At 44.0% G+C, this 288358-nt stretch overlaps 8 protein-coding genes across 12 annotated transcripts; 5 read left to right on the plus strand and 3 right to left on the minus strand.

Moving 5' to 3' along the window:
* The first annotated feature begins 26890 nt into the window (after positions 1-26890).
* Cldn5 (claudin 5) lies at positions 26891-27868 on the plus strand. The gene has a single exon (XM_051150687.1). It carries the CDS (start codon positions 27180-27182, stop codon positions 27834-27836), a length of 657 nt encoding a protein of 218 aa, XP_051006644.1. The 5' UTR covers positions 26891-27179; the 3' UTR covers positions 27837-27868.
* Positions 27869-30612: 2744 nt separating this feature from the next.
* Positions 30613-61628, minus strand: Cdc45 (cell division cycle 45). The gene is made up of 19 exons (XM_051150684.1): positions 61358-61628; positions 61151-61210; positions 60440-60532; positions 58740-58877; positions 57523-57666; positions 55065-55120; positions 52132-52180; positions 49004-49065; positions 47897-47947; positions 46969-47088; positions 46244-46375; positions 45950-46048; positions 44341-44502; positions 37050-37188; positions 36891-36974; positions 35031-35149; positions 34799-34875; positions 32093-32159; positions 30613-30738 (listed from the first exon to the last, which is right to left on the minus strand). Exons 1-18 carry the CDS (start codon positions 61406-61408, stop codon positions 32095-32097), a joined length of 1701 nt encoding a protein of 566 aa, XP_051006641.1. The 5' UTR covers positions 61409-61628; the 3' UTR covers positions 30613-30738; positions 32093-32094.
* Positions 61629-62109: 481 nt separating this feature from the next.
* Positions 62110-84840, plus strand: Ufd1 (ubiquitin recognition factor in ER associated degradation 1). Of its 2 annotated transcripts, none has more exons than XM_051150685.1 (12): positions 62110-62270; positions 65244-65376; positions 65742-65774; positions 68779-68900; positions 71145-71275; positions 73413-73485; positions 77114-77182; positions 77853-77918; positions 78309-78356; positions 79010-79098; positions 79588-79669; positions 84722-84840. In XM_051150685.1, the coding sequence occupies exons 1-12, from the start codon at positions 62268-62270 to the stop codon at positions 84794-84796; spliced, it is 924 nt and encodes a 307-aa protein (XP_051006642.1). In that variant the 5' UTR covers positions 62110-62267; the 3' UTR covers positions 84797-84840. The 2 variants fall into 2 exon arrangements, with proteins under 2 accessions (XP_051006642.1, XP_051006643.1); XM_051150686.1 differs by having other exon boundaries at positions 62217-62270; positions 65244-65350.
* Positions 84841-86850: 2010 nt separating this feature from the next.
* Positions 86851-90940, plus strand: C8H22orf39 (chromosome 8 C22orf39 homolog). 4 transcript variants are annotated; one of them, XM_051150410.1, is made up of 3 exons: positions 86851-86896; positions 86977-87144; positions 90621-90940. In XM_051150410.1, the coding sequence occupies exons 1-3, from the start codon at positions 86873-86875 to the stop codon at positions 90744-90746; spliced, it is 318 nt and encodes a 105-aa protein (XP_051006367.1). In that variant the 5' UTR covers positions 86851-86872; the 3' UTR covers positions 90747-90940. The 4 variants fall into 4 exon arrangements, with proteins under 4 accessions (XP_051006367.1, XP_051006366.1, XP_051006365.1 ...); XM_051150409.1 differs by having other exon boundaries at positions 86869-86896; positions 86953-87144; XM_051150408.1 differs by lacking the exon at positions 86851-86896 and having other exon boundaries at positions 86903-87144.
* Positions 90941-101189: 10249 nt separating this feature from the next.
* Mrpl40 (mitochondrial ribosomal protein L40) lies at positions 101190-105700 on the minus strand. Its single transcript, XM_051150689.1, has 4 exons — positions 105536-105700; positions 104883-104966; positions 102513-102671; positions 101190-101651 (listed from the first exon to the last, which is right to left on the minus strand). The coding sequence occupies exons 1-4, from the start codon at positions 105589-105591 to the stop codon at positions 101327-101329; spliced, it is 624 nt and encodes a 207-aa protein (XP_051006646.1). The 5' UTR covers positions 105592-105700; the 3' UTR covers positions 101190-101326.
* A 764-nt stretch (positions 105701-106464) lies between these two features.
* LOC127193370 (protein HIRA) lies at positions 106465-185909 on the plus strand. Its single transcript, XM_051150696.1, has 25 exons — positions 106465-106597; positions 123392-123454; positions 125295-125405; positions 126567-126657; positions 128213-128307; positions 134997-135092; positions 136207-136367; positions 138989-139156; positions 141487-141600; positions 144923-144993; positions 145467-145572; positions 148717-148932; positions 150260-150345; positions 156584-156778; positions 158640-158801; positions 163387-163591; positions 164960-165064; positions 167036-167184; positions 168994-169155; positions 169466-169524; positions 169892-169997; positions 171614-171736; positions 172225-172388; positions 173855-173943; positions 185086-185909. Exons 1-25 carry the CDS (start codon positions 106561-106563, stop codon positions 185200-185202), a joined length of 3051 nt encoding a protein of 1016 aa, XP_051006653.1. The 5' UTR covers positions 106465-106560; the 3' UTR covers positions 185203-185909.
* LOC127193366 (peptidyl-prolyl cis-trans isomerase NIMA-interacting 4-like) lies at positions 182862-183318 on the minus strand. Its single transcript, XM_051150694.1, has one exon. The coding sequence runs from the start codon at positions 183315-183317 to the stop codon at positions 182907-182909; it is 411 nt and encodes a 136-aa protein (XP_051006651.1). The 5' UTR covers position 183318; the 3' UTR covers positions 182862-182906.
* A 24339-nt stretch (positions 185910-210248) lies between the features above and the next one.
* On the plus strand, positions 210249-211208 carry LOC127193219 (putative vomeronasal receptor-like protein 4). Its single transcript, XM_051150524.1, has one exon. The coding sequence runs from the start codon at positions 210249-210251 to the stop codon at positions 211206-211208; it is 960 nt and encodes a 319-aa protein (XP_051006481.1).
* The last annotated feature ends 77150 nt before the right edge of the window (positions 211209-288358 follow it).

Genomic DNA, 288358 nt, shown 5'->3' on the forward strand with positions numbered 1-288358 from the left:
GACAGATCCGTGGGGAAGAATAAGGTTCTAAAATGCACCCATACATATGTGGCCCACTGATGAACGATGATGGTACCAAGGGAAGGTTAGTCTTTAAGATGAATGGTTTCCAGGTGGTGATGGCTCACACCTTTAGTCCTAGCACTCAGGAGGCAGAGACAGGCTGACCTCTGAGTTCGAGGCCTAGCCTGGTCTACAGAGTGAGTTTCAGGACAGCCAGGGCTACACAGAGAAGCCCTGTCTTAGAAAACCAGGAAATAAACAAACAAACGGGGCTGAAACAATCACAGAAATTCACATGCAATTATCCTATTGCTGTGAAGAGACACAGAAGGCTACAGAAACTCTTATAAAGGAAAGCATTTAATTAGGGCTGGCTTACAGTTTCAGAGGTTTAGTCCATTATCATCATGGCAGCAAGCATGGTGGCACATAAGCAGACATGGTAGCTGAGAGCAGAAGGAGAGAGGCACTGGGCCCGGCTTGGCCCCTTGAAACCTCAACACCCACCCATAATAACACAACTGCTCCAACAAGGCCACATCTCCTAATCCATCTCAAGTAGCTCCATTCCTTAGTCACCAACCATTCAAACATATGATCCTGGAGCAGGGGGCATTCCTACGCAAACAACCTCAGCAACAAAGTAAGGAAGGCTCAAGTTTTACTGTAGACTACAATGGAAAACTAAGGTGGAAAGATCATGGACATAAATGTAAGAAGAAAATAGCTCAGGGGATAAAAGGTGTTTGCCACACATCCTGAAGGTCTACGTTTGATACCCAGAACCCACGTAAAGATAGAAGGGGAGCATGGACTCCACAGCATTGTCCTCTGACCTACCTGTGTGTGCCTAGACCTGTGAGCCTGCCCTGGTTTGCTTTCTATTGCCATGATAAGCACCATGTCCAAACTTGGGCTTTACTTGGCTTACCTGTTACAGTCATCATTGAGGGAAGCCAAGGGAGGAACATGGAGGCTGGAGCTGAAGCAGAGACCGCAGAGGAATGATGCTCACTGGCTTGCTTTCTTTGTTGTCTCTGTCTGTGTCTCTCTGTGTCTGTCTGTGTCTGTATCTGTGTCTCTGTGTCTGTCTGTCTGTCTGTCTGTGTCTCTCTGTGTCTGTCTGTCTGTCTGTCTGCCTCTCTCTCTAACTCTCTCTCTCTCTCTCTCTCTGGCTTTTCCAGGCAGGGTTTCTCTGTGTAGCCTTGGCTGTCCTGAAACCGGCTCTGTAGACCAGGCTGGCTTCAAACTCATAGAGATCCACCTGCCTTTGCCTCCCAAGTGCTGGGATTACAGGCATGTGCCACAACTGGCCAGCTATCAACCTACTTTTTTTTTATACAGCACAAAACCATCTGCTCAGAAGTGGCATAACCAAAGTGAGATGATTTCACCCACATCAATTATTAATGAAGAAAATATCCCAATAGGCTTGCCTACAGGCCAATCTGATAGTGGCGTTTTCTCAGTTGTGGTTCCCTCTTCTTAGATGATCTTAGTTTGTGTCAAGGTGACAAAAATCAAAACAACACAAAACAAAAACATAACAGGAAAACCTGATAACAATAAAAAACAACTAACCAGAGCAGACCACATATCACAGAGACAGACCACACATCATGAACACGTGCGCGCACGCGCGCGCACGCGCACACACACACACACACTATAAATATATCCATGTAATTTAATCTGAGGAACTATCATGACTGCTTGCCTTCACTTCTTGGTAGTGAATGTGTCTATCTCTGCTGCCGCCAATACCACCAAACGATACTGACATCAACTGCCCTCATCTTTAGCTACCCAGTGCAAACTGAAGACCAGAGACTTTTGGAATCCTTCAGGCCTTCAGCACCAGATCAGGACTGCTGAGGCTGCAGTTTCTGTGCACTGAGCAGCTGCTGGGTGCTCAGCCTCTCCGGTGTCCAGCAGCCATCACCGAACTGCTCAACTCCTGTTTTCCAGTGCATCCCTACACACAGGCAAGCACACACACGCATGCGTACATTCATGCGCGCCCGTGAGCTCAGTTCTATCCCTCATTAAAGTCATGCAATGAACATGCCACTGAGCTCATGTGGCCTTCTCTTGGCAACCATAGCAGAGGCCAGCAGTGTCATTCAGGAGCCATTCAGGCACGCTGGCCAAGTGCTACCACTGAACTGTTGACACGCCAGCTCTTCATATATTCCTAGGTTATTTGTGCAGAAATCTAACTGTAGTGTGTCACTCTCAAGTAACATCACAGTTTTCAAGGGTAGTTGGATGCCATCACAGTTAATAAAACATAGGACTATTTCGAACATTCCAGAATTATAATATACTTCTGTTTTACAGTGTCTTGATTTTGTGTAACTGTGGAAGCCCACCAATTTTTAATTTCTTATTACATGCACGTGTGTGTGTGTGTGTATGCTCGAGAGCAAACCTGTGTACATGTGTACCAGGTGCACATGCGGAAGTCAGTGGACACCTTCACATACTTAGGTCCGTGGGCTTGGTGGTAAGTACCTTAGCCCACTGAGCCATCTTGCCAGCCCCACACTCTGCTAGGTTTTTTTGTTTTGCTTTGCTTTTTTGTTTTTCAAGACACGGTTTCTCTGTGTAGCCTTGGCTGTCCTGGACTCACTTTATAGACCAGGCTGGTCTTGAACTCACAGAGACTCATCTAGCTCTGCCTCCCTGAGTTCTGGGATTATAGCTGTACTACTTTGCCTAGCCTCTGCCAAGTTTTTGACCTATTAAAAGGAGTCATTGGGCCGGGCATGGTGGCACACACCTTTAATCCCAGCACTTGGGAGGTAGAAGCAGATGGATCACTGTGAGTTCGAGGCCAGTCTGCTCTACAAAGCAAGTTCAGGACAGCCAGGACTACAAAGAGAAACCCTAGTTCAAAAAACCAAAAAAACAAAAACAAACAACAACAACAAGAAAAAAAAAAAACCCCAACAACAACAACAAAATCGAGTCATTGGAATTTGAGAATGTGATCTTTCTAATGGCATAACAGAAAATAATTCAGTGTCTTGGAAATCTGAATGGGCATGGAAGACAGACTTGGTGGTGTGTGCTTGTAATCTCAGCACTTGGCAGATGGAGGCAGGAGGATTGTGAATTTGAGGCCCACATGTCCCAAAACAAAGCAAACCAAATGACCAATGAAAGAAGCAGGAGTCCAGGAGATTGGGAGTCATCAAGCGGGATGGAAGAACCAGGATAGGGCCTGGTTTTCAGAAATAATACACTGGGGCATCTCACTCCTATCCCAAGCACAACCCAACCTGATCTCCTACTAGGATGCTGCAATGGGTTGAACAGCCTGTCACTGGGCAGACACTGGCACCAGAACCAAAATGCCTCAGCTCTGAGAGTGTACATTGTGAGCTGTTGAACATGCTGGACCACTCCTAAGGCTGAAGACTTCTGGGTAACAATACAGCATTCCCTTCGAACGCCCTTGAATAACTTAAAACCACAGGTATAGAGACTCAAGTAGTCAGTCACCTGACTCCTTGTCATAAAGTATGAGATGAAAGATGTTGGGGCTTCTGGGTCTGGGGATGTCATGGTTTGAATGAAAATGGCCCCCATAGGAAGTGGCACTATTAGTAGGTGTGGCTTTGTTGGAGGAAGTGTGTCGCTGGAGAGGACTTTGAGGTTTCAGATGCTCAAGCCAGGCCCAGCGTCACTCTCTCTTCCTGCTGCCTTTGGATTTGGACGTAGACTCTCATCTACTTCTCCAGTGCCATGTTTACCTACATGCACAACGCTATGTTTCCCGCCATGTTGACAAACTAAACTTTTGAACTATAAGCCAACCCCTACCTAAATGTTTTCCTTTATAAGAGTTACCATGGAGATATGATAGATATTGATCTCCGTTCAGAATTTTAGACTCACCAAGATAGAAAAGATGTTTTCTTCAAGTTTGCCAAATCACTATAAATGTAACATTTATATAGTTCCTGATTGTCTTGTGATTCTTCCTGCTGTGTGTAGCTTATTTTATTTATGTGTAAAAATATAAATGTATATGTAAAAAAAAAAGAAATATAAGTCTGGGCGTGGTGCCACACCCCTTTAATTTCAGAACTGGGGAGGCAGAGGCAGGAGGATTGCTGTGAGTTCGAAGCCAGCCTCACCTACAAAGTGAGTCCAGGACAGCCAAGGCTACACAGACAAACCCTGTCTCAAAAAAAAAAAAAAAAAAAAAAAAAAAAAAGAAAAAAGAAAAAAAAAAAAAAAAAGAAAGAAAGAAATATAATAAAAAAATGTAAAAAAAAAAAAAAAAAAAAAAAAAAAAGAGCTGCCGTGGTCCTAGTGTCTCTTCACAGAAATAGAAACCCCAACTAAGACAAGAGGTCACAGCCTATAAAATGTGGGCATGGCCACTATAATCCCAGCACTCGGGAGGCAGACGCTGGTGTGTCTCTGAGTTCAAGGCAGCCTGGTCTACAAAGTGAATCCAGGACAGCCAGGGCTACACAGAGAAATGCTGTCTTGAAAAACAAAAAAAAAAAAAAAAAGAGAGAATGTGGGTATGGTGGTGCATACCTGTATTCTCAGCAACTGAGAGGTGGAGGCGGGGGGAGCATGGGTTTGAGGCAGTGTGGACTGCCTCTGGCTCAGTCGAAGCAGGGAATGTGGCAGACCCCCAGCTCAGGATCACAGGACGGTGCAGGCTGTGGAGTGGTGCAACAGATGCCTCCTACCTGCAGCACAAAGGAAGAGCGAGAGTCAGGAGAGGCTCTGCTTCCTAGCCTTCTGCATCCTGAAGGTCTCTCGGGGCACAGCCTGGTGCGTGTGGTGAGGATCGCTCCCGCTTTAGGCCCAGACCTGCAGCATCATGTCCAAGGTGCAGGCATTTCACTAGCCCCGAGTATGGGACCCCACTCTCTGCCCAGCTGTGAGTCTTGCCCAATTTTTACATCACAAAGGAAGCAGAGTGTAGGAAGAGAGCAGGGGAGGCCAGAGTGGTTATTCTCTGCTTTTGCTGTCATTCCCCAGAGTCCTACCCCTCCCTGGGGATGTGACCTTTTAGAGGCATCCTGAACCTTCCTCAGAAATGCAGAGCCCTGGGATTGCCCCACACCTCAACCCTTCACTCACGGGTATTTTCCCTGGGATTTAATTGCTAGAGATGTGGCTGAGTGGTGACAGAATGAAGCCAATGCCACTGTAAGAAAAGTCTACTTGACAGGAAGAAAGAGATGGAGACATGTCCGGCTACACGGGGCCATGGAGGGTGGGATACAGGAAGCTCAGGAGGAGGAGGAGGAGCAACAGAGGAAGGGGCCAAGCAAAGCAAGACAGGGCAAATACAACTGAACAGATTGGCTGGACACGTGCATGGGGCTCTGAGCTACAGGCTGGCCTCTAGCTGGCAAGGAGCATCGCTAAGGAGGCGGCTGTGGGATTGGCATATATCTGTTGGTTTTCATCCCAAGGTGAGAGTAGGAAGGTTTTCTCTTTGGACTTGATTCAGAAGGGTGCTCTCCTTGCTCTTTCCAAGGCCTATCAGAGTATCAGCAGGCAGACAATACAGGCCTCACTGATGTCACTGTGTTAGCAGACGCCAAGTCTACGCCATGAAACTGCCCCATCCTTTCTCTCCCAGTCACCACAGAACAATCCTAATCTTTTTCTGCAGCAAAGCCTTCTCTGTGCAGGATGTAGTGCACATACGTAATCCCAGCAGGAAGGAAGCTGTGGCCGGAGGGCAGAGGGAAAGAAAGGGAGCAGCAGCAGGAGGATAGAGGGAGGGGCGAGAGAATAAGACATAGAAGGAAGAGGAGGAGGCCAACACTCATCTGACAAAAGAAAATGCTTTCCTCTCTCCAGCATTTCTTAGGGACCTCAAATCCTGTGGTCCTGATGGGTGATGCACTCACGCAATACCAGCACTCGGGAAAGAAAGTGGCCCTGAAACACTTTAACTGCAGCTGACAGAAACAAAATCACTTTGCCAAAGCCTAACAAAAGGCAAATGAGACCAGGATGGCATCTTGTGTGCAGGCGCTTTCACAGGCAAAGCTGTTCAAGAGACTGAGCCAGAACAGTCCACAGACTCAGAGGGGAACCCCAGAACTACCTGTCCACCTGCACCTGCTGCTGCCCCCTTTGATTGATCCTTATAGCCATGGGCTTTGAACTATCTTATGTAACTTTCATTTTCATTTTACTTTTTTTTTCTTTTTTTCTTTTTTCTTTCTTTCTTTCTTTCTTTTTTTTTTTTTTTTTTTTTTTTTTTTTTTTTTTTTTGAGACAGGGTTTCTCTGTGTAGCCTTGGCTGTCCTGGACTAACTTTGTAGACTAGGCTAGCCTCAAACTCACAGCAATCCACCTGCCTCTGTCTCCTGAGTGCTGGGATTAAAGGCGTGCGCCACCAACCCAGTTTTATTTTACTTTTTTCTCAGAGACAGAGTTTCACTTGGTAAGCCTGGCTATTGAGGAGCTCATTAGGTGCTTAGTCTGGCCTTGAACTCATGACAATCCTCCTGCCTCAGTTGCTGGAATTACAGATGTAAGCCACCATGTGCCATTCCATTTTTTTCTTAATGGTGTCCCTGTACCCTGTCTCCTTCAGGCAGGCCCTTGGTTCCTGTGACAAGCATCTTTCACATTGTGACACTCTCTGGTGATTGCAGTATCAGAAGCATAAACGTCATTGCCCGTTTTTTTCCTCTTTCCCTTTGTGTTACTCAAAGGTTGAAGCCTGCAGCTCCCTCAGTGCTCAGATCCTAGTGTGCTTTCATCTGTTATGACATTGGTAGGAACCCACACACCCTAGACTCCCCAGCCTTATCACTCAGCTCCCTATACAGCTGTGCCTTCTGCCAGTGGCTGCTGCTTCTCCCCCTGGCAGCACAAACTGGTACCACGGAGAAAGAGATTTTCGGTCCCTTTTGTTTTGAGGTACTTTCCAGGCCAGCACAGGATGTTCTCAAAGGATGGAAAGGGCCCGGAGTCTCTACACTGGCCTGGAACAGGAGCGTTTTCAGCCACATGGTCTGGACAAACTAAAAGGGGGGGATGGAGGATGGTGGGAGGAGGGGGATGCCTGCAGATCAGGGCACCAGGGGATGTGTGCTCTTCCCAGCTCTGAGAGCACAGCTGCAAACTCCCCTCCACAACCCTCAGAGCAACCAAATCCCTATGCTTCCCCATGCCCTCTTGGGAAACTCCTCTGCCTAGACCCCAAGACAACTGGCCAGTAAATCTACGGTATGAAACTCAACCAACCTTTCACCTTCCAAGTGAAGTTGGGCTTTGAGCTTATATCCATATCGGGGAAGGGGCGATTGTTTGTTTGTTGTTTGTGTGTTTGTTTGTTTATTTGAAACAGAGTATCTCTGTGTAGCCTTGGCTGTCTTGGGACTTTCTATATAGACCAGGCTAGCCTCAAACTCACAGAGATCAGCCTGCAGTTACCTCACAAGTGCTGGGCTGAGACACGAGAGGAGCAGAGGTGTCTGGTATATGCCCTATCTGATGGACGTATCCATCACTTACATTTATATTTGTTTTGTTGTAAAGATAATAGTTGCATCTGGACTTGGCAGTGCGCACCTTTAATCCCAGCACTGAAGAGGCAGAGGCAGGCAAGTCTCTGTGAATTTGAGGCCAGTCTGGTCTATAGAGTGAGTTCCAGGACAGCCAAGGCTACACATCGAAACCCTGTCTCAAAAAACCAAAAGCCAAAACAAAAGAGTTGCATTTAAGGAAGAAAGTAGAAACAGTAAACTCAGCACTCAAGAAGGAGACAGAGGCAGGAGAACAACATGGTCTGTACTGTGAGATTTTGTTATAAATAAATAAATTAAATTAAGGAATAAAAGATTTCTTGTACCCCTGCAGCCCTGCTCCCTGAACGTGGCCTTTATAAATCCTTTTTGCTTCTGATTGACAGTGTGGTTCACTCTGTGACTGTAAAGAGTATGTCGTACATCTTGACTTTACCAACAGTACTGAATTAGGGAAATGCAAAATGAGCACCTTAGTGCCATCTCGCCTCCTCTCAGCTTCCCAAATAATTTACTGTAGCCTGTGGGGAGCCATGCTAAATTGAGCCATGTTAGAAATCCCATGCTTAGGCTGCAAGCTGTGACCTTCACGTTGTTCACCTGTGCTGAAGGAGGTCTTGTGTTTAGGCTATCTTTGTATTGTTTACCTTTGAAAGAAATAGTGAAGTTCTTACAGGGAACTGTACCCTGAGGATTAAGGACGTTCTTAGAGGGAACTACTCAGAGGGGCTGGGAGAAGTGAGATTGTAATAGAATTTGTGGTGTCCTTGCTATATAAACCATACTCACTTTTTAAATAAAGTGGGCCTTGATCGGAATCTGTCTTAGTCCCACGTGTCTCTGTCTCTTCCAATTTGCACCTTCTCTTTCAGGTGAACCCTGGTTTGATATGTCCCCGGGCTGGGACAGTACCCCAGCGTTTTCTAAGGAAGGCTACTAGGCTGAGCTTGGTGGTGCACACCTTTAATCTCAGCACTCAGGAGGCAGAGGCAGAGGCAGGTGGATTGCTGTGAGTTCGAGCCCAGCCTGATCTACAAAGTGAGTCTAGGACAACCATGACTACACAGAGAAATCTTGTCTTTAGAAACCAAAGGGGGAAAAAAGGAGGGCTTACTAATCCTTTGCCTGAGGTAAAGATTGCCTGTCCTACAAGCAGTTTGTTTGTTTGGTTGGTTGGTGTGTAACTACATTCACTCTTGTCCTCTCTATGAGATAAGCTACTTAAGAAAGGAGGAGGGGCTGGAGAGATGGCTCAGAGGTTAAGGGCACTGACTGCTCCTCCAGAGGTCCTGTAGTTCAATTCCCAGCAACCACATGGTGGCTTACAACCATCTATATAATGTGATCTGATGCCCTCTTCTGGCCTGCAGGTGCAGCCAGTACATTGTATACATAAAATAAATAAATAAATCTTTAAAAAAAAAAAAAGAATGATTTATTTTCTGTCACAGTCTAAGGTGCCACATCATGGTGGGGATGCACGGTAGCAGAAATGTTCAACTGATGGTCACACTGGAGACACATTTGGGAAACAGGAACCATTTATCCAGCCACTATTTTCTTTTCCATTCTGTCTGGGACCCCCGGCTGTGGGTTGGTACCATCCCACATATCCATCATTCATATCCATGGTAAATTTTTCCTCCTTAGTTAAAAACTTCTGTGGAAACATCCTCAAAGATGACCTTGAGGTGTGTCTCCTAAGTGATTCTACACCCTCCTTCTCCTCCTCTTCATCCTTTTTCTCCTTTTCTTCCCCACCCCCACCCCCTTTTTTGAGACAGGGTTTCTCTGTGTAGCCTTGGCTGTCCTGGACTCACTTCGTAGACCAGGCTGGCCTTGACCTCACAGTGATCCACCTGCCTCTGCCTCCCGAGTGCTGGGATTAAAGGCGTGCGCCACCACGCACGGCCCTCCTCTTTCTTCTCTTCCCCCTCTTCTTCTTCCTCCTCCTTCTCCACCTTCTTTTGTTTGTTTGTTTGTTTGTTTGTTTGTTTGTTTGTAACAGGGTTTCTCTATGTAGCCCTGGCTGTCTTGGAACTTGCCCTGTAGACCAGGCTGGCCTCGAACTCAGAGATCTGCCTGCTTCTGCCTCCTGAGTGCTGAGCCTAAAGGTGTGTGCCTCCATGCCCAGCTTAGAAGCCTCTTTTCATTTTTCTTTGCATACCGTGTTCTACATTAGTCTATTTTCTGTTGCTGTAACAACCTGCTTAAGGCGGGGCAGTTAAAACACAAAGGTTCATTTACTTCACAATTAATAAAGCTGAGAATTTGCCCCAGCCTCTGGTAGAGGCCTTTTTGGAATCACATGATTGTAGATAGCATAGGGTGAGAACATATAGATAAATCTATAGGTGAAATGAGACGCTACAGAGCATCTGAGGAGTAAAACTCTCCTTTCTATTGCTCTCATGTTCCCATGGTAACCACCTTTCCTTTCAAAAGCAAGAGGCCCCAGCGTTCTGACCAACTCCCACCAGGCCCAGAGTTTTAATGGTCCCACTACATCTTAACTCTGCCACTGCCACTGGGGACTGAGTCAGACCATCTCATAGCACACAAATCTCCCATGACTTACTTTGTTTTCCCTGTGCTTGCAACTCAGTGTGGTCACATCACTGTGGTAGTGTCTAGGGCTTTGACCCTGTGAACTCCCTTCCAGGCCTCCACATAGCTTTTTTTTCCTACTGCATTTGCCCCCATGCTGTGTTTGATGCTGCATATGCCCAGAGGCTCCTCTGGTCTTGGATGCCTGTCTCTACCTTCTTGGTAAACTCACACTCATTCTTCTTGGTGACTCCCCAGCTGCAGGTCATGAGCTAGAGAGGCTCCATCTTGGGTATCATTGGTGAAATATGAAGGGCAGAGGCATGGAGGAACATGCAGGTTTGCACATATAGGCCTTGCCCACATCCCCACAGCTGAAGACAAAAGGGAGGTGTACCACATCCTTCCATGCTCCTTAGCTTCTGGGGAGTGTTCTGGAGAGACAGAACGCCTTTATGTTCCTGACACAGCGTGGCCTGGCTCTGGATGCCCAGCTCTGGCTTCTGCTTTGTTTGGGCGATGCTGACCCAGGCCAAGCCTGGGTGCCAAGTCCTGAGGGCTGGACAAAGGCAGGGAGAGCAGATAGGATCTGAGGCCCAGCTCCTGTGAACTGTGCGGGTGCCCGCCCTGTGCTTATACTGGCTTCCTGCTCCTGGAATCTCTGTCTGGCAAACTGGGTGCGGCCACAATCTGAGGGTGAGGGAGGTTGGGGAGCGCCATCCTCTCTCAGTCCTTTTCATGGAGTCTTCACCTGAGGCCCAGAGCAGTGGGAAGAGGGGTTCAAAACAAACAAAAACCACCTAAGTTTCTGTTATTGGCTGGGAAGGGGGCAAAGCTCATATATTATATACTTAGAGTGACAACTGAGACAGATAGAGGATGCGGGGCATACAAGAAGATAGGCAGGAGCATGGGGAATGAAAACCACAACACTACACACAAACATACCAATTAACAACAACAAAAGACCTCCCTTTAACCCCAGCAGTCATGAACGAGAGGGAGACAAACGAGGGTTTGAGGCTAGCCAGGTCTACATAGGGAGTTGTAGGCCAGCCAGGGCTTCATAATGAGATTCTATCTCAAAAAAGGAGATGGAAAGGGGTTTGTAGGGCTGGAGTATGGAATATTATAAATAAATTCAAATGCACCTGTAATTTAAAAAAGGTATGAAACATCAAGTGCTCTGGGTAAAGAAAAAAATTGCACGCTGTAGTGGATTTATACAGTGCCTTATTCTACACAGAATTTTTTCTTTTTTTCTTTTTTCTTTATTATTTATTTGTTTATTTATTTTTTGCTCAAGACTTGAGAAGAACAAGAATGTGGCCCTGGAATTAGGTTGGAGGACCAGTGAGTCCATAAATCTTTCTGCCTTCACCCTCCCAACACCGAGAGCACCCTGTACTTTTCACGTAGGTTGAGGGAGTTGAACTCAAGGCTTCATGTGTGTGCAAATCAAGCTCTTTATACAAGCTTTGTGTCAACGTTTGCCAGACAATTTGAAAACAGATGGACTGTATTTCTTTGGAAAACACAGTGTTTTGGAACAGAATGAAACTAAAAGAACAATTTCAAATTGTGATCATTTTACCAAACTACACAAATGTAGCCAGTGATTTAAAATCCTTATGTTTCAGTCCTTCAATCTGTTTAAATAGCTTCACAAGAAAATTCAGACTTTTAAAAAACCAAAAATTCTAGTCACGCACAAATTTATTTCAGAGACTAGACAAGTAAGAAGCATTGTTTCATTTTCAAAAAACTAATGCAAGGTTAGGATGCAAACTGCAGAAGAATAGGACAAAAGACAAAAAGATGCTAATTCAGTTCAAAAACAGAGATGCGAGATGGTTCCAATCTATGCAAAGGCAAACCTTCACAGTCAGTGGCAGCTTATTAAAAATGTGAGACTGAGCCAGGTGGGGTGCGTACATCTTTAATCCCGGCCCTTGGGAGGCAGAGGCAGGCAGATCTCTGTGAGTTCGAGGCCAGCCTGCTCTACATAGTGAGTTCCAGGGATACATAGCCCTGGGAAAGACAATCACCAAGACACACTCCTGAAAAACCCACCCCAGGAAGCAGTGTAAAGAAGGCCGGTTTTATTGTAGTTTATGCATTTAGAGGTTTCAATCGCTTACAGAAATGGAACTGCAGCCGGGCATGGTGATGTACGCCTTTAATCTCAGCACTTGGGAGGCAGAGGCAGGCAGATCACTGTTCGAGGCCAGCCTGGTCTACAAAGTGAGTCCAGGAGAGCCAAGGCTACACAGAGAAACTCTGTCTCAAAAAACAAAACAAAACAAAACAACAAAAAAAAAAAAAAAAGAAAGAAAGAAAGAAAGAAAGAAATGGAACTGCAAAGCAGCAAGCAGAGGAGACCCTTGCTGCAATGTCCCTGGAGTTTAGCCAAGTTGTGTAAATGAATTGGTCAGTTTTGTTTCTGTTTTTGGTTTGTTTTTTGGTTTTTTTTTTTTTGTGTGTGTGTGTGTGTATGTTGGGTTTTTTGTTGTTGTTGTTGTTTGTGGTTTTTTTTTGAGACACGGTCTCTCTGTGTAGTCCTGGCTGTCCTGGACTCGCATTGTAGACCAGGCTGGCCTCGAACAGCGATCTGCCTGCTTCTGCCTCTCGAGTGCTGGGATTAAAGGAGTGTTTTTGAGGCAGTCTCAGGGCTCAGCGGTTAAGATCACCGACTGCTATTCCAAAGGAACTGAGTTAAATTCCCACATGGTAGCTCATAAGTGTAACTCCAATATCTGACACAGACAAAACACCAATGAACACAAAATTAAAAAAATGTAAAAAAAAAATTTTAAGATGTAGCGACACAAAGTCTCACTACCGATCTCTGCCTGGCTTGAAACTTGCCTTCCGAGGGCAGCCTCTGCCGGTGCCTTCCGAGGGCTGGTCAGCTTTAGTGCTGAGTTGTATTTTGCGTGGTGACTGGAACATGGCACTAAATCACCGATCCCCTCAGGGACAATTATGGTATTTCCATTTTGGGTCTGGTACAAATATCACTACTACGTGGGCTGGGGAGAAGACTCCGTGTTGGTAAAGAGCCTTCTGCATAAGCATGATGCCCAATTCAGAATCCAAGAACCCACATAAAGGCTGGACATGGCAAGATGTGCCCATGACGCCAGCCCTAGGGGCATGGGGTGTCCCAGTGGCTCACTGCCAAGGCAGTCTAGATAAATGATGAGATTCCATGAGAGACCTTATCTAAAAGAATATGATGGAGAACAAGAGAGAAAGAAAACCAGTGGTAATCACTGCTCTCCATATGCACATGCATGCATGGGTGCATGCATGTGTGCACATGCAGACATGCATCTGAAGGGAGGACTTTTAAAAATTACAAACCAAAGCTCTCATGAACAGTCATGCACATGCTTGTATGCAGACATGGTTTTGACTTCCTGAGACACATTCCCAAATGTACATTTGCTGGATTGTGTGGTAGTATACATTTAGTTAAAATTTTTTTTAGTTTTATTATTTTATTTTATTATGTATTATGAGTGTTTTGCCTTCATGCATGTTTGTGTGCTGCATGTGTGCCTGATGCCCACAGTGATCAGAAGAGGGCATTGGAGCCCATAGTACTGAAGTTATGGATGGCTGTGAGCTGCTATGTGGGTGTTGGAAAAACTAAACCCTGGTCCTGTGCCAGAGGAGCCAATGCTCTTAACCACTGAGCCATTTCCCCTGTATCCCACAGTCAGCTTTTGAGGAAACTGATGAATTTCTTCCACGGGTGCTATGGTGGTTTGCACAGGTGCGGCCCCCATGGACTCCTATGTTTGGATGCTTGGCCCATAAGAAGTGGCACTATTAGGAGTTACGGCCTTGTTGGAGTAGGTGTGGCCTTGTTGGAGGAAGTGTGTCACTGTGGGCGTGGGCTTTGAGGTAACCATAATGATCAAGCTACATCCAGTGTGACACACGGTCTTCCTTCTGCTGTCTTCAGATCAAGGTGTAGAACTCTCAGCTCCTTCTCCAGCACCATGTCTGCCTGTGTGTTTCCGTGCTTCTTGCCATGACAGTAACGGACTAAAATCCTGAACTATAAGCCAGCCCCAATTAAGTATTGTCCTTTGTAAGAGTTACCCTGGTCATAGTGTCTCTTCATAGCAACCCTAAGTGCCTCTGTCGTTTCATGTTCCTGTTGCAGTGTAGCCTTCTATTTTCTCTGTATCATCACTAGAACCTGGTGGTCATGTACCTTGCTGCACTGTTTCTGTCCCATAGTGACCTTATTGTTCATGTGCCTGATGGGCAGTGACGTGAAACCTCCTTTCACCTGCTTATGATGGTCTATTCTCTCTGGAGAGATGCCTAGTTGTGCCCTTTGTTGACTCCCTACTTGGGTTGCTTTGGTTTAATGTTGAATTGGGGGCATCACTGTGCACTCTGAAAGGAGCCCCAGGTTGAATCTGGTCGTCCAGCTGCATCTATTTCTATGTCTTTTTTGACAGGTTTGTCAGGTCTTTCACAAACCAAAAGCTAATTTTTATGAACATCAGTTTTGCCATTTTTACCTTTTATTGGGCATGCTTTTGAGGTCTCTTATGACCACCCCCATTTTCTCCTGTTCTCATCTAAAGGGCACTTGGGTTACTCCCCATCTCAGCTGTGAACAGGGGTAAACACATGTCTAGGAGTCACTGATTTCAGCTCTTGTATCGCTGAGTTGCTTCTGCATGCTTGTAAAAATGTCAGTTGGCTAAACTCACGGGGGTGGGGGGGGCTAGTTCTGGGGCCTGCTGTCTCACTGAACACATGCATCCATTACTCCACAATACCACACAGTCTCTGTGTAAGCATTACACTATGCTATTGTGGGCTGCAGAGATAGCTCAGTGGTAAAGGTGCTTTCTGTGCAAGTGTGAGGACATGAGTTTGAATCCCTGGCACCTGTGATTTTAAAAAAGCCAGACATGTCAGGCATGGTGGTGCACAATCTTAATTCCAACACTCAGGAGACAGTGGCAGGCAGCCTGGTCTATATAGTAATTTCAAGGACAGGCAGGGCTACACAGAGAAATCCTGTCTTGAAAAACCAAAAATAAATAAATCAATAAACGAGGCACACAGTGTGAAAACCTGTGATCCCAGTGCTACTACAAGAAAATGAGAGAGAGGTGGAGAAGAGAGCTCCTGGAATCTCATGGGCCTGATAGCCTGGCATAAACAGTAGAAAACAGCAAAGGCCCAGTTTCAAAACAGGATAAAGCTGCTGCTTCCACTACCCTACTCGGTACACAGAAATTCCATGTCCTCCTCCATAGTCTAGCCTAGTCTGACCGTCCCTATCTTCAATGCAGAGGAGCTCCAGGTCTGAGGCAGGGTCCTCCCTCCCTATTTGCCAAACCACAGGACTCCAGCCTTTCTGCTCAGTCTGTCTATCCTCACACTCCCAGGTTGGACCAGGATTCACATCCTGTAGAGCAGCGCAGTCGCCTCTGCCCACTCGCCTGCGTGCTTCCTAAGCCGCATCCAACTTCTAGCTCTAACCCACATTTACATCCTCTTTTCTCCCCACCCTGCTCCATCCATAACAAACTTAAAACTAACAAAGGAAGTGCACAGGCCCGTATCTCATCACAGGGATGACGACAATAGGAAAGACCAAGCCAGTATCCCCTCCTTCAAAACCTGTAGAAAGGACCGCCAAAGAGGATTCCCTAGGTGAACTCTGGGATACAGAAGTTAAAAGGACCCTCTCAAAGAGTTCAAAGAGTTTTAAGAAAACACAAAGAAACAGCTCAAAGAAACCAAGGAGAAGAAATGCCTGAGAGACACCCAAGAAAACAAACTGATAGAAATAGTGACAATTCAGGACTTGAGAATGGAATTTAATGAGAAGATAGAAATGTCAAAAAGGACTCAAACTGAGCTGGGCGTGGTGGTGCACGCCTTTAATCCCAGCACTCAGTGAGGCAGAGGCAGAGGCATGCAGACTTCTGTGAATTCAAGGCCAGCCTGATCTACAGAGTGAGTCCAGGGCAGTCATGGCTACAGAGAAACCCTGTCTCAAAAAGAAAACAAACAAACAAAAACAAAAAACAAAACAAAAAAAAACCTCAAGGTGAAATGAAGAAAGAACTGAAAAACCCAATGTCTCAACTAGAAAATTCAGAGGAAGTCCTTAAAGTAGAATTAATCAAGCAGAATATAGAATATTGAGTCTTGAAGATAAAATAGAAGATATAGACCCAAATAAACAAAATAAGTAGATAAACATGGGGGAAAACTACAGGAAAGATATGCACAGGAAAAGTGGAACATCATGAAAAACAAAACCTTCTAATTATAGGCTTAGATGAGGGAGAAAAGTTCAGGTCAGTAACATAGACCAGATCTTCAACAAGACCGTAGAAGAAAACTTCCCCAAACTAAGGAAAGACACCCATACAGATACAGGAACACAAAGTAGACAAGACCAGAAAAGAACATCCCCATGGCAAATCATACTTAAAACCCTAGATGTACACAACAAAGAGTGTACTGACAGCTGCAAGAGAAACAATTCCAAGACACATATAAAAGAAAACCTACCAGAATAACAACGGAAACTTTGAAACCCAGAAGAGCCTAGAGCAATGCATTCTGTGTCCTAGAAGATGATGACAGCCAACCTAAAATAATATACCCAGCAAAACTATCTGCCATGATTGAAGGGGAGAGAAAAACTTTCCATGATATTGTTAGGGTTCAAGAATATTCACACAGTGACCACTCGAACACCAGACTCAGATAGACAGAAGTTTATTTGAGCTCTGAACAAGAAAGAACTGACTGGTCTAAATTCAGGAATTGGGCCATGACATTGGTCTGCTTCTAAGGCAAGCTTTTTATAAGAAAAACCGTAACCAGGTAACAGCCAGGCAACCAGGTGGGTAGCAACGGGGAGGGCAGCATCACATCATTTTGATCAGCTAAACATAAGAATCGATTTTGTTCTGAGCACAATGTACCCAGGCGGCTAGACAAAGCATTTTAAGCTGATTGGCTAGGATACAGGCTTGGAACATTTCAGTTCCCCACCATTCCGGGAGAAAGGAACATAACTGGGTATTAAATAGAACATAAATCATTAATGTAAACAGAATGTCCAACAAGTATTGAATTGTTGGTAAAAAGCTATTCAAGCAGGGAAAGCCTGAGAAACTGAACCTACTTTCACCTTATTATCAAAATGGAGATTTGGAGGCAAAATGACTTCTGATATGCCAAGACCTACAGCTGGTGTTAGCAGAGGAGCCATGGTTATGCCGGGAATTAAGGTCTCAATGACAAAAATATTCATTGGAAAAAAGAGCATCTTCAACACGTGGTTCTGGGGAAACTGGAATTCCCCAGGCAGAAGAACACAATTAGACCCATATCTATCACGCTGCACAAAAACTAACTCCCAACAGATCAGAAATCTATACCTGAAACACTGAGGCTGCTAGAAGAAAACACAGGCAGTTCCCTAAAGGATACAGGTGTAGGAAAGGACTTTCTGGATAGGATTCGTTTTGCCCAAGAATTTAGGCCAACAGTTGATAAGTGGAACTTTATTAAACTAAAAAGCTTCTGCACAGCTAAAGAAACAGTTAGCCAGGTGAAGAGGAAGCCCACAGAATGGGAGAGAATCTTGGGCAGCTACATATCTGACAGAGGACTAATATCCAGAATATACAAAGAATTCAAAAAAATAAAGGGACAAATATAAATACAATAAAAAGCCTGGGACCTGAAAAGAAAGTCCTCAAAAAAAGAATGGCCAAGAAATATTAGGGAAATGCACCGGACGTGGTAGCGTGTGCCTTTAATCCCAGCACTCGGGAGGCAGAGGCAGGTGGATTGCTGTGAGTTTGAGGCCAGCCTGGTCTACAAAGCGAGTCTAGGACAGCCAAGGCTACACAGAGAAAGGGAAACTCTGTTTTGAACAACAGCAACAACAAAAAGGAAATGCAAATCAAAACAACTTTATTTCATCTTACTCCAGTCAGAATAGCAAAGATCAACAGAACAGGCAGGAGCAAATGCTGGAGGGGAGATGGGGGATGCGGGAGAAGAGAACCATTGTCCACTGCTGATGGGACTGCACTGGTGCAGCCACTGTGGAAACCCATGTGTGAGAATTCACGAGAAGCTAAAAATGGATCTGCCACATGACCTAGCTATACAGTGGTCACATGCCCAAAGGACTCGATACCCTACTACACAGATACTTGCTCAGCCATGCCCATTGCTGGTCTAGCCACAAAAGTCAGGAAAAGAAAACAACCTAAGTGTCCTACAACCAATGCATGGGGAACAAAAATGCACATATGAACTACAGAATACTATCTAGCTGTATTTGAAAAAAAAAAATGAAACCGTGAACTTTGTAGCAAGTGGATGGAACTAGAAAAGGTTATATTTATTGAGTGAGCCAACCCAGACCCAGAAAGACAAATGTCACATGTTCTCTCTTATGGGGAGCTCCTAGCTCCAAGTCGTTAGATGTGGGTAATGGGGACCTGGAAAGTAAAACTGTGCCACTGTTAGGGTTGGGGTTAGGGAGCAATAGCGAGGGAACTGACGGAGGATAAGTAAGCTGGCCAGGAAAATGGGAGGTAAATACATAAGAAGTGGGAAGAGGACAAGAGGAAATGGAAGGATACAGGAAACGTGATGAGGGAGATGGGAAGAGGGGGCACCTTATGCAAGGGGGAGAGACGTAAATATAGGAGGAAGGAGGGAATAGAGCAATATGGATGATAGAAAAAGTCACAAGGAGGGCTGGAGAGATGGCTCAGAGGTTAAGAGCACTGACTGCTCTTCCAGAGGTCCTGAGTTCAATTCCCAGCAGCCACATGGTAGCTCACAACCATCTCTAATGTGATCTGATGTGCACTGTGTACATAATAAAACAAATCTTTTTTAAAAGTCACAAGGAATTCATACTATTCATTATCTACCTTAAAAATTCATGTAATTTAGTGGATAACTATACATATATAGTTTTGTTTTGTTGGTTGGTTAGGGTTTTGCTGTTGTTATTGTTGCTGTTTTGTTTTCCTAGACAGCATTTCTCTGTGTAGCCTTGGCTGTCCTGGATCTCACTTTGTAGACCAAGTTGGCTTGGAACTCACAAAAATCTGCCTGCCTCTGTCTTCCAGAGTGCTGGGATTACAGGTGTGTGCGACTGTGCCCAGCTTACATATATAGTTTTAATGACCCTTCCTCATCTGGGCTGACAGAGCTTCCACCAAGAAACAAAGTCCACATAACAAAACCTAAATACCAGAACCGAGATGGTTTGGATGGCAATGCCCACTATAGGCTCATATACTTGAATGTCTAGCCCTCGGTTGGTGGAATATGGAGTAAGATAGGAGGTGTGGCCTTGCTGGAGGAAGTGTGTCACTAGAAGTGGGCTTTGAGGTTTCAAAGGACTATACCAGGCCCAGAGTTAATCTCTCTTTGCCTATGGATCAACACCAACTACTGCTCCAGCACCTGCCTGTGTGCTGCCATGCTCCCCGCCATGAAGATCACACACTAAGCCTCTGAAACTGCAAGCAAGCCCCCAATGAAATGCTTTGTTGTCTTGGTCATGGCGTCTCGTCACAGAAGCAGAACAGTGACTAAGCCACCTTCTCTTGAGTTGTGGTCCAGGGCTGTCCAAGAGACTTCCAAAACATACAGCCTATTGTGTTGCCCTTGGATACCGCCTACTGCAGAAGACACCATGAACTTCAGAAACAGAGGCACAGAGGTCCCTGAGATGGAACTGATCTAAATAGTCTCTGCCCGAGGACTTATTTTCATGGTACCAGAAGACGACATGCAGGCTTCCAACGAAAGAAGGCAGCCAACAATCCTGTCCAGCGATGATGCCTATGAACCACACCAACGACCAGCATGGCGCCAAACCCTAAGGATGCAGTAGTGGCACACATACCTTGACCGTAGCTAACAACTCTCTAATTGGACTTAAGACCCACTCAACAAGAAGAAGAAGACGGTGCCTGATACTGGAAACCTAGCTAACTACTCACTGGTAGTGAAGTCGTGGTAACTGAAAGAGAATCTACAACCACTATTTTTCTTTTTTTGTTTTATTTATTTATTTGTTTGTTTTTGTTATTTTTGTTTTTTTTTTTTAACCACTGTTTTTCTAAACCAGCATAACAACAATGTATAAATGCTTAACCTCATACCCTCAGCTAAGTGTAGTCTTCACTCCTCATCAAGGAAACTTCTTCTTGCAACCAATAAAGAGCACTACAGAAAATGACTGTGTTGCTGTGTCTTTAACTCAGCAAAGTCTCTTGGTGGAAACATTTTGGAGGTGGGCTGAGGAAGATTTCATTTCCCTTTTTTCATGATGTCACAGTGTTCACATGTCTGCTATCTCCCCACTTTCTGACGTCACTGTCGTCTCGTCTTTATAGATGAGAACCAAGACACCAAGACATGTCCTGCCAACACCTTTGCTTCAATTATAAAACAGAGTTCAGAAAATGAAAGAGGAGGAAAGTCTATTGTACTCACTGATGATTTGCTTATCACATTCTTTCTTCCTAATATCCTGGAGTTATTTTTATATGAAAATATGTGAACAAATTATTGTATAAGCATCACAAAATAGCACATAGTTAACACATTTAAGATGTGATGGTTGTGAGGCTAGACAGATGGCTCAGTGGTTAAGAGTGTTTAATGTTCTTGCATAATTGTCTCACAACCTTCTGTAACTCCAGTTCCAAGGAATCTAACACCTTCTCCTGTCCTTCTGGACCACCGAGCATTTGCATGGTGCACAGACATACAAGCAGGCAAACACCTCTGCACATAAAATAAAAATCCAAAAATATATATTTTTTAACCATAGTTTTTTATTTTCTGTATTCAGGGTGGATTTGCGGAAGATGTGCTTTTAGGCTCCACTTTCTGCTTACCTCTTTAGCACTTAGTTTGAGGAGACTGTAATAACATCCTTTGGTGTTGTTTCCACGTTTCTTGTACTTGCTACTTCTCAAAGTCCTTGGATGTGTAGCTGTTGGGATATTAAATGATCCCAATATGCTAATGTGTCTGAACACGGTCCTCAGCTGGTGGCGCTGTTTGGGGAGGCTTAGGAACCCTTAGAAAGTGGAGGAAGTGGGTTACTGGGAACAGGATTTAACGGCCACAGCCTACCTCTGTGTCCTGGTCTGCTGAAGTGTAAGGAGCAGCTTCCACAACCTGCAGTGTGGAGACAGCTGCCACCCGACTTTGCCTTCAGGCTGGCCTGAATCCCCTCAAGGCTTGCACACATCTGTCCTCCCTTAAGTTGTTTCTTGTCGGGTCACACTGGTGAGGATAGCCACAAACACACTGGGTGTTTAGTGGTCAACAAATTTGCAAATCTTCAACTAGTGTCTCTCTCTCTCTTTTTGGTTTTTCGAGACAGGTTCTCTCTGTGTTAGCCTTGGCTGTCCTGTACTCACTTTGTAGACCAGGCTGGCCTCGAACTCACAGCGGTCCGCCTGCCTCTGCCTCCCAAGTGCTGGGATCAAAGGTGTGCACCACCATGTCCGGCCAATTAGTGTCTCTTCAAGGATGTATATTTCTTCTACCTTTGAGTTTTTATTTTTAGAGACTCTAACTAATGTCCATTGATCTGTCTGGGGTGCCCTGGGGCTCTGCATCGTGGCAGTTGTCCCATGTGCGTCTTACTTGGGACGGTTCCTATTTTTATGTCTGTAGATTCACTAATCCTATCTTTTGCAGACTGTGTCAGATTTTTGTTTTTTGTTTTTGTTTGACACAAGGTCTTACTATGTAGTTTAGGCTGGCCTCTAACATGCAATTATCCTGTCTCAGAACCCGACTGCTGCGATTACAAGTGTGACTACCACACCCAGTGAATTAATAAGCATTTGAAACTGGGATTACACAATGATGATTATAGGCAGTGAAAAGGCGGCATCAGATAGCAATATCAGTGATATAATCTTAATCTCCTAAATGCCAAGAATTAAGAGTAAGGACACTGATAAATTAGTATTGTTTACAATGTAAACGTTATCAGTTGTGGGGGCTGGGTATGTGACTCAGTGTAAAGGGCTTGTCGAAGGCAAAAAGATAGCCACTTATCAAATAATGCCTGGATACGTAGCTGGCTGGATGTAGTCAGCCTTCTGGATCTAGAGCCACAGAATCAACCAACTGTGGAAGGCCATAGTTGAAGGCAGGTGTGGTAGCATATACCTTTAATCCCAGCATTTTGGAGGCAGGGGCAAGAGGATCTCAAAGTCTACATAGCAAGTAATTGGGCAACCAGGGCTATACAGTGAGACTCTGTCTCCTTCGAAGGGGGGAGAAAAGAATTAAAATTAGTATGTCAAATAGATGTGCTCATATTACATATCTATAAAATAAAATATGTTTGTTCACATATTTACATGAAGAAAATTGTATCTATGGTTATGATTCTCTGAACAAAGTAGGGTACCAGTTATTCATATAGCATTTGCAATGTTTTAGGTATCACAAGTGACCTAGGGACGACTTACAGGATGCAGGAGAACATCCACAGATTGAGATCACACCATTTATACAACCTGTGGGTTTGGGAGACACGTCCATAGGGGTGACGTCCTAACACCATTAATTCAGTTATGAGCCAGGACGAGCACTCTTTGAGGTCAAGGCCATTTTCCTCTGTGACTCATAGAGCTAAAGCACAGCTGGTCACACTCAAGTGCTGGGGACAGACATCATGCTGGGTACTGCAAACAACTCTAACCACGTGGGCATTTTTAACAAAGTGAGATCCCAGCACTTGGGAGGCAGAGGCAGGTGGCTCACTGTGAGTTCGAGGCCAGTCTGGTCTACAAAGCGAGTCCAGGACAGCCAAGGCTACACAGAGAAACCCTGTCTTGAAAAACAAAACAAACCAAAACCAAAACCAAACCAAACCAAACCAAAAGACAAAGTGGGAAGCGTTTCCAATCAAGATGCCTAGTGACGTAGGAGACTCCAGAAGGACTCGGTGACTTCAAATAGACAAGGGTATAAGGTTGTGTGATGGAGTGTGTGACAGAGGATAGAGGTCATGGAGAGGCTGGAGGCTGGAGGGTTGAAGTGGGTGAAGTGGGTGGAGAGAATAGAGGTTGGCTCTGGGTCCTGGAGCATCACCGCTGCCTCCCTGGGGCATACGAAGAGGTCAGGTTGGACTGCATGGAGACTACAATCCGGCATTGGCCTACAAGGGATGATGGGTCTACAGCACCCCAGGGCTCTGTCACATGGAGCTGCCTACCCACCCTCACAAAACTCTCCTGCTCACTGGAGATGCTAAAACCACAGTGGCCTCTGATGTTGGTGGCTAGCTGCCTTCTACCTGGGCCCGAGGTCCAGTGAACTGTGAAGGTCAACTGAGCCAGTGAGTGACTTCACGTCCCTCTCAGACTCCCAGAGATATCACCAGAGGCCTCTGGGTTATAATTACCCTCTCTTTGTAAGGTTGTAATGCCGAGGCAGGGGATGCACTATGAAGGGAAGAAATTGAAGCGTAAAGAAACCAAGTCATTAGTTCAAAAAGTAGAGGTGAATCTGAGGCTCTAGTTCTGCTCTGGGCCACAGAAGGCCTTGCCAACAACTGAGGGTAGACTGCAGGGGCCCATGCTTTCCTACGTAGGCCACCTGGGTGCCCAGTCCAACGGCCAGTGACATGGTAGGTCTCAAGATGCTGCCTGTGGGCCAGTGACAGCCTGAGCTTTTGGCTTCCACCAAAACATGGCTCTGGGCAAGAAGAATATGTCACAGTTCTGTAAACATCTGCTGAACCAGGGAGGAAACATCCTGGACCAGAAGCTGAAAGATAGAGAAAAAAAAAAAAAAAGCTGGTTTTTTTTTTTTTCACTCCCTTTGAAATGAAGCCTGTTTGCTAAAAAGCTTTCTCCAAATCCAGGCCCCAGGAACCTGAAGCCTAAATTTAGTTTGTCCATGGAAGATCAACGGATCCCCTCGGGGCAAGGTCAGCCAGCAGCTGCTGAAGATAAACTTTGCTTTTCTGCAGACTCAGGCCTTTCTCTCACACAATTAATGGGATCCTGTGCCACTTCCCCTGGGAAAGCAGAACAATAGGCATGCAGGAGCAGGTGGCCTGCCTGGCAAGCCTCCTACGAGAGGCATCATGTCCCCGTACAGCCCCAGAGTCCCTCGTCCTGGCCCCCTGTCGCACTCCCGCCATCCTAATCTCCTTCTGCTCCAGGGTCAGATCCATCCAGAGCCTCATCACACCTTTAGCATGATTTTACTCAGTTTTAGTTTGTGGTGCTAGTGACAGAATTTGCCAAACAAGCGCTCTGCCCCCCTGAACTACACTGCTTAAGCCCTGAATGCACTTGCACACCAGGCTCTTGCACCCAGATTTCCATCTGCTCCCTGGGAATTTCTTCCTGGAACCCTGTTGCAATGCCACCTCCTCAGAGAGCTCTTTGTGGCTACCTGATGTTTCGTCGTTTGGTGGCTTACTAAGCATCGTGTGCTGTGTGGGGACAGTGTCCAGTGCACAACAAACCCCTAAGGAAGGAAAGCACTTTTCTTGGGTCTGGGCTGGGTCACTTGGACCCCCTTCAGTCTGAGAGCGGGGGTAGGGGTGGGTGGGTGCGTCATTGAAGAAGCAATGCAAGCACTGGCTGTCTTTTTCTGGAATGGTTCTGGTCCCTCTGGGTGCTGGAGAATACGAAGTCTGAGGTTCCACTGCCAACTCCTTGTACTGTGAACTTGCTTGTATCACCGTGGGTGTCAGCCTGGGGATGATACCAAAACGGTGAAGAGGAGGGGCAGGCAGGCAAGAGGAAGGGGAGCTCCTGCTGCTTGCCACCCCAACTAGCTGAGAGCAGCAAGCTGCTTCCTGCCTGGGACAGTGTTAACGATCACTGTATTCTCGAGACACTTGTAGATCAGCCCACAGGCAAAAGCTATCCTGGCTTGGACCTTCTGGGGCCTGGGTGTAGAGAGGTGTTATCAGACACCTCCATCAGTGTGTCCTTGCAGAATAGCAAGGCGGCAGCGGCGGCGGCGGCGGCAGCAGCAGCAGCAGCAGCAGCAGCAGCAGCAGGTTCAAGGCCCCGAGGAAGGTGGGCCTGGTCAGAGTATGGAGTGTATGCTCCTGGACACATAGTTATTCTCAACCGCTTACAGCCATCTAAGGCTAGGCTGCTCCCAGGATCCAGTCAGTGGGCAATGAGAGCCAAAGAGGATTATAGGCAAGGGCTAATAATGATGATGATGATGATGATAATAATAATAATAATAGGAATCATAATAATATAATAATAATGAGTAGTCTTGTTGGATGGTCTGAAGAGGCTTCAGTATGCTCCGGGAAGATGGCATAGAGCTTGACGGGAGGGGGCTGGCAAAACACATTTCTCCGGACTGGAGTGGGGGGAGGGGTGGGAGAGGCATGGGGGGGGGGAGTAGGACTGAGAGGGTGAGCCTTGGAGTTTATACCCACTGGGCAGTGGAGAAGGGTCTGCAGAGAAGCAGGGGTCTCCAGAGGGTAGGAAGCGACAGACAATATATCGTGGCTGAAAGAAGGTAACCTACCTATTGGGGAGAGTTGGCTGGGCATAAGCAAGGGTGTGTATGTGAGGCTCTCCCTACCCCAAGGCCTGGCATCTTGCTCTAAGCACTTTTCTATAAAGGGTGAAGCAGGTACTGGCCTGGCCCCATTGACCTCTTGCTCAGAGCCATCTTGGGAAGGAAGCTGGGGCCCCAAAATGGAGAGATTTATCAAATCTCCACGTAATTGGCTGGCCTCAACAAAATCATCCTTTCCCTGTAAAGATCATGAGTTTTTTTGAGCAGAGAAAAACAACAGAAAACTTCAAACACCAGCCCTACCCCAGCACCACCAGCACCACCACCACCACCACGACGCTTGTCTGGTCCTGGTCCAGGGTTACCTAGAAACAAAGGGAGCGAGAAGAGTGCTGAAAAGAGGCTGGTGTCCTAGATGGGTTGTGGGCTGTGGGGCCTGGTGCCCCAACCTGCGTCTCAGGGACCCAGAGCGTCTAACCCAGTGGGCCTTTCAAGAAATGGCTGAGCCATTGTGCAGAAGAATGCCCGGAAATCCCACGGCTCCCTCCTCCAGCGAGGATGGGGGCTCTTCCTCCTGGCCAGGAAACTCCAAGTTGGCTTCCGGAGGGTGGCCTGGGGGCTGGGATGGCAAAGCACCACAACTATTTGTAGGACGGCAAGGCACAGCCTCTTTATGTCCCTTTGTGTCTCCTCTGTCCAGGGATTCCAGTGGAATTTCTGACTGGTCCTGCCTGACATGCTGGACCTCAGAGGAAGGGGGGCGGCAGCATCACAGAGAAGACAGCACAGGCCCTTGCATTGCCCACTTTGTATCAGGCCAGAGATTCCACGGATGGAGACCTGTAGGCAGTGGCTGGGCAGGATCATGGATGAGGTTATAATCAAGGGCATGGCCAGCATAGGCTTGCCTTGCATTTCTGCTTGGTGTGCCAAGGGAATAAACGGTGTAAAGGTGTGTTTCACCTGTGCTCAGGGGCTCCGCGAACCTCCAAACCAAGTCTGTTTGGAAGTGATCTCAGATGTAGCTGGTGGAACTGCTCTGTCATGCAGTTTACGTGGTGAGATGGGGGCACACAGATGGCCTGTGAACCGGCCAAGATCACCCCGGACTAGGACAGAAACAGATAGGGTCTCTCAGACCCAGACCGCTGCCCTGCAAAAAGCTGCAGGGGTGAGTGAGACTAGTCCTGCGCTCAGTAGTTTCTGTAATTGTAGCCATCGGGGTCCACGATTGGCTATGGGCCGAAAGTCTGCTCATGGATTGGCTGGTCTAGCTCAGGGGGTGGAGGGGCTGCGACCTGAGAGCAGAGTCCGCCCCAGAGACTTCATATAAGACACCCCCCCCCACACACAAGCTACTGCAGAATCGCTTTGGTGTTCCTGATCCTCTCTTCTGGTCCTAGTCTGGAGACTCTGGAGCAGAGGCACCAGAGACAGCTCTGAGCGCACAACCCAAGCAGCTCCTTGGGCATCCGGAGGCCCCAAGGGCCGTCGGGTGAGCACTTGGTTCTTTTAGCTATGGGGTCCGCAGCGTTGGAGATTCTGGGTCTGGTGCTGTGCCTAGTAGGCTGGGTGGGCTTGATCCTGGCGTGTGGGCTGCCCATGTGGCAGGTGACTGCCTTCCTGGACCACAACATCGTGACGGCTCAGACGACTTGGAAGGGGCTGTGGATGTCGTGCGTGGTGCAGAGCACCGGGCACATGCAGTGCAAAGTGTATGAGTCTGTGCTGGCGCTGAGTGCTGAGGTACAGGCAGCTAGGGCACTCACCGTGGGCGCAGTGCTGCTGGCGCTGGTGGCACTCTTTGTTACCTTGACCGGCGCTCAGTGCACCACCTGCGTGTCCCCGGGCCCAGTTAAGGCACGCGTGGCACTCACGGGAGGAGCTCTTTACGCTCTGTGCGGGCTGCTGGCGCTCGTGCCGCTCTGCTGGTTCGCCAACATCGTGGTCCGCGAGTTCTATGATCCGGCGGTGCCGGTGTCTCAGAAGTACGAGCTGGGCGCGGCGCTGTACATCGGTTGGGCGGCCTCGGCACTGCTCATGTGCGGCGGTGGCCTCGTGTGTTGCGGCGCCTGGGTCTGCTCCGGCCGCCCGGAGTTCAGCTTCCCCGTCAAGTACTCGGCGCCGCGGCGGCCCACGGCCAACGGGGAGTACGACAAGAAAAACTACGTCTAAAGGCGGGAGGCACGGCAGGGCCCTTCCCGCAGCCAGGCCCGCTACCTGAAGGACCGATGCAGGAAGCAGCGTGTGGGTGATGACCACCTCTAGGCTGCGCAGAGCAGACTCCATCCGAGGCAAGTAAGGCCGGGTTCGGGCCAGACTCGCCCGCACCGTCGGCGGGTCCTCTGCCTATCACCAGCCCGCCCTGCTCAGAACAGACTACAGGCACTTGTGAGGACTTGACCGACCTCCTTTTCTATGCGCAGTTGGCCGCGGCGACGTTGGGTGGAACTCTTAGATTTCATCGGTGAAGCAGGCACCAAACTGCTGCGAACAGTTCCTACTGAGACCCTGGGGGAATACTGGATGCTGCCCTAATGTCCAGTGGCTCCTGCTGACTTGAAAGGGCAACTGGAGAAATCCGGGGCTGCAGCCTGGGGCTGCCAGTGGGACGGGTTAAAAAGGGCATTTTCCTTGTTAGTGGAGAGGAGCCCACTGAACCAAAGGACTGGTCTCACTCCAGCACTCCCCCCCCAAGGGGGACCTGCAGGTACCAGACCCTTAGAGGGGCTGCCCTCCTCCTCGAAGCTTGGGGGTGAGGGGTGGGTGGGCAAGACTTTGCTTAGTAAATGGTTTGAACGCTCTCAACCTCAACCGTGTCTTGTCCTGTGTTCAGCCACCCCCTGTGCCCAGCACCCACCCAATCATCCACTACCCCCTCCTCGAAGGCTCCCTTCAGGGATTTCCCCAGACGCCAAGAATGTGAACAGACAATCCCAGGGCAAGTGCTGGAGTCAGGCTGGGATAATGGAGGGGAAACGGACTCCAGGAGAGGATCCAGCTGGGACCTCATCTCATGGGAATGGGGCCTTGGGTGGAAGCAAGCACTGAGGGTAGGTAGCTAGGTTGCTGGCTTCTCCCAGCAAGACCCTAAAGTATTTCCTCTCGGTGGTGCTCCCTCAGCTGCAAGTACCATCAGGTGGCCACTGGCAAGTATACAATGCCAGACCAGGCACTTCCCTCCTGTGTGGGAGCCAGGGTGAGTGATGTGTTCGGAGCAGTTGCTATGGGAGAAGAGGCACTTGGCCAGAGCACCTGGGCCTGACTGCAGCCCTTTGCCTTCCCTCCTCTCTAGTGTGGCTCTATGTTTGTGTCCATCCTGCTGGTAGTGCATCTGTCAACCTGTGTGGACAACTCCAGAGAATCCTGGGTGTGACTATCTCAAGGGAAAGAGAGGGGCCAGGGCTTGGGAAAAGATCCCAGAAGGGCAAGGCAAGTAAAAGCCGAGAGAGAGAGAGGGGGGGGGGGGCCGGAGCGCTTTATTGTTTTCCCCTACCTTTTACTAAAAGGTCAGAAACAGAAGTGAGTGGTCACGGATGGGGAAGAGGCTGCAATGAGGCATACTGAGCCCAGGCAGCAGAAAGGCTTGCCATCTGCCCCCAGAGGTCTGTCCAGAAATGGCCAGGCCACAGCCAGTACCAAGTCTTTCATGCTGGACTGGGTTCCTCACAGAGGGGAAGAGGGTGAGACTTAAGGATGAGGGCTTAGACTCAGGGAAGACTCTGGGATTGGGGACAGAGAAGGCAAGGGTGGGCTTCCCGGGAAAGCCTGTGTCCCCAGGGAGACAGCCTCAGTGCAAGACCTCAACTGCACCAAGTTAAACTTTGCCCAGTAGGCACATGTGTAGCCCCAAGCTTGGGAACATGTGATCCTAGAGCTGACCCTGTGCCCTAGCAGGCCAGTGTACGGTCCACAATGTCGGCACAGTTGGCTGGAGGTCTTTGCCCAGTATGGCGTAGGTGGACTAGCTGCTCCATCTGAGTTTTTCTGAATGGCCATGGTGACTATGTGAAGGCAGTTAGCTGGTGGCACTACCAGTTGGGGCAAGAGGAGCCAGTCCCTACCCAGCTCTCACCTATTGTGCTCCCTGCTTTCCCTAAGGGTAGCTGAGCTATTTAGGCCCTTCTAGGCCACTGTGGGCTTCTCACCACTGACTTACAACTATCCATCAGTACTTGGAATAAGAGGCTTTGGCTACCTAGTGAGATCCTGTCTCAAATGACAAAACATTCCAAAACCAAAACCAAACAAACCTACCTAAAAACTCCTCCTAGGACTGTCCCATGCTGCCTTCCTTAGGAGCTCAGATGCCTGGAAGCGGGTATCTACCACGCCTGCTTCTCCTGCACCTATGTCCCTGCGCAGGAACCAGCCCCTCTTCACCTTCCAACCTCTACGCTCACCTGCTCCAGGGACAATGACAGTTGGCTCCACCATTCTAAGACACCCTTGCTGTACTGAAGGTGTCAGAGGCCAGAGTGCACTCAAGTCAAAATATTCTGAGTTGGGTGTGAGCAATGTCGGCAGACCCTGGGGACGGCGCTTCTGTTCAGGCACTACTCAGTAGTTAGCCGTTCTAGGTCTGAGGCCTTCCCCTGATAATTTCTTAGTTGCAGAGCAGTGTGACCCCTGTGCGTGCCGGGACAAGGCACCTGAAGAAGTGCTGCATGGTAAGCTGAAGGCCGATACTGGCACAGTCAGGCAGGCAGAGGCAGGCCCTTTGCAGCATTGTGGGGTGGTGGCCATCTCAGGTGCTGGCTGTGAAGACACCAGCTTCTGCGCATTGGCGTCAGGAGGCCGGGAGAGCAGGTGGGAGCCCTTGTCCTAGGTGTTGAGCAGAAGTCTCATTTAGCTGGCACAGAGGACCCCAGGACACAGGGACAAGGTTTCCCTGGATCCTAGGAAGGCTCAGAGTACTTCCAATTACCAACATAAAACCACAGGCACAAAGGGGAGGACCCTCAATTTTATTTTATTAAAAACCACATAGTCTCACACTTCAAATGTATCTTGCAATTCAACAGAGGCCAGGTGATATAAATAAGGAAAAGGAGGTCACTTCTGGAGAAATTCAAATCTGGAAGATAAAAATAAAAAGAGGTTTCCCACAATTCATCCTTTCCAGTGTATCAAACAGGCTGAAGCAGACCTTCCTATGGTGCACTGGGCTGCTGCTGCTGAGCAGCTTCAATAGGAGGGGGACAGTGAGTGTGGAGTGGAAAGCCAGCCAGATCGTTGAGGTACCCATTGTTCTCCCACACTCCCTACAGTCTGAATGTCTGTCCTCATGTTTTTTTTTTTTTTTTTTTTTTTTTTGGTTTTTCGAGACAGGGTTTCTCTGTGTAGCCTTGGCCATCCTGGACTCACTTTGTAGACCAGGCTGGCCTCGAACTCACAGCGATCCGCCTGCCTCTGCCTCCCGAGTGCTGGGATTTAAGGCGTGCGCCACCACGCCCGGCACATGTCTGTCCTCATGAAAACAGCCAGGCCCCCTTCACCTGGTAGACCTTGCCTGGCCACTTAACCTGCCAGGGCAACTTCATAGCACGTGTGCAAGGGCCCCTTCCCCTGCCTGTCCCCACTGCTTCCCCCGTCATGTGACAGCATCTTCTCCTTCCCCTTCCAGCTCCAGCCCTGCCTGGGTGGCCACCCACACAGCAGCGTTACTGACAGTACAGGAGAAAGGTCTGCCTCTAGTCAGCCCTGGCACGGGCTGCCCACCTGTGGGCAAAGGGTGTTGTTGGCTCTTTTTTGAGACCCGTTGGGCATTCTGGTCCTCCATAGCTCAGAGTTTAACATGGATAGGGCAGCCCCAGACTGAGGAGTCCCTTATATCAGAGGCTTGGAAAGGTTACCTGGCCAAACAGAGGCAGAGATGGTCACACAGGCATAGGAGAAAACCCCTACTTCCATTTTCCCATGTGGCCCCTCAAAAAGAAGGGTCATAGGGGAGAATAGAGGGGTGTTGTGAGCCACACTGGCCTGTCAGTAGCATGCAGGCCTCCCAGGATAGCTGTGCACTACTGAAAGCCCATGCAGAGACAACATTTTGTGATCCATAGCTGGGTTGTTGCCAACAGCTTGCTTTCTTATTGAAGACTGAGGGCAGAAAAGCGGAGAGGGCCACTTCTGTGGGCTCCAGCCTGGGGTTGTGGCTGTAAGAGCCTCAGGGGCTAGCACTGGGGACTCTGCATGTCACTCATGATCCTCACCCCATGGTGTAGGCATTAGAGAGAAAATGTGAGGTCATTCTGAGGGGGTCAAAGGTGCTTAATGAAATTAAGCTTTCTCACAAGTGCTCCACTGTGGCCTTGCTGGCATTCTTAGGATGGGCATTCCTGGGAAAAATCAAGACAAGCAAAAGCCTCTGTTGAGGAAGACAAAGCAGGAGCTGGGCTTCAGGCCCAGGGACCCCGCCCACCCTTGCTTACCATCAGGACAGCAGTGACACAAGAGCATCCAGGAACTTGCTCCGGTCCTCAGCTTTCAGCTCAATTACTGAAGTAATGAAAGGAAAACATCTTGTGAGCAGGGAGGAGTGAGAAACAGGGCAAGGAACATGACCTCTCCCTCCTCCTCCCTTGGCTGACAACTATCGCATTCCACACTGCAGGCTCCTGCCAGGCCTGGAATATTCTGTTGTGCTTGATTCCATCTCTTTCCCATGTACTCCTGCTTCAGACCTGTTGGCCTCACTGTGGAGAGGCCTGAGCCTTGTCCTGCAAGGACTCTCATGACATGCAGGAGTCAATGATGCTAGCCAGTAGAGGACACAAGGCATGCGACCACTCTGATTCAGACCTAGACAGGGACTGGCATAAACACCTGTCCCCATAGTGGTGCACCCCACATCAGCCCTGCTCTGCCTTGAGCCTCAGCTTAAGTGTCCTGTTCTAGAGAGGACACTGTGTTTTGAAGGGCAGACAGGCTCAGGCAGGCATAATGAAGCTAAGGTCGACCCTGAAGAGGGCTGGCTTGCTGGGAGCAGGGTGCCCTATGCTGCTGGCCAACTTCCCAGGAGTGTAAAGCCTTGCCCACCAGGCAGGTACTGACCAGAGGCAGCTACTGTCTCTGGCTCTCCAACCCTCAAAGGAAGCCAGGGAGCTTCCAGCCGAAACCCTCGCTGTGTAACAAAGGCGGGCTGTGGTTAACCTGCCCACATTACAGGCTGCTATTCAGGGTGGACCAGCCGCAGGGCCACAGCTACAGCTGCCTGGCACAAAGAAGCGCATAGCGCAGGCAACCTGCACACAGACAGGTTAGTGTTCAGGAATCACAACATGGTAAGAAAATGTCCTTCCTGAAAGACGCAGATAAAATACTGATGGAGCTGGGCATAGTGGTGTACATCTTTAATCCCAGCACTTGGGAGACCGAGGCAGGGAGATCTCTGTGAGTTTGAGGACAGCCTGGCCTACATAGTGAGTTCAAGGATAGCTAGGGCTACATTAGAGAGACCTTGTCTCAAAACAAAACAAACCAAAATCAACCAACTAACCAACCAAAACCAAACCGAGAGGTGTAATGGAGTGATCTGTGTTTCCCAAGTTCCTTTGTTGAAACCCCAACCTTCAGTATCTCGGAATGAGCCCTGGAGACAGAACCTTCAAATAGGTAAAATAAGATGCTCTGGGTGGTTCTGGCCCACTGTGAATCTCATCCTTTTTAGGAAGAGACCAGGAAGAGACACACACAGAAGGAGTTTCAGAAAGAAAGAAGACAGCTATGTAGTAAGGACAGAGGCTTCGAGGCACACTCACACCTTGACTTCAAGCACTAGGCACGGCACTGAGGGAAGTGAGCCTGTGCACACCACCATGCTATAGTATTCTGCAGTGTAGTGCACCAATCGTAGGAGTGTATTGGTAAGCCATGTCTGTTTTACTTTAAAATGTGTCAACAAGGTGCTGGAGAGACAGCTCAGAAGTTAAAGCACTTGTTCTCGGCGAGGATCAGACTTGATTCCCAGCACCTAAATGGTGACTCACAGCCATCTGTAGTGCAAGTTCCAAGGTATCCAACAGGCATGCACATATATGCACGCAGGCAAAACATTCATACACATAAAGTAAAATAAATAAAGCTAAAGAAATGTCAACAAAAATAAGATGAGGCCAGGTGTGGTGGCACAGCCCTTTAATCCAGCACTTAGCAGGCTGAGGCAGGTAGATCTCTGTGAGTTTTAGCCAGCTCTCTGTCTACACAGTGAGATCCCGTCTCAAAAATAAAACAAGCTGGGCTGGAGAGATGGCTCAGGTTAAGAGCACCGGCAGCTCTTCCAGAGTTCAATTCACATTAACCACATGGTGGCTCATAAGCATCTATAGAGAGATCTGGTGCCCTCTTCTGGCATGCAGGCACACATGCAGGGAGAGCACTGCATACAGAATAAATAAGAAAATCTTAAAAAAAAAAAGGCAAACAAAAACAAGCTAGGCTAGTCTATGTGGTGAGTTCCAGGACAGTCAGAGCTGTCTCTATGAGACAGAGAGACCCTGCCTCACAAAACAAAACAAACAGATACAAAAACAAAGACAACAAAAGCAGTCAACTAAACCAACCAGAAAGACAGATCAATTTGCTGGTCCATGCTTGTAATCTCAGCACTTGGGACGGCTGAGGCAGGAAAAGTATGAGCACAAGTGCAGCATGGGCTATGTAGCAAGACTCTGTCTCAAATTAAAAAAAAGGTAAACGAGGCCAAATATGAGCCACCTTTTGTGTCGCTCTGTCTGGGCTAGGCCTGTCCAGTCTCCAGTTCTCCAACACTCTAAGTGTAATGAGAATCAAGCTGTCTCCCAGGGAGAGTACTGTAGCCTCAGAGAGGGTTGTCCTAGTGCTAGCCTTGGGTAACCAGAGGCTGTGTTGTTTCCTTGTGCACTTGAGGGAGACTGGCCTCAATCTCCTGCCCTTCAGGGGTGGAGATGGTTTCAATGCAGGGCAGTAAGACTGCATCCAGGCTTGTAGCTTACAAGCAGGAGTTCTGTGGATGCTGAGAGCAGCCCCCCTAGGGCTGTTTTGGAAGGAAAGAGGGCTGCTGGCTGGGTACCTTCATCAACAGCTTGCTCTGTTCCAGGGCCAATGTTGGCCTGGAGAGTGTGAGGGGAGAAGTGTGCCCATGGGGTCGAGACACTCACCCGAAAGGTCAAAGTGGTTGTGTAGAGTCCGAGAGCTGGTGCTTTCCGCTGCCTTCTCAAATGCCCGACCAAAAAAGCTATAGGCACAGAACAGACATGTTGGGGTACAGAACAGACAATAAACCCTCCCCAACCCTGCCCTGTAATAGACACCCAACGCCAAATCCACCCAGGCTCTGGAGAGCTGCTGGGCCAACGCTGACACATCCCAGGGAAAGTAGAAGCTGCTCACTTCTTTCTATCTGAGCTGTCAGTCTCTGGGGGGATGCCCACCACAGTCACTGTGCCCTGCTCCACGCTCAGGGGGGCAGCCATCACCAGGGGCAGTAGCTTGCAGCGCCGATTCTTTGTCTATGGAGACAGGGGTGCGTCGGTCACAGCACAGTCATTCTTAGCACTGCAGGGTGCAGCACAGAGCTCAGCACAGCACCGGGCCACCCCCTAAAGCCTCCAGGGGTGCAATCATCAGAGGACACAGCAAGGATTCCAACTTGACATTTTGGCTCTCAGCCTCCCAGTTATCTACTGGCCTTGCTTTCCTCTGATTACCTCCTCCAGGTCTCCAGGAGCCTCTCAACACCCTTGACTTGGTCTATTCTTCTTCCTCTTGGGCTTGCCTGCTTGAAACTCATCCATGCACTCACGCCTCATGGGGCCCTCCTGCACACAGTTAGGATGGAGGCACTGAGGTTTCCCTCAGTGACACAGCCATGGCTCTCACGCCACCATCAAGGTGACCCACTAACTGTCTTGGTTTATGTTGGGCTGAGGTGTGACTCAGGATGTGAAGTGGGCCAGTTTAGTTAACGTCTGACAACTGACTGGACCCCGTGATGTGGCTGTCTTCTACAGATAAGGAAACAGAGGCGCAGAGGTCAGAAATTCTTTCTCATGACTGATACTTGAGCCTGAGAGCTAAATGAAGCCAACAGGATTGCAAAGCTCTTGTTTGTCTAGTTCATCTTTTGACATTTTAGTTATTCCTAGCAGGTGGCAGGGGATTGATTCTAGGATGCCAAAAGACACCCAAATCCAAGTATGCCGTATTTCTCATGAAAACAGTGCACCATTTGTTTAATCTATGCATCCCCTGGCATACACTGTAACCATTTCACACTACCTGAAGCAAGGTATCACTGCATCATTGCATGTGCATGAAGCCAGCACACAATAAACACAAGTTTTAGCCTGACACAGTGGCACGTGCCTATAGCCCAGCACTCAGGGAGGCAGAGGCAGGTGGATCTCTGTGAGTTTGAGGCTGGCCTGGTATACAAAGTGAGTCTAGGGCAGCCAAGAGTACACAGAGAAACCCTGCCTCAAAAAGCGAAACCAAACCAAAAAAAAACCCCACAAGTTTTGTTTCTTGCAAGTTTCTCAAATGAATTCTTTTCAGTGCTGGGGATTAGACATACTGACAGGGCCCCATATGTACTAGGCAGGGTTCTACTATTGAGCTGTGTCCCCAGGCTCCCCGAGATAGTTGTGATCAAAGACTGTTTGAGTCCGAAGAGGCAGAGCCCATGGAGACAGCACTTAGTTACCTTCAGAACACCCACGTCACTGTTTTACTGGTTGACTCACAGCCCGAGTCAATTTCCGTTTCCTGATTCTCCTCATAAACCTCATCCTGAGGCAGAGGAAGACTGATGGAACCATCCTTTCTGCATCTCTACCTAGGAAATGTTCTCTCTTAGCTGGGTTAGGGCCTATCTAAATACCAACTGAATTAGACTGTGTTCTAAGAAAGGTATTAGGGCACAAATATCCACAGAGACATTATCCAAACTTTTGTTGGGAAGCAAGACTGTATGACTAACTCCATCTTTTCCTGATTTGTCACAGATGAGTATGAGCCCCAACCCCATGGCTTTCTGGGTGTCCCTCCCTACTTATCTGAGAGACATAAATAGTGATTGAAAACATCAGGGCTAGGTGAGTTAAAATATGGCCCACAATAAGGAGTATATGCAATTCCACAACTGGAGAGCAGCACGGGTGACCGTAGGCCACCGTCTAACACCTTGCTCAGCATGTGCCCTCGCCCGTCCACACCCATGTCACCTCATCCCAACTCCATCCAACTCCTCACCGAGTACACAAAGGACTTGAGCAGATGTCTGCTGAGCAGACTCAGGGATGCTGGTTTGGAGAACAGTGCGACATCTGGAGTGCCCTGGAAGGGGACGAGAGACAGTCAGAGGAGGTCACTAGGAGGTGCTGCCTGGCACTGCGTGTGTGGGAAGCTAACCTCCATAAGTGAGCAGTAGAGAAAAGGGCCCTGGGAGGTGACGAGGTTGGTGCAGAGGCAGCTGGCGATGGTCTGCTGGGTGGCTTGGAGGTGCTTCTTGGCGAGCTCCAGACCAAGGTACAGCTTGTCCAGGTTACTCCTGAAACAGGGCAGACACCGGCTTGTAAGACACTTGCTGAGGACTATTGCTAAAATGCCAGTCATAAACGGATTGCTCGATTCCTGCTTCATGAAGGGGTTTAGGGATATGAATTTATCTTCTTTCAATTCCTCTTCACACGAGAGGAACAACAACAAATGTATGGCACAGTGGTGGAGTAAGAGAGCCGAGAGACTCTAGGATCAGGGACAGAAGACTAATGTATAGCACAGTGGTGGAGTAAGAGAGCCAAGAGACTCTAGGATCACGGACAGAAGACGACTAACGGGTGTGGTGGTGCCCACTGGTAATCCCAGCATCCAGGTAAATGACTGAGGCCAGCCTGGGCTACAAAACACTATAGGAATCTATAGATCCCATAAGGAGGACCCAAGATGGTCCTGGAGGGCTCACCAGGGCAGGCTTAGGCAAAGAGCTGTGGAAGTATAAGGAATCCCTACAGCCACCCAGCTGATGGCCTTTTATTCTTCTCTCCCCAAAGAGAACATGCCTCTCTAAATATTTTAACTGAGCCCTCTAAAAGGAGAGCTGGCCTTCAAGCAAAGCCTCTGTGCCCAGCAAGCTATACCCTGACACCCAGGGCTCAGGCAAGATTCCACAGCTTCCTCCCTAAATACAAAACATACTAGATTATTTGAGAAACACCAGTGGCCCTGGGGGTGGGGCTGGGGGTAATCCTGAAGCAAGCAGATGGTTAGGGAACAAATGAAACTTAAAATGCCTCCATTATGTCCTGAGAGATTTGGGTGATCGTAACATTCTTACAACAATAGGACACTATGAAAAAAGGTCAGAAACTAGAATGTTGACAGAAATTAAAACTTTGGAAAGAAAGAAAACATTTACTCAAATTCTAGAGGACAAAGTCAAGAAAAGCTACCTCAATATCCATAATGAAACAAATGCATGGAAAATTCAGAGCAAAAATAGAAAACAGGACATCCTTCTAGGAAGACAGAAACGCAAGATTAAGAAGCAGTGATGTTGGGAGGGGCTGATGACACTGTCCAGAAAGCGCCCATGGAGCTGAAGAGTCTGGGTCCGTAAGTTGAAGCGGCTTGTCTACCTACTCAGGACAGTGGGGGAAACCAGCTAGAAAGTTCTGAAGTCCCCATTAGTGGGACAGGATTGGGCACTTATAAAGAAACAACATTCAAAACAGGTGTGATGGCACACACAGCAGCCACGACATTTGGGAGGCTGAGGCAGGAGGATTATAAATTTGAGAGCATGCTGAGACACATACAGCAAAATAAGTAAAAACTGAAAAACAAGAAGAACCAAGTATCAAAAGGACCCCCCACTCTTTACTAGCAGTGTTGACTACTGGAGGAGAGGTCGCAGTGGGATCTATGTCAACAGGAAACTGCCTTCAACCTGAACTCTAGGAGTGAAAGCAAAGACTATCGGAACATGTCCACTCCACCCTTCTCTGAGGCTTTGAGATTTGTGCTCTAGGTGACACCACTCTGCTGACAGCAGGCACAGGTCTCAGCAGCCGCAGGTCTAGGCCAAGGTAGGAAGACAAAGGTGCAGTTTCTCCTGGAAAGAGGGATTATGAGTCAGATGTGCTTGCCACACAAGTGTCAAGACCTGAATTCCACGCGCAGCACCCAGGTAAAAAGGCAGGTGCCCACTAACCCCAGCACTAGGGAGGCAGACAATAGGTCCCAGGGTTTGTGTGACCAGCCAGCTGGCTGCATTGGTGAGCTCAAGGTCCAGCAAGAGACTCTGTATCAAAAAAAACTAAGGTGGATGCTGGGTGCGGTGGTGCACACCTGTAATCTCAGTACTCAGGAGGCAGAGGCAGGCAGATCTCTGTGAGTTCAAGGGCAGCCTCATCTACAGCCAAGGCTACACAGAGAAACCCAGTCTTGAAAAAACAAAACAAAACCTAAGGTGGAGAAGTTAATGAAAAAGAAACCCAATACTAACCTCTGGCTCTGCGCGCGCGCGCGCGCGCACACACACACACACACACACACACACACACACACACACGACCTCTGGTTCCCCTTGCACATACATACTGTACACACAAAGAGACTACTTGAGAGAAGTGGGGAGAGGTGGGGCAGGAAGCAGACCTGAAAAAGGGAAGCAATTCCTGTATTTCTGGCATATAAGATGACTGGGCATGTAAGACAACCCCCAACTTTTCCAGTTAAAATACAGTAGTTGAAATATACTTGCCATATAAGACTACCCCTCTTCCATGTACACCCTACGCAGCAGGCTCAGCAAGTGTCAATTTGCAGGCAGGGCACAGACAGCCAGGCACTTTATTTAAAGCCGGCAGATAGCCAGTGCCAGCCTACACTGCCCCTTTAAGGCGTGCTCCACACTCAACCTGAGGATGTACAGCCCTCTAAGTCAAATGGGCGGGTTCTGGTGGAAAGCCAATCCACACTCAAGTTCTCCTCTTCAAGGTACAGGAAGATGTGTGCAGCTTGCTCCTCCCTGCTTCATGCTCCCCACACAGAGCAGTGAATCGGCCACGGCATCCCCCACTATACGCACTGGACATATGAAACACGGGAAAGCCAGCTGCAGGTAAGTACCTGGTGTATAAGACGACCCCCAACATTGGCACAGATTTTTCGGGGTTAAAAAGTAATCTTATATGCCAGAAAGTACGGTAAATTGCATCTTCAAACAGATGCTGGATAGCTGGCTCGTTGGTTAGGAGTGCTGTCTGCTCTGGCAATGAACTTGAGTTTGACTCCCAGCATCCACATGGTAGCTCACAGCTATCCATAACTCAGTTCTAGGGGATCTGACACTCTCTTCTGACCTTCACAGGCACCAGACATGCATGTGGCGCACATACAGACATGCAGGCAAAACACTCATACATATAAAATAACATTTTTAAAAATCTAGAAAAAAATGTACTAAACCATACCACAACAAAACAGAGCAACTAGATTATAAAAGCAAACACTTATGTTCTACATTTGCAAGAAAACAAAAAAACTAGGGGGCTACCACAAACTCCAGGATTAATGGGACTAAGTGTACTCAGGAAACACCTATTTAGCATGTGCAAGACCCTAGGTCTAACCCCAGCATGAAAACCAAGAGGAAGCTGGGCACAGTGACGCATGCCTGTAATCCCAGCACTTGGGGAGGCAGAGACAGGCATGAGGCCAGCCTGGTCTACAAAGCCAAGGACAGCCAGGGATACACAGAGAAACCCAGTCTTGAGAAATGCAAAAAAAAAAAAAAGCTGGGCAGGGTGGCCCACGCCTTTAATCCCAGTACTCAGAGGCAGAGGCAAGCAGATCTCTGTGAGTTCAAGGCCAGCCTGGTCTACACAGCGAGTCCAGGACAGCCAAGGCTACACAGAGAAACCTGGTCTTGAAAAAGAAAAACAAAACAAAAAAGCAAGAGGAAAGGCACAGACAGGTGCATGCCCTGGGATCACGCTGTTGTCTTGCAGGACTGACCTGCACAGCCAAGCAAGGGAATTCACTGCAAGAATTCCAGACTACTCACAGACTACACGATCTTTTACATCCAAAAGCTTAGAGGATCTATAGGAAACTGTTAGACTAGTGAGTTCAGCAAGGCTGCAGGTACAGGATACATGATAAACACACAAAGACTGCTTGTATTTCCATGTAGTAGCTATGAAAAAAACAAAAATGAAATTGCTAAAACATCCAAGTAGTTATATAAAAATTAACAAAAGAAGGTGCTTCCTGCATCAAACCTGGCACCTGAGTTCAATCTCAGAATCCACATTACAGTGGAAGAGAACAGACTCCAGAATTTTCCTCTGACCCCCACACACATCTCTACCCCATCATGTATGGGTGTGCACACATACATACAGTAGTAATCTTTACAATTTAACAATTACAAAGCGTATACTCTGCTAATAAGGCAATGTTCAGCCAAGCATGTAACACAGTATTATAAGCATGCCCGGAACCCCAGTGCTTGGAGGCAGAGGCCGAAGGACCAGAAATTCAAGGTTATCCTTGGCTACATATCCAGTTCAAGGCTAGCCTGGGCTCCATATGCTCTCCAAACTGAGTCATCTACAGATTGAAAACAGAGTCAAAGATCCATCTTTATGCTTATGGCCAACTGATTTCTAATACAAGTGTTAAGATGACTAATTGGCAGAAGAAAACAAAATTAAACAAATGTCTCTGGGAAAAGGCCGGAAGTCAGTGAGCTGGCTTAGCGAGTAAAGCCTGATGTTTTGTCCTGGGACCCATCTGGTTGTCCTCTGACTTTTGCACACACAATAAATTATATGCAAAAACACAATTTTAAAAAGAATAGAGTTGTACAGCTTGTACTAATCACAAAAATTAACATCTAAAGAGCCACACACCCAGTGTAGGAGCTAAAACTATAATGCGCTTAGCAGAAAAAAGCAATGTGAAATCTTTGTGATTTGATTTAGCACTGGTTTCTTTCTTTCCTTCCTTCTTTCTTCCTTTTTTAAAAAAATATTTATTATTTAGACAGTGTTCTGCCTGCATGTGCACCTGTAGGCCAGAAGAGGGCACCAGATCTCATTACAGATGGTTGTGAACCACCATGTGGTTGCTGGGAATTGAACTCAGGATATTTGGAAGAGCAGGCGGCGCTCTTAACCTCTGAGCCATATCTCTAGCCCTAGCAGTGGTTTCTTAAAGACAACACCGAAAGCACAATAAGCAAAAGGAAAATCAGATGATTTGGACACCATCAAAATTACTACCTGTCTTAGTTAGGGTTTCATTGCTGTGAAGAAACAGCATGACCACAGCAACTCTTAACAAGGAAAGCATTTATGTAATTGCGGCTGGCTTACAGTCTCAGAAGTTTAGTCCATTATCATCATGTCGGGAAGCATGGCAGCATGGCGACAGCAGGCAGACATGGTGCTGGAGGAGCTCAGAGTTCTACATCTTGATCTGCAGGCAGCAGCAGGAGACTGTGTGCCACACTGGATGTAGCTTGAGCATAGAAGACCTCAAAGCTGGCCCACACAATGACACAGCTCTTCCAGGGCCACACCGTTTCCAACAAAGCTACATGGCCTAGTAGTGCCACGCCCTCTTGGGCCAAGCATTCAAACACACGACAATACCTAACTTACAAGTGGGAGACCTGAATAGACTTCAAACACGCTGCACAAATGGCCAGTCAGCACATGGAAAAATGCTCCACGTTCTTAGCCTCAGTGAGATACAAACCAAAAGCTAAGCTGTCACTTCATACTTCAAAACACAGACCACAAATGTTGGTAAAGACATGGGAACACTGCAACCCTCAAAGACTGCTGGTGGGACCTAGAGCAGCCACCATAGAAACCATTTCCTCAGAAGGTTAAGCCAAGAACACACATACAACCCCACAATTCTACTCTGGCAGAAAGAAGTGAAAAAACAACTACACAAAAACATGCACATGAGTATAGAAGATAGTCAGGAGGTAGAAGAATCCATGTCTCTCAGTTTATGAAATGGTACGTAAATGTGGTCTGTTCACCCAATGGAATAGGTTAATAATAAAGAGAAGCCCTTCTGTAAGATATACCACAGACATTACAACCACTACACTAAGCGAAAGAAGCCAGATGCAAGAAGCCACACATTGCACATTGTTCGTAAAAACGTTAAGGAGAGCAATCAACAGAAGCAGAGTTTCAGGACTAAGGGCTGGGAGGTGATGGCTAAGGGCACAGAGCTTCTTCTGGGGCAGTGAAGAAACTAGAAAACTAGACAATGCAGACCATTTTAGTTGCTTTTAATTGAGGATGTATTATATACAGGTTTTGTTTTCTTAGGGCAGGATTTCACTATACTACCCTAAACTTGCTATTTTTCAAGTTTTGAGCTCCTGCCTCTACCTCCTGAGTACTGGGATTGTAGGCAGGCATCACTACTTACGGCTGCATCATACACTTTAAATGGGAGAATGTCTGACAGCACAAGAACTTTAAAAAAAAAAAGGTTTATTTATTTATTATTATGTATACAGTGCTCTGCCTGCAGGCCAGAAGAGGGTATCAGATCACATTATAGATGGTTGTGAGTTTGAGGTCAGCCTGGTCTACAAAGTGAATCCAGGATAGCCAGGGTGACACAGACCCTGTGTCAAAAAACAAAAAACAAAAAAAAACCCCCAAAATTCTAACAGTTACACAAGTATTGTGGTCCAGTCCCATGAAGTCATTATTAAAAACAGGCAAATTGCTGGGCATGGTGGCGCACGTCTTTGATCCCAGCACCGGCAGGCAGATCTCTGTGAGTTTGAGGGCAGCCTGGTCTACAAAGAGAATTCGAGGACAGCTAAGGCCACACAGAGAAACCCTGTCTCAAAAAAACAAAACCACTACCAACAAGACAAAAACCAAACATGAAGTTGGACGTGGTAGTACTTGCTTTTAATCCAAAAACCTGGGAGGCTGAAACAAGGGAATGTCTGTGACTTTGAGGCTAACCTGATCTACATAGCTAGTTCTGGGCCAACCTGGACTATACAGTGAGATGTCAAAATATGCAAGCAAGCAAGCAAGCAAGCAAGCAAGCAAACAAATTAAACAACAACAACAACTCAACAAATCACAAAATGAGGAATAGAGTAAGATCACCTGTGACATGTAAGTGTACCAGAAAGTCATAATTCCTAAACAATAAAATTTGCCATGCCCTACTTCATGATACATTAACAACAAGAAGAGAATTAGAAATGAAAGAATTGAAAAAAATGAAGAATTGGAAGAAAAACAAGAGCAAATAACAATGTCTCAAGATATTGAGAAGGTAGAGAAAAAAGAAGACAATCACAAAGGGCATGAAAAGGCCTCACGGATGCTGGGTACCCATCACCAACCCTAGCACTTGGGAGGCTAGGACAAAAGGAACATAAACTTGACGCCAGCCTGGGCTGTGTATTAAATGTGAGGCCAGCCTGGGCTATAGGGGTTTTATCTAAAAAAGAATACCAAAAATTGACTCAAGAAGGGATGAACACCGGAGCCAGGCCAGCAGCTTAGGAACAGCTTGCTCAGTGGTAGGGATTTAACCCTGTAGTTCATGCGGGACAGTCACACTCATGCCCAGGGCATCCCCATGTGGCATAAGGCTGAGGCCACAAAATGGCTGCCCAGATCATACCCATTACCTCGAGAGGCTATCAAGAGCCTGGATAAAGTGGTCTGTCGCCGAGCCATCCTTTTCGGGACTCTCCATCAGAGACATGGTAGCAAAGACCACATCGCTGGCCAGGAACTTATGCTTGAACCCAAAATGAATGCTGAAAGTCTGCACACGCATGTCCTTCATCCTGTCAGGGGAGGAAGCAATCGATCTGTCACTCTGCACTTGTGAGCAAGCTTTTATGCCCAGACCAGACCAAAGATGCCCTAGAGTCACTCACAGGTCCCCAAGGATGTTCATTGTGACCAATGCTTAGAGGATGAGTTATACCAAAATACCCAGACACGCAGGTCCTGCAGCCGACTGCCCTGACCCTGAGCTGCTTGACTCGCCTAGTGGTGAGCAGTACATAGCCATGAGGCCTAGGGTACTGGCAAGGTGCTCGTCTATGTCCTCCTAAGCCTGCCAGGCACAGGGCCTGGAGACCTGGTAGGGCACAGCATGCCTGCATCTGACCCTGGTACCTTATTTCTGATTTCAGTGTGTCCGTCCACAAACATCCGGGATATGTGGACAGACAACCCTAAACATGCCAGATGTGGTGGTGCACACCTTCAATTCCAGCACTCAGAAGGCACAGGCAGGGGGAACTCTGTGAGTTTGAGGCCTGCCTGGTCTGTATAGTGAGTTCTAGTGTATCCAGGACCCTTTCTCAAGACAAATAAAAGAAAACAAAAAACTCTAAACATTATGGGCAATTTAAGAAAGTGCATTTGCCAGCCAGTGGTGGTGCACACCTTTAACCCCAGCACTCAGGAGACAGAGGCAGGTGGATCGCTATGAGTTTGAGGCCAGCCTGGTCTACAAAGCGAGTCCAGGACAGCCAGGCTATGCAGAGAAACCCTGTCTCAAAAAGAAGGAGGAGGAGGAGAAGGAGAAAGAGAAGGAGAAGAAAAAAAAGTGCATTTTAGCTTATTTTTTATAAACTTATGTCAATGTGTCTATGTGTACATGTGCCCAAAGAGGCCAGAAGGGGTACAGGAGTCTCTTGAGCTAGAGCTACAAGTGATTATGGGCCATCAGACACAGTGCTGGGAACTGAACTCAGGTCCTCTGGAAGGGCAATATATGCTCTTTTTAAATTAATTTATTTTTATTTTATGTGCGTTGATTCTGCCAGCATGTATGTCTGTGTGAAGGTGTAAGACCCCCTGGAACTGGAGTTACAGATGCTGCGAGCCACTGGAAATTGAACCTGGGTCCTCTGGAAGAGCAGTCAGTGCTCTTAACTGCTGAGCCATCTTTCAGACAGTTCGTCATAGCAGCCTGGGCATCCTTAGGGCTGGCTCTTGTTTTCCCATCAGTGTAGGTAGATGGTTAAAGTAGAAGGCCTGTCTCTAAGAAGCGGAATCTACTCTGGGTGTTGGCAGACACCTTGAATCCCCAGCTGGGGCCAGCCTAGTCTACAGAGCCATATCCCAGGACAGGCAGGCCTATACAGGAAAACCGTGTCTTGAAAAACCAAAGGGGGAGGGGAGTTGGGGAGAGAGAGAGAAAAAAAAAAAAAAAAAAAAAAAAAAAAAAAGAAAGAAAGAAAGAAAATAAAAGAAAGTATAATCCAGAAAAGCATTTACCCAAATTTATTTGCAGATTCTTCAATCATTTCCCGCAAATTCTCCTTCAAGGAGACATCCATGGATTGGAACTTCTGTTTCACTTGCTTCAGGGGAAGCCTGGAGGGAGCAAGCTGCGTGAATGAAACGCCAAGACACTGACGGCAGGAGGACACGTGCCATGGGGTCCCTGTGCGTGCCCACTAGGGATGTCTTGAGGCGTGCAGTCTACACCTAAGTGAGTCACAAGAGTCGGGTGCTTCGCACCAGCCGGGGAGGACAGGGTAGAAGGACAAAGGTAAGGCAGCCACTCACCCCATGTCTGCAAGGAACTCCTGGAGTCGCTTCTGCCCATGCACGGACCACAGCTTGAACCTGGCTGCAGTGTAGCTGGTGTTGTACAGGCTTTCGTGGAGGGACCAGTGCTGGTACAACACCAGGCGGAGGCTGGAGCCAAGGTCAAGGAGCACATGTGGCACCCTCTGCCCACAGAACCTTGAGTTGGTATGGACCCACCCAGACTTCTTAATGGACAGCCCTGCTTGGGGACAGTAGACCTCAGAGTTCTCTGAGCATCTGAAGTTACACCATTTTCTCCCTTTGACAGACTGAGAGGTGGGGTTGGACAGCCAGTTACTGTCTGTGGTCACAGCCCCATATAACATGAGAAGCAGCTCAGGTGGCTGTCTTGGTCTGCTGCCCTGGTCTGCCTAGCCCAGCCTAACCCTCCCCATCCTTAGAGCCTCCAACCCTTCTTGATCTTGCCTTTCAGCACCTGCAGCCCGTGTACATGGTCCACACCACAGGCCACACCTCTGCAGTCTTACTGGCGCCTTGCCATTGTTCTACTGGATACTTGGTGTCTCCTGTCCCCATCAGTGCCCCTCCCTCACAACTCCTGGGGCCCAGGGATTGCTGTCCACTTTGCTTCAGCTCTCAGCATCCTCCCAAATGACTCAGACATGGCCTGTGACCAGCAAACACGCACACTGTTCACAGGAGGGTGTGGTGCCTCTATCACCCGGGCACTGCAGAGATACTCATACTCAAAGGAGATGCGGGTGCAGTCTACAGACAGCGTGTTCTCCTCCGCCTCGTTTCGGTGGTTATGCCGGGACACATGACGCTGCAGGATGCCAACATCAGTCACGTACTTCATTCTGGAAGAAAAAGCATGGCAGGATGAAGCAGCTCGCCCTCTACTCAGGGGCCCCTCCACCAAGCGGGCTGTGCCTGAAGGAGGACCGAGGAAGCTTGTTTAGCTGTAAGCCATCTAGCCAGGGAATGACAGAAAGAGCTGTCCCATCAGGCTATGTCCCATTGCTAGGTGTGGAGACACTTCTGCAAGCAGCATGGAGGAGGCTGGCCAGGTGTCTAGCCCCAACGATCAATCAGACCGTGGAACAATAACCCACACAGAGAGTACAGACTGTACATATAGTGCCAGCAAGTGCAGACGGGGTGGCAGGTCCTACCCCAGGTCTCAGTGGGCCACCAACTGGGAAAGTAACAAGAGGGTCTCACCTGAGGCCACGAGCAGGGTAAGTTCCTAACTGCACTTACTGCCATATCTAGATTCTACATCACCCACATGCTTGCCCTATACCACCTTTTTAAAAACAACAACAAAAAATTATTTTTAAGTATGTGTCTGGAGCTGGAGTTATGGGAGGTTGTAAGCCTCTCAGCATGGGGGCTGTGCTGACAGCTGAACTCAAGTCCTCCATAAAGGCAGCAGGTGCTCTTACTCTGGAACCATCTTTCGAACACCCCCACGCCATCCTTAACAGAGACAGGGCTGAGGTCTAGCCAGGTACTGAGCCAAGTGCCCAGGCAAGAAGAGCCACCCTTCTCCTTCCCCATAAGACTTTCCAGTGACACTGACTCCCATCTCCTTGCTGCAAGCTCAGGGGAACCACATGCTCGTAGCACAGAGCTGCCCCCACAAATTGAGAACATCATCCTTACTGAGTGATCTTGTCGTGCACCCACTGGTCTGTCAGTCCAACAATGGCCCACCTGGAAGGGAAGCAGAGGATGATGAAGTCAGCTGCAAGCTGCTTGGGCTTCCTAGGCTATGTGCCATGGAGTCAGGAGACATGATGGACAGCCCAGACTCAACATTCCCGTAACAGAGTGTCCTGCTAGTGTGACTTCCAACTCACTGCGCCCCACCACCAGGATTTGTAAATCTTGGGCTTCTTTTCTACTGATTTTGAAATATTGACATTTTGAAACTGTGCCTTCCATCTTGAAAAATGGGGAACATCTTAGGCAAGGTTTTCCCTGAGATACTGGAAGAAACACAAGGTCAGGCTTCTAGTTCTAGGGCAAAGCTCGGGCAGACATAAACTATACCTGGGTCAGACAGAAGGCATAAGGCAACCAACCCATCCAGTAAAAAAAGGTATATATGAAAGGCACACTGCACATCACCAGGAACAGCCCTCCCCAGTTCCTGTCTAGACTGGCTGCTGCTGGCTCTAGTAGGAAACCAATTTAGATTGAATACCAAAGCAACTCAGCACTCGGCACTAAACAACCTGGCTGGGGGCAGCTGGCGGGCAAGCAGCCAAGTAACAGCACATAGTGTAGGAGTGAGAGCTGAGCACTGGCAGAGGCCAACACATCAGCATACGTATGCATGGAGAATGGCAGAGCACCCTTGGGCTCTGGGGTGGCCCTGCAGAGTCCTAGCCTATCCTGATTCTCTGCAGACCCATGTAACTATCACTGCGGTGATCAGGGCTGAGGGCCTTGGTAGAAGGTTAGCTTAGTTTGCAGAGAAAGCACGGACCACAGATAAGGGGCCAAGGAGCGAGGCAGGAGACAGGAGCTGCACTGGAGCCCTACTGTCCCGAATAAGGTTGCATGCGCCCCTAACCTCACAGTAAGCACTAGGGAGACTAGGCTTATAGATGACCCCAGAGAGGGCCTGCTCCTACGTCCCTGGGGAGCAAGGCACTGGCCATGTGACACTGACTTTGGCTGGTGGCAGAACTCCCAACATGGATGCTGCAAGGTATACAGGTGTGTGTGTGTGTGTGTGTGTGTGTGTGTGTGTGTGTTACATACCACAGCATGTCATTCAGGTCCTTGGACATGACCCATGCCAGGTCAAACATCACCATGGCTGACTGCAAGGAAACAGAAAAGCTTGAAGCCAGGAGCAGCTGAGTTCACAGAAGGAGCCATACAGCGGGGCTGGCTCTAAGTCAAGGAGTCCAGCTAAGGCCTGCAGATAGGGCACTCAGGCTGCTTTCCAGCATGTGAGGAAAAAGTGAGGGAAAGATGACAGAGTAATTCCACTGACCTGAACACTCATCTCTGCCCTCTAAAGTCACTGGTATCTGTGTTTATCAGATAGCAAATGAATGGAAACAAGGTGCCACCAAGTGGAAAGCCCTGGAATAGCACTGTGCAGGGAGCTGTACATCCTGATGCTCAAGGCTCTAATGAGACCACAGGCCAGGAGGCACTTTGCATTTGTGTGTGTGTGTGTGTGTGTGTGTGTGTGTGTGTGTGTGTGTGTGTGTGTGTGTGTGTGTAGGGCTCTGGTTCTGGATATTCAAATAGAAAGGGCTTCAGGACTCTCCATGAAGGGCTTTCCAAGGACAGAAGACGTAAGCAACCTGAGTGGAAGGTCTGAGTTTGGTGAGAGACTGTGAGGGGAATAGATGTCTGACCAGCAGGCTCAGCATAAGATGCTGGTTTATTTCAGGGAGAAAAATTTCAAGGGTTCTGGAAAATAAGGCATCATTTCTGAGAGAGCACCAGGTTCCTTCCTTACACATTGCAAGGGCTCAGCAAAGAGCCAAAGATGGCAAACTTTGAATTATAAATGAGACATGGGAAATCCAATAAAGAGTTCAAGGCCAAATCTGAAGACTGAATACAGTGCTCTTATTGAAAACAAATTTGATTTGTACTGAGCATATATCACTGTTGCACTATCATAAAGTATACAACAACAAAAAATCCTATGTCAAATTAACATACGTCAAGAATATACATTAAGGTCCTAAATTCTGGTCAACACTAACAGAGCCTAACAACAGGCTTTCTACACTAAAATCTGTTTCAAAAATCATATGTGCCACTGTAATTCCACAGTTTAATCTTTCACAGAGATTACCACTCATTTATTCATTTATTTGGAGACAGAGTGTCACTATGCAGCCATGGAATTTGCTAGGTAGCCCAGTCAGGCCTTGAACCCTCAGAGATCCACTCTACCTCCCAAGTGCTGGGATTCAAGGTATGTACCACTGTGCTAGCTAGTTTTATGCCTGCTTGACACAAGCTGAAGTCGCCTGAAAGGAGGGAACCTCAAGTGAAAAAGCACTTCCATAAGATCAGGCTGTAAGCAGCCTGTAGTGCATTTTCTTAACTAGTGACAGATGGGGGAGGGCCCAGTCTACTGTAGGCAGAGCCATCCCTGGGCTGGTGGTCCTGGGTTCTATAAGAAAGCAGGCTGAGCAAACCATGAAGAGCAAGCCAGTGAGCAGCACCCTTCCACGCCTCTGCATCAGCTCTAACCGATAAGCTCCTGTTTAAGCTCTTGCCCTGACTTCCCTCATGATGGACTGTCACTAGAAGTGAAAGCTGAAATAGATTCTTTCCTCCCCAAGTTGCTTTGGTTCATCACAGCATTAGTAATCCTAACTAAAAGCCACCATACCCAGCTTAATCCGTATTTTTAAAGATTTGCTTGATTTTATATGAGTGTTTTGCCTGCATGTATCTGTGCACCATGTTTGTGCCTGGTACAGAGGCCAGAGGAAGGGGGCAGATACTCTGGACCTGAATCCATGGATGGCTGTGAGCTGCCATGTAAGTGCTGGGAATCAAACCTGGGTCCTCTGTAAGAGCACCTGCTGAGCCATCCTCCTATCTCTGCTACTCTGTGGTTTTGATGATGATGTAGCTAGCAGCTACATGGCACAAGGGACCACCCTAACAACTGCCTCTGACCTACTATGCCGGGCATACCCAACACCACAAAAACAAGACAAAATAAGCAGCATGCACTACATCTAACCTGCCAACATTCTAGTTTAGCTGCATGGTACCTTGTGGAGCATGTCTGGCTCCTCTGAACCTCCTGGCTGAATAGATCCATTAGACCACTATGATACAATCACAGAGTAGCCCAGACAAGATCAAAATTCAAAACACAAGCAGAGAGCATCTCCCTCTCTTCTCCCCCTCTTCCCCCCTCCCTCCCTCTCTCCCTCCCCCCTTCTCTCTCTCTCTCTCCCCCCCTCCCTCCCCCTTCCCCCCCCTCTCTCTCCTCTCTCCCTCTCTCTGTCTGTCTCTCTCTCTCAGACACGGCTTTTCTGTGTAGCGCTGACTATCCTTGTAGAGCAGGCTGGCCTGGAACTCACTGCAATCCTCCTGCCTCTGCTTGTCTGATTGCTGGGATTAAAGGAGTACCCACCACATCTCACTTGTTTTTTGTTTACAAAGATGGAAAGATTTGTTTGGAACTGCAGTTTGAGTCACCACAGTCAGAGGCCAAGGCAAAGCAGAACAGCTCATATCACGGTGCCAGGAAACATAAGTTCCATCACAATCTTAAATTAACCTTTGTAGGTGCACTGGTGTACAACTATAGTCCCAGCTCTCAGGAGGAGGCAGGGGGAAATCACTGCAAGGCAGGAGCTCAGGGCTAGCCAGAACTACATAAGAAGTCCTTGTCTCAAAAATTTTTGATTTCTGGGCTGGAGAGATGGCCCAGTACTGGCTGCTCTTCCAGAGGTCTTGAGCTCAATTCTCAGCAACCACACTGTGGCTCACAACCATCTATACCCTCTAATGCCCTCCTCTGGCCTGCAGTTATACATACAGAGCACTCAAATACATAAAATAAATAAATAAAATCCATAACAAACAAACACAATTTTGATTTCTACTAAGCACGTATCACTTTTTATAACACCATAAAGCAACAAAACAAAACACAGAACAAAACACCCATAAGGCAAACCAGACTACACCAGGGAGCATCCATTCTACACAGTATCAGGGGGAGCAGGAGTGGAGAGTGCAGAGAGGCCACAGCACCCGCTCAAAGGCACAAGTTGGAGAGATAAAACTCTCATGCAAGCCACGCTCTCGCTGTAAAGCCTCTGCTCTCTGTTCTAGAGCAGTGACCCCTGGAGTCAGACCGCTACAGAATGCGTCAGTCTATTCACACTCACCGATGTCCCATAATATTCATATTGTTCATAGTCAAAGAGGAGGTCTCTCCTGTAACGAGACAAAATGGTGCCTGTAACTGGAAGGAGCAAGACAGAAAGGCAAACTTTTCAGAAAAGGCTAACATTTTAGTTAAAAACAAACAGAAACTAAAAGCAAATGAAGTCGCAGAACCATTTGTTTTCACTTAGCAGAATATGTACCTACGCCTCAGGTGAGCCGGGTCTTAGAACCTTGTTTCTGAGACATTGTCTTAAAGCTATTCAGAAGAACAGGGAAGACACACTGCTGTGTGTACAAAGTCACTAACTATAGACCTACTTGTGATGGTAAAACACTCCAAGCAATCTACAGTTTAAAAACTGAAAAAGGCCAGACATTGAGGTGCACACCTGTAATCCCAGTACCTGGGAGGCTGGGACAGGATGACTGAACAGGTGGAGGCCAGCCTGGGCTACATAGTAAGGCAAGGTCACTAAATAAATGAATAAAAAGGCTGTGGGATGGCTTAGTTGATAAAAAAAAAATAGTATGCAAGCACGAGGAACCGAGTTTGGTCCCTAATGCCCCCATACAAAGCTAAGTGTTGTGTGTACTGGAGTTAGGTGGGGGAGGCAGAGGCAGGTGATTCCAGTCCAGTCAAATTGATGAGCTTCAAACTCAGTGAGAAACCACGCCTATAGCACACACACAAATTTAAAAATTCTTTAAAAAAGAAAGAGTGAAAATCCTTTTCTTTTTCTCAGTGTTATGGATTGAACACTGAGGGTTGTATTCACATATGGAAGTACCACACTAGACGCCACAAATAATGTGTTAATGAAAAACCAACAACTGAGGCTGGAGAGATGGCTCAGCAGCTAAGAGCATTGGCTGTTCTTCCAGAGGTCCTGAGTTCAATTCTCAGCAACCACATGGTGGCTCACAACCATCTATAAGGTGATTTGATGGCCTCTTCTGGCCTGCAAGGGTACATGAAGATAAAGCACTTATGCAAATAAATAAAAAATGATTTAAAAATAAATCATTAAAACAAACAAACAAACAAACAAAAAACCGCAGAGGCAGGTACATCTCTGTGAGTTCAAGGCCAGCCTGATCTACACAATGAGTCTAGGATAGCCAAAGTTACACAGAGAAACTCTGTCTCGAAAAACCAAAGGGGGAAAAAAAAGCAAAAAACAAAACAAAACAAAACAAACAAAACAAAAAACAAAACAAACAAACAAACAAAAAAAACCCACAAAACCCCCCAAAAAACCAATGACTGAAACAAACAATTAAATTCTAAGCTGTTTCTGGTTTTTTTTTTTAAACATTTATTTTAGAGTATGAATGTGTAGCTGTGATGCTTGTGAGTCACCACGTGCATGCTAGGAATCAACCCAGGTCCTCTGCAAGAGCAACAAGTACTCTTAATCATTGAACCATCTCTCCAGCCCCATGTTTTGTTTTTTGAGTTAGGGCATGACTAGGTGGCCCTGGCTGGCCTGGAACTTGGCAGAGAACCACCTACCTCTGCCCTCCAAGGGCTTAGATTAAATGGTTATGTCACCACATCCAGCCTTAAACACTAAGAAGCTTTAAAAAGACCGTTCTGAAGTATAAAAAACCTGTGGCCTGGGGATAGGCTCAGACAATAGCTTGCTAACCCAGGACCACATAAATTGGCGTGGTAGCACACATCTATAATCTCTGCAGTCCTACCAAAGGAGAGACAGGAACAGAAGGATGTAAAGCTAAAGACCACCCTGGCTACACAGCACATGTGAAGGCAGACTGCCCTACATGAGACCCTTGTCTCAAAAGCAAATAAACAAAACCCAAAAATGAATTCAAAAGTATAAAGCCAGAAAAAAGTGACACAGCCCTTCACTCTTGGTGTTTGGGAAGCTGCATGCGCATCATAAGTTAAGGCCAGCCTAGGATGTGTAGCAAGGCCTTGTACGGACTGATTTTAAGTAGAAAAACGAACAATTCGATGTATAGTTTGATCATGTAAGATATGTACAAATATGGATACTTCAGAGAATAATTCAGAAAAGAAACCCAAACTCAGAACCCACTGAAGTGGTGGTGAGTTTACAGATGTTCCACGGATCCGTCCCTACACCTGTCCTTCTCATGGTTGCTGGGCAGATCCTTCAGCTGCGCCAAAGAGGATGACAGGCCGTTAGCAAGCAATTCCTGCTGGGCCCAGTTCAAACACAGAGGTACATGTTTACTTCAATCTAGAACATTCATGCCTTTTCATTCCAAAGCAATTCAGTTATTTTTTTGAGACATTCAGTAACAGAAATTATTAGCTTAGCTCCTGTTTATATTTCTTTCTATGAAACATTTTATACAATTGGCAGTTATCTGCTATTTAAAAAACAATCAATAAATGAAAGTAACCACATCTGAGTCAAGCGTGGTGTCACACGCCTTTAATCCCAGCACTTGGGAGGCAGAGGCAGGCGGATCGCTGTGAGTTCGAGGCCAGCCTGGTCTACAAAGGGAGTCCAGGACAGCCAAGGCTATATAGAGAAACCCTGTCTCAGAAAACAAAACAAACAAGCTGGCAAAAGCATCATTCCTAAAGAAGGGCCTGGACTTGGGAGCCTGACCTATAATTGTAGGAAACCAAGGACAATACACAGGATAATTCAAGGCAGTTTTCAAGGCAATGGCCACATACTCACTCCAAAGTGGTTGGCCCCAAGAATCTTTTTTTTTGTATTGTTTTGTTTTGTTTTTCGAGACAGGGTCTCTCTGTGTAGCCTTGGCTGCCCTGAACTCACAGCAATCCACCTGCCTCTGCCTCTCGAGTGCTGGGATTAAAGGCATGTGCCACCATGGACGGTGGCCCCAAGAATCTTAACAAAAGGTATGGAGGCCCATGGACAGAGTTTGGGCTCCCGCACTGCAGAGCTGCTTCCCAGGAGGGACTTACCTCCGGGCCTCCCATTCTCTGCGCTGCCTCCTCTTTGTGCTTCGCTCCACTATCTCCTGAAATAGTGATAAACAAAAGAAAAATATGGTGGTTTGAATGAAAATGGCCCCTATAGGCTCATATGTTTGAACACTTTACAGTTAAGATAAATAGGCTAAGCCTGATGAGGCACTGCTTTGGAAGAAGCCTCCAGGGGGACCTGAGGGAGATGTGGGGTTTGTCTGTCCATGCTCTAAGTACAGGCTGAACCTGGGAGCCTAAAGAGCTGACACGGGGAAGAATGGGTCATTTGGCCTCCAGAACTTGGCAGATACCATCCAAATACAGAAGGGCACAGGCTCTCCTGGCATGCACTCCACACTACACTCAGCATCTGGCCCCCCTGCCTACCCAGCAACTAAATCACCATGAAGTCCATCTCTGCCATCAGGATGACAGGAGTCGTCTACTTTCCTCTCCAACAATGAAAGGCATGGGGAACTGTGCTGATTTTAGCAATCTATGATCACAAGACTTCTTTCAGGAAGATGGTGCTGAGATATCCCCAGTGTCTGCTAGACAGATCTAAAACTCTTAGACATTGTAGAAACTAAGACCCCAAAAGGTGGGAGCAGAGGCACACCAGTTAGAGACTTGTGTATAGCCTGGTTTTCTTTTTGTAAGGCTCGCCAAGCTGCCAACCTGTGTACACCAACAAGACAACAAAAACCCAACAAAAGCTGCCCAGTGAGGCTGGCTAGAGTTATACAGTTGAACCTTGTCTCAAAAAGAACAAACAAACCAATCAAAAACAACCCCCACCATAAAAACCTAAAAGAAGCTCACACAGAATAAAATCAAACTTCTGAGCATTAAAGCAAATAAAAAACAGCAATAATAAATACTGGGGGTTGGTCTGGTGCTTTATATTCTGATGCTAATTATTGGCTCCCAAGATCTGGTTGCTGCTCAAATGAGCAGACTCACGTACTCCAAAATGATGCTTAGAACCTTGCCTAAAAACTTATTTTGGTGTGATCGATAATAAACCGACACATAGCTGGATGATGGTGGAGCATGCCTTTAATCCCCAGTGCTTGTGAGACAGAGCTCTATGAGCTCGAGGCCACTCTGGTCTACAGAGTTCTAGTACAGTTATAGTTATACAAAGAACCCTTGTCTTTAAAAAAAAAAAAAGTGACACACCTGCAGGCAAATGGGATAGGTGTAGATTTGGGATAGGTGTGGCTTTGAAGACAGAGAGCATCTTGGGAAAGGGAGACCATGAGGGGAGAAGAGGAGGAGGAGGAAGACAAGAGGATTGGAGAAAATGGGTTAGCATGGGGAAGAAGAACATGGCTGGGTCAGCGTGGATGGAGATGGAGAACATTAACAAGTGTTTGGGGACCATGGATGGGAGGTAGCCTGATATGGGGCTGGGAGGTAAAGACAGTTCGGAAGGTTAGTATCTGCCACGCCCCAGGTAAAGGCTTGTTCTAATTAAATATAACAGGTATCTGTGTTTTCATTGATTGATAGTGGATTAGAAAATACAGCCATAATAATAATTAGCCTTGGGGCTGGAGAGATGGCTCAGAGGTTAAGAGCACTGGGTGCTCCTCCAAAGGTCCTGAGTTTGATTCCCAGCAACCACATGGTGGCTCACAACCATCTATAATGAGATCTGGTGCCCTCTTCTGGTGTACATGCAGGGAAACACTGTGTATATATGATAAATAAATAAGTCTTAAGAATAATTAGCCTAATAATAAACATTTATTAGGCCATATTTTTAAATTAACCACAACAAATAAGTAAGAACAAAGTGTAGCTGTCCACTCTAGGGGAGCAGCCACCATCAACCTGTTATCCATCAGCTGGTGGAAGCCCATGCTGGCAGATCCCTTCAATCTCAGAGCACAATAAATACCTTCCCTAGCATGTTTACATGGAACTGGCCAAGGGGCCAGATACACATGGTATCTTTCTGGTAGGTACCTTACAGAAAGTGGCTGTTTAATGCTTCTCCATGGTGGCCCCCTACTCCGCCCTCAGGGTTTCTCTATGTAGCCCTGACTGTCCTGTCCTGGCACTCAATCTGTAGACCAAGCTGGCCTCAAACTCAGAGATCCACCTGCCTCTGCCTTCCCAGTGCTGGGATTAAAGGTGTGCAGCCCCCCACCCTCGGCTTTTTCTTTTTTGAATGTTTGCTAATTATTCCTACAGAGAGCTGAGCTGACCTAAATTTCATTTCCTCTGCCAGGATTCTCCTGTAGAGATAAGATAAAGTTCAAATAACTCCAGAAATCTGTCCAAGGCCGCAAAGATAGGGGATAGAAGCCAGTCTGCAGGCACACCTACTAACTCCTCCACTTCTGTCTGGTACGTCAGGCTGTGCTCAGGCCCATATGCCACACCTGGCTCACGTGCACCTCTCCTAACTGTGCTTCCTCCAGGATACCCACCCACCCAAACATACCTCTTCTAACCGTGTGCGCTTCTCGGAGGGCTCTGACCCGTCATCGTCACTTCCCGAAAGATCCTCGTCCTCCGCTTCATCCCTAAAGATGTCGTCATAGGCAGGGACTTCAAGGTCATCCTCTTGTTTAATAAGCAACTTGATCTGATGTAAAACAAGCAAACGAGATTTTCTTCTGTCCTTGCCAGAAAACCATTCATCACAATGCTTCTGTAGAATCTCATTTTTTCTTACTCAGCTCCTAAGTTTTCTATACATACAAACTGAACCTGTCTCAGGTGAGCTCCAGGCTGACCCACAAGGCATGCAGAAGCTATGATGCTAAGTTTTGAAAAGCAATTATAGTCTACTTTTGGGCAATGTTCCTTTCTTATGCTATACATTAAAAAAAAAAAAAAAAAAAAAAAAAAAGGCCCAAAGTTGGCTTTTGATAGAGGATCTGAAAACGTAGCTAAGGTTATATACGTGGATATGGTTTCTCCTCCAAGGGTCCACCAAGCCTGAAGCCAGCTGCCTCTGCAGGGTGTTAGGTCAGCTGGGGCTCTCCCCATCAGGCCTCTTAGAGGTTTAGTTTCCATGTGCAGCGTGGTTATAACACCCCCTCAGCTTGCTCTGCTGTTTCTTGTCTCACGGTGGAGTTTTCTCACTAGCCTATACACTCCCTCTCCTGGGGAAGCAGTCACCACAGGACTGTCAACAGAGCAGAGCACATGTTTGCACCGTACTCTTGAAGACACAGGGCAGTAAGCTAAATCTAACTTTTATCTATAAGGTACCCAGTCTCAGATATTTTCTTGTTTTGTTTTTTGAGACAGGGTCTTTCTGTGTTAACCTTGGCTGTCCTGGACTCACTTTGTAGACCAGGCTGGCCTCGAACTCACAGAGATCTGCCTGCCTCTGCCTTGATATTTTCTTATAGAGATACAAAATGGATCAAGACAGATGCGAACCCCTAAGCTAATACAGTTTTTGTCTCTTGTAGCAATTGCAGACAGCTGGTCTGTGCTAGATTGTGTATTTAATGCGTAGAGGTTCAGAGTAAGTATATTTGGTAGAGTTAAAATTTTAGGCTAAAATTTTCTGACCTTCCACCTACGAGTAGATGCCCCTAACTGGAGGTGTGGGACATGTACTTTGCAAAGAGGCTCTGTGCAGTGCTGTCACAGCATAACAAGGTACAGACTGATTAAAAGGAGAACACACAAAGGGCCAGGTACCTGAGTGTCGTTGTACACGTTCACAACGTTGACCGGCCTGTGGGTATCGCACACAAAAAATACACTGTCCTCATCAGGCTGAAGGATATCCAACAGGTCCACATTGGCTCCACAGTTTATGAGGACAAAATAACAGAACTGAAAATAGAAAGAGAGCCTGTAAAGGCAGTGCGCCAGGGAGGCCCCTCCTCCCTCAGCGCTCAAGTCTTTGGACACATTACGGCAAGGCCCAGGAGGAAAATGGTGAGTGGCTTAGTTACTGCCTCTCTGTGAAACTGTAAGACAGGCTCTGGGGCTCCGAGGTTCAGCAGATCCAAGGCTTGTGCACAGACTCAAACAGCTAAAGAGCAATAAGACTTCACATGCACACCAAAGTCTCTCTGAACACTGCTGACCTACACCGAGCTCTGCAGCCTTACCATGTGAACAGTGCTGTGTAGGTTAGGTTTGCAGTAAATCTTGGGCAGTCACTTTATGACCTCCTAAATATTAAGTCCTGTACCAAACTATCGCTACAGCAAAACCTTTCCTTAGTAACACTGAATGGCTGCAGGCGCACTTTCAAGGCCAAGGAAGGTGGAGTGCCCTTGAGTTCAAGGTTGGCCTGGGCTATCAAATAAGATCTTGCCTCAACAGACAAAGTACTTCAAGTTATGAATAAATGTCTTCCGAGTCATCCTGGAAGTGGCTGAGCGCGGTGGCGCACGCCTTTAATCCCAGCGCTCTGGAGGCAGAGGTAGGCAGATCGCTGTGAGTCCAGGATAGCCAAGGCCACACAGAGAAACCCTGTCTTGAAAAATCAAAAACAAAGCAAAACAAAACAAAACAAACAAACAAAAAAAAGTGGCCGGGGACTCCAGAGACCCCTTGACATGCCCTACCCGCTCCCTATGGAGTGGCCTATTTCTCACCTGGCCACAGGGAAAGGGAAGGAGTTTTGGTTTTACCATTCAATTCCAAAGTGGAAAGTAGAGCACATCTTTTTGAGGAGATAGCATTAAAGAAGTGGTGTATCCTAGCAACACACGTGAGGTCGGAGTAGGTGCTGTCCACATCCGCCTTTTTTAAACCTTTTTTGAGACAAGATCTTGTTATGTAGCCCCGGCCGGTCTCAGACGTGCCTCAAATTGGCAACTCTTTGGCAAATGTTGATTCTGCCAGCCTAACCTGAGGCGTAATAAAACTGACACTTCAAAGACACGCTGATCCTACTTCAGAACTAGGAAGAATGCTAAGTATTAAGAAACCACAACTGAGCAACTGAACTGGGCGGTGGTGGCGCACACCTTTAATCCCAGGGCTTTGGAAACAGGCAGGTGGATCTTGGAGTTCGAGGCCAGCCTGGTCTACAGAGTGAGTTCCAGGACAGCCAAAGCTACACAGAGAAACCTTGTCTTGAACAACAAAAGAAAGGGGCTGGAGAGCTGGCTCAGGGGATTAAGAACATTGTCTGCTTTTCCAAGGATCCTGAATTCAATTCCCAGCAACCACATGGTGACTCCCAACCATCTACACTGGAATCTGATGCCCTCTTGTGGTATGCAGATATACGTGCAAATAGAGCGCTCATACATAAAATAAAAATAAATAAATAAATAAATAAACAAAAACAAAAGAAACTGCAACTTAATGAGGCAGATTAATTATTCTAAAATTCCTTAGCTCATACCTGCTCTTTATTTATTTATTGTTTTTTATACCTGCTCTTTATGTTCAAGAAACGCAGTTTCAAGTTCTTGCCACCCAGAAACTGGAACCAGCGTGTACTGTACGTGGTCACACTGAAACAGGGCCTGGAGAGAGAGCGAGAGCAAGCACATGGTCAGAAGCCCCTCATGTAAGCTAACTCCCCTAGAATCACCAGAAGCAAACAAACAAATCAGCTAAGTCAGGGGCAAAGATCTACGCAGTGTGCTGTTTGGTAAAACATCACTAAGTATGAGAAGCCAGGCGGCAAGGATGTGAGCGTTTGGTGTTCAGTTCTGCCGAATCTGCCCAATTTTGCCAAAGGAAAACACTAAGGAAATTTCTTTCTTAATTTCAAATTACAGGGATTCTGAAAAAGATTCCTGACCACTGCTCATTGTAAAAACCACACTACAGTCAAGCCTGTGTCTCCAGCACTCACTATGGTGACACTCCCAGGTATCATACCCCTCTCTCAAATTCCTTCGAGAGGTCATTTACAGGTTCAAAGACTTCAGAAGTGAAACCATTTTTCACTTGGGTCATGGTAAAAAAAAAAAAAAAAAATACTGCTTATTTGTCTGATTGTTTACACCCGGGCCCCCTCACCTCCCGCCTGACCCCGCTGGTCCCTCCCCCTCTGAGCCCCACCTCTTGCTAAAACCAGCTAACTCTGTTGTCACCTCTCGCCTCTGCCCTATCTTCCTAAGGTAGTCAAAGCTCACCTGAAGGATCTTGCAAGCGCACAAGGCATCAACATCCGAGGCCACAAAGAGAAGGACCCTCTGAAGAGGAAAATGCACACAGATGGGTTGAGCACAGAGACCCACACCTCTGTGCAAACACCCTGTCCTCCTAACCCGTTCCCGGACACTCGCCCTCCGCCCTCCCTTCAGATAAGGTTTGGACCGGGATGGTGGAACGGGAGTCACCTGGTTGTGGACCAGCTCGTAGAACTCCTTGCGGAAGTCGGTCACGAACATAGCCACAGCGGCCGCACACCCAGAGCTGGCGCGGAGACACCGAGAGCCCCCGGGTGGTCAAGACTCCCGCCAAATCCTGGCTCTTCCGATTGGTCCACGCCAACAACCAATGGTTCTTAGCTTTTCCTTCTTTCTGATTGGGTCCTACTGGGGACAGCCAATGATGCTCTGCTATTCGCAGCTGGAACAGATCCGACCGCCCCCTCCAACCCCCAAAGAAGCGTCATCCTGAGATAGGCTGTGAACTTGTTGTTCGTGTTGACACTAACTTCCAGTTACCCAAAATCCCTTACCCTAGGCGGACATCTTTACTTTGGGAAGAAATGTCTACTCTCTTACTCTGGAATACTCAGGAAAAATATACTCTTAGACATAAAGTAAATTCTGTTACATATCGTTTTAAGGTGGCAATTACGTTTTCAACGCACCGTTGGTCCAGTCAGAAGTTTGAGCTATAGCTTACTTCCGCCCGAATCCATGATGACGGAAGCCAAGGCCGGAAGCTCTAGCTGCATTCTGGGTATTGTAGTCAGCAACGAGAATGGGTTCTACCAAGTTTGTTCAGAAGAGAATATTAGCTACACATTGTAAACAATAGCTATCTTGTGAAATAAGTTATCAAATGTTTTAATGTCTGCTGTGTATAATTTTCAAACCTCAGTCCTCTCCATGACTTTTTGTTTTTCTGCTGCCGACGCCAGGCCCCGGTACCCTCCCTGTGGTCTTCCTTCCGTCACTTCCGGCGAGCTTCTCGCGGTTTCTGGGTTTCAGACCGGTGGCCTCAGCTGTGAAGAGGGAGCTCTGCGTTTCTATTGTAAGATTCAGGAAGAGAAGCGGCGTCAACCAAGCGCTGTCAGTCATGGTGAGCTGGCCGGGGATCTGGAACCGGGTGGGGCCAGAGCTGCCCCTGGCGCTCGGCGGGGAGGGCCTGGACCTGGCGGCGGAGGTGCCGAGTCACCGGGCCTGTGTCGGGGCCGCTCCACAGTCCCGAGCGCTTCTGTCCCGAGCGGGATCCATAGTTACGAGCTGCCACTCTTCCTCTTAGCTTGTCCGAGTCATGACTCGGATGCTTTCTCGGCGGGACTGCAGCCCCTGAGAGTAGAAAGGAACCTACTGCTTCGTGTCCGTAGTTTTCCTAACTACTCGACAGGTTTCCATGAACTATCTCAAGAGTTAACTGGATAGTTCTTTGGAAGTGGCGCGGGAGAGGAAAATCCGAAGGACATTAAGCTCTGCCTAAGTTCCCTGACCACCTATGCGGTAGATATCATGTCTTAGGGCATATGTCAAGTTGTATTCACGTTGCCATAACGCCCCTAGGTAATATTTAGGAATTCCCCCCCGCCCCCCGCCCCCCGCCCCATCAGCGCACCTTATTTATTTCCTAACCGAGGGAACTAAAACTTAGAAAGGCAGTACTCAAGAAAGTGAGGTACTGAGCTTTGAAGTCAAGCCCGTCAGTGATGTTTCATTACTACTGTATAGAGTGTCGACTACATTCCACTTATTTGTTAAAAACAAGACGTGGTGATTGGATTTTTATCCCGAGTGGCACTGCCAAGCCACATTTCTAAGTTCGTTTGTGTAACCAGCACTGACTACCTGATGGGTTAGTCATCAAAGCTTTAAAAGAAAGTAAAACATGGACGCCAGGAGGAGCTGATGGTCGGTGAATGAGTCGGAGGGTTATTGTTAGGGGCGTTGCATACTTTTGGTATGTTATTTATATTTCAGAGAGAAACAGTACTTAGATAGATGACATAGGGGAAGGAGCTTTGATGAGCATGCACCCTGCACACCCCATCACTTAAAAGGGGGGTGTGGGTTATGCACCCAAAGCTGAGTCAGAACAGTTCTGGTGCTTAAAGGAAAAAAAAAAAAAAAAAAAATAGAAGATTGAAGACTTCTGTGTTAGTAACTGAAGAACCATCTTTTAAGATTTATTAGTGTGTGTGTGTGTTGTGCATGCATGAGCTTGGGAATAGAGGTGCAGAGGGTATGCGAGCCTGTGTGCTTGGGTGTACATCTGTGCAGATTACCTTGAGTGTGTCCCTTGTGCCTTCACTTGGCTGGCTGGTGTGAGAAAATACTCACCCACAGTGTGCATGTCTGTTCTGTGCGGTGAGCATCTGAGAAGTCCTAAGGCTGACCCCTGGCCAAGCCAGGGAAGCTGCTGGAGAAGGAAAAGGGCTGTAACTGAGGCCAGGTGAAGCAGCTCATACACGGCATCTGCTTCTCCACCACCTGGAATGCCTTTTTGTATTTGTCGCCCAGTTGACTCTCATGACATGTAGATCTTTAAGGAGAATCTCCTCCTGAACACGTGTTTAACATCCATCCTCAGGTATTCTCTGTCCCCAGACCTGCCTCTTGTCTTTAAACTCCCACACATATGTGTTTTATTGTCATCTTCCTTGTCTTTAAAAAAAAAATTTTTTTTTAAATGTATATTGGTGTTTAGCCTGCATGTTTGTTTGTGTGAGGGTGTAAGATCTTAGAGTTACAGGTAGTTGTGAGCTATCATGTGGGTGCTGGGAATTGAACCCAGGACATCTAGAAGAGCAGTCAGTGCTCTGAACCACTGAGCCATCTCTCCAGGCCCTATCTTCCTTGTCTTTCTAGGGCAGATGTGCTAGCTGCCTCCCCCAACCCCCAAAACAGGGTTTCTCTGTGTAAGTTTGGCTGACCTGGACTCGCTTTGTAGACCAGGCTGACCTTATACTCACAGAGAAACAGATCTGCCTGCCTCTGCCTCCCCGTGTGCTGGGATTACAGGTGTGCTCCACCACACCGTGCTAGGTAGCTGCCTTCTTAGTACCCAAACATTACTAAAGTGATGTTTCCGAAAGCCCAGATCAGAACCACACAAATAGTAGGCACTTATTAAAAGAGGTGATATTCTAAGTTATGATGGCGGAGGAAGGGCCCCAGGTGGAGTTATAAGTCCAGACAGGAACAGGTTAGGTCAGGAGATGGTGGGTGGTCATGAATGAGTCTTTATGAGGTATGTGTAAGGTCCAGCCTTCACCTTGAGAGTAGGGAATAGTAGCAGAAAGATGGGAAGGGAGGCCTGGCAAGACTAGATTTTATGTTTTTGTTAAGCTGCACTGTCTACAGATGGTGGAAACTGGGCCTGAGGGATGATTCTGGGGGAGACAAAAAGGATTAGAGCTTCACTGTGCTGCCTAGGAAGTCAGAACATTCTAGTTAATTAAGATTCGTTTGCTTGTTTGTTGTTGTTTACTCGAGACATGGTTTCTCTGTGTTAGCCTTGGCTGTCCTGGACTCACTTTGTAGACCAGGCTGGCCTCAAACTCACAGTGATCCTCCTGCCTCTGCCTCCCAAGTGCTGTGATTAAAGACTGTGTCACCACGCCTGGCATAAACTAAAATCTTAAATAACCATGCTGGGTGTGGTGGTGCACTCCTTTAATCCCAGCACTTGGGAGGCAGAGACAGGCGGATCATTGTGAGTTCGAGGTCAGCCTGGTCTACAAAGTGAGTCCAGGACAGCCAGGACTACAAGGGAAGCCCTGTCTTAAAAAACAAAAAACAAAACCCAAAACAAACAAGAGGATTTTAGTTTACTATATTCTTTGACCACAATTATAAGTACTGATGACTTGACATGTTTGATGTGTGGCCTAAAGAAATAAAACTTAGGGCTAAATTCAGTGTCATACACTTGTCTGAGTTATGTAGGAGGCTAAGTCAAGATCATTTGAGCTCAGGACTTTATGACCATCCTGGAGAACATAGGCAGACCTGATTTTTTTTTTTTTTTTTTTGAAGTGTCTTTGTTTTAACGATAATGCCATTTCTTTCTTCCTTCTAGTTCTCTTTCAACATGTTTGACCACCCGATCCCCCGGGTCTTCCAGAACCGCTTCTCCACGCAGTACCGCTGCTTCTCCGTGTCCATGCTAGCAGGGCCTAATGACAGGTCAGATGTGGAGAAAGGAGGGAAGAGTATGTGCTTGTTTTATTTTGAATAGTAACCTTTCCCACCCTCAGCTCTATAAGCCTTGTCCTTCCGTAGCTCTTATTTTGCATGTGGGCACCAGATACCAGCATTATAGTGGAAACATCCCTCGCCCTGGGGCATGGGTGGTGGGAGTGGGGGCGGGGGAAGGCTGAATACTTTTGATGACTGAGTGCCATTCAGAGCACAGAAGTAAATAACTCCAAGTAAGATTCATATGAAAAGTCATTATGAAATTCTGGCTAGCCCCAAACCACTGTTTAAAGCTTTTAAAAGATGCATCAGAAAGCATCTTGCCTTTGTTTCCTTTTATTTTTACTTACTTAATATTCCTGAAATATTCTTTTCACAGTAATTATGCCACCCTCAGCCCTCGATCAACTCAGTAAGTACTTTCTAAATGCCTCAACAATTTGGGTAATATAAGTATGGATGCCAGAAATGAGCATAGGCTCTTAACTTGTGCTCAGATCCGGGTAACATTTGTCAGAATGTGGTTAGAATTCTCTTTGGAGGGTATGGTGGCCTAGAAGGGCCAAGGCCACAAGTACCTTAGGTGAGGCAAGGTGTGGCTGTGCTTTCCACTCCCTGGGCTCTATAGCACTGTTCGGGGAAGGGTGTTCCTTTCTCTTTCCTCCCCCCCAGCCCCTTCCCCCGTTGCCTGGCTTGTCTCAAGAACGTATCTAGCTACAGAGCAGCAGTACTTTGCCTAGTGCTTAAGCAGTTCAGACTGTTGGGTGAGCTCACTAGGTTATCCCCTAAAGGAAGAAATGATTGCTTTACAAAAGGACCATGTGAAGCAGATCTTCACCTCCTTTCCAGATAGCTCTCTGAGCTGCAGGCCTGAATTTTTCACTTCCATGGTGACATTGCATCCTAAGGAAATCAGAGGTTGAGCTGTCTCTTTCTCATCCCAGACTAGATAGGGCCACCTGTAAGAACAGCCACATGCCTCCTTGGATTATGGCCATCCCTGATGGATACACTCTTTGCTTTTCAAACTTGAAGATGTTTCCATTTTTAATTCACCCTGTGGAGACTGGTTATGGGATGTAATGGTGACTGGCAGAGAACAGGTGCTCTGTTGCTGTGTGTGGGCCTTTTACTCTGCCCTGCACACCTACTGGCTTAGCTTCTCTGCATCTCGGTACTTCCATTAACCAGGGACAACCATCATCATTGGAGCTGTGGTGATAATTGGGAACATAGCAAGCCCTTCTGGTTGTAGGTACAAGTGGGAAGGTGACCTATGAGCCAGCTCTAGCTGGGATCTTGTCAAGTGGAAGCTTCCTCTTAGGCAGCAGGTAGGATAGAGCCATGGGGTTCATAATATGCTGTCATTACAAGGATGGGTCCTTGGTCTTGTTTTGGGGCTGAGCTGACCATGGAGCCAGGTGAGTCCCTTAGCACAATATCCAGGAAGATCCTGGATTTGGACCAGTGAGATTTGGACCAGCTTAGATCAACATTGAGACCTTTCTTATGTGTGTTCGCTTTCGCTGTACTGAGGATTCAAGCATACTAGTCAAGTGCTCGTTCACTGAGTTATACCTTCAGCCCTTTAAAAGGGTTTTCTTCTTTGAGACTGGGTCTCATCCAAGTTAACTAGGCTAGCTTTGAACTTAAAATCTTCCTACCTTGACTTTCTGAGCATCTGGGGTTACGGGTGTGTGCTGCCATGCTCAGCTGTTGAGACTTCTTAAGTGGTGGAAGAAACCCTTTCGTAACCAAGGAAGACCAAGGGAGTCCTGATTTGTGAAACCTGCCTTACTGCTCTGGCTAGAGGAAGTAAGTGTGCAGAGGACTGGGGAGCTCGATGTCAGGCTCTCCATCAGTCAGTGGGCGAGGGATGTTAGATTTCCCTTAGCCGCAGCATTCTCGGATCTTTGTCTGAGCCTGGTCTGGGGCACGCAAGGTCATCTATGGGTCACGGCTGGAAGGGTTGTAGTGGTAGCCTAGCTCTTTGGTCCTGAGCTACTTGTCCCTGTCACTCTTGTGGTGGCAAGGTCGCCTCTGTGGTGAGACAGTTTTCCAAGCTGCTTTGGAGCTTCCCACCCAAGCCCTTCCCTGATTTACTTCAGAGAGAGAGAGAGAGAGAGAAGCGCCAGGAGTCTTTTTTACCTCCCAATGCTAAGTGGACTTTTCTTGCCAACTGTGGTGGCATATAACTTTAATCCCAACACTGGGGAGGCAGGGCAGGCCTCTGAGTTAGAGGCCATTCAGGCTAGGAGTAAGTCTGGTGTGTGTCCTTAGCCTGACAAGCTGCAGTCTACTTCAGTGGCAGAGTTCCTCACTTCAGCATCCCAGCATCACCACTCCTGAGCAGTGTGTTTGGGGCGTGCTACTTTAACAAGTGCCTCAATTTCTCCTACAATTTAAAAGGGGGGAAATAATACTACCTTCTTGATTATACTGTAAAGATTAAGCAATTGCCCAGGACATGGCACACACCACTGACACCCTCCCAGACCCTTCGCCCATCGCCCTCCTTTCTCTGCCCAGTGCCTTGTGAGTCCGTATTCCACCAGTCCTGTGTGCTGGCTCCTGCCCTCTGTGCAGCCCTTAGCCCATAGACCACTGGAACTTGGAGACGTGCCATGTACCTTGCTGTGACCTTGCTGAGCTGGGGCTGCCCACCGGGCCTAGATCCTCGGTTCTGTTCTGTGCATTTTCCTAGCCCCTCTCTCCCTGACTCGCTCTCACCCCAGCCATCTTGCCTCATGGCAGGTCTTTCTTGAACCGGCTGAGTTCCTTCCCTCCACTCCTTTGCTTCACTGTCCCCCATTCCTGGATTGTGTGTGGCAGCTGACTTGTAGGCCTGTGTCCTCAGGGGCTGGGAAGCCTAGTTCCTGGGCTTTCTCCATTTCCACCTTTCCTTCCCTGGGGTGCCTACAGTAAATTCCTACCAGTGCATGCCAGTTTACAGTCTCACCTATCTAAATAAAAACCTTTAAAGGAACAGATTTTTGGATGGCACGTGGTTGGTACTTAGGTTATTTTGAATACATGGAACATGCTACATTTTTAATATTTAATTTTTAATTTATGTGCATTGGTGTCAGATCTCAGAGTTACAGACAGTTGTGAGCTGCCATGTGAGTGCTGGGAATTGAACCCAGGTCCTTTGGAAGAGCAAGCATTGCTCTTAACCACTGAGGCATCTCTCCAACCCCTTACTTTTTAAGAATCATGATTTCAGGAAATCATGTTTATGCTGGTGCTACAAGAGTAAGTCACCAAGCTGGTCTAGGGCCACATGGTGTGTTCTTGCAGATAGTGATACCCCTCTGACTGGACCAGTACAGGGACGTGGGAACAGGCACTGAAGTTTAGGGGAACTGGTGGTGGGTAGGGTACCTGCTTGTGTCTTACAGCCTCTTTGTTCTTAGGCCGGCTCAACATCACCTATCCTATGCTGTTTAAATTGACCAATAAGAATTCAGACCGCATGACACACTGTGGTGTGCTGGAGTTTGTTGCTGATGAAGGCATCTGTTACCTCCCCCACTGGGTGAGTTGGGCTGCTAAGATCTGTAGACAGTCTGTCCCTTGGGGACCTCATAAGTACAGACACTCCCTTTGCATGTATGTGCATGCCTGAGAGTCCTTTCTTCAAGTAAAATAGCCTAGTAAGAGGAGGACATCTTCAGCAGTGTGCTGTACTGTGCTTAAAACCTCATGCTTAACTGTGTGCACACGGGTGAAGCTGAAGGCTGCTGCCCTTGCAAATCAGGGTGCCTCACCAAGGGCATGAGCAGCTGCAGACCTTTCCCTGGAGCAGGGTACCCCAGAGGGGCTGGCAGAGCTACTTAGGCTTTGGGGGAGGAGGCAGGCATTCTGCAAGGTGGTTGTGGAGACTGCACAACTCCCTTTCTTCCCTTCTATTCCTCTGTTCTAGCCTTTGCCCCGCTGACGAGCTCAGCTTTGGGAAGCCTTCACAGGGCAGCATGTATGCTGTTCTTCATGCTTGAATGGTGTACGGTGGCCTCCGAGGCCCTGGGCAGGCTGTGGGTGGGGCTGGGGACGCAGAGCGCTTGTCTGCTATACTTGGAGGCCCCACTGCCACCAGAACAATGTTCTGGAGCTCAGTCCCCACCTGCTTGCTTTACCACAGTGATCAACACATTTTCATTTCCCCAGTTACATGTGATTCAGATTCTAAAATCATTTCTTTCTTGTCCTTGGCACCGTTTTCCAGTTGGGCCCCAGGGTGCTTGATGATTGGCCACGCTCTCCCCAACAGGAGGCCTGCTTGGACTTGCAGCTACTGCTGCCAGGCCTTTTCTATGCTGGCTGTCTCCTTGCCCAGACTTACTGTGGCACTGCTTTTCTGTTACACCGTCCTTGTGTCTGCCCCTGCACAAGGCTGTGTCCTGGTGTGTGGAGTCTGGGCCTGAATTTGAGATGCAATGGGAGGTAGTGACAACACTGTGCTCTCAAGAGTCTCCCTTCAAACCATAGACTTGTACTTTGGCTACTTGTCCAAATTGTTTGACAACGTTAGCTCAGGAAGATATCTAAATTCCTTTCTCCGAGATGCCACATGGCACTTAGGACTGGCCTTTCAGTTCATGACATGGGCAGGCATTTGCCTGCTATCGCCCAGCTTTTATCTCAGGTGACAAGGGGGTATGTGCACAGGGGATTTCACTTGGCTGATCAGTAGGCTTTATCCTACCTGAGCTGCCAAGTTTCAGAGAGAACCAGGCTGCAACAAATGCTAACCTGTCTCCTAGCTACTGGAACCTTATCTGTTGAACCATGCTTATTACGAGTTTGCATGCTAGCTTTAGGGTACCACCAGGCTGGGGCCTGCCATGCTGCCTGCACCAAAGTGCCCAGTAATGATCAGGTAGAAAGCGAGATCTCAGGTCTTCTTGTTTCTTTGTTGTTCTCAAGTTGTTTCAAAAGTCTTACCCCCAGGACTTGATCCTATCTCCTTTTTCCTGCTTTGTGCTCTCTGTGGCTGTGTCCTGCTTCTGTCTGGGGAAGCTGTAGGCTTTTCTCAGGTTTACAATTGACCTCTTGTTCTGTGTGCTCCAGAGCTTCATGCCACAATTACTTTCTTCCTACTTTATACTGCAATGACCTGCAGCAGGCTGGCTCTGACCCTTGGGACACTTGCACTTAGGGTCATAGAACCCCCACTTGCCAAAGCCTTACTAGCCTGTTATGGCTGCCTGTGGCATTTGGAGGAGTGGCTGCTCTCTATTTCTCTCATCTCAGCCTTTTAGCACAGTGTGCTGGAGCCTCTGGTCTCACCCTGTCCTCAGCATGCCCTATACTTCAGATGAGCACCTCCTTACTCACACCACTGCTCTCTGTCCCTGCTTCTTCCTCTCGAATGTTCTCAAAAAGATTTGCATTCTAAAACTTACTTGCTTCAGTGTAACCTAGCATGGGAGGTGCTAGCATTGGGGCCCCTAAACATAAAAGGGGATAGACCATGTCTTGATTACTGTTGAGGGTTAGGGAAGGCCAATGGAAATTCACTCTGCAGTTCTTTTTACTCATGTGTCTATATATCCAACTTATTTTCAAAAAGGGCCCCTTCCTCCATCTGCTTTCCATGTGTGCCCCTCACTTGGCTTTCTTCCGTGGCATTGTGTCACAATTCAGTTGCTTCTTCCAAGTCTTTATCCTGGGCTTTTCTTCCACCCAAGTAAGACTTGGACCTGCTCAGTGTACTAACGGGCAGATGTTAGCCATGGAGGCGTCTTCATTTTCAGGAGGCCATGCATATTCTTCTTTTCAGATGATGCAGAATTTGCTGTTGGAAGAAGGGGGCCTGGTTCAGGTGGAAAGTGTCAACCTTCAAGTGGCTACCTACTCTAAGTTCCAGCCTCAGAGCCCGGACTTCCTGGATATCACCAACCCTAAAGCAGTGTATCCTTCTAACATAAGAGTTTTCTGTAAAGGAGGGGTTCCTGGCCCTCACTGAACAGTATGGGAGCCATACATTTGTTTCTGACTGAAGCTGTGATTGATCGGAACAGCGTTCGGCTAGTGTTATCTATCCTCTTGGTCCCGACCAAGCACGTCAGGTGCTCTCTGGCCTTCTCTGGTCACTTAGAGCCCCTTCGTAGACTCCGAAGCAGAGCCGCCTTTAAGTTTTGTGGCTACATAGCACAAAGATCAAGGTGCACAGTATATCCCGTGGACAGGCACCGTGGCACCTCCAGCCATCTGTGCAGGTGCACGTGGCCCTGGTTCAGCATGAGCTAGACAATCAAGGCCACTTTGCTCAGATGTAGGAGCACTTGCTTTAAGATGACAAAGATTGGCTGAGTACATTTTCTCTCTTAGCAAGCAGGGAGCAAAAGTTTTATGTTTTTTGGTCTGAAGATTTTTTTTTATGTTTGCTTTTCAGCTTAAGCTGGGTGTGTGTATTTATAAATGTGACCAGTGTGGGTAAAGGGACATGTTTTGTGTCATATGTGCAGAGCAAGACTTTGTCTAAGGAAAAAATAGAACAAAAATCTCAAAGAGCAACTTGGACAAGTAGAACATGTAAAAACAGACACACAGATGGAAACTGCTTTTACTTACTACCAGTTACCTTTCTCCACTCACTGTCAGAAACAGGCTGTTGTGCCAAGGGTCAAATCCTGGCTGCCTGTGGGCCTCTGCAGACTCATGTGCTGAACAGGTCCTAGACAGGATGGCCTTAGTAAGCCCCTGCTGGCTGAGTCTTAGACAAAGGCCTACTCATCTCCACAGTGCAGGCAGTGGTAGAGGTGCTGTCCTGCAGTCTGGGGACATCTGTGGGAAGAGCTACCTAATTTGCTTTTAGAATAACCTACAGATGTCTGCTGCCTTGTCTTCACCCTAACCTTTTAGGATCTCTGTGTTTTCCCATAGTGTAATGTAGGCTACTGAGATTGCTTTTGGGGCTGGAGTATGTGCGTATGCGTGCAGGTACGCAAGGGCCAGGAAAGGGCCTTAGATTCCCTGGAGCTTGGGTGATGGGTGGGTGTGAGCCATCTAATGTGAATGAATGAACCAAACTCTGGTCTTCTGAAAGACACTCTTGCCCACCGAGCCATCTCTTTAGCCCCTATTTTATTTATTTTTAATTATGTGTATGAGTGTGGGTGTGCGCATGTGAGTCTAAGTGCCTTAGGAGGCCAGAAGAGGGTGTCAGATGCCCTGGAGCTGTAGTTCTAGCTGACTGTAAGCTGTCCGGTGTAGGTGCTGGGAACCAGTCTTGGGCCTTCTTCAAGAGCTGTACCTACTCTTAACAGCTGAGCCATCTGATCCTTGGGGCCTTCTCCTCTTTGTTATCATGGTTAGCTGCTATTCCTGGCTGTGGCTGGTAGGGAGAAGGGAGCTTTAGTATATGTAATGGTTAGTTTTTATTTCCAGCTTGACTGCTTAGAATCACATGGTAGACTTACCATTTGTAGGATCATTTGTGAGTATTTTTTTTAAAAAAGGTTTAACTGAGGAGGGAGGACCCAGTTAAATGTGGGGAGCCCCATCATGTGGCCTGGGTCCCAGCCTGAATAAAAAGGGCAAGGGAGAGAACCCCTGAGTACTGTCATTCCCTTTTCTCTGCTTCCTGATCACCCAGATGTGAGTGGACCCCACCTCCACAGCTGCGGGCCTTTCCTGCTTGTGCGCCCTCTCCCTTCAGGGTGAATTGTTTTGAGGGCAAATAGAGCCCAAATAATTCTTCCTGAAGCTGCTTCTTGTTGAGTATTTGGTTACAGGGATGAGAAAAGGAACAAAGACAGTGTAGAGCAGAGAAGTCGGGCGCTGGCACAGCACCATTCGCCAGGGCCTGCCAGAGTAATTGTAGGAGCCAGTTCTGCTCATCTGAGGTCAAATCGTCCATCTGTTCAATGGAAGAGTGCTCTGTTAGAGTCCCAGGGAGTAGTAATCCATTGTGTTAACGCTGTGTATTGTTAGTACCCTGTGGTACTGTCTACCTGAGGCCAAAAGCCACAGCAACCTCCCACAGACACTTGTTTCCAGTTGAAGATGTGCACTTTGTCATGTTGCCTTGACAGCATGCCTGCAGATTAGAAAATGCATTGAGAAACTTTGCCTGTCTGACCACTGGAGATGTGATTGCTATCAACTACAATGAGAAGGTAGGTGAGCTTGGCTGCCTTACCCTAAAGAATGGTCTGTTGCTCTGTCCATGTACGCCAGAGAGAGGAAACGACAGACCAGATAAAAGATTCATCTAAATATTAAGGGTGATCTAAAGAGTTTATTGGGGTGAATTACAGGAGCATGGGTGAGCCGGCCTGTAACTTAAGGAAGCTGCATCGGTTCCTGTACAGTTTGCTGGCAGCTCCTCTCAGGGTGGGGCCTCTTGAGTCTGGTAACTTCTGGTCTTGAGCTTCCAGCAAGCCTGTGGTGCACATACATGCATGCAGGCAAGACATTCAGAGTCTTCAGGTAGAAACAGATTTTCTCCCTCCCTCCCTTCCTTTGTTAGGAATGCCTTTGCTGCCTGAGTCTGGTGGTGCATTACTAGTAATCTTACCATCTAGGGAGTACGAAAGCTGTGAGTTCAAGGTTTTGTTAGACGGCCCACTCCCTTCACCAGAGAATGAATCTACAAAGAAGAGCCATAGTCACTGTCTATTATGGTATTGAATGAGGGTTCTTTTCTTTTCTTTTTTCTTTGTTTTTGTTTGGTTTTTTGTTTGTTTGTTTTTGGTTTTTCATGACAGAGTTTCTCTGTGTAATAGCCCTGGCTGTCCTGGAATTCTCTCTGTAGACCGGGCTGCCCTCAAACTCACAGAGATCCATTTGCCTCTGCCTCCCAAGTTACTCTTTCATTTTTTAAAAGATGTCTTGGGTTCACATTTAGAGCCCTAATTTACTCAAGTGTTGACAGTTTTTTAAAGATATATGTGTGTATATATGTATACATGTATGTGTATATATATATATATATGTTCATATTTATAAATAAGGTAATCATTAGCCATCTCCTTAGCCCTCCATGGTGGTTAATTTTGACTGCTACTTGATGGGATTTAGAAACACCATGGCATCAAAACTTTGAGCATACCCACAAAGGGAGGATTTTGTAGATAAGAATGAAATGATAAGACCTGTTGTAATTATAGGTGGTATCGGTCTATGGGCTGGAGTCCTAGACTGAATAAAAATAAGGCAAGTTGAGCACCAGCATTCATTTCTGACTGCGGATCCAATGTGACTAACTGCCTTGAGCTCCTGCTTGAACTGTGAGCCAAAATAAGCCTTCCTTAATTGTTTTTGTCAGGCATTTTGTCAAAGCAATAAAAACAGTAACATACATTCAGAATCTGTTAAGGACTGATTACATTTATAGGCAAGTAAGTTTAACACTTTTATACTTGTTATATCTCTGCTTTTAAAAATATCTGTTAATGGGCTGGAGAAATGGCTCAGTGATTAAGAGCACTTATTGCTTTTGCAGAGTACCCAGTTCAGTTCCCAGCACCCAGAGAGAGGTTTACAACTGCCTATGACTCTGATTCCAGGGAAACTGACACCCTCTTCTGGCCTTTGTGGGACCAAGCATGCATCTGGTGCAAATACATACATATGTGCAGGCAAAAACAGTAATAAACGTATGATAGAAATCTTTTTTTTTTTTTTTAAATCTGTTTTCAAAAAGCCTTTGCTGGCTGAGTGTGGTGGTACATGATAGCAGTCTAACCGTCTAAGAGACTGAGGCAGCAGGGTTGTGGGTTCAAGGTTGGTCTGGACTGAAAAATTCCTACTACCCTCCCCACAAACCAAGCCCTTTGCCCTGCTGGGAGGAGCCAAAACCAAGCCTGTGTCCCTGTCCTTGTAATACCCTCTCTTAAAAGTAGACAGCTTTTTGAAGCGCACACCCTGCTGTGGGGCAGAATGCTGTTGGTCACCTTAAAGTAGAATCTAGCTACCTCGAGGGGCTTCTTCTCATGGGAGAATACATTATCTTATGTTGATCTGCCCTTAGCTGTGTCATGACGAACTTCAGTCTGTTGAGTCTGAATACTGCTTATGTTTTTGCATGATTCTCTGCTTGTTCAAGACAGTTTAGTTAGATGAAATGACAGCTGATCCCACAACACTCAAGAAGGCATCCCTTCCCTGTTATCCAGAGTGTGTTGATGGAAATACAGGTCTTGCCATCACAGATTGTCCCAGCATGGGCATGGAGCATGCCAGTGTGGGTGCTTCTCACAAACTGATAGTTGTGGAGCTGTGCCGGGACTGACCTGCAGGGCTCAGTAGTGACCCCAGCCTGGCATGGCTTGGCCTTCCCTGAGACAAGGTCCCCACAACTGTCACAGAAACCTGGTCAGCCAGTTCCTCACATGGTTGCAGTTCCTTACATGGTGTAGTGTAGGAATCCAGCTGCGTCCCTGGTGGTTCCCCTGTATCTTGAGTGTTCAAGTCGGCTAATACCGACAGTTCTTACTTTGTGGTTCTATTGGTTTCAGAATGTGCTTTCTTTTGAGGGTATGAACTTAATAAATGTCCTTATCTTTACCTTTGTCAGATTATTTTAGGCTTTTTAAGTAAGCTGTAATCTATAAGCTGCTTCCCAGTACTGTTCATAATAAGGTGATAATTCTTTATTAATTGTGACATTCAAAATAACGATAAAGATTTTACACAATAAGAACCAGTGTGTTATATAGCACATACATAGATTTGAAATGAGATTTAAATGCTTACTTTAAAAAAATTTTTTTTGTTTTCTTGTCTTTATTTCTTGCTGTTTATTTTGTTATTGTTTGTGTGTGCGTTTATGCATGTGTGTAGGTCAGAGGACAAGCTCACATGTTAGTGGGAATTGGTCCCTGACTTTAACCTTGTTGATACAGGGTCCCGTTCACGGCTGCCCAGGCCACACTAGCTGGCCTGTGTACTTCTATGTGTTCTGGTATGGGAACGTTGAAAATTACAGATGTGTGTCACTGTATCCAGCCTTTATGTGGGTTCTGTGGATCCAAACTCAGGTCATTAGCCAGTGCCTTACTCAGTGAGCCATTTCTTAAGCCCCTATTATTTAATTTTATTCATTTGCTTTTGAAGTGCTGGTGAGTGAACCTAGGGCCTTGAATATATTGTACAAATGTTTTGCAGCCAAGCTGCAGGGCAGGCAAGGTATAGGTAAAGATGCTGGTCCCTGAGCCTGGTGATCTGAGTTTGACCCCTCAAGCCCACAGGTAGGAGGAGAGACCCAAGTCCTGAGGGGTGTACTGTGACCTCCACACGGACACGGCTGCAGATGCATATCCATACACACAGGTGTTAGTGTGTGAAACAGCTGAGCTCTAACCTCGGCCCAATTTCACTTCTTTTCTTCCATTCTTTGTTTTTTAAAATGTAAGCAATATAATTCATTTATCTACTGATAGGCAGGAGAGACTTAGCATTATTGGTGTGAACGTTCTTTTTTTTGTGAGCATTCTTACACCTTCAGTGTAAGCTAAGTGTCTCTTTAGACACGCGGCTAATTCTTCTCTTAGAATGAATCCCTAGGTGTGAATATCTAGGCATCGTCTTTGCAGTCCGATGCTAACTAGCTTGTGGAATTGGACCCACATGTGGGGACAGTGCCTTTTGCTCCCACTCCACAGCAGCATTGTCAGTGCTGGAAGGCGTGGTGATTGTGTGAAGCTCATGTCTCCAGAAGCCAGGCAGAGAGCCATAGCAGCAGAGATGTTGCCAACCTTCCCTGCTGCCTCAAAACTATACATCTTTCTGTTCTTTCTGCAGATCTATGAGCTGCGGGTGATGGAGACCAAACCTGACAAGGCCGTATCCATTATTGAATGTGACATGAATGTAAGTGACTTTTTCCACCTTAAGTGAGGTCAGGACCCCAGGAGGGTGTCACACACAAGGCAAAGAGGAGGAAAATGCTGTCAGAATATGAGGAGGCCATTCACCTCTTAGTCCTTCCTGGGCAATGGGAATGGCAGTTGACCGTATGTACAGTGGCTGGATCCGTAGTCACCTCAGGCCTGCCAAAAAGTGAATGTCTGAATATTAGGAGCTTAGTGGGAACAAATTATTGACAAGACTCCTGGTTGTCAATAAAGAAGTGAATGAATGCATGAGTGAATGAATAAATAAAGGTTGCACTGTCTCCTTTCATTTGCATGACACCCTAAGGTGTCAGACTTTAGAAATGGAAGACAGATTAATGGTTGCCAGGAATATGAGGTCATCGTAGTGCTGTTAGTACCTTCCCCCAGGTAGGGGTATGTGTGCCTGCATGGTGATATGGTTATATTTGACTAATCACACACACACAGCTCCCAATAACAGCAGTGTGTCTGTAGTGTTGATGCCCTTGTAGTGATGCTGAGCCACATAAAGTACTGCCAGTGGGGAAGCTGGGCAGAGTGCACGTTCGGTGCTGTTTCTTAGAACGCTCAAGCTACTGCTGTCTGAATTACTTAAGTGCGGCCCTGTCTCAGAATTTTTTTTACCTTTTATCTTCAAAACACAGGTGGATTTTGATGCTCCCTTGGGCTACAAAGAACCAGAAAGACCAGTGCAGCATGAGGAGTCAATAGTAAGTGGTTTTCTTGTTCCTCCTGAGATAGGCATGCTTGTGCTTTTTTTGTACCCAGGCTTCTTTTATTTGTTTTAATTACATTTAAATATGTTGGCTGGGGTGGGGGTGGAAGTATGAGTGTCATGCATGTGTGTGTGGAGGTCAAAGGACACATTTTGGGAGCTGGTTCTCCTTCCACCCGTGGATACCAAGGATTGAACTCAGGCTTGGTGGCAAGCTTTTGCACTTGGTGAGCTGGCTGGCTAGGCCATGTCCTTGCTGCTTTTCAGGCTTGCCTTCTGGGAATACAGAGTGTCCTGGCTGATGGAGACTGGGGCAGCTCTAAGGAAGGCTGACCACCTGTTCTGAGAAGCTCACCCCTGTTTTTTCTTTTTGTCTTCCTGTTAGGAGGGAGAAGCTGACCACAGTGGCTATGCTGGAGAGGTGGGCTTCCGTGTGAGTACCAGGCACTGTGTGTGTCTCTGCATCCCAATGCTAGGAACTGTTCTCAGTGATGCTTTGTGAACATTAGCAGGATGTGAGTTCTGGGTATCCATATGAGCAGACAAACCAGGCACTTGCTCAGTCACCAGACCTTTTAATAATGTGTTTACTCCTGGGACCTTGACAACCCTGAAAGGCTTCCAACTTCTCTTGTTCCTTTCAAAATTTATGATAGATAGGTGTGTGTTGGGGTGATATCTACCAAAAAGTCAAATTAGTATAATAGATACACAAAGCCTTAGGCTCTCCATTGTTAGCACATTTGCTTTGCCTATCAAAACACATCCTGCTTTTATTTGCCTGCACTATTTGAAAGTAAGCTCCCAGGTAAACCGGCGGAAGTGGTTCATGTGCAGGTGCTAAGGTGGGGAAGCAGTGGAGAAGGTATGCTAGACATGTGGGAAGGAGGGTCCTGGTGACAGGGTCAACCATCACTGCTGCTGCCTGTGTGATACAGCTCTTTGGGGCTTCCTATATCCCTTGAGGGGCTGGCAGCACTCAAAGGATCTGGCAACGCCACCCACTCCCATCTCTTCTGGGGTCTCTGAGCACATAATTGCTCACTCTTGAGGTTTAGCATGCACCATCTTGACTTCCTTGTCTAGGCCTTCTCTGGATCTGGGAATAGACTGGATGGAAAGAAGAAAGGGGTCGAGCCCAGTCCCTCCCCAATCAAGCCTGGAGACATTAAAAGGTAGGTCTCTTTGAATCTGTCCCCGTTGAGTGTTTGCCATTTTGCAAGGAAGGTCTTGACAGAGGAGCGCCTCATTCCAGTGTTGGAGACAGACCAGCAGCTATTGAGTAGACTCAAACCCTTGCTTGCCCTCTGACAATGGTAGAGCATGATGGGGTTGGTCCAGGGAGTCATAAGAGACCCTCTTCTGTTGGATACCGGGTCAGGGATAGGGGTGTATTAGCTGTGTGTGTGGCCAGAGAGAACACACACGGGTTCTAATGGAGCTCTTTGAGAGAAGTCTGAGGCTAGCCCATTGCCTGCAGTCCCCAATCCACAGCAAGTGTTTTTACTTTGTGGTTCCCTCCTACACGGTACAGAGAAGGCAGAGCAGTGCATACCAAAGAGTTTCCAAGAAGGCACTTGCTGTCTCTCCCTACCTTCCTCTTGATTGTCAGAGGGAATCTTAGTCTACCATGGAACTAACCTTTCTCCTTGTCATCTTCACAGAGGGATTCCTAATTATGAATTTAAGCTTGGTAAAATCACTTTCATCAGAAATTCACGTCCATTGGTCAAAAAGGTTGAAGAGGTAAGTTTATTTCGTTGGTTATAGACGTCACTTACTAGTGATGACTCATGTTTCTACTATTCAAAATAGGGTGCTTCTGTCACATTTAGCCCCCTTCTTGTGGCCTTGCTGTTATTAATGGCTTGATTACTCTGTAGAACCATTGGTCTCCTGGCTAAGGCCTGGCAATGCAGGCGTCAAGAACTGACTCCAGCTTCTGCCATGAAAAATTCTGGGGCCCCAGGTGGACCTCATCTTCAGTTTGCTTACTGTTTGTTTAAGGATGGGAAGTTGAACCCAGGGCCTCACACATGCTGAACTACACCCTTGCTTATCTCTAGCTCTCTCTAACTTGTAGCTAGAGCTTACCATTTCTGTACGACAACTCCTGAGCAAGTGGTCTGGCTGTAAGCTGGGGACAGTCGGCCTAAGAATTCTCAGAGATAAGAACTGTGAACAGGCCCAGCTGACTCTGTGGTTGAACATGATGCTGGGGTGTAGGTGCATGTTCTCACAAGAAACCAAATTGACCACAATCATCAAGACATCGAGAGTTAGCATGAATACAGTCATGGAGGGTCAGGCCTCTGCTACATCTCTGGCATGGCCTAACAATGATGACTAGCTTGGTACTGGATCACGGAGCCCTGGTCAGGTGCCACGTACCCTCTGTGTGCTTCTTAAGTAACATCTCATTGCTGGGATATACCTGTGAGCTTGATGCTGTGATTCTGTTTGTATAGATGCATGGGTGCAGAGCCAGGGCCCCTGACCACCTCACACATAGTGTCAGTGTCGCCCTATTCAGAAAGTGACCTTCACAAGGACATCAGGACAGCAAGCCTCTATGACCAGCATGTTCCTGTAATTGGGCATGGGGGTGGCGGTGAAGGTGGCTGCTTTAGAAGCAGGAGGCATTACCACATGGGAATTTAAGGTGTTAGGCTTTAGTTATAAGAGGCTCACCCTGCTGCAATTGCATGCTACACAGCAGCTGTGTCTGGAATGCAGCCACCCAAATGTGACAGGTACATCTAGGATATCTGTATTAGACCCTAGGCGTTGCTGGTTCCTTCTCCAAGGAGCACCCTTACCTGGACGGGGTACACATCTGTAATCTGGGCAATTGGGAAGAGGATCCAGGAGCTCACAGCCAGGCTCTGCTAAAGGAGACGCAGCTTCACAGAAAAGGAAACTCTCCCTTACGGGGACTCAGTAGGGCTGAGATCAGCTGTTCCTTGAGCCTGTATAAAATGAGCTGCTAAACCATTGCCAGATACTCTTGGCTACTGAACTCTTTCCCCTCTAGTATTTGGGGTAGCCGGAGACAAAGATTAGGTAGGGTGCTCTCTGCATATCCCAGGCCAACCTGCAACCTCTGTGGCCTTTAAAGACCCTCAGGCTGACACAGTGTTGTAGGTTTCCCAGGCTCAGGGGATGGATGCCATTAGGCCTCTAAAGTATATGGGATTGAAGTCATAGCTTTAGTCTATCCTGAAAGCCATCAGAGTTTTGGTGAAAGGTAATGGGATAATAAAGTTGGAAGAGGAGGCAACTTCAGCAAAGCTGGCAGAAGGACACGTGGTACCTGATTTTAATTGGCCATGGACAGCTACATTCTAAGCTGGGCCTGGGGAAAGCCAAGAGGCAATTTGTTGTAGACCCAGAGCTCTCAAAAGGCACATTTGGAAATAAGGGGTAAGGTAGAATGCCTATTATAACGCATTTAGAACCACAGCACCTTTCTCACACTGTATTGGAGTTATGATCGCCAACCCCAGGAGAAAGGTCTCACGGAAGGTCACTAGCCTAGGACTGTTTATCACACCAGATAATAAAGGACTGAGTGGTTGCATCTTCTCTGTTGGAGTCTTTGCTACTAATATGCTGCTGTTCGACCTCAGACAGTGGCAGCCAGGCTTGCTTATTGCTGTTGAAGATCACAGCTTGCTCTAATAAGCCCAAGAAAAAAGACCTAAGTATACTGTTAAACAGCAGGGGTTCCAAAGAATGTTCCCTTCCAGTAAAGATAAAACTTGTCAGTCTGAGCTAGGAGTACAGCTCAGTGCTAGAGTACTTGGTCAGCATGGCCTCATGTCCATCCTTAGCACTGAGCCAAACTGAAATGAAAGAATCTCTCGGAATGATGCAGATTGTGAAAAGCCAGGCATGGGTAGTATGTGCCTGTAGCTCTAGAACTCAGAAGACTGAAACAGTAGGAATTCAAAAGCAGCCTGGCAACATAGAAAGACTTCATTACAGCCAGGTGACAGTGCACGCCTTTAATCCCAGCACTCAGGAGGCAGGGGCAGAGGCAGGCTGTCTGAGTTTGAGACCAACCTCATCTACAGAGTGAGTTCCAGGACAGCCAGGGCTACACAGAGAAACCTTGTCTTGAAAAACAAAAAACAACAACAACAAAGCATGAATGAGAGAAAGGGAAAGAAGTTGTGGAAGTAATTTCTCTAAACAGAAGACTACTGAGTTCAAACATTTAATGAACATTGTTGTAGATTGAAGCAGGGCAAGACCTAGAGAGCTGTCAGAGGTCTTACTACAGGTTAGAGGCATCACCTGTGGATGTACACAGGAAGCTGGGTAGTGGAGTAGGGTTAGGGGCATCGTCTTTGGATGCACACAGGAAGCTGGGTAGTGGAGTAGGTTAGGGGCATCACCTGTGGATGCACACAGGAAGCTGGGTAGTGGAGTAGGTTAGGGGCATCACCTGTGGATGCACACAGGAAGCTGGGTAGTGGAGTAGTATCTCCAAAAATCTGAAAAGGAGGCTGGAAAGATGGCTCAGTGGTTAAGATCATGTGTTGCTCTTGCACAGGACCAGGTTTAGTCCCAGTACCCACATGGTACCTCACAACCACCCCTAACTCTAGTTACAGAGGACCTGACGGACACCTTCTTCTCTATAGGCACCAGGCACACACTCAGGATATATACACTTACAAAGGCAAAACATACCAGTGAGTCAAAAAATCAGAACAAAACAACCCTTTTTAAAAAAAGTTCTGAAAGGACGTGGGTGGAGGGCTAATGGACCCTCCCCTTATAGCTGAACTATTAAGTATTGATAGATTCTGAGAAGAGAGCGTCATTGTGTTCAGTTTGTACAGCCAACTCCTGAGCCCACCAGGTCCCGGTAGAATCTGTGTTCACGTAGACATGTGGTTAAGTCCAGTAGTCACAAAACAGAACAAATCAACAAGAATAGAAAGATTTGTAGTGGGGCTATAGAGATGGCTTATTGGTTTAGAGCACTGGCTGGTCTTCCAAAGATCCTTAGTTCAATTCCCAGCACCCACATGATGGCGCACAACCATCTCTAATGAGGTCTGGTGCCCTCTTCTGGCCTGTGGGTTACATGCAGGCAGAACTCTGTATACATAATAAATAAATAAATAAATATTTAAAAAAAAAAGATTAGTAGGGAAGAGGGGTTGTAGAGATGGGCAGGAAGGAGGGAGATAGGAGGTGGGGGCGGGAGCAATCTGTATGTGTTATATACATATATAAACTTGACAAAGAACACATTTGATTTAAAAACATTTTCACAGGAAGCCAAGCATGGTAGCACAGTTGAAATTCTAGTGCTCAGGAGGCTACAGCAGGATTGTGAGTTTTAAGCCGGCCTGTACTACTTTAAAGGACTCTTTCAACAAAGCAAGACAAAAATTCTAAGAGGGAAAATTTCCAGCCTCAAGTTCAATACCAACTCTTTCTAGGTTGAACTTTGTCCTCAAAATGTCTGGGTTGTCCTCACAGTGTGACTGTTTGGACAAAGGGCCTTTTACAGGTATAATTAAAGGAAAACAGAGCCCTAATCCAATCTGACCTGTTTTCTAGTTTCCCTAGGAAATGGAAATGTGACCACGTAAAGGAAAGGCTAGGCGTGGGCATAGACGGGTCTCAGCTTCTCATCTCCAGAGTGCTTACACATTAATGTGCTTTCTGAGCCACCAAGTATATAGTGATTGACATGGCAGCTCTCCAGACTCGTCCACTAGCTGACCTACCATTGAGGCACCATATTCAGAATTGAAGCATCTTTTGATATGTAGGGCCTCACAAAAGACATCTTTGAGAAGCCTTTCTGGGGAATGTACTTTGGGGTATACCTCACTGAATAAAAGAGGTGGTAATAGCTGGAGCCAGTGGTTCACATCTGTAATTCTAGCACTTAGGAGGCTGAGGCAGATCAAAAGTTCAAGGCCAGTCTGGGCTATGGAGTAAGAAAATGGCAAGGCCAGCTTGGTATGCACGTCCTTCAAACAGATGAGGTTGGTTGAGTGGTTGAGTCTTGCTGTGATCAGATGGGTGGAGGAGAGAGAAGTCAGAACAAACAGGAGGCTGTGTGGCAGAGGGCTGCGTTCTGTGGCTCACGTGCGCTCCTCATGTGCATGGTTGTCATCACATAGACATTGTTTCCTCTGCGCTACAGCAGGTGTGAAGATGTGCTGTGGAAACTGCAGGTTCCTCTGCCGCAGGAGACCAAGAGGCAATGCCTCAGATCTAGAGCAGTTAAAAGCATCTGTGGGGGTTGGGTGTGTGTGAAGGTGGGGGACCTGCTGTTTTTGCAGAGTTGAAGAAACAAACCTTGCTGTTTGGAAGGGAGAGGTACGAAATGCCTTTTCCACTTAATGCCAACTTCAGCCGAACATGGCTTGTCAAGCCATGACCTGCTCATTAAGTGTAGGTCAATCAAGAAGCAGGGGTAGACTCCGCTGTGATTTGTGGTGGGTTTCTCAATGCCATAGCTTACAGAGAGATTTGATGCTTATTTTTGTGTGTGTGATTGTGTGGATATATGCCCTGTGTGTGCAGGTGCCCTGGGAGCTCAGAAGAGGGAGTCAAATCCCTTGGAGTTGGAGGTACAGGCAACTGTGAGCTGCCCTGCATGGATGCTGGGGACTGACCCTGGGTCTTAGGAAAGCACACAGCACATACTTTTAACCACTGAGCCATCTTTTCAACCCCTCAGGAGGCATTTTTTTTATTGTAAATAACGAAAGTAGGGAAACTTTGAGGTGTTTCTGAAAATAATATTCCTGTTTTCACACCTAGGAAGAAGCTGGGGGAAGATTCGTCGCTTTCTCTGGAGAGGGACAGTCGCTGCGTAAGAAGGGAAGAAAGCCCTAGGTCCAAACTGTTGGCTGACTGGAAAATAAAAGATGCGATTGCAACACTCTGGCTTAGTTACTGGCTCTGAGAAGCTCAGAGAATGCTCTGTTATTTATGGTTTGTTTAGAGTTACCTAAGAACTATCAAGCTTGTCCTGGATGCAAAACAGCAGAACTTGGAGGTTATGTGCTTGACTTGGGGAGAAGGCACTCCCAGGTCCTGTAGTGGCCCTGCCACCTCTTTCCGCTCCACAGCTCTCTCCCGGCCTCAGCAGAGCACTTCCCAATTCCTGACTTGCTCTTCTTTCCCAGGTCTGCACACGGGGGAGGGCAGTGTCTTCAGCCAATTATGGCCACTCAGGCCAGGACTTATGTACCTGAAAAAGATGGTCTCTGCTCTTATTTACAGTGACTCAGAAGGGATCTCATCCAGATGAATTCACTCTCATTTTAATCTGCCAGCTATCAGTGAATTCCATGACAAAGCCAAATGTGAACGTTAGAATGAATAAATGCTGACATTATGTGCCCCCATTGCAACTTTATTTATTACCCAAGGTTCTGATAGTTTGTTTTTCAAGTACTAGGATTGAACCAGATCCTCACGAGTATTAAGCATGCCACACACTCTGCCCCTGGGGTTCATCCATGCCCATTTCTTACTGTTTTGTTGTCTTCAGATCTGCTCTTTGTATGATGTAAGATCTTTTGACATCCTGATCCAATTATTTAAAATTTGTTCCTTGAAAATAATTCTTTTTGAAGAATTAAATAAACCGATTAAAACGCGACTCTAGCTGTTTGATAAGGTATGGATTGGTAGTTTGGGCCACTAGCCAGAAGTCATAAGAATGGTCACTTACAGCGCCCCACACTTCATCTTGTCATTAGAAGACTGCTTCTGAGACTTGCGGAGGCCGTAGGGGCAAATGACGTTCCCCGACACTTGGAGAGGCCTAGCAAGGTCCCCATGGAGGGTGCACTTTCCCTCCAGGTTGACGGCTCTTGAGCATGTCCAGTCTCTTGGTAAGAACTATCCATAAACGTAATTGGCTCCTAGCTCTGGCACATACATCTTAACTGGCCAGTTGTGGCTCTGGAAGGTATGAAAGCTGTGCAAAGCTGCCAGACCTGTCATGTGTGGAATTTTGTGGGCTAACCTAAATTTCATCGAGCTCAGTTGTTAAGCATTTGTTCTTTGTCCTTGCAGAGGACCCAGGTTTAGTTCTGAGCACTCACGTGGTGCCTCAGCCATCTGTAGCTCCAGTTCAAGAGGATCTGTGTACACATGGTGCACATGCATATTTATACACACAAAATAAATGCATTAGTAAAAAGTGTGTGAGTGCATGTGTGGGTTAGGGTAAGCTCTCAGGAATCCTGCTACTCTGAGGAATACAGGGATTAGACTTGGGTCTTTGTTTATGTTCAGGCACTTGTTACGTGTTTTTTGTTTTGTTTTTGTTTTTTCAGCTTTTATCATGTATACAGTGCTTAGCCTGCATTGTACACCTGCACGCCAGAAGAGGGCACCAGGTCTCATTATAAATGGTTGTGAGGAACAGTGGAAGAGCAGTCAGTGCTCTTAACCTCTGAGGCATTTCTCCAGCCCTTGTTTTGGTTTTATTTTAGACAGGGTCTCACTGTAGATCCCTGGCTATCCTCGAACTCAAAGAGATAACCCTCCTGAGTGCTGGGATTAAAAGTGTGTGCCACAGAGCCTACTGCCTCTAGCAGAACTTTCATCCTTAGCCATCCCGCACGGCTCCCTCCTCTCCGTACATGGAGCTAAGTTTACCTACACCATTGAGTGTATGCTTTGGCCAGATCCCGGTAGTCTCAGACCACCAGGTGGGTTATTCAGAGTTCCAGAGTCTGTACTTGCAAAGCTGAACCATATCGAGATGTGAAAAAGAAAACCCGGGAGAACTGGCCGGAACTGCAAGGTTTCACACTGTTAATCCCAAGGCATTGAAGCAAGACACCAGGTGGTGCAGCCTCTGACTATCCGCCACTCAGTGCAGACGTCCTGTTTAGCTGCGAATTTACTTGGAGCTCATTGGTTCACGTCTCTGTCACTCACACGGGCCTGGACATGGCGGTCTCCCGCAGCTGGCAGGTGAGTGTGTTGGGCCGCTGGCCTTGATGAGTTCAGGCTATGGGGTTCTGCCGCAGCTCCCATGCTGTCTTTCCCCGCAGCCTCCCCGGCCCTGCGAGGTCTACCGCGCCGAGTGGGAGCTCTGCCGCAGCGCCCGGCACGTCCTACACCACTACTACGTCCACGGCGAGCGACCGGACTGCAAGCAGTGGCTGCGCGACCTGGCCAGCTGCCGCGAGTGGGAAGAGAGCCGCAGCACCGAGGCCCAGGTGCGCGCAGGGTGTGTGTGGGTGCCTGCAGATCCTTCGGGGGCACCCTCTTCTTGCTTCTCTCCTGAGAAGTACCCCAAACGACTTTAGACCGAGTCAAATACTGGGAGGGAGGAAGTAGGAAGGGAAGCATAGAGAGGCTGGAGAGAGAAAGTACAACCGCATAGCGTTCTAGTCATCAGCCGGCCTGTGGAGTCCGCCTTCACCCAGCCCTTAGTGACAGGACAGAGGAAGAGAAAAATTCAAGGCGCCTAGATCATGAGGGTGGGCTATAGGGGAGATAAGAACGAGCCTGAAAGTATAAAAACGTTCAAGCACGCGTGGTTTGAGTTACCTTTTTTGGCAGGTGAGTCTGGCTGAGTGTGAAGGGACGCTATAGAGGACACAGACCTGTACGGAGACCATTGCTGAACCTTTTCCAGGGAGCTGTGAAGAAACCTCTACTTACTCTAGATAGCACGTGGAAGGAGGGACCAAAGAAAGGCTTACACTTAAGCTAGCTTGGTGAATCAATGGCTTTTTTTTTTTGGGGTCACTTACAGGAGCATGGGTGATCCCGGGAGCTCCCTGGACTGCTTCCAATCAACTCCAGAGTCTCCTCTCCCAGACATCGTCACTGCTTTTTAGAGTTTGGGGGGAGGAGGCTGGTGGAATTTTAAATCTCTGAGCTTCTTGCTCCTAGATACCACGGGCTTCCTGAATCAGTGAGCATCCTTCCTACCTTCAAGGTCTAGCAAGGATACAGGTGGCTCCCTGTATCCAACCCGTTCATTAAGCCGGGCGTGGTGGCGTACGCCTTTAATCCCAGCACTCGGGAGGCAGAGGCAGGCGGATTGCTGTGAGTTCGAGGACAGCCTGGTCTACAAAGCGAGTCCAGGACAGCCAAGGCTAACACAGAGAGACCCTGTCTCGAAAAATCAAACAAAAACAAAAACAAAAAAACAAAACAAAAAAAACCCAACCCGTTCATTAAACAAGCAGTTATCTCCTTGGGCGATTTCTGATACCGAATGAAAGGTGTGCCCTCCCTTCCCGGGGCGCACTCCAGTCTGGGGTATGGTATTATTTTCCTGGACAGTGTAATGGGGGAAGGGGAAGAGAAAATTCCAGAAGGCTGCAGGCACAGGGAGCATCAAGGAACAAGAGGGTAGGTGTTGAACGCGTGAGCATTCTGAAACCAACAAACTGATGCGGGAAAATAAGCCGCAGAAACAAAACAGAACACAACCAGTAAGCCGAAACGTGGCGACCCCTAGTCAGTGAAAGTAAAAATCATGGCAGAAAGCTTGTTTGTATGGCGAGAGACCGGAAACTTATCCTGTAACTATGTGTCGCCTATCATAAGTTAAGGTAGAAAGGGAAGATGCTTCTGAATAGAGAAATGGCCAAAGCACAGAGAAGCAGTTCACCAGAACTCAGAACATAGGAGCAGTTATTTCTTTACTTTTTCTTTTGTTTGATTGTTTGTTTTTCCAGATATGGTTTCTCCGTGCAGCTGTGGCTTTCCTGGAACTCACTCTGTAAACGAGGCTAGCCTTGAACTCAGAGATCCATCTGCCTCTGCCTCCTGAGAGCTAGGATTAAAGCCATGGGCCACCACAGCCCAGCTTCTTTAGAAATCTTAAAGTACTTCTTCCCCCCCCCCCCCCCCCTCCCGAGACAGGGTCTCTCTGTGTAGCCTTGACTGTTTTTGACTTGCTTTGTAGACCAGGCTGGCCTTGAACTCAGATTGATCCACCTGCCTCTGCCTCCTGAGTGCTGGGATTAAAGGTGTGCACACCACACCCACCCTTAAAGCACTTTTATTGTTATTTTCTGTGTGTTTTGCCTACATATATGTTTGTACCATGTGGTACATGTACACTGCCCGAGGATCCCTGGAAATGGAGTTTCAGACGGTTGTGAGCCGAGCTGCCATGTAGGTTCTAGGAATCAAACCTCAGTCTTCTGGAAGAAGAGCCAGTCTCTAACTGCTGAGTCATCTCTCCAGACCCTATAATTCTTTTTAAAAATTTATTTATTTATTTATTTATTACATATACAGTGTTACGCCTGCACACCAGAAGAGGGCACGAGACCTCAGTATAGATGGTTGTGAGCCACTATGTGGTTGCTGGGAATTGAACTCAGGACCTCTGAAAGAGTAGCCGGTGCTCTTAACCACTGAGCCACCTTTCCAGCCCCCCAGCCCCTATAATTGTGTGCATGGCATGCATGTGTATGCTTGTGCACACAGTGCATGCAGAGGCCCTCCATTGACATCAGGCGTCTTCCTCACCTTGTATATTGAGGCAGCGTCTCTCCCTCCATGAACCTGGACTTCCCTCTCTCCACCTCCTGAGTGTTGGGATTACAGGCAGGTACCAACATACTCAGCTCCTGTTTGCTTCTTAAACAGCAGTGATCTTTTTAGAGACAGGATCTGGCTGTATAGCCCAGGCTGGTGTGAAATTTCAGCTCCCTCTGGCTATGCCTGCTGACTGCTAGGGATACAGGTAGTAGCTACCATTCCTGGTTTAAGAACGTTTGTAAAGAGGCCTGCTGCACAGCACTTGACACTGGCCAGTCCCACCGCTGTCATAGGACACTGTCCTGTGTCTTTGTTGGCAGTGGCTGAAAGAAGCTGGTGGGACGAGAAGGGACCTTTTACACACAACCTGTGCAGAGTCCAACGGTAACTTTGAACTGTTGTCTCTTCCCCACTCGGTGTCCCCACTCTCAGGCTAGGCGGGTGCACTTGCTCCAAACTCTCCCCTAGGAGTTGTTTCAAAGTGCCCGAAGGGAGCTGGAGAGATGGCTCAGAGGTTAAGAGCACTGATTGCTCTTCCAGAGGTCCTGAGTTCAATTCTCAGCAACCACATGGTGGCTCACAACCATCTATAATGTGATATGATGCCATCTTCTGGCCTGCAGCTGTACATGCAGGTAGAGCACTGTATATATAATAATAAATAAATCTTTAAAAAAAAAAAAAAGAAAGAAAAGAAAACAGCACTTCTTTAAAAACAAAAACAAAAACAAAAAAACCCACAACAACAACAACAAAATGGCTGAAGGCAGAGTCTGGACATGACCGTGCATGCTTATAACTGCAGCACTCAGGAGGTGGAAGTTGCAATATCAGAAAATGAAGGCCATATGTAGTGATCTTGATGCCAGCCTGGGCTACTTGAGAGCCTGTCTTAAAAAAAAAAAAAAAAAAAAAGTCCAAAGAACACAAAATCACTAAAGTAAGATGACCAGGGATGCATAGAAAGAACAGCCTGGATCTGTGTGTGCTAAACTGGAACAGTTGTCAAGGGATGTTGTGTAGAAGCAGCTGAGGGGCGGAGCTGTTGTGAACCAAATGCTCTGAGTTGTCCCTCTCTTCAGGAAAGTGCTGAAGAAGAGGGCAATAGAGGTGCCATGTGACAGGACTAGAGCCCTCTAGGATCCAGTTGTGAAGCAGTAAATGACCAGAGTCTCATTTTGTACAGCGATCCCTCTGTGAGAGTGAGCAGGCACGGGTGCAGGCCGCACAGAAGCACACCTTGGTATGGGCCTTGAGGCAGAGGCCCCCTGCAGACTGGAACCTTCCTCTACCACAGGAGAAAGACAAGTGATGAATGACAGCCCGCTGCAACCCTGGCCTTGCGCTTGACCTGGAACACAGGGCAAGGCATTTCTAGCTCTAACTGCTTTCTGCCCACCTGCATTTGGGCATCCCATCACTGTGATGCTCTGAAAGACACCTGTGTGCACAAGCACTGTGGCAGGTACCTGAGAGCAGCCAGGCTGGTCCATCATGTCTATGCCACCTCCTCGAGAAGAGCCACGCCAGAGCTGGCAGCCCTGACCTATGTGGATACATGCACAGTAGTCAGAATCCATTTCCTAAACAGTTCTACTGAGGATGGCTCTCCTTGGCCATGGGCTTGGTGATTTCTGTGTTCTCTGAGCGTGGGGCTCATACTTGCTCAGCCTACCTGGACATACAGTGGCGCGTGGGCAGGGCAATGTGTCCCTCTGCACCAGTGCCTCTTACTGGTTTGGCAGACTTTTTAAAAAGAAATATGCACAGCATTGCAGGAACCACACAGTCTGGGGTCAAGAAATCCAAGTCCCAAGGCAGAGACAGAGTCCCGGTCCAAGGAATATGGGATTTAGGCCTGATTTCTCATTGTTAATGTATTAAAAGCCATTTCGCATGTTTGATTCCAGAAGCAACCTGAAAATTAAAGCCATGTTTGTTATTTTATATCTGTACTAGTTAAGATTTCTGTTGCTGCGATGAAATACCATGACCAAAGGCAAGCTGGGGAGGAAAGGGTTTATTTGGCTTACACTTCCAGATTGTAGTCCATCACTGGAGGAAGTCAGGGCAGGAACCTGGAGGCAGGAGCTGATGCAGAGGCCATGTAGGGGTGCTGCTTACTGGCGTGCTCCACTTGGCTTACTCAGCTTGTTTTCTTAGAGAACTCAGGACCACCAGCCCAGGGATGGCACCACCCAGAATGTGCTGGGCCCTCCCCATCAATCACTAATTAAGAAAATGCCCTCCAGATGGAGCCTATGGTGGCATTTTGTCAACTAAGGTTCCCTTTCTTCAGATAACTCTAGCTCAGTGGTTTTCAACCTCTGCAATGCTGTAACCCTTTAATATAGTTCCTCATGTTGTGGTGACCAACCTTGCTACTTCATAACTGTTATTTTGCTACTGTTATGAATTGGAATATAAATATCTGATATTCAGGATATCTGATATGCAACCCCCGTGAAAAGGTTATTCAGCCCCCAAAGGAGTTAAGACCCACATGTTGAAAACTGCTGCTAGCTTGCCTCAACTTGACACACAACTAACTAGCCAGCCCAATACTCAACAATGCTATATTATTTTGTTCTTTTGTAGCGTTTTAAATATATATTTATACACATGTGTACCTGTGTGCATACATACAAACATGCATGAACATAAACCCCCACATTTGTGCACATGCATACATATGTATACCACACTCATGAACACATGCACACGCATACATGAATGCATAAGTGTGTGCACATGCACACAAACACAAGCATGCATGCCTACACAAGCGTGTGCCATTCATGTACATACATGTGTGAACACACAGAAATATGTGCCACACATGAATGCGTATGCACACATGCACACAGCATACAAACACATGTATGCACACACAAATACATGCACATAAGTACTCACACACATGCAAGCACACACGTGCAAGCACACTAACAAATGTGGATATTTAGCCAGGTGTGGTGGTGCATGCTTTTAATCCTAGCACTCGGGAGGCAGAGGCAGGTGTATTTCTGTGAGTTCAAGACCAGCCTGGTCTACAAAGTGAGTCCGGGAACAGCCAAAGCTAACACAGAGAAACCCTGTCTTGAAAAAACAAAACAAAAACAAAAAACAAACAAAAAATACAAGTGTGCATACTTACACACAAGAACACTAGTTCCCATAGAGGTCTCTTCATTACTAAGATGGTCAAATGTCCTGTGGTTGCACTCCAGGCCTTATCTGAGATGCTAAGGCCACTGTGGTCCAGCTACATGCCCTTTCAGTGGCCTTCCTGGCCATAAACAGTAGGGTGATCATTTGAGGCAAAAGCATGGATTGCTTCAGAAAAGGATGCATTGTAGAATAAAATTTCCTGTCTGTGGGTTCTACACTGTTTTGAATGTTGGGACTTCGGTGCTCACAGGAACTCTGGACACTCTGCCCCCCGCCCGCACTGTGCAGTGTCATCAATGTGTTCTGCCTCCCTCCTTCACAGCTGCAAATCCACACCAACATAGAATTTGGGCAGAATTTTCCTGCATTTACCCTGTGTTAGTTTATTTTTTGTTCCTTATTCAGTGTGGAGAAACAAAACCAGGACATTATGTAAGGGGGCCTCAGAGTCAGCACAGAACATACCCAGACACCAAATTTTCAGCACAAAGATCTATTACCCTCAAGGGACGGGGAGGAGACAGGGAGGGGGGAGGCTGCCTCTGGATTGGACAAAGACAGCCGGCAGATCTTTCTTTCTTTTTCGAGACAGGGTTTCTCTGTGTAGCCTTGGCTGTTCTAGACTCACTTTGTAGACCAGGCTGGCCTCAAACTCACAGTGATCCACCTGCCTCTGTCTCCTGAGTGCTGGGATTAAAGGCATATGCCATACTACTGGGAGGGACTTGTTCTGGTCACTTGGCTCTGGGCTGGGACGTGGGAAAGTTGCAATAGCAGCTTAGCTCTAGATGAGGAGACTCAGAAAGGCCCGTAGAGTTGAGGGAACCAGTGTTGACAGGACAAAGGTGCTATAAGCTGTGTTTGAGGGCCCAGGTAGGATTCTTAGGCGGGTGGGAATATGAAGACCCGACCTTTCATTTTATACTAATATCTGAGTGCTGCATGGAAGAGAGACAGGAGTGCACATGCCTGGTGTGCACCACAGAACTGGCTAAAGGGGTAGGGCAGGTGACAATGACTTGGACATCAGATACAGCTGAAGAGGTTAGGAAAAATGGTTGCATGTAGGGATAGAATCTGAGGTAGAGTCAATGACTCAGAACCTCTATGCTACAAGTTGCTAGCAAACCACATATTAATAGCCCAGAAGGAAACCTTTGCCAAACATTTTTTGTTGGGGTAGTGGTGATACCCAGGGCCAGTTATTCATGCTATGTAAGTAGTAAACTGCTGAGTTACATTCCTAGCCTTGTCAATCTTGGACAAAAGTACCAAGACTATTAGCTGGGTAAAGAACAGTGGGTGATGCTGGCAAAACTGGACCCCTGTATACAAAAGAATGAAAATGGAAGGGCTTGGGACATGCCTTGGGGGATAAAGTACTGTGCAAGTGTGATGACTTTTTTAGTTTGGATCTCCAAAACCCACACATCCCTCCCTAATCCCTGTTTCTAAGGTGAGATGACAAACAGCTTGTGGGCCAGCTACCTAATACTGCCTTGCAGAAAGCTTTGAACAATAAAAACACTTTGTCTCAAACAAGGTGAAAGGTGAATGTTAGATTCCTGAGGCAGCTTAAAGGGACAGGATGCAGAAAAGAGACAGGAGGCAACTAACCCTTCACCTGACAGGACTGTGTTTATTGGCAGACACAGCGAGGAGTAGACACCCATGGGGAGCTGAGTGGTCTGCCAGAGAAAACAGGTGGCTGGGACCGTTTATAGGGGTGGCTTTTCATCAATCTACAATGCCAATGTAAGATTTTTGAAGCTAGTAGATTCAATAATCTACCTTTTATTCTATAAACCTATATTTTCCCCTCCTTCCCCCTTTTTCCTTAATATTAGATGGGATAGAAAGATAAGAGAGAAAGATAGAAGAAAGAAATACCTAAATGAAACTTTTATCAATTTATAGCTAACCCACTTAGGCAAAAATGAGCATTGGTAATCCACCAAAAACACCACCCCACCTACTGGGAACGGGGTGCTGTGTCCTTAAAATTACTTTATGCTGTTTAGGAGAAAAACATCTTTTGGGTTCCCTAGAAAAATAATACATTAGTCAAGTGCTGTAAAAGCTAGCAGTATCTGTTTTTGTCCAGTCTTTTTGGGATTGATCCTTTTGGCTAGCCCTTTTATTGTTAATATGCATGCAATTTCTTGAGGAAACAGTAGCGTCGGAGGCAGAGGTTTTGTCTTCATCTTGTCCTGTTTTTTGCTTGAAAGTAAGCAAACTTTTGAAATCATTAGTATAGGTATATTAGTACATATACAATTTTTCAAGGAAACAACACTTGAGGCACCTTGCTCTCAGTGCCAGAGGCATTCTTTTGAGGCTAAATCACCCAGGCTGCCTGCTTTGTCTTCATCATTGTCCTGTTTTTTGCAAATAATACAGAGCTCTGCCTGCATGTAAATCAATAGGTCAGAAAAGGGCATTAATTCTCCAAGCTGTATGAAACAATGTCAGGTTGTAAGAACCAGGGTAGCTCTTAAGATTCACTTGCTATATGGTCAGATCTAATCTTTATAAGTTTTGTTGGTAACCATATTTTTTCATTCCCTGTGGAAACATATGCATACCTGCGACCCCATCTCAAAACTATTGCAGGTTTCCATTTCATACTTGAGAAATTTTTGTAGAATATTGGTTGTCCCAGCTCCTTAGTTTTTTCTATCACCCAATGTATCTCCACAGCTGTTGTCCCTTCATCATTAAGAAAATTTGGAGTCATCAAAGCATTATTTAATCGGTCCCTGGGGATCTTTACCCTTCCCTTTTGCTTAATAAGCATTTATTTTGAGGTACAATTAGCTCTTTCCACAACTGCTTGTCCTGTGGGGTTGTAAGGTATACCAGTAACATGTTTTATATTATAATACACAAAGAAGTTTTTCATCTTAAGGGACACATATGTAGGGGCATTGTCAGTCTTAATTTGTGCAGATATTCCCATAATTGCCATTATTTCCAGTAAATGAGTAATCACACAGTCTGCCCTTTCAGAACTTAAGGCAGTTACCCATTGAAAACCTGAATATGTATCAATGGTATGATGCACGTACCTCATCTTTCAAAATTCTGCAAAATGAAACACATCCATCTGCCAAATTTCATTCCCTTTGGTACCTCTAGGGTTAATTCCAGCAGGTAGTGGTAGTTGACTAAGGAACATGTAGGACACTTTTTGATTATTTCTCTGGCTTGTTGCCAAGTGATAGAGAATCTTTTCTTCAACCCCTTACCATTAACATGACGTTTTCCATGAAAATTTGAGGCTTTGAATACATTACCTATTAATAATTTGTTGATTTCTTCATTTCCTTGTGCCAATGGACCTGGTAAACCTGTATGGGATAGAATATGAGCAATATATAAGGGATAGTTTCTGCTTCTAATGAGCTGTTGCAGTTCTATAAATAATGTAGTTAATTCTGAGTTATCAAGAGTGAATGTAGCAGTTTCTATATGCAAAACAACTCAGCATATTGAAAGCCAATAATTATATTAAGAGATTCAGGAAAATCTAACAATACCATAATGATTGCATACAATTCTGATTTTTGAACTGATGTAAATGGGCTTTTAATCACTTTAGTCATTTTATCAGGCTTATAAACAGCTATGCCTGATTTATTTGCATCGGTGAAGAAAGTGGGTGCCCCTGGAATCGGTGACCTCTTTACAATACTTGGAAGGATTCAATTAGTTCTTTTTATAAACTGTATATGTTTGCATTTTGGGTATCTATTGTTAATGTGTTGCAGCTAGCTACTACAAGCTCTTTGCCAATCTTCATTAATTACCCATAATGACATAATGTCAGAATCAGTAACAGGCACTACAATTTCCGCTGGGTCCATCCTTGACAGTTGGCTCAACCTTAGTCTTCCCTTTGTAATCATTAAAAAATTTTCTCCATGTAAGTTTTCAATTTTTTGCTTTGTTTATTTGCCAGGAATATCCATTCTATGATCCTGTCTTCCCTTTGCATAAGAAGCCCAGTAGGAGAATGTTTTGAAGGCATAATAACCAGAATGCAACCAAGTTCAGGATCAATTCTGTCCACATATGCCTTTTGCAGTTTTTGCTCTACCAGAATTACCTCCTTTTTTTGTTTCAGCAGAAAGACATCTTTGGACTGTTTAAATCTGAATCCCCTTGTAATGTTTGAAACAAGTTACTTATAGGTAGCTAACTCAATTGTAGGCTTTAACCAGTTAATATCTCTCATTAATTTTTGAAAGTCATTAAGAGTTTGCAATTGATCTCTACGGATCTGTACCTTTTGTGGTCGAACTTTTTGTTCAGTTCTTTTATGGCCTCGTTGTAGTTTTTCTACAGCAATCTGTAATCTCCAGCATGGCAGAATTCCTTGCGCTTCCTTAAACATTTTTTTTTCTAAAACGTTAGGATCAGAATAAGCTAGCAGTATATCATCCATGTAATGGTAAATGACAGATTGAGGAAACTGCCTAGGAATTATTTCTAATAGTTGTTGCACAAAATATTGGCATTCCCTGTGGAAGTACCTTCCAATGATATCTGTTCATTGGAGAATTACTGTTCAGAGTAGGCATTGAGAAAGCAAACCTTTCCCTGTCCTTCTCATGCAGAGGTATTGTGAAAAAACAATCTTTTAAATCAATTGTGATTACATGCCAAGACTTAGGTAACAAGGAAGGCAAAGGAATTCTAGGTTGAACTGAACCCATGGGTTGAATCACCTTGTTTATGGCCCTCAAATCCATTATCATTCTCCATCCACCTGATTTCTTTCTTACCACAAACACAGGGGAATTCCAGGGACTGGAAGATTCTTCCATGTGTTGAGCCTCCAGCTGCTCTTTCACTAAACAGTGAAGCAACTGTAACTTTTCTTTTGTTAAGGGCCACTGCTCCTGCCATACAGGCCTGCTTGAAATCCATTTTAGTGGCAGGGCTGTTGGTATCTCAGCAGGGGCCCCTCTTATAAATTTGGATACTCTAAACCTGAGGAGTTCTGAGGTTGGACAGTGGACATAGCTTGTGGTTGCTCCTGATCACTTACATTAATCTCTTCCCCAGAAGCACGTACCATTTCACCCCTAGTTTCAACATTATTTATCTCTGTAATTGTAGGACTATTAATCTGAGTATCCCATTGTTATAAGAGATCTTTTCTCTATAGATTTATGGGTATGTCAACCACCACATAGGGCCTCAGCCTCTCTGTTTTCCCTTCTGGTCCCACACACTGAAGCCACCGCACACTTTGTTTTATTTGAGATAATTTACCAATTCCTATAATTTCTGTATGAACCTTCTGAAGTGGCCAGTTTGGGTTCCAAGACTTCTGACACATGATTTAGACATCAGCTCCTGTGTCCCCCAAAAGCCTTCTATTTGAACACTATTCATTTGTATAATTAATTTAGGTCTCTGGTCATTAACTATTGTTTGCCAGAAGTGGAGGTTAGACATCCCAATCTTTTTTTTTTTTTTTTTTTTTTTCGCTTTTTGAGACAGGGTTTCTCTGTGTAGCCTTGACTGTCCTGGACTTGCTTTGTAGACCAGGCTGGCCTTGAACTCACAGGGATCTGCCTGCCTCTGCCTCCAGAGTGCTGGGATTAAAGGTGTGTACCACCACACCGGGCCAGGCAACCTCTTTTAATCACGGAACATGGGTGGTAAGGACACAGGATGTCAGTACAGCTGTGAGAAGTGCTCTTCTAGAAAGAAATATTGTTACCAGTGTTAGCATACTGGCTCTAGTCTGTCTAGCATCCTATGCTGTCGTTACCTGCCTGCCACTACATGGGCTAGCTGCCCAGCACATGAAGGACAAAGCCACCTCGCCTCTCTTACCTCTCTTTGCCCTCTTGCCCCATCTTATCTCTTACTTTCCTCTCTTGTTCCTTTCTCCTCTCTTGCAGTCTCTATCTCTTCCTGTGTCTCTCTTTCTCTCTGGGCACCCCTCCCCCTATAATAAACTTCTCCATATCATATCTGTTGTGTGGCTCATATTTCATTTTTAAAATTTGTACCAAGAAGAGACTTGATACCCTATGAGCATATACAGGGGGAGGAAGTCCCCCTCAGTCACAGTCATAGGGGAGGGGAGAAAGGGGAAAATGGGAGGGAGGGAGGAATGGGAGGATACAAGGGAGGAGATAACCATTGAGATATAATATGAATAAATTAATAAAAAAAAAAGAAAGAAAAGGGGAAAAATTGTGTTCCACATGGGGAAAGCAATCACAGTCTTTACCCTGGGAACTTTCTCCACCGACACACAACAGATCTGCTTTCTCTAAAGTCTATTCTCAGTCCATGTTGCTATGCTGCTACCCTCTAACGCTGGCTGATGATGGCTTCTGTGTGCACCATTACATCCAAGAATAGCAGGACACTCTTGGGTGGCAAATGCTTTTTCTGTTGATCCATCTTCCCAGCCCAGCCATGATTTATTTACTATGTAATCAGTAAAAAATGATGAGCGAAGTGGGGGCTGGAGAGATGGCTCAGAGGTCAAGAGCACTGCTCTTCCAGAGGTCCTAAGTTGAGTTCCCAACAACCACATGGTGGCTCACAACCATCTGTAATGTGATCTGGTACACTCTTCTGGCCTGCAGGGGTACATGCAGGCAGAGCATTGTACACATAGTAATAAAGACATCTTCAAAATAAAAAATAAAAAAGATGAGCACAATGGCTCATACCTGTAATTCCTGGTCCAAGGGAGGCAGGAGGATTGATGGTAGTTTGAGGCTGGCCTAGGTTATGTGATGAGATCCAGTCTAGTTTGGATTAGAGTCGGTCCCTGTCCCCAAAATAAATCAAACCAAAAGAAAGCTCAAAACCTAACCATAGTCCATGATGTTGAAAAAAAAAAAAAAAAAAAAAGATAAATTGAACTTCACATAAATGTAAACTTTCATGCATCGAAAGGTTATGAATAGTAGGGTTTGGAGAGATAGGTCTGTGGTTGGGATCACTTGTTACCCTTGTAGATGACCTTGGTTCCATTGTCATCACCCCTACAGTGGCTCACAGCCCTCATAACTCCAGTTGCAGGGGAGTTGTGGATGTAGGCTCTAGGAATGAATGCAGTGATACACAGACAGACTTGACGGGAAAAACACTATCTATATTTGAAAAAAAAAAGGCTATTGATAATAAAATGTTTTCTATGGGAGAAAATATTTGCATATCACATCAGTATATCACATCAGTAGCCATTAGGAAATACAGATCAAAACCCTAAGACCACCTCGCACCAATGAAGAAAGCTATTACCCAAAACCCTGCAAATAAGTGTAGGTGAGGATATGGAGAAGTGTCAGTAGGGACATAGGAACATCGGAACTCTTCTGCACTGCTGGTGGGAATGTATTGTGGGGAGCACACGGCGTTACAGCACTTGGGAGGTAGAAGGAGGAACAGGAACTCACAGTCAACTCTGGCTATACAGTATGTTTATAAGAAAAGTAAAATGACTAGAATTACCATACGAAAGCAATTCCCTTTCTGGGGATAAAGTCAAGAGAGGTAAAGCAGAGGGCTGGGTAGAACTTTCCTAGCACGCTCAAAGCTAATATTTTCATCTCTACCACTTTTTCCCCAAAAAAGAATTTAAAACAGGGTCTCGGCGAGATCTGTGATCACAGCAACTTCGATCATGACAGCTAAACCATGCACGCAACAAGGTGAGTGGAGAAACAAAAATATGATTTATTTATATAACTAATTCACCCCCAGAGAGAAAGAGAACAAGTGAGGGATCAAGGCCAGCCTCGGTTACAACAGCCAGACCCTGTCTCAACCCCACACCACCCTAGAGAAGGGGGAAAAAAATCTAGTGGTGTGTGCCTGCTGGTACACACCAGTAGGCAGTTCCTTGGGAGGCTGAGGCAGAAAGATCATTTGAACCACTTTGGGGATAGTCTTCTAAAATATTTAATATACAGAGGCAATGTGCTTGGAGAAATTAGGCCCGGCAGAGAGCAACACTGATTCCACTAACTAAGGTGCCTGTCCTAGGGCAGATGTTTTGTTCTGTAAGCTGCCCATGGTATTTTGTTATGGCACCTGGTACAGAATACTGCATTCAGTAGTTCAGAGTTGCTTTTGTTTTAGAGACAGAGTCTCACATTGCACCTTAGGCCAGCCTTAAACTCCTGGCAGTCTTTCTGTCTTCCAAGTGCTGGAATTACAGAAGTCATTTCAGATTAACTGTAGTGAATGCAGCAGCCTCGGCCAGGTCCCACCCTCCCCTGGAGGCCAGAGCAGCTCTTGCTAACGTGTCCCTGGCTTGTTCTGGTCCAGAAAGCCCCTCGTCACCTTGACACTCAAAGGGGAATCTTGCAGCCATCTCTCAGCAAAGGTCCAGCTTCTGTCACACTTACCCAACTGGCAAAATCCTGCATGACTTTTACCTCTAGTCCTTTGGGTTATTTTGTGCCTTCTGCAAATAGTTCAGAACACAACTAACATCTTCATTTTTAAGCCATATTTCCCCTACTGGAGGGTCAATGTTGTTTTTTTTGTCATTGTTTTACCAGCATCTGAAAACCAAAGCCAAACTTAGGTGAATTCATTTTGATTGAAATAAATGACAGAGATGCTTTTGATTTCACTTTATTTGTCACAGGGATGTCTCATCTGGGGAAAGCAGACTTCAGCTCACTCATCCTGATTCCTGCGGCCAGCATGTCCTGAGGACAGCAGTTTTCAGTTCTATCTTTTGAATTCTACTTGTGTGTACACCTTGGTGATGTCATTGTACCTGCCTTCAGGGGCCTGGTAGTTAGAGATAGGTGGCGTGTGATGTGGCCCTTCTTTCTCAAAGGGGAACAGGCTGGGGTCCCGCTTCACGGCCTCAGCATGGAGCTCGGCAGACTGGAGCTTCAGCTCCTCCAGGGCTTCCTGCTGGGCCTGCAGCGCGGTTCTGATGGCGTCCCTCTCCACCTCGTGTTCCTGCTGCTTGTACAGGGCCCACCTCTTCAGCAGAAGAGCTCTGCGCTCACTCTCCTCGGAAGAATGCTCCTCCTGAGGTCGCTGTCTGTGAACATACAAGTCCAAAAGTGTGAGGCCGAAGAGACTGACCCTATGACCACACATGACTTAAGGGCTCTATGCGTAGGCACTGCCAGGAATAACCAGGTAAACTTGGGGGTAAGTTAAGAATGTAATGCGAAGGCTGGAGAGCAGACTCAGAGGTTAAGGACATTTAGTGTTCTTAGAGACCAGAATTCCTTTCGTAGCACTAGAATTAAGTGGCTCACAGCTGCTCATAACTCCACCTCTATAGGATCTGCTGCCCTCTTCTGGCCTCCGAGGGCACCTGCAGTCACATGAACATACTCGCAACACAAGGCACGTAAAGAAAGAAAGCAGCGCAGAACACGACAGCAGTTGCTGTCCCCCAGCAGAGGCAGCATGCTTAGTGAGAACTACGTGACAGAGGGTGCACGGAAGAAACGTGAAAACACCAAACCCCAGTGACAAGAGCCTGTTTAGTCCTAGAGGACCACAAAAACACCCTGACCTGCAGGGCTTTTAAAAACTGTGCACTTTTCCAAGGAAGCACAAGCTGCTGATCTTATGACTACACAACTGCAATACACACTAGCTGAACATTTGTAGCAGAGGCTGAGAGTTTTCTATTGTGGCGATGGGGTGACGGCTACGGAGCCAAGGCCTATGTCATGGTCACCGCGACACTCGTGGAGATGAACAACATGAACCTTGGAGCAAACGTGATACAAATTCCCTTGAGTTATGTTTTTCCAAATCCCCCAAAGCACCATCAAAATATTAAAGGGCCGAGTCAACCCTACTCACTTGTCCCCACCACAGAGAAGAGCGTCAATCAGAACGAATTCATGTGCATTTAGGATGTCTTCCAGAGGAGAACCCTTACCTTGATTTATCCAAGAACCTCAAAGGGGTAATAAAGTCTTCAATAGGAATCAGTTCTTGAGTGGCTTTTTCCAGTTTCCGGATCCTCTTTTTCAAGCGGTCCTTTGCTGCTTGGTCCTTTCTGGGGTCTACCTTCTTCTTCTTTCGCAGGGGTTCTGCTCTAGTGGGTACAAACATCAATGATTCTACTGCAGTCTCGGGACAGGTATGACGCTCAGTGAAGTGTCTCATACTTGTACCATGTGCTACAAGAAAGAGTGTCCCCAGTCCTGACTCCATGAGTTTAGTTCATTGTCGCTGTGAGGACTGTACGGGTCCTACCAACTCCAGGAAGCAGCACAAAAGCACAGGTTTTTGCTAAGAGGAACTGTTAACTTTGTCTTTTCTTTTACTTTTTTGTTTTTTTCCAGGGCTTCCCTGTGTCACCCTGGCTGTCCTGGAACTCACTTTGTAGACCAGGCTGTCCTTGAACTCAGAGATCTGCTTGCCTTTGCCTCCCAACAGCTGAGATTAAAGGGGTGTGTCACTACTGCCTAGCTTTTTTTTTTTTCTTCTTTCAAGACAGGGTTTCTCTGTATAGCCCTGGACTCACTTTGTAGACCAGGCTGGACTCGAACTCACAGCAATCCACCTGCCTCTGCCTCCTGAGTGCTGGGATTAAAGGCCTGCGCCACTACACCTGGCCTTCTAACTTTTTATTTTTATTATTTTTTTAAAGATTTTACTTATTATTATTATTTATTATGTATACAGTGCTCTGCCTGCATGTACACCTGTATGCCAGAAGAGGGCATCATATCACATTATAGATGGTTGTGATCCACCACGTGGTTGCTGAGAATTGAACTCAGGACCTCTAGAAGAGCACACAGTGCCATCTCTCCAGCCCTATTTTTATTTTTTTTAAAAGACAAATTGTCACATAGCCCTGGCTTGCCTTGAACCAGCTATGTAGTCAAGGATGTCCTTGAACTCTGATCCTATTGCCTTTACATGCTGAGTGCTAGTGTAGTTTTTTTTTTTTTTTTTTTAATGACTCTGGTATTATAATGCTAGGGATTAACTTAAGTAAGGCTTTGTGCATACTAGTCAAGGACTCAATAAACCAAGCTACATTCTTGGCTTGGAAGTGTCAGTCTGTGATTCAGAGACACCTTGAAACTGCTCTGAGAAGTGAACTTTCTCAATTAATGGATTAAAAGTCCATCCACATTTCAAATGAATTTGTGATTTATAAAATGCTTTGAGCCTAAAAAAGACAGGATAGTAAAGAGACTGGCTATGTCTTTATTTACTTCTCAGAACTTGCTACCAATTTCTGGGGGTGTTGAGATGGCGTAGTGGTTGGGAACACTTGCGGCTCTTGTAGAGGGCCTGGGTTTGGTTCCCAGTACTCACACAGTGGCTTACAACCATCATTCATTATAGTTCTAAGGGATCTGGCACCCTCTATTGGCCTTTTCGGGAACCAGGCATGCAATGTACACTCATACATGCAGACCTAACACATTAAAAACCAACCAACGACACACACACAAAAAAAACCATGTCCTAAAGCTTTGGCAGTTATCTGGTTTAGTTTTAGGAACACACCTCCCAGGCATAATTTGGCATTAGGAATAAGCAAATCTGGGGATGGAGAGATGGCTCAGAAATTAAGGGTGCTTGCTGTTCCTGATGACTGGAGTTGGTTCTCAGCACCCATATCCCGGGCTCACAACTGTCTGTAACCCCTGACTGGCCTCTGAGGGCACCTGAAAGCATACATATAGCAGGCACATACACATTAAAAAAAACCTTAATAAAACAAACCTTTTATAGCATTAAAATCAACTAAATCAAGTTCTAAGAAAGTATCCAAAGTTCCTAGAGGAACTATATTTAGTTTTTTTTTTTTTTTTTTTCTTTTGGTTTTTCGAGACAGGGTTTCTCTGTGTAATAGCCCTGGCTGAGCTGGAGTCGCTTTGTAGACCAGGCTGGCCTCGAACTCACAGTGATCCGCCAGCCTCTGCTTCCCGAGTGCCCCGCTCTATTTTTAATCTTTGAGCCTTCCTCCCACTCAGTGATTCACAATGAGCAGGGAAAAGCAAGGCCTGTGGAAATACAGAAGTGAAGAAATGCCCTTTAAAACACACAACTCCTGACAGCTAACTGCTATTTATTTAAATTACTTTACTATCAGCAGCAATACATATATGCTATCATAGGTACAGCACTTGTTGAAAGGACAGAGGCATCTACCTAAGTTTAACTATCAGCTTGACAGACTGTGAAATCTGCTAGCCAAAAGTTGGGCAGTCTTGCTTTGTCTTGGTCATATGCACACAAGTGTTTCTCACACCCCAGGAGCAAAGGTCATGTTGAATTTTACCTCATAGGTATGAGCTCCCAGAAGGACAACAGCGAAGCTCTCTGGTGGGTGTGTCTGATCTGTGTCTGACAGGTTCCGGGGACCCTGAAGGAGAGAAGGGTACGTAGAAGGATCTGATTGGGGAAAGAGAGGCACATACACATAACTACAGGGCTCCCCAAAACCTGGAGGGTGTTTGTAAGTATTTTTCACACAAAAGTCCATTCGGGCTATCCTGGAACTTGAGGAAATTCTCTTGCCTTGGGTGATCCACCAAGCCTAGGTCAAGCAAGGTCAAATTGATTATTTTTCAACTCCAGTTTCACACTTGGGATTTATTACATATCTACGTATCTACCTAAGGACAGGGTGTAACATAGCCCGAGTTTTACACGTGGTATGCAGCTGTTGATGACCTTGAATTTCTGACCCAGCCTCTATCTCCATAGTGCTGGGGTAGCAGGCGTGTGTGCCACCACGCCCACTTTTTTTGTGTTGCTAGTCTAGAGCCTTAGGCTTCACACTCGTCAGGCAAGTAGTCTCTGTCAACTGAGTACCCAGTTCGGATTTTCAGTAGCAACAGACGCGATCAATAACCCTTGAGAGCTGGAGCAGCTCCGATGCAGAGCCCGCCCACGCGTCCTCGGTACCCCGCCACCCGCGGCTGCACTCACCAGCTCCCAGGCCGCCGCAGAGCCCGCGTAGCCCACAGCATCACAGCGGTAGCCATAGCTTTTCACGCCACCCGCAGGCGGGCGGCTTCCGGGAGCGCGTCCTTGGGCGGTCCGATCCGCGGTGCCCGGTTGGATCTGGCAGGCCGCCGCCCGGAACTCGCAGAGGCGGGTTCGCCTCTGGCCCCGCCCCCGACGTGGCCCCGCCCCGAGCAAGCGCGGCAAGCTTCGTAGCGCCCTGCTACTGGCGTTCCGCTCTCAGTGGATGCTGCGGTACGAGCTCGCTTGTGCTGGTGTGGCTGCTCTCTGCCCCGCCTGGCTTATGTGTTCACGTCTATGCAAACGCCCCGCTCTTCCAATAAACGCGCCCGTCCGGCCCCCTGTCCCTCTCCATCAGGCTAGCTTTTTTTCTGCATCTTATCGAGCTTTGGGCCGATAGCTTCCGAGGATAGCTGCATGCAGGCGCCGGCCCGGCTGGCGCTCACGAGATGCCCAGTAGCGCGTGTTGATGGATGACGGATGCGAGTTACTAAGCTGGACTCGGAGCCGCGGAGGGTAGAGCTAGGTCTGGACACCGCCCTGGCCCTGCATCGCCGGGCGGGATCTCGAGGCTCTGCCAGCCTGCCCACAGCGAGCCTCACCAGCGACCGTGGCCGTGCCAGACCCAAAGCGGAGCAGCCCGGCGTTCTCCCGGCCTGCCAAAGAACAGAGGCGGCCTCGTCCGCGTAGGGATCGGTTTCCCGCCGGGGCGATTTGGCAGGTGCGCGCCGTGACTTCCGGCGTTGCCCCGGAGCCGCCGGAGGAGGAGCGGCGCAGGGGATGCGGCTGTGGCGGCGGCGGCGGCGGCCGAGTGCAGGAGGCGGCTGTGGCGGCGGCTGGGGGCGCGGGCCGGCGATGGCGCGGCGGCGCTGAGGGCAAGGGTGGGCGGCGGCCGGAGGGCGGGCGGCGTGGGAGGAAGCTGCAGCGGCTCCATGGCCCAGGCGCGCTGAGGGACCCGGCTCTGGCTTTAGCCCGGCAGCGGCCGAACAATGAAGCTCTTGAAGCCAACCTGGGTCAACCACAATGGTGAGTGCACTCGGGAGTCGTGGGCGGCCGAGCCTGCCTCGGGGTGGGGTCTGGAGTTGGCTTGTGGCGGTGCTCAAGTCCCGCCCGCCTTGTCGGGACGCCGGTGCCGGGTGCTGGGAGCTGCAGAGCGGGCAGGAGACGACTTTGTCCTCGGCCCGGGGACACTGGCGAGCCGGGGCACGTGCTTCGGGCTGCTTGCGGTGAAGTCCGCCTTCGCCCCAGGCCATGGCGCTGAGTCCCGCGCCGCCCACCCTTAGTCTGGAGTGCCTGGCGCCTGGGTGCTGTAAGCCGGCTTGATCACCGACCTGGTGCTGCCACTCGGCTTCACCGTTTAGTATGTGCTCAGATGGTTGTTGTGAGTATGAAACTGGGGCGACATCCCCCTTGTGGCCTTTCAGTGGCTCGGTGAAGATCTAGAATCCGCATGAGAGACTGATTGTATTGCTGTTTCTCGGGCCTGGAGCTTGTGACAGTGCCCCCACTCGGGCTATTGCGTCCTGGACTGGGAAGAGCTGAGGCTCAGGTCCTTCCGAAGGACCACGAAGGAACCACGCTTGATGCGGAGTCGGGGCTCCAGCGTGCTGACTAAGGTCGGGACTAGTGGTGCACAGGTGTGTTCTAGGAGACGAGCGACTTTGGATATGTGGTGGTGACTTCAAAAAACAGATTCACACACCCTGGTCGAGATGGCTGCTACAAAGCAGCCGGTGGCACCCAGTTTTGCCGAGAACTACTGCAGGAGTTGGTTTGCTCTGCCAAATGACCGAAAAAGAGCTAGAGCCTCTCCCAGCTGTTGTACTTGAGTCTCTGGAAGCACACGAAGGGCGCACTAGTCAGTGGCTACCCTTTGCTGAAAGGAAAAGGGTCTCCCTGATACTGTCTTGTTCCTCATTTCTACTAAATGCACCTAGAGGGAGCCACAGTTTTTGTTTTTTAGGGTTTTTTTTTGTAAAAGCAAGAGTAGTAACATGCATTTTCCTTTTTTTTCAGAATCCACGTGGTCTTTTCATTTTGTATTTGGTCCCGGGTGCTTTTTACTTACAGCTAAACACCTGTGTTTTGGGTCACAAGGAACGTGGTCCAGAGTGTGAATATGTGCTCTCTGCACTTCACGGAATGATTGTGAAGTTCAGCTAAGAACGGAGACGGTCAAGTTCATTGCCCAGAAAATGCATTAGAAAATGCAATAGTAATGGGGAGGGAAAAGAATACGATAAAAATATATTGCATGTATTTAAAAAAAAAATCTAAGCGATATGATTATTAATGATAAAAGATGTTGAGACTTAAGCAAATTTTTTTTTAATCTAAAGGCAACCTCCATCTCTGATTTGTCTCTATCTATGAGATGATGCTGTTTGTGAGTCACTCCTAAGCAGGCCTCTAAAGATGGTAGTGAGTAGTTGGAGTTGCTTCTTCGCAGGACCCTGAATGGTAGTAGTAGCTAGTAAAGTCAAACTTCCTTTGGGTGAATAAACAGAACCTACTGCATTGGAGGGGATGCACGATTGTGCTTCCTGGCGTTCGCTCGCACTCTGCGGTTGTGTTTCCTGTCTTCTAAAACAGCATGGACATACTTTTCTGTAGTCTGAGAGTTCAGAGAGGAGAGGAAAAGAGAGCTGAAGGTTTCCCCTATGATGGCAGGGGACCCGTTTAGACAAGACAGGCATCTAGAAGAGGCTAAAGGCAGAGAGACAAGTGTTTGTTGGTCTTCATTTTTCTGGCCCAGCACTAGAGAAGCCTCTAACATAGGACTTATCGGCCCCAGCACAATTAGCATTTTCAGCCACACACCTGTTTTAGGGGCTGCCCTTTGTATTGTGTGATCCTTACTTGGCATCAGCAGTACCCACCACCATAGTTGCCCATTTACCACAACCAAAAGTGTCAGTGGACATTGCTGATGTCCACTGGTAGTCTAGATCACCTACAGTGGAGATGTTCTGATGTATGGTTATCAGCAAGTTAATAAATCTTGACAATGCAATTTTGCAATGAAATTTACTTTGGGCCGGTGCATTCCTGTAATCCCAACACTTGGGAAGCAGAGGCACATGGATCTCTGAGTTCGAGGCCAGCCTGGTCTACAAAGTTTCTACACAGAGAAACCCGGTCTACACACACACACACACACACACACACACACACACACACACACCAAACAAACAAGAGAGAGACATAGAGACAGAGAGAGAGAGAGAGAGAGAGAGAGAGAGAGAGAGAGAGAGAGAGAGAGAGAGAATATGCTAGCGAGCAAGCTCAACCGTGAGAGGGGAGAGAAATTTGCATTGGATGTGGATTTAGGCTGAATTCAAGATAACATCACTTACTAGTTAAGGATTCTTGAGTTTTACTAATTTTAGGCCTTGGGAAAATCATGTAAAAAGACTTCAGGCAGAGGCAGATGGATAGCTGTGAGTTTGAGGCCGGCCTGGTCTACAGAGTGAGTCTAGGACAGCCAAGGCTACACAGAGAAACCCTGTCTCAAAAACCAAAAAACAAAACAAAACAGACCCTTTTCTTCACCTTGTACTCAATATAAAAGGCTACCCCTAACGTGTGGTACCAAATAACAATACGTATTGTTTGTATTGATGTTGCATGCAGTACACTTTCCACACATTTTTGAGATGTAATCTTGTTGACTGTATTTTACTTGTTTATTATGTCTTTTGGAGACAAGATCTTTTAAGTGCTGAGATTAAAGGTGTATCATACCTGGCCATACAGTTTACTTTAATCATGGTGAAAATAAATTTCATTTCTGAGCTGGGTGTGGTGGCACATGACTTTAATCTCAGCACTCCGGAGGCAGAGGCAGGGGGATGTCTCTGAGTTGAGGCCAGCCTGGTCTATAAAGAGAGTCCAGGACAGCCAGGGCTGTCTGAGTAAGGTTAAGGTTACATACTGGGTGCTAGTTGTAGTGGCACACACCTAATTATAGTAGGTGGGGAGGCTGAGGCAGAACGCGTGAGTTAAAGAAGGGCTTATCTCCAAGTGTAGATGTGTCTCTGGGCAGAATGTTAATAACAGAGAGGTTGTTCTTGGAGAGTCAGGATCAAACAGAGAATGCTGCAGAAGGTAAACTAAGAAAGAAAGAAAGAAAGAAAGAAGGAGAGCGTGGCTGGGGGCTTGGATGGAGACATGAACACCTTGTGAGGAACTTGGATTTTCTTTTTCGGGTGTGGCGAGGGGAACATTGAAGTTTTTGAGGGTTTGGACATCTAGCAGGTGTTTCAGGAAGTCCTTGTAGGACTCAGAAGGTGTTCTCCAGATCTTGGTAAGACGTGCTGAGACAGGGAGGAAAAAAGGTCAGGGGTGGCAGAGATCAGAAAGAGGAGGCCCTGTAGATAACGGAAGAATTAATGGGGCTTGGCCATTACATGCATGTAGTGTAGAATCGAGTCCGTTTTGACTTTATTTCTTAAGCGTTCTGGAGAAAGACTACAGATGAGAGATGGGCAGCGGTGTTTTCTTTTGTGTGTGTAGTATATGTGCACATGTATGTGTAACACATTTGGAGGCTAGCAGAGGATGGCAAACGCTCTGCTCTGTCACTACTCTGCTCCTTACATCCCTGAGACAGATGCACCCTGGCAACCAGGAAGTTCAGTGAGTCCCCTTCTTGTTACAGATGGATAAGTGTACAGTTTTGGGTTTTTATGTGGGGGCTGGGGATTTGAATTTAGGCTCTCATGTTTGCTCAGCAAACTCTCTTTACTCACTGAGCCATCGACTGAGCCCCCCAGTGCAGCTTTCTCAGGTGTTTATCTGTTTGTTTGCTTGTTTATCATGTTTGTGCGTGTGTGCATGTGTGCCAGAGGCGAATGTCAGGTTTCTTCCATTGCCCTCTCCCTTTTGAGAGAGTGTTTCTCACTGAACCTGGAGCCATTCTTTGGGCTTAGGCTGCCTCAGTGATCCCTCCAGGCACTCCTGTCTTTCCTCTCAAGTGCTGGGATTGCTGGTGTGGTGTGACACCTGGCTTTTCATGTAGGTGCCAGGGACAGAATTGAGGTCACTTTACCAACTGAGCCATCTCCCTTACCCTAGCTCCTAAACATTTATTTTAATCAATGAGCTGTACATGGTGGCTCATGACTAGAAACCCTGCACCCAGGAGGCAGGAGGACTGCAGTGAGTTTGACTGAGGCCAGCCTGGCCAATAGATTGAGATCCTTTCTGGTATATATCTTGTGTGTGTGTATGTATATTTTTTTCATTTTTAGAATTTTAATATAATAAGTGGTTGAAAAGGCACTTTAAACTTTATAAGGAGATTGATAGTTATACAGCTGGGAGGTACACCTGATCAGTCCCTACCTCTGACCAGTGAAGCCAAGTAGAGAGCCTGGTGTTTTTGTCCCAATCTTGGGCCTTGTGAGTCTCCATGGAAGTGATACATACTGTGTCTGCCTTGCCCATATAATTAACCCAGATATTTCTAGTGTAACCTAATTACTTTCAGTGTTTGTTTATAGATTAAGAGGGGCCTAGCAGATGACACAGATCTGGTCTAAAAATTGAGGCGTGTTCTCCGCAAAGTCAGCAGCATCACCCCAGAGGACTGGGTGGGACTGTTAATGGTGGAAAGGGTGCTGCTGGTGTCTGGGTTGCCTCCTTTGCCAGCAGAAACCCGAGGTTCTTTTTCTACAGGACAGTCTGTAGATTGGGGCACGTGTGCTAATGCTCCTAAGCTGGTGTTCCCGTGAGTGCCAAGGGGTGGTTTCTGTTTGTTTTTGCCCATCTTGCACTTTGTTGTCATGGCCACCTCAGGCCTTGGCTGCACACTTGTGCAGTGGGTACAGCTGCTCCTTCCGCTGCTGCTTCTTGGTCTTCAGCTTCCCCTTGTGCTTGGTGAGATGGCGGCGCATGGCCATTTTTGTAATCACTTGGTACCTTGGAACTTATGACCTAGTAGATTTCATTTAAGTTTCTTGAAGAAACTTCTGGCAGTTGGCTTTTGAGAATTCGTTGGTCATGGGGGAATGAAAGCTCTGCTTTCTGGGATGAGCAGGAGGGAGGGACCTGTGCTGTATCTTGGACCATCCAGGTTGTATGCCTTCTCATGTGCTGGTTACTGTTGCCCTCTGGCTTATATGGGTGAGAGGTAGATAAAATTGGAATGGCCCTAGAACCTGCCTACAGAAAGTAAGTAGGCTCCCAGAAGGCGGAGGCTTTGTCTTTGCCCTTGCCTTATTCCCAAAGCTGAGAATGGTGCCTGGCATATCCTACAGTATTCACCTAACCACCTGGTGAACACTGTGCTGGATCCTGAAGGAGGAGATAAAAGGTGGCCACTGCCCTTGACTTGCTTCTTTTTTGTCCCAGCTGTGTCTTCTTACAGATTGGGTTTCTGGTGGAATCTGCTGGGGACCACAGTGATAAGGAAACATTTTGCCTAAGCTTCTACCTAAGGAATTCATTTGTGTCAGGGTTTCTTAAGTTCTACTTATTTAAGTATCTCTGTGTGTGTGTGAAGAAAGCCAGCGGTCACAGGCGCATTGTGGGTATGGAAATCAAGGGCAACTCTTGAGAGTCAGTTCTCTTCTGGAATCCTGTGAGAACCAAGGAACAAACTCAGGCCTGTGTCTCTACTCACTGAGCCAAGAGCCACCTTACCAGCACTGTTAGGGTTGAAATATTTCCACTTTTTTTTCATTTTTGTTTTTTAAGACATAGGGTTTCTCTGTGTAGCCCTGGCTGTCCTGGAACTCACTCTGTAGACTGGCCTGGCCTTGAATTCAGAGATCTGCCTGCCTCTGCCTCCCGAGTGCTGGAGTTAAAGGTGTGCACCACTGCGTTGGCAACTTTTCGATTCTTGACCAATTTTAAAATGTGATTTTAGCTATATAAGCATATCATATCTATTGATAATAAATTTTAGTTTAAAACAATTCTATGCTATATAATTTTATTATTTATTGAACACAGGAGAATTTATATACTAACAATGGATATGTTTATTTTTACATGAAGATTTGAATCAGCTGAGTAGTTGATACTGTGTGATATAAAAGAATCTTAGCCATTTTCAGAGTTGATATTTTAATTTTATAATCGCCAATGCTGAAAATTGCTTTCTGTATACATAGTGCAAAATGGCAGAAGTATGTTTAGGAACATCAGGAATTGTTTCAAATTCCTTTTTTTTTTTTTTTTTTTTCGCGACAAAGTTTCTCTGTATAGCTCTGGCTGTCTTGGACTCACTCTGTAGACCAGGCTGGCCTCGAACTCAGATTGATCTACCTGCCTCTGCCTCCTGAGTGCTGGGATTAAAGGTGTGTGCCACCACTGTCCGGCTGCAAATACTATTTTAATGCCAAGCCAAAACTACTTGAACTGTTTCTTGTGAAACTGAAATTAGAAACTCAAATAGCAACTTTAAAGTCAAACATTTCTAATACAACACTGTCCAAAGCAGTATGTTTCTATGAAATGAAAACGTCTACACAGAGAAAGCACCATGGTTCATGACACAGTAATCTTGAGTCTGAGCTGAGATGTTTCAGCGGTGCTGCTGCACGTGCAGTGAAGAGTGTGCATGTTGTAAGTTTAGAACTGCAGTGAAGTTGTGCAGTGCAAGACAGGCAAGAACTGCCAGAAACGCACAGGACCTCTACAAGTCTGATCCTGAATCTTTGGCCATTGTGCTATCATAAACCTTTTATTGTTGCCAATTTTTCTGTGGTTCTCACATATGGGTGTGTGACCCACAGTTTAGGAATCCTGAAGCTGGGCCATATCCTTGTAGTTTCCTCCCTCTCCTCCCTCTCTCCTTCCCTCCCTCCCTCCCTCCCTCTCCTCTTCACCTCCTCCTCCTCCTCTTCTACTTCTTCTTCTTTTAGACAGGGTTTCTCTGTGTAGCCTTGCCTGTCCTGGACTCACTTTGTAGACCAGGCTGGCCTCAAACTCACAGCGATCCGCCTGCCTCTGCCTCCTGAGTGCTGGGATTACAGGTGTGCGCCACTGCACCCAGTTTTCTATTTTAAGAAAGGAAGTAGAGTAAATAGTAAAGATAGAAAACAACTGACAAACACCCCTCCCACAACAAAAAGAAAACTCATTTAGGTCAAAACTTGTTCCTAAAACTAGTATTTGTCTGCTGTATTAGCTAATATAAGACAGGCCAAGCTTGTATGGAGTTTGTCCTGGAAAACAGCACCATAGTGAGGGATAGACAAAAGGGCCAGCAAATCTCCTTCAAGGACTAAGGATAGAGCTTTCTTGGAGCAGACTTTGGGGCTATGGCATGGTCCAAAGACATTCTGCAGAGAATATAATAAATTTACTCACTTGAAAAATACCAAGTGCTAACTGTGTGCCAGGGGCTGGAAGCTAAACAGCTCCCCAGAACAAAGCTGTCCATCTAGAGAGCCTGAGGTCCATCCAGAGAGCTGGGGCTGGGTATCCTGTTCACAGGAAAGAGGTGGTAAGGGGGAGAACTTCCGGAGTAGACATTTAGCAAGTGACAACTAGAAGAAGGATGGAAAGCCACCAGTGTCAGCCTGGCAAGTTGGATGATAGCAAGTACGTTGTCATGTGAAAATGGCAAGACAACAGCATTGCAGGTAAGGGCAGAGAGCAAGGGCTGTCTGCAGTGTTAGGTAGGTCAGTGTGGAGAGGAATGACAGAGACATTAGCAACACTAGGGAGAGATGGGTATAGGAGAATTTCAGTTATTTGTTTAGGCTTATTGGGTTTTTATTTGTTTTGAGACAAGGTCTCAGAATTATACCGAGGCTGGACTTGAACTTTGTAAATTCAAGAGGTTCTCCTGCCTCCCATGTTTCTGGAACTACACATACGTGTTACTATAACAACCCGAAATAGGAAAATTGTAAATAAAAGGCGCTTTGGGAAAAGCAAGCAAATACTTCCCTGCAGAAGCTGCCTGCTGCAGAGTTTTGTATGCTCTTGGCAGTCACACCAGTGTGAATTTGAGAAGTGGTGTGGAAGGATGATGAGCTGGGAGGGAGGCAGAGCAAGAGCCACAGGTGGCCTCCTGAGGAGGAAACAGCTACACCACAACAGGAGGAAGTGGGAGCTGGTGACTCTTACGAAGCTGTTGTGGTGACCCAGGCAAGAGATGATTATATCTGATTGAGGTGATGGTCCTGATAAGTCACAGATGGTTTATATATGGAGCTGAATTGTCCTAAGCCAGACGGAGGGGTCAAGGCCTTTGGATTCCCTAGGATGGAGTTAGAGATGGCTATGAGCCTCCATGTGGGTCCTCTGGGAGAGCAGCTAGTGCTCTTTACTGCTGCACCATCTCTCCAGCTTTCCCTTTGTATTTTGAGACAGGGTCTTGCTTTATAACTCAGGCTGCCTTTTTCTCAAGGCTCAGCTTTCCGCTTACTTTGATATGTACTCAGAAGTAGAATTGGTGGGTCACAATAGTTATTCTGTTTCTGATTAGCCCTCAGACTTTCAGATTGCCATGATACCATGGTTTACATTTTGAAATCCCAACAAAGTTTCCATTTTCTCCACATTCTTGGCTAATATTTGGCACTTTATAGCTTGCTGGATAGTAGCCTTCATCATGACTGAAGTAATATGATGCCTCATTTTGATTTGGATTTGATGAGAATGAGCATCTTTTCATTGCTTCCTGGCTACTCATGGTTTCATGGGGAAAATGTGTATTTAAGTCCTCTGTTTATTATTTATTTTTTTAAAAGTTGCTTTTAAATTACGTGTAGGTATGTGTCTGTGCACAAATGCAGGTGTTTGTGGATGACAACCTCCTGGAGTGGAGTTACAGGTGGTTATGAGTTGCCTCACAGGGGTGTTGGGAACTGAGTTCAAATCCTCGCAATGAGCAGCAAGTGCTTTTAACCACTGAACCATCTCTTCAGGCCTCTGTCCATTTTTTGTTTGAAATGTTTTAATTCTTATTTTTATGTGTATGGGTGTTCTGCCTGCATGTATGCCTGTGTATCACATATGTGTCTACTGTCCACAGAAACCAGAAGGTATCAGATTCCTTGAAAGTAGAGCTAGAGATTGTTGTGAGCTACCATGTGGATGCTGATAATTGAACGTGGGTTGATTGGAAGGATCTTTCTGTGTAGCTGTGGCAGTTCTGGACTCGCTTTGTAGATCAGGCTGTCCTCAAACTCAGAGAGATCTGCCTGCCTCTGCAGGCGTGCGCCACCGCCCCTGGCATTGCTGCTGCTTAAAGGAGTATAGATGACTGAAAGCCTGCTGAATTTCCGACCGCCCATGCTAATGGGAGTGACAGTCTCAAAAGCTGGACCCCAGGAGCTAATAATGCACTGCAGGACTTGTAGGTAGCTCAATGGTCTGAGAGTATCCTGTGATTAATCAGCAGTTCTTATCTGTTCAGTTTCAGGGGCTGCTGAAACTTAGATGTTTTTTTTTTACCATATTTTTCAGAATATAAGACGCACCTGACCATAAGACGCACCCAGTTTTTAGAGCAGTAAAACAAGAAAAACAGTAAAAAGAGCAATCGGACCATAAGGCGCACCCTAATTTCCCCTCACTTTTGGGGGAAAAGTGAGTCTTATGGTTCAAAAAATATGGTTCTTCCTGAGTTTTAAGGAGCCTACCTTTAGAACACAGAGCTCTTTCCCCAGTCAGTGGTCACCTTGTCGGGACTACAGGACTACATTATTACACCCAGCTCTCTGGGCCTGGTAGTCTAGGACTTACTGAGAAGATCAGATTGAAAACATGCTGCAGATGTGCTAGGAACTGGAGTTTGGGTAAGTTTAAGGCCTGCACTCATTGTACTCTGCCCCAGGAACTGCCCAATGTAGCTTAGCTCAACAAATACTGATATATTTAGACCTAAGTAAAGGGGATCTGGAGGGATGGCTCAGAGGTTCAGAGTACTGGCTGCCCTTCCAAAGGTCCTGAGTTCAATACCCAGCAACAACATGGTGGCTCACAACTATCAATAGTGAGATCTTGTGTCCTCTTCTGGCATGCAGGTGTACATGCAGGCAGAATATTGTATACAAAATAAATCTAAGAAAAAAAAAAAAAAGAATTAAGTGAAGGTAAGTAAGGAGGGATGGTGCACACCTGTAATTCCAACACTCAGGACACAGAAGCAGGCAGAGCTCTGTGAGCACAAGGCCAGACTAATCTATAAAGTTTCAGGCCAGCCAGAGCTATATATATAGTGAGACCCTGCCAAAGAAACAAACACAAAAAGCAAAAGAAAAAAACTAAAACTGAACCAAAGAAACAAAAAACCACCCAAAACAACTTTAATATAATTTCTTATTAAAATTCTGATAGTATTTTCTGCTAAGAGAAAGATCTTTTTCTAAAGTTTTGTTTTTGTTTGTTTTTCTTTTTTTTTGAGACAGAGTTTCTCTGTGTAACGGCCCTGGCTGTCCTAGACTTGCTTTGTAGAGTAGGCTGGCCTTGAGCTCACAGAGATCCACCTACTTCTGCCTCCATGCCTAGGGTCTAAAAGTTCTTAAAGAATTTTAAGGGTTTTCTTCCTTCCTTCCTTCCTTCCTTCCTTCCTTCCTTCCTTCCTTTTTGTTGTTGTGTAGCCCAGGCCTCCAACTTAGAGATCTGTCTGCCTCTGCCTTCCAAGTGCTGGTATTAAAGGCATGTGCCACCACCATCTAGCCCTAAGAATTTCTTAATAACCAAAATAACCTTAAAAGTATAAAGTTGGTAAGCCAGGTGGTGGTAGTGGCACACACCTTTAATCCTAGCACTTGTGAGGCAGAGGCAAGTGGATCTCTGAGTTCGAGGCCAGCGTGGTGGTCTACAAAGTGAGTTCTAGGACAGCCAAGGCTACATATATAAACCCTGTCTTGGGGGGAAAAAGTTGGAGACCTCATACATTGTGATGGAAATAAAACAAAGCAAAACCAATCAAAACAATAAGGGATTGCCTGGCATAAGACACCAAGAACAGTGAAATAAAGTAGGAGTCTGGGGGGATATGGCCAGTTGACTTATCAAATGTGTTGTTGCTGACACCGGAGAAGAGCCCAGAGCATTGCACATGGTAAGGTACTCTCCACCCCTGCGCCATATGTCTGTTTGTCAAGTGACTGTTGACCAGCTGGCCTCAAATATCCACCTCCCAACTTCTGGGATTAAAGGTGTGTGATCACTGCCTGGCTAGTCAGTAGAGTCTTGTGTGGGCTGAAGTGGGGTGATCTGGAAGCAAATTCTTGGAGAAGAAATGGCCTGTGATGAGTATGTAGGAATGGTCTGGTTCGGGTTGACTTGAAGAAAAGATACTGCCCAACATTGCTAGAGTTCGGGCTTTACGCTGATTTGTCTTTTGTCTCTGTCTTGTTCAAAGAAGGGCCTGAAGTTGGAGGCAGTTGGAAGTTCATCATTATCTTGCTGTGCTGAAGGAAAAGTCCTTTAGCCAGCCAGGGTAAGATGGTTTGCTTAGCTCCTCTCAGAGAACCAACCCTTCATTAAGGCCACTCCCATTGACAAGGTGTAGTGACTGCTTTCCTGGGGCTGAGAGGCCTCTGCCATAGGGAGCTGAGAGCCAGCACTTCATTGGCAGTGCTGCGTAAGCCCACCCCACACTAAACTGCTGTGCATCAAGTATCACTAAGGTAGAAAAAGTGGTGCTAGGTAAACCAGTCATACCTTTGACTAAAGTGTATCCTGGTCTGAGAAATGCTAAGTGGATGCATCTGAGAAGCACTGTGATACTGTATCTTGGCCTGTCCACAAGGAGCAGGTGTGTGTGAGGTATGCGTGTCCTCACCACAACTTCTACAGATTAGGAAACCAGTGTTTGGGACAATCAAACACTTGATCAAGGTTGTGGAGAAGATAGGAGGTAGGACTGGAGAGTTGTCTAGAGAGGGGCCGACATTAAAATGTTCCTTTGGAGTAAGAGCTAAGCTCCTGGACGGAGCCTTATCTGACCATGCTTATAACCTCTTGATCCAAAGCTGTGTGTCTCTACCCTTCTGCCTAGCTTGCCCTCTGCTGGGGCTTAATTCATTTGTTACTTCTGAAGGAAGCCCAAGGCTAGGTTTTGTGTGCGTGCGTTACATGTTTTTGTACTGGGCACATTGTAGGTGTTTACAAATGTGGACTGGGTGAGATGTAAGTGTAAGGACACGGGCTATAATTGGTATCCATGTACTTCTTGGGTAATAAGAACGGGAAGTGTTCCGACAAGCTTCCTAAGAAGGCCAACCTTTTTCCTTTCTTCTTCTTTGGTTTTTTGAGACAGTGTTTCTCTGTGTAGCCTTGGCTGTCCTAGACTGGGTTTGTAGACCAGGCTGGCCTTGTACTCACAGCAATCTGCCTGCCTCTGCCTCCCTGAGTGCTGGGGATTACAGGTCCATACCACTAGGCCCTGCTGAAGGCCAACTTTTAATATTACATTTCACAGACTTAAAGGACAGAAAATCATCCTTCCTTGATGCTGTCACAACATAGAGCTTTTTTTATTTTTTATTTTTAAGTTAAAGTGACTGATGTCTTTCTTAAAGTGTCTGAAGCCAGAGATAGGTGAATTTTGTGTTTTTGGTTCTCCCTTTTGTGACACACGCCTCCTATATCCATAGGCTTAGTGATTTAAAACAGCCATTTTATCATTTGCTTATGATTCCACAAGTTGACAAGGCTCAACAAGTTGACCTTACCTCAGATTTACTGAGCCTGCTGGGATGGCTTCAGCAGCCTGCAGGTAGAATGCCTAAGCGTGTCTTTGCTCAGGGCCTTGGTTTTCACTCTAGTGTACTCATCAGACCTCTTTCTGTGGACGGGGAACTAGATTTCTCAAGATGGCAAAAGCTGAGATGCTAGACCTTCCTAAGGTTCAGCCTAGCGCAGGAACAGTGTCTCATCTGCTTGTGGGTGAAAGCAGCTGACAGACCAGTCCCAGCTCACGGTGGAGGAGCCACATTGGAGCAGGGGTCCTAGGGAGACCCTGTGTATTTTACTGGGGCCTGCTGAGGTAGCCCAAAAGCTTGAAGTGATGTCTGGCACAGCAGGTTGTGTCATGAGGACACATTCATGCTCTGGCCCACTTTCCCATCCTTCTTTGCTTCCTTCAGCGCCTCGGTAGGCGGTAATTGCTTAGCTAGTCATATCACAGCACTCACAGCTTCAGGCTTTAGAGCTGCGTGCTGTGTGGCTATGGGCAACTTTCTGAACCTTTCTGTGTGCCTGGGTTTCTTCCAAGTATAAAATGAAAATGTCAGAAGTATTTATCCAGGAAATGGTACAAGAATTAGAAAATGCCTAGGCTGAGCACCCCCTCCCCCTGAGTTTGTGGGGCAAATCAGATACAGAATAGCATGTTCTGCTAGTGAGGTTTGATTCTAGCCTTGGAGAGGCAGCATTCATGAGGTGTGCCCAGCATGGGCCTGGCTCTTCTTCCCCAGGAAGCCCCCAGTAGGGGTGGCTGTTGCTGTCCTTACTGTACTTGGAGAAGTCTTCTGTCCTGGATGCTGCAGGATATATTGGTGCTAATTTGCCACTGTACCTTGGTATCTGGCAGAACTCACTGCCTTAGCTTACTGCTGTGTGCCACACCTGGAAAAGTACCTGCATGACTTGAGATTAGGCTCACAGCCCCAAATGGCTTTCCTGGTTTCTCAAACCTTTTCTGTGAGTGGGTGGGCAAGAAAGCTACTGTCTTGGAGTTCCTTCTCTCCTGTGCTTTAGCCTCTGGGTAAGTGTGATGCCAAAGAAGAGCAAGGCATGCCAGTGTGCTGGGTGGTGCACTGACAAGAAGAGCAAAGGCATGCCAGTGTGCTGGGTGGTGCACTGACAAGAAGGTACCAGGTGGAGCCCTTCTGCTCTGCCTCAGCTTGCTTTTAAGATCTACCTTCCATTATGCCACTGTAAAATTTCTGCATCCTCTTTTTCTTTTTCTTTCTTTCTTCCTTTCTTTTTTTTGGTTTAATTTTTTAGTGTGTGTGTGTGTGTGTGTGTGTGTGTAGGACAGAGGACAACTTGCAGGAGTTGGTTCTCCCACCATGTGAGTTTTAGGGATTGAATTTAGGTTGTCAGGCTTGGTGGAAAACACTTTTACCTGAGCCATCTTGCCAGTCAGCGGATTCTTTTCTTTCTTTTAAAGATGTATTTATTATGTATACAGTGCTCTGCCTGCATGTGTGCCTGCATGACAGAAGAGGGCATTAGATCACGTTATAGATGGTGTGAGCCACCCTGTGGTTGCTGGGGATTGAACTCAGGACCTTTGGAGGAACAGCAAAACAATCAGTGCTCTTAGCCTCTGAGCCATCTCTCCAGCCCCCATGGGTTCTTAAAGACTAAGACAAAACTAATTAAGATCTGCTGTGTCTGGCATCTGGGGGAAGACTTTGAAGCCCTCCTACCTCTAGGTGCAACCACTGCCAGGTCTGTTCCTTCAGAGCTATCTAGAATAGCTCTGAGCTGTGTGGAGGCTTATCTCATGAAGCCCAGGAATAAAAGGATAACCTGTGTCAGAGAAAACGAGGACTGAGCCTTCTACAAGTCCAATGTCCAAGATAGCTTTTAGCAGTGTGTGTATGCGCGCACACACACACATACACATGCTCCAGAGAGGCACCAAGCAGCTGCTTGTCTAGACTTGACCAATTTCTGTAGCATGTAGATCACACTGAGGGGACTTGAGGGCCAGGCAAAGGCTACCATGTGATGATGGCGTCTAATGTGTTAGCTTGTTAATTTGGAATTCAGCAGCCCCTAGAATATGTAGTGCAATGTCAAAACTTTCCAAAGGTCCCTATTTGTATTTGACATACCAGTTCTGTAGTGGTCTTGCACAGCTGTTTCTCTCACTACCACTTAGTGATCAGTAAGAATAAAAATATATTTCCCTGTGTTGTGGGAGTTCATGCTTGATTAGATCATACAGCTAAGTCTCAGGAAGATGATGCCAAGGGGCATCACTAAGGACCCATATAGGTTACTGCCTTTGGGTACCCACTTTGGATTTTCCATACTGGGATGGGATCCCTGGCAGGGTTTACAGCTCTCTCTCAGGTAGACATCATGAGCTCCCACCTTATTACTTGTGAGAGTCTAGAGCTAATGACTGCATCCCTTGCCTATGACAGTAGCTGCTGATGCTCAGTTGACTGTCACACTTTTAGTCACTCATAGGCTGAGGATGTAGTGTGAACTCAGTAGCTTCTAATATGACACCTTCAGCTTTGGTGCCCTTGGCCTTGGAAGCAGAACAGGGAGATGGACATTACCCACTAGGCACAAGCCCTTGGATTACCTTCCACAGACTGCTTAGTTTTGGTTTCTTTGGCTGATTTGGTCTGCCCTGAAAACCAATTTCCTAAGCCAGGCCTGTGTACAGAGGGGCCCTTTGTGGTTTCTTTTCTTCTTTTTGGTTTTTTGAGACAGAATTTCTCTGTGTAGCTTTGGCTGTCCTGGACTCTGTAGACCAGGCTGGCCTCGAACTCCACAGGATCCACCTGCCTTAGCGTCATGAGTGCTAGGATTAAAAGTGTGAACCACCACCTCCTGGCTGCCTTTGTGGTTTCTTAGACCCTGCTTTAACCCTTGACCCTCAGGAACTCTGATCATCCAGTTTAATAGAGTGTACACTTTAACAGAGGACTAGACAGGGGGTGCTGAGAAGGTGCCATTGTATGATACTACTCCTGCAGAAATGTGAACAAATGTCTACTCATTCCATGTAGGGAACCAGTGGTGAGCCAGTGGGTTTTTCAGGTTACTTACAGGAGTATGGAAGACTCAAAGACAGCTGTATTTCTGGAAGCCCACCCTGGCTTGAGTGACAGCTCTTGAAAGCTGGAACCTAGAGTGTACTGCATGGCATGCGGTACGGGCAGCTTGGTAGGTCGCAGAGTGTCTCTCTCAGCATGCTTAGTTGGTTTGAGCCTCTTCTAGGCAGCTCAGCTGGTCTGAAAGTCTCTCAGTAGGCCTTATTGCCTATGCAGTTTTTGGGAGGAAGGGGGACCAGTGTATCTGTCAGTTTCAGAAATTTCCTGAGGTTTTTGTTGTTTACTTTTTAGTTTTAAGTAACTTCCCTGAAGTATGGAATGTTTTACCTCCCTTTAGAACATTCTGAGTCTTACGAGCTTCTCTCCAAGATGGAGTGCTTTATCTTGGAAGGAATTGCTACACATCCTGTGAGTATAGACTTACAGGACCACTTGGAGGAACCAAAAGCTTAACAATGGAAGGAAGGGCCCTAGGCTGTAATGACCCATTGGACCTGCTTATAACCTTCTTTCCAAGTTGTTGGCCAAGTACAGACCCACGTGATTGGAATATGTCATCAGGCATAGATGTGGACCCTTTCATAGGAACCTATGACTTGAGCTTTATTGCAGATAGTTTATAGCCTTTATATACTCAGGTCCCCAGGAAATACCCAGAGATGTGGTAGTCTCTTATTCTCAGTGATGGCGTGCTTAGTGTCTGTTGGGCTTTCAGCTGTCTAATGTTGCTTGGAGAGTCTCTAGCAGTTTTGACTAACTGAACCTGTTTGTTTACCCCACTCTTACAGGTAATTTTACCTATAGCCTGATGGTTTGCCCTAGGTGTAAAAATGAGAGATGTTATTTGAATAACCAATATTTTATTTTATTTTTTCTGTTTTCTTTTTGGTTTATTGAGACAGGGTTTCTCTGTGTAGCCCTGGCTGTCCTGGACTTGCTTTGTAGACCAGGCTGGCCTCGAACTCAGAGATCTGCCTGCCTCTGCCTCATGAGTCCTGGGATTGCAGGTGTGTGCCACCACTGCCCAGTGTATCAATATTTTATTGTTATTCTCCAGTGAGTAAAAGCCCATCTAGATATGTTTTTTCTTTATTTCCAGGCAAGCCGATATTTTCAGTTGATATTCACCCTGATGGGACCAAGTTTGCAACTGGAGGACAAGGTATGTTTGTAGAGTGAACATCACTTCCCTGTTGCCATACTCGGCTTCTCCTGGTGGTCCATGGTTAGCTGTACTGAGACAGTCTGTTGGCTGGTAACATTGCTGGACTCAGTTTAAAGTGCACAGTTTGAGCAGCTTAAATCACAAACTTCTTTTGGAGCTGGATATGGTGGCACAGGCCTGTGCTCTCAGCGTGTGGAAGATAGGAAGATATAAATTCTAGGCTAGCCTAGACTGCAAAGTGAAATCCTACTTCAAGATGAACATTTTTTGGGGGTCTGTAGGATGATCTTATAAATATTTTGAAACTGGCTTATCATTCTAATTACTTACTGCTTTTTATTAAGTTAAAGCTAGAATGAAATTGTGTCCCTACACTCAGGTTATTAGATATAAATTTGTAGGAAGCCTCCTTAGACAAAAGACCAGCTACAGAGCAGCAAGGATTCTGTCAGTAATTTCAACTGAAAAGAGGAATAGATGGCTAGCCTGTGCCCATTGTCTAGACAGGGGAATAGATGGTTAGCCTGTGCCCATTGTCTAGACAGGGGAATAGATGGCTAGCCTGTGCCCATTGTCTAGACAGGGGAATAGATGGCTAGCCTGTGCCCATTGTCTAGACAGGGGAATAGATGGCTAGCCTGTGCCCATTGTCTAGACAGAGGAATAGATGGCTAGCCTGTGCCCATTGTCTAGACAGGGGAATAGATGGCTAGCCTGTGCCCATTGTCTAGACAGAGGAATTTGACTGTGTTAGTAAGAAAGTAAGACTGTCAGAGCATTTGAAAATATCATCCATAGTATTATCAATATGCTTCATTTGGCATCTGTTGTAATGTTGAGATAGCATAGCTCTGTTTGGAAAGACAACAAACACCGTTTTTAATGCCAGGAAACCAAGCTTTTATTTATAGTGGTGAGAAGTAGCATTCGCTCAGGATGCCCCACCTCCACCTTCCAGGTGCTCCAGGCTGGGCTGACAGTAGGCCATTTGCACAGAGGTAGGTGCAAGGCTGTTGTGGTTGAGACTGTCCCCTTTCAGGTATAGGAGGGATATTTAGGAAATATTTTTACATAATGGCCAAGAAGTAGTTTCAAGCATTTTGCCATTACTTCAGAACATCCATTCCAGACATTCATTATTTTCTCATGACTTGTAAACAATCAATCAAACACAAATAATTAGTAAAATGTAAAGATAGACTTTCAGCACAGCTGGCATCAACTTATGACCCTCCTAAATTCCCTCTTTTGGTTGATCTCCCATCTATAGGTGACTGCAAAGGGCAGATAAGAAGGTAATGAGCCCTTTTTCCTGTGTTCAGGGCACATTTCAAATTTGGGTCTCAAAGCGTCCAGTCAATTCTGGAAACAGCCACCGGATCCAGGCAGCACCTTGAAGGGGAGGGAAACCCTGGTAGGGACTGCGCTTTTCTCCTTTTCCTCAGTGCACAAGCACAGACCTGAAGGGACCTGGTAGTGACTTTCCTTCCTCTTTGTTTTGTAGATGAGGAGTCTGTGTGTTCTTGATGGGAATGAGGACCTCAGAGGCCAGACGGGGCTCTGTCCCCTCCTAATTTGTAGTTCAGCCAGTACTCTTTTTATAAAGACAGGCTGGCCTCAGCTACTATTAAATTCACTCTCTTTTGGGTCCCTGTAGGTCCTTGTTTTTCCCCCCCTTCACCTTTTGTGTCATTTACATTAATAATTCAAGAAAAGTGCTTAGATCTAGTCAAGTATGAATTATAGAAACTAAATGAGCATTTTCTATATAGTTAATGTTATCAATTTCAAATTTCCACTTTCTGCATATTGAGCTTTTCTTGCTCCTTCATTCCAGGACAGGATTCTGGGAAGGTTGTGATCTGGAATATGTCTCCAGTCCTCCAGGAGGATGACGAGAAGGATGAAAATATTCCCAAGATGCTTTGCCAGATGGACAATCACTTAGGTATTACAGAGTGGCCCTTTGCAGGCTTTGCGTGTTGGCAGAGTGCCCAAGGTTAGCACATGTGTTTGTAATTAGAGAGATAAGGCCCCGTGCTGCGTTAACTCCCCTCGGCCTGCTGTCTGAAGGCACAGATGTTGGCTGCACACCTGGGTGAGTTATTCGGCAGAAGACTCGGCCCGCCCACAGAACCGTCTTTGGACAGTCTGCAGGTACCTCTGGTGATTTCCTGCTCATGAGTCGTTACTGCCTGATTCCATGGGGCTTTGGGGCCAGTGACCTGGACACAGTAGGGTTCTGGGGAAGGGTACATGAGAGACACCAGATGTCTTGGATTGGTGCTATGTCAGTAAGAGTTTCTCTGCCAGGACCCTTTAGACTGTGGAACGATTTCATGTTTTCCTTCCCTGTTGTATGTAAAGCCTAAGTGCCTATTGGCAGTTACTAGTGTCTGGTGTTAGTCCTTTCCTCTGCTTTGTGTGCTCTTCCCCTCCCAACAAGCCTCTTGGACTCACTAAGTCTAGAGCGTAAGTTGCTCATGGGCCGTGCGTTGGTGTCAATGTTATTAGGATCTATCGTATTTCATATCTCCCAAGATTGGGCTGTGGGTACTCCTGGAGGCTCGGACCTAGCAGAAGCCTGAGAGGAGTTCTGCTGGACTTAGCTTAACTGCACGCAGAATCAGTCAGTCTCCTGTGCTGATGAGTTTCAGAAATCTAAATTTAAAAGTGCTGACTTTGAACAATTGAGGTTATTCAGAGCTGTATGTTCTACCCAGCAGCTTCTTGTAAAGTTCTGGAAAAGGCATCTTGGCCTTCTTAGTACATATTTCATTTTGAGAATAATTCCTATTGAAATTTGCCTCATCAATAGATTCCAACTCATTATTTGGAAATAATGAAGTTTATCACTGTTTATAGAAATAAGCCTCCTGCTTATTTCAGCACAATTCTCAGATGATGCATATTTCCCCTCTAGAGTTCTGGTCATTTGTTATGGCATAAGATTAGTGTCTAGCTGAGTTGTTTCTCTGGGTCTCTTACACAGTAAGTGCTTTAACTAGATTAGGTAGTTTTATAAACCTTTTACTTCTTGCCAGACTCTGCATAATGCAAACGGGCATGCCTATTGGATGTTCATCACCTTATTTTTTTTTCTTCCCAGCATGTGTGAACTGTGTGCGGTGGTCAAACAGTGGGATGTATTTAGCTTCTGGGGGAGATGACAAACTGATTATGGTGTGGAAGCGGGCTACGTAAGCATCATTTTCCTTTTTCACGTTTAATTTTTAGAAGCTTCTTTGCTGGTCTTTATCAAAGTCACCTTTCCCACCCTGGCGTAGAAGTCCCAACTTCATAAGTAGCAGGAAGTTGCCATAGGTCAGAAGCGGATGAAGCCTGACAGTGGCTTGGAGGCTGCCATCCTGCGCGCTGACCAGGTCAGCTGTCCTTAGCTGAGAAGAGAGGGCTGCTCCTCACAGCATTGACATTGTGCCTCTGTTTGTTATTCAAATAAAATTGCATGTGGAACCTTCACCTACAAAATGGCTACAGTCTGATGGAGTCAGGCCCCGGGGAGCCAGAGCTTACCTTCTTTGCCTTATTTGTGGTAGCCTTGCAGTACTTCCTGCTCTGTACCCAAAATGAACTAAGGCTCATCTGAGGAAATTTTTTTCTTTACCCCTGAGCATAATGGGTCCTGGTACTGTGTCCCATAATAAGCTCTCCATGTGACTCTGGGCCACCTGGCATCATTGTTTGGCCAGAGTAGCTATGGCCATGGCTTTGAGAGCCATGCCTACTTGGCTGCCTGCTGAGCTCTCTGGGAGTGCAGAGCTTTCCAAGAGCAAAGGGCATTCCCAGAGGCCTTGGACACAGGTGCCCTCCTCCATGTTACTTCACCTGGAAGGAGTCAGCATCTGTGGCTCTTGTGGTTTTCTTCCTTACTTTGTAAGGCAGGGCCATTTAATCCATTATAAAGGGACTTAAAATTATTGTTCTTTTTTGAGTCAGGTATAGTGGCTCCATCCTGTGGACACAGCTACTCAGGAGGGATTGGCTTGAACCCAGGAGTTTGAGATTATTCTGGTAATGAACCGAGTGAGACCTTGCCTTCAAATAAAAATGCAGTTGACAGTCACCTTTTTTAAAAAAATTAGAAACAAAAGCCAAAAAAAAAAAAAAAAACCAAAAACAAAAACAAAAAATAACCTCCCAGAGGTCTTATATAGCCCAGACCCTTGGTTGACCTTGAATGTCTGATACTGCTGTCTCTACCTTCTGAGTGCTGAGATTAGCACTATGCATCACCATGCCCAGGCTTGCCTATTTATTTATTTATGATATCTTAAATAGCCAACACAAATAACATTTTTAGTATGCAGTTTGGAAATGATAAAAATCTCTCATAATCTTACCACCTAAAGAAAGCTATGGTTAAGTTTTTTTTTTCTGATGTATATATATTCCTTTGCTCTATTCCATGTGTAGAGTATCTATGCTATGTGTATTTTTTACTTTATATAAATGGTATCATATTGTAGATGATGTCCTTTGGTCTGCTTCTTTTACTTAGTCTGTCTTGAAAATTTTCCTGTTGAAGATTTGCAATGGCTGAGTAGCATTTCACAAGCGCATGGACTGATCATAACTTACCACCTCTGCCACACCTTTTGTTTAGCAACCTGGTTCTTTTAGCTACTATCTGGTTTTGCCTTTTCTGTTTGCTATGATAAGCTGTGCTACAGGGAGCATCTCTGAACAGTACCTGGAACACTCCATGAGTACGTATCTCATGCCTCTTCCACACAGGTACATTGGGCCCAGCACTGTGTTTGGCTCCAGTGGTAAGCTTGCCAATGTCGAGCAATGGCGGTGTGTCTCCATCCTCCGGAGTCACTCAGGTGGTAAGTGGGCTGCTTGTTTGGGTAAGCGGTTCCTGATAGTTGCCTTAGAAAATCGTTAGTACCTCTGTGTCTCTCTGTTACTATTTGATCCTTCAAGTACTATCTGGGATTTTGGGATTTCCCTATCACCACTTGTCCCTTAAAGGCTTATGCAGTCACTGGCTCCACCACCTGCCTTCACCTGCATTCAGTTACCACCACACACTCTGAAAGCAGGTAAATGTATGCGCTTAACATGGAAGCCCAGGTTTCTGTTGTTTATTCTGCAGAGTGCCTTCACTGGCTCACTAAGTCCATAAACACATTTCATTAATTCTTGAGAAACAAGCCTGTAGGTGCTTCTTTCTTTACACGTGCGCGTCGCACACGCACACACACACATTAGCTTATCTGTCTTTGTGAGCATGTATACCATCATGAACATGTACAGGTGAGAGGACCTTGTCTGAGTTGTTTCCCCTGCTCTATTATGTGGGCTCTAGGGATCAAAGTTAGGTTGTCAGGCTTGGTAGCAAACACTCTTGCACACTGAGCCATCTCACTGGGCCTATTGGAAACTTTCTTAACTTGACTTTGATATATTTATAAAACGGTTTAAATAGATTTGCTTTGGAAAGAGTGGCATTTTACAGATTGAAGCTGAAGAAGAGGAAGATGGGTCTGTATAGAGCCTGTGCCCTTTAGGTACCAACACCATAATCCTCATGTATACAAATCAGACTTGTTTGGAGAAGGCTGTGCTCCAGCCCAGTAGGGACTGTGGGCAGCAGAAAGGACAAGGCTGGATTGGGTGAGAGTGTTGAGGTGGAGCCCCTTATTTTATTTATTGTTTAAAACCATAGCTGACCTCCACAGGCACAACAGGGAGCAGCGCAAGTGAGGCTGGCCAGGCATGCATGGCCGGGTCCTAGGAGATTAGTGCACTCCATTCATGAGATACTCACCATGGAAGAGCCTGAGTTGTTAAGTGCATTGAAACATGAGAGCGGTCTCTCTAAGCGCTCTGGGGAGCAGTTCAAATTAACGCTGCAAGGGCCTGAGTCTTTGGAAAGGCAAGCAAAGAATGGGAAACCAGTTTGCAGAAAATGGAGGAGAGTGGTAATGAGCACCAGGGAAAGAACCATGGGAGTTGTTGGCAAGTGCTAAGGAGCAGCGAGGAGAGGGGAGATGCTATTGTGAACATCTTCCCGTGAAGCCTTACTGAGCTTGGTGAGCTCTAGAGAGAGAGGTGAGCTGGAGCAGAGGTCATGGAGTATGGACCTGTGCTTGATGTTTTCAGGGAGCATCCAGTGGGTGGAGAGAGCACCTTGGACTTTTGGGGCTGGGGCTTTGAGGCCATGTGAGCGCTTTTGTGAGTGAACAGCAACGTCATGAGGTTTTTCAGTGAGATTTTGAAGCCTGTGGCATTCTCCCATGGTCAGGCTCAAAAGGCGGCACTGGAGAGACCAGTAAGAGGAAGCTGATCCAGGTGAGAGGCATGTTAGCCTAGTCCTGGGCCCTAACTTGGAAGTCTTCTTAGGAGTTCCAATACAAGTTCTGAAATCTGCAGAAGAATTCAGAGAAGATCATTTTACACTGTGTCCATCCTGAGCAATGGAAAGGATGTCATTCTCAGAATTCTGAGATGTCTATTTGCAAGGAGAAAGGTTTCTAAGTTTGGTTGTGGACAAGCTGGTGAGAATTTGGAAGTAGGAACACAAGTAAGAGATGGAATGAAGGTTTGAAATGTTGAAACTAACAAGGGATGAGATGTTTGTATGTTCATTCCTGTGTGTCTGTGGGCCTTTCTCAGCAAAGGAGGGCAAACATTGAGATCCCCCAATGTGCATGCAAACACTAGCTAAATGCTGGTTGATCTTCCTTTTTTTTTTTTTTCTCTAACCATTCCCTACCTCATGACTGTCTTAAAATATTATATTCATTTTGAATCATTATAATAGTCATTCATTAGGCATTTTCCTTCGTCATTAAGCATGGCACCACTTCTAGAATAAAGCTTAAAAAAAACTAAGCAACTAAAAAACCCCCTGTATTACAGGGCTAGAGAGATAACTCAGTGATTAAAAGTGTTGACTGCTCTTCCAGGGGCCCTGGTTCAGTTCCCAGCACCTACATAGTGGCTCACAGCTGTTCAACTCCAGATCCAAGGGATCTGATGCTCTCTTCTGACCTCTGCAGGCTCCTTTATGCATGTGGTGTACACAGATAAACTTAGCCACATATACATACCTACAGTAGGTCATTCAATATTTTAAAACCCTTGTGTTGGGGCTCGAGAGATGGCTCAGTGGTTAAGAGCACTGGTTATTTTTTCAGAGGACCTGGCTTCAGTTCCTAGCAGCCCACCACTGTCTGTAATTTCAAAAGCCAGCACCCTCACACAGACATACAGACAAAACACCAATAAAAATAAAAATAAATTAAACAACAATAACCCTGAGTTACAAAGTGTGCTCTACTAACCCAGGTTCCACTGCAGGGCTGCTGTGTGGTGGATGTAAGAGCTTCTCTGGCAGTTTTACAATCACTTCTGAGTTACAGTGGTAATACCCTAAATTCATATGTGTATGTATTTATCTAAATTATATGAGGTAACGTATATAAAATGTCTTTCCAGTTGCAACATAAAAATGTAAATTCAGAAGGAATCAGTTTGGACATTTCAGATGACCCTTCAGGATAATGAGAGTCATGAGTAATATAATAATTTGGGTAATCAGAATGTCTTTTTGTAGAGAGCGTATCCAATTTATTTTTAAAAAGCAGTGATTAATTTGGTGATCTTAGGACTTTTGTACTTTTATATTAATTTTATAGTCACTCTGTTTCTGTAAAGAATGACATTGACATCTGGGCATGGTGGGCACTCCTTTAGTCCCAGCACTTGGGAGGCAGAGGTAGCCAGACCCCTGAGTTCCAGGCCAGCCTCATCTACAGAGCGAGTTCCAGGACAGTCAGTGCTACACAAAGAAGCTCTAGCTTGAAAAACAAACAAACAAACAAACAAACAAACAAACCAACCAACCAACCAACCAACAAAAATCAAGACCAAAAAAAAAAAAAAAGAAAGAAAAGAAAAATGATATTGGTATTTTGATGCAGATAGTATTAAATCTGCATACTGCTCTTTGTAATGTGGCTATTCTCATAATATTCTTCTATTCCACAAACATGAGAAGTCTATCTGTCCTCTAGTGTCTTCTTCAGTTTTTTTCCTTAAATATTTTAAAGTTTTTATTGTATAGGTCCTTCCATCCTTAGGTTTGTCCTCAGGGTTTTGTTGTTTGTGTGTATGTTTGTGGCAGTTGTGAATGAGATCGTTTTTCTGATTTATTTCTAGCCATGTTTGTTATTGCTATATAGGAAGACTACTGATGTGGGATGTTTAGTTTTGTACTTTTCTACTTTGCTGAAAGTAGTCAGATCTAAGAGTTCACTGGTGAAGGATTTAAAATCTCATATATAGAATAATGTAATCTGCAAATAAAGATGCGTTGACTACTAAGAAAAAAAAGGTGTGTGTGTGTGTGTGTGTGTGTGTGTGTGTGTGTGTGTAGAACAATTGAGCAGACTGTTTACTGAGATAAAGTGAGGCTAGATTTGGACTTAAGAACATGGAAGCCACTGTTGGTCTTGGTAGTTGTAGGTTTTGTTGGTGACACGAGGTTCAAGCTTGTTGGAGGTACTCAAGAAGGACAGAGGACAGAGCTGGATTGAACCAGGCTGACTTGTATGGTACCTGTGAAGACAGGAGAGGGCAGGGGAAGCTGCTAGAAGGAATGCATTCTCATTGGGAGGCATCCTGGACTGCTGTTAGAGCTGAGAATGAGATGCTGTTGCTGACTGGAGTTGGAAAGTTGGAATTGAGATCAAGGGTATTTCATATTTCAGTAAGCTGTCTTGGAAGATTTTTCAGTATGGCTGTGGGTGTAGTTGTGGTAGAAACTAAGGGGACCGAGGAGTTTAAGCAATCTAGAGCCCTGTGTTTTGGAAGACTCTTCCTCTTGGAATTGCTAGAATGATGGAGTGATGACCAGAAATTACATCATAAAGGGTGGGCATGGGAACTCAAGGATGCTGATCTTAACAGGAGGGAAAGGAGTGGTGTATATAGTTAAAAGACAAGCTCCAAGAATGGAATTCAGAGAATATCATTAAAGGTGTGGATCCTCTGAGACGCTAGACACAGATGTGAGACTGGCCAGTAGATAAATACTGTTACGGTTGAGAACATTCACAGTATCAGTCGCTGACACATTGTAAGGTTTGGATAAAGCAGCACACAAGAAGGCTACACTGTATTGAAAGAACTTTGTATACTACATGGACTCATCCACTTTTCAGAAAGGGAATGGATTCTCCTCACATATCCCATAGTAACCGTTAAGCAGTTTATGAAGTTAATTTAAGGCCTCAATAATACAGCATGCACCCAAGTAAATAGGAGATAAACACTAGATAGTTAAACCAGGAGAAAACAGAAGTGAATATTTATCAGATCTCTAGCCAGTAGCACATTTTCAAGGTTAGTAGGAATAGAAGACATTATAATGGGTAGTAACAGACTACTTTAGTAAGCTCCGGCAGTGCGGGAGCTGAGGAGAGTGTGCTGATGGATAGTATATGTGACACTAGTCTAGATGTTGTTAAGACGATCATGTCTATTTCCTGGGTTCTATTTGACCACATCACTATATAGACTAGGCTATCCTTGAACTCAGGGATCCGCCTGTTTCTGCCTCCTGAGCATCGGGATTGAGGGAGTACACTACCATGCCCGACTCCTCCCTACATCTTTCTGCTGTAGACTTGGCATTACAGATTTTAGAGCTTATGTGCCTACTCTTTATTTTCCTCATCAAGTAGACGCTGAATTCAGTTATGTTAGTATCCACTGCTCTGAATGGTTTCACAGCAGTCATACAACATGAGCACATTAATTTAAAAAGGCTACTTTAGGTAATAGATTTCCTTTTGCTAGTGATCTAATTAAAGGCTTATATTACAAATGGTGCCTAATAAACTAGAAGGAAAAATGGTCGCAGTCCTCATTGCTATTAAGAGAGTTGTGAAGTGGATGCATGTCGACATGAAGAGGCACAAAAGTCTTTTTCCTTATTTTGAGACAGGGTCTTGATGCCTAGTCGAGCCTTGTTGTACCCACTGTGCTCAGCTCCCAGAGGGCTTTACAAAGCATGGGCAGTGACAAGCACCTGCCAGCCTAGCAGCATGAGTTACAGAGCAAGACCCTGTCTCCACAAAATAGAACCCTGGGAGTCAGTGTTGAGTATTAATTTAGGTCTGTTTATGGTAATGAATGGTTTCTATGTAGGATATAGAGTAAAACAAAGGGAGCTGGGAAGATGTCCTAGGCAGAGTATGGATGAAGCATGCTGGTATACATGAATTGCAGGCCAGCAAACACAGTGCACTGAGGGAAGATGCATCAGGCGGTCACTGAAGATTTAAAAAGCTAGAAAAAGTTGTGATAGAAACTTTGAATATTTTTCTCCTATCTTAAAAAAGTTTCTGCATGTAAAGGTGACAATTAATTGTACCAGGCATTGGTGTTAGATAAATAACTGAAACCATATTCCTTACCCCAGGAAAGATTAGAACCATTGTCACCAACACAGCTGACTGTTGTCAGTGCCTTGGAGTCCTTCACTGTTCTCCTCACAGCATTCTTAGGACACTAGACATTTAAAAAATCATTATTTTACAGACAAGAGAACTGAGTCACAAACAAGTGAGTGTTAGTAAGCTCATGGTCATGGCAGCTCATACACATAATCCTAGCACTTGGGAGGTCGAGGAAGAATGATGAGGAATTCAAGGTCATGCTTCTTTGCCTACATACCTAGGCCAGCTTGACCTATGTGAGACCTTATCTCAAAAAATCAGAAGGGAACGAGAGATAAGGAGGTAAGAAATAAATGTTACTTGGTTTTGTGGTCTCAGTAGGGAAAGGATATTTATTCCTGGTAGTTCAGTATTGGGAACAGGCCCCCCCGACTTTCAGATAGTCATATGCTCTTGATTTGGTTGTGTCTTCTGCTGCATGCTTTCCACTGTCTCATTTAATGCTGAGAAGGTTCTGGAGAAGGCCCAGTTAGAACTGTAGAACAAGTTAGCAAGCCAAAGAGCAGCTTTGAGGCCACAGAAGCAGGAATGTCAATTTATGGTTCTAATATGTGGGCTTGAGGCCACAAGATCTAGACGTTTTCTTACAGGCTGTGTCCTCGGTTGCTTTGTAAATAATGTGGGTTACATTAGTCAATTTAGTGCTTGAAATTCACTACCTGGTGGTTAGAGGATTGGCTCAGCTGTTAAGAGCACTAGCTGCTCTTTCAGAAGTCCTGAGTTCAATTCCTAGCAGCATCTATAACCATCTATAATGAGATCTGGTGCTCTCTTCTGGCGTGCAGGCATAAATGCAGGCAGAACACTTCATATGTAATAAATCTTTAAAAAATGAATTTACTGCCTACTGAAAAATGCTAAATAGGAATTTTTTCAGCTTGATAAAATAAAAGTAGTTGTTTAAGGGTCTCAGGCTAAGTGTCCTCATGTGTGAAAACCCAGGGTCAGTTGACCTGGCTTAAAGAAAAGGCTGTTGCTAAGTGCCCATCATCACCCAAGTGCACGCCAGGCAAGAGGTCTTACCTTTGCATCCTGTCTTCTTTCAGATGTGATGGATGTAGCGTGGTCTCCCCATGACGCCTGGCTGGCCTCATGCAGCGTGGATAACACTGTCGTCATTTGGAATGCCGTCAAATTTCCAGGTCTGGGGCTGTTGCCATTCTATGTGTGGAGCAGGGAGGGGTGGAGAATGGGCTATCTGTCTTCTTAAGTGGTCAAGGATTTGAGTGTCTTGTTGGCAACCCGGTTTTACTGTTTCTTCCTTATCAACTATATTTATCTAAGTTTATGGTTAAGGAAAATTAGCTGAGCACTAGCTTGAAAACATCACAGTTCATGGAGGTGGCATTGGGAGGCTGCTTTGGGATCTGGCCTCGGCTCAGTTGCCATCTGAAAGCACCCAGCAGATATGGGCTACCGCAAACTTAGTTTTGCAGGAGAGTAGCTTTTCTTCTTCTTTGTATCTAAAATTATGAGATTGTGCAGTTTGATATAGTGCTATTGTAAAATGACTGCCACAGCTGGGTGTGATGGCACATCCTTTAATCCCAGCATTCAGGAGGCAGAGACAGGTAGGTCTCTGAGAGCGTGAGGCCAGCCAGGGCTGCACACCCCATGCGCTTCTGGAGCCCATTTTTCTCATGGGCTAAAACCACAACATCCATTGAGTAGATTTAAGTGATTTTAATTCCTTATGAAAGCTACTACAGTATGGGTGGGGCCCCTTGTTTTGGCCTTAGGAGGGGCAGTTTTAGGGACTGGTACAGCTTTGGGTACAGATCTGAGGTGCCTTCATCATTGGCTTCTAGATAACTCACTTAAAAGTTCCCCAAATGCTGTTCTTCTTGAGATGATAGGCTTGCTGCCTCTGGGGCCTGTCCAGGAGAGTTCCTTGAGGAACCTTCCTGGTTGCAAATGTCTGTGCCTGCTGCAGATAAGATTTGGTAGTCAGAATTGGCAGCTGTGGTGCCAGACTGTACCCTTGCTGCTGTTCCTCTTGGGGCATGTGTGACTCCCACATGTGTTAGCTCATGCTGGCCTGTATGATGCAGCCATTTCTTCAGTTTGCTGTTGCCTTGGTGGAGGTGAAATATGGGGCTCTTCTGCTTGCATTTATTTAGGGTTGACGTTGGTCAAGGTAAACTACTCAGGACCCTTAAGGTCTATTCTATAGGCCGTCACAACTTCTGTTTCTATATAGTGTTGTATTTCTTATAGATAACACCTGTTCATATTTAATTTTTTTTTTCTAAACAGAAATTCTTGCTACTCTGAGAGGTCATTCTGGCTTAGTGAAAGGGTTGACTTGGGACCCTGTTGGTAAATACATTGCCTCTCAAGCTGATGACCGAAGCTTGAAGGTATGGAGGACGCTGGACTGGCAGCTAGAGACTAGCATCACCAAGCCTTTTGATGAGGTAACCAGAAACAGTCTAGAGCCTAGCCTCTGCCTCTGCTATAACTTCTTAAACAGAGGGGGAGCTGGCCATGGTTCAGGCCATGTGGGGGCATGCAGTCTAGGGATCTGAGCTGTAGTTTTATGAGTTAGGTGATTAAAATCTTTCCTTTCTAAGAACGTGTTTAATAGCCAGCTTTGAAATGAAAAATGCATTATTACATTTTCAATATTCTTAATTAGTATATAGTTTTTTTAGGTTTCATTATAGTTTTTTCTTTTTTGTTTTTGTTTTTTTTTGAGACAGGGTTTCTTTGTGTTGCCTTAGCTGTCTTAGAACTCACTCTGTAGACCAGGCTGGCCTTGAACTCAGAGATTTGGCCTGCCTCTGCCTCCTGAGTGATGGGATCAAAGGTATGTGCCACCATTTCCTGGCTCATTATAGTATTTTCAAACATAATGTATTTTTGTTGATCTTCCTCCTGTATCCTTCCTACTTCCATGTCTTATGTTCCATTTCCTTAGTTGTTCTTTTTCCCTCTGCGGTCCCCTTTTTTCAGTTTCACTGCACGCGTGCGCACGTGTACACACACACACACACACACACACACACACACACACACACACACACAAACACACACACACACGCACACACACATGCACACACACACACATACACACACACATGCGCAACACACTCTTTCTGAGTCTAGAGTACCTTGCTTAATATAATAATTTTCAAATCTATCAAATTTCATAGTTTGATTTTTTTTTTCTGTACAGCTGAATAAAGTGCATTATCCATTCATTTGTTCATGGACATCTGGGTAGTAAGTAATGCAGCTGTAATAACCATGGATGTGTAGGCATCTCTGTGGTAGGGTATAGAGTTGGGTACATGCCCAGGAGTGGTAACACTGGATCATATAGTGTTATATTCCTAGTTTTTTTGAGACACCACTTTACTAATTTCTGAAATGGTTGTACTCCTATCACTGAATAAGGTTCCTTTCCTCTCTGTCCTTATCAGCCTCTGTTCTTGAGGCTAGGCATCCTGACTGGGATGAGGTGGAAACTCAAAGTAGTTTTAATTTGCATTTTCCACCTGGTTAAGGATAGCAAACGCTTTTAAAAGTATATAAAACTGTTCTTTTGTGTTTTTCATTTCATTAGGCATTTACTGATTGTCAGCTTTACTTTATTTGGTATTTAATTTTCACCAATCCTTTAAAAATTTTTAAAAATTTACTTTTTGATAGCTTTATCACATGTATATTTTAATCATACTTACTTATCTCCCTTCTTTCTATGGAACGCTTCTAATATCTTGTTCCTCCTATTTTCTTTTCCTTTTTGGAGACAGGGGTTCTCTGTGTAGTTCTGGCTCCTGGACTCTCTCTGTAGACCAGACTGGCCTCAAATTCAGAGATCCACCTGCCTCTGTCTCCTGGCTGCTGAGATTAAAAAGGTGTGCTCCACCAGTACCTGTTTTTTTTTTTTTTTTAAATTAGATCTTTGAGTTTAATTTCAGTTGCCCAGACTACAGAGATAGCCTAGGTAGGGGGCTATGTGACAGAAGGGTTTGCAAAGCAGGAATGTGTATTTTCAGAGAGAACTAAGTTGCTTACTGGTATGGTCAGTTGCAATAGGAAACTTAAAATCATGTATTCAGCTCTCCTTAAACCAACATCAGCTGCTTGGCTAGGTCTAGGACTAAGGCCATATTTCACCTTCTTTTCCCTACTTTTGTTGCTCGCAACTGTGGTGTAGGGCATGTAGCTATCACACCTAAAATTTCTACAGGCTTTGACTGCCAGGCACAGGGCTTCTGTGAGCTGTGTTCCTAGAGGGCCCTGAATGCTAGTGAGGTATGGTAGTGCTTGCGAGCCTCTGCTGGGGCCATCCTGCACAGAAGTGTAAGGAGGTGCTCCCACAGGACTAGGCCATCCTGCACAGAAGTGTAAGGAGGTGCTCCCACAGGACTAGGTCATGCTCTGCTATTCTGGGACCATGATGTAAGATCTTAGCCCTAGTCTTGAAGGTTGATTCTGAGTTTGGTGTTAGGTCTACTATGGAGGAATACCTGCCTCAACCTTCAGGCCAGCACAGGCCTAGTGCCTTTCCTCTGTGGCTCTCCTAGTGTAGAAGGAGTGTATGAACCTCTTTTCCTTCACAGGTACCCTCACCACTCAAGGGACCGGGTAGCACAGCACTCTCACCTGCTATGCACAGGCTCCTGCTTGGCTTGTGGGACTGAGTATCTGTAGGCACTTTTTTTTTTTAATTGTAACATTTTTTGAGGTTGCTCTGTGTTGGAGATAACAGGTGCTGTGCAGAAGCAGTAGATAAGTGGCCAGATAGGTCGGCTCCATGCAGAGCTAGTGGTCTAAAGGAATGGTCTTTCTGTGGATTCTATCTTCTGCTATTTTATATTCACTCATGTGGGTAAGTGGAGAGTGGATGATGCCACAGTTCCCATACTCATTTGACCTAGAGCTCTTTCTGGTATGCCACCTGTGGAGACTAGAGTTCAGGCAGAATATGGTGTGTGTCACGGGAACATACATTTGTAAATCATACCTCGCTTTGTCCTTGAGGCTGGAGTTTTCTTGAGCTCCTTTCAAGCTCAGATGTTTTTTACAGTGTGGAGGAACGACCCATGTGCTCCGGCTTAGTTGGTCACCTGATGGCCATTACTTGGTATCTGCCCATGCCATGAATAATTCTGGCCCTACCGCCCAGATCATTGAACGAGAAGGCTGGAAGACTAACATGGACTTCGTGGGGCATCGGAAAGCTGTGACTGTTGTGGTGAGTGTCCTCACCTCTGAAATCCTAGTAGCCATCACTCCCATCCTGAGCTGTCTACAGCAGTGACATACATGGGTCTAGAGAGCTCTGGGAGTGTCAGCTTCCCCAAACGCTCCCTAAGGCTGTGTCTCATGTAGACTGAGTGGTAGGCTCTGGGAGTCAGCACACTGTGGTGCATCTTTCATTTTAAGCATGCTTAAATACTTTGGGGCCATTTTTGTAAATGGAACATGTATGTAGGATTGTTTTATAGTTGTCAGATTCTAAAATGGTAAATGCCTTCTGGGTCAGTCTTAGGAATACTGTAGCTCAGTGCTAACCCATAGGTGTTCCGTTGCCCAGTTCTTGTGAAGAAGGCATTCTGGGTACCCTTGGAATCTGTGCTTCTCCCTATGCCCAGCAGCAGTAGTTGACTGCCTGAGCTGAGAGTACTGGTCCGTGCATCCAGTCTCTGTTGTGTTTTGTGGTGTTGGAGCCCAGGGCCTTGTGCATGCTGTGCAAGCACTCTGTCACCGAGTTATAGCTAAGCCCATGCCTTCAGATGGCCACTGCTCATCCTTTAGGCTTGAGAGAGTGTCCTCCACTCTGGGTGACTTAATTGAATGTCTGGAGAATGCCCAACACAGGCTATTAAGGAGTTTTAAATAACCTCTTAGAACCTGGATTTTCTTTACTGTAGAGTAACCAAATATGAGAGATTGATGATTAGGTTGATGACTGAAGGATCATCCAGAACCTGATCAAAATGGGATCTTGATTACATGTTGTTTAAAACTGATCGTAAACGAGTATACATTGTACCTTAAATTTTTTTAGGAGTAAAATACTGCTTCTATAAATTTGTTTTGTGTGGGAGTCCATGTTGGATTTTGTTGAGACTAGGGCCTTCTCACTGGATGTTTGGAATTACTGATTTATATTTAGTGCAGTGGTTCTGTGTCTCTCTTATGTGATCATCAACAGCTCTGTAAGCTTACCAGGACCCACAAAACTTTTCAAGCGTAACCAGTGGTAGTAGGAAGTCAAGCTCAGGGCACACACCTTCACCTTCTGTCATGTTCACTATCTGTTCTTCTGCTCATTGCTGCTTACCCTCAGGAGGGAAAACCTTTTTGTGCATCAGATACCAGGCTCTTAGGAGTAGATGTACTCCTTTACGATTCTAAGAACTCTACCCTCTTAATTCATGAAGGTGGCAAAGCACTCACTTTGTATGCCTAGCCTTTCTTAAGGCATGAGCCAGGTACCTTAGGGAATCAGCTGTCCAGACCAGCAGACAGTTAAGGAGGTTGTTGTCCATCAGCAAGACATAGTACATGAAGGGGAGGGGGAATTAAGAGGACCTCCTGCCAGTCCCTTTGGGCTCCCTTAAGAGATGCAGTGAGACATGGGTCAGTGGTGAAAAGCACTGGATGCTCTTCCAGAGGACGTGAGTTAAGTTCCTAGCACCTCTGTGGCAGCTCACAACCACCTGTAACTCCAGTTCCAGGGGATCCAGCACCATCTTCTGGCCTTCACAGATGCAGACCAAACACTCATTAAAAAAAAAATAAGATGCAGTGAGCAGGCTATGGTGTCTGAAGTCCCCTGGCAAGCTCAACTTCTCTGGTCCAAAGGCAGACTCTACCAGGCGAGGATGATTTGAGAATGCCAATTTTTATTCCCTTGATCTGTCTCTTGGCTTCATAAATAGAGCATTTGGTAGTGCTGTCTTCCGTCATCACTTTACCATTCTATGCATTTATTTTCTGACCTCTTTGAGCTTTCATTTGCATCATTAACAAAATATCTCATTGTAGTTTTCAAGATGCATACTCAGTGCTGAGCTTAGAATCTCTGAGGGACTCGTATCTGTGAGCTGAGAATTTGGTGTGTTTCTGATGCTTGCTGTTCTAGTTTGCTTTCTGCTGCTGTAGTAAACACCATGCCCTTTTGGTAGAAACTTGGGTAGGAAAGGATTTATTGGGGTTACACATCTGGACGATAGTCTATTATTGAGGGAAGTCAGGGCAGGAACCATGGAGGGCAGGAATATGCTTACTGGGTTGCTTTCTCTGGCTTGCTCAGCTTGATTTCTTATACAACTTAGGACCACCCACCCAGGTGTGGTATTGCCCACAGTGGGCTGGGCCCTCCCACATCAATCATTAATCATGAAAATGTCCCTTAGACAGTCTGATGGAGGCAGTTCCTCAATTGAGATTTCTTTTTCCCAGAAGACTATAGTTTGTGTCAAGTTGACAAAAACTACCTAGTATACTTGGGTGCTTGTACTTGGGGGACATCTTGGCAATTGATTATTTGTTTTAACCATGGTTATTTGGCTTTAGAAATTCAACCCAAAAATCTTCAAAAAGAAGCAGAAGAATGGGAGCTCTGCAAAGCCCAGCTGCCCATATTGCTGCTGTGCTGTTGGCAGCAAGGACCGCTCGCTCTCTGTCTGGGTAAGTGCCTGAGCTTTGGTTGCATGGAGGTTATGAACTGGGAAGAGTCTGGGGGACTTCAAGGAAAGAGAGACCCACTGATTTTGATCATGCTCAGTGTATTCCTCAACCTGTACCTGGCTCAGTTCCTTTTCAAAAACACTGAGGCTTTCCTGCTGTTAGAAGGAAGCACTGAGACTGGGCCTGGGCAACAGAGGGCACCCTGCCCTGCACCTGCACCAGCTTCTGCAGCTGTCAGTGTCATAGCTGGCATGTTGTATCGCTTTCTGCTAGGAAGTTCTTTGTGTCTGTATATACATATAAAGTATGCTCACCTGAAAGTACAGTTAAGTGAATTGTCACATGTGTTTGTGCTGTGTCACTACCACCTTGAACACTTCCTATTCCTGACTCTACCACAGCAGCCCCACTAATAGCCTCTCTAATTGAAAGGTTCTTGAGCTTAATGTAAATGCAGTTGCTCAGTATATACTTTTTGTTGTCATTTAACTCATTTAATATAGTGGGTTTTGAAATTCTTGTGTGTTGTATTTAACAATAGTTTATTCCTATTGTTGTTGTATAGGGTTTAACTTGATGAACATATTATAAACTGTTCATGTGTTTGTCTGTGGGCAGATAATAAGGTTGTTTTAGTTGAGACAAAGTCTTTCTGTGAGGCCCGGGTTGGCCTTGAGCTTGAGCTCCTCCTGGAATCCTGGCCTGCGCGTGTTGACTTGTTTATGTGATTAGCTGCTACCTCCATTGACTTGTCGTTTGACACTTGAGATAACATTGATGATTAAAGACTGTGTGTCTTGTTCTCTTTCTAGACAGTAGTATCCAAGAGGAGGTTCTGTCTTAAGCTCTTTAGACCTAGCTTGGTGTGATCCATTGTACATATTCTCAGCATATATTCAGTGATAAATTGAGAGTAAACTGTGAAGTTTTTCAAGATAGGGCTTTGAAAGGTTGCTACCAGAGACTGATGTTCTGTGACCCAAGACAATGCCACTTATCTTGTAGACTGTGGTCCTAGCCACTAGGTATATGCTAGCACGCTGAAAGACACACACACACACACACACACACACACACACACACACACACACACACAGAGCAAAATACATTAAAACTTTCTTCAAAAGCAGAATATATTTGAGGTTATGTATTTGGAGATTAGCCTCTGGCTACATGCATTATAATGTGTACAGAGAACTGTGTTGCTGGAAGGGACCCAGGTAGCATTCCCTTCACACCTACTCTGGGTCTCTGCTTACAGTGAGCAGTTCAAGGCATGCTCTTTTGGAGTCCGTCCTGTCTCAGGCCATAAAGGATGCTGCCTTAGTTTGATATAATTCTGAGATCAGATGGTATACATACTCCAGATTTTAATGGGAAAATGGACAAAATTGTTTTCTAGAAATATGGTGGGCTAAGATACTTTAAGTAAGATCCAGGTAGCTCAAACTCTAGTCTCAGATGGCTATGTCTCCTCCTTGCTCACCAGTGTAAGGCAGAGAGATCAGTCTCCCATAATCTGCCATGGCATATGGGGGACCCCCCCTCCCCCGCTCAACCGCCCCATCATGTGAACAAGTGCATTCTTATCAAATCTATGGGACTTGGCTCTGCACCTGTCTTTTTAAAAAGATTTATCTATTTATAATGTATGCAGTGTTGCAGTGTTCTACCTGCGTGTATACCTCCATGACAGAAGAGGGCACCAGATTTCATTAGAGATGTGTTTTCTGGGAATTGAACTCAGGACCTCTGGAAGAGCAACTAATGCTCTTAACCTCTGAACCATCTCTCCTGCCCGATCTGCGCCTGTCTTCGAGTGTTCAGGCACTTGGTATGAGAGATGGCACTTGTTACAATGTTAGAATGACTAGCTGCTGATGACACACCTGCTGAATATTATAGAATCATTGGTAAAAGGTTTTCACAGGATAATCAATTACATGTTCATGGTATGAGGAATATAAAGATAATTCACAGACATATTCTGTTTTGAAAACTAAATATTTACAAGTTCATGTTTTTTTATTTTATTATTTTATTATTATTATTTTTTAAAGATTTATTTATTTATTATCATGTATACAGTGCTCTGCTTGCATGTACTCCTGCAGGCCAGAAGAGGGTGCCATATCACATTACAGATGGTTATGAGCCACCATGTGGTTGCTGGGAATTGAACTCAGGACCTTTGGAAGAGCAGGCGGCACTCTTAACCACTGAGCCATCTCTCCAGCCCCTATTTTATTATTTTTTAAAAGATTTATTTATTATTATGTATACAGTGCTCTGCCTGCATGTATACCTGCACTCCAGAAGAGGGCATCAGATCTCAATATAGATAGATTGTTGTGAGCCACCATGTGGTTGCTGGGAATTGAACTCAGGACCTCTGGAAGAGCATCCAGTGCTCCTAACCTCTGAGCCCTCTCTCCAGCCTGTTCATCAGTTTTTTAAAAGATGTATTTAAAAAAATTTTATGTATATAAGAGTTTTTAATACGTGTATGTGTGTGTACCACATATGTGCTTGGTTGCCTGTGAAGGCCAGAAGAGGGTGTCCATCCCCTGTAACTGAAATTACAATTGGTTGTTAGCTTCCATGTGTGCTCTGTAAGACAGTAATTGCTTCTTAATGCTGAGCCATTTCTCTAGACCCCTTGCCCATTTTTATGTGTATAGCTATGTGTGTTTGTGTGAGCATGTGTGCACACATGTACTGTGGCCAGAAGAAAGTGTTGGATCTTCTGGGAGCTGGATTTACAGGTGGTTGTGAAGTGCCTGATGTGGGTGCTAAAACTGAACTCAGGTCCCCTGGAAGAGCATTAAAGTGCTCTTGACTCTTGCTGAGCCATCTCTCTAGCCCTATATTGGAGTTTAACAGTTTATTTTATGTTTAGGCTAAGGGAAATTTATACTGGTGTGTGTTTGTGAGATATCTGACATGCAAGCATGAGCTTGAACGATTTATATAACTGTCTTCAGGAGCCTTGAGTACTATGGAGCTGAGCTCTGCCCAGAGCAGGTGAGCGGGCTCTTTCTGAGACCATCTCATCCTGCTCTGTAGAGCCTCTGCTTTTGCTGTTGCTGAATGATTGCAAAGTTGTCCCCCTGCCAGACAGTAGCTTCTTTAGTGTGTGAACTTCTGGCGGGCCTTAGTTTCCCCAGCTTGGGGTTTTGGCATTTGTGTTTTGATTGAGTTGACTATGCCATGTATGTTAGTGGAGGTGACTGAAGCTCCCGGGCACATACAAGATGGTTGAGCTGAGTGCATGAGCTGGTTCTCAGTGATTACATTAACTTTAACCTTTTTCTTCCCGTAGCTCACATGTTTGAAACGGCCTCTGGTTGTCATCCATGAGTTGTTTGACAAGTCCATCATGGACATTTCCTGGTAAGATGGATTCTTGCTGCAGTACACTGGCCCCTACAATGCGAGACCTCTTGGATATGTTCGGCCAGGCAGCCTGTTATCTTCCTCTGGCCATGTAGCCCCCCAACATGCTGTTTGCACTCTGCTCAGGAGCTGCAGCTCGGCTCTGCTGCTGTGAGGGTCTGCACAGCCAGGGCTCGTTGTAGGGAAATGCCTGCTTGGACAGACTGGGATTTCTGTAGGTTATAGCAGACACATTCCTCAAGATTTATCAAACAGAAATAGAAAACGTGGTGAGAGATTCTTTGCACTAGTACTTAGCCCTAAAGGTCCCCAAAGGCTGTGTCTGTCGCCCCTCTTTGCCAGCCCCTATCTTCAGGCCATGGAAGGGAACCTTAGGTTTCCAGCATCTATCAGAGGATTCTCTGTGCATCCTCATGTGGCCACTGCAGGTACATTGTCCTACCTAGGCTGCTGACAGCTGTCTCTTTCAGGACTCTGAATGGGCTGGGTATCCTGGTGTGCTCCATGGACGGCTCTGTGGCGTTCCTTGATTTCTCCCAGGATGAACTTGGAGACCCACTGAGTGAGGAGGAAAAGGTAGGCTTGTGGTCTGTGTGCTGTCTTAGTAGCCCTGAGACCCCTTCAGTTGGATCCTTTTCTAATGGAAGACTTAGACCCATTATTTCTTAAGTATTCTAACATGTTTGCTTTTTATAGATTATCCATTTAAAAATAGATTATCCATTTAAAAATAGATTAATAATAAGTAGTCATGTCAAAAATAAATATTTGAACAAAGAGTAAACTGGGTGTCTGTGCTTAAGCTGAGAGAAGCAGTAGCCATCAGGAGGCCTTCATGCAGGGTGGGAGTTGGAGTCCCTTCTGTGGGATTCTTTCTTATGGTTCTTCCTTCGTCTGTTTCATGCTGGCATAGCAGCAGCTATGTGACAGTTAATACTGGTCATTCTTAGCGTCTATGCCAGGCTCTCCCCAAATACGGGCTTTGTAAATGTTTATCATTTAAACTTCATACAATTGCTGGGTGCAGTGACATACACTTTTAATCCCAGAGAGGCTGAAGAGAGTTCAGGGCCAGCCTGGGCTACATAGTGAGACTGGTTTAAAATAAGTAAACTAAGAAAACAGAACAATCATCTGCAAAGTGAGGCTTATAGATGTCAGGGATCAAACCCAGGGCCTCCCACATGATGGGCAAACGCTGTGGCCACTGAGCCTATATCACCAGTGATTTATGTTTCATGTTATTTTAAGGAATGTCTGTAAGGCCTTCCTGAGGGCGTCCCACCCCCCCTCCCCCCTCCCCCCCAGCCCCATGACAGAGTTTCTCCGTATAGCCCTGGCTGTCCTGGAACACACTTTGTAGACCAGGCTGGGCTCGAACTCATAGAGATCCGCTTGCCTCTACCTTCCAAGTGCTGGGGTTAAAGGCATGCACCACCACTGCCCAGCTGTTTGTATTTTTAAACAATGTTTTAAAAAAGTAAGATAAAGTTGAAAACTGGGTAGAAAAATTGCCAAGAGAAGCTTTGCACCAAGAGACCAAACCCAGTTGCTGAAAAGTAGGAACTGCAGTAAGCCAGTGCTTCTGTGGAGGTCCGTTTGCTATTTTTTCTTAACATTGTGTTTGACTTCTGCCCTCTTTTCCTGGTTTGTATTTTTTTTTTTTCTTCTTCTTACATCAGTATCTCTGCAACCCTTTTCTTCCTAGATGCCATAATAAAGGACTGAAATATTTTTATAAAAATAACATTTATAAAGCAGGTCTCATCATCAGTGAGGTAGCTAAGCCTAAGAAAAGAGCATGGCCCTTTGTCATTCTGTCCTTAAGTTAAAAAGTGGCTGTGTGAACTGGGCCTGCTGCCTTTCAGTCAGGCTCCCTCACCTGTGCCTCTTCTCAGAGGATGGGGCCTTCCTATACTTCGTATGGGTTCTGGGAAAGACTCTGCTTTACCTGCTGTAGACACAGAAACTGTTCTTTCTCCTGACAGACATTTGCCAACTATTAATGGGGTATTGTAGGCTCAATTTTCTTAACCAATATATTTTATTAACAACTTAGTGACCAAGCATACGTCACTTATAACCCGACTAACCAAAACAATAGGAAATGAGGATTAATGGACACAATAACAAAACTGTAAGGATATCAGTTTCGAGGAACGATTCTCCTGGCACAATCTGCAGGATTTCTTCTGCTGGAACCTAGAGCAACCAGAACCCAGAACTTCAGCAGGAGCCAGAGCCCCAAAGCCTTCCCTCGAGCGGTTCTCTCTAGGAGCATCTCGAGGTGCAGCGATGAACAGCCAAAACTATCCCAAGTCTCCAAAAGGCCCCACCTCCAGTTCTGGGCTCATTTATATATCTCCTCCCAGAGTCTGGTCACGGGATCTTTTCAGCTGACAACAATTAAGCTCCTGCATGAGGTGGTTGCTCTCCTAGTGAATTAACCTCACCTGTTCTCTCACAAGACCATTCCGATCCCGCACTTGGGATCCTAAAAAATAGGTTTATCTCGCCTTCAGGGTGTTATATCCATTTGTCTGAATGGAGCTCTGTGGAAGCCCAGAGCAGGCCAGCAGCTATCCTCTTAGTGGTGCTGTTGTTGGGGGTAAGCCACCTCTTCACCTGTTATGCGGCAACACCCGTAACTAAGATGTGATTAGTCCCTGGGGTGGAGTCTACCTTATGCGATGTGCTTGCAATGGGGGAGCCTGCAGGGTTTTTAATATGTTTCTGAGTGACCTAGAGTCTTCATTCTGCCTTATCCCTGTCATCAAGGACCCTTGGATCTCTCAGTGCCTCTTGGAGAGTCACTGAGAGCCTGTGGAGGAATCCCAAGTATCTTAGCATTTCCCAGATCATTGGCAGTGACTGTGTTTAAGGAACTCTAGAAAAATCCTGGCCAAGGTCAAAATTTTAGCTTGAGATTACAGAGGTTGTGTTTGGAAGAGGGGACAGGACAGCAGAAAGGGAAGGTCCCTGGGCTTCCTTAGGTCTTATAGGAGTGAGAGTCAACCCCTGTCATAGAAAGCTGCCTACCAATTAGCCATCATCTGGTATGAGCCAGATGCCCATTAACTCTAGTGCCTGGTTCCTGGGCAGGGTACAGCACTGTCATCTGCACATCTGTTTGTAGACCCACTTCTCAGCATGTTCTTATGAAAACTGTTTACTATGGTGTTCTGGGATGCTGCCGCTCTCTCCTGAGGTTCCTGTCTAGCTTGTTATGGCATAGGGTTGGGAGGAGACCTTACTCAGAAGGATCATAATGGGGGAGCTGAGAAACTTCCTGTGCTCTTGAGATACAATGCTAGTTTCAAGGGACCCCTTGCTGTGGTGGCTGGCATCCACAAGAACAGAGAGAACAGGTTGGTTCTGTGAGAGTACTTAGCATTCTTGGCGTGACATAAGAACCACAAGTAACCAATTCAGGCACCTGCAGTTCAGTTGAGAGAGTATCCATGGCCACTTGTTTTGTACTAGACAATGTAAAAGGTGATTTCTTGTCAGTATCTCACTATCTTCCCTGTAAACACCTTGTGAGAGGTGAGAGGTTTTGACAGATATGTCTAGTCAGTGGGAACTGATGGTGAGCTGGCCTCCTGGGCCATTCTGCTCTTAGAGCTAGGAGAGTGAGCACTAAAGTGCACCTCCTGGTAGGCAGCTTCGACCATAATGATACTCAAATCCATATGTCAAACCTCTCTCTGCTTCTTACAGAGCCGCATTCACCAGTCCACCTATGGTAAGAGCCTGGCAATCATGACCGAGGCCCAGCTTTCCACAGCTGTTATTGAGAACCCTGAGATGCTCAAGTACCAGCGGAGACAGCAACAGCAACAGCTGGATCAGAAGAATGCCACGGCTAGGGAGACAAGCTCAGCATCCTCAGTCACGGGTGTGGTCAATGGGGAAAGTCTAGAAGATATCAGGAAGGTGAGATTGTGGCCTGGTGGCACTAAAAGACATGAGCACATGCCCAGAGACAGGGCAAAGAGGACAAACAGATGGAACACGAAACAGGATGCCTGGACAGGCCACAGAGACAGGGCTAGGGCATGAATGGTGGTAAAGAGGGTATGTGGGGACTATGGGGCTAGACCCATAGCCAGCTGCGGCCCATACTAGTAATGGCTTGAAACAGCCTTATCAGAGGTCTTTTTTTTTTCCCCCCAAGGAGCCATAGAAGAGGTTGTTCTTTGCAGGAACTGCAGAGCCTTCACTTACTCATCTATCTGGGAAATTGTAGATGATCAGAAATTAGATTACTTGCCCTCAGAGCTGTTTGGGCTCCCCTTCTCCTGGAACCCTGAATTTCATTGGTGGACGGGAATAATGGGGCAGCGCAGAAAAGAGACATGGGAGCTCACTGGGAAGTGAGAATTTAAGTAATAATGTGTAGGAGCTTGTGGAGGTCAGCAGACCTCTCCAGGTCAACCTGATGGAACGCATGGCTGGGAACCACTGTTACATGCCTTTTATGAAGGAAGGAAACTGTGAAAACAGTCAGTTTGGAAGCCAGCAATGATGGGTCACATCTATAATTCTAGCACCTGGCAGGCTGAGGCAGGAGAATTACTGCAAGTTAAACCCATCTTAGGCTATATAATGTGTTCTAGTTCAGCCTGTGGTATACGATTATTTATTTATTTTAAATAAATAGAGTCACCACTTGTGACAAGAGTGGCCCCTGCATTAGCTAATGTCTGTTAGATGTCATATGCTTACAGCCTGTGGTCTTGTCAGGTACTGATGACAGGGCAGAAGGCTCTTGGAGCCAGTTCAGCTGAGAGCTCTTGATTTCTGCTTCTTCACTGTGTTGAAAATAAAAAAACATGCCTTGCTAACCATGTTTGTGCTTGGCAGCTGCTTGGCTTTGTGCCAACAAGGCTATGGAAAGGAGAATTAGAATACATTTCCTTAGAAGCCTTTATTTTTCATCACCATAGTGATATAGATGTGACATAGCCAGAAGCGGAACTACTGCCTGATGAGAATAAAAGTAGTCAAGTTCAGAGGAGCAGAGAAGAGAGGAGTGGGCGCCAGGGTCTTGGAAGGCAGTGTGAGCACCAAGCCGCAGCCTTAGAGTTCTGCTGTGCAGCATGAAGACTGCGGTTACCAATACTGTATAGTTCATATTGGGTTCCTAAAAGAGCTAAATGTTCTCATCACAAAGGCAAAACAAAAGACAACTTTGTTTTTGGATGTTTGGAAATGGTTAGCTGAAACTTTTGTATTCACGTATTTGATCCTACTTTGCCAGAATCTTTTGAAGAAACAAGTGGAAACACGGACAGCAGATGGTCGGAGGAGAATCACGCCTCTCTGCATAGCACAGCTGGACACTGGGTACTCATTCATTCACCAAGCTTTCTGTGACCTTGTCTGGGGAGGTCTTCTCTTTTTCTTTTGTCAGTTAGCCAGTTGGGGTCTTAGAAGACTCTGGGGCAACCCCCACACTATCAAAACCCCGTGGTCCCAAGAGAGCTCCTGATACTTGTGGAAGGGTAGGGACTGAGTGGCCCGAGGCCAGCAAGACCCCACTTGCTGCCTGCCTGTCTGTCTACTCTGCCTAGCTGCTGGCAAGGCGCTGCAGGGCAAGAAAGGAAGCTATGCTTTCTTTCTTACTTTTTAACAGTTTTTCCTCCCTGACTGTGAAAGACATATAGTTGAAAAATTAGAAAGATAGTAAAAGTCTAAAGAAGAGGATAAATATCATTCATAATCCAGCTTCTGTTATCATTTTGATATCTGTATTTCCAGTCCTTCCCCACTTGCTTCTGTATCTTGACCTTTCATCCACTAAATAAATAGTCCTCTGAAGCATTGCTTGCTGATTATCCAGATTCCTGGTGTCTGAATGCACCATGAGTTAACGGACCAGCTCCTTAACTGTGGACTTCTAGCTTGTGTCCAGTTCTTGTGACGGTTACTCTTTGAACACACACTTGACTGTCCTCTTGGGTAATTTCTGACGTGGGACTGCTGGCCAGAGGGTAGGGCTGTGAGACACAGGGACGAGAGTACGGCCTCTTCCCATTTGCTGCTGTCTGCACATCTGCAGTCAGTTTGTGTTTGTAGTGGTTGTTTTCTAGCAATGACCTGCACTGAATCAAAGGGTACTAAGTGCTCTTGTAGGAGCACCCACTGTCAGGTGTCTCACTCAGGGTTTTAGACCCACATAGTGAATAGCTCAGGGCATCAGGAAGTCCTTCACAGAGACTGGATAATAATCATTGACATTTTGCAGTTGCCTGTTCATGTCCCTTGAAAGCTAAAGAGGCTTCATTCATAAGATGTGCTTGCTAACCCCACTTCTCCGGCTAGGTGTATTAGACACCTGTTGAGAATCCGCTATCTTAATTTTCACCAGCCCTCCCCCATTATAGGGTAAGGCCACCTTCCTAACCTTTATTAGAATCAGGTGCTTTGCGCATTGCAAGCCTGTGGCAGGGAAGAGGTGGTGGTGGTGCATTTTGATCCATTGCATCTTTCCATGCCTTACCCAGTGAGGAGGCAGAGGAGATAGGGTCTTTGTTGCTGGTCTTGAGTCAGCTCTCTATTACGGGGCACTTAATTCTGGTATCAAAACTTGTATTATGTTAAAACTTTCACTCTCCTATGTCAAAACAAATAGCTATTTAACAAGTTATTAGCTAATCAAGAAAGAAAAGAAAAGCTGGGCAGTGGTGGCACACACCCTTAATCCCAGCACTTGGGAGGCAGAGGCAGTTGGATTGCTGTGAGTTCGAGGCCAGCCTGGGCTACAAAGTGAATCCAAGACAGTCAGGGCTACACAGAGTGAGACTCTGTCTTGAAAAACAAAAAACAAAACAAAACAAAAAAACAAAACAAAACAAAAAAAAAGAAAGAAAAATAAGAAGAAAAACAAATATGCAAGGTAATTATTATAAGTGGGAAATAATCACAGATAAGGAATGAGTAAGAAGGTTGAGAGACTTTGTTAAACTCTGAAAATAAGTTTCATATTTATGTTTAAATAAACACTTAAATAAATATTAAATATTTATTAAATAAAAATGTATTTAAATAAAATTACTAAAAGTGAAATATTGCTGGACCAGAAATTGTGTTCACGTTCCTTAAAGTCACCAGATTAGAAAGGCTTCCCAGGGGAATTCTAATAACATGTTAAATGTTCAAGTACATAGATATTTTAAATCCAAATGTAACACAAATGGCGATTCATTCTAGTGTAGCACATACTCCCACTATCCAGGAGACTGAAGTAAGACGGACACCTGACCTCAGGCCTGGAAAACGTAGACTTCATCAACCACAAAGAATAGAATACATTTCAAGCCTATACAGTTTCTGGTTGTCAGTGCAAAATCCTAAATAACATAGTTATATGGAGAATCTTACAGCATGTTGGGATGCTGACAGCAGGGTTGGGCGCAGTGCTGCATGCACACTTTGGCACCAGCATGTGAAATGCAGGGGAAGGCAGGAATCCATGCTTTAGGCCCATCTTGTCCTCAGAGGCAGTTCCAGGCTAGCCAGGGCAGCATAACTATTTCAAAAAAACAAAACTAATCTAATTTCACAATCAAGGCTTCTTTAAGGTTAGAAGGGATGTTCAGAATTGTGGGAAATAATTTAAGTCTACACATCAGCTGATCAAAAAAAATGGTATAGTCACTTCCATAGCTGCTTAACAGGCATTTTGATAACATTCAACATTGTTCTGACTTCACATGCAATGAAATGAAAGCAGGAAGAGGCTGCTTTCCCTGGTGGCTTACCAGTTCTTTCATATCACATTTAGGAATAAAACGCCCTTGTACACCCTTGGTTATAATTTAATGTTCCCCTTGAGGCTCTTTGTAGTTAGTCAACACTGAGTTCCAAAGGAGAACAGGAAATATGTTGTTACTCAAGGGTGATGTGAGCTGGAGGAACATGACTGGGGTGCTGTGGACAGCAGAGAAAATAATAAAGCTCACTGTGCTGCCGCATGCCGCTTATCCCAGCATTTAGGAAGTGGAGGCGGGGGTTTGTGTTTGTGGCAGTCTTGGCTACATAGCAGGACCCTGTCCTGAAGAAACTCCATGAGTGAAAGCATGCACTGGATACAACTGAACTGAGATCAGGCTTAGAAGCAGTTCCTTTAGAAGATATAAACTTCACAACTAAAAAAAAAATGTTTTTAAAATAGTGTCAAACAAAACAAAACAAAAACAAAAACAAAAACAAAAAAACAAACCCAAAAAAACCAAAACCAAAACCAAAAAAAGATAGTGTCTTAGTCTATTGCCCAGACTGTTCTTGAACTTGCAGGTAAAAGTAACCTTTTCCCCTTTTTCCTCCTGAGTAGCAGGGCTTATAGGTGTACACTGCCAGGTTGAACTAAGTAATATAAATTTGTGGAGAAAATTGTAAGGATTCTGCTTAGCGGGCTGGGGAGATGGCTCAGTGGGTGGAAGTCTTGCTGCACAAGCGTGAGGACCTGAGTACCTGTCCCTGGTATCCGATTAAAGTCCAGGTACTGGTGTGTGTGTGTCTGCGTGTGTGTGTGTGTGTGTGTGTGTGTGTCTGCGTGTGTGTGTGTGTGTGTGTGTGTGTCTGCGTGTGCGTGTGTGTCTGCGTGTGTGTGCGTCTGTGTGTGTGTGTCTGCGTGTGTGTGTGTCTGCGTGTGTGCGTGTGTGCGTGTGCGTGTGTGTCTGCGTGTGTGTGTGTCTGTGTGCGTGTGCATGTGTGTCTGCGTGTATGTGCGTCTGCGTGTGTGTGTGTGTCTGCGTGTGTGTGCGTGCGCGTGTGTCTGCATGGTGTATGTGTCTGTGTGTGTGTGCGCGCACAGAGATAGCCAGATTTTGGGGTTTACTGGCTGGCTATTCTAGCTGAAATGTTGAGCTCCAAGTTCAGTGAGAAAGGTGGTATCTAAGAAAGATAAAGATGAGCTGGGCGTGGTGGCACACGGCTTTAATCCCAGCACTCAGGAGGCAGAGACAGGCAGATGAAGTGAGTTCAAGGACAGCCTGTTCTACAGAGCAAGTCTAGGACAGCCAAAACTACACAGAGAAACCCTGTCTCGAAAAACCAGGGGGGAAAAAAAAGAAAAGAAAAAGGATGAAAAGTAATAGACATAGGTACTTGGCATGGATCTTTGGCCTCCACATGGGCATATACAAACACATGACTTCTCTCACTGCATACACATGCATTCTCCATACATGCACATAGAGAATTCTGAGAGCCCTAATGAAAACTGAACAAAATAAAAGTGCAAAGATGTGCTACTCATTAGCAAAGATGATTCAATATCAAGACTACCGGGTCATTTCTAAACAAACTTAATATGAGCCAAGAAGAATAGCCATTTCTGAAGTTATATGGAGAAATAGCAATATGTGAGATATTTCAGAAGGAAAACGCGGGGTTGATTAGGGAAAACTACCAGAAAAATAAACTGTAGGAGATAATATGTTTAAACAAGGAGATGCTGACACGTGAGCAGGCAGACCAGTAGAATATAAAAGAATTTCCAGAAAAGGCCCAGATTGTCAAGGAAGTTGTGTGTGTGTGTGTGTGTGTGTGTGTGTGTGTGTGTCTGTGTGTGTCTGTGTGTGTCTGTGTGTGTATACATACATGCGTGCATGTGTGTGAAGGTAGAAGTTGTCATAGTGTGTCTTTCTCAATTGATCTCTAACGTATTTTTTGGGACAAGATCTCTTCCTGGACCTGGAGCTTACTAATTTACCTAGACTGTCTGGCCAACACATTTTCTGTCTTCACTTCCCTAGCACTGGGATTACAAGGCTTTTTATGTGATTGCTGGAGATAAAAACTCTGGTCCTCATGATGTTGTGGGAAGTAGTTTACCAACTGAGTCATCTCTCTACCCCATTCAAGGGCTTTTTTTTTTTTAAAGACAGGGTCTCACTGTGTAGCCTTGGCTAACCTGGAACTCATCATATAGACCAGGTTGGCATTGAACTCACAGAGATTCCCCTGTCTCTGTCTCCTGATTGCTGGTATCAAAGGTGTGTGCCACCATGCCTGCCTTACGGGATTTTTAAAGAAAATGTTTCAATTAGTGATGAAGCATTGGCCAGTTCAGTAAATGAGAAACAGGACGACTTTTATCCCACCCTCTTTACCAAATAAAAGTAGGAATATCTACAGTTTAGCAGTCTTTTGTTGTCACTTAAAACTTTTATTTTGAAAGACAAGGTCTCACTATGCATCCTTGGCTGGCCTGAAACTTGATATATAGACCACGCTGGCTTTGAACTCACGGAGATCTACCTTTCTTTACCTCCTGATTGCTGGTGTAGAGGTGTGAGCCTAGCCTTAAAACAGTTTTTGTTTATAATTTTATAAGATTTTATTGAAAAATACTTGTATAATCTCAGAGGTAAAAGATGTTTTCGATAAATGATATAAATTTAGACTACATAAAAATGTCAGTTTTAGCCAAGCTAAAATCTATAGTTGCAAAAAACCTTATTCTCATTTGTTCCCTTTGATCAAAACTGTAGTGAAATACTATTTATTATCCATCAAATTGAATGATAGCAAGAAATGTGATAAAACGGTAAGGGTGGGCCTTGCAGGACAGGCCTGTAATCCTAGCTACCCAACAGGCCTGTCTAGGCCACAGAGTGAGTTCACTGCCTGTCTGGGTAACCTACCAAAACCTTTTATCAAAATAAGAAGTCTGGGTGCATGGCTCAGTGATATTACAGTTGCTTTACATGTGTAAGGCTCTAGATTCTATCCAGTACCACAGAACCAACAACAGACACAACCACCACCACCACCACCGCCAGCTCACCAAACTTAAGAATCTTGGTAGGGTACGGGGAAATGGGCACTCCCCTTAGGAGGAAGCTTTAGAGATGCTTACCAGAAACCATGTGTAAACATTACATTTGCTGCTTTAACTACATGTCTCTGAATATATTGCACATCACACAGGAATTGGATAATACAAGACAATAACTTTAACTCCATATATATTTGAGCAGCTGCTGTGTGCTCTGTATACGTGCTGCTACTCAATATTCTTTAATCAGGGTTTAGTCATAACTCATTGGAGAGAGTCCAAGCACTTGGCATATGAGAACTTGAGGCACCATGGACGTGACTGAACTGCCCAAGTGTGGGAGCTTGCAGTTGGCCAGGGGGTTGCCCCGTGTGCTCTGACCCAGGTCCCTCAGTCTCAACACTTACATCTTACCTTCTGTTGGGGCAGTGTGTCACAGCAGCAGGGAGGTGAACCTGCTTCTCGGTAGAGGCTGTGTTAACTAACTTAACATGCCCATCTAGTAGGAAAGCCTCTCCAACAAAAGGGAGACCTCTGTAGGTGCTGTCGGGTGCAGGGTAGGCCCAGGAGCATCTAACAGTTACATGTAACAGCCTGGTTGTCTTTCATAGTTGTATGTGTATTCCTAGTTAACTTTAGAGTCAATCAAATGGTATATTAAGTGCTTCTTTTTAAAAAAAAAAAAAAACTCTTTGCAAATTACCCATGCCTCAAGAACCAGAAAATATTTTATTTGGAAGTTGTAAAATACTCGATGTGACATTCTTGTGCTGACTTCCTTTTCCTTGCCAACGACAGGGACTTCTCCACGGCATTGTTTAACAGCATCCCACTCTCCAGCTCCCTGGCAGGCACCATGCTCTCCTCTCCTGGCGGTCAGCAGCTACTGCCACTGGACTCCAGTACCCCCTCCTTTGGCACCTCAAAGCCTTGCACAGAGCCAGTGGCAGCCACCAGTGCCAGGCCTACAGGCGAGTCTGTCAGCAAGGACAGGTTAGTAGACGCCAAGGATTAGTCATGTCCTTGGGGAAAGTTCAGGTTTGGGACATGGTTCCAGGGATCAGAATTTCATTCTAGGGCCTGGTGAGATGGCCCAGCATTTGAAAGCACTGGCTGCTCTTCCAGAGGATCTGGGTTTAATTTCTGGCACCCACATAGTAGCTCACAACTGTCTGTAATCCAGGTCCAAGTGACACCATCAACAAAGACACACATGTAGGCAGAACACCAGTGCACATAAGACAAAAATAAATAAATCATTGAAAAAAAGTTTTATTCTACTTTTTGGTTGTGGACACTTTACCAGAAAAGAGAAGAAATGCTTGCTTTCAATTGAGGATCTTCCTTAGATGGGAGGATTTGCTTAAGTTAGTCTCTGTCTCTGAGGCTGTGTCGACTTGACAGAGAAGCTGGCTGAGGGTAAAGCCACAAAGGTTTGGGGACCTACCAGTGAGGTACTTACTTCCTGCAGCAGGATCAGTCCACTTTCCTGCAGTCTAGATTGGAGGTAGCCTGACATTTCTGGCTTTGGCCTTCACTGAGCTGAGTTTTAAATGTCATCCCTGCCAGGATGATCCTGTGAGCATGTAGATTCTCCCATTACACTCAGAATCAAATGAACTCAGAGTCCTTATCTCTAACTGTCCATCCTATCTAGTCGGGACTGGGGAGCACGAGTAAAGTGAACATGGGCCGCACTCCTATTCTGGACACTACACTGTAAGGATCAGGTATCTACAGGGCATTGACTGGCAGGTGCTTGTCCTCCAATCAGGCTTGCAGGGTAGCTCTCAGGGTCTTTTAGCAGAAAGGGCTATTTGTCCATTGGAAAGCTTAGCAAGCAGGTTTCATTGAAACTTTAGAAAGTATTTCTTTCATAGCTCATGAAAGACAAAGAGCCAGGACAATGGCAGAAGCAAAGCTTCGAGTCCCTTAGGTGGACTGGGAAAAGAGGGAGAAAAGCTGGATTTCTCTTCTGAACTAGGTAGCCTGGGCTTTTCTCAGAGGGGAGACAGAGGCCTTTGGGTTCCGGTAGGCCATGGGGCTCAAATGTGAATAGCACTTCCTCCTCGTGCTCACTGATAAGGAGAGTGCTCTCCTGTCCATGGAACAAATCTCATGTTACTGCATCCTCCTAGGCTCTGGCATGATGGCACCAAGCAACAGTGTCACTGCATATCAAATAATGAGTGCACATCAGAGTGGAAGCAAAGCAAGGGCTGTCTGAGCGGGACAGATGCCACCAGAGCTCAGCAGTGTTTCATAGGTTGGAGTTAAAGATTGTGTAGGAAGAAAACAGTACCATTGGGGATGGCAGGCAGAGGGAAGTAGAGTAGCCTGCGTGAGGTAAGGCAAGGCTTGGCAGCTTTGCTCAGGAATCAGCATAGGTTTGAGCAGGAGGAAAGCTAGACAAGCTTTTCCTTAGAGTGCTAGGGTTGGCTAGAGGGGAGATGAAGGGCAGGGGTCAGCCAAGACTTCAAGAGCCCAGTGAGGGCTCTCCCCTGTGGCCACTGTGGAAGTGGCAAAGCTACTGGTTGAGTGACTTGGTGTGGACATTCTGTCTTCAGGTTGTGGAGACACAGTACGTGGCCTAACTCCAAAAACTGTTAGAGCAACACAAAAGGGAGATTGTGAATATATTAGCCCTTGAACTTCTCAGGTAGACTTCCAGAATTTTAGTGCATGAACATTAAAAAAAAAAAATAAACCGTAGATTATATTTTGAAGTTTTCTTGTATTTGTAGAAAGAAGGTTGATGTTTATGCTTCTTTAGATAGGCTCCAAGTTTTGTAGGTCCTAGACCGTCAAATCCTTTGTTCTTGTGTTTGATGAACCTCCCATCTTCATTCCCCAGTACGAATGCTACCTCTACTCCTGCTGCGTTGTCACCGTCCGTGTTAACAACCCCATCCAAGATTGAACCCATGAAAGCATTTGACTCCCGATTCACAGAGCGGTCCAAAGCCACCCCAGGTGCTCCTAGCTTGACCAGTGTGATTCCAACAGCTGTTGAAAGGTAGGTGGCAGATGCTTCTCTCCCCAGGACTTCCCCCATGCATCCTGGCTGCAAGACGCCAGGGCCTCTGAGTGGAAGAATTGAGTGCCTGCTGAAAGTGGGGCAGTGACTGGAAGGAACTGTGGGGGAGGGTATTGTATCCTACAGATAGGAAGAGGAGAGCCACAAGAGCCAGGGTTTCTAGCCTGCTAAGAATACACTCCTTTGAATGGATCCTAGAATTTGCTGAGCAGTGGAGCAAGAGTGTGGTTGGCGAAGTAGAAAGCTCTGCTATTGTTACACTGAGGAAGTCAAGGCCTTCTGCTCAGAGGTGACATAAGACACAGGCATTTAAGTGAGGTCTGTGTAGGACACATGATCCTCTAAGCTCTACAGACTGCATGACTTGCCTGTTTCTTCTGTTTTCCTAACGTACACAGCAGATACTAGGCCAGCCAGGGCCACATAGGACCCCTGTCTCTAAACATGCAAAAAGCAAGCAAACAAACCCACACCTCTAAAAATATGTGATTATTTTACAGTACCCAGGACCTAAAATCTGTGGATGAACAATTTCAGAGCAGTATAAATACTAGGTGACAGGCTAGCAAAGGACCTCGAGTTTTGATGCCACATGAGTTCAAGACAAAAAGTCTTTGTTCTGAGACATGTAGGTGTTGTGACTGAGTCACTAATTTGAAGTCATGCCACTTGGAAAAGTATAGCTCCATTGAGAGTTGAGTGCTAGGAAAAACCCAAGTGGACTTTCAGAGAAGTTGGAATGTCTGAGCTAGTCCCAGGGTTAGGTGACCTTGGAGTCAGTATATTACTACCTGTGTCAGCTAGGAGTCACTAACCCAGAAACGAGCACAAACGAGGATTTTGTTCTTGTTAACATCTGGAGTACATTTGTGTTGCCGCCAGTAAACCATCACCTGGATGGAAATAAAACATGTGAGGAAGCACGTGTAAATACACCTGTAATCCCAGCACGCTGGGCTCGGAGACAGAAGGATCATGGGGGTGGGAGAGACAGGAATGGTGTGAGGGGGAGGGAGGGAAAGAGAATCTGTCATGTACAAATGTTAAGGATGTAAAGGACATAAAGTTCAGGCTTTGACAAATCTGATCCTAGAATTGTTAGAAGAATGCAATTGTTGAAAGATGCAATTAGTATTTTATATCTATAACAGCTAGGTCAATGCGGCTCGAAGAGCTGAAAGTATAAAACTCATAGGAAAACAAATCTGTATATCATTTGGTTAGACAACTATTTTTTTAGATTTGCTATCAAAGTACAAGCAACTAAAAATAGATTACTGAAAAGTCCTTGAAATGTAGAATTTGGGCTTTCCGAGGACACACACGTCTCCGGGGACTCTCCTGCAGGGTATTTGGTGGGACACTTGTTGAGGAGTTCACATGTCTGTTTGACGTCAGTGAAGGAGTTCACTGAAATCTGTTTGGAAAATGAGAGAATTCTGAACTGAACGAACTAATGCGGACTGGAGAGAGCAGTAAAGCATATACACGGGAAGACGTTGTGCTCCTTGTGAGCTATGTTGTGACTCACTAATCACCATTTCCTTCAGTAGCATACTTGGTGGCACAGAAGCTGAGCATAAACTCGAATTGGCAGTTTTATTGAACATCAGGGCTGGTCTTTCCTCAGTGGCTTTGTCCCCAAGGTCTCACAAAACCTAGCTGTGCATCTACAAGAAGGGTATGGTTTAGCTTCCCAATCTGTGGATGAGCATTCAGCATTCACTTCTTGTCCGTGCTTTAACCAGCTAGAAGTGTCTCTGATGGAGCTGGCAGCAGCACTGACCTAGCAACATAAGCATAAGTATGTGGAGAAGGCAGTGGCCGGCCGTGGTGGCGCACGCCTTTAATCCCAGCACTCGGGAGGCAGAGGCAGGAGGATTGCTGTGAGTTCTAGGCCAGCCTGGTCTACAAAGCGAGTCCAGGACAGCCAAGGCTACACAGAGAAACCCTGTCTCAAAAAAGAAAAAAAAAGGGGGGGGGGTGGAAAGAAGGCAGTAAGTATCTAGGTATATAGGCATCTCATACCCATTTAGCAGAACAACCCTTGAAGCTTCTAGAGTGGGGTCTGTGATCTCTCTAGCCAAAGGCTTTTGTGAGGTTTACAGCAACAGATAGTACAGTGTCTTCTTGTGGAATGGGCCTCAGGTCTGATAGGACAGTGTTTACTTACTGTCATGACAGGTTTGCCACTATTGTACCAATGGACACATCTTTCTTGATCAGTCAGTATCTGTGTAATATGTAAGGTCTGTAGACGTTTTTATTCTAAGATAGTGACTGTGTCTCATCCTATTGGTGGGGACTTGACCTCACAATTGGCTAATTGGTATGAAGGATACAGCTGTGATACAGTCTAGGATTTGGGCAAACAGACAAATTATAAGTTCGGGAAGTTTATGAGCTATTGACCCTTGGTGGGCTAGCTAGCTACCTTTGATAGGAAAAAACACTTTTTTCACAAAGAGAAGAGTAGTTCACGGTGTGGTGGGTAGAAAGCAAAGACACTTCAAAGATGATTCTGCACCCTGCCACTTTCTTACAATTCTTTTTTTGTCCTATTTTTTGTGGTTTGAATATAATGTTTAGGCACGGGCATTTGCTATTATTATTCTCAGTTATTGTTATAATTCCTATCTTTACTATGTAATCTCCTTAACGTTTCCTACCACAGCCATTAGTATGTGAATGATACTTCATTAAAATTTTAACCTTGTAGTTTCAGAATTTCTGCAATATCCAAATTTGATCCTGCCTTTTTTTTTTTTTTTAAATTAGGGTCTTTCTATATAGTCCTGGTTGACCTGGAACTTGCTACATATATAGACCAGGCTGGGATTGAACTCACCAAGATCCATCCACCTCTGCTTCCGAAGTGCTGGGATCAGAGGCGTTGCCAATATGGCCAGATTTTCTTGAAGCTGTACTTTGTTTTGAGATCTATTTTTGTTTTTTGTTGTTGTTTGCTTTCATTTAGCTTTTTTACATGACTTAAGATTTTTTTTTTAAATTGAAATTGGGCATATTGTATCACACAGGTTAGAAGTTAGGATCTGCTTCTGTTTCCTATAACTGTCAAAACACAATTTTGTACAGCAGCTTTCTTTTGTCTGTAGTTGTGTTTCATGTTCCCAGAAGCAGCTCCCTCAGCTGTAATCTGCTACAGAACCTCCTGTGTGGTGGTGAAGAATTGGTGCTGTCATGGTGATGTCTGGGGTTCCAGCAAAGACTTCTTTTCTGCTGCATTGAAGAACAAAAAGGCAGAGGCAGGAAAAGCAGGGTCTTGGGCATTTAGCCAACTTTTATTGAAAATGACCCACTCACATACAGCAAAACACCCAAAGAACAGATTCCCCGAGCTGGAATCCAACAGATCCACAGCTGGAATCCAACTTTGTCTGGAAAATCAGACTTTTCCTATGTTACGTGGTAGAATGGGTCCCTCCTCCCACTCACCCCCTCTTCCCCAGAGTTGGCTGGTTTGGACTATTTCGGGGGACTGGATAGTCCAGACCAAAAAAGGAAAACTGGTTGCTTCCTGACATAGGAGCTTCAGTGCAATCCCCCAAGATTCTAAAGTCTCTCCAAAGAGCTCCCTCTATTGAAGAAAAAGCCCAGCAAGATTTTATCTTGGAGAACTCAATCTTCTGAAATGGTTAAGCAAAAAGTACATGAATCTGCTTAGACCCTCTTTCCCTGTCTGCCTAATGGCCAGCTGACTGGCTTCTCTGCCTGTGATCTTATCATTCACTTTCTCCCTTTGTTACTGCACTGGAATCCCTGGGCCTTCGTACAGTCCATGAGCACATCAGTCCTCCTTTAAAAGAATCCCATAGCCTGGGGAGCAGGCGCTAGCGGGTCCTGGGGCTGGCTGCTTGTTTGCCCACTGGCAGTGAGCAGGGCCCTGGTACAGTAGTTTTCCTGAGGGAAGGATATTGTTTTGGAGAATGGAAGGGTCATGTTTCAAAATGGCTGCTTTCTCCTAAGCCATGGGGAATTTCTTTCATCTTTGAAAAGCTAGAAGTGTCCTTGAAAGTAAAAACTGAATATGTGGGAGCCCTTCTGTCACTGGCTCCCACAGCTTTAACTTGAGGTTGCTGGCACTCAGTGTCTAGCACATAACTGGCACTGTCACCTCTGACGGGTCAGTTCCCAGCGAGCTTATTGTTACTGCACATCACTGGTCAAGCTCTTTGTGGCAGCTAAAGCCACAAGCCCTCTCCACACCATTTATCATCTTCTGTGCAGAGTGGAGTTCTAAAAAGTATGGGGTTAGGCAGATGGCTTGGGGTTAAGAGCTCTTATTGTTCTCAGATAGGACCTATGCTCAATTCCTGGCATCCACGTGATGGCTTCTTACAACTGTCAGTAATTCCAGTTCCAAGGGGTCCGGTGCCCTGCTCTGACCCCCGGAGGGCACCAGGCACATACGTGGTACGGAGATACACATACAGGCAAAATACCCATACACATAAAACAAAATAAATAAAATCTAAAAGAAACAAACAAACCATTATAGAATGAATGGCTTTGTAGACAGAATTATAGATGTCTTTGTTTTCAGGTTGAAAGAGCAGAACCTGGTGAAAGAGCTGCGGCCCCGGGACCTCCTGGAGAGTAGTAGTGACAGTGATGAGAAGCTTCACCTGGCCAAGCCCTCTTCACTATCCAAGCGGAAACTTGAGCTTGAGGTAGAGACAGTGGAAAAGAAGAAGAAAGGTCGTCCTCGGAAGGATTCTCGTCTCCTGCCCATGTCTCTGTCTGTCCAGGTAAGGCCTGCCCAGCCTGCCTCCTTGGGAGGCCCTTGCTTGTGGAGGGGTGTCTTATTAGTGTGGGGTGCTTAGGCACACCGTTCATGGTACCTTGTAGGCCATGGTCCTTCACATCTGCCTGCAACTCACAGTCAGACTTTGAGCTAAGACTTTTCCTGGGAGACAAAGAAGAAGTGCCCATTTACTTCAGATAGGGTACCGACCGCTCAAAGAAATGATTCCATCCAAGTCCAGCTTGGGGTTACTTAAGAAGCGTGATCAAGGAGCATAGATGATTAAAAAGCAGTGACCCCACTGAAAAGTCCCACCCCCAGCACAGGTGACAGGTCATATAGCCTGCAGTGCTGGAGTCCCACCCCAGCATAGGTGACAGATCATATAGCCTGCAGTGCTGGAGTCCCACCCCAGCACAGGTGACAGATCATATAGCCTGCAGTGCTGGAGTCCCACCCCCAGCACAGGTGACAGGTCATATAGCCTGCAGTGCTGGAGTCCCACCCCAGCACAGGTGACAGGTCATATAGCCTGCAGTGCTGGAGTCCCACCCCAGCACAGGTGACAGGTCATATAGCCTGCAGTGCTGGAGTCCCACCCCAGCACAGGTGACAGATCATATAGCCTGCAGTGCTGGAGTCCCACCCCAGCACAGGTGACAGGTCATATAGCCTGCAGTGCTGGAGTCCCACCCCAGCACAGGTGACAGGTCATATAGCCTGCAGTGCTGGAGTCCCACCCCAGCACAGGTGACAGGTCATATAGCCTGCAGTGCTGGAGTCCCACCCCAGCACAGGTGACAGGTCATATAGCCTGCAGTGCTGGAGTCCCACCCCAGCACAGGTGACAGGTCATATAGCCTGCAGTGCTGGAGTCCCACCTTCAGTCAAGCTTTTGCCTCTTAGTACTCTAGCCCACCCCTTAGGACCACGTGCAGCCTGGTGGTGGGAGGGAACGTCAGGTGAGGTCTAGTAACCTCCCTCCCCCAACTTCACCGAGGGACTGATGACAGCTCCATTATTGGTACCGTAGACCCAGCTATCACTGTGTTGTTTTGCTTATTTCGTTGCCATGACGTGGGGCCAACATATTCTGTAGGTCACCACAGCAGTCTCTGCTCCATGATGGCGAGATGGTACTCAGAGGAAATAGCTACACCACAACTGGTCCCCTGATGTCAGCCCCCTCATCTGTCAGGTGGGGATCCTTGTAGCATTCCCCTGTGCTTTCTGCCTTCCAGAGTAGGTGGATATGTCTTGGGAGCAGGCCCAGCCTCATCTTAGGTCCTTATCTCTGGGTGACTTACTCTCCACCCTAATGCTACCTCTGTAGTGTTGAGGTGGGGCTCAGGGATGTTTCTGGCTCTTTTAGTCTCCAGCTGCCCTGTCTGCAGAGAAGGAAGCCATGTGTCTGTCTGCACCAGCACTTGCACTGAAGCTGCCAATTCCAGGCCCGCAGAAAGCGTTCACCCTGCAGGTGAGGACTGGGATGCCTACCACTCCCTCACAAGTGCATGCATTCTCTTTCCCATAATACAAGCCCTACCTCGCCACACCCTGGGGGCTCGGTTTTAGTGGCTCCTCATCCCCTTCTGGAGGAATTCTAGCAGACTGGTGTATTGCTAGCCTCCCATCCCTACCCTCATGCCTCTTCCGCTCTCTAGTTTTGCTTTTAACTTTCAGCTGCCAGGGCTGTCCTCATTATCAAATCTGGACACCAACTCCTTTAAGGCCTGGCTCATGTGTCTCTTCTGAGAAGCCTCTTGCTTGCTTCCCACCACTCTTGACAGCTTCAGGATCGGTGCCCATATGTTTATTATAAGCTCAGTACCTGGGTTATAATAAAAGATTCTTTCTTGGGGCGGGAAAGATGGCTCAGAGGTTAAGAGCACTGGCTGTTCTTCCAAAGGTCCTGAGTTCAATTCCCAGTAACCACATGGTGGCTCACAACCATCTATAATGAAATCTGGTGTCCTCTTCTGGTATGCAGGCACACATAAGGCATAATGCTGTATAAATAAATAAATAAAAATTAAATAAAAAATAAATAAATAAACAAATAAATAAATAAATAAATCTTTTTAAAAAAAGATTATTTTCTTTAAAAATTTTTTTTCTTTTTAGATTTATTTTCATTTTGTGTGTGAATATTTTGCCTGCATCTATGTATGTATATACCACATACATGTTTTTTTTTTTCCCACAAAGGTCAGAAGAAGGCATTGAATCCTCCAGAATTGGAGTTACAGAAGTTGTGAGCTGCCATGTGGGTACTGGGAATTGAACTCAGGTCCTTTGCAAGCACAGCGCGTGCTTTAAACCACTGAGCTGTCTCTCCATTCCAAGAGTAGAGTCTTAAAACCATGAAATTATCCAAACACAGTGTTAGAATAAATAGTCCCTTTTGTGCAAGTGTGCCCTCATCCTTGAGCACAGCGTCTGTGTCCACGCCTCTCCCATTACGGTGGCTTTGCACTTCACTATCTCTTCACGACGGGCTCTTGCCCAGCTCAGTGCCTCTCCTCAGACAGCCTTCTTGGACTCAGTAGATGTCATCTTCCTCTGGCAACATGGTATGGCAGGCCTGAGCTGCTGTTGGGGTTCTTGAAGTAGATACTATCTCTTCCAGCCGTAGGTCTCTGTAGATCATGCTGCAGAAGAGTAGAGCAGGTTGAGTGGAAGGACAGCACCCACGTGGTTTGCTCGTGTGTGTGTGTGTGTGTGTGTGTGTGTGTGTGTGTGTGTGTGTGTGTGTGTGTGTTTGTGTGTTGAGTACTTTCAGCAGTCAGCAGCTCAAAACTCAAGTTCTATTAGATCTCCTCCAGGTGTCTGCACCCCCAGCACCGCGTGCAGCCATCCTTGGTTGTGCTGTCAGTAGAGAAGTACAGCCCTTTGCTCTTAGCCTCCCTCCACTCCAGTTCGTCCACTTGTATTGCACTCATGGAAACTTGTCAGCTGCTCTGCTTGGGTTTCCATACAGAAACCCAAATTATATAAGTCAGATCTGCAGATATGTATAAGGCCGAATCCATTTCACGCCAGGCACGGAACTAAACCATGATAATATGTGTTATGCAGTACCGTAGTATCATATAGGGGAGTTCGCTAATGTGGAGAGCACACTGGGGTTTTTTGTACTTTCCTCTCTTATCAAATATTGCAGTTTTTGGTGATCCTTCAGGTAGCAGGCTTACTCCCAAGCCCATTTCTATCTGGCTGTAGTCCTCACAGGTATTCTTGGGCAAGTTACACCTCTGTGAGGTGACATTCCCTAGTCCCTGTCACCCTTCTCTGGTGGCCAGCCAGCTAGTCTGCCTCTTTGTTGTCTTTGCCCTGCCTCAGAGCCCAAGTTGCCATACAGTCCCCAGCTGTCCTACATTTCCAAGAGACCACCACCTGAACAGGCCCACTGCTACCTGAAAAGACATGTTTGCTTTCCTCCATCCAGGTGAGCTCTGACCCCTCCATGTACATTGAGGTGGAGAATGAGGTGACCGCTGTTGGGGGGATAAGGCTGAGTCGCCTGAAGTGCAACCGTGAAGGGAAGGAGTGGGAGACGGTGCTCACCAGCCGTGTCCTCACTGCTGCTGGCAGCTGGTAAGAGCAGTGATGAGCAGCACTGGCACAGTTATGTATTGTGACCTGCAAGAAGAGATGGCTCCGATCGAGGCTCCACTGGGCCTTCCCCTGCACATGCTTATTCACCTTGTCAGCTCCTCCTGCCAGTGTCAGTGTCCTCACCACATGCTATCACAAGGCAGGCTTTGAGCCTGGGCTTTATTGCCGTGTGTAGCAGTACCCCTGACTGAGGTCTGCCTGCAGCGCTCTCCCTGGCCTGGGCAGGTCCTTTCCCTGGACCCTGGATTTTTATCCAAGGTGCTGGGTAGGGTGGACTGCTGGCTCGTCCTGTACTGCATGGGAGGTGGGGCCGTGGTGGGGTTGTCGTAGTTCATTCAGTGCTATCACCCAGGGCCTTCTTACAGCAACACAAGGGTCTCAGCCTGAAAAGATGACTAGCACCTTTTCTCAGGCACCTACTAGTCTCCTGTTCACAAATGTCTATTTTCCAAATAAGAGTGTAAGAAAACTTTGAACAGGACCCAGCAGCAGGGAGGGAGCTCTCTTTGATGATGTGACTGTGTTCTGCCAATCATCTCACTTCCACTAGGGCTTTACAACAGTGATCCCCCAGAAAACCCCTTCATTTAGATCCTTAGTCTTGAGGTCATGTGTGAATGCCTCTCATTTAGCTATCTAGGTAGGTCTTAGGATTCCCTTGGACCCAAGTGACTTTATAGTATTTGGTCCTGAAGAACCCCACAGTTCTGTGCCTCCTTGAGACTCTCTCTTGGCACAGCTCACTGAGTTCTAAGTCCTAGGTTCCTGTGTGTTTGCTCCTGCTGTGGCATCAGTTGTATGTCTCTGGTTCTAAGGCAAGTGGCATGTCCTAGCAGAAGTCCAAGGATGCAGCATAGACTCTACTGTAGCAACACAGCTGGTGGCAGTGGAGCCTCTCCTGTACAGGCCAAGCCTACAAAGAGCCCTGGCCAGTGTTGCAGCCCATGTCACAGCTTCATTGCTTAGACCTGGCTAAGGGAAGGCCCTGTCACATCATCAAAGAGAGCTTCCTCCTTGCTGTTGAGTCCTGTTTAAAGTTTCCTTGTATTCATTCTTTGAAAATAGACATTTATAAACAAGAATGTCTTGCTTATGCTCCTTCCTTAGAATCTGGTATCATGTTTCATTATGGAAGAGACTGTGTACCTGCCTCACTGAGTTAGACATAATGAAGGGGCTCCATATGTCTTGCTAGGGGGTGAGCTGTAGCAACTCCTGCCCCAGTGGCCTGGCATTGAAAGCCATGCTTGGAAGGCAGTGGCCTCTTTGTGCTAGGCTTCCTTTAGGGCCACATCTGAATCAGGGGTGCTCTTCTGAAGTGCTCCTTGCCCACGGAGTAGCGGACCTCTCCTGTCCTAGCCTGGCCGCCTGGAGTGCTCAGCTATAGCAGCTGATGCTAGAGTGTCACCCTTCTCCCAGCTGCCCTCTAGACTCCCCTGACTAGTTGTCAGCTGGGCACTCTGGTCTTATCTGATGAGTTGGACACACTTTTTGGGGTGACCATCAGGTATAGTAGCTCTGTGAAGTTCCTGCACCCCTTGGTCAGTACCAGTGTGAGCAGCTCTTCAGGTGAGCAGGGGAGAACAGAGGTCCCTTTGTAAGAGCTCCAGCAGGCTGCCTGTCTGTTGTTCCCTGCCTTGGTCCTTGCATAGCCCTTTCCTTGCCACGCCAGTAGCAGCACCTGTTCAGTGCAAATGTATTATTAGACCCACTAAGGCCCTGGAGGAAGCAAGGCTCTGCATCATTCATCTGGCCCCTGTGACGCTTTCCCCTCCTCTTCCCTTGCAGTGATGTGGTATGTGTTGCCTGTGAAAAGAGGATGCTATCAGTGTTCTCTACCTGTGGTCGGCGTCTCCTCCCTCCCATCCTCCTTCCATCTCCAATCTCCACTTTGCACTGCACGGGCCCCTACGTCATGGCACTCACCGCTGCAGCCACATTGTCTGTCTGGTAAGAGGCAGGCATAGGCTGGGGCCTCTAAGCTATGCAGGGGTTGGGTTGGGGAACCAACAGAGAAGTGGCCAGTGGGCCCAGAACAGTTGTTTACTGGTGTGATGGGTGTTTTAGCAGAGGGTGGCTACACTCCTGTTTCTTTGGGTATGGGTGTTAGGAGTGGCCCAGTGGCTCTGCTGCCTGGAAGTTCTTATGTAGATTTGGGCAGAGTGGGTGGGGACATATGCAGGGACCAGGGTGTTGAGCAGCAAAGACATTCTGGTGTCTTTGACTTGGGTGTAGAGTAAGCTGTTCCCTGTCTCTTTAGGGATGTTCACAGGCAGGTGGTTGTGGTGAAAGAAGAGTCTCTACACTCCATCTTGTCAGGTAACCCCTATGCTGGGCACTCCTCTTCTCCTGGGGGCAGAGTCCCAAGTCTGATACAGATATGGTTCATGGCCCCCTAAGCCCATACAGAGAACCAGGCTCAGGGCACAGCTTGAGACTCGCAGTGAGCTAGAGCTGGGAGACATGCTTTCTGGGCAATGATTAAATGGGTCCCTAAAATGGGTGTCAAAGATCTTGGTGCTTATCAGAATGGCTTGCCTAAAGCACCAGGCATCAGTACAGAGATTATGTGGCAGTAGTCCAGAGGCGTAGTGTTGGGATTGTGGGAGCCAGAGTTCTGATTTCTCCATTAGTGAATATGTATTCATACTTACTAATTAGAATTTATTGCTATGGTATTCCCCAGGAAGTGATATGACGGTGTCACAGATCTTGCTAACACAGCATGGAATCCCAGTGATGAACTTGTCTGATGGGAAGGCATACTGCTTTAATCCATCACTCTCCACATGGTAAGAAGATGCCCCTCTGTCCTGTTCCCTGGGGGTGTGTTGACACTGGACACCAGGGCACAGGCCCTGGGCCCTGGAGGTCAATCCTGCTTGGGCTTGCTTCTTTTGAATGCTCACCCTGTATATGCGCTACCATCCCCGTGGGATACTGTGGGTCTGGGCTTCCCTCTCTTCAGATGCTGTGGGTAAGGGCAGTGGATTTCTATATTATTTCCTGGAGCCATTTCGTCAGAACAGATACTGAAAAACATTTGTGGTTCTTGGTAGACTGACTTCCTTAGCCATCAACAACATGAGACTATCAGCTCCATGATAGCCTTGTCAGTAGTCAGTTCTGTGGCCTTAAACAGGCCAAAATGGCCTTTCAGACTTACTGAGAAAATCAAGTTGGTGATACGATTTCTATATTTCCTTTGACTAATTGGGTATTTGGAGCCACTTTCTGTATTTGTGAAATTTCTGTATACATTAGAGACTTTAAGAAAGTGTGTGTATGTGTGTGGTGTGTGTGCATGTGCATGAGTGTGGGGTGGATATGCATAGAGGTATATGCACATGTGTGCATGTGCATGTGAGGGTCAGAGGTTGATGTCTGGTATCTTCCTCTATTGCGCTCCACATTATTTGCCAAGACAAGGACCCTCATTGAACCTGGAACTTAGTAATTGGCCTGTCTAGCTGGTGCCCCTCCCTGCCCCCATCATCTGTCTCTGTTCTGCAACACTGGGATTATAGGTGGCTCATCATACCTGCCTGGCCTTTATGTGGGTGCTAGGGACCCGACCATCAGTCCTCACGCTTATGTAGCAAGTGCTTTACCTATTTCAGTCATCTTCCTAGCCCACGTTAGAGTATATGAGTCGTACGCCAGCCACTCCTTCAGGACCAAAGTGTGCTGCCCTCTAGCCCCTTTTCTGTTAGGAATGCTGGGCACAAGTTCATGCTCAACACTGAGATTTTATTTTTCAGTTAAAAAACCCAAAATTTCTGCTACGTTCTTTCTGAATTTGCAAATACTTGCTTATTATGTGTGATTGTAGTGATGCAAACAAGTTGGATCATTTAAGAAAAGACAAGCCAGGCATGGTGGCATATGCTTGTAACAATGGCACTTAGGAAGCTGAGACAGGAGGATCCCAAGTGTGACTTTTCAGAGACTCAGAAAAAGGAAACGATATCAACTTTTTGTTTTGGACATGTTCACAAAGGCATCCTACTGTTTTATAGAGGTTATTTTCTTAACAGTTATGTAGAGGGTCCTGAGAAGGTGGGCAAACTGCCTTACAGGAAAGCTGGAGGCACAGAAATGTTGGAGACCTGGTAGTGCCCTGCAGATGGAGCCCATACAGGGCCGTATGCAGCCACAGGGTTGTGTGAGCCAGGCACTTAGAATACATTTCATACAGGAGTCTCTTAGCCATCAGGAACCAAGACTGTATAGCTAAAATGTTCAGACTCATGGCTAGAAAAACTGCCAGTAATGGGCACCTGTAGTGGAGGACAGTGGCTCTCAGTTTCTGCTGGTGTGTGCTGCCAGTGTGGTGAGCAGGGTTTGCTCTTCTGATTTTTTTATCTTTTGGTTTTCCTGACACTTTTCCCTTCCTGTGCTTTCTCAGGAACCTGGTTTCTGACAAGCAAGATTCACTGGCCCAGTGTGCGGACTTCAGGAACAGCCTGCCATCCCAGGATGCCATGCTGTGTTCAGGACCGTTAGCCATAATTCAAGGCCGGACCTCCAAGTACGGGAGCTGAGAATCTTGGCATTGCTAGCACTGCTGTACTGGGAGGGACCTGGGCCTGGTCCCTGCTTGTTTGCTGTGTCTAACTGTTGCTTAGTGCAAGAGGGGTTGTCAGTTTTGACCTATGGCAAGTGTACTGCTAGAACCCTGGCCCCATAAAGCACAGGTTACAGTCAATGAGGGTACTAAGGGTCATAGATATCCATGCAGCATAGGGTTTAGGAGTAGTTAGGGCTGTTATTTCAGGGACCCAAATAGCAGGTACTGAGCAAGAAGTTTCTGGAATGCCACACTGCTGCCCAACTTGTGATGAGGGATAGGGCGGTTGACAGGAATCTGGCATCTGCCAATAGACTACTTAGCTGATGTAAATAATATTGCCTCCACCCTTCCATCTCCTCTCTGGTACACCAGGGCACATGGAGCAGCCCCTCTACACCAATGTAGTACATCCTGTCTTATTGTGCCTGCCTTGCTGGTTTCTGCAGCTCTGGAAGGCAAGCTGCCCGGCTCTTCTCCGTGCCTCATGTGGTACAGCAGGAGACCACACTGGCCTACCTAGAGAACCAGGTTGCCGCAGCACTTACCCTGCAGTCAAGCCACGAGTACCGCCACTGGCTCCTCCTTTATGCTCGGTACCTTGTGAATGAAGGTAAGGCCACTCCAGAGAAGGGTGTCTATTGACAAGATTTTTCTCCCTTCCCTGAGCCCCTAATGATAGACGATCCTGCCTGCTCCCCAGTGCTCTCCAGTCCACCCACCCCCCAGGACTCTCAGAGTGCCTGTGCCCTCAGCAGCTCCATCCACAGAGAGCAAGGGGTGGTGGAGGAGGACAGTGCAGTGACCTCTAGCCACCTCTCATCCTTGGTGGACAATTCTTCATTCTGCCTTCCCAGCTTCTCCTCTTTCTTGAGTCTGGCTTGCAGTGTGTGGCACAGGCCTGGCCCCTCCAAAGCGCTCCTGTGACTCACACACCCCCAGCTCTACTCCCAGAGCTTCTCCACAGCTTGCTTGGCCTTTGCTTTGTCCTTCATCACCTTCCCCATTTTGATATGATTGAAAGAAAATAAATCTTAAGTATCTAAAAGATAGAAAAATGCACCAAGTGTCTACAAGTGACTCACAGAGCTAGCGTCTCATGCTTCCCTCTGACACAGTGTGGCAATACATGCTTGTTGGTAAATCCCTGTAGTCACAGTAGACTTTACTGTCTTTGCTCTGTGACTCTTTCTGTGTTCTGGTCACTGGCCTTCCTAAACATGTTGACCTCCCAGGTCCTCATAACTGTGGTATGTCACTCATGTCTTAGGTCGTGTACCCTGCCCTGCAGAAATGGTTTACTCCTTCCTGAGTCTTGAGCAGAACTCACCCTTACATGTCATGGAGGCGCTGCCTCCTATGGGCTCTATTCATTGTCCTGTCTTTTCCCCTTGTTTTCTTGGCTGTGAGAGGAGGAACTGTGTGTTCAGCCACATGAGACACTATTTACTTCTCTGATTCCTCAGATTCTAGCTCCATCCTTTTTATTCTATTTCGTCCCCATGGCCCTAGCTGGCCAAGCACTGCCTAAAACTCTGCATCCAGATTTTCTGGTAGCACTGCTCACACTGTCGAGCCTGTGTCCCTTGATACTGCCTGCCATGTTCTGTTAGCCAGCTGCCCAACCCGCCCCCTCTCTTTTCAAGTTGACTCCCGACTTCTGATCTCTTCACACCAGCTGCCAAAATCTCTTCTCTCAAGTAGGTCCTGTTAACCCATTCCCTCCACCATTTTCCCCTGCTTTCCCACTATTTTTCATCATAGAGCTGCCTGTGTCTTACTTCCATGGGCCCAACAGACAGGGGGGGTACTGCCTGCTGTCCAGGGGCTGTATGAATGAGTGAGAAGCTATTCACAGGTCTGCAGGCCCCAGAGAGCTGTCTGTCTGTCTGTCTGTCTGTCTGTCTATCTATCTATCTATCTATCTATCTATCTATCTATCTATCATGTTTTGCCCATAGTAGGCAATAAAATATTTGTTCACTCAGTTTGGATGTGTATACAACTTAGCATATTCTTGATTTTCATTTCCTTTAATAATGTGTTTCTGTTTTTGTTGTTCTGTTTTTCCATGATTAGGATTTGAATACCGACTCCGAGAAATATGCAAGGACTTACTGGGTCCAGTTCACTGCTCTACCGGAAGCCAGTGGGAGTCAACAGTAGTGGTAGGTGCCTCTTTCATTATTTACACAAGAATTATATCACATTTAATGAAGGCAGAGTTTTAAAAACAGATCCTCTCTGCCTGTCTCAAAGAATGCTTTGAGAGTTCTTGCCATGAGGCATCCAGCTGCCTACCTGAGCCACAGTGTCAGTGGAATACTGGTATATTGACACTGCACAGCTGGGCAGTTTAGTAGGCACTAGTCACATCTGTGCAGAGGGAAGTGGCTGACCAGCACTCTCAGTGTGGCAGTAAGAGTGAAGGATCGTGCCAGGAATAGTGACACACGCCTTTGATTTAGTACTTGAGAGGCAGAGGCAGGCAGATCTTTGTGACCAGCCTGGTCTACAAGAGAGTTGTAGGCCAAAACAGCCATGCCTATATAGTGAGACCTTTAAAAAAAAAAGAGCCAAGACCTATGTTGTGAGAACCAGTGTCTCTGGTAAGGAAGCACACATCGGCGGGAAGGTTAACAGCTTCTCTGAAACGGAATTGGTCTAGAGGACTGGCAGGATTGTGGAGAAGGACATTGTAGACAAAATCTGAGGATGAGGATAAGGAGAAGCAGCCCTGCAACCCTGGACCAAACATTCTGGTGGAGGTAATGAGGAAGGCAGAAAGGGCTTGCTGCATACATGAGCCTCCATCAACTGACACACAGGAAGCAGAGGAGAAGGTGGTGTGGGATGATGGGGGTGATGCAGAAAGTAGACCTTTAAGCCCTCCTGAGGACCCGGGAGTCTGTGATAAGTTGGATCAACGTAATGGTCATGGAGAGGGGCAAGGAGACAAATCCAGTATGTATTTAGCAGCAAGGCCAACAAGACTTGGTAAGTAGGTGAGTTCTGTGGGAGGAAAAGGGATAATGAACTTTTCACCTTCATAGTTTTTGGCTTGACAAAGATGGTTCAGAGTGCTATTGGCTGTATCCAAGAATTAGTTCACAGCTACAACTGCTCTGACCGGGTACATCCCAGGCATGGTGCAGTACAAGGCTGATCTACTTCCCTCCTCAAAGAGGGATAGACTTATGTATAGCGTCTTAGGTGTTAGAGGAAAAAAAGATAAAGAGGTTAGGGGGATAATGAGGCATTGATGGGATGTTATTTTGTACTAAGTCATCTAAAAGGCCTGACTTCCTGAGCAGAAGAAACCAGAAAAGGGAAGGGACAAAGTCATGTACATGTTTGAAGGGAAAACGTCCCAGCAGAGGGAAAAGCAGGCACAAAGGTCCTAGGTGAGAGTACCTAGGTGAGAGTACCTAGGTGAGAGTACCTAGAGAGTACCTAGGTGAGAGTACCTAGAGAAGGCAAAAGGAAGTGAGATGGCAAAGCTAGGAATGTCGATGCTCACAGGCTTTATTGCTGTGCACAGTGGCTGATGCTGCATTTCACTGGGTACTTTTTTTTTCCATATTTTTTTTTATTAATTTATTCATATTACATCTCAATGGTTATCCCATCCCTTGTGTCCTCCCATTCCTCCCTCCCTCCCATTTTCCCCTTACTCCCCTCCCCTATGACTGTGACTGAGGGGGATTACCTCCCCCTGTATATGCTCAGAGGGTATCAAGTCTCTTCTTGGTAACCTGCTGTCCTTCCTCTGAGTGCCACCAGGTCTCCCCCTCCAGGGGACATGGTCAAATGTGAGGCACCAGAGTATGTGTGAAAGTCAGATCCCACTCTCCACTCAACTGTGGAGAATGTCCTGTCCATTGGATAGATCTGGGTAGGGGTTTGAAGTTTACTACATGTATTGTCCTTGGCTGGTGCCATAGTTTGAGCGGGACCCCTGGGCCCAAATCTGTCTATCATATTGTTCTTCTTGTAGGTTTCTAGGACCCTCTGGATTCTTCTATTTGGGGAGGACGTCCTATTGGGACTCACTGGGTACTTTCATTGCAGTACTTTGAGCTGGGTTCAGGATCTACTCTTAAGGGCCCAATTGATACACTCTTTCTCAGACTTCTAGCATTGAGGGTTTTGCTAGAAGATCTGCTATCATCTGATTGCCATGGCTGTGCACATACTTTTGGAATTCTGTCTTGAGAGCTTTGCTGTACAAAAGTGTACATGGTTATATAAAGATAGATGCTTAGTTGGCTTTATTACCACAGTAGAACAGTAGCTCATACAATAGCTATTATGAATGGAATTCTTTCTCTGTATGTTTACTGTTGCTATGATATCTGTGTGTTAATTTCTGTCCTGCCACTTTGTTGAAGTAGTTATCAGGTCTAAGAAGTTCAGGAGTCTGTAGCGCGTGTCATGTATAGAATCATGCCATATGCAAATAAAGATTCTTTGACTGCTTTTCTTATTTGTATCCTTTTTATTTCCTTTTTGTCTTATTGGTCTAGCTACGACTTCAAGCACTATATTGAGTAGGAGTGAAGAGATTAGACACTCTTGCATTGCTCGTGGTCAGATTGGGGATGTTTTGAGGGTTTTTTTTTCTCATTTAGTATGATATTGGCTAATAGTCTTTTATACATAGCTTTTAATATGGTGAAATATGCTCCCTCTGCTCTTATCATATAGCTATGTTGGATTTTGTTAATCTTTTTCTATGTCTATTGAAATGATTTTTGTCTTTAGTCTATTTGATGGGTAATATTTGTTGATTTATGTTTTTTGAATTATCTTTGCCTATCTGGAATGCCACCATCTTGGTCATGATGGATGTTCTTCTTGGCCGGAAATTAAATTTATTTTGCAAGTATTCATTGAAGTGTTACCCCCCCCCCCCCCCAAATCAGGGTTCATTGGGAAGATCATCTTTAACTTTCTTTTGTTTCTGGCTTTGGGATCAGGATAACATTGGCTCTATTAAAACAGTTTGGGAGGGCTGGGAGATGGCTCAGTAGTTTAGAGCATTGACTGCTTTTCCAAAGATCCTGAGTTCAAGTCCCAGCAACCACGTAGTGGCTCACAACTGTCTGTAATGTAATTTGATGCCCTCTTCTGGCCTGCGGGTGCATATGCAGACAGAGCACTATGTACATAATGATAAATAAATAAACTTAAAAAAAAAAAAAACAGTTTGGGAGCCTTGCTTCCTTTTCTGGTTCATGCAGTGATTTTAGTAGTGTGGTGTCAGTTCTTCAGAGCTCTGGGACTTGGCCTTTTTAGTCGGGAGACCATTACTGCTTCAGTTTTGCTGCAGATTATGGATCTTTGTGAGTTATTTACTTTGTCTTGGTAAAATTTTGTTATCCTGTGTGCATTTAGGAGTTATTCTGTTTCTTTTGGACTTTCTAACTCAGTGGAATAGATTTTTAAAATGTATATTTATTTTCTGAGTTTCATTATTTTGCCTCCCTTTTGCTTTCCTAATTTGGGTCTTATGAGTTTCTGTTTGTTTGTTTGTTTTGTTTTGTTTCTCATTGTCTTGTGGGATAGACCCAAAGACCACTCAGCATGACCAAAATCCCAATTGAGAGTCTGTATTATCCCGGCTAGAGGCTGGTGACTGCCTGGAGAGAAAGACTTCTCACAGGCCAGCCTTGAATGCTTTTTACAGAGAACTTTTAAAAGCAAAGCATACAGAAAAACTACATTTTGGTTGGCAGTTGCAGGTGGAAGTGAAGCAAACCCACCCAGAGGCAGCAATAGCCAACTGTCCCTGGGAGCTGAAGTAGGTAGCCTCTGGTGTTCAAAGCTGGGGCTTCCATCTGACACTCTAGTCTAAGGTCTGCACCTCTTGCAGCAGTCCTTCAGTGGCCCTTAGACAATCTCTTTCAGGTTCAGAGGTCAGGAGGAGGTTGCCTGCATTCTATAAGAGTATGGCCCCGGGAAACCTGATGGAAGGGCAGGGACTCAGCACCTAATGGCGCAGCGATTTTAAATCCTTGCGGCAACTGGTCTAGGTAAGCTGCCTGCCATATCATCCTTCTGGGTTTGTCCGTTCCAAGGTGGTTTGACTCACACTGCCAATGGGAGGCGGAAGAACGCATCTTTCAGGTCCAAGGCAGTGTACACCTAGTTCTCAGGAGGAGTCAGACCTATGAGAGTGTGTGGGTTTGGGATCATGGCACGATGGTCTTGATCCTATTTACTTCCCTCAGATCTTGGATGGGTTTATAGTCAGAGGCCCAGGTTTCTTCACAGGCAGGAGAGGTGCGTATCAGGGTGACCGGCATGGCACCAGGATGCCGGTCTCTCTAAGCCGGTCAGTGTGGACTGCTATTCCCTACTTTGCATCCAGGGTAATTGGGTATTATTTAATCTGGACAGGGCTAGCTGAACTGGTTAGTTGAACAATGATAGGAACTTGGTATAGGGCCAGTCCCAGGAGTGGTGTGGGTTGGGCTAGTTTCTGCCCATACCCCCAGGAATCTCTTATAAATCTGATAGTAGTCCACCCGTATCTTTTGACTGAGGACAGGACTTTGAACTAGGAGATATTCTTCTGACAGAGGGTAAGACACCAAAATCTTGCTGGGTGTGTGTGTAAGTCTAGCTGTGTCTCATCATCAGAGCAGGTGGTAGTGGCTTTCAGTTTATGTAAAACATCTCTTTGTAACAGGTTAGGGACAGTTAGGCGGGACCAAGAACTGTGTACTCCTCCCTTTCCTAGGTTGATGGAACAGGCGCTGGTCTAGGAGTAGGAGGCTGTTTTTTCCTACTGCCCTTGGCTTGCAATCTTTTGTTCAGTTAATTGGCCTATAGGACAGAACATGTTGTCCCAGTATTAAGAAGTCAGTTGCTTTACCCACACCTTGAAGAGTGCTGAGTTGGTTTATTATCTGGGTTTTCTCACAGAACCACTATTTTCTTACTATGGCCTTGGTAAGTCTCTTGTTCGTCTGGCTCTTGATAGGTTCTCTGTTGTTAACAACTTTTGAGGTACCATCAACACAGGGATCTGTTCACACTGCAAATCCCTTCAGCTTTTGTAGCTTCTTGCTAGTATCTGGGTGATGTTGATTTCTCTGGATGCTTGTTCTCCAGTGCATCTTGACCTATGGACTTAGAGATATGGTAAGCCTCTAGGAATGCCACAGGATGTTTTGAGGTGCCCTGTATGATCTCAGTTATCTTGATAGGTTTGTGGGCTTCCTTGCTGCTGCTTGGAGCCCAGCTAGGAAAGTCCAGCTGTGAGTGCTTCCTTGCCTTGGTTGCTGTTGGCATCCCAGTGGGGTTGGGTAGTCAGAAACACACTGTCAGTGTGATAAGTGTTATCAGCCTGAGATCCCCTGGCTGGACCCACAACTGCTTTCTTAGTTTCTAGCCTTATGTGGCTAGTAACTGTTGCAAATCACCCCAGGTGGGCTGGGATGAGAGAGATGAGTGCCTGTGGTTTCTCAGAGAAAGAGGGGAAAGACAGATTTACAGGTCATTATCAGAGAGGGAAACATAAACAGGGGAGGGGCTTTTTGCTCAGCTCCTTTGGCTTAAAAGGAGTCTAGGAGGATGGTGAGAGCTGTCAGGGTCTGGGTTGTGTCAGGAGTCCAGAGAATTGGAGCCACTGTGAGTCAGTGGGGGGACATAAACTTGGGGGAAGCCTCTGTACAGGAAGGAGATTTAGAGTTTGGTTTGTTCTTGTTTTACACAATGCATTATTTGGTTGATTGTTTATCTAAGGTCTCTTGAGTTTTCATTGTGAGTACTTAGAGATATAAATTTCACTCTTAGGACTGTCGCCATTGTATTCCATACATTTTGTAAGTTGTATGTTAATCTTCATTAATTTCTAGGATTTAAAAAAGTTCTATCTTGAGTTGGCATCCTGTCTAATCTTCTTCAGTCTGTACCTTTTGTAATGTTTCCTTCTATTAGTTTGTAGTCTTACTCAGTTTTGATCAGAGTGTAGGAATTCTTTGAGTTTTCCTATATTTGTTGAGACTTGCTTTGTATTCTAATGTGTGACCTGCTGTAGAAAATGTTCTGTGGGCTGCTGAGAAGGATTAGTATCCTTTAATGTAGGAGACGGCCCTGGTCCTGTAGACGACTTTGAGGTGCATTTAATTCCAGTGTTTGTCCTTGGTTTTGTTTTTTTTTCCCTCCTTTCCTCCTTCCTTTCTTTCCTCCTCTCTCTTTCTTTCTTTCTTTCTTTCTTTCTTTCTTTCTTTCTTTCTTTCTTTCTTTCTTTCTTTCTTTCTTTCTTTCTTGTTGACCTGTCTAATGATGGGAGTAGGGAATTGAAGTCACTGGCTGTCACTGCTTTGGAACTACTTCGTGGCTTTGTACCCAGTAGTATGTTAGGAAACTAAGTGAACCTGTGTTGTATGACTTTATTTAGAGCTGTAATTTTCTCTTGGTGAATTGCTCCTTTGATCAGTATGAAATGACCCCTCCCCCTTAAAAAAGTCTACTAGATGAAATTTAAAGTCAGTTTTGTGGGATATTAGAGTAATGTGCATGCTTGCTTTTGTTGTTTTGTTTTGTTTTGTTTTGTTTTTGGTAACATTTGCTTGGAAAACCTTTTTTCTATTTTATTTACTCTAAGGTGGTGTCTCTCTTTGATGGTGAACTTGTTTCTTAGAGGCAGCAAAAGGAAGGATCTTTTTTCTTCTTCTTCTTCTTCTTCTTCTTCTTCTTCTTCTTCTTCTTCTTCTTCTTCTTCTTCTTCTTCTTCTCTCTCTCTCTCTCTCTCTCTCTCTCTCTCTCTCTCTCTTTCTCTCTCCCCCCTGCCTCCCCGTGTGTGCCTCCTTCCCTCCCTTTCACTTGCCTTTCCTTCCCCCTCTCTCTTTTTTTTCCTGAGATAGTGTTTCTCTGTATAGACGAGGCTAGCCTTAAATTCAGAGATTGCCTGCCTCTGCCTCCTGAGTGCTGGCATTAAAGGTGGGTGCCACCATCCCTGGCAGGATCTGGTTTTTTAATCAGTCTATTAGTCTGTATCTTTTTATTGGGAAATTCTAACCATTGACATTCAGAATTATTACTGCAAGATATGTGTTGGTGCTTATTGTTTGGTTGTTTTTATGGACATGTCTGTATGTGCATACGGGTGTGCATGGTCTTCTTGATGTGGTTTCCTTTTAAAACTTCCTCTTTAAAAAAAAAACTTCTAGTTTTGCTTATTTTTTTCCACTATATCCTTTTGTGTATGTTTATTTTCCTCTTTAGTTCAAAGTATTACTTTCAGGATCCTCTGTAAGGCTGACTTGGTGGTTACAAATCCCTTCAGCCTGCTTTTTACAAACTGATTTATTTTAATATGTGTGCACATGCATGCTTGCTCTTGCGCATGTGCATGCATATAGGACATGTTCATGAATGCATCCTAAGTGCATGTCATACAGGTGTAGAGCTGGGTGTCATATCTTTTGGAGCTGGAGTTACAGATGGTTGTAGGCACCCAGTGTAGGTACTGAACTTGGGTCCTCTGAAAGATCAGAAACATCAGCCATCTCTCTAGCCCCCTTTAGCCTGCTTTTGTCATAGAGGGTTGTAGAATCATTTGGAACTGTTTTGCCAGGTACAGTAGGTTTGTGTTGTGTTCTTCCTTCTGTCTCTGAGGGTTTCCATTGAGGATAAGTCCCTCTCTTTTGGAGCTTGAGCTACTCTTTATTTGTTCCTCCATAAATTTAGCATTTTACCTGTGTTGTGATTCTGTTTACCTGGTGTTCTGTGAGTTTATTTTCTGAATGGTATTCTCTTTCCTTAAGTTCGGGAAAATTTCTTCTCTGATTCATTGCAAATATCACCTTTTCTTTGGCAAGAAGCTCTTCTCTTTCTTGTATGCCCATGATTCATAAATTTTGATTTTTCTTAGTGTCTCAAAGATCTTGTCATTATCCTTAAACACGCCTTAAAAACAATTTGTATCTTTTTGTTTTTGAGATAGGGTCTTACTGGCTGTCCTGGAACTCACTATGTAGAGCAGGCTGTCCTCAACTCATAGAGATCCTTCTGCTGCCTCCTGGGATTAAAGGCGTGTGCCACCATGCTAGGCTGTTGCTGCTGCTGCTGCTGCTATTTTTTCTCCTCCTCCTTCTCTTCCTACTTTCTTCAGAAATGGCTTCTCTTGTGTAGTTCTGGGCCCAGAACATGCAGTCTTCCTAACTCTACCTTTCAAATGCTGACATTACATGTCACTGTTTCCAACTATATCTGTTATTTTTATTTAGCTTGTCTGCCAGGACTTTTGTTTTCTACATGGAATAAGGAATCAAATCACCTTAAAATAAGCATTTTCCATTTTCTAGTTCCATGGCTTTCTCACCTATCTTACTGTTTTTGCTAAACACTTAGTATAATTTTGAAATCTTTTAATATAATACATTATACATTTTTTATCATCTAACTTCTTTTATTTTTCTGAATTAAATCCAATTTGGTTATAATTTCATATAAAAGATGCTCATATTTATAAGAGATTTGTGCATGCGGTTTCATGGTGACATCCATCGGTTTAGAATCTATTTATTTCTACACTGCTTTTATTAAGTTTAAGGCTAGCCTGGGTTATTTGCAAAATAGAGTTGGGGTTCTTCAATAAGGTTGGAAAATACTGATCATTGGGTATTCCTTAGAGGACATTTTACAAACCTGGTAATTTCTTCGGTAAACAGAGTGTAGTAGGCTGTTGCCCTGGCGCTTTGTTAGTTTTCATAACAACTTTTGTTGTTATGAAACTTCCTCTGTCCATGGTTATGTGTTATTGTCCTTTGCAGACTGCTGGCTATGGAGCCTGGAGTCTCGTACATTCAAGGCAAATGCTTTTCCATTGAGCTTTCTTCCTGATCCTAAGAATACTATATAACACATTCAAATTTTAAATAGAATTTTAGATGTATTTAAAGAAATCTAGATTATAGGGTTGAGGCTATAGCTCTGGTGTCATGGTAAATTCCAGTGCATGGGTGACAGCAGCAAGAGGACAATATGTTTAAGGTCATCCTTGGGAACATAGGGGGTTTAAGGCTAGCTTCATTGAATCAGACCCTGTTTCAAAAATAAAATTTAGTGAAATTGGTCTGAAATTCTCTTTTTTTTTTATTCAGTCTTTCATGTAATTTTATTTTCTTCCTTCAACCATAATAATCTGATATCCAAATTTTGTCTTAACTGGTGGGTCTGTGTACACAGGCTTATCCATTCCACTTACAGGCAAGGCAAATGCTGCTTCTTGAAATGGTCCCACCATGGACCCTCTGGTCATCCAACCCAAGTCACCCCCTTGCCTGGCTTTATCTTCATTGTATTGTGAGGCCACTTCACTGAATCTCATTCTAGACTTTAACTTTTCCATGGCTTCCATGATTTTGCCATGTTTTTTACATAGAAGGTGTCTGACCTTTACAGCATTGCCACCACCTTTAGGGCCTTGAGATTTCTTGTCAGCACTATCACTCCCAGAGACTGCACCTCCTTTCTCCCCTTTTCCAGAACCACTTTTCCCTTTGGCGGCATCTCTTAAGCTTGCCATTGAATTCACAACTGTTGAAATTCTCTTTCTTTGTTGAGTCTTTGTGTGGTTTAGATATCAAGGTGACTATGGCTTCATAGATTGAGTTTTGCAATGTTCCTTCTGTTTCTATTTTGTGGAATAGTTTGAGGACTATTGGTATTAGCTCTTCTTTGAATGTCTGGTAGAATTCTGTGCTAAAACCATCTGGCCCTGGGCTCCCCCTGCCCCCCCTCTTTTTTTTTTGGTTGGGAGGCTTTTAATGACTGCTTCTATTTTGTTGGGGGTTATAGGACTGTTTAAACTGTTTACCTGACCTTGATTTAGCTTGCATAAGTGAAATATACAAAGAAAATTGTCCATTTCTTTTAGATTTTCCAATTTTGTGGAATATAGGCTTTTGAAGCAAGACCTACTGATTCTTTGGATTTTCTCAGTATCTGTTGTTATGTCCCCCTTTTCATTTCTGATTTTGTTAATTTGGGTACTCTCCTTCTGCCTTTTAGTTAGTTTGGCTAAGAGTTTGTCTCATGTTGATTTTTCTCAAAGAACTAGCTCTTATTTTCTTTGCTTCTGTGGATTGTTCTCTTTGTTTCTAATTTATTGATTTCAGTCCTGAGTTTGATTTTCTGTCGTCTCCTCTTCTTTGGTGTTTTTGCTTCTTTTTGTTCTAGAGCTTTCAATCTCTTCAGCTTCTTTCTTTCTTTTTTTTTTTTTTCCTTCTCTCCAATTTCTTTATGAAGGTGTTAGTGCTATGAACTTTCCTCTCAGCACTGCTTTCATTGTGTCCCCATAAGTTTGGGTAAGTTGTGTCTTCATTTTCTTTGAATTCTAGGAAGTCTTTAATTTCCTTCTTTCTTTTGTACGTGACCCAGTGCGTATTGAGTAGGGAGTTATTCAGTTTCCATAAATTTGTAGACTTTCAGTTGTTTCTGTTGTTGTTGAGTTCCAGTCTTAGTCCATGATAGCCTGATGAGATGCAAGGGGTTATTTCAGTCTTCTTGTATCTGTTGAGTTTTGCTTTGTGACCAAGTATATGGTCACTTCTTGAGAAGGTTCCTTGGGGTGCTGAGAAGAATATGTTGTGGGATTTTGTTTATAAATATGTGCTGGGGATTGAACCTAGGACCCCACAAACTCTGTGGTATGTCCTTCACCCAGCACCAGTCATTACTCATGCAGCTTTTCCTCCCCCTACCCCATCAGTTCCTGTGTCTTAGTTGCCTTCCTGATCTGACCTGGCCTCTGGCAGCTCCCATTCTCTGCCTCGGTTCTGGGCCCCCTCTGCTCTTGGCATGTGCCTTCTGACTGTCTGGTTTCTGTTGGATACTGTTGTTTAGATTTACTCTATGGCCTGTGTGGCAGAGAGCCTACCTACTCATAGCTGCTGCCAGCAGGAGCAAGGGAAGAGGCACAGAAAGAATACCAGAAACCATTAATGCCCCTGGGTACCTTAATAACCCAGGATCACCCTGCAGTGCCCGCAACAAGAGAACATTGGTCTGAGGGGCAGTCTAGCTATGCCACCTGCCCCACCCTTATAAGGTTAAATCTTTAAGAACCCTACCCAGGAAGTGCAAGGTTAGTGGTGACTCCATCGGCAAATTAGGTCAGGTCAGGACAGAGCCTGCTCTTTCCTTGTTCCCTGTACCACGGTGCCCCTTCTAGCCCCCTTTCCTTCATGTACACTCATCTGGTCCTGCCTTTAGCTCTCTTTACCTCATCAGTTGCAAAGTCTCTTCCTAGCCAGGAAAAGCACATCCCTCAGCTGTTACTCTTGTGTCCACAGGGTCTTCGGAAGAGGGAGCTGCTGAAGGAACTGCTGCCAGTCATCGGGCAGAATCTTCGATTCCAGCGTCTCTTTACTGAGTGCCAGGAACAGCTGGACATCCTGAGAGACAAGTAGCTTGCCCTGGCTTGCTTGTTCCAGATGTGGCCAGGGCAAGGCCGTACTCTTGCACTGGCAGGTGCCTGGGGCTAGCCCCCACCTGTCAGGGTGGTAGTGGGAAGAGACCTTGGCAGAGGTGTGTTGTCCTGCACCAGCAGCAGCCCGGTTCCCTGGGTGGACATGCCCTGTATCCCAGGCCTGGGGTGACTCCGCAAGGCGGCAGCTTGTCCCTCCATACAGGCCCAGCTGTGGCCCTGGGGCTGGGACTGGAGCTCTGCCTTGCTGCCCTGGGGCCAGCAGGAATCTCTTGAGCCTGTCTCTAGCTCGGCCCCAAGGTAGACACTGGCTCCTGCCACTGCAGGTGCCGTGCTGCTTCAGCTATGACAAATGAGCCATTTGTGAGAGCAAGAGCCTGGGAGCACTAGGGATTATGCAGTCAGCAGATGGGCCCCAAGCCTGTGTAAAAGCAAAGCTGTTCTGACACATGGACTATTTTTGTACTAGAATTTGTTAACTTGGAATATGGAGTTTGTTTTGGTTGATCAGGATATCCCTATAAGTTACTTGGGCGTTGGTCACTTGTAGGAAATTTAAACTCTAATTATGACAGCTACACTGAAAAATAATTGTACTGAAATTAACTTGTCTATCTTCATTTGGTTTAATTTTTAAATGTTTGTAAAAAGAGACACTTTGTGTGCGGGGGGAGGGGTGGGACAAAGGGCAGGGCAATTTCTTTTCTAAGTGTAAAATAAATGAACATGCATTGGATACCAAACCATCTGCCTTCCTTGCCTTTTCCTTCTAATGTCCAGTCCTCCCTCACCCCGAGTCTTTTTCCTGCTGTGGCAGAGGCAACAGTGGAGCCTAAAGGATCTTTTGGTGTCATCTTCTTCCTGCCCTCGTCTCCCTGTAGAAGTTCATCTTTGGTGTGTGGGATCACTTATCCCTGGGACCAGCAAACAGGCTGCCAGCATGTTACCCCAAGTGAGGCATAAATGACTCTTGGTGCCTCAGCTATTGTGGTCACTCTCGGCTTCAGCTTAAGGACACAGCCTTAGAATCCTGAAGAGTCATCAGAAGCTTGCTGTGGTGACAAATGCCTCTAATGTTAGTATTTGGGGGGCTGAAGCAAGAGGATTGATCACATGTTCAGGGCCAGCCTAGGTGATGCCAAAACATTTTGTCTTAAAAAAGGGGGCAGGGCGGGAAGGAACCACTTATGAGGAAGCTGCAGTTTTCTCAGAAAGCAAGCAAGAGGCCAATCAACAAGCACTGGCAAAGCATGAGAGCACACACAGCGTTCTCTGTTATACTTGGACCTGTTATGGATACCATGTTAGATCCAGGAGCCCTGGACTTGGAATCCTGAAAAACTGGCCTGACTGGCTCCCTACCTTGATTTCTTCCCACTTGTTTTCTTATGTCACATACCTAGATAAGACCCTGGAACACATGCCTACTAGACAGAGACCACATGAGGAGCCAGGCTGTAAGTGGTGACTTCAATTCAAGAAAGGACATCTTTAACAAGTGATGCTGCTCAGACTGGATGGCTGCACGTAGAAGAGTGCAAATGGGTCTCAACATAAGAATGTACACCCGAAATCTGATAGAAGAGAAAGCAGGGAATAGTCTTGAACTCATTGGCACAGGACAAGTCTTTCTGAATAGAACACTGATAGCACAGGTACTGAGAAGAACAATTAATAAATGAGACCTCATGAAACTGAAAAGCAGAAGCTTTTCCCCATAATTCTGACAAAGATTTTTTACCAATTACACATTCGATAGAGGTTAATATCTAAAATATATAAAGAATTAAACTGGACATCAAGAAAACAAATGATCCAATTAAAAATGAGATCAGAAATAAAGGGTTCTCAAAAGATGAAACACAAATGGCTGAAAAACACTTAAATATTCAACATCCTTAGGCATTAGGGAAAGAAAAATCAAAAGTACGTTGAGATTTCATCTTAACATTTATCAGAATGGTCAGGATCAATAGAACAAGTGACAGTTGATGCTGGTGAACCTGTGGAGTAAGGGGAACGAACACTCATCTATTGATGGTAGAAGTGCAAACTTGTACAGCCACTATGAAAGTCAGTGTGGCAGTTCCTCAGGAGGCGGGATAGATCTACCTCAAGACTCAGCTACCCTTGGACATATACTCAAAAAGACACTTCACTCTACTGTAGAGAGACACTTGCTCAGCCATGTTCATTGCTACTATATGCATAATAGGAGAAACTGGAATCAGCCTAGATGTCCGTCAACAGATGAATGGATAAAGAAAATATGGTATATTTACATAATCAAATATTGTTTAGCTGTTTAAAAAAAGAAATCATGAAATTTACAGGTAAATAGATGGACCTGGTAACCCAGACTCTGATAAGACATATGACATATATTGTTTTATATGAGGATGTTAGCTTTTAAGCCTTCAGTAGCCATACTACAATCTGTATAACCATAGACCTTGGGTTTAGAGTAAGGGACTAGGGGGAGGGAAAAATTTCTTGAGGAAGGGGAAGTAGAATATATAGTCATACAAGATAGGGGACTGGAACAGGAGGATTAAGTGGAGACAGATTGGTAAGGAAGGTTATAGGAGGGAGTACTGGGAGGGATAGCTAACATGAAAGAACAGGGGCTTTGTAGAACCCGGGCAGTGGTGGCACATGCCTTTAATCTCAGCACTTGGGAGGCAGAGGCAGGTGGATCCCTGTAAGTTCAAGGCCAGCCTGGTCTACAAAGTGAGTCCAGGACAGTCATGGCTACACAGATAAAACCTGTCTCGAAAAACCAACCAACCAACCAACCAATGAACCAACCAAAAGAAACCAAATAGAAGCATCTTAGATGACTCAGGTTAAGGCCACTGACTGCTCCTCTAGGGGTCCTGAGTTCAATTCCCAGCAACCACGTGGTGGCTCACAACCATCTATGCCCTCTTCTGGCCTGCAGGTGTACATGCAGCAAGAGCACTGTATAAATAATTAATAATAATATCTTTAAAAAGATATATACATATATATCTAAATGGGCTCACCAAATAATGGGAGAGACAACGCTGCAACTAGACATTTTTTGCCACCAAGTGAAACCTCTAGTGCCAGGAACAGATTACACATAATTGAGTTGTTGGCCAATGGAGCCCCCATTGAAACTCTCACACAACTCAGGTTAATATCAAGACTATTGATTACTCTCCACAAACTCATAGTAAGGCCCTGTTGCTGAAGACAATACCGATATATCTCACTGAACACGGGGAAGTTGAACTGGTAACTAGCTAGAGCCTTTAGCCCTACCCACTAGTGTTCATGGTACTGGAAGGTACTCTGCATGCTACTAAAGGAGAAAGGTAAACACCAACTCTGTTATTCTGTTACATCTACCATGATGGCCTGCCTACATGACATACTGGTGCAGTAGTGATATAAACATTGTGGGAGTAACCAACCACTATCTGGTTGGATTTGAGGCCCATTCCATGAGATGAAACCCATCCCTGACACTGCTTGGGTGCCAAGAATCTGAGACAAGACAGGTCATGGACCTAGGGGAAAAACAAATGCTATTGTTCTTCTAAGAAATATAGCAATAAAATGGCTCCTAATGACATTTTGGTGTACTTTTAGATCTGTGTCTCACTCAACCATCAGAAAAGCTTCCTCCTGTAAGAGATGAGACCAAATATAGAGATCTTCCCAGGACAATGTGTAGAGATTGAGAGACCTTGAAATACTCTGTCCTAAATGGGATATCCCCACCATATCCTCCCCTTGGGGCTCATGAAACAGTGCAGAAGAGAAGGCAGAAAAATTATAAGAGCCATTGAAGATGGAGGACCCAAGGAAAAAGCGCCTTCCATCCACAACAGGACTGACACACATAGGAACTCAGAGACTGGCAAGCATGCTTAGAGCCTTCACAGGTCAAACCAGATAAGGTCCCAGCACGAATGTGGGGAAGTGAACAAGATCTCCCATTCCTAACCATTAAGCTATCTCCAATTGAGTGTTCCAAGGTGTATCATTCTTTGCAGAATGTCTGGCTGTGTCTCTCTATGTCTGTTACCATCTGCTACAAGAGGAGGCTGCTCTAATGATGGCTGAGCAAGGCACTTAATCTATGAGTTTAGTAAAATGTCATTAAGGCTATCTAGTCTCAGGTTATTGGTCACCCAATCAGTGTTGGATATGGGTTCCATCTTGTGGCATGGGTCCTAAGTAAAATCAGATATTGGATGGTTACTCCCACAAACTTTGTGCTACCATTGCACTAGCATATATTATTGGCAGGACATCACTGTTGATCCAAAGGTTTGTGGCTAGATTGGTGTTTATGTTTCTCTTTTGGTAGCTTGCAAAGTACCTTCCTGTACCAAAAACACTAGGACTTTTTTTTATGAAGGCTCTATGTAGGAACCAGCTCAGCTCCTCCATGTTTAATGAGTTTGTATAGGTGTTGTCTTCATCAATGGGGATTATTTTATATATGTGTAATAATATAAATGCACATGTAAAAAAATTTAAAAAAAGAGAAAACTTTAGACACTAGGATAGGACTCATTAAGATAGGGTAGATAGTAGAATACTTTCTCCGAGATTGTCAAATACATATAGACTAGACCTTGACACTTTTACCTAATAATTCTCATAATTATTCTTACTGTATATAGTTTATTTTTTCTTTTTAAAAAAGATGTATTTATTTATTTATTTATTTATTTTTATGTATACAGTACTCTGCCTGCATGTACACCTGCAGGCCAGAAGAGGGCACCATATCACATTACAGATGGTTGTGAGCCATCATGGGGTTGCTAGGAACTGAACTCAGGACCTCTGGAAGAGCAGTAAGTGCTCTTAGCTGCCGAGCCATCTCTCCAGCCTTTGTATATAGTTTATTTTTTTTAATAGAAAGGGGGATATATAGTGTATGTAAACATGTTTTTGTTTTAATTCCAAGTGTAGAATGTGAGACAATTATGTGAGGTGTGCAGTGTTTGTTCACTTGAAAGAGGCTTGTAAGAGAACACGTGATATTTGTCCACTAGAAGAGGAGCTGCCTCTTGACAGGGCATGGTCTTTGCCAACTTATAAACATCCTAGTATGGACTCTGAGAGGATACATATTCCCGAAACAAGAAGCTTGGTTTTTGGTTTTGGTATTGCTTCCCATCGTTTGGCTGTTCATCACTCGGCTTCAGGATGTTCCTAGAGAGAACTGCTCCAGAGAGCCTTTTGAGGCTCTTGGTTCTGGCTGCTGCTCTGGATTCAAGTTGCTGCAGTTGCAGTCACCTTTGCTGAATTGCTGGGTTGCTGTTTAATGGCTCTGCTGAAATCCTGATGATGGAAGAGTGGAATCACTCCAAGAAACTGAGTCTAAAACAATCTACTTCTCCTGTTCCCATGAACCTCCTTTTTCTCTTATCTAGTGTAGGTGGGTTGGAAGGGAGGTATAGGCATGTTATTTTAGAGGCATGTAGCTGAGAAATCTTTTAGGTCCTTGTTATATGCCAATAACTGGATCATGTAAAAACTGTGTCAGAAATAAAACAAAACATTACAATTACAATTACAAAATAAATGCAATGATCCTATGGTGGTTTGAATGAGAATGGTCAGCCTAGGCTCATATGTTTGAATGCTTAATCCTAGTTAGTGGAACTGCTTGAGAAGGGTTAGGAAGCATGGCCTTGTTGGATGAGGCGTGTTACTGCATATGAGCTTTGAGATGGGAACACGAGGCCATTTGTCCTTTCTTGTGAAGTTGTCTGAGTCAAACTTTCAAAGCGAAAAGTATTGTCTAATTTATACTGGATCCTGACCTCAGTTGACAGGCATACTAATGCCTTAAAGTTTGTGTAGAAAATTGAAACCTTGGACCCTATTTATGGCAAGGTAAGGGTTAGGCTCATTTTCTGGTAATAAACCATCAACTAAAATGGTTGGAAATGACTGACCAGGCAGCTGGAATGGGTGTCCTCAATTCCACTGACCTGGCAGGCAAAGTAGAGGGAAAGATTCTAGAAGAATCCCCAAGGGTTCAAAATTCTCTCAACCTTTCAGGCAAAGCCTGAGTCATAAAAATGATAGCAGAAAGCCAGAAGACTCCTGGGGTCCAGATGGAAGGTGTCAGTCTAGGGTGAACATGGACCTTACCTTGGTGTCATATGGCAAGAGGCCTGTACTCCAAAGATCCAAAGACAGACAAAGTGACAAACAGGTAGATGATAGATTGATGATAGAAATAGATAGATAGATAGATAGATGACAGACAGGAAGGCAGATGAGGAAAAGGATTTAAACTGAGTTTACAGAACCCCAGAAGCTTCAAGTCATGACTGTGGCTGTTAAGTGGGCACACTCTCAATGAGATTGGTTTCAGAAAAGGGAGGACATGGGTAGGGAGGGAGGTAAGGGTAGGGTTCCTAGAGTGGGGCACAGATCTCAAGTCTCTCCTAGATTTCCACACTAATTGTTAGATAAGGATTGATTGAGGTGACAGAAAAAAAAAACCCAACCAAAACCCAAAAGAGGAGCTCAACCTCTACAGAAGCAGGTTGTCCTTTAATCATAACAGTGAAGGACAACATTCTCCGTGGGTGTGGAGATGGCTATTAGGATTGTTTTTACTTAGGGGGAGTTGTTTATGGTGGTGCCATCTGGGATTGGAGAAATAGCTCAGCATTAAAAGCTCCTACTGTTTGTTTAGTAATTCTTCTTATATATAATCTGTAAATTTGGGTGACAGGAGTGGCATATTTAAAAAATTCTTTATGAGCACAAACCTTATTCTGCTAATTAGAACACTTAAAGGAGATTCCAAGATGGCAGTGAGTGGTGTGGACTTTGTTTAGAAGCCAGAGAAATAAAATCTGAAAATTGGACTTATTTCTTAAGCAGGAACACCAAGCTCCCCACCCCACTACAGTGGAAGAAACCATAATGCACAAAGAACAAACTAGGGACAATCTTGTGCACCCCCAAACACAGGAAAAAGCACAGACCCCCCCCCCAGGGAGCAGACCATTTGAGGCGCTTGCAGCAACAGCACCAGCGACAGCGGTGACGGCTGTGGTGCCAGCAACACCAGTGGCACTAGCTGAGGTAGGCTGGCCGTGGGAACAAAATACCGGCAAAGGTGATTGGTGGCGGGGGGGGGGGGGGATCGGTGGGGGGGGGGGAATCTGTGAAATCAGCCATGGGAAGGGACAAGCAACAAGGGCTGCAAGGGACTGTGAACAGAAGTGGTGGGTGACAGAGAGTGGACCAGCGCCTTGTCTCAGTGGCAGGCTGCTACCAGCAAGGAGAGAGGGAAGGTCAGACTGCTGCATGGATCAGTGCACCAAAGCATAGTGGCCTATCTACAGAGCAAAAGATTAACAAAACAGAAGTCATATAGCATCTGACATCCAAATCACAGATCCACTGTGGTGAATCCCTCACAGGAGACCAAGCAGCCAGAGGAGCCCTATAAAACCATGGAATCTAGGTGGCAGAGCTCAAACAAATATAGATACAGGAAGGCAGAGTATGAGAAGCCAGTATAGAAAACAGCTCCCTATCAAAGGTACTCACCCCTGAGACCACCAGCTCAGAAAGTCCAAGCCCTCTAAGCAGATGCCTAAAGGAAAGATTAAGAAGTCTAATAACAAAAATCAAGACATCATGGCTCCACCAGAAAGCCCAGAAACCAAAAGATACCCTATTATAGCAGAGTCACAGGAAAATGACCTAAAAACCATGCTTATACAGCTATTTGAGAACTATAAAGATCCTTCCAGGAATTCCAGGATAACACAAACAAACAAATAGAAGCCATCCAGGAGAAACAAGAAACCACACGCAAACAGATGAAGGAATTAAATAAAAACAATTCAAGACATGAAAACAGAATTAGACAATATTAAAAAAATCACAAATCGAGAAAAACAGTGAAATGGAACAATTAAAAAAGGAAGCAGGAATCCAACAGACAAGTATAACTAACAGAATCCAACACATGGAAGAGAGACTCTCAGGTGCTGAAGATACAATAGAAGAAATTGATACATCTCTCAAAGAAAATCTTAAGACAGAAAAATTGGTGACACAAAGCATCCAAGAAATCAAGGACACCATGAGAAGGTGTAACCTCAGGATTATAGGAGTAGATGAAAAGGAAGATGCAAAGTCCGAAGGACCAGAAAATGTCTTCAAGAAAATTATAGAAGAAAACTTCCCCAATCTACAGAGAGATATACTCTTGAACATACAAGAGGCCTACAGAACACCAATTATGCTAGATGAGAAAAAAATTCCTCCCAGCACATAGTAATCAAAACACTAAATCTGCAGAATAAAGAAAAGATACTAAAGGCTGCAAGAGAGAAAGGCAAAATAACATATAATGGTTGAGCCATCAGAATTACACCTGACTTCTCAACAGAGACTATGAAAGCCAGAAGAGCCTGGACTGAGGTTATGCAGACTCTAAGAGACCACAGATGCAAACCCAGGTTACTATATCCAGCAAAACTCTCAATCAACATAGATGGAGAAAACAAGACATTCCATGACAAAACCAAATTTAAACAGTATCTAAACACCAACCCCGCACTATAGAAAATAGTAGAAGGAAAACATCATCACAACGAGATCAGCCACACTCAAGAAAATGCAGCATACAGATAATTGCACATTAGCAAAACCAAAACAGACACTGCCACACATAATCACCACTAACTCCACAATAAAAGAATCCAATAACCATTGGTCAATAATATCTCTCAGCATCAATGGCCTCAACTCCCCAGTAAAAAGGCAGGCTAACAAAATGGATGCAAAAACAAGATCCTTCAATATGTTGCATTCAAGAAACACATCTCATTAACAAAGATAGATATTACCTGAGAATAAAGGGCTGGAAATTTTTTTTCAAGCAAATGGTCTCAGGAAGCAAGTGGGAGTAGCCATTTAACACCTGACAAAATAGACTTTCAATTAAAATTGATCGAAAGATCAAGAAGGATACTTTGTCCTAATCAAAGGAAAAATCCACCAAGAGGACATCACCATACTAAATATCTATGCCACAAATATTAGGGCACCTGCATTTGTAAAAGAAATACTTTTAAAGTTTAAATCACTCATTGATCCCAACACAATAATAGTGGGAGACCTCAACACCCCACTATCACCAATGGACAGATCCTCAAGGAAGAAATTAAATAGAGATATAATCAAGCTAACAGAGGTCATGAATCAAATGGACCTAACAGACATTCACAGAACTTTTTACCCAAATAGAAAACAATATACTTTCTTCTCTGCACCACATGGAACCTTTTCCAAAATAGACCATGTAATTGGTCACAAAACAAGCATCAATAGATACAAAAAATTCAAATAATCCCCTGCATCCTATCAGACCACCATGGCCTAAAGCTGAGCCATCAACAACAATAGAAATAACAAAAAGTCTACAAACACATGGAAATTGAACCCACAACTGGGTCAGGGATGAAATAAAGAAATCAGACTTCCTAGAGTTCAATAACAATGAAGGCACAACATATCCAAATCTTTGGAACACAATAAAAGCAGTGCTAAGAGGAAAATTCATGAGCTCCAAGATGGCGGCGAGTGGGGTGGACCTTGTTTAGAAACCGGAATAATCGAGTCAGAGATTTGGACTATTTTCTTAACCAGGAACATCAAGCTTCCGACTTCACCACAGTGGGAGAATTCCACTGTTCAACAGAAATAAACTACAGAAATCCTGCACATCCCGGAATGCACGGAAAGCATGGACCAACTGGCAAAGAGCTGCTGTGGTCGCGGCAGCCGCACAAACAGGTAGCCGGGATACAGGTAAGATCCGCCCGCAGAGGGAAGACCTGGACAGTAACAGGTCCAGGGGGATCAGAGAGCATGCATCTGGGGGTCCACAGTGAGACCCTGAACCCGCGCAGAGCACGGACCCCTTAGAGAACAGCGACCGCTGCTCCTGCTGACACTCAAATGGGTAGCGCAGATCACTGGCAAGGCCCCGCCTACTGTGGCGATTGCTGGGGAGTTCAGAAGAACTGGACAGAAATAGGTCTAGGGGGAACAGAGAGCGTGCTTCTGGGGGTCCACAGTGAGAACCTACCTGCACTGAGCACGTATCCCCTAGAGAGCAGCCGCTACACCTGTAGACACTCAAACGGGTAGCACAGATCGCTGGCAAGGCCCTGCCTACTGAGGTGATTGCCAGGGAGTCCGGAAGAGCTGGACAGAAATAGGTACAGGGGGAACAGAGAGCGTGCTTCTGTGGGTCCACAGTGAGACCCAGAACCCGCGAGCAGCCGCTGCAGCTGCAGACTCTCAAGCTGGTAGCCTGGAGCAGGCAAGGTCCCACTGGCTGAGATGATTAGCATGGTGCCTGGAAAATCTGGACAATACTAGGCCCAGTGGGAACAGAGCGTATTTTTGGGAACCCACAGAACGTTTCAGAGCCCGTGCAGAGAGTACGGATTGTCCTGAAGAGCAGCCGCCAGGCCTGCAACCACCCAAGTGAGTAAACAGAAGCAAAGACAAGGTCCTGCCTACTGAGGTGATTAGCGTGGTGACCCGCCTGCAGGTGTGTTTGGCATGGTGTCTGGAAGATCTGGGCCATACTAAGTCCAGGGGTATCAGAGAGCAGGTCTCGGGGCTTACCAGTCTGCAAAGAGTCCCAGAGCTTGACAGGAGACCAGGCAGGTGGGATACACGCGCCAGCTGCAGCGCTAAAGCTGCGCTTACAGCTTGTCTGTTCTGTTCTAAGAATTTAGAGGAAGGGTGCACTATTCCCAGCAGTAGGACAGGTGCCTGTCATTGTTAACCGGGAGCTTTGTATCTGAGACTGAACTGTGGGCGGTGTATCTCCAGGCTGGATCTACTGGCCCGGAAAAAACACAAGATAATGGGTGGCTCTGACACTAGACCAACCTGCCAGTCCTGAGAAAGCCCCAGGGGCCAGTGTCCAGGTGAGCGGGAGTGCAAAACCTAAAACCAGAGCCAAGCGTGTTAGCCTCACCTGCGCCCCCTGTCTTCCTCTCAGATTATTCGTGGGCCTCTTGCCCCAGGGGGAACAGGGAACATGGATCTGAGCCTACCAGTCCACAGAGAAACCCAGGGCCATCACAGGGGACCAAGCAGCTGTGGCTATTCCCCCCGCCCCCAGACACAGCACTAAAGTGGTACACCCAGATGGTCTAATCTAAGAACCAGAAGGAAGGGTGCGCATTGCCCAAAAGCTGAACAGGTTCCTGCCAGTGATAACCAGGAACTTGGTATCTGAGACTGAACTGTGGGCAGTGTAACTCCAGACTGGGGCTACTAGCCCAGGAAAAACACAGGAAAACAGGTGGTTCTGATCTCAGAAAAACCTGCAAGTCCTGAGAAAGCATCAGAGTCTGGAAACCACTGCAACGTGAGCACAAAACCAGAACTCTGAGCCAAGGGTGTTTGCATCAATTGCGCCCCCTGTCTTCCTCCCTGACCAACTGTGGGCACACTGGCCCAGGAGGAACGGAGAGTGTAGCTCAAGCACACCAACCCTCAGAGAGGCTCAAGGCCCACACAAGGTCTCAGGTAGCTGCAGTCACACCTCCAGCCACAGCTTTAAGGTGCACCTGTGGGCGTGTCACACCTGCCTACCCTCTGTCTCCCTCTCTGGATGCTCAGTGGGCCTGTTGGCCCAGGCGGAACAGAGAGGGTGGATCAGGGCCCCAATTTCAGAAACAACAAAATGACTAGAGGTCAACGCAAAACCTTAAACATCAAAACCCAAAAAAATATGGCTTCTCCATTGAAAACAACCCTAAGGACTCAAACACAATTGAAATACAAGAAAATGACATCCAATCCATAGTAAAGAAGATGGTAATGGAGCAAACAAATAATATCAGAAAACAAATGCAGGAAGATGCAGCCAAACAAATTGAAGACATTAAAAAGGCCTATAGAGAGGAACTAGAAAAAATCCAGGAAAAGACAAACAGCCAAATGATTGAAATCTATAAAACAATTCAAGATCTGAAGGCCCATAGAAAGTCACTGGAAGAAACTCAAGAAAACACAAACAGCCAGATGAAGAAAATCAATAAAACGGTTCAAGATCTGAAGATGAAAATGAAAACAATGATAAAAACACAGACAGAAGAAAGACGGGAACAAACAAACTCAGAGAAGCACGCAAATAATACAGACCTAAGCTTCTCTAACAGAATTCAAGAGATGGAGGAACGAATCTCCGCAGTAGAAGATTCTATGGTAGAACTTGAAGCAAACATTAAAGAAAATGCTAAATCTGAAAAGTTCATGACACAAAACATCCAAGAAATAAAGGACACCATGAAAAGACAAAATCTGAGGATAATAGCAGTTGAGGAAAGAGAAGATGCCTGGCACCAAGGACCTGAAAATATCTTCAACAACATCATAGAAGAAAATTTCCCCAATCTAAGGAAGGAGGTGCAAATAAACGTACAAGAGGCCTATAGAACACCACATAGAATAGACCAGAAAAGAAAATCCTCCCGCCACATAATAATCAAGACACAAAATATACAGAATAAAGAAGAAATATTAAAAGCAGCAAGGGAAAAGGGCCAATTAACATTTAATGGCAAACCTATCAGAATTACACCCAACTTCTCAACAGAGACCATAAAAGCCAGAAGGGCCTGGACAGAGGTCCTGCAAACCCTAAGAGACCATAGGTTCCAGGCAAGACTACTCTACACAGCAAAACTCTCAAGACTTTACACCAAAATTAATCAAAAGAGATGAGGAAGGACACTTTATACTCATCAAAGGTAAAGTCAAAGAAGATGACATCACAATTCTGAACATCTATGCTCCCAATACAAGGGCACCCACATTTGTAAAAGACCTATTAACAAAGCTCAAACCACACATCGATCCCCACACACTAATAGTGGCAGACTTCAACACCCCACTTTCGCTGAAAGATAGGTCATTGAAACAAAAACTAAACCAAGAAGTAACAATATTAACTAACGTCATGAATCAAATGGATCTAACAGATATCTACAGAACTTTTCACCCAATCACAAAGGATTATACCTTCTTCTCAGCACCCCATGGAACCTTCTCTAAAATTGACCACATAATAGGTCACAAAGCAAGCCTCAACAGATTCAAGAAGATTGAAATAATACCTTGTACCCTACCAGATCACCATGGTCTGAGACTGGACTTCAACAACAACAGAAACAATAAAAAGCCTACACACATATGGGACTAAACAACTCTCTACTTAATGACACCTGGGTCAGGGAAGAAATAAAGAAAGAAATAGAAGACTTCCTGCAATTCAATGAAAATGAAGGAACAACATACCCAAATTTGAGGGACACATTGAAAGCAGTGCTAAGAGGAAAATTCATAGCACTAAGTGCCTTTAAGAAGAAAGTGGAAACATTCCACATAAGCAACTTAATGACACAGCTAGATGCCCTAGAAAAAAAGAAGCAAAAACACCCAAGAAGAGCAGACATCAGGAAATAATCAAACTCAGGGCTGAAATCAATAAATTAGAAACAAAGAGAACAATTCAAAGAATCAACAAGACCAGGAGCTGTTTTTTTTTTTTTTTTTTTTTTTTTTTTTTTTTTTTTTTTTTTGAGAAAATCGACAAGATAGACAAACCATTAGCCAAACTAATGAAAAGACAGAGGGACACTATCCAAATCAACAAAATCAGAAGTGAAAAGGGAGACATAACAACAGATACTGAAGAAATACAAAGAATCATAAGATCCTATTTTAAAGGCATATATGCCACAAAATTTGAAAATCTAAGGGAAATGTACAATTTTCTTGATCGATTCCACTTGCCAAAATTGAATCAAGAACAGATAAACCAATTAAACAGTCCTATCTTTCCTATAGAAATAGAAGCAATCATTGATAGTCTCCCAAACAAACAAACAAACAAACAAACAAACAAAAAGCCCAGGGCCAGATGGTTTCAGCACAGAATTTTACCAGACCTTCAAAGAAGAACTAATACCAATACTCTTCAAGCTACCCCAAAAGATAGAAATGGATGGAACATTACTAAATTCATTCTATGAGGCCACAGTCATGTTGATACCTAAGCCCAATAAAGACCCAACAAAAAAAGAGAACATCAGACCAATTTCTCTTATGAACATTGACGCAAGAATACTCAATAAAATACTCACAAAACGAATACAACAACATATCAAAGATATCATTCACCATGACCAGGTAGGCTTCATTCCTGGCATGCAGGGTTGGTTTAATGTTCGGAAATCCATCAATGTAATCCACCATATAAACAAACTGAAAGAAAAAAACCCCACATGATCATCTCCTTAGATGCAGAAAAAGCATTTCACAAAATCCAACACCCTTTCATGTTTAAAGTTTTGGAAAGATCAGGAATACAAGGCACATACCTAAACATAATAAAGGCTATATACAGCAAGCCAATAGCCAACATCAAATTAAATGGAGAGATACTCAAGGAAATGCCTTTAAAATCGGGGACCAGACAAAGCTGCCCACTTTCTCCATATCTCTTCAATATAGTTCTTGAGGTTCTAGCCAGAGCAATAAGACAACAAAAGGAGATCAAGGGGATCCAAATAGGAAGGGAAGAAGTCAAATTATGTCTATTTGCTGATGATATGATAGTGTACATAAGTGACCCCCAAAATTCCACCAGAGAACTTCTACAGCTGATAAACACCTTCAGCAAATTGGCTAGATACAAAATTAACTCAAAACAGTCAGTAGCCTTCCTATATACAAATGACAAACATGCAGAGGAAGAAATTAAGAAAGCTACACCCTTCACGATAGCCACAAACAATATAAAATATCTAGCAGTAACTTTAATCAAGCAAGTGAAGGACTTATTTGAAAAAAAAAAACCTTTAAATCTCTGAAGAAAGAGATTGAATATGACATGAGAAGATGGAAAGATGTCCCTTGTTCGTGGATCGGGAGAATTAACATAGTAAAAATGGCCATCTTACCAAAAGCAATTTACAGATTCAATGCAATCCCTATCAAAATACCTACACAATATTTTAAAGACATTGAATGATCAATTCTCAACTTCATACGGAAAAATAAAAAACCCAGAAAAGCAAAAATAACCCTATACAATAAAAAATCCTCTGGAGCAATCTCCATACCTGATCTCAAGCTGTACTATAGAGCAACAGTAATTAAAACAGCATGGTACGGGCACAGCAATAGGCCGTTGGATCAATGGAATCGAATTGAAGACCCAGAAATTAATCCATACACATATGGTCACTTAAATTTTGACAAAGAAGCCAAATCTATTCAATGGAAAAAAAGAATAGCATCTTCAACAAATGGTGCTGGTCTAACTGGATGTCTACATGTAGAAAATGCAATTGGACCCATATTTGTCACCATGTACAAAACTCAAGTCCAAGTGGATTAAAGACCTCAACATAATACCAGAGACACTAAATCAGTTAGAAGAAAAAGTGGGGAAGAACCTGGACCACATTGGCACAGAAGACAACTTCTGGAACAGAACACCAACAGTCCAGGCCTTAATGTCAACTCTGTTCATATATATTGCCCATTTTTAAATAATTTGTTTAAAAATTTTTTGGGGTTATTTGTATATTCTGCAAATTAATCTTTTGCCAGATGTATAGCTGGCAAAAATTCTTCTACCCTGCATGCTATTTGTTCAATTATTCCTTTAGCTGTGCATAAGCTTTCTAGTTTCATGAATTTCTATTTATCAATTGTTGACCTTAATTCTTAGGCAAATAATATCCATGTTTTTGGTTTTTTTTTTTCGAGACAGGGTTTCTCTGTATAGCCTTGGCTGCCCTGGATTTGCTCTGTAGACCAGGCTGGCCTCAAACTCACAGCGATCCACCTGTCTCTGCTTTATCTTCTTCCTTCTTTCCTTCCTTTCTTTTTCATTTCCACCCCCTCTCTCTGTCTCTCTCTCTCTCTGTCTCTCTGTCTCTCTCTCTCTCTCTGTCTCTCTCTCTCTCTCTCTCTCTCTCTCTCTCTCTCTCTCTCTCTGTTTATTTCTAGTAGTAAGTTTTAAAAAAATGAAATTTGGTGCACCAAAGTTTGGTTCATATATGTTTAAGATTGTGTTGTCTTCTTGATTGATTACTTTCTTGATTGGAATGTAGTGTCCTTTTAAAAAAAAATCTCTTTTGATTAGTCTTAGTTTGAAGTCTGTTTGTCAGGTATCAGGATAGCAATGCCTGTTTGCTACCTGGTCCCATTTGATTGGAATTTTTTTCATCCTCTCACTTTAAGGTGGTGTCCACCTTTAAAGCTAAACTTCTTGTAGACAGCAGAAAGATGGATTTTGTTTCTTAATCTATTCAACTAATCTATATCTTTTCTTGGAAAATCAAAGTGACTAACGTTGAAAAGTGTGTTGATTTTAGGCATTTTGTTGCTGTTGGTGTTTCTAGTAAGTTTATGTTTTGGTAATTAAAGCTTCTCCCCTGCAGTCTTTTGGCTATATTTATTCCTCTCTTCACTCCAGTGTTCTCTGCAGGGTCAGTTTGTTGCCTATTAATTTATTTAGCTTGCTTGTACCATAGAAAGCTCTTCTTTTGCCCTTAACTACAGTAGGTAGCTTAGCTGGCTATAGTAGTATAGGTGGGCATTTATTGTAATTTGGAATTTGAAGTACATTGCTCCAGGTCTTCCTGCTTTCAAAGTTTCATTTGAGAAATCAGTTGTTATTCTGATTGGGTTTTCTTTACTTGGGACTCTTGCAGCTTTCAACTGTTTTTGATGTTTTGTTTTGTTTTGTTTTTCTTCTCATCTTGTCTGTTTGTATTGTGTTTTTCCTGTATCTATCTGGGTATCTCTTTCCTTGTTTTGGGGAGGGAGTTTTCTTTCATGATCTTTTTGAAGATGTGTTTTATGCCACTGACCTGAACTTCTTTTCCCTCATCTATGCTTATAATTTAAAGATTTAATCTTTTCATGATGTCCAAAAATTCCTGTTTATTCCTTTTTCATGTTTAAGTTTTTCCTATTTGCTTGTGCAGTCTAATTCTTCTACTTTACAACATAATAATTTATCCTATACTTGCAAGACTTTTCTCTGAGTTTTCTTATTGGGATATTGAATTTTTCAATTCTGTCTTCATTTCAGCTTGAGTGCTCTTCAGTCCTTGGTTTTCAAATCCTGGATTGCCTTTGTTATTTCAGTCAGCCATATATTTGTGTTCTCTTAGGCATCTGTAAGGCATTTATTTTCTTAATTTAATTTTCTTCATGTTTATTTGTGTTTTTTTAAACTTATTGAACTCTTTGATGCAGTTTATGACAGCAATTTTAAAGATCTATGTCCTGGGGTTTAATTAATTCTCACTATAGAACATTTCCATAGGGCTGGTGGATTTGGGGCCAGAGGCATACTGTTTTGACCTTTTATATTATTTGTGTTTTTGTGATGAGATTGTGGACTTTCTTGTCGTTGATGTGTCTGATGTAGACATAGCAACCTGGGATGGGGGCAAAGATATGCATTCTGGAACCAAACCTGGGTTGGAAAAGCAAGGAAAGGCCTCCTCAGAATGGCCTGGAATACTGGGTATGGTACCCTGGTTCTGCCTGAGGATTGTGGTGAAGGCAGGATTAAGAATATGAACTCAACAGACTGGGCTAGACTTCAGGGTGTGCTAGTCAGGGTGGGCCTGGAGGATGGGGATACGACGTGATAAGATCTGGAGGACAGAGACTGTAAATACTTATTTCATTCCTATTAGATATCAAGTCACCTTCCTATTATTATGGGCAGGGTATTAATGGTAACTTCCAAGGCCTAACTCTCATTTATGGTCCAGAATAAATTAAGTCTATGATATTCAATCAATTGATGAATTTCAGCTAGAGATAAATTTAATTTAATGTTGGCACGCAGTGACTGAAAAACCAATAAAACTTCCTGTGTATTATTTTTATATTTAAATAACTAATTTTAGTTAATTTTGGAATTCCAAATACCATTCATAGTATGTGGTTATTTTATCTACATATGTACAAATCTATTTATCTTTATATACATAAGTCAGATAGAGATAAAGAAAGAAGAGGCCCCATATTATTAATATGAGTTAATTATACACACACACACACACACACACACACACACACTTGGAATATATGTGAACCTGTTTTGAAGTAGTTCTTACATTATTTTGATTTTGAACCTGTATGATTCATATAGAGTTTATTGAAAAATATTTTCTGTATATATTTTTACATGTCTGATGCTTCTATTTTCTGCTGTTAATAATGGTGCAGTTATACTCATTCACGCATTCCTGTCAATTATGTTTTCAGTTTGTTAAAAATAGCATTTTGTTTTTAGGCTTCTGGTTTCTGTCAGTTTTCTTCTCATTTATTATGATGATGCAAGTTCATAGTGTTTTCTGTATAATACAACAGCAACCTTTCACATTATCACATCACATCTCATAAGGGTGGAGGCCTTGTTTTATCTCATAATATATGGTTATCAGAGTTCAGATAGTTTTGACTGTATTTGAATGTGAGCAGTGCTGCTTGCCTTGTGGTCAATCTTGTTTTTCCCACGGTGTTGGAAATCATGCATCTGGTCTAATTCATGTGTTTAGATACCCCTTCTAAGCATGTTGGATTTGTACAACAGCAGCTTGTCCTCTATGGAGGCTTGCAAGTCACAGAAGAGGTGCAGGTGCTACCAGAAACCTTCCAAAGTGAGGGAACACACTAGGATCTATGACACAGCGTTATCCTCATGTCAGAGACAGGCTTGTAACTTTCTTCTGTGGATGAGGATTACACAGAGTGCTCAGGCAGACATGAAGAGGAAAATGAGCTCCCAGAGGGAAGACATGAGAACGCAGCTGCTCCGTCTGTTGTTTTTAAGAACCTGGTAAATTGGATTTCCCCATTGGTAGTACCCCTTTCTAACATTCCCAAGGCCAGGGCTGTCTTGGTGAACAGGAGGACTTGATTGCTGGTCTAGTGGGAGAGAAGTGGAAGGCATTTTTTCCATATAACCTTATCTGCGGCCTCACTTCACTTGAGTTCACATAATTTTCTCAGGCTGGTGAGTGGTTCTCTCTCTACTTCATTTGCAGTAAGTACTTAGGACTGAAGACCTGGGGCAGGAGATTGGAGAAGTAGCATGATTTCCACTAGAACAGCAGAGCTATATCTGTCTAGAATTTTGTCTAAACAGTCACAGGATCTTGTCATAAATAAAAGAATAATTCCACAAAAGATACAAACCCATACATATGTAGGTTCCTTAAAGGTTTGTGCTTTTATAGCGTTCTGAAGTATTATATTGGATTTATATTTGGCTTTTCTCTTTTCATACCTTTGCTGGTTGTCTTTTTGTATGTATCTGTTTGTAATTCTTCTATTAGAATAACACCATATCTGAACTAACTCAGTGTGCTATAGTCATATTTTTAAATTCAGGAGATACTTAAAAACATTTTGATAGAAATTTTATGTGCATATTAATTTCACATGGTGCTGTATTATGTAATGATTTCATATTTTAAGATGACTTTATTGGGTCGTTGTAAAGTGTAAGGAGTTCTACTGCTGTTGACTTACGGTCATACAAATATTTTTATTCTATTATATAATGATTATTAAGGTAAATTTTAACTATCATTAAATTATTCCTAAATAAGAGATTTTGCTATTAATCAATTTTATGAAGTTTAAATATTTTCTTAAGAACTGTAAGTATTAGCTGGGCAAGGTGGCACACGCCTGTAATCCCAGCACTCGGGAGGCAGAAGCAGGTGGATCTCTGTGAGTTTGAGGCTAGCCTGGTCTACAAAGCAAGTTGAGGACAGCAAAATCTACACAGTGAAACCCTGTCTCAAAAACCAAAACAAACAATGAATAAACAATGCCCCAAAGCCCCCCAAAACAAAACAAAACAAAAGACAAAAACAAAAAACCCAAGCCAAACCGAAACAAAATGTATTTTATATACCAAAAGGAACTTACAGTATTGATCAGAACATTAGTTTGGATATAGACTATAGAAATGTAATAAATACAGTCTGCAACATTTAGATAAAATTACATATACTATAGAAAATACGCAAAACCTGATTTTTCCACCAAAAATGTCAAATTTGATTCATTTATTAAATATCTATTAACTGAAGTGTAAGGTAAATTCCAGTTTAGTTGCTGAGCTATTGTGAGATTACTGGTAATTTCTGACCTCTGTAGGAGTAGTTTTCTAACATCTATGTGTCTTTAAAATGAAAGACAGAGAGGATGGTCTCATTTCATAAAAGTGGAACAAAATGATGTCACAGGATTTTTCCATTTGATCAGGAATGTAATAATTATAATGTCTCTGTTTAAGTTTTGAATGTTACAGACAAATTATTTTTTGCCTTAAACCATTAATATTGAAAGCCTGCATATTGTTCATTTATTTTATTTTTTATTTTTATTTTTTATGAGACAGGGTTTCTCTGTGTAGCCTTGGCTGTCCTGGACTCGCTTTGTAGACCAGGCTGGCCTCGAACTCACAGCGATCCGCCTGCCTCTGCCTCCCGAGTGCTGGGATTAAAGGTGTGTGCCACCACGCCTGGCTATATTGTTCATTTAGAAGGATGTCGCCTAGCCCAGCTGCCCTTGGCAGGGAGCCTGCAATTACGAAGGGTTTAGTGTTCCCATTTCCCACAAGCCAACCATCCGCCCCAGGCACTGTGACTCCTGTTATCGCTCTTGGGAGGTGCAGGATGCAAGCCCCTGGTTGTGAGACCAGAGTTTCACGCCTTCTTGGCTTCCTGGTGTTGCCAGGGCTGTAGTCAGACTTTCAGAGACTCCTATTGCACACATGACTGCAGTCAACGTGCCGGGCTGCTTTTCTCTACTCTGCCTTCTGTGCTGGGACTTCTGCCACCTACTTGTTTTCTCGGAATGAGAGTGAGTGGGCGGTCCCTCCGGCTACATGTGCAAACCAGCTCCGGTCTCCAGAGTACAGTTGAAATATATCAGAAGTCACTCAATGCTGTTGGTCACTTCCCAAATTCCCTCTTCTGATGTTTGTCTGTTTCATCAAGATCCTTACATGGAAGCATCCTTTAGGGGAATAGTGTGTGTCGTTCTGAACTTGCCACCTACTTTTATTTTTCTACCCTGTCACTTTATTAGACTTCCTGTCATCCTGCCATGTGAAATTCTCATACTCACTCCATGCTGTCAGTTATCAGCAACATTTACATTTTCAATGGACTTTGTGAAATTTATGATGAAAATAAAACTTTGGCACACCAAATAATAAAGTAAAGACGCACATTTTGTTCATATTGCACTCAAATCACTGGAGAGCAGAGTGCAAAGGTCATTTTACATTGCCATGCAGTTACTCTATATTTTATTATTGGTAAGCAGACAATACTCTAAATATTAAGCTTGTGAGAAAGTTATTTTCTTTAAAAAGCATATTGATTGTATGTAAAAACACTTTCTGCATTTGTCTTAACAGGTCCTTACTTCCATTACATACCTCTCCAGGTTTTTGACCTGCAAACAAAGACACTGCATCCCAATTGTGCCTTAGTTAGGGTTTCTATTGCTGTGATAACACACACCATGACCAAAAGCAACTGGAAAGGGTTTGTTTCATCTTACATGTGCAGGTAATAGCCTGTCACTGAGGGAAGGCAAGATAAGACAGGACTCACGGTAGTAACTGAAACAGGCCATGGAGGGGTGCTGCCTTCTGGCTTGTTCTTCCTGGGTTGCCGAGTTTGCTTTCTTGCACAGTCAGGACCGCTTGCTCAGGGGTGGTACCACCCTTAGTGGCCTGGGCCCTCCCACATCAGTCAGCAGTCAAGAAAAAAACCTTCTAGACTTGCCTATAGGCTAATCCTATGAAGGCATTTTTTTTTTCTATTAAGATTTCTCTTTCCAGCCAGGTGCAATGGTGCAAACCTGTAATCCCAGCATTTGGGGAGGCAAAGGCAGGTGGATCTCTGTGAGTTCAAGGCTAGCTTAGTCTACAAAGTGAGTCCAGGACAGCCAAGGCTACACAGAGAAATCCTGTCTCAAAAAACCAAAACACCATCACCACCACTACCACTACCACCACCACCACCTAAACTTGTTTAGGTTTAATTGTAGGTATAATTGTTTAGGCTTAAACGTAGGTATAATTATTTTATTCCTGTTTAGGAGAAGGCTTATAATGTGTTACCTGTATGTGCTTATGTATAATTATATATAATCAGTTTATTGCTCTAAAACTTAATTAGGATAATTTGAGAAAATAATTTGTCTTGAATCCTAGCAATATAGCACAATACTGTGCCAAAATTTTCAGTGACATTATCCAATGCATTCAGACATTTGAAATACATTGATAGGGGCTGGAGAGATGGCTCAGAGGTTAAGATCACTAACTGCTCCTCTAGAGGTCCTGAGTTCAATTCCCAGTTACCCATATGGTGGCTCACAGCTATCTATAACATGATCGGATGCCCTCTTTTGGCCTGCAGGGGTTCATGCAGGCACAGCACTGTATACAAAATAATAAATAAATAAATCTTAAAAAAAAAGAAATATACTGATAAAACATGAGGGATAGCATCATTATTCAAAGAGGTCTAAGATTTTTTGAAGGCAATGGAAGGAATTACAGTATTAAGTGGAAACTCAAGAAAGGTTTCTAGAAATCACCTTGATATTTATATTTATGAGTGTTATAAATTGCACATGTGATTGTTAGGATTCTGCTTCAGTCTGCCTACCTGTGACGTCACTGCCTACCTGGCATGGGGGCATGGCCCTGTCTAGTGCCTTTAATCCCAGCACTTGGGAGGCAGAAGCAGGCAGACTGCTATGAGTTTGAGGCCAGCCTTGTCTACAAAGTGAGTGGAGGACAGTCAAGGCTACACAGAGAAACCCTGTGTTGAAAAACCAAAAAATAAAAAAAGGACAGACTTACCTTGCCCCTTTCTCTCATACCTCTTTCTGTCTTCCTTTGTCTCTGTCTGTCTGTCTGTCTCTCTCTCTGGGGTACCCTTCCCCCTTTCCTTCTCTCTCCATGCTCATTTAATGAACTTCATATCATATAATGTCTGTTGCTTGGCATCTTATTTCTTATTATCTTATATCTTATTATTATTAAACATAAAGGTGATGATTTATGGACCTCAGCATAAGACCTGATACCCAGAATCTAATATAAGAGAAAGTAGGCAATGCAGTTATTATTTTGGTGATGCAATAGTCTTTCAGCCAGGCCTCCTGTAAGGAAGCCCTTATCTGTATGGATGTAAGTAAACCCAATAAAACTCATTGGTTCACCATGTTGGATTTAGGAGTAACCAACCACTTTGTTAATGGATTTAAGGCCCAATCTACAAGATGAAATTGTTGTGTGATCTTATTTCTGGGCAAATATGAATAATTGTCTACTCACTCAAAATAGGGAATCGATGACAGATACCACCAAAGTCCAACTTGCCTCACCAAAAGCTGCTGCAGAATGGATGACAGCTCATAAAAGCTAGAAATATGAAGCTCAAAACATGATATACAGACAACTCAACAGGTAGGAGAGTGTCCTTTTCCAGGCTGTTTGGTTAGTTTGAGCCTCTTTTAAGCAGCTCAGCTTTTCTGAGTGTGTATCTCAGCAGTCCTTACTGCTTCTATGCTTGGGAGGGAAGGGCCTAGAGAGTTTGGTCAATTTTGGAAAGTTCCTGAAGCTATTTGGGTTGCTTACTTCCCAAGCTTGAGTTTTCTTGCAAGATGGAATGCTTCACATCCTGTTGTTTTACTTCTCTGTAACATTCTACTTAAAATATCCTGTTGTTTTCACCTTTCTTTTAACAGCCAGTGTTTTAAGGAGCACCCATCCAAGATGGAAGGTTTTAATCTCAGGGGAAACTGCTAAATAATAGAAACTCACACCTGCCACCATTTCCGGCTGGATGGCTCATAGGCCCTACTGCTATTATTCTGATAAGTGGACATAGCAATAAACAGGTTTCTGTTAACTTATCATTACACCCATGGACTAATGCATCTCTTAACCTTTCTATTTGCAGTAGATGGTGATTGACACAGAGACACACAAGTGGCCATGGTCCTGAGAGTAACAGAATAAGGAATGCTCGTCTCTAAATGGTATAATTATGTCACACCCTGTTCTCCAAGGGGCTCAGGGGGAGGCAGAAAGTGTAAGAGCCAGAGGTGGTGGATGACTAGAAGAAAACAGTGTCTTCTGGACACAGCAGGGAAGCCACACATTTTAAACTCACAGTGGTTATGACAGCATACATAAAACCTGTACCAGCTTAAGCCAAACCAAATCCCAGTGTGGAGAGGGGAGATGGGCAGGAGGTATCACCCCTTAGCAGAGGGGCTACTGACAACTGATAGCTGTGAAGAGAGGAAGAGTCAGTTTTCTTACGAGTGTAGACCCTTATAAGTCAGCATGCTGAAGGGGCAGGCCAAACATCTTGAGAGTATATATGGGCAGTGCAAATTGGGTTTGATAACGAGGCTGGAGAGATGGCTCAGCAGTTAAGAGCATTGACAACACTTCCAGAGGACTAGGAACCACATGGAGACTAACAGCTAGCTGTAGTTCCAGATACAGAGGACGCACCATCATCTTCTGGCCTCTGTGGGCACCAGGCACACAGAGGTACATAGTTATAAATGCAGGCAGAACACCCATATGTATAAATAAAAATTTAAAATCTGAATTGGACTTGGTAGGCTTAAGAGAGGACACAAAACTTGGGCATGTAGGAAAGAATGTGAATCTAGGAGGATTTGTAGCGGAGAGAATATTATCAAGATACACAGTACAAAATTTTCAAAAACTATGAATGATCTCAAAAAATCTTAATAATGGCACTGGGTTCTTCCCCCTTCCCTCCCTCCATCCCTCCCTCCCTCCATCTTTCTTTCTTTCTTCCTTCCTTCCTTTCTTTTTTTCTTTCTTTCCTTCTTTCTTGACACAGAATGTACCTCTCTGTCATGAACATGAATGCGATTCACACTCACGTCATCGTTAAGAACATTTGTTATTTACAAATTGCCGTTGGAATTTCAGCCAGCACCGTCCTTCTTCTGTTGCACATCTTCATGTTTCTTGAAGATGGCAGAGTTAAGGCCGCGGAGCTGATCACGTGTCACTTGGCCCTTATCCACATTGTGATGCTTCTTGTGGCATTAGAGTTTTTGTCTCCAGACATGTTCGAATCACTGAATTTAGAGAACGACTTCAAATGCAAGGCGTTGTTTTACGTAAGCAGGGTGATGCGGGGCCTCTCCATCTGTACCACCTGCTTCCTGAGTGTGCTCCAGGCCATCACCATCAGCCCACGCACCAGCTGGATGGTTAAAGCCAAACATGCGCTTACAAGTTACACCATCCATATTTTCTTGTTTTTCTGGCTCCTCAATTTGTTTTTCAGCAGTGGTGTCATCTTGTATGCTGTAGCTTATTCCAACAGAAGCCAGACAAATCTACTTGCTGTCAGTGAACACTGCTCGTTAAACCCAACTACCTTCATCACAAGGAGATTATTTTTCATTTTGACACTCTCCAGGGATGTCTTCTTTGTGGGGCTCATGCTGTTCTCCAGTGCTTACATGGTGGTTCTGTTGTTCTGGCACCACAGGAGATCACTGCATCTTCAGAGATGCAGCCTCTCGGCAAGATACTCCCCAGAGCAGAGAGCCACCCAGACCACCCTGATACTGGTGAGTGTCTTTGTGCTCACATACTGGGTGAACCTTATCATTTCATCACGCTCAACGTTGCTCTGGATCTATGAGCCAGTCCTTCTGAATCTTCAGAAACTTGTACTCAATGCCTATGCTACTGTGTGTCCGGTGACACAGATGACTTTCCAGAAAAGGATACATGACATTATGAGACTCATGTGCTGGAAATTTCACATTTTAGAAGGAGAATAAAGGAATTTTTCCTTGAAAAAAGATTATCTGACAATCGGTTAAACTAATCAAGAAACAAGTTATTTTTATTCAGGCTTAAATAAATGTGTGGAAGTCATTTTAACAGACATAATTAATTTAATTTATTTTTTGAAGATTTATTTATTATGTATACAATATTCTGCCTGCATGTACACCTGAAGGCCAGAAGAGGGCACCAGATCTCATTATAGATGGTTGTGAGCCACCCTGTGGTTGCTGGGAATTGAACTCAGGACCTTTTGATAGAACAGCCAGTGCTCTTAACCTCTGAGCCATCTCTCTGGCCTCGACGTGGAATCTCAGTGTTGTTTAGATTTGCATTTCTCTGATGACTAAAGACGTTGAGCATTTCTTTAAGTGTTTCTCAGACATTCAATATTCTTCAGTTGAGAATTCTCTGTTTAATTCTGAGCCCCATTTCTCAATTGGGTTATTTGGTTTGGTGGTGTTTAATTTCTTGAGTTCTTTATATATTTTGGATATTAGACCTTTGTCAGATGTAGGGTTGGTGAAGATCTTTTCCCAGTCTGTAGGTTGTCACTTTTTTCTATTGACAGTGCCTCCTGCTTTACAGAAGCTTCTCAGCCTCATGATGTCTCATTTATTAATTGTTGACCTTAAGGCCTGGGCTATTGGTGTTCTGTTCAGGAAGTTGTCTCCTGTGCCAATGTGTTCCAGGCTCTTCCCCACTTTTTCCTCTAACCGATTTAGTGTCTCTGGTTTTATGTTGAGGTCTTTGATCCACTTGGACCTGAGTTTTGTGCATGGTGACAAATATGGGTCTAATTGCATCTTTTTACACGTAGGCGTGCAGTTAGACCAGTACCAATTGTTGAAGATGCTACCCTTTTTCCATTCAATATATTTGGCTTCTTTGTCAAAAATCAAGTGACCATATATGTGTGGATTCATTTCTGAGTCTTCGATTTGATTTCACTGATCAACCAGCCTATTGCTGTGCCAGTACCATGATGTTTTAATTACTGTTGCTCTGTAGTACAGCTTGAGATCAGGTATGGAGATTCCTCCTGAGGATTTTTATTGTATAAGATTGTTTTTGCTATTCTGGGTTTTTTGTTATTCCATATGAAGTTGAGAATTGATCTTTCAATGTCTTTAAAAAATTGTGTAGGTATTTTGATAGGGATTGCATTGAATCTGTAAATTGCTTTTGGTAAGATGGTCAATTTTATTATGTTAATTCTCCTGATCCATGAACAAGGGTGGTCCTTCCATCTTCTGATATCACCTTCAATCTCTTTCTTCAGCTATTTAAAGCTTTTTTCAAATAAGTCCTTCACTTGCTTGGTTAGAGTTACTCCTAGATATTTTATATTGCTTGTGGCTAATGTGAGGGGTGTAGTTTTCCTAATTTTTCCTCTGTGTAATTGTCATTTGTATATAGGAAGGCTACTGACTGTTTTGAGTTAATTTTGTATCTAGCCAATTTGCTGAAGGTATTTATCAGCTGTAGGAGTTCTCTGGTGGAATTTTGGGGTCACTTATGTACACTATCATATCATTGCAAATAGACATAATTTGACTTCCTCCTTTCTGATTTGGAGATCCCCTTGATCTCCTTTTGTTGTCTTATTGCTCTGGCTAGAACCTCAAGAACTATATTGAAGAGAGATGGGGGAAGTGGTCAGCCTTGTCTGGTCCCCGATTTTAGAGGAATTTCCTTGAGTATCTCTCCATTTAATTTGATGTTGGCTATTGGCTTGCTGTATATAGCCTTTATTATGTTTAGGTATGTGCCTTGTATTCCTGATCTTTCCAAAACTTTAACATGAAAAGGTGTTGGATTTTGTGAAATGCTTTTTCTGCATCTAAGGAGATGATCATGTGGTTTTTTTCTTTCAGCTTATTTACATTGATGGATTTATGTATATTAAACCACCCTCTCATGCCTGGAATGAAGCCTACCTGATCATAATGAATGATATCTTTGATATATTCTTGTATTTGTTTTGTGAGTATTTTATTGAGTATTTTTGTGTCAATGTTCATAAAAGAAATTGGTCTGAAACTCTCTTTTTTTGTTGGGTCTTTGTGGGTGTAGGTATCAATATGACTGTAGCCTCATAGAATGAATTTGGTAATGTTCCATCCATTTCTATCTTTTAGAGTAGCTTACAGAGTATTGGTGTTAGATCTTCTTTGAGGTCTGGTAGAATTCTGTGCTGAAGCCATCTGGCCCTGAGCGTTCTTTTGTTTGGGAGACTATCAATGATTGCTTCTATTTCCAAAGGAGAAATAGGACTATTTAATTGGTTTGTCTGATCTTGATTCAATTTTAGCAAGTGGAATCAATCAAGAAATTTGTCCATTTCCCTTAGATTTTCAAATTTTGTGGCATATATGCCTTAAAAGTAAGATCTTATGATTCTTTGTATTTCTTCAGTGTTTGTTGTGATGTCTCCCTTTTCTGATTTTGTTGATTTGGATAGTGTCCACTCTGTCTTTTCATTAGTTTGGCTAACGGTTTGTCTATCTTGTTGATTTTCTCGAAGAATCAGCTCCTGGTTTTGTTGATTCTTTGAATTGTTCTCTTTGTTTCTAATTTATTGATTTCAGCCTTGACTTTGATTATTTCTAGACATCTATTCCTCTTGGGTGTTTCTGCTTCTTTTTTTTCCCTAGGGCTTCCAGATGTGTTGTTAAATTGCTTATGTGAGATGTTTCCAATTTCTTCATAAAGGCTCTTAGTGCTATGAATTTTCCTCTTAGCACCACCTTCAATGTGCCCACAAATTTGAGTATGTTGTTCCTTCATTTTCATTGAATTTCAGGAAGTCTTCTATTTCTTTCTTTATTTCTTCCCTGACCCAGGTGTCATAAAGTAGAGAGTTGTTTAGTTTCCATGTGTGTGTAGGCTTTTTTGTTATTTCTGTTGTTGAAGTCCAGCTTTAGACCATGGTGATTTGATAGGATACAAGGTATTATTTCATACTTCTTGTATCTGTTGAGGCTTGCTTTGTGACCTACTATGTGATCAATTTTGGGGAAGCATCCGTGGGGTGCTGAGAAGAAGGTATAATCCTTTGTGTTTTAGTGAAAAGTTCTGTAAATATCTGTTAGATCCATGACGTTGGTTAATGATGTTATTTCTCGGCTTAGTTTCTGTTTCACCAACCTATCCTTCAGTGAAAGTAAGGTGTTGAAGTCCCCCACTATTAATATGTGGGGTTCAATGAGTGGTTTAAGCTTTGTTAATAAATCTTTTACAAGTGTGGGTGCCCTTGTATTGGGAGCATAGATGTTCAGAATTGTGATGTCATCTTGGTTAACTTTACCCTTGATGAATATGAAGTATCCTTCTTCTTCTCTTTTGATTAATTTTGATTGAAAGTCTATTTTATTAGATAGTAGAATGGCTACACCAGCTTGCTTCTTGTGACCATTTGCTTGCAATATTTTTTCCAGCCTTTTACCTTGAGGTACTATCTGTCCTTGTGGGTGAGATGTGTTTCTTGAGTGGAGAAGAACATTGGATCTTGTTTATGTATCCATTCAGTTAGTCTGTACCTTTTTATTGGAGAATTGAGACCATTGATGTTGAGAGATATTAATGACCAGTGACTGTTAAGTCCTTTAATTTTTGAAGATGGTTACAGTAGAGAGATTGTGTGTTTGCGTTTTTGTGATGGTGTAGTTATCTATTTCCTGTGTAGTTTTGGTTGTGGCTTGTTTCTTTGGGGTGGAGTTTTCCTTCTAGCAACTTCTGTAAAGCCGGATTTGTGGATAGAAACTGTTTGAATTTGTTTTTGTCATGGAATATTTTGTTTTCTCCATCAATAGTTAATGATAGTGTTACTGGGTATAGAAGTCTGGCCTGGCATCTGTGGTCTTTTAGGTTTTGCAGGTCTTCTGTCCAGGCCATTCTGGCTTTTATGGTTTCTGCTGAGAAGTACGGTGTAAGTCTGATAGGTTTGCCATTGTATGTTACTTTGCCTTTTTCTCTTGCTGCTTTAAATATTTTTTCTTCTGTATATTTTGTGTTTTTGTTATTATGTGGTGGGAAGATTTTCTTTTCTGGTCTATTCTTTTTGGTGTTCTATAGTCCTCTTGTATGTTTATATGTATCTTCTTCTTTAAATTGGGGAAATTTCCTTTTATGATATTGTTGAAGATGTTTTCTGGGCCTTGGAGTTGGGCGTCTTCTCTTTCCTCAATGCAAATTATTCTCAGTTTTTGTCTTTTCATGGTATCCTTGATATCTTGGATGTTTTGTGTCAGGTATTTTTCAGATTTAGTATTTTCATTGATGGTTGCTTCGAGTTCTATGATTCTATCTTTTAGTCCTGAGATTTGTTCCTCCATTTCTTGAATTCTGTTAGATAGGCTCCTTGCTTTCTTTTCTAATCTTTCTCTTTCCCGTTTTTCTTCTGTCCATGCCTTTATCACTGTTTCCATTTTTATCTTCAGATCTTGAACTGTTTTATTGATTTCCTTCATCAGGTTGTTTGTATGTTCCTGAAAAGTTTCCAGTGCTTCTCTATAGGCCTCTTTCATGTCTTCCACCTGTTTGGCTGCATCTTCTTGCATTTGGTTACAGATTTCATTGGTTTCTTCCATTACCATCTTCTTTACTAAGGATTTGAGGCCCTTTTCTTTTATTTCACTTGTGTTTGAATTCTCAGGGTTGTTTTCTTTGGCATAGGTGGGATCTGAAGATGGTGAGTTATTTTCTTTTTTGGTGTTTGTGTTCTTTACGCTGTCCTTTAATCATCTTGCTATCTCTGATGTTGGGTGGTAGCTTCTGGTGTCCTTCCCTATTGTTCTCCAGTTCTTGCAGTCTGTGGCTCCCAACCTGGTCCCTGGTCTCCCCAGTGATCTCTATCTCTGGCTGTGGTCTGTGGGTCCTGGTAATTTCCATGGTCTCTTTCTTGCAGATCAGAAAACCCCCAGTCCTTGTCAGAGAGGTGAGTCTTGGTGTCCGTGTCACTGCAGGGCTCCGGAATGGCGATGCTGGGAGCAGGGTGCAGGAAGTGGCAGGTTCAGCTTGGCAGCTTAGTGGTGCTCATGTAGGACTCCACCCATGGAGCTGCTTGGGTACCTCTCCGCCTCTCTCTCACTCAGCTGAGTTGCTGTGAGGGTGGCAGGCTCTGTGGAGCCCCTGGACAGCCAGCAACTCTGCTTGGCTTTCTCTATGCCTTTCTTTTACTCCTCGTTCCTCTGGTTAGCTGCAGTGCAGGCAGTGGCCTTATGTCAGTTATTTATAGTTCTTATTTTAAGAATTATTCCTAAAGTGGTTGCACCAGTTTATACTCCCACCAATAGAATATAAAAGCTTCCGTTTCCACACATTCACACTAGCATTTTCATCAGTTGTATGACTGATGATGGACATTTTGACAGGGGTAAGATAGAATATTTTGGTGGTTTTAATTTGAATTACTCTGGTTGCTAAGGAGGTTGAATACTTTAAAAAGTGTTTACTAGCCATTTGTATTCCCTCCTTTGAGATCTTTCTGTTCCATTCCATAGTCAATATTTTCTTCTTCTTCTTCTTCTTCTTCTTCTTCTTCTTCTTCTTCTTCTTCTTCCTTCTTCCCTCCCTCCTTCCCTCCTTTTCTTTCTTCTTAAGGAAAGAAAGATTTATTTTATCTCATAGTTCCAGGTACCCATCACAAAGGAGAAGTCAAGGTGGCAGGAGCTTGAAGCAGCCAGTCACAATACACTCTTGAAAGACAGAGAGGTGAATCTTTGTTTTCAGTTTTTTTAAATCTATTTTATGCAGTCCACAATCTGTACACAGGGAATTAACCCACCCAAAGTTAATATGAGTCTTTCTACATCAAGACAGGCATTCAATAACCTGTTCAAAACATTCAGAGGCTGGCCCAGCAGCAGGCCCAGAGGACTATCTTTCTGGTGAGTCTAGATTCTGTCCATTTGTTAATTAACAGCAGCCATCCTAAAGGTTCCTCATTAATAGGTTATTATCCACAGCCCACCTTTAATTGGAATGTTTGTTTTATTAATATTTAATTTAAAAAATTCTTTGTATATTTTAGACACCAATCCTGTGCCAGATGTATAGCTTGGTGAAAAATTTTCTCCCATCTGTGGGCTGTCTCTTCACTTTATTGACCGTTTCCTTTTCTATACAGATTTTTTTTTTTTTTTTTTAGTTTCATGGGCTCTCATCTATCAATTGTTGGTCTTTTTTCCTTCATTACATGAGTCCTCATCAAAAACTTCTTACCTATGCCTAAACATTAAAGTGTACTCCTTACTTTTCCCTCTACTAGTTTCAGGATATCAGGTCTATGTTGAGGTCCTCTGATCCATTTGGAGTTGTCTTATGCATCATAAGACTTAAACTTCTACTTTCATTTTTCTACATGTTAAAATGCAGATTTCCCAGCATCATTTGTTGAAGATGCTGCCATTTTTTCCAGTGTATATTTTGACCTCTTTGATATAGTTCATGTAGGTGTATGGATTAGAGTTATGTTTGGTTCTCAACTATATTTTACTGGGCCAAGTGCCTGTTTTTGTGCAAGTGCCAAATTGTTTTTATTACTGTGACTCCATAGTATAACTTGAACTCAAATATGTTGTTACTTCCTGTAAGATTCCCTTTGTTCATGATTAATTCAGCTGTCCTTGGTATTTTGCATTTCCATATGAAGTTCTAAATTGCTATTTTATGTCTGTGAAGAATGGTTTTGGGATTTTTGGTTGGAATTGCATTTAATTTGTAGACTGCTTTTTAAAGGATAGCCATCTTTGAAAAATTTATTCTTCTGGTTTGTTAGCATGAGAAGTTTTTGATCTTGTAGTGTCTACTCCAATTTCTTTCTTCAGGGTCTTAAAATTTTTGTTTTAGAGGTTCTTTGTTTTCTAGAGTAGGTTTATTACAAGGTATTTAATTAATTAGATTTTGTGCCTGTAGGATTGTTCTAAGATTTGTTTTTAAAATTTACCTTTTGAGAATTTCATATAGGAATATTGTTCTTACATAATTTTCCTGACACTGCCATCCTCAAACTTCTGCTGTGTCACTCCTATTCTCAAATTAATGCTCTCTTGTTCCTTAATAGAGATTGAATAGCTTGTCAAGGGCTTTGTCCCTGGTGAGAACTGATTCTTACTCGTTCAGTAACTGTCAATTGCTGTAGCTCTTCATCTCAGGATGGGCCTATGAGACTTCCCCTGTTCATGTTTGTGTGTTAACTTTTCAGGTCTCATTTAGGCCACCATATTGTTGAGGTTACGCGAGTGCAGCTTTTCCTTCTACTTGGCAGCAAATAGCTGGATCCTATAGCTCTTCTAATGTTTCTGCCCTCTTTTCCATGATGTTCTCTGAGCCTTAGATATAGAGGTTGTGTTGTACATGTATCAGTTGACATTGGGCACCTCATGGTCAGTTGTTTTCTATGTTTTACCCAATTGTGGATTTTTGTAACTGTCTCTGCTACAAAATAAAGTTTCTTTGATGAGTGGTGAGAGCTACACTTGTACGGGGGGATAAACTAAAGTATTTAGAATGCTTTTAGAAATTACACTAGAGTAGGAAAGTGGTAGTAGTAGTTTCTCCTCCTGAGTTGAAGTTTTTACCAGTAGTGGGCTAGGTTTACAGTGCCAGGCACAAATTTATTCCTATTGAACAGGCCTTAAATCTAATTAGACCAGCAGTTCTCAAGGGGGGTAGAATGACACTCTAAGATTGTCTTCATATCATATATTTATATTATAATTCACAACAGTAGCAAAATTACAGTTATGGAGTAGCAACAAAAATAATTTTATGGTTGGGGGAGGGTCACCACAACATGAGGAATTGTATTAAGGGTTTGCAGCATTAGGAAGGTTGGGAACCACTGAATTTGGTGGATGTTGGTTACTCCTAGGACAGAAGTGCCACTATTGACCTTTAATGATATCTTGCCATATTGGTCATTATTGTGGTTCATAGGAATTATAGTAGGTAGGACTTTTATCCCTCTGCAGCTTACATGGTACCTTCATTATTATGACATCTCTCTGCAAGGAGGAGGCTTTCAGGTCAGTTCCATCTTGACTCTCCCAAATCCTGAATTTGAAGTGTATAGTGTCCTCAGCAATAGGGTCTTACCTGTAAGCTCTCAGGTAAACAAAGGCAATGCAATAGCCTGTATTTTTTGAAGGTCTCTTGGAAGACTCTCACAAACAGCTCAACAGACAGTTTTCCAAACTTTCTGTTAGATAGTCCATGGCTTTTGGGGGCAGCAATGTTATTCAAGGTAGCATAACTTCCTTTAAATTGTACACACACACACACACACACAGATATACAGTGGTATATATATATTATTTTATATAAACATAAAATAATATGATTCCCTATATATTTTTTGTGTATCATCGCTGTTATTTATTCCCTCATCCCTCTGTCTCCCACTGTGTAGTCCTTCCCTTCCCCCAGGTAAGTCCTTGTACTCATTTTTCTCACTCCCCTTCACTGTTGGAGGAAGGTCCAACTGTGTTTTCAAATGCTAATTTCAGTGCCTTGAGATCTGGTTACCACCCTGCCATGGGCATTGTTATGAATGTTGAACTATCTCCTATAACTATGTGATGATAAGGCATGGTCACCAATTATCCCTGATTGGCTAAATAAAGATGCTGAAACCTATGACTGGGTAGAAGAAAGGGAGGTGGAGTTTTAGGTGCCAGGCTTGTGTTTGAGGGAGGAGAAAACAGCAGAGCAGCAGGAGTGGAGAGAGAGAGAGAAAGAGAGAGAGGGGGAGAGAGAGAGAGAGAGAAATTGCCATAAGTCAAGATGATGGTGAGCATGTGGCTGTAGGAACAGACTGATGGAGCAGAAGCCACCCTGGGAGTCCTCAGACTGGCAAGTGCTTGGCTTTTATGTGGGTTTTAAGGGTACTAGAATTAGAGTAGCTCAGAATCTGCCCAGCATAGTGCTTACAGCTTAATAATAAATCATAGTCTCTCTGTGTCAGTCACTGGGGGAACTATCTCATTAAAGAAAACCGCAGCAGACATGGGTCTGTGGGGTTTGAAAGCTGAGGTCTTCAATGCATTCTGAAGATGATTGTGTTTCAAGATACACAGAAATGTTCACCCTCAAGAGTGGCCTGATTGGGAGGAAATGCTTAATAATATATTAGAAATCCAAGATGGCATCTATTGCATGCTGTGTTTGATCCACAGAATAGCAGTGATTGCATAGCCACCAAAGGACCATACTGAGAGCTCCAAAACACAGTGCTGGTGTTTCCCAGAAAGAAGGAAATCCTGTAATGTGGATTGTCCATGCTTCCAGCCACAGGACCACAGGACCACACTCTAATGAGCCCCCAGTGACCCTGCTCCAGTGAGCCCCGAGGGACCCAGGGTGCCTCCTCTGCTGCTGCTGCTGCTTTTTGGGTTGTGGCCTGGTGCAGTGTGGGCCAAGGAGATGGCATTTGAAGAGGGAGTGCTGTTTGAGCCTAGCTCAAGCAAGGACTGCACACCCCACACCACAGGCCTCACAGACCTCCTCTCATGGGCCAGGGCCATTCTCAGCACCAAGAGCAAGATTGTGCAGAGGTGGATACTAGGGGCAGCACTGAGGTGAGGGACCATCGTGGATGGAGTTCGCACGGAACCAGAGATTCGGAGGTGCGAATCAACAGAGCCACAAGTTTCCTAGGACAAGAAGCTGAGCTAGGTCAACATCAATGGTTTCTGCAAGCAACTCAATAAAGACATTGAGGGGCCTCTACTTGCCACCTGCTTGATGGCCCATAAGACCCAGTACTCACAGGAGTAGGAGGCCATCCAGGCCTTGTCGGCCAGCAACAATCTGGCAAATTGAATGGGAGCAGAAGAGCTGGCCCTGAGGACACAGGAGCAGGTGAGCCAGCCCTGCCCTGATGACACAGGAGTGGGAGACTGGGCCCTGCCCTAAGGACATGGGAGCAGGTGAGCTGGCCCTGCCCTGAGGACATGGGAGCAGGAGAGCCGGCCCTGACTTGATGGCAGAGGAGTGGAAGAGTGGGCCCTGCCCTGAGGACATGGGAGGTGGAGATCTGGCCCTGCCCTGAGGACACAGGAGCAGGAGAGTGGTCCCTGCCCTGAGGACATGGGAGTGGGCCCTGATCCAGGCCTCTGAGTGGACCTCACCCCAATATCTACCCCATGTATGACCTGTTGGACCACATGAAGGGACCCGACCTGCAGATTCAAAGATTAAGAATCTTCTTGACACATTGCAACAATGGGATATCTGACAGCAGTCCCAGTGAGGATCTGGTAACAATAGTGTAGGCCTCAAACCAGACCCATGACTCGTAGCCATGAATATTTGAAAGTAAACATATGTGGACAAAAGGCTATACTGTGGGATACACTACAGCTTCTGTGACAAGATTTTTTTGTTTGTCTGTTTTATTTTACTGTGGGGAGGAGAGGGATTTTGATGCATGATGTGTAAATCAGACATTCAATAAAAGTACAAAAACCAAAAACCAAAAAAGAAAAAACTGTCACTGCAATAATTTACTGCATTATTTAATATAGAATAAATAATTCATCTTTCTACAAATGATGAACCAATGTGGGGCTTGAATCTAAGTTCATAGCCTGAGAAATCCTGGGTGGAAGATGGCTCCTTATCCAAAGAATGGGGAACCAAAGCCAAACGCATTTCAAAGGTACAATTCTCTTAATTGAAGCTGCTGCCTTTCAACAAACCTGACAGAGGGTAGCAAATGGAGGCTGCTATGGTCTCTCTTAACCAAAGCCTAAAGGCACAGCTACTGCATTGAAAGGATGTTAGGAAGAGCTAGGCCTAGAACTACAGCTAAAATGGAAAATGCTATGGTAGAGATTACCTGGATCTTTTCTGGCTTTGTTTTGGTTGTTGTTGTCATGAACCTGGTTGCAAGGTGTTCAGTGCTGATGGTTGTCTGTGCCTTTTCTACAAAAGCTCAAGACGAAATGAACTTAAGTAGGGAGGGAACTAAAGGATGTAATGCTAAATTACGAACAACGAAAATGGAGGAGGAAAAAGAACTCTTCCTTATAGAAAGTCATAAGTTGATAGCAGTTGGAGCTCAGGGCTCTCTAGCTGTAAGGTGTCTGCCAGTTATTTCTGTAAAGGGACCAGTGACACAATTTAGCAACAACCAAATTCTCAAAAGTTATGAACAGGGTTGCGACGTTGCTATATGAGATGATGGCACAACTCTCCCCAAACTCAGATTTTACTTGTTTCTTTGCTTGATTTTTGTTTGATATTTTTGAGTATCAATGGACTTTAGATGAAATATTTGAGCAGGCCAGTGGTAGCAAACACCCTTAATCTAAACACAAAGGAGGCAGAAATAGGCAGATCTCTGTAAATTCTAGACCAGCCTATTCTACACAATAAGTTAGGGTGTGACCCTCTGCTGATAAGACAAGCTACTTACAAAGATAGTCCAAGATCCAGAATGACATTTTTTTTTCTTTAAATTTACCAATAAATTTTCTCTTAATATTGGATAATAATGCCCTTACTGATCTAGAGGATGGATACACATCAATCTTAGGTTTATGTAAGGAGAAGATGATGTCATAATGCCCTAAAAGGCCGGCCATTATCCTTAGAAAGTGGGGCTCCCACAAGAAAACTGGTGTCAATAGGCATTTTTGCCTAAAAGGAATATTCTGTTAATCAATATAAGAACTCAAAGTTAGCCTGGGAGGTGAACATGCAAGCTATGTGCCTCCCACAGCCAAAGGCCATTGAATGGTGACTGAGATGAGGTGTCATGATGCTCTGGGAAGCTGGCTTATCCTGTTAAATGTGATACACTATTGCAGGGCACAGGTGGAGGCCATGGCTGCCACAAAGAGACACAGGGGACTATACAGGCAACAAAGTCAGGTACCAAAACAAAAGGCTGTAAAGGAAAAACTGCCCATTTTGTATGGAGACAAGGGTGAGATGAAAATAGCTGCAACAAATATAAAAACCCAGGTACAAAATGCCTAGGATATGCTTAAAGGAGTTTAAAATTGATTTTTAAAAAGTAATGCCTTTTCAGTTGCCCTGGGCAACCAGTTTATCCCTTTAGATGTGGGGAACTCTTATCAGGGACAGGTGGCAGCTTGGTCTAATACAACAGGTGCCCTAGAGCCCAGAGGACATTTGGATCTATACAGTATTATTTTGATTTCCATATGGCAATGTTTGTGTGTTCATTGGTAATGGTGATATTATACGTCCTTTTTGAGGGAAATAAAAATGCGACAGACCTAGGTAAAAGAGAGACCGCTAAGTTAAATCAGTCTATACTTACATGACTGTAAACCGCAGAACAAACAGGTAACTTATATTTCCAATCCCACTATATCAGAACAGCTCTGAGACTGGCTGAGACATGAATGTCTATGCATAGCCAACACATCTTGTTGCCTACAGAATCCCCATGACTTATTACTACATGTCTTTCTACATATGGCATGAATGAAGATTACAGATGTCTTTCTTCTGCTCATACAGAGAGCAGAAAAATCATCCTTAGTTAATGTGTGTGTCCTACATATCTCACACTATTTATTTTAGAACTGTATATTACTTGTGAGAGATTATGTTTTCAGAACAAAAGAAGTGGACACTGTTGACACTTGATCAGACCTGACAGGATTTATCCTCCAGAATACTGAGACACTGACACAGTGTTCCAGCATTCTGCATGCTCTAGCCTTGACTGCTTCAGCTACTGTTCCCTCCCCCCATCAGATCTTGCCCCACAAAAGCTTTTAAGGAAGCTATTGCTCTCAGTTGATCCAGCATTTCAGACCATTCCAAACAGGACTTCTATTAAGCATGGAATTTCTCAACATTTAGAGACTGGAGCACAAATGATATTGCTAGCTTGCTTAGCCATTTTTTCTCCAATTTTATTTGGGCCCCCCAAAAGATATCCTACAGGAAGCAACCTTAAGGGAATGATGTCCTATATCCTTTAAGGTGGGGTGGCTAGATTTTGGTTGTTTTCTTGGGTAATAGATGTTTGTTGTTTTAAAGGGGTTGATTACAAGTTATTAATGGTCTTGTTCAGACAGAAAACACAGTTAGACTCAGGGATTTCTCTTTTTTTTTCTTTTTCCTATCTTTCTTTCTTATGTAAGGAGAAAAGTGTTGAAAACAAAGAAGGGGGGATATAAAAATATAGGAATAACAAGACAAGAGGTAGATTATTTTATCTTCTCTTCAACTTAGAGATATTGTTATATTTAAATAAGGTTATTTTAATACATTGGTATAAATTTTGGTATTTGATAAAATTCAAGGTTACTTTGTTACACACACACACACACACACACACACACACACACACATTGTACTCTGGTATGAGGGGTATTGTTCCCATACAACTCATTTATAATACAAGGTTTACTTCTAGTATTTTTAAAGCTGCTATTACAAATTGTTTAGGGTAATTAAATAATGCAAATTAATTGTTAGTTGATCAATTCATGGTCATATCTGGTACTAGTCTAATTTGGCACAGGAATACAAATCCTAATTCACCAGATACATATGATTCTATAGATATATTATGTAAAAATGAAAAAATAGGTGGTCTTCAGAAACCTCACAGATCTACAGAAAATGGCGTTTAACAATTAAAAAAAAAATTAATTCAAGGATTCTCTGACAACAGACATGTCAGCTCCTGGCAGCACCCCCAGCCTACTTCAAAGAAGATGATGAGCATTGAAGGACCTCCTTAAGGATATGGCTTCAAATTTGGCAAGCAAGGCACCAGGCAGCAAACTGTCTGTGTCATTTTTTATTTTTGGAAGCTGCTAGCTTTCACTTCCTGTTTACTCAGGTAATTAAATCAATTTTATTCCATCTCAAGTCTCTGATGGGGTTGAAGACAAGATACTTATAGCTTTACATTTAATCTTAGTTGCTTAAGAGTTAAAAAAAGTTTTTAAAGGTATAGATAGATGTTTTTAGATTGATAGGTACAAGATATGATTGAGAATAATTTAGGTGAAACACTTTAGACCCATCAAGATAGGATAAGTAATATAGTCTTCAAGGTTTCCAGATACCTTTAGACTAGATGTCATGTACGTAAGTCTTAACTATTAGCTTTTATGATTGTTTCATAATTATTTTTACTGTATATAGTTTTAAAATAGCCTTTTTAATTAGAGAGGGGGAGATGTTGGAGGAAGGTCCAACTGTGTTTTCAAATGCTAATTTCAGTGCCTTGAGATCTGGTTACCACTCTGTCATAGACATTGTTATGAATGTTAACTATCTCCTGTAACCGTATGAGGATAAGGAATGGTCCCTAATTAACCCCGAGTTAATAGGAAGTTCAGGCTAGCAGCTTCCAAAAATAAATAAATCATAGTCTCTCTGTATCAGTCATTGGGCACCTAGGTGTCATAATAATTTACTGCATTATTTAAAATAGAACCATTCATCTTTCTCTACTTTGCTGCACCTGCATCCTGCTGTTCTCCTCTCTTGCATTTCTTCTCTCTCTCCTCCATGGTCCTTATCTACTTTTCTGCTGTCTGTGACTATCTCTAGGTGATACACTCCCATCAAAGATTCAGACTCAGGATTCACAAATAAGAAAGAATATGACACATTTGTCTTTCTGGGTATGGGTTACTCAATTCAGTATATTTTCTAGTTCCATCCATTTAACTGCAAGGTAGGAAGTCCATACCTGGGGCTAATTTCCTCCAAACAGCATTGGCTGTTTCCTTCTTGGTAGGGAACACTTCCACCCATGCTGGAAAAGATATCTATAAGGACTAGAAGGTATTTATATCCATATAGACCTGGTTTGACCTTAGTGTAATCTATTTCCCAGTTGGCATCAGGTTGCTGTCCTCGTAACCTATTTCTTGGGCTACCTTGGCCTGTACTAGATAGGTTTATAGCCTTGCAGATGGGACAGTGGGAGACAGCTTCATCTACCAGTGGTCCCAGGTGAAAGATCTTGTAGTTGGCATTTCTCAGTAACTCCTTAAATCTCAAGTGGGTATTCCGATGTATCTGGTGAATGAGTTGTTTGGCAAAATCCAAAGGGAGGATGATGTGGTTGTCAGCAGTGTGGAGCCATCCATCTTTTCAATACAGTCCTTGACATCTAGTTTGGTCCTTTTTGTCTTTCATGCTATATTGTGGACCTGGGGAAAGCTCAGGTGGAGCCATGGTCACCATGATTACACTGAGGTGTTTAATGCTGCTTCCTTGGCAGCCCTGTCAGCCAGTCTATTGGCCTTGGCAATTCCCCCTCTCCCTAGTCCCTTTTGATGTCCTGGACAATGGATGATGGCTACCTTGAAGGGCAGCCAAATTGCCTCTAACAGGGCTATAATTTCTGTTTTATTTTGATAGTATTTCTCTCTTCTGTGAACAACTTCCTTTCCTTATAGATGCGTCCATGGGTGTGAGCCATAGCAAAGGTGTAATGGCTATCTGTATAAATATTAGCAATTGTGCCTTTTGCCATCTCAAGGGCATGAGTCAAGGCAATTAATTTGGCCTGCTGAGCTGAAGTTCCAGGTGCCAGTGCAGATATCCATTTAATGCAGTCAAGGGTCACTACTGCCGTGCTCACATACCTGGTCCCATCCTTCATGGAGCTGCTTTTGTCTGTGAAGTAGACCACCTTGGCTTCTGGCCAGGGGATGTGGGTCAAATCTGGCTTCAGGGTTTGGACTTGATTCAATACCACTGAGCAGTCATGGGAGACACATCTCCTGTGGTCAAGCATTATGGTCCTTGGGTTAAGGGCTGGACCTGATACAGGGTGAGTTTAGAAGCAAGGCCTGGTAGTGGGCCAACTGGGCATTAGATACCCATTGATCTGGGGGGGGGGATTTTTAAGGTTTCCCTGAATGGCATGGGGTGCAGTTATAACAAGCTCTTGCCCCATCATGATCTTACTATCATCTTTAACTAGCAGGGAGGTGTCTTCCACAATGCAAAGACAAGCTGGTCACCCCTGGGCAACAATGTCTGATCTCTTAGACAGATATTCCATTAGCTTCTTCCAGGGTCTCAGAGCCTGAGTTAGTACCCCCTTGGCTATGTCTTTGTTTTCATCCACATACAGGTGAAAGGGTTTGTAAACGTCCAGCAGGGGGGAAGGCTGGTGCTTTTAAAAGGGCTTCCTTCAGTTTAAGGAAAGCCTTATTTATATCTGAGGTTCATTCTATGGTGGTTTCCTGCCCCCTAGTGGCCTTATAGAGAGGTTTTGCTATTTCCATAAAGCCTACAGACACAACCTGGCTGACCCCAAGAATTCATGAATTTGTCTCAGGGGTTAATCTCAGGGGTTGGAATGTTGATAATGGTCTCTTTGAAGGCTTGGGACAGTAGACGTTGACCCTACCCTCTTGAGTATGTACCCAGGTTATGTTACCTCTTTCTAGTAGAGCTGTGCCTTTCTGGTATCCCAATTGTTCTAGCTCCTTAAGCAGGTCTTCAGTGACAGTTTGGCATGTCTTCTCATCCGGGGCTGCTATAAGGAGGTCATCTACTTTCTGTAGAAAGTCTGTATGGCAGTGAGACTGTTTGTACTCACCCAAATCCTTATGGAGTGCCTCATCAAAGATGGTGGGTGAGTTTTTAAATCCTTGTGGCAATCTAGCTCAAGTTAGTTGCCCATTAAATACGCGATCTGGATCATTCCATTTGAAAGTGAACATGGACTGGCTAGATGGAGCCAACAGCAAGCTGAAGAAGGCATCTTCAAGAGCTAACACAGTGTATACAACTCACCCAGGTGGCAAGCTGCTCACTTAGGAGGATGTGCAGGTTAGGCATTGTTGGATGTATGACTTCCATTCATTTATTGACCTCCTGCAAGTCCTGCAAGGGCTGGTAGTCATTGGAATGGGATTTTTTTTTTTTAACCAGAAGAAGTGGAGTATTCCAGGAAGATTGGCACAGGACTAGGATCCCTTGTTCCCAAAGCTGATTGATTGCAGTGTTATGCCAGCTCTCATCTCTTGGGGGTATGGGGCACTGGTGGACTCACACAGGACTAGCGATAGCTTTCAATTGTACCAGTATGGGTCAGAAGAGGGCACTTTGTGGCCTACCAGTCCCATTGGATTTCATTTTACCCAGACTCCTGGAATATCGTCTCAGAGTTTTTCTAAGTATGGGGTTCTATTGGTGGGTGGTGGCATGGCACAAAACTTGTATTCTTCTTCCAGTTCTACAGTCAGGATGTGCAAGGGGCCATCCTTATTTAGAACTTCCACATCTCCTTGGGGCCAGAGTGAATCTGTGCCCCCATTTTGGTGAGGAGATCTCAGCCTGAGAGTGGATCTGGGCACCCAGGGATGACCATAAACGAATGGGTTACCCATTCCATTCCTAAGTCTACTCTTCTTCAGGTAGTCCCTAGGTATTGATTTGTCCCTGTTTCCACCTGCACCCAGGTTCTTTTGTCTGACAATGACCCCATAAGCTGTTTTAAAATAGACTTTTCCGCTTCTGTGTCTACCAAGAAATCCATGGGTGTCCCATCCGCTCTTAGGGTTACCCAGGGCTCATGGAAGGGATGTGAGCCCCATTGTCTTCAGTCACTGAGTTAATTCTATCTTTAGAGAACCTTAGGATTTTTTCCCCATTGTCTCTTTGGGCACTCATTTTTTCCAGTGTCCCAATTCCTTACAGTATGCACACTGATCCTTTTGAACGTGGAAACATCCTTCCTTCTCGGAAGGGATCTAATTCCTCTTTCCTTCTCCATAAGCCTGTTTTTTGAGCTCTTTGTTGTTTGCTTTTTCTTCTGTGGCTTCTGGCAATATTCTAGTAAGCTCCTTGCTTTGTGTATCCTTAGGAGTTTCTCTATTGCTATACACCTTTTCAGCTATGGCTACAAGTTCTGTTAGCTGCTTACCTGCAAATTCATCCAGCTGCTGAAGCTTGTGGCAGATAGCTGGCACTATCTAGTTGACAAAGGCCATGTTTGCTTCTGACTGGTTTTTCTTGGCCTCTGGGTTGAAGGGTGTGTACATCTGGTATACTTCCAACAGCCACTCCAGGAAGGCACTCGGGGGTTCAGCCTTGCTTGCACTACCTGCCTCATCTTAGACAAATTGGTGGGCTGCCTTGTGGCCTCATGGAGAATGCCCATTAGTACCTGGCTGTAGACCTCCAGATGCTTCCCACCTGTGGGTGTGCTGTTGTCCCAATCCAGGTGGGTAAAGCGGAAAGCTTCATTGATGCTGGGCTGGAGGGTGGTGGGCTGGCCATTTGGTCCTGGAACCAATTTCCGGACTGCTGCCAGCACTCTTTCCCTCCCCTTAGTAGTGAACATACATGAAAAAGTTGCTGTCAATCATACCACATAGGATGATGGGTAACCATGATAGAATCAAGGAGGTCTATTAAAAGAAAGGGTTTCCCATAGAGTTTAGGGTTTTGCATTTTCTAATTGCACAGATCATTAGTGGCAAAAGGCAAATGGGGTAGGTATTGGTGGCTCTCCCCAGTTGGTGGCCCAGTTGCTCCCAGGGGCAGGGAAATTGTAGAATCTGCCTGCCTGGCAGTGTGAGGCCTAGTATGGGGAGGGCTTGCTACATCCTCCCTTTCACTCTTCTCCCCCTTCCCAGGCCCTCATTCAGCCTCTGCCACATCTTGGACAGGCAATGGGGTGGGGTCATGGTAAGCTAGGATGTAGGGGGCTGTCCAGAGAACCTTCTGGGGTTGGAGGGAGGAAAGACAGGGTTCCTAGCGCCTTGTCTAGGAGAATCATAGGAGGTGGCATTAGAAAGGGTTTTAGACAGGCAGGAGGTCTTTTCACTAAGCACTTCCATGCAGTGATGTATGGGACCTGGTCAGGATGTCCTGAATCCCCATAAATGATAGGGATCCCATGTAAATGATAGGTAGATGGAAGTTCCCCCTTCTGTCTATCATATATTGAAAGTCAGCCATTCATTTCTTCAAAAAATAGTCAATCTCCCTGCCTGAGTCATCCTACAGCTGATAAATACCTTTATCAAAGTCAACTAAATACAAATAGACTAAATACAACTAGATACAAAGTCAACTAAAAAAAGTCAGTAGCCCTCCTGTATACAAATAACAAATGGGCTGAGAAAGAAACTAGGGAAGCTACACCCTTTTACAATAGCCAGAAATAACATGAAGCATCTTCGTGAAATTCTAACCAAGCAAGTGAAAGACTTGTATGAAAAAAACTTCAAGTCACTGAAAAGGGAAACTCAAGAAGATGCAAAGATCTCCCATGTTCATGTATCAGAAGAATCAACATAGTAAAAATGGCCATCATACCAAAAACAATCTACAGATTCAATGCAATCTCTATCAAAATACCTACACAATATTTTTACAGAATTGAAAAGATCAATTATCAGCTTCATATGTAAAAACAAAAACCGAGGATAGCTAAAACAATCCTGTACAATAAAAGATCTCTGGAGGAATCTCCATTCCTGATCTCAAGCTGTACTACAGACCAACAGTAATTAAAATGGCATAGTACTGGCATAGAAATAGGCTGGTTGATCAATGAAATTGAATTGAAGACCCAGAAGTAAATCCACACACCAATGGACACTTGACTTTTGTCTAAGTAGCAAAATTCATACAATGAAAAAAAATAGCATCTTCAACAAATGGTTCTGGTATAAATGTATGTCTTATGTGTAGGAATATGCAAATAGATCCATATTTATTACCCTGCACAAAACTAAAATCCAAGTGGATTAAAGACCTCAACATAAAGCCAGACACACTAAATCTGTTAGAAGGGAAAGTGGGGAAGAACTTTGAGCTCACTGGCACAGGAGACAACTTCCTGAACAGAATACCAATAGCTCAGGCTCAAAGATAAAAAATGTATGAATGGGACCTCAGGAAATTGAAAAGCTTCTGTATGGTAAAGGGCACTGTTTTCAGAACAAAACAACAGCTACAGACTCGGGGAATATCTTCACCAACCCTACATCTGACTGAGGGCTAACCTCCAGAATATATAAAAAACTTAAGAAATAAAACACACCCAAACCAAATAACCCAATTAAGAAATGGGGTACAGAGCTAAACAAAGAATTCTCAACAGAGGAATACAGAATGGCTGAGAAATGCTTAAAGAAATGCTGAACATCCTTAGTCATCAGGAAAATGCAAATCAAAACCACTCTGAAATTCCATCTTACACCTGTCAGAATGGCTAAGATAAAAAACTTAAGTGTTGTCACATGTTGGCAAGGATGTGGGGAAAAGGGTACACTCCTCCATTGCTGGTGGGAGCCCAAACTTGTACAACCAGTATGGAAATCAATCTGGTGCTTTTTCAGAAAATAGGAAATAGTGCTACCTCAAGACCCATCCATTCCACTTCTGGCCATATACTTTAAGGATGCTTCTCCACACAACAAGGATATTTATTCAACTATGTTCATAACACTGTTATTCATAATAGCCGGAATCTGGAAACAACCTAGTTGTCCCTCAATTGAAGAATGGATAAAGAAACTGGTACATTTACACAATGGAATATGACTCAGCTATTAAAAACAAGGGCATCTTGAAATTTGCAGGCAAATGGATGGAACTAGAAATGATCATCCTGAGTGAGATCATCCAGACCCAGAAAGACATACATGGTATATACTCACTTTTAAATGGATATTAGCTCAACATAGATGCCCTCTAATAGTCACCACTCAGCTGGTGATCAGGACAGATTCTGGGACTCACTACTGGATTCCAGGTGAGAGTGGTATGGAAGAATGTGGGAATAAAATGACCCAGAGCATCCAGGAGCCCCACAAGGAGATTATTGAGGTGGAGGATCTGGGCCCAGGGGTGCCTGCACAAACTACTGTACCAACCAGGGACAATGTATGAAGTAAACCTAGATCCCCTGTTCAGATCCAGCTCATTCTTCACGGATGTGGGGAGAGCTGGGACTGCCTCTTACATGAAGTCTGGTTCCCCCAATTTCATCACTTCCCCTTGGGGGAGAGGCCCATTGGCACACAGAGGAAGAGGAAGCAGGCTATCTGGATGAGACCTGATAGGCTGTGATCATATGGTGGGGGAGGAGGTCCCTTCTTGTCAGAGGTCTTTGGTAGGAGAATAGGGTGAAAGAGGTACAGAGGTGGGGAACAGGAATATACAAGTGATGGGATAACAATCAGGGTATAATATGAATATATTGTAACAAGAAATAAATTAATAAAAAAGCTCTTGACTAGATGAATTCACCATAGAATTCTAAAAGAATTTCAAAGAAATAACAACAATACATACTTATTCCATAACATAAAAAGAAAGGAATAACTCTACTTATTATAGTGAATTCATGATTACTTTCACATCAACAATAAAGACAACATATTAAAAATTACAGATAGATTTGTTGATGTATGTGAATGTAAAAATCCTCAATAGAATATTGGTAACACGAATGCAAGATTGTCAGCATGATCGCTTCTTTTTAAAAAACATATTTTATTAGTTTATTCATATTACATCTCAATGGTTATCCCATCCCTTGTATCCTCCCATTCCTCCCTCCCTCCCATTTCTCCCCTACTCCTCTCCCCTATGACTGGGACTGAGGAGGACTTCCTCCCCCTGTATATGCTCATAGGGTATCAAGTCTCTTCTTGGTAGCCTGCTATCCTTCCTCTGAGTGCCACCAAGTCTCCCCCTCCAGGGGACGTGGTCAAATGTGAGGCACCAGAGTACCTGAGAAAGACATACCCCACTCTCCACTCAACTGTGGAGAATGTCCTGTCCATTGGCTAGATCTGGGTAGGGGTTCGATGTTTACTGCACGTATTGTCCTTGGCTGCTGCCATAGTTTGAGCAGGACCGCTGGGCCTAGATCAGCCCATCATAATGTTCTTCTTGTAGGTTTCTAGGAGAATAGGGGAATAGAAGGAAACATGATCACTTCTTATGAATAAGCTGGCTTCACTCTTGAAATAAAGGGATAGTTACAAGATATACATATATCATATATATATATATATATATATATATATATATATATATATACATATCATATTTATGATTTACACATATGATTGTTAGTTCAGCCTGGGAAACAAATGTAGGGCTCTTGATAGACTAAGTAAACATACCCCTACCCTGATAATAACAGAGCCACTAGAGGGTGCTGTTACCCTTTTGAGAAGTCTTCAGAGACCTCAAGTATTCAAATTCACTGGACCCTGTACAGTTGCTCACTGTCCTGTAACTGTTACAGCTGCTGTTTCCTCCCAGGGGAAAATCCACAACACAGAGCACAGGACCTCCCTGGTTCTGCCTCTCACAGTTTAACTGCTTTGAGGGCTGAGGACCAGGTGGTGGAGGACCGTTTACAGATCATGCTTACATAGTTCACAGCAGAAAGGCTCATGGGGAAAAGCACTAGATTGTGAGAAGCTATAGAATCACACATATCATATCAGAATGACACGACTTAGAAATTAGCCAAAGGGTGTTTCAATAGAGGCAGAGACCAGATGAGCTGCAAATAAAATGAACACAGCCACTTGGCCATGGTGACTGTTTGCCTTGTAACCACCAGAGGGCACTGTGAAGCAGCCTGTGTTTAGGATAAACCAATCCCCATTTACACAAAGGAGCCTGGGTATAGAAGAGATGGCATTGCTCATTGGTTAGGAATCAGTAGCTGCATCTTCTCTAGCCCGGAAGACTCGTAAGCAGAATTTCACCATGTTTATCAGGCACTTCCTCCTGAGTGGTCCTTAGTGCATAAATAAAGCTCTGTTCTCCTAAGTGTTGTGAGCAGAGAATCAGCACTAAGGTTGAAGGAGGGGCAGAGGCAATCACAGATGGAAACATGTTTTAGGAAATGCTCTGGGCCTGGAAAAGAACTTGAAATTGGGAAATGTGCTAGAGCCACCTAATAGGAATTGGAGGGAAGAAGTTGGGGTAGATATGGTCAAATACAGTGTTTGAAAAATTTTAAATTTTATTATATTAATTAAAATGTGTGTGTGTGCACACGTGTGTCTCTGTGGAGGTCTGTGCATGTAGTCCTAATGCATTTGGAGGGTTAGAGGTGTAGTGTCCTCATGTGGCTGAAGTTACAAGGACTGTGAGCTGCTTAGTGTGAATTCTAGTAGATACTCAGGTCCTCTGCAAGAGCAGTGCATTCATCTTTCCAGACACATATGAAAAAAATTTCAAGCATTAATGAATATGTATTAAAAGAAAGAATATTCTCCATACCTGATCTCAAACTGTACTATAAAGCAATAGTAATTAAAACAGCATGGTACTGGCACAGCAACAGGCTGGTTGATCAGTGGAATCGAATCAAAGATCCAGATATGAATCCACACACATATGGTCACTTGATTTTTGACAAAGAAGCCAAATCCATTCAATGGAAAAAGGATAGCATCTTCAACAAATGGTGCTGGTCTAAGTGGAGGTCTATGTGTAAAAAAATGCAACTGGACCCATATTTGTCACCTTGCACAAAACTCAAATCCAAGTGGATTAAAGACCTCAACATAAAACTAGAGACACTAAGTCAGTTAGAGGAAAAAGTCGGGAAGAGCCTGGAACATATTGGCACAGGAGACAACTTCCTGAACAGAACACCAACGGCCCAGACCTTAATGTCAACCATTAATAAATGGGACCTCATGAGGCTGAGAAGCTTCTGTAAGGCAGGAGACACTGTCAAGAGAACAAAGCGACAGCCTACAGACTGGGAAAAGATCTTCACCAACCCTACATCGGACAAAGGTCTAATATCCAGAATATATAAAGAACTCAAGAAATTAAACACCACCAAACCAAATAACCCAATTGAGAAATGGGGCTTAGAATTAAACAGAGAATTTTCAACAGAAGAATATCAAATGGCTGAGAAACACTTAAAGAAATGCTCAACCTCCTTAGTCATCAGGGAAATGCAAATCAAAATGACACTGAGATTCCATCTTACACCCATCAGAATGGCTAAGATCAAAAATTCAAGTGACACCACATGCTGGCGAGAATGTGGGGATAGAGGAACACTCCTTCATTGCTGGTGGGAATGAAAACTAGTACAGCCACTTTGGAAATCTATCTGGTGCTATCTCAGAAAACTGGGAATAGGGCTTCCTCAAAACCCAGCTATTCCACTCCTTGGAATATACCCAGAAGATGCTTCAGCACACAACAAGAAAATTTGCTCAACCATGTTCATAGCAGCCTTATTCATAATAGCCAGAACATGGAAACAGCCTAAGTGTCCCTCAGTAGAAGAATGGATAAAGAAACTTTTGTACATATACACTATGGAATACTACTCAGGTATTAAAAACAAGGAATTCCCAAAATTTGTGGATAAATGGGTTGAGCTAGAAATGATCATAATGAGTGAGTTAACCCAGAAGCAGAAAGAATCAAATGGTATATACTCACTTATATCTGCATACTAGCCCAAGGGGCATGTCCCACGAAAGCCTTCACTTACCAGGAAACTGGGACAGAGGGGAAGGCATCCTATTGGGACTCTAAATGAGAGAAGCATGGGAGAATAGCAAAGTAGAAGGATCCAGAGGGTTCTAGAAACCTACAAGTAGAACAATATGATAGGCAGATTTGGGCCCAGGGGTTCCGCTCAAACTAAGGCACCAGCCAAGGATAATACAGGAGGTAAACTTTAAATCCCTACCCAGATCTAGCCAAGGGTCAGAACATTCTCCACAGTTGAATGGAGAGTGGGTATGACTTTCACATGAACTCTGGTGCCTCACATTTGACCATGTCCCCTGGAGGGGGAGACCCGGTGGCACTGAGAGGAAGGACAGCAGGTTACCGAGAAGAGACTTGATACCCTATGAGCATATACAGGGGGAGGTAATCCCCCTCAGGAACAGTTATGGGGGAAGGGAATAATGGGAAAATGGGAGGGAGGGAAGAATGGGAGGATACAATGGATGGGATAAACATTGAGATGTAACAAGAATAAATTAATAAAAAAAATAAATAAAAAAAGAAAAAATAAAAGAAAGAAATAAAAAAATGTTATATTTTGAAATTAAGTTTAACAATGATATATTTATAGAAAATATATATCCATATTACTTATAAAGTTTGGTGAGGCTGACACACACACATATGATATATATATTCTGATATGTACATAAAATATATACCATTGGCTTTGCATATCTTTGTGAATATATATACATATGCATATATATGCTATTCTATCAAACTAACAATGGATGTTTAGATTCTTCACATTATATTTACATTTCTTTTATCAATATCCCACAAACATTAGCCCTTAACCCAATTGTCTGTTTGTTATTTTATTTTATTTTTTTAATTAATTTATTCTTGTTACATCTCAATGTTTATCCCATCCCTTGTATCCTCCGACTCCTCCCTCCTCCCCCATTTTCCCATTATTCCCTTCGCCTATGACTGTTCCTGAGGGGGATTACCTCCCCCTGTATATGCTCATAGGGTATCAAGTCTCTTCTCGGTAACCTGCTGTCCTTCCTCTCAGTGCCACCGGGTTGCCCCCTCCAGGGGACATGGTCAAATGTGAGGCACCAGAGGATGTGAGAAAGTCATATCACACTCTCCACTTAACTGTGGAGAATGTTCTGACCCTTGGCTAGATCTGGGAAGGTGTTTAAAGTTTACCGCCTATATTGTCCTTGGCTGGTACCTTAGTTTGAGCAGGACCCCTGGGCCCAAATCTGTCTATCATAATGTTCTACTTGTAGGTTTCTAGGACCCTCTGGATCCTTCTACTTTGCTATTCTCCCATTCTTCTCTCATCTAGAGTCCCAATAGGATGTCCTCCCCTCTGTCCCAGTTTCCTGGTAAGTGAAGGCTTTCGTGGGACATGCCCCTTGGGCTAGTATGCAGATATAAGTGAGTATATACCATTTGATTCTTTCTGCTTCTGGGTTAACTCACTCATTATGATCATTTCTAGCTCAACCCATTTATCCACAAATTTTGGGAATTCCTTGTTTTTAATACCTGAGTAGTATTCCATAGTGTATATGTACAAAAGTTTCTTTATCCATTCTTCTACTGAGGGACACTTAGGCTGTTTCCATGTTCTGGCTATTATGAATAAGGCTGCTATGAACATGGTTGAGCAAATTTTCTTGTTGTGTGCTGAAGCATCTTCTGGGTATATTCCAAGGAGTGGAATTAGCTGGGTCTTGAGGAAGCCCTATTCCCAGTTTTCTGAGATAGCACCAGACAGATTTCCAAAGTGGCTGTACTAGTTTTCATTCCCACCAGCAATGAAGGAGTGTTCCTCTCTCCCCACATTCTCGCCAGCATGTGGTGTCGCTTGAATTTTTGATCTTAGCCATTCTGATGGGTGTAAGATGGAATCTCAGAGTTGTTTTGATTTGCATTTCCCTGCTGACTAAGGAGGTTGAGCATTTCTTTAAGTGTTTCTCAGCCATTTGATATTCTTCTGTTGAGAATTCTCTGTTTAGTTCCAAGCCCCATTTCTCAATTGAGTTATTTGGTTTGGTGGTGTTTAAGTTCTTGAGTTCTTTATATATTTTGGTTATTAGATCTTTGTCAAATGTAGGTTTGGTGAAGATCTATTCCCAGTCTGTAGGCTGTCACTTTGTTCTCTTGACAGTGTCTCCTGCCTTACAGAAGCTTCTCAGCCTCATGAGGTCCCATTTATTAGTTGTTGACATTAAGGCCGGGGCTGTTGGTGTTCTGTTCAGGAAGTTGTCTCCTGTGCCAATATGTTCCAGGCTCTTCCCGACTTTTTCCTCTAACTGACTTAGTGTCTCTAGTTTTATGTTGAGGTCTTTAATCCACTTGGATTTGAGTTTTGTGCAAGGTGACAAATATGGGTCCAGTTGCATTTTTTTACACATAGACCTCCACTTAGACCAGCACCATTTGTTGAAGATGCTATCCTTTTTCCATTGAATGGATTTGGCTTCTTGTCAAAAATCAAGTGTCCATATGTGTGTGGATTCATATCTGGGTCTTTGATTCGATTCCACTGATCAACCAGCCTGTTGCTGTGCCAGTACCATGCTGTTTTAATTACTATTGCTTTATAGTACAGTTTGAGATCAGGTATGGAGATTTCTCCAGAGCATCTTTTATTGTACAAGATTGTTTTAGCTATTTTGGGTTTTTTGTTTTTCCATATGAGTTCAGAATTGAACTTTCAATGTCTTTAAAAAATTGTGTAGGTATTTTGATAGGGATTGCATTGAATCTGTAGATTGCTTTTGGGAGGATGGCCATTTTTACTATGTTAATTCTCCTGACCCATGAGCAAGGAAGATCATTCCATCTTCTCAGGTCATCTTCAATCTCTTTCTTCAGAGTTTTGAAATTTTTTTTTCAAAGAAGTCCTTCACTTGCTTAGTTAGGGTAACTCCTAGATATTTTGTATTGCTTATGGCTAATGTGAAGGGTGTGTTTTTTCTAATTTCTTCCTCTGTAAGCTTGTCATTTGTGTATAGGCTACAGACTTTTTTGAGTTAATTTTGTATCCAGCCAATTTGCTGAAGGTGTTTATCAGCTGTAGGAGTTCTCTGGTGGAATTTTGAGGGTCACTTATGTACACTATCATATCATCTGCAAAGAGGGATAATTTGACTTCCTCCTTTCCCATTTGGATACCCTTGATCTCCTTTTGTTGTCTTATTGCTCTGGCTAGAACTTTGAGTACTATATTGAAGAGATATGGAGAGAGTGGGCATCCTTGCCTTGTTCCCGATTTTAGAGTATCTCACCACTTTGATTTTGGCTATTGGCTCGCTGTATATAGCCTTTATTATGTTGAGGAAAGTGCCTTGTATCCTTGATCTCTCTAAAACTTTAAACATGAATGGGTGTTGAATTTTATCAAATGCTTTCTCTGCATCCAAAGAGATGATCATGTGGTTTTTTATTTTCAGTTTGTTTATATGGTGGATTACATTGACGGATTTCCATACATAAAACCATCCCTGCATGCCTGGAATGAAGCCTACTTGGTCACGATGAATGATATCTTTGATGTGTTCTTGTATTCGTTTTGCAGGTATTTTATTTAGTATTTTTGCATCTATGTTCATAAGAGAAATTGGTCTGAAATTCTCTTTCTTTGTTGAGTCTTTGTGAGGTTTAGGTATCAATGAGACTATGGCCTCATAGAATGAATTTGGTAATTTTCCATCCATTTCTATCTTTTGGAGTAGCTTGAAGAGTATCGGTATTAGCTCGCCCTTGAAGGTCTGATAGAATTGTGCACTGAAACCATCTGGCCCTGGGCTTTTTTTGGTTGGGAGACCATCGATGATTGCATCTATTTCTGTAGGGGAAATGGGACTATTTAGCTTGTTTTTTGTTCTTCACTCAACTTTGGCAAGTGAAATTGATCAAGAAAATCATCCATTTCCCTTAAATTTTCAAATTTTGTGGCGTATATGCCTTCAAAGTAGGATCTTACGATTCTTTTAATTTCTTCAGTGTCTGTTGTTATGTCTCCGTTTTCATTTCTGATTTTGTTGATTTCAATACTGTCTCTCTGCCTTTTAGTTAGTTTGGCTAATGGTCTGTCTATCTTGTTGATTTTCTCAAAGAACCAGCTTTTGGTTTTGTTGATTCTTTGGACTGTTTTCTTAGTTTCTAATTTGTTAATTTCACCCCTGAGTTTGATTATTTCCAGATGTCTACTCCTCTTGGGGGTTTCTGCTTCTTTTTTTTCTAGGGCTTCCAGTTGTGTCGTTAAGATGCTTATGTGCGATGTTTCCAAAATCTTTTTAAAGGCACTTAGTGCTATGAATTTTCCTCTTAGCACTGCTTTCAATGTATCCCACAAATTTGGGTATGTTGTTCCTTCATTTTCATTGAATTTCAGAAACTCCTTGATTTCTTTCTTTATTTCTTCTCTGACCCAGGTGTCATTTAGCAGAGAGTTGTTTAGTTTCCACGTACGTGTAGGCTTTTTGTTATTTCTGTTGTTGTTGAATTTCAGCCTAAGAGCATGGTGATCTGATAGGATACAAGGTATTATTTCAATCCTCTTGTATCTATTGAGGCTTGCTTTGTGACCTACGATGTGATCAATTTTGGAGAAGGTTCCATGGGGTGCAGAGAAGAAGGTATATTCTTTCTTGTTTGGGTGAAAGATTCTATAGATATCTGTTAGATCCATTTGACCCATGGCATTGGTTAATGATGCTGTTTCTCAGCTTAGTTTCTGTTTCCATGACTTATCCTTCAGTGAGAATGGGGTGTTGAAGTCTCCCACTATTATTGTGTGGGGATCGATGTGTGGTTTAAGCTTTTTTAGCAGATCTTTTACAAATGTGGGTGCCCTTGTATTGGGAGCATAGATGTTCAGAATTGTGATGTCATCTTGGTTGACTTTATGTTTGATGAGTATGAAGTATCCTTCTGAATCCCTTTTGATTAATTTTTTGTAGAAAGTCTATTTTGTTCGATATTAAAAGGACTATGCCTTCTTGCTTCTTGTGACCATTTGCTTGGAATATTTTTTTCCAACCTTTTACCCTGAGGTAACGCCTTTCATTATGGGTGAGATGTGTTTCTTGAATGCAGAAGAATGTTGGATCTTGTTTATTCACCCATTCAGTTAGTCTGTGTCTTTTTATTGGAGAATTGAGACCATTGATGTTGAGAGATATTAATGACCAGTGACTGTTAAGAGTCTTAATTTTGATGTTGGTTCCAGTCGAGCGTTTGTGTAGTTGTGTTTTTGCCATGGGATAGTTATCTATTTCCTGGGTAGTTTTGGTTGTAGCTTGACCCTTTTGGATGGAGTTTTCCTTCTGGTACCTTCTGTAAAGCTGGATTTGTGGATAGGTACTGTTTGAATTTGTTTTTGTCATGGAATATTTTGTTTTCTCCATCAATGGTTATTGATAGTTTTGCTGGGTAAAGTAGTCTGGCCTGGCATCTGTGGTCTCTTAGGGTTTGCAGCATCTCTGTCCAGGCCCTTCTGGCTTTTATGGTCTCTGCTGAGAAGTTGGGTGTAATTCTGATAGGTTTACCATTAAATGTTATTTGGCCCTTTTCCTTTGCAGCTTTTAATATTTTTTCTTTGTTCTGCATGTTGTGTTTTGATTATTATGCGATGGGCAGTTTTTCTTTTCTGGTCAATTCTATTTGGTGTTCTGTAGGCCTCTTGTATGTTTATAGGCATCTCTTTCTTTAGATTGGGGAAATTTTCTTCTATGATTTTGTTGAGAATAGTTTCTGGGCCTTGGAGTCTGATATCTTCTCTTTTTTCAATGCCTATTATCCTCAAATCTCTTCTTTTCATGGTGTCCTTAATCTCTTGGATGTTTTGTTTCAAGATTTTTCCAGATTTCGTATTTTCTTTAATGGTTGCCTCAAGGTCTGTGATTGTATCTTCTAGACCTGAGATTTGTTCTTCCATCTCTTGGATTCTGTTAGAAAAGCTCACCTCTGTGTTGCTCGCCTTCTTCTCTGAGGTCTCACATTCTCGTTTTTCTTCTGTCTGTATGTTTATCATTGAATCCAGTTTCATTTTCGGATCTTGAACTGACTTTTTGATTTCTTTCATCTGATTGTTTGTATGTTCCGGAAATTTTTCCAGTTGCACCCTATGTGCTTCTTTATGTCTCTCACCTGTTTGTCTGCCTCTTGCTGCATTTGATTATGAATTTTATTTGTTTCCTCCATTACCATCCTCATTACTAAGGATTTGAGGTCATTTTCTTGTATTTCCGTTGTATTTGAGTTCTCTGGGTTGTTTTCTTTGGGATAGCTGGCAACTGGAGATGCCATGTTGTTTTGGGTTTTTTTTGCGTATGTTTTTTCGTTGTCCTTTAGACATCTTGCCGTCTTTGTTTTTGTAGGGTAGCTTCCAGAGTTGGATGGAGGGAGTCTGATGATAGATTCCCTTGTTTTCTCAAGTTTTCCCTAGGCTAGGAGCTCTTAATGCTTCACTGGTGTGGATGTTAGGAGGTTAGCCCTGTTGTTTTGGACTCTCACAGCCAGTGATTTTCAGCTCCCTTGTGTTGTGGGTCCTGTGATTGTTCTGGGTCTCTGAATGAGTGTTGGGTCAGGCCAAGGTATCCATAGCATTTTGTGTCCCCTGCCAAGTCCAGCCAGGAACACTAGGCCTGAACCATGGGCCGAACTCAGCTAGATTCTCAGGGCCTGAACCATCTGCCGAGCTCAGTTAGGGATTCTGGGCCCCAAAATGCACACAGGGTCCAGCCAGAATTTTTGGGCTGGGACTATGCACCAAGCTCAGCTAGGGCCTTTTCGCCCAAAGTGCGTGCTGTAGTCAGTTATTGACTCAGGGCCCAAACTGTCCACCAATCTCAGCCAGGAATTCTGGATTCAAACTGCACACTGTGTCCAACCAAAGTCTTAGAGCTGGTGGAACTGAGTGCTTCTCCTAGCCTGCATAACAGCAGGAGAACTGCGGCTGCGCTGAGCCAGTGCGGGTGGTGGAACCAAGCGCTCTGTCCAGCCTATGTCACTGCAGAAGAACTGCGGCTGTGCTGTGTCAGCGCTGCTGTTGGAACCGAGCACTCCGCCCAGACTGTGTCACTGCAAGGGAGTTGCTGCTGAGCTGAGGTGGTGCCTAGGGTGGAACTGAATGCTCCACCAAGCCTGCGCCACAGCAGGAGAACTGTGGCTGCTCTGAGTTAGCGCCAGTGGTGGAACCAAGCACTCTGCCCAGACTGTGTCACTGCAGGGGAGCTGCCACTGAGCTGAAGTGCTGCCTAGTGTGGAACTGCGTGCTCGGCCAAGCCTGCGCCACAACAGAACTGCGGCACTCTGAGTTAGCGCCAATGGTGGAGCCAAGTGCTCCTCCCAGACTGTGTCACCACAGGGGAGCTGCCGCTGAGCTGAGGTGGTGCGTAGGGTGGAACTGAGTGCTCCACTAAGCCTGCGCCATAGCAGGGGAGCTGTGGCCAAGTTGAGTTAGTGCCTCGGGAAGAATTGCTTGCTGGGCTGGGCCAGAACCTGGGACTCTGGGGCTGAACTTTCCGCTGAGTCCAGTCTGGGTCTGAAGGCACCACGTGACCCAAATCCTGCCCAAAGTCCCCTCTCCCACAGCAACTCCCACCTGCCACCACACCAATCGCCTCCACCGAAAGGCTATGAGCTGCAAACCTCAGCCACTGCCGCTGGTGCTGCTGGTGCCGCTGGTGCTGCTGCCTCTGCTGCTGCCGCTTTGATCTGCTTTGTTATTTTAAATTATATTACTCTTTTAATAAATTTTTATTTTTATTTATTTATTTTTAAAATTTTTTTATTAATTTATTCTTGTTACATCTCAATGGTTATTCCATCCCTGTATCCTTCCATTCTTCCCTCCCTCCCATTTTCCCCTTATTCCCCTCCCCTTTGACTGTTCCTGAGGGGGATTTCCTCCCCCTGTATATACTCATAGGCTATCAAGTCTCTGAGTGCCACCAGGTCTCCCCCTTCAGGGGACATGGTCAAATATGAGGCACCAGAGTTCGTGTGAAAGTCATAGCCCACTCTCCACTCAACTGTAGAGAATGTCCTGACCATTGGCTAGATCTGGGTAGGGGTTTAAAGTTTACCGCCTGTATTGTCCTTGGCTGGTGCCTTAGTTTGAGCAGGACCCCTGGGCCCAAATCTGTCTATCATAATGTTCTACTTGTAGGTTTCTAGGACCCTCTGGATCCTTCTACTTTGCTATTCTCCCATGCTTCTCTCATTTAGAGTCCCAATAGGATGTCCTCCCCTCTGTCCCAGTTTCCTGGTAAGTGAAGGCTTTCGTGGGACATGCCCCTTGGGCTAGTATGCAGATATAAGTGAGTATATACCATTTGATTCTTTCTGCTTCTGGGTTAACTCACTCATTATGATCATTTCTAGCTCAACCCATTTATCCACAAATTTCGGGAATTCCTTGTTTTTAATACCTGAGTAGTATTCCATAGTGTATATGTACAAAAGTTTCTTTATCCATTCTTCTACTGAGGGACACTTAGGCTGTTTCCATGTTCTGGCTATTATGAATAAGGCTGCTATGAACATGGTTGAGCAAATTTTTTTGTTGTGTGCTGAAGCATCTTCTGGGTATATTCCAAGGAGTGGAATAGCTGGGTTTTGAGGAAGCCCTATTCCCAGTTTTCTGAGATAGCACCAGATAGATTTCCAAAGTGGCTGTACTAGTTTTCATTCCCACCAGCAATGAAGGAGTGTTTCTCTCTCCCCACATTCTCACCAGCATGCGGTGTCACTTGAATTTTTGATCTTAGCCATTCTGATGGGTGTAAGATGGAATCTCAGAGTTGTTTTGATTTGCATTTCCCTGATGACTAAGGAGGTTGAGCATTTCCTTAAGTGTTTCTCAGCCATTTGATATTTCTCTGTTGAGAATTCTCTGTTTAGTTCTGAGCCCCATTTCTCAATTGAGTTATTTGTTTTGGTGGTGTTTACTTTCTTGAGTTCTTTATATATTCTGGATATTAGACCTTTGTCCGATGAAGGTGAAGATCTTTTCCTGGTCTGTAGGCTGTCACTTTGTTCTGTTAACAGTGTCTCCTGCCTTACAGAAGCTTCTCAGCCTCATGAGGTCCCATTTATTAATTGTTGACATTAAGGCCTGGGCTTTTGGTGTTCTGTTCTGGAAGTTTATCTAAAGGAGCCTTTCTTTAGAACAGATGGAGAGTACATCAATAAACCATAACCAATCAAGATGCACAGTTGTGAAGTGCAGTCCCAAGGGATATATCTCTAAAACATTCCCATACCCAAGGCACAGGGAACATTTGGAAATAGTGGCAGAAAGATTCTTAGAGCCAGAGTTTGCTTTGAGAGTATGTCTTCTAGAAATATCAGAAGCTATACCTACAAAATCTCACCAAGATGACCACTGAAACATGAGCTGAACAAAGATGACATTGATAAACATGCCAAATTTGAAGGGGAAAAGTTCTCAACTGTACATGAAAAACTATCGACATCCAAGGTAACCTGGGATTGGGAGAGGTAGTCTTCCCCATTTAACAGAACACTAGTCTTTTTTACCCAGTACCAAATAGTCGTCCCTGAACATGTATACTAATAAAGTCATATCATATCAACAGGTTATATTTAGGTATAAACATATACAAACACATATTTGCATGCAATAACAGTTAATTAAAAAAGAGACCATGAATCCCAGGAGAGTGAATTGGGATAACTGGGAGAAGCTGGAGGGAGGAAAGGGACAGGAGGAAAGTTGTAATTAAATCACAAAGAAAGGACAACAAAAAGAAATGTTTAACACCCTTAGACATTAGGGAAATTCAAATCAAAATTAGTTACCACAATTGGAATGACCACAGTTAATAAAACATATGAGAGAACATGCCAGTAAGGAGACAGGAAAAGAGAAACTCATGCTTATTATTATTAGGGAAGCAATTTTTATAAATACTATGGAAATTGGTGTGAAATTCCTTAGGAAGCTAAAGATTGATTTACATCAAAACCAGCTCTACTGCTTTTTGAGAATGTTAAGCACTCTTTATCTTACTCTAGAGATATTTCTCATCCATGTTTACTGCAGCTCTCTTCATAAAAACCAGAAATTAGAAATAGCTGGTTGTGTAACTACTGATGAGTGCATAATTAAAATGTGGAACAGAATGAAATAATATTTAGATTTTAAGAAAAATGAACTTATGAAAATTTCAGGAAAATGGATGGAGCTAGAAAAAACTATCATCCTGGGTTAGGTAATACATACCCCAAATACATGTACTGTATGTTTTCTCTCATATTTCAATGTTAGCTTTTATTCTGACAGAGGTATGCAGTACAATCTGAATGACCACAGAAGTTAGCTTTCTAGTAAAGTTACCTCTCTTTGGAGGTGGAAATGGGGTGTAGTGTTATGGAATGATAAATGGGAAACTAGAGCAGGGGAAATAAAACAGGAAGGGAGATGGAAGAAAGAATATAGAGAAAAACAATTATGACTGAAGGCGTTTGTTTGTTTGTTTTGGAGATTATAATGAAATTACAACATTTCTTGTTTCACTTTCATCCCTCTAACATACACTTTACAGCTTTCCTAAAGGCCTTTTCAAAAATCATGTGGAGAACTACTTCTGTAGAATATACATGTATATGTATTTAATTAAATGGAATATTCACGTAATAGAGGAGACAATGCTCCAGCTAGACATCTTATGCCACAAAATAAAACTGTAGTGTCATGAATGAGTTACAACTTAAGTCATTGGCCAAATGGTCCCATAGACACCTCATCAAACATGACAGGTATTGGTATTAACAAGGCTATCTATCAATTGCTCTCCACAACTTGATATTAAAGCTTTATTGGCAAAGAAAGCACTTCTTTACATCATTAAACAGACAAGTAGAGAAGGTGCCCAAGATTCAACTCTACTGAATAGCATTTACAATGCTAGAAGGTATTTTGAATGCTCCAGAAGAGAAACGTAATTACAAATATCACCCAGTTTACAAACTCTGATATGTACAGCAGCTATCTGCCTGCAATATATATTGGTACAATGGTGGCACAAATGTAACCAATCAAATTCAGCTTGGATTTAATACAGAATTAGTTCATTGGCCAATAACTTGAGTATAGATAGGTCATGAGCCTAAAGGAAAATTTACTACTATTATTCTGCCCAGAGAACACAGCAACAAAATGAATCCTAATAACATTTACATACTCACAGATCAGTTCATTGTTCATTTCTCAACAGAGAAATATCTCCTAGTAGATTGGAGTTAACAGAGACCCACAACTGGACAATGTGCAGAGAGTGCGAGACTTTGTAACGCTAAATCCTAAGTGGAACATTTTCATCAAGCCCTTCCTCTCAAGGCTCAGGGATCCTTATGAAAGAGGAAGCTGAAACATTGCATGAGACCGAAGTGTGGATGACTTCAAGGAAATTGCATCTTCTAGACACAACATACGACACAGATAAGAACTCACAGGGACTGTGGCAGCATGAGTAGAGCCTGCATTTTGTTCTTAGTGAATTGATAATTCTGATGAAAATAATGAAGTACAAGTCATTTTCATCCTTACCTTACTGACTTTGATCTCTGTTAATTACTTTGATTGCTCTTCTTATTCATTTCTTTACATTGTTCTGCATTTTGCATTGCTCTTCACTCTAAGTAGGACAGTAGACACTAGATGTGTCTGGCTCTAGAAAATCAAGTGTAGATGAACAATGATATTTCTGACCTTTGTTCTTATTAATATATGATCATTAATGTGTGTGAACTCAGTAGCCTTCACCTGAAAGCTTATAATCTGCCTGGGATGAGAACTCTTTGCTTCAAATAACTGCTATCTTTTCATGATTTCGCTGTTTCTGTCTATGCTCAGAATATCTGTTTTCTACTACCCTAGAGAAGGTGATCAACACTATATCCAAAGTTACCACATATTAATTTTAATTTTTAATACAACATTTTATGATAAAGGTTTGCTCGGAAAAGTCAGCATAAACATATTACTTGCTAAACCTGTCTCAATGTGTGTGTGTGTGTGTGTGTGTGTGTGTGTGTACATATATTTCTTAGTATATGTGTATATTTATATTATTTGTTGCACAAATAATAGGATGGATAGGTGTTATAAAACCCATATATATTACCACCCACACATGCTGATTTTAACTGACTAGAGTTTAATTACCAGAAGAAAAATATATTTTAGTTATATGATCCCAAACTGTGAGTTTACATGTTACTAAATATACGGAGTCTTATAAAGAGAAATTTAGTAAAAAAGTAATTGAAATGACAAAAATCTACCTCTCTCTACAATTTTTAATGGCAAGTATAAAATAACATAAGCTCATATTTAATTTGTATAATACTAAAGAAAAGTATAGAATAACCTAAGCTGATAGTTCTCTTGTACAATACTAAATAGGATGCATCTGTATGCTTATGTCACCGTGCATCTTCACTATGGTATTGCTGTCATTTGCAGAAGCATTTCATGAAGACCATGAAGTGAGGCCTCAAGATAGAAGGGAACTTTATGAAGCAGCAGGAGACATTAAAATAATAGGATTCTTTTCTTTGCATCAAACCCAATACTAAGTTATTTACCTTATTCTTTTTTGTCAAGAAACCAATAAAAAGAATTTCATATGACTATTTAAATTATATAATACCACACAATGAAGATAGTGGAGAAAATAAATTTATATGTTTTAATAAAAAACATCTTACACAGTTGAACTGTCCATGTCTTCACGTTATTATTAACTTTACAGGGTAGTGATAATAGAAATGTTGTGTCTTAATATTGCTGTGAGACTTTGATAAAAGAAATTTTAAATCAGAGTCTTCAGTAAGGACTTCCTGTAAAAGCTTCTGTCTTAGTTAGGGTTTCATTGCTGTGAAAAGACACCATGACCAAGGCAACTCTAGTAGAGGAAAACATTTAATTGGGAAAAATGTTTGTACGTATTATGATGATGGTTGACATTATTTCTCAGCTTGACTGGGCTAAAGGACGCCAGCATAGCTGATAAAATGGAATGGCCTGGATACATCTATCAGGGTGTTCCTGAGTAAGATTAGCATTTGAGTTGTAGAGTGCATTAAAGAGCTCACATTTAACCAGTATGGGTAAAGTGCCATCTAATTCCTAGAGGCCAAAAGTGAAGAAAAGGATGAAGGAAGGGCAAGGTTACTTTCAGTGCCTAAACTAGAGCACCTGCCATTCCTAGCTGTAGACATCCCCGCTCCTGGCTCTCAGGCATCCAAACACAATCCCCATTCTCTCCTCTTGTTCCCAGGTAATTTTTGGGACTGAAACTATATTGTTAGTTTTCCTGGCTCCCAGTCAGCAGACATAAGACAGCCTTTGTAATCATGGAAGCAAATCCATAATGAATAGCCTTCTATATGTTTCTATACAGTCTATTGATTTTATTTCTTGGGAACACTCTGACACAAATAATCTATGTTTTCTGACTTCAGGCCATCTTAGTCTCTAGAACATGAACAAGCTCTTCGGCTGGGATTAAGGAAAATTATTTCCTTTCAAGACTTGATTTCAGCCTGCAGTGAATTTTTATGACCAAGCTATTAACCCTTGAAAAATGGGATTTATAATGGAAATACTTATAGGTTCTTAATGGCAACTGTGCTGACAGGCATCTATATATTAAGCTTAATAGTGTCAAATTGTGAAACTAAGGTGATTGAAAACCTACTCACTTTTACTTAAGTAATCCCTGGTTCACTAGTTTTTGATATTGCCTTCATTGGAATGATGTTTCTAGGCCTTTCTAAAGACTAGTGTGTCATATTTATGAGAATGAGACTTACAACACAATAAGGTTTTGCAAATATTTCTCACTTGGAACAGCATATTTATTTCTGAATGGTTCAAGACTCTGTAGCTCTTTTCTATTTAGGACATTTACATGCACAAAACCCACGAGTTTTCCAGCCTTCCAGCCATAAACTTTTTTTTTTCAGCCATAAACTTTTTAGCCTGAGGCTTTTCTCCTTTTTGTACCACAATGCATTTTATTCAACTTTTCAGAGGCTCATTGAACAGCTGAAGGAGATAACAGTGTAATTTCATGAACAATAACCAGAAGGAAATATATGGATAAGACAACTCATGTTGTCTGCAAAACTGCACCTGGATGCCAGATTTCCCTTGGACTGATCTCATTACATAACTCACTGCCTGCTCTTTTATGCAGCCCCACAACTGCATGAGCAAATACATGCAGCTGATGGTGAAACAAACTGTTCCCTATCATCATGTTTATCAGGATAAGTGTGTTGCCAGATATTTTCTTCCTGAGCGGGTGTTAGCAGAGCACAGTGAATGTCATCTGCCCTTCCTTGGGGGGGCTTTTCCGATACCCTCATTTTGGCATTAAAAAATATCAAGCATGGCTGACTGGCTCCAGATGCTTTCTCTAACAGAACTTACAGAAACGTGGAAAACAGCTCCATCCTATCAAGAATTGTATCATGTCAAGGCTATTTTGGCAGAAAAGAGAAAATTTCAAAGAATTTTCCCCCAGACCTCTTGTGTCATATAGCATAACCAGAAAAATGAGGTCAGCGATGAGAGAAAATTTAGAAAGCTGATGTTAAAAAAAAGCTTAGACGTGGAAAGCTCTTGCTTGTTTCTCATGTACTACCAGAACAAAGTCATGTAGACATCACAACCCGAGAACTATAACTTGGTTATTTTCAAGCAGTGTGTACAAAACTTAGCAATAGCATCTTGATGTATGAGGTATGCTTACAAATTTTCACTACAAATGGTACCCTAGGCAGCATGTGCATGAAGAACGTTTTTCCCTCACCCTTTATGAGCCAGTAAGAGCAAGGCGAGTATTTGAAGCATCCACCCAGCTTTGCCTTTTGCATCACTGAAAGGCTAGCTTACCCTTGGCATGCCAGCCTCTAGCTGTGGCTGACAGCTATAAGCATCACTGAAAGGCTAGCTTACCCTTGGCATGCCAGCCTCTAGCCGTGGCTGACAGCTATAAGCATCACTGAAAGGCTAGCTTACCCTTGGCATTGCCAGCCTCTAGCTGTGGCTGACATCTATAAGCTCATTATATTTCAACTGCCATCTGGCAGCAGAGATTCAATCCACTGCTCAATCACAGTGGTCTGGCCTCTTCATGCACAAAAGTGCATGATTTAAATGTCGTCACTGTCAAATTATTGTTATTTGGTTCATCAAGATGAATGTTTAAACCATGGCACTAAATTTGTCCTAAAGGTTGCTATTTGCTGTACAGAGAAAAAGTATTTGAACAGCAAGGGTTGCTCAGCAGTCTCAAATTAGTTTTATTCATAATATTTGGTCTTCTAGTTATGAGGTAACAGAATAACAGATGAGATCTGATAGGCTGTGGTCAGACAGTGGAGAAGGAGGGCCCCCTATCAGAGGTCTAGGGGAGGGGAATAGGGCAGAAGAGGGAGGGAGGGTGGTAACAGGAAGATACAAGTGAGGAGATAACAATCAGGATGTAAGATGAATAAATCATAATAAATAAATAAACAAGAAAAAATATAGCTATGAGCCATTTTTATCTTACAGAGTCCACCAGGGATTCAAATTTGAAGTTACAAGAAAAGAGCAAGGTTGACAAAAATATTAGACCTCTATTAATGCTCTTTTTAAAAATTTAATTTAATTTTTTATTTAAGTAATTTATTCAGATTACATCTTATTTGTTATTCCCTCACTTGTATCTTCCCATTCCACCTCCCTCTTTTATCCAATTCCCCTCCCCTAGATCTGTGACAGAAGGAGACCTTGTCCTGCACTATAAGATCATCGCCTACCAGTTCTCTTCCTAGTAGCATGCTTACTTTTCCTCTGAGGGTCACCAAGCCTCCCCACCAAGGGGAAGTAGTCTAATGGGCACCAGAGTTCATGTCTGAGTCAGTCCCTGCTCTCCACACAATTGTGGAGAATGTGCTTGCTGTCCATTGGCTAGATCTGGATAGGGGATGTAGGTTTACTGCATGCATTGTCCTTGGTTGGTACTGTAGTTTAAGATGACCCGCTTGCATCCAGATCCTCCAGCCTTAGTGGTCTTCTTGTAGGTTTCTAGGACCCTCTGGATCCTTCCATTTCCCCATTCTTACTTACCTCTCTCACCTAGAGTCCCAATAGGAAGTATCCACCCCAATCTCTGGCTAAGTAAAGACTATCATGGGATATCTCTGTTGGTCTAGTATCCAATTATAAGTGAGTATATGCCATGTGCCTCTTTATGGGTCTGGGTTAACTCACTCAGGACGATCATTTCCAGGTCCATCCATTTGTCTACAAATTTCAGGATTTCCTTGTTTTAAATAGCTGGGTAGTAATCCCATAGTGTAAATGCGCCAGTTTCTTTTATTCATTATTCAACTGAGGGACATCTAGGTTGCTTCCAGTTTCTGGCTAGAGTCACATAAGATAAAGTTGGGCTAGCAGAAAAGGCTCAAAGGAACAGCTGGATAAAACCATAGGGACCGTTGGTATATACCAGGAGGCTGAGTAGGGCTTTCACAGGCAGACTGCATTAAGACTAGAGTAAGTATGGAGAGACTAGAATGGAGGATGGGAAGGAGGATAAAGATACCCTACTTGAGTTCCAGGATTTTATGGCACCTGTGGGTTTTTTGTAGAGAAAAGTTCTGTGGGCTAGTGGAGTTAGAGAGGCTGAGAGATGGACTGGAAGAAACTGCTGGTAGTGGCTGTCAGAAGTAACTAAGAGAACACTAGTGTGAATAAATAGGCCTGAGGACTTATGGAACTCCATTATACTCCTGGAAATAGTCAATCAGATCTTCCAGAAGTCCCCAAACCATCAAGACTTAGATTAGAAGCACTGAAGCCATTTCAGAAGCTTCTCCTGCCTATACGTGACCTTACATGTTCAGATCTCCCAAAGGCTACAGAGAATTTTTAACTCAGTTGGTTTTAATACTTCCATCCTTGCTATATAATTTTGTAGAACAGTGTAGGAAATGAACATTTAAATAGCAATTTTAATAATTACAAAAGGTTTTGGGTCATTCATTCATTCACTCATCCATTCTTTTACACCATAGCTTCTTAAAGGGCTTACATTCCACAGAACTGGCTAAGTGATTTTGAATGAAGACAATGGATAGAACGACCTGAAATCTAGTTGATTTTTTTTTATTGTTCTTCATGTAAAATTGTATATTCTTACATTTATTTTATGGTCATAATTATGGCAATAAATATGAACAATAACTATTGAAGGGTCATTGTAAGCCTAGTGTCCTATTCAAGAAATGGGACACAGATGTCTAATATTTAACAAGATTATCTGAGGCAGATGTGAGAAAGACAGGGGCTTCTCCCTCCTTTTAAAGGAGCATAGAAGATTGGTAATAAGACTAGAATGAGCAACTCCCCCCCCCCCCAACTGTCCTCTTGGCTTCTGTTGAGCCATATATAGATCTATCCATTTCTGAATAGTTAATTAATGTCAGTACTCTCTATTCTTGGATCAATGGTGGAGAACAGTGAGCACCATCCAGCTGTGGAGACAACTTGAAGTATCTCCATCATGGTCTTAACACTCACTATCACATCCTAATTTTTCTCATTTACATAACAGCTGATGGGACTTTGCTACCTTGCTCTGCCACAATAGGACTTCAGGGTTGGCATTAACTTTGAGATTATTGAAGGTACAGTTGTTTGGTGAAACTCTGATAATGATTCCTCCAGTCTCCTGAAACCATTGGCCTGGCATCCCCTGAAAACTCAGGCTCTTCAGCAGAGATGATGATGTAATATTTGTCTTCCTTTTGCTCAAGAGAGAGTGAGAAACAACAGAGCATCAGGCTCAAGGCAAACCTTGTCAAATACAGCAGCCTTATTTATCTCCAAAGATGGCTCAGTTTTCAGCTGGTATGGTGAACAGGATGAGTGGTTGTCTAGGTTGGTGAGCACTGATAATCCTGTTTCCACAGCTTCCACACCCTATATAACACCCTGTCATTTAGTCACTGGAAATATTTCTAAGACATTCTGGGACCTTATAGGTCCCAATAAGAACTCAAGAGGTGATCAAAGACCCACAGTGAGGGGCTTTGCTCACCCCAGGAGTGGCAAGTCATTTCCCCAAGTGTGGTTTCTTTAGTTCATTCCCACAGGGCACCAGCCATAGTTTCACTGGGATTATCCCAAGATCATTACTCAGAGAATTCCTAGTCATACCTCAAGCAACCTGAACACTCAAAAGAGAAGCTTCCCTTTTTGATTTCTTCAGATCTGCTTTCCATCTGATCTATACACCTCTATGTCTGTAGAAATGTGGCCCTAGGTGTAGTCATGAATACTATACAATGTCTGCACTATGTTTTCAAATATACTTCCACTATTCAGATCCCAGAATGAAGCTAGCTCATCTTACACCGCAGTAGTTTACACTGTAATGGGATCTCCTACATACATGGCATATTGGAAGTTAGTAAAGGTTGTTGCTCCCACTAAAGAAAGGCCCAAGACTTGGATTCTCAGAGATAGAAAAGTGAAGAAAACCAAGACATGCTGGAGCCAGTGGTAACAACCAAATAATCCTCCATCTCTTTAGCCATAGCTAGTGCATTCAGTACCGCTGAAACATATTGGCTTTTCTATCTCCATCCCATAGACTCTTTTCTCTCATGCCACCAGGGCTGCCATCTTATTATCTTCCCAGGCTATTGTCTTTGTCCCATGAATGGGTGCCACTGAGATTCAGACCTCTTATGGAACAGGAGCTATCTGGCCCCCATACTGGAAAAAAAGATAATCCAACATAGACTGTGAAGATTCTCACAGAGGGACAGAGCAGAGAATGCTTATGGGGAAGACCCAGGGCAGAATAGTAGTATACAAGTATAGCAGTAGAGACTTGGATGATATAGAACTTATACCAAGGAGGAGCAAGACAATTCAAAAGACCTGAGTGTGATTTCTATCCCAGGTCAGGGACTGGCCACATACCCCAGAAAACCTCTGGTAGTAGGGCCCAGGTGGGTCAAGGCCAGAAGATGTCCAAAAGACTATCTCCAGCCAGATTTACAATTTTAAAAAGCACCAACATCATGAAATGTGATGCTGCTAAGTGGCCCCTTTGTCTTTTAATTGCTTAAAAACACAGGGACACCAATTAACAAAATGGTCACTTAGAGATTTTGTAAGGCCAACACCTAGGACCTGTGTCCCATTTCAGTAAAACCACCAAAGTGAAGCAAATAAACTCCCATATGTCCTGATTTCTAGCCATGCCTTTTCATCTGATTAGTCAGGGAAACATTCAGGCATGTAAGCTAGCTGCCAATGGTAACAAAGGGTGTTCAGTGTAGAGGGCTACCCTCTTCTGGTCAATGGGCATGCTAACATGGAGGAATTTCAATCCACTATTCCAAAGCCTTACCTCATTTCAAGGTTGTAGGAATCAAATATCCATGAGATCAGACATTGGACAGGGTTGAAGTTACAGAATCTATGGCTTGTGATCAACTAAATAAATGGTCAAAAATGTGGAATGACAGCAGGAAAGTCCAGTGGTCTGTTATTTCTGCAGAAGATGTTGGTAGAAATACAGGGAGGTGTACTGCTTGCTCAGTATTCATCAGCTCTTGGCACTAAGCAACTCACTTTACCTCGGTAGATCTTAGTTTTCTTTTCTGTATTAGGCTGTGATTAAGAATAAACCATGTAGAATTGCATTTGGAGATAAAATGATATGTTACTTATAGTTTACTTGGCATATGGGGCCCCTCACTAACCCTAGCCACTACTATAATCACCTGGACTCCTGATAAGACCTAGACTTGGTCTCTGACTTTCTTTGTAACCTTTAAAAATTATCTTCCCTTCTTTCAGGATCACCCTCCAGTGTTCCCAATGGAGATGTGAGTTTATGATCCTCAAGTGCCATATATCTTGGAAAATTATAGTATTCTTGGATGAGCATGGAGGTAGATTCTAGGTCTTGTAGAACAAAAATGCCTAAGTTGTAGAGTATGAAATGAGAGATTATTCAAAGGGTGTGGGGTGGGGTGGGGGGAGGTACCTAGTTGCTTTTCCCAGCCCTGCTCACTTTGACCTCAGTTGGCCACCTTGGGAATCCCCAAACTAAAGTTAGTCCTGTGTTGGCTGAAGCAAGAATTTGAGGTCATAAAAAGAGAGAAATAAATAGAAGTGAAACCAAGCCCTTGGTAAACAAAGCATGACAAACAGGGACAGGTGTGGTCCTTAAGGGGAAAGAAGCCATTTCATGACTACAGTTGAATGATTGTGTCTCTCATAGGAAGAAATAGCAGAGCCTACATTAAATCTCTTTCCAACTCAAAGTAATAGTTCCTGGGACTGATGCTGCAGACCTGATATTTCAAGCTCAGTCTTGAATATTAGCATCCTAGAGGGACAGGGCAAAAGGAGCCTCAGGACCAGCCATTGTGGCCTTATATGTTAGCAGTGTACTAGAGAGGAGATGACTGGGCCAGAGCTCTGGAGTACCATCCTAAGTTCCTAATGTCTACAGAAATGGGTTACTGAGTGAGCAAGCAAAGAAACCTTTGCTTCTTGAAATTCTGTGACTTAAAGACACATGATTTCAGTCCTTTATGAATTTGTTTCCCATGTCTGCAGATTGGGATTTTCTCCTCACGACCCAGAAATCATAGAAGCTCTGCATGATTCTGTTATGTGGGGAGAATTAGACATCTTTGTGCAGAAAGAAGAACTGAAGATATTCATTTAGGAAACTGATCAGCCAAACTCATGCAAGGGCACTGTGTTTAGGGTACAGAACTGCAGAGACTTCTTGGACCCTGGGACTCTTGCTCCACCTAGGAGGAAGGACCTACCTTGGAATGGCAGATTTATGATAGTTGTTACTATTCTCTGGACCAGCACTCCCTAGCATGGGCCATATTTGTACGGAGTAGAGGGATTATAGGAAAATTTCAACCTAATTCATCAATGCATACTAACAAAAACCAATCAAAACCAAAAACAATGGATGAAAAAAGGCAGTCAATATTATTGCACACTAATGAAACATGATGATGAATGAAAGTCCTGGTGGTGATTTTCCACGAAGGGAATCAGCAAGTTTAGGAGAGATTTCTCTTATATCATTAGAGCCGTCCTACCAAGAGGTGTTGGTTACCTCGAATGCCCCCACACTTCATGCCCAGGTGAAGGAAACCAGACATGGATGAGAACTGAGGACATAGCTGTCAGAAAAGACCAGGTGGATTATCTTGATTTTTTCTCATTTCCTCTTAGATCAGAGATCACTAGTCTTGATCTTTAGTTTCATATAATAAACTGTTCACTGTCCATAGCATAAAAAATCCAGGAGACAGAGGGGAAGGCATCCTATTGGGACTCTAAATGAGAGACGCATGGGAGAACAGCAAAATAAAAGGATCCAGAGGGTCCTAGAAATCTACAAGTAGAACAATATGATAGGCAGATTTGGGCCCAGGGGTCCCGCTCAAACTAAGGCACCAGCCAAGGACAATACAGGAAGTAAACTTTAAACCCCTTCCCAGATCTAGCCAATGGTCAGAATATTCTCCACAGTTGAGTGGAGAGTGTGATACGACTTTCTCACATACTCTGGTGCCTCACATTTGACCATGTCCCCTGGAGGGGGAGACCTGGTGGCACTCAGAGGAAGGACAGCAAGTAGCCAAGAAGAGACTTGATACCCTATGAGAATATATAGGGGGACGTAATCCCCCTCAGGAACAGTCATAGGGGAGGGGAATAATGGGAAAATGGGGGGGGGGGAGGAATGGGAGGATACAAGGGATGGGATAAACATTGAGATGTAACAAGAATAAATTAATAAAAAAAAAAATCCAGGAGCATAAACAAGAGAAAAAAATAATGAGCTATGAGTAATATTTTTACATGTTCTTTTGGTTGTAGCTACAAATGGCAAAACATTCCAAATAAGTAAATAAGATGCATTTGCAAGATGTAGAAAGCAGTAATACTGGTAATGATGATTACATAACACTGTAAATATATTAAATGTCACTGAATGGTAATGTGATGAGATATGAATTCTTCTCTATATAAGCCACAGAAGCCCTTGGGAATCTTTGCATTAATCCTTTCCTTCATCCATAGTTTGAGCAAGACCCCTGGCCCCAGATCTGCCCATCATAATATTCTTCTTGTAGGTTTCTAGGACCCTCTGGATCCTTCTATTTCCCCATTCTCCCCTACTTCTCACATCTAGAGTCCTAATAGGATGTCCTCCCCTCTGTCTCACTTTCCTGGTAAGTGAAGACTTTCATAGGACATATCCCTTGGGCTAGTATGCAGATATAAGTGAGTATATACCGTTTGACTTATTATGGTTCTGGGTTAACTCACTCATTATGGTCATTTCTAATTCAATCCATTTGTCTACAGATTTCTGGAATTCCTTGTTTTTAACAGCTGAGTAGTGTTCCAGGTGTAAATGTACCATGGTTTCTTTATCCATTCTTCTACTGAGGGACACTTAGTCTGTTCCCAGGTTCTAACTATTATGAATAGGGCTGCTATGAACATGGTTGAACAAATGCTCATGTTCCGTTCTGGAACATCTTCTAGGTATATTCCAAGGAGTGGGATAGCTGAGTCTTGAGGAGGCCTTATTCCAAGTTTTCTGAGATAGTGCCAGATAGATTTCCAAAGTGATTGTACTAGTTTGCATTCCCACCAGCAATGAAGGAGTCTTCCTCTCTCTTCGCATCCTCGCAAACATGTGGTGTCACTTGAGTTTTTGATCTTAGCCATTCAGATGGGTGTAAGATGGAATCTCAGAGTTGTTTTGATTTGCATTTCCCTGATGACTAAGAAGGCCGAACATTTCTTTAAGTGTTTCTCAGCCATTCAATATTCCTCTGTTGAGAATTCTCTGTTTAGTTCTGAGCCCCATTTCTCAATTGTGTTATTTGGTTTGGTGGTGTTTAATTTTTTGAGTTCTTCATATATTTTGGATATTAGACCTTTGTAACATGTAGGGTTGGTGAAGATTTTTTTCTCAGTTTGTAGGCTGTCGCTTTGTTCTGTTGATAGTGTCTCCTGCCTTACAGAAGCTTCTTAGCCTCATGAGGTCCCATTTATTAATTGTTGACCTTAAGGCCTAGGCTGTTGGTATTCTGTTCATGAAATTGTCTCCTGTGCCAATGTGTTCCCGGCTCTTCCCCACTTTTTCTTCTAACTGACTTAGTGTTTTTGATTTTATGTTGAGGTCTTTGATCCACTTGGATTTGAGTTTTGTGCATGGCGACAAATATGGTTCTAATTGCATTTTTCTACATGTAGCCATCCAGTTAGACCAGCACCATTTGTTGAAGTTGCTATCCCTTTTCCAATGAATAGATTTTGCTTTTTTGTCAAAAATCAAGTGACTATATGTGTGTGAATTCATTTCTGGGTCTTTGATTCAATTCCACTGATCCACCAGCCTATTGCTGTGCCAGTACCATGCTGTTTTAATTACTGTTGCTCTATAGTACAGCTTGATATCAGGTATGGAGATTCCTCTGGAGCATCTTTTATTGTACAACATTGTTTTAGCTATCTGGGCTTTTTGTTTTTCCATATGAAGTTGAGACTTGAACTTTCAATGTCTTTAAAAAATTTTGTAGGTATTTTGAGAGGGATTGCATTGAATCTGTAGCTTGCTTTTGGTAAGATAGCCATTTTTACTATCTTAATTCTCCCAATCCATGAACAAGGAAGATCATTCCATCTTCTGATGTCATCTTCAATCTCTTTCTTCAGAGTTTTGAATTTTTTTTCAAATATGTCCTTCACTTGCTTGGTTAGAGTAGCTCCTAAATATTTTGTATTGCTTGTGGCTAATGTGAGGGGTGTAGTTTTCCTAATTTCTTCCTCTGTATGATTGCCATCCTACATAAGTTTTAAAAGACATTGAAAGGTCAATTATCAACTTCATATGGAAAAACAAAAAGCCCAGAATAGCTAAAACAATCCTGTACAATAAGAGATCCTCTGGAGGAATGTCCATTTCTGATCTCAAGCTGTACTATAGAGCAACAGTAATTAAAACAGCATGGTACTGGCACAGTAATAGGCTGGTTGGTCAATGGAATGGAATCAAAGATCCAGAAATGAATCCACACACATATGGTTACTTGATTTTTGACAAAAAAGCCAAATTCATTCAATGAAAAAAGGATAGCATCTTCAACAAATTGTGGTGGCCTAACTGGATATCTATATGTAGAAAAATGCAATTAGACCCATATTTATCACAATGCACAAAACTCAAATCCAAGTGGATCAAAAACCTCAACATAAAATCAGAGACACTGAATCGGTTAGAAGAAAAAGTGGTGAAGAGCCTGGAACACATTGGCACAGGAGACAACTTCTTGAACAGAACACCAACAGCCCAGGCCTTAAGGACAATTAACAAATGGGATCACATGAGGCTGAGAAGCTTTTGTAAGGCACGAGACACTGTCAACAGAACAAAGCAATAGCCTACAGACTGAGAAGATCTTCACTAGCCCTACAACTGACAAATGGAAATATACAAAATATATAAAGAATTCAAGAAATTAGACACCACCAAACCAAATAACCCAATTGAGAAATGGGACTCAGACCTAATTAGAGAATTCTCAACAGAGGAATATCAAAAGGCTGAGAAACACTTAAAGAAATGCTCAACCTCCTTAGTCATCAGGGAAATGCAAATCAAAACAACACTGAGATTCCATCTACACCCATCAGAATGGCCAAGACTAAAAATGCAAGGAAACTACATGCTGATGAGGATGTGGAGAAAGAGGAATACTCTTTCATTGCTTGTGGGAATGGAAACCAGTACAACTACTTTGGAAATCTATCTGGCACTATATCAGAAAACTGGCATTAGGGCTTCCTCAAGACCCAGCTATTCCACTCCTTGGAATATACCCAGAAGATGCTCCAGCACACAACAAGGACATATGCTCAACTATGTTCATAGTGGCCTTATTCATAATAGCCAGAACATGGAAACAGCCTGTGTCCCTCAGTTGAAGAATAGATAAAGAAACTGTGGTACATTTACTCTATGGAATACTACTCATCTATTAAAAACAAGGAATTCCAGAAATTTCTGGACAAATGGATTGAATTAGAAATGATCATAATGAGTGAATTAATCCAGAACCAGAAGACTCAAATGGTATATGCTCACTTACATCTGGACACTAGCCCAAGGGGCATGTCCCATGAAAGTCTTCATTTACCCGGAAAGTGGGACAGAGGGGAGGACATCCTATTGGGACTCTAGGTGTGAGAAGTATGGGAGAATGGGGAAATAGAAGGATCCAGAGAGTCCTAGAAATGTACAAGAAGAACATTATGATGAGTGGATCTGGGCCCAGGGGTCCTGTTCTAACTATGACACCAGCCATGGGCAATACATGCAGTAAACTTTGAACCCCTACCCAGATATAGCCAATGGACAGGACATTCTCCACAGTTGGATGGAGAGTGGGGACTGACTTTCACACAAACTCTGGTGTTCCATATTTGACCATGTCCCCTGGATGAGGAGGCCTGGTAGCACTCAGAGGAAGGATAGCAGGCTACCAAGAAGAGACTTGATACCATATGTGCATATACAGGAGGAGGAGGTCCTCCTCAGTCACAGTCATAGGGGAAGGAAGTAGGGGGAAAGCAGGAGGGAGGGAGGAATGGGAGGATAGAAAGCATGGGATAACAATTGAGATGTAATATGAATAAATTAATAATATGTATTTAAAAATTAATAAATGTGACCTCATGACACTGAGAAGCTTTTGTTAGTCAGAACACACTGTCAAAACAACAAAGTGACAGTCTATAGACTCAGAACAGATGTTCACCAACCCTACATCTGACAAAGGCCTAATATCCATAATATACAAAGAACTGAAGAAATTAAACACCACCAAATCAAATAACCCAATTAAGAAATGAGACTGAGAACTAAACAGAAAATTCTCAACAGAGGAATTCTGAATGGCTGAGAAACACTTAAAGAAATGCTCAGCCTCCTTAGTCATCAAAGAAATGCAAATCAAAATCACTCTGTGATTCCATCTTACACATATCAGAATGGCTAAGATCAAAACCTCAAGTGACACCACAGGCTGTTGAGTATGTGGAGAAATAGGAACACTCCTTCATTGCTGGTGGGAATGCAAACTAGTACAGGCACTTTGGAAATCTATCTGGCACTTTCTCAGAAAACTGGGATTAAGGCTTACTCAAGACCCAGTTACTCCTTGGAATATACCCAGAAGATGCTCCAGCACACAACAAGGACATGTGCTCAACCATGTTCATAGCAGCCTTATTCATAATAGCCAGAAACTGGAAACAGTCCAAATGTCCCTCAGTAGAAGAATGGATAAAGAAACTGTGATACATTTACACAATGAAATATTACTCAGCTTTAAAAAACAAGGAAATCCTGAAATTTGTGGACAAATGTGTGGAAGTAGAAATGATCATATTGAGTGAGTTAACCCAGAAGCATAAAGACTCACATGGTATATACTCACTTATAATTGGACACTAGCCCAAAAGGGATGTCTCATGAAGTCTTCACTTACTAGGATTTTGGAATAGATGAGAGGATATCCTATTGGTACTGTACGTGAGAGAAGTAGGGGAGAATGGGGAAATAGATGGATCCAGAGGATCCTAGCAACCTAGAAGAAGAACATCATGATGGGTGGATCTGGGCCCAGTGGATCTGCTCAAACTACTGCACCAACCAAGGACAATACAGGCAGTAAACTACAAACCCCTACTCAGATCTAGCCAATGGACAGGACATTCTCCACAGTTGTGTGGAGAGCAGGGCCTGACTTGGACATGAGCTCTGGTGCCCCATATTTGACTGCTTCCCCTTGGTGGGGAGGCCTGGTGTCACTCATACAAAGAATAAGCATGCTATCAAGATGAGACTTGATAGCCTATGACCATATAGTGGGGGAGGAGGTCGCCCTGGGTCAAAGACCTAGGGGAGGGGAATATGGTGAAAACAGGAGGGAGGGAGGAACAGGAGGATACAAGTGATGGGATAACAATTGAATTGTAATCTGAAAAAATTAAATAAATTAAAAAATAAAAAGGAATTTTAATGGCATCAGTAAAGTAGACATGATTATACACATGTCAGCTCTTCTTTTCTGGTTGTAACCTATGACATTAAAAAAATAATATATTCACTTTCTAGTATTTATTTATTTATTATGATGTATTAATATTACATTCCGATTGTTATCCCCTCCCTTGTATTTCCTTGTCCTTACACTCCCTTCCTCTTCCAAACTATTTCCTTTCTATAGGCCTCTGATGAGAGGGCCCTCCTCCCCCATGTCTAACCACAGTCTATCAGTTCTCATCTGAATAACTTGTGCTCCCATCATCCTCTGTGTGCCTATAAAGGCCCCCTTAACAAGGGAAATTGATCAAATCATGGACACTAGAGTTCATGTCAGAGGCAGTCCCCACTCCCTCCACAACCTTGGAGAATTAGCTGCCCACTTTTATGTGGATTATCCATGTGGAACGATGCCACATCCAAACATGCTCCACCCTGTGTGGACTCCTCTCACCTGGTAAACACCAGCACTTGTATTTTGTATCTTTCAGTTTGGTCCTTAGGTTTCTGTGCAGTTGCTGCTCTCTTGTTGTTCAGACACATTGTGTGATCAGTGCTGCCATCTTGGATCCACTTTCTAGTATTCTTCTTTTATTTATTTAATATTTTATACAGTATATCTAGGTTATGTTTTCCCTGCCTCCAGCTTTTATTGGAGCCTTCCCACCTCCCTACCCATCCAATTTCATGTTCTCTTTCCCTCTTTCAAGAATAAAAACAAGCTGGGCGTGGTGGCACATGCCTTTAATTCCAGCACTTGGGATGCAGAGGCAGGCTGATTGTTGTGAGTTCGAGGCCAGCCTGGCCTATGGGACAGCCAAGAGAACATAGAGAAACCCTGTCTGGAGAAAAAAAGAAGAAAAAAAGAAAAAGAAAGGAAAACATACCCAAAACAAAACAAAACAAAAACAAAAACAAAACCCAAGCAAAACAATGAAATGCCAAAACAAAACAAAAATCCAAGAAGAACAACAAACATGAAGTTTGCTTTCTGTTGGTCTACTATTTATTTTTATTTTTTATTTATTATAATTTATTCACATTACATCCCTATTGTTACCCCCTCACTCTTACCTTCCTGCTCACACCCTCTGTCCTTTTTTTTTTTTCCATTATCCTTCCCTAGACCTCTGGCTATGGGGTCCTCCTCCCCTACTCTCTGGTCACAGCCTATCAGGTCTCATCACACTAGCCTGCATTCCCTTCCTCTGTGTGACCACAAGGCCAAGTTGCCAAGGGGCCATGAGTGAATCATGAGCACCAGAGTGCATGTCAGAGGGTCAGAGGCAGTCCCCACTCTCTCCTCCGAGAGGAAAACTAGCTGTCAATCAGCTATATCAGAATTTGGGGCCTAGGTTCTCTGCTTGCATTGTCCTTGTTTGGTGCATCAGTCTGTGAGGGCCCCTTGTGTCCAGATCCACCAGCCATGATGGTCTCCCTGGGGGGCTCCTCATCCCTCCATGTCCTTCTATCCCTCTACTTATCCACTCAACTCTCAGCCCTCTGCCCAGAGTTAGGTTTCTCGTCTCAGTATCTGTCCTGATCCCCAGCTGGGTGGAGTCTCTTAGAGGACATCTATATTTAGCTAATATCCACTTATAGGTAAATATGTACCATGTGTGCCTTTCTGGGCCTGGGTTACCTCACTCAAGATGACCTTTTCTAGTTCCATCCATTTCCCTGCAGCTGAATAGTATTCCTTTGTATAAACATACCAGAGGGCTAATATTTAAAATATATAAATAACTCAAGAAATTAACACCACCAAACCAAATTATCCAGTTAAAAAGTGGGGTACAGAGCTAAACATAATGCTCAACAGAGGAATATAGAATGTCTGAGAAACACTTAAAAATGCTAAACATCTTTAGTCTTTGGGGAAATGCAAATCAAAATAACTCTGAGAATCCATCTTACACATATCAGAATGGCTAAGATCAAAACTCAAGTGACAGCACATGCTGGTGAGGATACAGTAAAAGGAGGACACTCCTCCATTGCTGGTGGGAGTGCAAGTTTTTACAACCACTTTGGAAATCAATCTGGTGCTTTCTCAGAAAATTTGGAAAAGGGATACCTCAAGACCCAACTATACTACTCCTGAGCATATACCTGAAAAATGCTCCACTATGAAACAAGGACATTTGTTCAACTATGTTGATAGTTTCATGTGGAAACACAGAATATCCACAATAGTCCCGACAATCTGTGAGAACACAAACAAACAAACAAACAAGTCCCATTCAAAACTAAGACAAAACAAAAACATTTCTAGAGCTATAGCCATTCTAGACTTCAAATTATGTTACTTTGCTATCGTAACAAAAGCTGCATGGTACATAGTTGCATAGAAGAAGACGCATTCATCAGTATAATAAAATTGAAAACACACAAAAAAGCCCACATAAGTATAACCATCTAAATTTTGTCAAAGAGGCCAACAATACTTATAGGCAAAAACAAAAACAAGCAAAAACCACAAAACAAAACAAAAAAACAAAACTGAGAATATTTTCTGAAATGGTTCTGGTCAAACTGGATAGCAACATATAGAATAATTAAACTAGACCTTTTTCTTTCTTTTTTTTTTAGCTTTCCAAAAAATTTTTTTTATTGATTCCTTGGGAGTTTCACATCATGCACCCCAGTTCCAAACATCTCCCTTTGTATCTGCCCTTCGCCTTGCAACCTCCCCTGCAAATAATACACACCAGCACACACACACACACACACACACACACACGCACGCACGCACGCACGCACGCACGCACGCGCACACACACACACTACCACCACCATCGTCATCACCACCACCACCACCACCAGAAACAACAAAACAAAGCATAGAAAATATCTTATCATGGAAGCTGTAGTGTGTCCCACAGTATATCCATTTGTCTATACATCTTCACTTGCAAATGTTCATTGCAATGAGTCATTGGATAGTAGATTTTCTTCTGTCACTGTATATAAAACTGGACTCCAAATGGATCAATGGATCAAGAACCTCACAAAAAACCTGTAGAGGACAAAGTAGGGAATAGGCTCAGATTCATTGGCACAGTAAAGGGCTTTCTGAACAGGATTCTTTTAGTGAATAGCAATAATTAATAACTTGAATCTCATAAAATTAATATGTTGCTGTGATGTAAATGGCACCATAATTTGAGTGAATGGACAGTCTACAGAATAGAGAAAGTATCTTTATCAGCTATGGATCTGAAAAAAGTTTGGTATCTAGAAAAAATATATTCTAAACATCTGACACTGTTAAACTGTTCATGAGCTTGAAACTAGATAGGTTATGGGCTCTAAGGGAAAACCTACTCTTATTTTTCTGAGGAATGAATATGAAAATAGAATGACTTCCAATGGCACATTCCCATATCCATAGAGCAGAGCACCACTCACACCTCATTTGAGAAACACACGCTTGCAGTAGATGGAGATTAACACAGAGATGCACAACTGAACAATGTGCAGAGAATGAGAAAATATTGAAAACTTAACCCTACATGACAAGTTTTCCTCAAAGCCCTACCATTAAAGCTCAAGTATATATAAGAGGAGCTGGAAAGGCCATAAAACTCAGATGGCTCTAAGGAAACGTCTTCTAGACACAACAGGGCTCATTCATGTGAAGCCACAAAGACTGTGACACCTCAGACAAGATCAGCACAATTTCAGCCAAATAAAATTCCAGAATGGAGAAGAGAAAGTGAAAAAAAAAAGCACAAAGTTCCAGTCCTAACTATTTACATTTGATATGTGCTGGGAAAGGGAACATTAGTTTTCTTCAATGGAATGAAGCTGGCTATGATAAACCACACTCAAGGGCAGGTCTCAGAATTCTTTCAATGGCAATAAATTCATATACTTTGGCTCTGATGGGATAGAATTCTGGTTGATGTTTCTAATTAAGAGAGGCTCAAGTGATTCTGATTAATATCATCCAACTTCTAGTCATCTGAGCAACTAAGCTCTTGAACAGAGACCCTGGGTTAGGTGTGTCTTCTCTTCAACCCAGGCTCAAGATCTCATCCTTTGCCACAAGGGGGCTCCGTGTCTTCTTTCATGTCACTTGGCAGAGTATCTGAAATCTATGAAGATGCTAATGAGCTGGTACCTGTACAACAGAGTAGCCTCCTAATGGTGTCATGGTGAACCGAAGGCTCACACAAGGAAGAGGCAAAGTAGGGGATGAACTGAAAAGAGGAGTTCAAGGACCTCAGAGAAAAGATCTGTGGACTTTACCTGGGATCTCATTTAACATGAAAGAGGCTGTTCCAGGACATGCAGCGACATCTCTTTATCTATAGTCTCCAGTCAGTGCAGGCACAGGGATGGGCTGTAGCCCTGAAGAACTGTGAGTTAGTCCTTCTGCTCTGACAGAAAATACAGCTAATAGTCTATGTGAACACACCTGCCCAGGTTAAGACAGATCTAGGTCAGAGTGTATAGTCTTCCAAGACCAGTGTGTGTATGGGGACTGGATACGCCAGATTTTCTGAGTAGATTGCACAGGAAGAATGTAATGAGCTCAAATATCAACCCACCAGGTGGCCCAGCTCCCATTCTGTTTATAAAGGAAGCCACTTAAATCACTCCATCCTACAAAGTAGGACATCATCCTAGAAATTCAGGAGCCTGGTGTGTCCCACATAATTTTCTTCAGATAACTTTAAAAACTGTAAGCAGAACACAATTGCTCAGTGCAGTCAGCAAGGCCCTAGGGATGCTTAGGCCTCCTGTTTCTCCCCTTTCTTTCTTGAATGCTCTTACTATTCCTGTGTTTTTTTTGTCTTTTTTCTTTTTTTTTATTAATTTATTCTTGTTACATCTCAATGTTTATCCCATCCCTTGTATCCTCCCATTCCTCCCCCCCATTTTCCCACTATTCCCCTCCCCTATGACTGTTCCTGAGGGGGATTACCTCCCCCTATATATTCTCATAGGGTATCAAGTCTCTTCTTGGCTACCTGCTGTCCTTCCTCTTTTAATGCACATTTTCACTACCATTTCTTTGCACACAGTGTTCTTTCTTAAAAAGAATTCTCCTGGCATACTCTCTGCAGAGTTCCTCTCCCAATAGTTCATCTTGACCATTCAGCAATGCCAGTAGATGTCACTCTATCTCTTCAAGAATACACAGCACTGCCTATTAAAGCATCAATTATTTGTACTTGGTCTGTGTCACCCACTGACATTGACACTCTAGGCTTGCATCCTGGAGCCCCCCACCATGTTCTCAGGGGCTAATGGAGCAATGAGTTTGCAGATGTCATGATGTCATGTAGACATCTCTACAGTCTGTTTGAAAGCCAAGGATGAGTCTGGATGCACCTTCAGAAAAACAAAACTGACTACCAGGATGTATGGGAAGTTTTTTCATCATACTGATTTCCAGATTTATTGCGAAAAAAATCTTTTACTGCTTTTTATAATAAAAAACATATCAATCAGTATTTTAAAAATGTTTCAGAGGAACAGGATAAACTTTTGCAGTAAGTCACAGACTGATATCTCTGGTGCTCTGCTCCTGATCACAAGCACCCAAATCCTGGTGGTCATCAATGGAGAAATAGATGCTGGCACTTATTGCAATTGGCACTTAAAATGAGCAATAAACCCACATGAATAAATGCCAAGGACACAGAGAACAGAAGGAATGTAATCACAGTAAATATGGCCAGCATAATCTAATCTAATTTACATGAAATTCAGAACCTAGCCAGGCTGAGGACATTTCTTCCATGGAATCAATAGCAAATGGAAGGTGAAAAAGATTATTAAATAAGGGACTCCTGGGGGCCTTTCTGTGCTTTCCATCTATCTGGCTGGTGGAGATAAGTCCACATCACATCATATGACATCACAATTCGAAGTGAACAACTCAGTGGAACTTAGTACATTCACAGTGCCATGCAGTCATGACTATCAGTATCACTGTTTTCTACATTTTTAAAATACATTTTATCTGCCCATTTGAAGTGTGTTACAGTTCATAGATAAACCTAAAAGAACATGAGGGTATATTATTTGTGGCTCCTTTGCATGATTTTTTCTCTTGTTTGTGCTTCTGTGTTTCTCATGCTGTGGACAGTGAGCAGTTTATTGTTCTTAAATGAAAGACCTAGACCAGTAATCCTAAAACAGTTTTAAGAGGAAGTGAAAAAGAAAACAGAAAAAACCTAACAAGATAATCCCCTCAGTCTGTTCTGACACCTGTGTCTCTAATGCTCATCTGGGCCTGGTTTCTTTCTCCTGAGCCTAAAGTTTGGGGGCATTGGAGGCAGCCAACACCTCTTTTGAGGAAGGCCCTAGTGATGGGAGAGAAATCTCTCCGAGGTTGATGATTCCCTTCCTGGGACAAGATCTTTAGGCATCAGGATGTCTCACTTTTGTGTAAATAGTATCTATCTCTTTTTGTTTTGGCCCTTTTTAAAGTGTTAGCTTGCTGTTAGCATGAGTTCCTGAACTAGCCTTCTTCTGGTCCCTTGGGAGAGAATGTATCAACATGTTTTTGCTACTAGGTACTACCTCTTTCTCTCAGCATCTATATATTATCAAAACCTTTTAAATAACAGTATTAAGAGACTAGTTCAAAATAAAGTTTAAAGATTTATCATAACTTCTCTGATCCATGAAAATAGTGTCTTCTTGCAAAATGGATAAAAAACCTGTGGTACATTTACACTATGGAATACTATTCAGCTATTAAAAACAAGGTAATCCTGAAATCTGTGGACAAATGGGTGGAACTAGAAATGGTCGTACTGAATGAGTTAACCAAGAAGCAGAAAGACTCACATAGTATATATTCACTTATAATTGGGCACTAGCCCAAAAGGCATGTCCCATGAAAATCTTCACATACAAGGAGATTGGGATAGATGTGAGGACATCCTATTGGGACTCTAGGTGAGAGAAGTATAGGAGAATGGGGAAACAGAAGAATCCAGAGGGTCCTAGAAACCTACAAGAAGAACATCATGGCAGGTGGATATGGGCTAAGGAGGGTCTGCTCAAACTACTGCACCAACCAAAGACAATATAAGCAGTAAACATAGAACCCTTACTCAGATCTAGCCAATGGACAGGACATTCTCCACAGTTGTGTGGAGAGTGGGTACTGACTTGGACATGAACTCTGGTGCCCTGTATCTGACCACTTCCCCACGGTGGGGAGGCCTGCTGGCACTCAGACAAAGAATAAGCATGCTACCATGATGAGACTTGATAGCCTATGACCATATAGTGGGGGAGAAGGTCCCCCTTGGTCTTACATCTAGGGGAGGGGAGTAGGGTGAAAGTGGGAGGGAGGGAGGAACAGGAGGATACAAGTGATGGGATAACAATTGAGATGTGATCTGAATAAATTAACACAATAAAAAAAAGAAAATAGTGTCTTCTGCCAGGAACTGGTAACTTCAGGTGAACTTATTCTAGGTAAAACTAAGGTGAACCTATCAGTCCCAGGTAGGACCCTATTCCTGAATGGGGACTTTCTTAGGACACTGTGCACTGCTATGCTCTGGCCCACATGACCAGTGGTAGGATTTGGTAATCTGTTTCCTAAGTAAAATCTTAGTTTAGTGCACTGTAAACACTTGCATCATTTCTTTTTTCTTTTTTTTTTTTTTAAAGAATGTTTTTTTTAAAAATTAATTTATTCTTGTTACATCTCAATGTTTATCCCATTCCTTGTATCCTCCCATTCCTCCCCCCCCCCCTGCCCCCATTTTCCCATTATTCCCCTCCCCTATGACTGTTCCTGAGGGGGATTACGTCCCCCTGTATATTCTCATAGGTTATCAAGTCTCTTCTTGGCTACCTGCTGTCCTTCCTCTGAGTGCCACCAGGTCTCCCCCTCCAGGGGACATGGTCAAATGTGAGGCACCAGAGTACGTGAGAAAGTCGTTGACTCTTTGAGAATTTCCTATATAACATTTCATCATACTGACAATTATCCCCCAATTCCTCCCAGAGAAGACATTATTCCTTACTCACCAAATTTTAGTTTTATATTTAATTTATTTTTAACCCACCAAATCCCCCTATATATTTTTTTTCCCCTTGGATGTGTGACCACCCTCTAGACCATGATGAACATACTATAGCTAACAACCTTAGAGAAAACTCATCCACCAGAGGCACTAATTACCAACAAGTTCTCAGCAAGGGGAAGCACTTTGTGATCATCTAATATCACCATGCTGGGGTTTTGTTTGGCTTGAGCTTGCACAGGTCTTCTGTATGTGTCACAACTGCTTTAAGTTCAGATGTGCAATTGCTATGTTGTGTCCAGACAGACAAACAAACAAACAAACAAACAAACAAACATTTTCCTGATAGTCAACCACCACTTCTGGATTTAACAGTCATTCTGTTCTACCGTTTCCCAAGGAATCCTGAGCTTTTGGTGGAGGGGTGTGAAATAGAGGTTATGTTTATGTCTGAGTGCTGTACAGTCTATTATCTCTGTATCTGGACCAGTTCTGAGTCACCATGTCAATTGCCATCTACTGATGAATGCTGAAACCTGCACTAACCTATGGATGCAAGGATAAGCCATTTAGGAGTTGCTGTAATACTAGGTACATTTAGTAGAGTAGCAATAATAGCTTCTCCACTAGTCATGATGACCTGAATAGCCTCAGGTTACTGTTCTGTATAGAGGAGCTAGGAATGGTTTATACCTTGTTGAGTTCTAAAGATAAAAATAAAAATAAAAATGACCTGCTACTCCTGTGATATTTGTTCACTCTTGCACCAGTGGACATACCTAGTCAGGGTAGTCATTATTATAGCTCACAGAGTTCACAGCTAGATAAACTTGATGATTATGTCAATAGTCTGATACCATGAAGGCAAGGCAGTGAAGGATGAAGCTTCCAGTTAAGTGCCGGCTTTTACTCCTTATCGTCTAACAATTAAGTATTTGGTATCATCAACAATAGGGTTTGTGAACAAGTTCTGGATAGTCTGTAATGTTTCATGGTCTATGAGACCTCACATGCCAATGACTCAAAAGTAGGTTACCCATTCTTGGAACTAGACACTTTAGCCTATGGTGTCTACTAGGAACACTGTCACTCAGTTGCAGTGTAACTCCATTTAAACTGTGGTGTGTGTGTGTGTGTGTGTGTGTGGCCTTTAGTGTTAGTTATTCTTTCCCACACTTCTTCATCTACTATGCCTCCTCATCCCTCACCCTAATTTAAATCTTATCACTTCACTATTTCACTTTAGCATCTTATACAACTGTTTTCTATAAGCCCCCCTTTTTTGTTGTTTTTTGAGACAGGGTTTCTCCGTGTAGTCTTGGCTGTTCTGGACTCAATTTGTAGACCAGGCTGGCCTTAAACTCACAGTGATCCATCTGCCTCTGCTTCCTGGATGCTGGGATTAAAAGTGTGCACCACCACGTCAGGCTAGTCCTCCTCTTAAATACCCCGAAACAATCACCCCTTACTAATTTCTTGACCTCTATAGGTACCCTAAATGAGACACATATACTTAAGCATTCACAGTTGACCTCTGCATATGAGAGAAACCATGTGATGCTGGTCTTTTAGGGTCTGGTTTACTTCACTAAGAAATATTGTTCCCAGTGCCATCTGTATGAATGTCACAATTTCATTTTTCTTAACTACTGAGTAATATTCCATGTCTAAATGGAGCACATTTTACCATTCATTAACTAGTTGATGGACATCTAGGCCATTTCCACTTCCTGGCAGCCCTGACCACAGCTATTTCTGTAATAGGATACAGAGTCCTATTACAAGAGTCCTATGCCCAAGAATATTGTAGCTGGATTATATAATAGATCTATTTCTAGACTTTTGAGAAACATGTACACTAATTTTTGTAGTGTGAACCCATGCACAGTCTTGCCAGCAGAAAATAAGTGTCCCCCTTTCTCTATATCCATGCTAGCAGTTGTGGTCTCAATGAAGGATTTTAAAATCCTTTTGTAGAGCTGGGGGATGGGAAGGGGGACTGCCCTCATCTGAGGAATAAGGGAGGGGGATGTTCGAGAGGGAGGAAGGGTGGTGCTGGGAGGTGAGCAGGGATGTACATATGGTCAGGATGTAAAGTGAATAAATAAAAAATAAAATCCCTTGTAGAAATTTCAGAAGTTGCCAGACTTAGTGATACAAGCTCATGATTTTAGCTGGTCAGGAGAACATGTGGGAAACAGTGAGCTACTGTCTCAAATATAAGAACAAAAGAAAGGCGGGGACGCAGCTTTGTGGTAGAGTGTTTATCTACTATATGTAGCACCCTAGGTTATTCCCGAATGGAAGATACTTTTCCCTAAGGAAAGATAGAAAGAAATTGATGAAAATTTGATGTGCAATTGATTCATCTTCTATTTTGGCAATAATGTTTGCTTTTATTCTATCTTGATTTGGATTATTTTACAGTAATCGTTTCTCCTATGCTTACCCCATGGTGGTTATAACTCCTGCACTCCTTTACATCAGTTTTCATGGTCCAGAGAAGCTTCTCTCAGATTTGTGCCTTTGTTTGCTCATTAGAGTTTTGTCTGAGTTTCATAGCTTACTGCATGAAAGGAAAACTTAGAGGGAAAACGTTCAAAAGTACATTGTAAAGACTTTTTCCATGTGTATATCTCCAAAATTATAACACTTTCAGATGGTTATTGTTCCCTCTTTTCCTCAGCACAATCTCAAATGCTGTCTCCTTGCTGGCAGGATTGTAACAAGCAGACAATAAGAATTTATTGAATGTTAACTGAATTGGAACAAATACCATTAAGTGACTGAAATTTACTAATAAAGAAATAAACATTTGGTCATTGTCAAGAAAGAAAACTCAGATGAGCAGACAAAAATATTACTGCTCCACAGGTATTCACATGAATAAATACCTATGCTTATAAACAGTAAGCATAGATCCAGACACAGACATGCATGTGCCCATTGTAATATTATCATTCATGTATTTATGTATATGTGCAAGTGAATCTTGTTGTGAAGACTAAGCTAATCTAGAATTCCCATCTCAGAGGACCAATGGCTCAGCCTCCAATGGTTGTCATAATAATCTGCTACCATACCCTACCTACATCTCTGTACCTCTTTGAAGAAATATTCAGTATATGATTTTTAAACTCTTTAACTTCTTCTCAAAGACTTTTGTAAAGAATCTTGCTTCTTATATCAGCCCATTTATTTGTCCCATAGTTATAAACTCTATAGATATTCCATGACAAATAAAAAAAAAAACATGGGGAAGCATAAAGAGTCAAATTTCCAGAGGAAAGCACCTTGCAAGTGTGTTGGTGTGGATATGTATGGACTATTCTTTGCACGAAATCATGCCTTGTCCTGGGCCTGTAGGACACTATTCTCTTCTGTTGGCACCTATCAGGGATCTTCTGCAAAGCCATTAGAATCACATGTACACTAAGCATCTATACCACTTACCTCTTGAAAATGTACTCTGTCCATGTGGTTGCATGTGCTGGCCCCATGATAACCCCATGACTGATTGCCAAAAGCAAGATTTCTTGGTTACAGGAAGGGTGTTTATAACCACTTAGATATAAGGTACAAATCAGGATGCCAGAAAGGCTGGATAATGTGTCCCTCAATCACAGAGTCTGAAGAAATGAGAATTCCAGTGGTTGCTCACTCAACCACCCATTCCCGTTTAGGTCCTAGCCTTGGTCTCTATTCAAGCTGCCCACTGCTAGTGCTCTGATAACCCACATGACCACTACTACCTGGTTACAAAGATCTTTGGGCCATGGACTTTCAGGATTATAGTATTCAATATTGAGCATGGATGCGTGGAGATAGCCAAGGAGAAGCATTATACCCTAATAATGTGACAGAAAATAGGGATGGGTATGAGAGGGACTCGGGTGCCCCTAACTATGAGGTGTACAACCACTCATCTACACTTCTCAAAATGGCTGTTGACTCTCCAGTGACACACCTGATTCTTCTTGCCATGCCTTGCTGGTCATAGACTTGGTTTCACTTCCCCTTATTTCTCTTTTTTTGTGACTGTGAGTTCTTGTTTCAGTCATCACAAGTCTAACTTTGGCTTGTGAAGTCTCAAGGGTGGACAGCTGCAGTCCTAGTGAAATCAGTAAAGCAACTAGGTTCATCCTTCCCTCCCCTCCCCCTCCATAGAGCTTGTACCATCTTCTTACCGTATGCCACACTTCAGGCATTGCTGCTCTATCAAGTCTAGAACCCATTTTCCTGGCCAACTCCATCATATAGGAAATCTGTTTTACTCAACTGCTCATTTGGAAGATGGGAATGTGAAGCTCCAGGGAAGGGAGTTTACAGTCTAGGGCCATAGGAAATAAGAGGCAGGCCTATGTATGGTGTCTGGAGACGATATTGTATATCTGGAGATTAGTGAAGATTCTCATTGGTCAGGGGCACTCTAGACATCTGCCCAATTAATCTCCTAACCCACCTTGTCATGGAGAGATTGATAATTACTCTGTACCACAGACAGGGAAACTGAGGTCCACAGAGGGAAAATTAGTTGCTGAGGGCTGATAAAGACTGAGCAAGTAGCAGCTGTCATTGTATTTCAATTGGACTATTCTACAGAACAATGAGATCTGAAGGTCCTACTAGGCTCTTTGTTGCCATCTTTCCCCACTCTTAGATTTTGGTGGATGGCTGATCATGGTACCTCTATTTAAATTTCTGTTCAATGTCTGATGCCATGGCTGGTTGGTTTTTTGCAGACCCTGAAGGTTATGCTTTGGAATGGTGGATGGAAATCTCTCTATGTGAATGCGTTCACTGTCTGGAATGAGACAGCACTTCACACAGTGTGAGCCAAGGCAGCTATCTTATTCTGATGAATATATTTTCCTGGTTCAAAATGAAAGGCTTTGGACTGAAAGTTAAGATAAAAAAGGAGCACATTTCCCCTTATTCTGGGGATTTCACTGCAACAGGATGAATATCCTAGGTGTTGGCTTCACAGAATTCTTGAATTTTTGTTCTGTTTTCTTGTGTTTTGTAAATGGCATATAAGATAGAAATGCTCAGGATATGCTCAGTAATGCCTGTCAAAATGGTAGATATGACCAGAGTAAATTTATTTATGGACTCTACTCCAGGCATTGTCCTCTGGGGCCTTGTTACTATAAGTCTCAAGGGGTGTGAAGTTTGTGACCCTCTGGTCCATGTCCCAAGCTGGAAGTCACATTCAAGGTCTAGCCCCTCATCAGTAATCAAACCTCTTACACCAGGTTCTTCCATGGGTTTGCCTCAAATTATTTCCTTCTCAGTGCCTCTATGCAGATTTTATCCATCTGCATTGAATTATCATTTCTTCTTGGGGTAGAGAACACATCTCCAATATCCTCTATTTCTTGCGCCATGTGTGGCTTAGTTCTAAGCATCACCCAACCATAGTGCACAGTGTTTAGCCAATTCCTCTGTGGAGAGTCCAGTGGTAGGTCAGGCATAGTGAAAGACATGGGATTGTGGCATAGAGATAGAGTGGCCCAAGTGTTCCAGTGATGTTGAATTCTCTGATTTGGCTGCAGGGAAGAAATATGATATAATAATTCTGTATCCCCCTGGTCATGACAGTCAGTCAAGATGCCCTGAGTCCCTTTGCCTTGTAGTCTTGGGGTATGAGTCCTGGGCCCTACACTAATTTATTGCTGCTACCACAGTTGACTGAACTTATACCATCCTCATTGTAGATTTTTCCTGTAGTGCAAGCTCCTGCAGCATAGGATCAGCTAGCTTCACTCTGGAATTTAACTTGGACTGAACATGTGTGAGCAAAAGTTAGGGGCACTGGATGAGTCCACAGCTAGTTTGAGAGGCAAACTTCTGCAGATTCATAGATGGGCATATACAATGGAAAATGAAATGCGGTACTTCTCATACAACTGAAGTGTATCAATGGACTCTCAGTCCCTTTAGGGAATGAGAGTAGATCTTGGAAAGTGGATACTTTGAGGTTTACATGGTTGGTTGTAATTCTTGTGCTGCTCCAAGCTCAGTTGAATATGGACCAACCCCCCCTGCCCCAGATGGTGTCCCTGAAGGCCTGATTTCTTATCCAATGCAGCTGGCCTGCTGAAACTAAGAATCTCAGAGGCCAAAATTAGCTGAGAAACTTTACCCAGCTTTAGGACTGGCACCAGGTGCTTTTACCTCTATGGGTAGCCCATGTTGTAGTCCCAGATGGAAAATGGGCTCATGAACTTGTATTAAGCCACTTCTTGACCTCAGCACCTTTCTTGTTCTTTAGGCAGTCCTTATGTCTAGACAATTGTTGATTGACACTTAGAAGCAAAGTCTTCTGTTATTACATATTTCAACCCTTCCTTATGATTCCTATTCTGAATTCTGGGCATAGAATGAAAGCCAACACTGGGATTATCCAGCTATATGAAACTCATAAAATCCCTGAGTAGTCAGGCTAACAGGAACTAGATCAGGGTCTCTGTGGATGAAATAATACACTACCTTACACTCTTTGCAGACGTTGGATCAATTACAAGGAAGATGAGAACAATGTAGAATTTTAGAGCTCTGTGTATGAGACGATGAATATCTCACTGTTCATCTGATCTCTTTTCCTTTCTATGCAGGGAGTATATATTATTATTCCAGCTGCACAGAAAGACAACTGAAGATAAACACAGGCAATAGTAGCAGAGCTCTTAAGCTCCTGCTTACTGTTGCCTATTAGAATATTAACCCTTGGGAAACCGTAGTTGGTAATAGTACAACCATTACATTCTACACATAATTTATTTCTCTACAAAATGATTCTCTCTCTCCTACATGACTATGAATTCATGTCAGATGTATTTATTTCTCTCATAGGTTTTTGTACTATGAGCCTCTAGGCCCATAGTTGCTGTAGGTTTTACACAAAACAGGTACTCAGGAAAGACATCTTAACAGTTGGTTCTACTCTGGGATTGCTCCATGTAAAGGCTTTCTCTTCTTAAGAACAAACTCACCTGAATGGGACCTTCTATCTAACAACTGCATTTGGGTGTCTTAGGCCACATATTATTTATTAGCTTGTTGGAGATTTGCTTCCACATTTTCTTTGTTTTCTACACAGATCAGGGCATAGGTTTGGGGGATGTGGATATTGACGTTTTATTAGTCAGTGACCATGGTTCTTTATGCCTGTATCCTCTTTAGTATTTTAAGACCAGCACTAAAGATGTTACATCAGGAAGACTGCCAATTTGAGACAAGTGATAGATACATGTGAATCCCAATATTGGAAACAGAAAGATTGTACCAGAAATAAAACTGAGAATTTCCAAAATATCAGGAACACAGTCATAATACTTAAAGACAACTAGGCCCAGTTGATTTCATAGAAGGTTTCTGTGGAACTCTAGAAAAATTAAGAGGTTTTTAGTCCTCAGTGACAATGTGACTTTTCAGAAAATCTTTAACAAAAGTAACCCCAACCATGTTACATGATATCATGTTTCCATGCTTGTATCCCTAAGACTTGTTTATAAAGCTTCAAAGTCACTACACAGGAGTTAAGTTTCTCTAGATGACTTCACATAGGATTTAATGGGTTATCTTTGAAATATCTGATCTCAGGGATTTTCAAGAAGTCTTGGGAATGATTCTGATGATCTCCAGAGGTGCAGATATGGGTTCTTTTTCTCTGCTTATTAAGAAATTAAAAGAGAGGAAATATATTGTTACCATAAATATTGAAGAATCTCCACAAAGCCATATGACACTGGGAAATTGGGGTCACCCCTTAGGGTTCTTAGTTTCATTACTTTAAAGAGTTTAAGAACTGGCTCAGGAGGAAACTTGAGGACAATCTACTATAGTTTAAAAGGAAAAATGCCAGGGAAATAATCTGTAGATCTTGAAGCTGACTGAAGGAGAAGAGAGGAGAAGAGCTGATATGCAGGTCAGCTACATGGTGGCAAGGAAGGAAAAAGCAAATAGTCCAAATAATTAGTTGTAGATGTAAAAAACCATACTTAGGCTCCAAAAATAAAACACAGAAAAGAAAAAGGGGACAATTACATCTGTCTGACTTAGAAAGGCAAGTCAACTCAACTGAACCACATGGCAGCATCTATGGACTGCTCTAGAAGGTAGGAAGCCTGGGAAATAAAAATATTTTTAAAAAAGTAATCCAGCCTCTGTAGAGGTGGTCTACTTGTCAGTGTTCTTAAAGAGGAAGACATCACTTAAAGGTAAATTACATGCCTTACAATACTTCTCAAAGCTAATTTGGGGATCATAGAGTCAGTACATGGGCTGAGATTATTTAGAGCTATTATTATATACATCTCATTCAGGAACAACACAGATGATTTGATTTTATGTCATCACAGACATCTCTTGTAGGATCCAGGAACACACCCAGCTATGGAGAATAGATCCTAATGTTTGGGTGAAACCTTAAGTACCAAAACAGCAGTTGGGATACCACTGGCTGCAGAAGTTGCAACTTGGTATTTCTGGCTGTGTGCACTGTGAGTTCTTTTCAGAGATTTCTACTCAGAAATAACCAAGATCTTGATTCACCAGGCAGAGTAGGAACGAAAAATTATGCAGTATGAAGCAAAGTTAGGATTTACTAAGAAAAAGATAGTAGCATATACCCAAGCTGTGAGTGTACAATTCTCAGGAGAGAGCCACGGCCTATACTTGCACAGCAGTGCATGCCTATGCTTCCTGATACTTTGGAAATTAAGGCTTAAGGCATGGGTGTTCAATGCCAGCTTAAGCAATGTAATAAATCACTGTTTCTAAATAAAAGTAAAGCACGGGGTTGTGGATAAGACAGAGATAAAGCACTGGCTTCTCATATGCAAGTCCCCAAGTACAACCTCAAGTAATTAGAGGGTCATAGGGAATAATGTCTGACTGCTATCTTCATACATGGTTGTTATAGATTTTGAGATTGATTAAACTGGGAAATCTATTCCTACATTTGTACAATTAAGCAAAAATATTTTTACATATTTATTTTCATCCAAAGGATGTTTCTCTTGTAAAACAGATTACTAAGTGGTTTGTGTGATGCATTGTCCAGTTTCATATAAAAACAGATGAAAAAATGTCAGAGCAATATTTGCTGTGCTTAGTCACAAAGCAATCATGGCATGATTTTATTATAGACATAATCTTGTTTATAAGATTGTATTTTCTTTCTAAATCATCAATAGAATTTTAATTAAAATGTTATTATAAGGAACTTACAAATTAAAAAAAAAAATCAGGCAGCATGATTAGGTAGGTCAAAGTATATACCTCTCAAGGAATTTTTCGTAGAGTTGGAACAGTTGTTGAGTAACACATTGGAATTTACCCCTACACTATCAAATACATTTTATACACTTATCAATCAACAAAAACCTAAAGAAACATTACAGAGCTAAAAACAGAAAAACGAGTAGCTCTGTATCCTTCCATGACTTGACTCTATTTTCTACACTCATTACCTAGTAGTTAGTCTTTCTTGTTCTCTTTTTGAGATGTTTTAATGTCACCACATGTATGTTGGTTTCCACATATGATATATAAATGTTAATTTTATAAAATATTTTAAATAACGTTATTTAAATGAGATTCACATATGAGAGAAAATATGCCTTTTTCCTTTCTGAGATTGTGTGACCTCACTTATTAGAAAGTTATAAATTTTAAGTCCAGAAATTTATCTACGACTTTTTTCTGATTTTTATCCTTCTTCAGAGCTGAATTGTGTTCTATTTTATTCATGTACCAGGTTTTCATTATCTATTCATCTGTTCATAGACAACTATTTTGGTTCCAATTTCTTTTAAAAAATATATTTTATTAATTTATTCATATTACATCTAAATTGTTATCCCATCCCTTATATCCACCTTTTCCTCCCTCCCTCCCATTTTTCCCTTACTCCCATCCCCTATGACTGTGACTGAGGGGGACCTTCTCCCCCTCTATATGCCCATAGGGTATCAAGTCTCTTCTTGGTAGCCTGCTATCCTTCCTCAGAGTGCCACCAGGTCTCCCCATCCAGGAGACATGGTCAAATATGGGGCACCAGGGTGCGTGTGAAAGTCAGACCCCACTTTCCACTCAATTGTAGAGAATGTCTTGCCCATTGGCTAGATCTGGGTAGGGGTTTGAAGTTCAGTGCACATATTGTCCTTGGCAGATGTCATAGTTTGAGCAGGACCCTGGGCCCAGATCTTCCCATCATAATGTTCTTCTTGTAGGATTCTAGGACCCTCTGGATCCTTCTATTTCCACCTTCTCCCATGCTTCTCTCACCTAGAGTCCCAATAGGATGTCCTCCCCTCTGTCCCACTTTCCTGGTAGGTGAAGACTTTCATTGGACATATCCCTTGGGCTAGTGTCCATATATAAGTGAGTATATACCATTTGAGTCTTTCTGCTTCTGGGTTAACTTACTCAGTATGGTCATTTTTAATTCAATCCATTTGTCCACAAATTTTGGGAATTCCTTGTTTTTAATACCTGAGTAGTGTTCCACAGTGTAAAATGTACCACAGTTTCTTTATCCATTCTTCTACTGAGGGACACTTAGGCTGTTTCCAGGTTCTGGCTATTACTAATAAAGCCACTATGAACATGGTTGAGCATATGTCCTTGTGTGGTGGAGCATCTTCTGGGTATATTCCAAGGAGTGGAATAACGGAGTCTTGATGAAGCCCTATTCCAAGTTTTCTCAGATAGCACCAGATAGATTTCCAAAGTGACTGTACTAGTTTGCATTTCCACTAGCAATGAAGGAGTGTTTCTCTCTCTCCACATCCTTGCCAGCATGTGGTGTCACTTGAATTTTTGATCTTAGCCATTCTGATGGGTGTAAGATGGAATCTCAGAGTTGTTTTGATTTGCATTTCCCTGATGACTAAGGAGGTTGAACATTTCTTGAATTGTTTCTCAGCCTTTTGATATTCCTCTGTTGAGAATTCTCTGTGTAGTTCTGAACCCCATTTCTCAATTGAGTTATTTGGTTTGGTGGTGTTTAATTTCTTGAGTTCTTTATATATTTTGGATATTAGACCTTTGTCAGATGTAGGGTTGGTGAAAATCTTTTCCCAGTCTGTAGGCTGTCGCTTTGTTCTACTGACAGTGTCTCCTACCTTATAGAAGCTTCTCAGCCTCCTTTTGTTATTTCCTCCTATTTGTCTATATTGTTGATTTTCTTAAAGAACCAGCTCTTGGTTTTTGTGATTCTTTGGACTGTTTTCTTAGTTTCTAATTTATTCATTTCATCTCTGAGTTTGATTATTTTCAGATGTATACTCCTCTTGTGGGTTTCTGCTTCTTTTTTTCTAGGGCTTCCAGCTGTGTCATTAAGTTGCATATATGGGATGTTTCCAGTTTCTTTTTACAGGCACTTAGTGCTATGAATTTTCCTCTTAACACTCCTTTCAATGTATCCCACAAATTTGGGTATGTTGTTTCTTCATTTTCATTGAATTTCAGGAAGTCCTTAATTTCTTTCTTTATTTCTTCCCTGACCCAGGTGTCATTAAGTAGAGAGTTGCTTAGTTTCCATGTATGTGTAGGCCTTTTGTTATTTCTGTTGTTGTTAAATTGCAGCCTAAGACTGTGGTGATCTCATATGATACAAGGTATTATTTTAATCCTCTTGTATCTGTTGAGGCTTGATTTGTGATCTACTATGTGATCAATTTTGTAGAATGTTCCATGGGGTACAGAGAAGAAGGTATATTCCTTTTGTTTGGGTGAAAGGTTCTGTAGATTTCTGTTAGAGCCATTTGATTCATGACATTGGTTAATGATGTTATTTCACAGCTTAGTTTCTGTTTCAATGACCTATCCTTCAGTGAAAGTGGGATGTTGAAGTCTCCCACTATTATTGTGTGGGGATCAATGTGTGGTGTAAGCTTCGTTAATAGATCTTTTACAAATGTGTTTACCCTTGTAAACACAGATATTCAGAATTGTGATGTCATCTTGGTTGACTTTACCTTTGATGAGTATGAAGTATCCTTCTTCATCTCTTTTGATTATTTTTGGTTGAAAGTCTATTTTGTTAGATATTAAAATGGCTATGCCTGCTTGCTTCTTGTGATCATTTGTTTGGAATATTTTTTCCCAGCCTTTTACCTCGAGGTAATGTTTATCTTTATGGGTGAGATGTGTTTCTTGAATGCAGAAGAATGTTGGATCTTGTTTATGCATCCATTCTGTTAGTGTGTGTCTTTTTAATGGAGAATTGAGACCCTTGATGTTGAGAGATATTAATGACCAGTGACTGTTAAGAGTCTTAATTTTGATGTTGGTTCCAGGAGAGATCTTGTGTAGTTGTGTTCTTGTGATAGTGTAGTTATCTAATTCCTGTGTAGTTTTGTTTGTAGCTTGTCCCTTTGGGGTGGAGCTTTCCTTCTAGTACCTTCTATAAAGCTGGATTTGTAGATAGGTACTGTTTGAATTTGTTTTTGTCATGGACTATTTTGTTTTCTCCATCAATGGTTATTGATAGTTTTGCTGGGTAAAGTAGTCTGGCCTGTCATCTGTGGTCTCTTAGGGCTTGCAGGATCTCTGTCCAGGCCCTTCTGGCTTTTACAGTCTCTGCTGAGAACTCGGGTGTAATTCTGATAGGTTTGCCATTAAATATTATTTGGCCCTTTTCCCTTGCAGCTTTTAATATGTTATCGTTGTTCTGTATATTTTTGTGTTTTGATTATTATGTGACGGGCAGTTTTTCTTTTCTGGTCAATTCTATTTGGTGTTCTGTAGGCCTCTTGTATGTTTATAGGCACCTCTTTCTTTATATTGGGGATGTTTTCTTCTATTATTTTGTTGAGGATATTTTTTTGGGCCTTGGAGTCTGGCATCTTCTCTTTCCTCAAAGCCTATTCTCAGATTTCTTCTTTTCACCGTGCCCTTGATTTCTTAGATATTTTGTGTCAGGATTTTTTCCAGATTCAGCATTTTCTTTCATGGTTGCTTCAAGATCTATGATTGTATCTTCTAGACCTGAGATTCATTCCTCCATCTCTTGGATTCTATTGGAAGGGCTTGTCTCTGTGTTGCTCACCTTCCTCTCTGAGCTCTCACATTCCCCTTTATGTTCTGTCTGTGTTTATTATTGAATCCATTTTCATCTTCAGATCTTGAACTGATTTTTTAAATTTCTTTCATCTGATTGTTTGTATATTCCTGAGTTTCTTCCATTGCCTCTTTATAGGTCTTCAGAGCTTGAACTGTTTTATTGATTTCCTTCATCTGGTTGTTTGTATTTTCCTGAAATTTTCCCAGTGTCTCTTTTATGTCTTCCACCTGTTTGGCTGCATCTTCCTGCATTTGAGCATGAATTTGATTTATTTCCTCCATTACCATCCTCATTACTAAGGATTTGAGGTCATTTTCTTATATTTCCTTTGTGTATGAGTTCTCTGTGTTGTTTTCTTTGAGATAGCTGGAATCTGGAGACACCATATTGTTTTTGTTTTTTTGGCATATGATGTTATGCTTTCCTTTAAGCATCGTGCCATCTCTGTTTTTGGCAGGTAGCTTTCAGAGTTGGATGGAGGGTGTCTTGGGATAGATTAACCCATTTTCATATGATTTCCCTCAGCTGGAAGCTCTGATGCTTCACTGGTCTGGATGGCCTGAAGCCAGTCCTGTAGTTTGGGTCTCTCACAGTCAGTGATACCCAGATCCACTGTACTGTGGGCCCTGTAATCGTCTTGGGTCTCTGAATGTGTGTTGGGTCAGGCCAAAGTGTCCACAGCCTTCTGGGTCCCCTTGTGGTACTGGAGCTCTCCAGGGACTGAAGCCAGTAGGGTGGAGGTGTTCTACTATCCACTCTACTCCCTGTCTCCTTGAGATTTTTTAGTCCTGGAGCTTTGATTCTGTGCTGGTCTGTGTTTCCCTGTAGTGTTTCATGACTCAGACTGCTCACAGAGTCCAGTTCGCTTCTCTGGACCCAAACTAGTCTGTGGACCCAAATAGGTCTCTGGGCCTAATACAAGCATTTAGTTCAGTTAGTGCTGAGTCCAACCAGGGTTTCGGGCCCAAGCTGCACACTGAGCTCCCCGAGTTCAGCCATAATCTTGGGCCCGGTCCGCATGCTGAACTTAGCCAGAGTGTCAGGGCCTGAACCCCCCTCTGAGCTCAGCCAGGGACTCTGGACCCAAACTGCACACTGAATTCAGTTAGGGACTCTGGGCCCAATCCACATGCTGAGTTCACCCAAAGTCTCAGGACCGGGACCCAGTGCCAAGCTCAGCTAGGTTCTCTGGGCCCAAACCACATGCTGAGTTCAGCTCATTTCAGTGGACCCAAATTGCCCCCCACATTCAGCCAGGGACTCTGGGCCCAAACTGCACACCAAATTCAGCTAGAGTCTCTCAACCCAAACTGCCCGCCAAGGCTAGCTAGGTTCCCTGGGCCCAAACCATGCGTCGAGCTAATCTAGGGTCTCTGGACTCAAATTGTGTGCTGAATTCAGCCAGGGACTCTGGGCCCTGTACTGCACACTGAGACCAGCCAAAGTCTCAGGGCCGGGATCACGCACCAAGCTCAGCTAGAGTTCCTGGGCTCAAACTGACCACCATGTCTAGTTAGGTTCTGTGGGCCCAAACTGCACACCGAGCTCAGCTAGAGTCTCAGAGGCCAAACTACACTGCAAGTCCAGTTTGGGTCTCAGGGCTTGAGCCATGAGCCGAGTTGAGCTTGAGTCACGGGGCCCAAACCACACACTGAGTTCAGCTAAGGTTGCAGGGCCCAAATCTTGCACTGAGTCCCCTCTCCTGCAGCAATTCCCACTGGTTACCATGCCGATTGCCTTTGCTGGAGGGTTCCCAGGTGCAGTCCTCAGCCACTGCTGCTGTTGCTCTTGTCCAAGAAAATCCACACTCCTCCCATGTGCAGAGGTATGCAGGTTTTTTTGTATTTTGGCTCTTTCAAACAGTAGAACACTCCCGCTGCAGTGGGGGTGGGGAACTTGGTGTTTCTGGTTCAGAATTCCATGCAATTCCCTGAATCGTTTACTGGAGCTTCTAAACACAGTCCACACTGCTCGCCACCATCTTGGATTTCCCCCTGGTTCCAATTTGATTTTCTTTTTTAAAATATATTTGAATCAACACAGCTACTAAAGGAGGTACAAATTGGAAAGGAAGAAGTCAAAGTATCACAATTTATGAATAATATGATAGTATATATAAGTAATTCAGAAATTCTACCAAGGAACTCCTACAGCTGATAAACACCTTCAACAAAGTGTCTGGATTCAAAATCAACTCAAAAATTTAGTAGCCCTCCTATATACAAAATACTAATAGGCTGAGAAAGAAATTAGGGAAACAAGACACTTTACAATAGCCATACAAAGAGTGCAAAACAGAGCAACATGATAAAAAATTCAAGTGACATCACATGCTGGCAAAGAATTGGAGAAAGAGGAACACTCTTTCATTGCTGATGGGAATTCAAACTAGTATAACCACTTTGGAAATCTATCTGGTGCTTTCTCAGAAAACTGGGAATAGGGCTTCCTCAAGACCCAGCTATTCCACTCCTTGGAATATACCCAGAAGATGCTCCACCACACAACAAGGACATATGCTCAATCATGTTCATAGCAGCCTTATTCATAATAGCCAGATCATGGAAACAGCCTAAATGTCCCTCAGTAGAAGAATGGATAAAGAAACTGTGGTACATTTACGCTATGGAACACTACTCAGCTATTAAAAACAAGGAATTCCGGAAATTTGTGGACAAATGGATTGAACTAGAAGTGATCATACTGAGTGAGTTAACCCAGAAGCAGAAAGACTCAAATGGTATATGCTCACTTATATATGGACACTAGCCCAAGGGATATGTCATATGAAAGTCTTCACCTACCAGGAAAGTGGGATAGATGTGAGGACATCCTATTGGGACTGTAGGTGAGAGAAGTATGGGAGAATGTGGAAATAGAAGGATCCAGAGGGTCCTAGATTCCTACAAGAAGAACATTATGATGGGAAGATCTGGGCCCAGGGGTCCTGCTCTAACTATGGCACTGAAGATTTCTTAATTTCTGTGTTTCTGAGCCATTTTGTATTCCTCTGTTGAAAGTTCTCTGTTTAGCTCTGTACCCTATTTTTAAATTGGAGTATTTAATTTGTTGGTGTTTAATTTCTTGACTTCTTTATATGCTTTGGATATTAGCTCTCTGTCTGATGTAGGGATGGTAAAGATATTTTTCCAGTCTGTAGGTTGTCATTTTATGTTGACAGTGTCCTTTTCCTTACAAAATTCAGCTTCATGAGGTCCCATTTACGATTGTTGATATTAGAGCCTGAGCTACTGGTGTTCTGTTCAAGAAGTTGTCTTCTGTGCCAATGAGTTCAAGACTGTTTCCAAATATTTCTTCTAGCAGGCTTAGTGTGTCTGGTTTTATGTTGTAGTCTTTAATCAATTTGGACTCTAGTTTTGTGCAAGGTGCTAAATAAGGGTCTATTTGCATTTCCTACACACAGACATCCAGTTAGACCAGCAGCATTTGTTGATGATGCTATCTTTCCCCTCCAATTTTTGGTTTTGGCTTCTTTGACAAAAATCAAGTATTTTGTATGTTGGTTTGTTTCTGGGTTGTCAATTCAATTCCATTGATCTACTAGTACCACACAGTTTTTATTACTGTTGCTCTATAGTAAAGCTTGAGATTATGGATAGAGATATCTCCAGAAGATCTTTTGTTGTACAGGGCTGTATCAGCTATTTGGTTTTTTCCATATAAAGTTGAGAATTATCATTCCAAGATCTGTAAGGAAATGTGTTTGGCATTTTGATGAGACTTGCATTGAATCTGTAGATTGCTTCTGGTAAAATGCCCCATTTTGCTATGTTAATCCTACCTAACCATAAGCATGGGAGATTTTTCATCTTCTGATATCTTCTTCATTTTCTTTCTTCAGAGGCTTGCAGTTTTTTTCATACATCTCTTTCACTCGGTTAGTTAGTTAGACCAAGACATTTTATTTTTTTGTCTGGCTATTGTGAACTGTGTTGTTTCCTTAATTTCTTTCTCAGCCTATTAGTATTTTGTATATAGGAGGGCTACTAAGTTTTTTGAGTTGATTTTGAATCCAGCCACTTTGTTGAAGGTGTTTATCAGCTGTAGTTGTTCCTTGGTAGAATTTTTGAATCACTTATGTATACTATCATATCATTCATAAATTGTGATACTTTGACTTCTTCCTTTCCAATTTGTATCTCCTTTAGTTGTTGTATTGCTCTAACTAGGGCTAGCCTTGTCCTGTCCCTGATTTGTATGGAATTGATTTAAGTTCCTCTCCATTTAGGTTGATGTTGGCTATAGGCTTGCTGTATATTGCTTTTACTATGTTTAGGTATGTTCTGTTTATCCCCAATCTCTTCAAGACTTTTAATATGAATGGGTGTTAGATTTTGTCAAGTGCTTTTACAACA

The sequence above is a fragment of the Acomys russatus genome, chromosome 8 (assembly GCF_903995435.1).
Source record: "Acomys russatus chromosome 8, mAcoRus1.1, whole genome shotgun sequence".
Lineage (NCBI taxonomy): Eukaryota > Metazoa > Chordata > Mammalia > Rodentia > Muridae > Acomys > Acomys russatus.

What these genes read in the sequence shown, in the direction of transcription:
- Cdc45 (XM_051150684.1), bottom strand. Translation starts at nt 61,408, where the DNA reads ATGTTCGTGACCGACTTCCGCAAGGAGTTCTACGAGCTGGTCCACAAC. An exon ending in GACCTGAATGACATGCTGTG is followed by an intron (nt 47,948 to 49,003) that starts GTATGTAACACA and finishes CTTCCCTTCCAG; the next exon opens with GTGGGCCATTGTTGGACTGA. An exon ending in GACAGCTCAGATAGAAAGAA is followed by an intron (nt 34,876 to 35,030) that starts GTGAGCAGCTTC and finishes CTGTGCCTATAG; the next exon opens with CTTTTTTGGTCGGGCATTTG.
- Cldn5 (XM_051150687.1), top strand. Translation starts at nt 27,180, where the DNA reads ATGGGGTCCGCAGCGTTGGAGATTCTGGGTCTGGTGCTGTGCCTAGTA.
- LOC127193366 (XM_051150694.1), bottom strand. Translation starts at nt 183,317, where the DNA reads ATGGCAAGCTTAAGAGATGCCGCCAAAGGGAAAAGTGGTTCTGGAAAA.
- C8H22orf39 (XM_051150408.1), top strand. Translation starts at nt 86,923, where the DNA reads ATGAGTTCAGGCTATGGGGTTCTGCCGCAGCTCCCATGCTGTCTTTCC. An exon ending in GCCGCAGCACCGAGGCCCAG is followed by an intron (nt 87,145 to 90,620) that starts GTGCGCGCAGGG and finishes CATTTTGTACAG; the next exon opens with CGATCCCTCTGTGAGAGTGA.
- Mrpl40 (XM_051150689.1), bottom strand. Translation starts at nt 105,591, where the DNA reads ATGGCTACCGCTGTGATGCTGTGGGCTACGCGGGCTCTGCGGCGGCCT. An exon ending in TGGGAGCTCATACCTATGAG is followed by an intron (nt 102,672 to 104,882) that starts GTAAAATTCAAC and finishes TGTACCCACTAG; the next exon opens with AGCAGAACCCCTGCGAAAGA. An exon ending in AGGTTCTTGGATAAATCAAG is followed by an intron (nt 101,652 to 102,512) that starts GTAAGGGTTCTC and finishes GTATGTTCACAG; the next exon opens with ACAGCGACCTCAGGAGGAGC.
- LOC127193370 (XM_051150696.1), top strand. Translation starts at nt 106,561, where the DNA reads ATGAAGCTCTTGAAGCCAACCTGGGTCAACCACAATG. An exon ending in GGAAAGCTGTGACTGTTGTG is followed by an intron (nt 139,157 to 141,486) that starts GTGAGTGTCCTC and finishes ATTTGGCTTTAG; the next exon opens with AAATTCAACCCAAAAATCTT. An exon ending in TCCATCATGGACATTTCCTG is followed by an intron (nt 144,994 to 145,466) that starts GTAAGATGGATT and finishes TGTCTCTTTCAG; the next exon opens with GACTCTGAATGGGCTGGGTA.
- LOC127193219 (XM_051150524.1), top strand. Translation starts at nt 210,249, where the DNA reads ATGTACCTCTCTGTCATGAACATGAATGCGATTCACACTCACGTCATC.
- Ufd1 (XM_051150685.1), top strand. An exon ending in CTCAGCCCTCGATCAACTCA is followed by an intron (nt 65,775 to 68,778) that starts GTAAGTACTTTC and finishes CTTTGTTCTTAG; the next exon opens with GCCGGCTCAACATCACCTAT. An exon ending in TTATTGAATGTGACATGAAT is followed by an intron (nt 77,183 to 77,852) that starts GTAAGTGACTTT and finishes TTCAAAACACAG; the next exon opens with GTGGATTTTGATGCTCCCTT.